This window comes from Lathamus discolor, chromosome 4 (genome assembly GCF_037157495.1).
Source record: "Lathamus discolor isolate bLatDis1 chromosome 4, bLatDis1.hap1, whole genome shotgun sequence".
Lineage (NCBI taxonomy): Eukaryota > Metazoa > Chordata > Aves > Psittaciformes > Psittacidae > Lathamus > Lathamus discolor.
The window spans coordinates 3,563,382-3,851,739 of NC_088887.1; the positions used below are offsets into that span (position 1 = coordinate 3,563,382).

A 288,358-nucleotide genomic window follows, 5' to 3' on the forward strand; every position below is an offset into this window, starting at 1 on the left:
TACCTGGTTGCTGACAGTCACATCGTTTAAAGCTGTGGCAGCATTCACAAAGCTCCTGCTTTTTCTGGTATTACAAAGAAGCTGGGAGTCCTGATAGCTCAGTGCATCTTGGTTTCCCAAGAAAATTCTGTTGTCATCCTGCTACATCAGATAGCACCAGCATGGTCCTACACCTGAGACCTATTGAAGATAAGTTGTGCAGCTTTGCAAACTGACTCTGCTGACCTCCATATTAGGTAAGGTATATCATTTCTTTCTCCACGTAACCACTTTTTCACTTCAGAGGTGGACACTGAGGTAATAGTGATTTGCTTTGAATTGGGGCTGCCTAGCTTAAGGCAGCTAACTCCTACACCTGACAGGTTTTTTTAATTGCAATCAAATGAAACAGGGAAGTAAAGAGCCAAACAGTATGTCAGCAGTCAGAAGCAAATATAGCAAACTGCTTTAGTGTATAGGCGTTGGTACAATTCAGTACTGTTATTCTACTTAGAAAGTGATTAGAATGAGTGCAGAACAGTGCAGTTTGTAGTTTGTCATCTGTGGTGTTTGTGAAATGCTACAGTCACCAAGAAACACTAGAGGGACTTTGCAGGAGCATGAAGGAGAGGCAGAAGAAACAGAGGACCTGATAACTGGAAACTGAAGAGCCTGGCAACTGCAGATAAGTAGTCGCTTATTGCTTAATCTATGAAGCAGTATCATGAGACAGGTAGCAGGGTTTGCATGCTACATAATTTATTTAATATGCCATTTTTTGGTTTGCTTCCAGTTCCTCTTTGCATCTTAAACTACATAGCCACAGAGGCAGAGACCTGCCCCTTGGTATGGGAATGCTCTGACTTTTGTGCACTTGTGATAAAGCTTACAGACTTCCCTCACAGCTTGTGGGTTCCTTCATACCTGCAAATAAAACTGAAGGAACAAGCAGTCTTTTTGGGATGCAGAGGTGCCTACTGAGCCACTACATTTAGGTCAAAATCATGGTCCTTGTTGAATAGATCTAAAGGAAGAAATTCCACTGATTTCTATGTATCAAACTTTTTGTGGGACAGCTGCAATGTAGGCAGAAATAGAGTTACCTGTGCTGTATAGCTAGAATATGATGTTTTTAAAAGAAGTCATTTACAAAGTCTGCTCTCCCTTAATAAGTGTAAATAGTGATAACAATTAGAAGCTTGATGTAATTATTCTTGACCCTGTTCAAAGCTTCTTTCAGTTGACAGAAGCATGAAAGACTTGGTAGCTACAAGAATGTGGGGGTTTAGTAGAGAAAGACTCTTTCAAAGACATTGCAAAGGGGGAGAAATAAGCAAATAAAAAGGGAGACACATTGCGGATTTCAACCGCAAAAGTCAACACCGGACTATTCATCCCTGGGAAATTCAAAGAAGGGGGATCTACTGTGAATTTAAGAACACTGTGGTTACGCTGTAGTTTATATCTTGTGGCATTCGAGTAATCTAGTTAGAAACTGTGTTTTCTGTGCTTAGCAAAAAACATAAGAGAAGAAAGTTCTGCTTTGTGCTTTGTAATGTTGAAAGCATTAAGATCCATAAACAATAGCATGGTTTAATTAAGTTTTGTAATTAACTCCTAGAATTATTCCAGAAGTTCCCAAGGTTCTGGCAATGTTTTCCCTTTCTCGTCTGCATCCACAGTCCTCATGATGTTCTCTCGAGTCTCATCTGATGCACACAGGAGTGGCCACAGAGATCACTGTTTCTCTGATCACAGCTCTTCACTGGCTAAACCACTTTTTAGCATGGTAAAGGTATGTGATGATGTATTTTCATGTAGAACACCTTTGATTCACATACAGCTGGTTATAAAAATACCCATTTTGTGAGATTAATAGCACTGTTATTCAATTTAGATACACTCTCATTTGTACATTCATCTTTATCACACAGCATCTCTAGTGAGCATCTCTTCTGGAAGCTTCTCAGATGCTCTGGTCAGAGGCATTTGCAGACTTTGTCAGCACCATGTCAAGAGCACCGATCCTAAAGCAGTATCATTTCACTGTTAGTGTTTGCAGCAAGTATACAGTCCAACATGTCGAAAACTGTATTTTACTGAAATTTGGAGTTTACATTTATAGTAAGGAATTGGTATGTTGGGAAATTTACCATCAAGCCTTGACTTGCAGCATTTCTTGGTACACAGCAGGATAAAGCTTTGACAGATTTTTTTTCTCCAGGTTCTGAGATTCCATATAAAATGCTTTGCAACATTACTTTTTCTGAAGGTTGCACATCTCTTTCTTGGTCACATGATTTTCTATTTTACATTTATATAGAATCATAAAATCAGAGAATGGCTAGGATTGGAAGACGCAAAACACTTCAATGTTTGCTAGCATAAACTCCCCTAAATAACCTATATTAGTCTACGAAAGCAAACACATTATGGAAAGAAAATAAACAAAATGTTTCACATTTCCAGTAGAGAGGGTTTTTTCCCCATCAACATTTGTTTTATTATATTTCTGGTCTGAAGCATGAGTTGTGAGAGAGTCTAATTCTTTGCTAAATGAGGATAGTAGTTATTATTAGCCCAACTATAGCTTTATTTTTGCTTCTAAAATGTTTGCATTAGGAGAATAGTTTAAATATTGTTGTTAACAACCGGTGATTGCTTTATATCCTAAAAACTATAATGCTTTGCATTTCTTTTTTAAAGTAGTGAATATAAGAAGGTGATTTTGAACATGACCAAGAACTTGTACTTTATAAACAGGGTCAGGATAAGTTTGCTTTTGCGTTAATTGTGGGATAGTTCCTTGGCTCAAAACAGCAACAGGAAAAAGCAATATTGAAATATAGGAACAATTTTCCCAGGTGAGAGAGCATGTTTCTAAGTCAGATGAGCTTAGCATGTACGTTCCTTTAATATAAAGTAGGAAATTCTTGAAAACTTCATTATCCAAAATACACAGAGAAGGTTTGGATGCCTTCATTGCATCGAGTGCTTATATCTATGTCAGTGCCTCCTAGAACTCCTTTCTTCCCAAATAAGCTTTCCAACATCAGAACAAAGAGGCAAATGCCTTCCTCTTCATCTTTCTTCTTGCCCCTACTGTTTTTAATAACCTATGTCTGACACGCTAACGATCAGGCACATGCTCATTCATTGTTGTCTCATTTCAGCTGCCTGATGATGGCTTAAGAGGGATGATGAGTGGAATTGCCCATCAAGGATCCCTTTTGTTGATGGAGTACCCAGGAGTGCATTTCCAATTTGCAGCTTGGCTCTGGGGCTTCAGAAGCACCAGGTATGTTTGATATCCACTGGGTTGCTTGCCACCAGACCTGGGGACCAGTTACTATGCTGTGAGAGGATACATTAAAACACAAAAGAACAAATCAAGACAAAAAGCAGGAAAAGAAAAAAGCAGCTAAAAACCTGACTTTTGTTTTGAAAATAATAAGCCATCTCATGGATGGAAAACTTGTCTATTGTAAAACACATAGAGCAGCAAGAGTGTGTGTGTGAGGGAGAGGGAACGTATGTATGTCTCTGTTTCTCTTTTATAATATCTCAAAGACAAAATAATGCATAATTTGATTCCGCAACTGTTTTTGAGTTAAAACAGGAATTACACTGAGCCGTTCTTAGACAACCATTTCCTTGTTAGGTCAGGGCTCCTTGCGGCAAATCTGCATTCTTTGTAATCACTTGCAGTCAGTCAGATTTTAATTTGTCTTTGTCTTCAGCCCTGCAAAGTTTGGGCCTGGAATCCCTTTGCTTCAAGGATCAAAGACTGTTTTCCCTGTCTATGTCAGGCACACTTATGGAATGCTCTTGTATGTTTATGTAGCTCAATAATTATTCCATATTAACAAAAACAGATTGATTCGGGAATGTTTTTCAGAATAGCCTTTTTGAAATCATGCTTTGTTGGAATTATGGAACCTCCAATCCTGTTCTTTTCCTTTGAAATATATTGTAGGAATTCACTACACAAGCTAAAAAAACCCCATTCAGGGATGAATGGCTTCTTCTTATTATTATCTTGTTAATCAATATTGTTAACTAGCTGTGATGGACATAATTAATGCAATGACCCTAGCCCCCCTTAATTAGAGATAATTGTTCAGTCACATTCAGTCTCCAAAATATGTGTGAGCATAAATGTCATAATTTATTTTAGACTCTACCATGATGATTATGAATTCTATTTTCTTGATAACAGCTAATTTTAATTCTAGCTCACCCAGCAAAGTTGAAAGCCATAAAATGGCCCTCTTACCTCTCTGAGCTGGATGTCTAAATAACACATTAGTCTATTGCACGCTTACAGTCAGGAAGGGTTGATGAGGGTAAAACCAGAATTCCACTACTCGCTGGGCTCTGATGCTGGCCTGAATCCATTTCCCAATAGCTTGGTAAAGTGCTGCCTGATGAGATGTATGCCTTGGCTTGAAGTTAAATGGCGCTGATATCAGAATAAACCTCCTGGATTTTGGTATGTGTTTCATGTATCCTTTTATCAGCTCTATTTGTTATGCTTTTGCTGAGCTTCCTTGAGAAAGAACAAAAGGGTACACTTATTATGCAGAAATCTCATGAAAGCTATTTAAAATAATATTTGAGGAGGAAAAAACAAATCAAAATGAATAAAAGCCTAGGAAACACATGATGAAGCAGAATGAATATCAGAGCTATTAAATTAATAAGCTTGCAAAACATTATTTATGGTATCTCAGTAGAAGTTTAGAAATTGATACTGACTTTCCCAAAGTAATTGAGTACCTTTGTTGTATTTCAGGAATACATATTCAAACCCACCGTATCCATTCCTTGTGGAGAAAAGTTGTTCCACCTGCCAAAAATCTCAGGAGTTTCATCTGATTTTCATCTTCTCAAGGTAAACAGCTGGGGTATTGACTCAGTATGGTGTTCATTCAATGAATCTGTATAGTCTGAGGTTGTCTGTAGATGGTTGTCTTTGTTTCTCACAAGTTGCCCATTAAAAGCGTTTGAAGCTGTGCAGAAGCAGTAGCCTGAAACAGAGATTTGGCAGTTCCACAGCCCCACAAGCTGTCCTGTCAGGGCAGTTTACTTTTAGGTACACCCTTCCTTCCCTAACAAGTACAGCAGAAATGCATGTGAAGGATGTTATTAAGGACTGATGTGCTCAGGAAGACTATGGGCTCAGTTCCAATGTTGAGCCAGTCTGAAGCCCAGCAGTATGCTCCTGTGGAGCATCTCACACTCTTGGGGCTGGAGGACCTCTCTCAACTGTGCCCCCAGTTCTCAGTGGCCTGCAGAGAAACACAGGGTCAGGCTCTGCTGAGCCCTACAGTGCTGCTACAGGCAGACCAGTTGATAGGACTGGAAGGGCAGAGGACGGAATGAATGGTCACTAAGGCTCCCAGTACAGGTTTCTTTGCAGTATCCATTAGTGCAAATTAGATGGAGATGCAGGTACTCAGTACTCTGAAAGATGTCAGCAGACCAGAGCTGTCTCCTCAGAGTTCGCTGGCTGCTTTCTGATGGCTTTGAGTTGTAATGAGTGGCTGAGATTCTAATCCCTTCTGCTACAGCCATGAAGTCTCCCTGATCAGAAAGAATCCCACACCTGCTGTTTCAGTTTATTATTCCATTTCTCTTCCCTCTTTCTTGCTTCTTTTTCAATCTGAATGAGCTTCTCCTGGACTTTAAGTTATTTCAGTGAGGGCTCTTTTCTCTTTCAGAAAAGTTCTGTGTTACAAAATCTGTAACACGCTTTCCAAGTCCCTAGCAGCTACATGCAAAGCTTACAGTAATATAAGAATCCCATGCTTAGTGTGCAGCAGTGTAGGTCCTTATTTTGTAGTGTTTAATTATTAACGGGATAGTAGCTTAAGCTTTGCATTGTTTTACCTAAGGCAGCTTGCACTGTGGTTGGACAAGGGTGCTTGGTGTGTGCTTAGCACTCTAGAAAGGATTGCTCATGTGGACCTGTTGAAGCTGGACAGGTTGTGTGTAAGGTTGTACCAGCACCCATAGCAAGCGCATTGCTGCCTGGCCTCCTTGTGGCTGTTGAAAGAATTAACAGCATTCAAGTGCTAAAGTGCTCAACCAACCAACCTGCCTGGCTTTCTGTCTGCTTCAAGCAACCTTACACAGGGGTCTTGCAAAACTGAGGTGATGATGCAAAGAGCCAGGCTCCCCAAATGTGATCTTTAAACAACATATTGGATGAGAGCTCATGATTTTTAGAAAGCATTCAAGGGTATATAAAAGAAGCAATAGAGTGAATTGTGTAACAGCAGGAACAGCCAATTCCATGTTTAATCTGTCTTGCAAATCTGCTTCTGCAAGTATTTGCAATTCTGCCAATAGCTGCAAATGTTATTTGCTAGTGCAACACACCGTTTCCAACTAAGCAGCAAAAATCTCTTGTACATCTTGGTTTCCTCCCTCATTTTCCCTCTTAGAATAGTGATAGCTTAGCTACAAATAGTATTGTTTCCAAACAAAATTTCAAAGCTTTATTTCTTTGATTGTAGTCATCACCTGAGAGGTGATAACTCACTACCCACTGAGTACTAACCTTTCCCCTGCTTATATGGAGAACCCTTCTACAGAGAGCTATCAAAGCTTTTGTCTCTTTGTTCTTAGACATTATCAAAGCAGTATCTTCCCTTTTAATACTGTCTCTGATAGCATTTTTTCTTCTGCAAAATGTCCCTAACTTAAGCTTCTGAGATCAACCAGTATTATAAGTGCTTAGGGTTGTTCTCAGTAAGGGTGAAAAAAACAGTAATTGTTTAGGCTGAAAGAGGCAGAGAAAGGATTTTTACAAATCCTCTTTCTATCTGCACTCTAGCAATGAGTAAGTGTTTGTGGTTTTGTTTCCCTTTAATTTCTTGTCTGTGCCTTGCATATCTTATCAGGTTAATACCAAGGACTTTATGGCTGAGGACTGTATTCTCATAGATAGCAGCTCTAAAGCACGTTGTTCCTGGCTGGTATCTCCAGGCACTGTTATAGTGCAAAAAGTACCCCAAAAGGATAGGGTAATTGTGTATGCTGTTTATATTCATGTTTGTACCGGTAGTGATGTGGTGATGGGGAGGTGTGGTGAAATGATAAAAATGTTACTAAAGACAGCTATTCCTTTCTGTGAAATAAGGAAATCTGATGGCACCAATTTAATTCATAGGAGCACAGTGAGAAAAGGGCTAGCACCATAGAAAGGTAGCACCAGAAGGAATTGAAAAATAATAATGGGAAAATCTATACCTAAAGCACTGTCTGGAATATATTTATGCATGAAGGGTATTCAGTGATTGATCGACAGTAAACCTGAGAGAGACACAGAAACAATGCGTAGATGTTTGTATCACTCTACAACCTCCGCTGGAGATAAATACGAAATATAGCCATATTTCATAGGAGACCTATTTTAATCTTTCCTCATTCCAACATGCCCTTAACTTTTGCAGTGGATTTGTAACCACTTCCTTGCCCCTGATGGAGCCATTTTAATCTCTTTGACCCATGAAACACCTTCAGAGAGTAAGTTTTGTCCTCAATATGGAAATGGTTGCCGTAAACTACAGAGGCTACAATTCTCTAAATACGTGTTGAGAGGTAGCAGCCCTGATTTCTCTCAGTCATATCTCTTTACTCCCTATGTTACACAAAGAAAACCTTGTGTCACATTGTCCCTATGCAAATTATTTTATTAACCACAAAGCAGCAAAATGTCCAGTGAATTACAGATGCCCCACTCTTTCACTTGGATTATTTTTGTTTAAATATGGAAAAGTGCATGGATAACTCATTTTTTCTCCTCTCCTGTTTGTAAAAGGAAGAAAGTGAACTAAGTCTTAGCAGATTTGATAGATTCTCCTTTTAAATTTCAGGATCACTGGGTAGTAGTGAGGATTTAAGTATTCTTCTTCTTAATCTACTTTTTTATTTGAAAGCACACAAAATTTAATGCACTGGAAGACACATTGAGTAAAACAGAGAGGCTTCTGAAATACAGAAATTGATAGTCAAAACGACCAACATGTCTCCTGAGTTTGAAATGCGAAGGTTAGAGTCCTGGCCTCAGATTTGACATCACATGCCTTGAATTTGACATCATACGTTTCTTTGGGAAGCAACTTCAAATATTACATTTCTTGGTAAAGACTTTCACTAAGTATTCTTTATTTAGAGTTTTTTCAATTAAAGTCAAAAAGAAGAAATTTTCCTTTTATCACCAATGGCGTCGAGTACAATAATTTCCTAAATCAGATTGTCTGTTTGGGCTAAGGAGGATCTGGTCCAGAAATGAGACATAGGACAAATATAGCTTTGCATCTCTTAATGTTCAGGGCCATACAGCATGCTTTAGGGGGAAGAAATGAGGCTAGTCTCTCAGCATGTGAAAAGGAGAGGAAAAAGAACTTTCCCCATCCCATTTTTCTTTGCTATCTGAAATCGGATCAGTAGTACTACTGTTACCTTTTTCATCTCACAGCCTATAAAGGATTAATTTTAAAAAGCAGAAATGGGCAAGTGAGTTCAAGTGAGACTTGATATTTACACTCAAGTTGGAAAATCCAAAATGAAAAGCTGTGTGATACAGTAAATGACACCCATGATTCATTGCCCAAAATAGCAGCTTGCAAAAGAGATAATATTTGAGATCCCCATGAGATAAAAGGAAAATCTTCTGCCGTATGATTGGCCTTTGCGTCTAGAAAATGGTGTAATTTATGAAGCATTTTGTATTAAGGCAAATGATAGAATAATCAGGTGAGAGAGTGAGGAGGTTTTGCGATAGAAACCTCTTTTCCATCTTGGTTTTTAAGATTAAATCTCAAATTTTGTAACATTTAGTGTCATAGAACCACAAAACTACTTTCAGAGAAAAACTTACTGGTTGGTTACACATAAGGTGAACTGTATTCCCTTTAGAGAATCAACAGCCCTGAAGAAGTCATTGGGGTGTCTGCAGGCTGATAGACACATCAAGACAAGGCTCTAGAACAAAGTATTAGTTTAAAGCCTCATATTTACTGCATCATATAAGATTCATGGATTTTTTTCAGCATTTGGGGGAAAAAAACACAAATGAGATAATTGTTCTGCAATTATTGATGAAATGGAAACAGCAGTAGAAAAACTAATCTAAAATTCAAGTCAGGATGAGGGAAAGTCATTAGCTATGCTGTGTAAAGCAGACATATACAATCAATGTGTGAATGTCATGTTTGTCAGGCCAAAGTGATGGGAAAAGACTTCTACTAACAGAGAGAAAATTGAACACATCTATAACAGTGGAGGATAGTTCATATCCTGTTGTAATTGCGGTGCACTCAAAGAAGAATGAGAATAGCAAGGGGGAAAAAAACCCTCTCCTGAGCTTTACAGCAGCATTGCCTCGAATGCGTGACAAAGGTAAAGGCTTGAAAGGTGATGTTGCGAAGAAATCTGAAGCCAAGCAAAGAAGCTCAGGGAGATGCTGTGAAAAAAAAAGCGCCAAATTGAGCTGTAGGCAGCTAGGAAGAAAGTAACTGTAAAAGAACCCCAGATGGTGCCAGGGAGAGCTGATAGTTTTGTTCCTTCTGTCTATTAAAACGTGTCAAGCGTGTAGGGTCAGAGTGCACATGATGATTTGATGGCAAACAGAGACATGGTAGAAATAAAAAGACTTTGGAAGTTTGGATATGTATTATTGATAGGTGTGTATCGGGTAAGATACTTACGTATCACTGCTCACCCTGGTCGTATAAGGTGAATGAGGTGCCACCAAGGACAACCGTTTATGGAGAAAAAAGCTGAAAAAACAAAAGGCACAACGGAAATAATATTATGCCATTAGAAAACCATGAATCCCAGATATATTTCAGTCTGTATCAGCTAAAAAGTCCAAAATCTTCTAGGTGTGCACAGAACGAAGAAAGTCTGAAGATGTGAAACAGTTCTTGCATTAATTACTGTTGTATCCTAGATGCTATAATCATGGGCGAGGATCCCATTATGTAGTAATAATAATAACAATAAACCCCTTACAATTATAACTCCAAAGCATCACCACATATAAAGTAAGAGAAATAGCAGGTACACACTTGATAGTGGAGTATGAAAAGATAAATAAGACAATATTGCTCAGCAAGGCGGTTGTGTAGTCTCCCATTCTATCAGAATGAACCTACTTATTTTGTAGCTTTCTTGGGCTTCTTTTTTTTTACTGTGAGGGTTTAGAGCTGGGAGCAATTTGGTTCAGTGCTACCTTTCAGATTGTGCCGTTCTCTGTAGTCTTTGGTGCTGCTGCGGTTTAATCTAATGCTAAAGAGGCTGAGAAGCAATGCAAGACGGAAGAGCAAGATGCCTGTATTTCTGTGCATGCATTTCTGCAGTTAGTTTGCAAAAAACACCCACTTGCCTGAAACAGTCTTTCTTTTCACAAGCTACTTCATTGTCCAGAAATATAAGCAGCAGCTTCTGTGTATTAAGGGATGGAAACAGTAAATTTTACAGCACAATTCATCAGTGGCGTCAGTCAGATTTAAGAGAGAGAGCCTGTTTTTGCAAAGCTGCAGAGATTGCTGTAACTGAGGTCAACAGCAAACTCCTAGTGCTTTTAAAAATTGATTTTACTGAAATCTTACTCCATTTTCCTAGTAATAAAGGCCTCCAAGGATTTAAACTGCTGTAACTGAGAGCAGTGTTGGCCCCGTTCTCTAAGTAGGTGTGTTGTAGCTCCATTACAACTGCAGCGCAAATAATAACATCCTTTAAAGATGGAGACCCCCTTCCTAATATTTTAGTAAGCAACCTTCTATTTTGTCTTGTAAAAGCTTGGAGGTCATAAGCTTGAACTTCTAAAGCCTCCAAGAAACCTATTTATCTCTTTTGCAAAAGGTCTAAAATGAAATAAGAAAACATATGTGACAGGAATAGAAATGTATTTGCTTATCTGAGAAATCCAGTGCAGATTGCTTCATCAAAAAAGACTTGGCAAAATCAATGTGGCTTGGTTATTTAATTCTAGACAGAACTTGATACTGTATAATGTAATGAAAGATGCTGCCTTGATTATTCCAGAAAGCACGAGAATCTTTCACAGTCTTCTTAAGGAAGGCTGAAGGGCAGGTGCCCCAGCATATATGGATCTGAAATTTATAGAACAGCAAAGTAGTTAGAAATGGATAATGGCGTAATTTGCAATTTTAATGAAAAGAAAAAAAACAACAGGCAAAATGTCAAACAACAAAACAAAATACATGAACAAAACCAAAAAAACAACACGAAACTCCAAACAACTCAACAGTCGGGACCTGTACTATAAATGAACCCTATCTTCAGCCTGTGAATGAACGCTGTCGCCCCTGGGTCACAGATCTCAGGCTTTTGCATTTCTCTGAAGGCATTAGCATGGTTCTCCATTCTTAAGCAGGACAGAGGTTACAGCTCTCCTTCCACTTCCCGTGATTTATCTCAGCAGCTTTTACTTCTGTATACGCTGCAGTCCTATTCTCTTCTGGGCAATGGTAATAACTCATCCAACTGACTCCTTAAAGCAAAGTATTACTCAAAACAAAGTCACGTCGGAGGAAGCATATCCATAAAACCAGCAGAGCACACTGTTTGCATGCATTGTGTTTCAATGAAACCTTCTCCTCCGCAGATCTGGCATTTTTTTCACAGACCCTCTGCAGAGCATCTCCTTTTTTCACTTTATGGAAGGCTCTCATTTTATGTCATTGTTGATGAGCGTTCTCTTTTCTTTTCTCCGGAAACGCTCTTTGATTCCAGTGGGATTTGGATTTTTAGTTTTGCAGCTTGGCACAATGTTAGTGTCGGTTCAGTTTAGAAACTGAACGTGGCCTATTTTCTACTAATTGCCCCCAGCTTTTCCAAGAGTTTCTTTTCATTCTGGTCCCTTTTCCGTACATGTTTTCTGCAGCTGCCTTTTGAGCTAGGACACTGCATTTGGTTAGGAAAATCTTGCAACTATCTGTAATAAATTTCCCCAACCATATTGTCCAAACTGTTTAATTGTCACATCTTTCTATTCGCCCTGCTGTTACTTCCCAGTTCCAGAGCTGATGTAGAAGGTATCGGAGGGAAATGAGTGAAAACTGGTTGGTGTGTTTCTCTCACAAAGCCTCCAGAATGATGACTAATTTCAGTGTTGGTATACCTTTTCCTAGCAACTTTTCTTTGGTAATAAGAACAGTGGCTAATAATAAACAGTGGCTTTCTCCATTTCTGGTACCATAAAAATAACACACATACTCTCCCATGTTTTGCTGCCAGCTCAAAAAAAAAAAAGAGATATGCTATTTATGCAAATGTTTAAGCTAACAGTCCCATTAAATCTTGGATTACCTCTGTCATGAAAAAGAACACTGACGATTAAAGGTATTTTAAAGATCGATGGATAAACCAAATCTGATATTGCAGTGGGAAATGCCATTTTTTTTCATGTTCAAGAAAACAAGTAATCTTTGTAATAACCCTTTCCTGACATAGATAGCACATCTGTAGTACAGAATATGAAATGCTTGCATTTGTCCTGCTAGTTAGTGGGCCTTCTGAGGTAGAAAGGCTGAGGAGCTCCATCCTTCAGTACAGAGCTGCAGCTGGCTACAGGACTGGGGAGGAAGTCATGGCAGAAAAATATCCTATTTAATGAATGAGAATTGTTTGACCAAAAGTTGACAGACTGTCATGCTATGGGTCGTTTATTTCCTCTTGGGCTGGGAGAATAGAAATTACATTAGTGCTGACTAATACTGCTTATTTATTCCATGTGTTTTATAATTATTATAACAGCAATATTAAAAAGAATAATATTTAGGTAATGTTATCTTAGTCTTTAGCAGAAACTGCAATTCTTCATGGCCCAAGTGGCCATAGAGGATTACTATAAAGCTACCTCATCTGTTCTGGCAAAGTGATTAACTCATTACAAACAAGAAGAAAACACTGGACAACTTCAGCACACCCCGAGTCAGCTGGGATGAAGTGTCAGGAGGATGGGGACTTTTCACAGCCTGTGGCAGAAGTTGAAGGTATTCAGTACTGCAGGTGAGACTGGTGACAATTTGTTCTGCTGACTACAACTGAGGGCAGGTTTGTTTGGGGGGGCTAGGGTTAGGAGAGTCCCTCAACTCTTATGGTCTTACTCTTGCTGTATTTTGATTGGAGGCTCAGAAATCTGGGAAAATATAGGCATGTACATTCGCTTCCATGAAGGAACTTCTGGAAGACTTGTATACCCTGACAACGTCTTGCTCTGAACTTACTTAGCTCTATTATCATATATTATGTTCTCAGTTTCCAAATTAATTAATCTTCCCAAACAGCTGAACTAAGCAGGTTTTGAAGCAAATAGTGGCTCTTCATCTACACGCAGTCATTAGAACTCAGAACAAGTCTTTTGGAAAAGGTTGCCAACTTTTGAGTTCTAATTTTCTTCCTGGGAGGCATTTAGTTAGGAAGTACTAATTATAAGCACACCATGCAATCAAATATATATCTTGCTATTCTGAGCAAAGGTGTGAAATAATTTCATGCCTTTGTGCTGGTTGTGAAGTTAAGACTTCTAAGATAATGCTACTTTCGGGCATTTATTAATCCTATTCCATCCCCACATGCTTCTTTGGACCGTGAAAGAAACTCATGGCACCAGTTTCAAGAGGGTTAATATGAGAATACCCCATCTTTGACTACATGGCAAGTGGTGAGAGGATTTGAGAAAAAGCATCGAAAGGGCACAAAATACAAACGGACCATATATATATATATATATATATATATATGGGATCTTATGTAATCTCTGCTGTAGCTAAAAAATATGCATTAAGATACCAAGTCAATTGTCAAATCCAAAAGGTTCAGCATGGGAAGGAAACTGTTAAGGAGTTTCCACATGCTGTGAGCACTGACACTTCGAACAATTTGGTTATGCTCTTTAAACTTGCAGTTTACAATAACTATTTCTGCAGTTAGCTTTTTAGTTAGCAAAAATAGACGACCCATTTTGCTGTCAATGTGCAAGCTTGGCTCTGCAAAGACAAGGGAATACTTCCAATCCAGCTCAGCCAGATCACAGAAATATGTCTGTGCACTCTCCAAGTACATTCTCTAAATTGGATCCTGATCCCCAGTATTAGAAGTACTGCAGCGTTTACTTTAAAACGTGAAAGGTGACTGCCTATTCACTGTCCAGTGCTGCCTGGCAATATCTTCTGTAAAGAGGAAAAAGCCAGTTAGTTAAAATACATAAGAATAAAAAAATCCCCATTTCTGGCTATTTTTTTCTCTTTTTTTTTTTTTTTTTTTAATATGACAAATTTGTTTTGAACATCCATTGTGATCTGCAAGAAGAAAAACTAATCAAACTTGCCATTATGCACCTCACTGGAGGTCTGCCAGTACCTCCATAACACAGTCTGGCTTCACAGGATTCATGGATTTCTACTGTAAATGCTCAGTCCAAGCTGAGATTTGGCAAGCTTTTTCATGATGTAGTAATACTCTCTCCTGCACATAAATGTTGCTTTTCTCTGAAAACTGGCAGTACTGTTAGTGAAGCTTTTCTTTTATGGCTTCTATAGATTTTTGTTTACAGATAGGTAAATTCAATCTAAGTGCTTGAAGTGTCACCTTTTTATTGCATGCTTAACAAATGATTCAGCCTTTACGGGGAGAATTTGCAGTTAAAGTGCATTTGCATTTTGCATGCTTTTCTGCTGTATTCCATCTCCATAACAAGTAATGCTTTTTGTTTTCATTATGGAACTGGTGTGCAGTCTCTTCATAATTACAATTGCAGCTACGCTGCTGCTCAAAGCTGAATTTTTTTATGCTGCCTAGTTAATCCATTTTTCTGGATTTTAACAGAATTATTGTCTAAGTATTGATTAGCAAGAGCTATAGCTTAGCTTTAAATGAGTTATTTAAAGTAACTTTTCACGCTTCGTTCATCATTTGTTTTTATTGCATCCTGTCTTATATTGCTCTGCGTCTTGCATTTCCTCATCTGCTTGCATTTTTAGGGAAACATTGTACATAAGGGAGACCTTTGGGTTATGTTGTAAAATCTTTCCTAAAGAATGCTTAAAACAAGTAAATCTACTTACTTGATGGTTTGTAGGAGGGTTGTTCCTCCTTGGCACCATTTCTAAGTCTGGCCCAGGGCAGACTGCTGCCTTATGATGAATTCAAGCAGCAACGCTTGCGTTTATGATATTTTGAGCTCGACACTTCAAACAGTTAATCTGAAAAGATATGCAGATATATACGCAGGCGTTTATTTGGAGGCCTAAATTATCACTGAAAGACTTTGAAAGGCTGCCCCTGGTATGATTTATGTGGAAATGTTGTGCCGGCCCAGGTCTCTGTGAAGGGGGAGGGATATCGACATCACAAACAAGAACCTTCATAAATAAGTACCAGAAATTGAGGAGGAAATGTTCTCACGCCTCCGAACAATCCCATCGAGTCGCAGGCGAAGCATCTACCGATGGGAAGCATTGTTCTGCCGTGCACGTTGCCTCCTCCCTGAATAAATGGGGGATTGTCCAGCCACCTTTCTTTATGAGTAGTGAACCTATCATTAATTCTTTCTGTTTGTTTTAAGGACGATATTTTATCTTTAAATCTCTAAGATTAGAAGTTTCGTGTCATTCAATTAATTAAACAATGCCACTCTAGAGCCGTAAACATTAAAAAGCCTTCTTGGAAGCAGACTGTGGCCCAGTCCATTGGATAAATTGATTGATTACTTCTGTGGCTGTTCCTAATAATCTGTAACATTTTTTCATTAGGCAGAAAGTTGTTTTCCTATTTAGTATGCAAACGTGAGATCCGGAGCATTCTGCCCATGTGTTATGATTTCTTTTTTCCATTATGCAATCACAGAATGTGTCACTTCCCTGTTTGCAAAAGAAAAATGTAAGAGATAAAATTTGTGTTTAGTAAGGATTTTGATCTTCAATATATTAAAGAAATTAAAGTCCAGGGTTGGCAGAAAATCATAAATCATGGTTATGTGTTTCTCTAGAATGATTTTATGGATGCTAGGGCGAAGATATTACCATGTGCACTTGGGTTATATGGAAATGCCACTAGAGGCTATTTGCTTTCCTCAAAGGTGCCCTTTAAGCTCACACAAAATTACTCTAAACAGAGTAAACATGCAATTTGCACTAAACTAACACGATGCACTCCAGGTTACGTGTCACAGGGAGAAAAAAGACTGCGAAAAACTTGCAGTGAATTTTGTCTTCCTTTCTGCTTTCTCCCAGAACCTGCAGTTCTCTAAAAAGCATTCGTTTTTTCAATGTGTTCCAAATATTTCTGCTATTCTTTTTTAGCTGGAGAGCTGTCCTTTGTAAAGGTTTGATACTCCAAATTGGGTTACATGGATTGCGTTGTTGAATATTCTTTTCTTCCCAAATGAGATGAGTTCTCTGGTGAGAAGATCTTTATGAATTCAGAATGTGTTTGCTGTGACTCACCTCAAAGTGTTTGCTGAGAGTAATGTTTCTCAAACCTGGAGAACAAATTCTGTGTAGTTCAGCTTTAGTGTCGTGATGTATTATCCATGCTGTCCCTTGCTATGGTGCTTTCTAACAGCTGTCCACAATAAGACATGAAAATCGGATCTTTTGTTTGATTCTTGGAGGTGCATTTCTAAAGCTCACCAGGAGAAGAGAAGGTTGATGGATTGTGAAATTAACCCAAAATACGTATGTGTGCGCGCGCACAAGCTGTCATGAGGTAGACTTGGGAGTTCACAATCTGTTGTTTACCTTGCACATGTGAAGATGTTCCTCCTCTTCCTTCTTCTATTTCCTTTACCCTTTTAAACAAAATCTTTACCTGGTAACCCCGCCACTATCTAACATTACATAGATACTTGTAATATCCACCTTTATTTCTTTCTTACAACTCTCCACCATGAAGGAGTTCATGGTGACATTACTACTTTGCACACAATCGCTTGCAACATGTATTATGTTTTCCATTATGTTTTCTTACCACCTCTTTTCCATCAGTTTTGCCTACCACAATTTTCTTTCCCCCCTCACACCCCCCCCCCCTTTTTCTTTTAATTAGCTTGGATTTGTACCTGTAGAAAATGGCATCACAAATTTGTAGCTACAAAAAATGACACCACAGCAGAAGACTGAAGTGGATCCTCTCAGATGTGGGCTTTGTGGGTAAGTTGTAGGAACAATCCCAAACTTACAGGTGTAGGCTTGGGAGGAATTCAAAGCAGCTACCTTGCCGATGTGGTACCATGCTCAGTCTGGAGGGATGCTGGTCAGTCCAAGCTTCGGGGTGTGATACAGGGCAGGGTAGTGTGTGGGGATGCTGGGTGTGGGTCTGGCTCCGGCTGCCACCCCTGAGTCCTTGGAGGAGCTCTTTTCCTTCTTGGCAGGTGAGGCTGTGTGGCACACATCCTGTGACCATCAGCCATATGCCAACATTAATACACTGCTCAGAGGTGTGCAGGGGTGTGGTGTGCGCTAGTGGAAGGAGAGGGCTGTGCTCCTGCCTTTGGCAAAGTGCTGTCTCCTGCTTGTGATCAGGAACCGGCTGGAGAATACCGGCTTCTTGTGGACCCTAAGGAGTTGCCTTTCCCACCTCCAAGTCTTGTGGGTTGTAACCGCTCCTCCTTTACAGAATAGCATGGGAAGGGAAATGCTGACCGCTGCAGCTCTTCCCAGGAGGAGGAAAAACAAGTTTGGCAGTTGAACGTGTTTGCCTCTCCTATTTCTCTTTTCCTTCAGCTAATCAGTGTTGTGCGGTAAAACCGTGATGGGTGCTCAGCCTCCCACTCCCACAGGGGGAGAAGAGCAGAATCAGGTGCTGCAGCTGGAAGGTGCAGATGTTTTATGCACACACAGCTTGAAGATTGAGAGCCAAAAATTTCCTTCTTTGCTTCTTTGGAAATATGTTTTCCCACTACCTGAAGAACAGAAGTTGGTGTATTTGTCTGGACTTTTTACTGTGGAAAAGCATCTTTGTCGAATAAATAACAAGGTATAATGAAATGAGCCTTCAGAAAGACAAAGGAGGACAGGAAATCCTCTTCTCTGAGCCATGCACCATTAACCGTATGGCCAGACCGCCCTGTTCTTCTCTCTGCCCCTGGGCATCTCTCTGTCTCCTATTGGAAGTCTGGCCAGAGAGGAAACAGATAGGGTAGATGGTAAATACGAATGTAAGCTAAAGGAAGGATTGAAGACATGAAACAACAGACGCTATTAGAGTTGATGATTCCTTAATGTGATTGAATGATCAGACCTGAAAACAGGAAAGGAGAAGGAAAGTAATGCACTTGTCCTCAACTGTAGCCCCTTGAAACAAGTACCTGACTAAGACTGACTTCTCATGGCCTTACCCCTCCTTTGGTTTAGCTTAGGCACACTTCCAGCCCCTTTAGCATGATGTTAACCTGGCAGAGCTAAACTGAATAGTTTGGGATATGCCAATATTATGCAGGGGAGATGCTGGCACAGGCCCTGACTTGCAACCAGCCCAGCACCTCCTCTTCTTCTGCTAGGCAGCAGGAAAGCTGCACTATTGCATAGCTAACCATCAGTACCATGTTGCAGAGCTGCTCCACAGGCAGCATTGCTGTTGATAAACTTGGAGCTCGGATGCTGCAGGCAGCAGTTCTCGGCTGTCCTGCTGATAGTGGTGCCCTGAGGACAGATAAGACAATTCTTTTATACCCATCAAGAAGAAGGTTGTTCGGGTGTTTAACAGACTGGTTTGTGAAATATGGGATTTTGGTTTCATGCAGTATAAAAGATTTTTGATGTCATTTCTACACTGTAGTTCCACTGCTGTTGCTGAAAGCCCCTTTCCTCGCAGCCTGCTTCTTGCTGGCTGTGCAGACAGCATACACATTCAGAGCAAGACCTTGTACTGCGTGGATGCATAACTTTGGTTTGGAGTAAAGTATTTCTTTGACCTCAGTATTATTCAAATACTTTCCCATTTCCACAGAGCCGCACTGGGTGGCTCTGGAGACCTGAGATGAGTCACTTGGGAAGAAAGATGTCCGTATTCTGAAGAAATGATACGCAGAAGGGGAAGCTTGGGAAGTGCTGCTCTACAGTGATTCCCCTTGGGAGTGGTGGAAGAGAGGTACTGCATGCCTGCTGCTCTGCCCTCTGCTCTGACAGGTACTCGAGGGCCTGTGATGGGCTAAGGGCTGGAGGCGAGGTGCACTCATGCAGAGACTGTTTCTAAAACACACATTTACATAGTAACTTCTAGAGTAAAGCTGCACATCCCTACAGTTAGCAGCGTCTGGGGGGAAGCCGCTAGCACTGCCACAGCTCCGGTTTGCTTTAGTGATGTCCAAGTCGGTCTGTTATGTGGGGTTAGCGTTCCGGTCCCGCATGAAGCAGACTAGAATCACTGTGGGCAGCAAAGGGATGAGTGATGTAACTGGCATTTTTCTAGCCAGCCTCCTATGGCTGCACTCAGAAACTCTGAAGGCTTTACCGCTACTTTGCCGCTGCATTCAGCCTAGGAAAGACCCGTAATTGGACATGATCGGGTTGTAGCTGACTGAAACACCCAACCGAGGCTTCCGAGTGATGTGACTTCAGTCATCCCGTACTGCAGAGACCCTGCTACGTGACGCATGTGACCGGGCATCGCTCCGGGCTCGGGGCAGCTTCTGCGCTTTGCCCCCGGTCCGGGATGTGGCACCCGCCCCCCCGGGTGCGCCGAGGGGTCCCGGCGCACGGGCGGCGGCGGCCGCCTCCGAGCGCGCAAGTCCCGCGGAGAGCCCGCTCGGGAGCGCCCCCCCGCCCTGCTCCCCGCGGGCGGGCAGGTGGGCGGGGCGGCGCTAGGGCCCGGGGCGGCGCGGCGGCGGCGGCGGCGGGGCCGGGCGGGGGTGGCCCCTCCCGGGCGCAGCGCGAAGGCGGGCGCGGGGCATGGTCCCGGTCCCGGTCCCGGTCCCAGTCCCAGTCCCGGTGGCGCGGAGCGGGCGCGGAGCGGTGGCATGCGGCGCGGAGACATGCGGCTCTGCCTGCGCGCTGCCCCGCCGACATGGACCGCCGCCGCCTGCCGCTGCTGCTGCCGCTGCTGCTCTGCGCTGCCCTCGGCGCCGCCGCCGCCGCTGCCACCGCCACTGCCGGGCGTCTGAGCGCCCGCCCCGGCAACGAAGGTGAGCGGCGGACAGGCCGGGTCTCGCCGGGGCGGGCGGATGGGCGGATAGGGGACCACTTCGCGCTCTATTTTTCTCCCTCTCCTATTTATTTTTCCATTTTATTCTATTTTAATTAATTTTTTATTTTATTTATTTTATTTCATTTAATTTTTTTATTTTCTTTTTTTTTTTTGTTCTTTTTTATTTCCGTTCTCCCATTACTGCGGACCCTGGCGGCAGCGGCCTCTCGCCCCGGGACCGCAGGGTTCTCTTCCCGGGGCCGCGTTGCGCTCTGGCAGCGCGGCCGCGGCCCCGCTCACAGCCGCTCAGGGGCGGCCGCCGCCCGGTGCCAGGAGGGGAGGCGGCGGCGGTGGAGGGGAGGGGGGGAAGCGGCCGCCCTGGCCACCACCGAGGAAAGTTGGCTTGGGGAGCACAGCGGGGCCGCAGGACAGCCCGAGCCGGCTCCGGCCCTCTGCCCGCCGCGGGGCGATGCGCGGGGAGCCGCAACGCCCGGGGCGAGGTGCGGAACGGCATGGGGGGGGGGGGGGGGTTCGGGGCCCGGAGCGACCGCTGCCCCCGCCAGCCTTTGGCAGGTGCCCGGCGCCCCCGGCGCTGGCCCGGCAGGGCGAGCAGGAGCCGCCTTTCCGCTGGCCTCGACTAGCGAGCGGACCGCTGTTAGTTGACAGCGGTAGGAGCCGAATTGGCTTGATGACTAACAAAAATAAGCTGTAAAGGCTAATGGGCAGCTCCCGTCTCCCTCCTTCTAGTGATCGTTCCGCTGTTAGCCCGCTCGGCTGTGCAGGAGTCGTGGTTTCATCAGCAGTCCTGTGTTTCGAAACTTTTAATTAATACAAGAAATACCCTTGCTCGCCTGTAAAACTCCTTTTTGGGTCGGTAGTGGTTTCGTATCCGTTTTTTTAACGTGTTAAAATGATGTGTGTGTGTACGTGAATGTGTGTAAATGCTCAAAACAAAGCGGGAGTGATTGGTGCTCTTTTGCTGTGGTAATTTTGAATATGACATTTGATGGAAAAGCATGTTAGATGTCAGGAAAAAAACGATGACCACCAGGCGCTTTGAAAAAGTAACTGAAATACTTTAAGATAAAACTGCTTTTTCCTTCTTAATAAAATAAAAAATACAGCTTTTTGCTCATTTGAGCAGTGGAGGCAGTCAGCATGGCCAGGATGTCCAGTGTAATCGTCTTTAGGGATAAAATCTAGAGGCCAAAGGTTGTGAAGAACTTCTCATGTCAAACAACCATGTAAAACTTGCACCTGCTTGAGTGGTAGTGTTTGTGCGGAGAAGCAGATATCAAAGCTGTCAGAGCAATCATTTCTCCTGTATAAATAATGCTGACATGCTTATTGATAGTCTGGGGGCTTGTGGGATAAGGCTATGAGATAACGACTTTAAATGATTTCTGGAAGGAAAAAGAAGTATGGTGCAAAGCAAATAGGGAAGATTCAAACTTTACAAACCCTGGGTACTCTTAAATCAGTTGGTTTTATTGCTAGGAAGGAAGCTGTGATGCCATCCTAGCAGAAAAAGCAATATATTATCTGTATGTTTTGTGCAAATTTGTTTTGCACGGACAGTGCTTTATAGGCTGTTTAAAGAATGTACTTTTAATTCTCAGTCACTTTTAAGGCTCTAGATAGATGCTGTTTTGTGAATATTGCCATCTTTCACAAATGACTTCCAGAAATGAAAACAGGAGTGTTAGTAGGGGTTACTCTTATCTTGGTACTAAAAGCTTTTGGGGAATGTATGTAGTTGTCAGTCAGTGGAACAGCTCTGCCTCCATGGAAGTGGTAGCCAGGCACAGTCTGTAAACTGAGATTAATTATGCCAAAAAAGATACCGGAGCATTCCAGTTTGCCACAGAACCCACTTTTTGTTTCTTTGTTTAAAATGACTGATAGCGAGAGCTGAGAAAGGAGGAAGAAAATCATCATACAGAATGTGCGTCAAGCATACCTACTTCTCCGAGTCAGCGTTCAGCTGATACTGCGTCTGTTCTCTCTTTTCAGTTTCAAGAACTTGTGCGATACGGGCACCGTTTTCAAAATGGCTAGTGGAAAACAACGGCATAAATGCAGTTATGGGACACTAACCCGCTCTTGCATGCTTACTTTTTGCAGTATGGATTTTGCTGTTCTAAACAAAGAACACTGACAGTTTCTTTTAACAGTGAGACGAACTTTAAAGGACTTCTCCTCTCTCTCCCCCCACTTAAGAAAGCTCAGTAATTCTTTTACCATTTTACAGCACATTTAGGCTGATCGTGTGAGTTTTGAAATCTGAATTATTATAATTTGCTGACACACGAATTTGAAGGTGAAGCCTTAGCATGCAGCTTTAAATCGTGTCACGAGATCGTGCTTTCCACTTTGAAATCATCTTTTTCTCACCACTTCGCTTCCTTCCCTGCTGTCGTTACCACAAATTTCCTCCCAAAACTAGAGATAGATGTTTCTTCATTTCTGTGGGGTAGCTGGAAAAGTTTTCTTCTTTCACCACTGCAAGTGAAAAAGATGTACTTTGGATAGAGATTGCTAATATAGGCATATAGATAAAAACATACACATTTTTTCCTGCGCTTTATATTAGAGCTCCTGTTGAAATCATCCTCAAATGCTTGTTTTAGCAATGGATGGAACTGATTTTTGATCTGTTTATATAGCTTTATCTAACTTCTGGGAGCCATGAATGTTGCAGCGTGCACGTTACAAGAGTATGTTCAGAGCTACCAGTAATTATTCCTACATTTATATAACTTGAAGGAATTATTTATGTTTTTTAATTTCAACTTCAGATAACATTCAGAATTAATGTTACAGTGATGACTGCCTCAGTTAGGACTAATAGTGTAATGGAAGTGGATGGGATGAAGGGAGGAAAGGATGAAAGAAGGGCTAAAGGCAGGTTGTTGTTCTTTTTTCCCCCCTTTTTCTTGGAGTGCTTGAGTTTTTGTTCATTTGCTTCATCCCAGAGATGTTTTATTTGGAGTTTTTTCTTGACAAAACGTAACGTTTTCCACTGATTTTATTTTTAACTCTCTTCTGTGCTCGTCACGAAGCTGCACGCATTTTACCTACGTAATCACAGGAGCTCAAGAAGGTTCTCTGAAGTTTAGGTTTATCTGCGTGCAGTGGTTAGGTGCGTGCCATTTTCTGCGAGGCAGGAAAACGTCAGGAAGATTTAACGGCTAACTTTTCCAGTTTGAAGTTGCAAACCGAGCCCTGTAGGTGCATATAAACCACATGTTCCGCTCTTCCATTCTGTTGGATATTTTCCACTTCGGGAGGGTTGTGGGTTTTTTCTTAGAAGGATGCAATTTCTTTCTGAATAATTCCAAAGATACCAAGAAATCGAATGAGCTATAAAATGATGTCATTTAATAATTTTTCCTCCCTCTCTTCTGTAACTATAATGCCTGCCTGAGGGTACCAGCAACCTTAATTTCACTGTTTTATAACCCACAACAGTTAACACTTGACCTAGGTCATTAACAGGATTATCAGCAAATTTGTTTAAGCTTTTACTGACAACCTGAATTGCTTCAATAATATTTTGCCTGTGCAGACAGGAAACTTCTTGTAACCTCTCAATCTAGCATAAAATTAATTTCTTGCGAACACAGCTACCAAAAGATCAATATGGTAAATGTGCTTACAGTACCTGGTTTCAAATAGTGTCTGTTTTGGTGTACAGTAAGAAGGTTCCAATTAGCCTCTCTTTTCAGTCTGTATTATATTTGGGAAGGCAGTTTCATCTTTGATCGTTGATTACAACCTCAGAACTTTATGTAACTACAGTTAAATGCATCATTTTATCTGAGCTGGTCTCTGTTAATACTTAAAGTTGCTAAAGATGACTTACTGTGCCTTTGGAGTACTGACAGCTCTTGGCACGGCTTTGAAAAATGCGGTGTTTGCATGTGGAGCAAAATGCCTGCCCAACTTTTGCATGTAGTCTCGGAAAGGCAGGCAAGACTGGGAACTCCTCGCTGGAATCAAAAGGGATTGAATAGGGAAATGCCTTTTACAAATCTCGCCTCACTGTATGTCAGGTATCGTTAGATCAGCATAAGTCTTCATTAATCGCGACACAATTCCTGCTGGTGCCTCTAGCTTGCTCTGGAGTGTTTATCTGTAAAAGTAGTTAAAAGTAGGTTCAGAGATCTTAATTTTAAAATCTAATTTTAGAAAGCTCAGAGTCTTGGGGGTCTAAAAGGCTGTTTTTCATACAGCTGTGTCCTACTCAGAACGTCTGTGCTTAGTCCTGACCTGTACGATTAGACAAATACTGAGCATGCTTTAAACTTCACACCGTGGTGTTCTTAAAATGCCGCGCAATAGGGGAAGTAACTTGGGTAAATTCCTCCTTGTCTGTCAACATTTTTGATAGCAGGTGAAGCACATGGGATAATTCATTTTCTGTTTGTCACTGAACTTTGTCTTTACTTACTACTGATTTCAGTATCGTATATTAAGAAAAATCACTGCATTGTATATAGCAAACTGAAGGCAGATGTTTAAAATATAAAGGTGTCCAAATTGGACACAGCAATTAATTCTCACTGCAGTTGATTTGGATACAACATATTTGCTACCCCACAAAGCAGTCAGGATGTAGAAATAGGTTAGAACTCTTCAGTACTCTCAGCCTCAGGAAATTAGGCTTCAGAGGCAGTATCAGGAGGGAAAGCATTAAACAGATAATAAGCGCACTAAGTTTAACACTTGTTTACATGAAATCCTTTCAAATCAGGAGTGCGTTCTGATTGAACTTAGATTTTTAATTCCCATCTGGGAAGGTGTACAAATTAGGTTTTATTTGTTTTTAGTAAATTGCTATTAGTCTACTTGCAAGTTCTCAAACAGAATCAAAAGTAAGTTTTCCTCTAGGCGCATATGTAATGGCCCTTGTTCTTGTAATCCCCACTTGATGAAAGTTTAGAAATACGGATGCAGGTGTTCATTTTCTTGTTTTCGGAGCTCTGGATTTTATCACCAGTGAGGGTCACTACAGAGCTGTTACCGAATACAACAGTACCGTTTGTGGATTTTTATTGCACAGAGCCTGAGTTAGTTTCATAAGGTACCTGTAATTCATGTAGGTACCACTCTTTTGTAGCTGCTGTTTGATTTTTTCTGTTTTATAAAGAAAAAAGAAAATAAAAAGAAAGAAGAAAACAACTTCAGATATAATCATGTCCTTACTTTTGTTAAAGTTCAATGCTCTACACAGCGGAGCTGTTACTGAAACACAGACAAGTCACTGTGATACCTTAAGGTGCAAAATCGACTGGACTTGTCCAGAGATGTTAGATGAAACTTCAGAGGTGTGGCAGAGGGCTCTCACTAACCCATTGCCTTTCTAAAAGATCGTTCCGGCAGCGAAAGAGTTGTTTTTCCTGGAGTGAGATGTAGGGATTTTAATTTGTAACATTTTCTTTCTTATAAAAACGTGGTGTTCAGTTTGTTGAAGTGTTGTTGAAAATATATTTATGAGGAGGAAAAGACTTGCAGAAAGATATTATACAGTGAAATGGAAGGATTTTTTGTTTGGGAATGCATGTGACTGCTGCTGAGTGATCCGTTTTCCTAGCAATTCACTGCTGTGGTGTATTCCTTCTTATTTCCATAAGCACTTGAAAGCAGTAGCTTTTTTTTTTTGCTGGTATATTTAAACTCTTCTAAACAAGAATTAAGAGAAAATAGTTTAATTCACAAGATTAGATATGAACTCCCAGCGGTGTAATTTTGGAAACAAAACATGGTAGTAATTTGCTGGGTTAGGATTGTATTCCTCACCAGTAGTCTTGAGCTTCTTAGTTTCTTAAGTGCTTGATAAATGCTAGCGCAATTACTTTGTTTTTCAGTGTGAAAAAGATTCCGTTTCACTTTCTGCAGTGAATGAATGACAGGAATAAAGATATAGCAATAAAGATAATCCTGCCTGAAAGAAGTCTTGGGACGGTGACAGAAAAGTTCCAGTCTGTGAGAGTGACGGGTAGCCTGAATGAAACACCGGCATGCAAAGCCTTACATTTGCAGAGACGTTATTAAACCAGACACACTGTAAGCAGAAACGTTAGTGCCACGCTCCTTTTTTTTCTCATTAAACTACTGTGTCCTGCTGTTTCAGGCAAAATATGGAGGAAAATCCCATTAATCTGCTGGAAAAATATTGATGAAAGAAGAATAGCAGACCAAATGAACAGTGGTTGAAACTTGCTAGCAATTAAGCGAACAATAGGATGAATGTTAAGGTTCAGTCAGGGCAGTTTAGTGTAATAAGGTGTGGGAATGGTGCTTTCTTTTTGTTTCCAGCTGGTTTCTCATACCAATCTTATATCTGTATGTGGATGGAAAGGTTTGCATTACATTGGTCTCTGGTTTGTTTTGTTCCTTGTTGGTTTGCATAACAATTAAAGCATAGCTGCCTTGCACAAGAGGTCAATAATTTAATACCTAAAACTTCCAAATTGGTGCCTAAGAAAGGAAATTTTTGGAGAAAATCTGGAATGATGATTTACCATTTAAATAGATAATACTTAAAGCACAAAAGTATGTTTTGTTCTACGGTAGGCTTCCCACAAACTTTGTGCCATAACAAATAGCCATGAGTGATGTTGGGTTTCTTGCTTTAGTTGTTGAGAAGCTAGAAGGCAGCTAGAGGGCTTTCGCTGTGGCTGACTTTTTACAGGGGCAAGGCTTTTTGGGAGATCTCTTTTGGAGGGGGAGAGAAGGGTGAAAGGAAAAGAATAGATAGGCAGAGATTAAGCGTAAGTTGGACCTGTATCTGAGAAAAAATCAGACCAAAATCCAACCTTCCTCCCTTTAAGGACAGTGTTAGGAGCCCAGAATTCAGTGCTGACGATGATCTGAACAGTGAGCAAAGCGCAAATGAAGAAATTCCTTGCCTCCCTGGAAGTCTGAGCTTTGTTTACATTAGTAAGCTTCATGACTATGATTTACCAGTGGTGAATTTCCACAGACGCTCCAGTTAAGACAGGGTAGAGGCATTTTTACCATTCTAGTTAATCTTTCCTTAACAGTGCTTTCTTATTTAAAAGGAAAAAGTCTTATTAAAAAAGGAAAGTCTTTCTTTCATGCCCTTGCTTTTCTTTCTGTCCCTTTCCTCCCAGAAATCAACATTTAGCCATCAAGAGTAGAAGGCAAAGATGACTTGGAGGGCCGCATGTCCATTTTGTCTTACTGAATGCTGTTGACCGGGGGGTGTGTGTGGGGAGGGGGGTGTGTGTGTGGCTTTGATCTTGTTGATTCCCAGGAAAAAAAAAGACACAGGAAAATAATTATATGTTTAATGGCATTGCTTTTTCCATGGTTAGTTGGTTGTGTGTGGATCCTGAAAGCTGAACAGAGAGCGTCTGGGAAACTGAAGCCGAAGTTTTCCATGCTAACCAAGGAGAGCAATTCTGGAGAAGAGGCATGAGGAACATGCTTAGTTTGTAGACCATAACAGAAACCTGAGCCATGTATGAGAAGGTAATGGAAGTAGAGGAATAAACCAGAAGACAGGGGTCTGAAAAACTGGCTTGTGGCTAGATGGGGATAGAACAGTCATTGAGGCATTTACCTTTGTTATAAATATTTGTATTTCTCACATATGGAAATAGTGAAAAAAGATGTTAGTGGGGTTTTGGTTGCAAAGGCAGCAAATGAAGTCAGGGGCAATTCCATTTTTCATATGGATAGCTCAGCACACATGTTCTGCATTAATTACCTCCATAAATTCTGTTAACCTGGCAAACAATGAAAATATCATGTTGGTGACATCACTGTATTGGAAAATAAAACTGGTTTTAGCATCTTGATTTTCTCAACATGACATTTGAGGCGATATCTTATGCTATTGGCATTTGACTCGCCCAGTTTGCATCAGGATGTTTAGTCGTTTATTTATTATGGGTTCATCTATGGAATGGTTGTGTAAGGACACAAGTGTTTCATAGCCCATGCAAGCTGGAGCCCTTGATTCATGGAAGTAGAGAAGAAAAGCTTGAGCTGTCAGGGCACACCTGAAAAGGCATCTTTCCAAATGTAGCACTTCAGGAATCTCTTGTTTTTCTGTTACAACTCGCAACTTCTGTGTTTCAAACTGAAAACCACCAAAAAGCCCATGACAAAAACCCCGAACACAATCAAACCCAACACAACTACATTCACTGGCAAGGGTTTGTGTTTTTCTGTGCCCCATGAACAGAGGAATTTCTTAGAAGCATTGTTTTTCCTCCGGAGTTGTGGCATGCTGCCAGCTGATTCACTTGGGGATATTGCAGCCTTTTAGACGAACGAATGGCCGTTTGCTTTACTTATGCTCTGGTCCCAGTCTCAAAAGTTTGTGTCCTCAATGGAGAATCGATTGCTTGCTGCGGGACCTTGAATATGTTTGAACTGCAGTAAAATCTATGGGAACTTAGGAACCTCTTGTCATGGGTACTGCGTGTGCCCAGGTGTCTTTTCTGTGACACCTTTTGGTGTCTTGAATGCTAGAAACTGAGCATGTCCTACTAGGTTTTGAATTCTCGGTTTACCTTTAGTGAACTTGGACGCTGGGGTGCAACGTTTTCTTTCCCCTTTTAAGCTGCTTGGAGCATTCCCAAGAGAGATCTTTGTGCCACTCTGATAGACCCCAGATCTGTCACATCTTTGGAGAGCTCAATTCTGCAGAACTAGTGAACGCTGAATATTAGTTTTTTTCCCCGAGGGAGCAGGAATGCAGAAGTAAAAGACTCAGTTGTGCAGCATGATCAAGCCCTTTTGAGAATTGCTTTAGAGCTTATTAGAATTATTTGAGTTATGTTTGTTGTTGAGTTTTGCCTAGACATAGGCATGCGGTCCCATCTTATGTGCCTTAGTATTTGCGCATCAAATGGCACTGATACATCTTGCATGACACTTCTATTCTGGGCTGGTAAAAGGCATGGAGTGTGGCTGCGTTAGGTAACCAAATCTCATCCGTAGGTTCTGGTCTGTTTTTTAAATTCCCTTTTAACACGGTGGTCCCCACTTTGTATTTACGTGTTTAACATTGATGATTCACTGATGTCAGATTTAATGCTATAATAGTAGAGCAGAAAGAGATCTGCATGATTTGGATTTGAACGCGAGTTCAGTACGGTAATTCGGGTATCTAAGGGTTTATGCGTCTTGTTGGCGGTATTGGAAAAGGACCAATTGGAACTGCTTAAAATTAAAAGGAAGAATGCAAAGAAGTGAAAGCAACACAGTAATTTGGAACCCATTAAGTTAATCCATTTTTAATTTTTATATCCTTGTCTTAATGAAAAGAACTGGCACATATCAACTTACAGGAAATAGCCTAATAAAACCGAAACCTTATTAGGCCCCTTTGATAAACATTGCATTCCAGCCCACCAGTCATATGTTTTTGCATACTTGGAAATTGAGCTTTGCGCCACTTTAACAATATCAAGAGAACTCTCATGTTTCAAACTAATAAAGAAGAAATAAAATCTGTTTTGTCTGTGTTCATCCATGAGAGTGGATGGGCGGTTGTCAACATAACGCAGACAGGTACTCCGAGAAAAAGCAGTGTACAGATTTGTCACCTCACTCCTACAGAAGGAGCAGCTGGTTCATATGTCATCATTGGTGCAGAATTGGCTTGCCTTTGTTTCCTCTTTTCAGTAGCTGGAATAACTTCTGCGAGGTGCTGAGTTAGAAGGTTTGAGTGTGCCTGCACACCTGTATAGGCTCAAAACAAATTGATGAGAGGATAAGAGGAAAGCTTTACACACGTTGTCTGGCCTTAGCTATCACTTAGAGCCCCTCCACAATAGAATGGGGGTGGCGGGGGGGACGGCACACAGCTCTTGGTGTTACAGGACCACTTCTAAGGTTTCTAGCAGCAATATATTTGTTTTCTGTTTTCTGCTTTGAAATGAGTTTTAGTTTTGTCTGCTAAGGAACAGTAGTTCTGCGGTTTTGCTCTGTGAAACCTCTCTTGTGGGGCTTTTATTTTGGGGCCTGATTATGTTTGTCGTATTGATTCAGGAGACTTGGGATAGTGTTATCCTTTTTCCACGTGGAGGCTCCGTACTTGGCGAAAGGAGGAGGACTGCTGGAAAACTTCTACTTGGCATTGAGCTGGGCTGGCTGGGCTGAGGCACACACAGAGCTGTTAGCGTGGTCTGAGCCACCGTGAAGCAGGCATGGGAGTGCCACTGATCCCTAGCAGTACCGAAATCCATGCTGTGTGCAGCAAGCAGGGAGAGGGCTGCTATGCGGTGGTAGAGCCTCCCTGATTGGCTCTGCTTTTGCAGTTTACAATCCCTGTATTTATTTATAGGCAGTCCTGCATTGCTTATTGCTATCCTGTGTTCCCTCCTTCATGGCAGCCTTTTGAGAGAAACTTTCAATAAGGCTTCTCCTTTGGCTGCTGCAGGATTCAGCTGTAGGAGAACAAGAGGTATCTATAGTTGGCCTCAGATGCTCTTGGGGAGTGTGTTTGGTAAGAACAAAATCTGAGAGGAAAATAAAACCCTTCCTCTTGAAAACCTGAGGGTAGCTACCATAAAAACAGAATTTGCCACATAATCCAAATTGACATAGGAACATTATATGTTCTATAGAAGCAATAATCTGTAGGGTAACTTGCTGCGTATTGTTAGTCTTTTGTCTTTTCATCTGAGATTTGAAGCACAGTCTCTTAATACTGGAAACACTTATTTACTGAACATTTAAATGAAAATAACGGAGGCTTGGGCTTTCCAGTCTGCTTTTCTGAAGACCCCTGTGTTCAGTGTTGGAGCAACTGGTTTTTAATTCATTTTGGTTTCCCCTTGTTTGTTCATCTCTTGCTCCCACCCTGGTGGAGTTCTTCAGTCAGCAATTTAACCACAGATTGAACATGACAGTTGCCAAATTTGGAATGTTCTGCACAAAATCATATTTGCATTGTACAGTATAAAGGCACAAGCAAGAAGGGTTGAAAGTGCAGACCTCACAGTATTGTGACTCTCAAAGGACTGTAGTCTGGCTTTGAGATGTAGCAGAAATCTCGCTGAGAGATCTTGCATTTGTAGGTAAGTTGTGTAGCAAATGGGCCAAACTTATTGGCGCTGGGTTGGGTATGCATTACAATGTATGTTCTATTGGCTGGGTTTACTCTGTGTGGCTTACTGACACCTTGCTTCCTGGGGTGGCCCAGGCTGGAGAGGAACAAAGCTGTAAAAGCAGAGCTAGTAGAGGGGAGCTTGAGAAGATCTCTCTTACACTAGGGCCATTTTCTTCCAAGCAATAATATCTTCACTACAACATTTGAGGGGAAATGCAGGATCATAAAATCACAGGGAACTTGATTTTTCTTCATGAACAAGCAGCAAATTAGGCCCCAAGTCTGCTGCTGAGAATGAGGCTTCATTGTTGGACACCCTTCCATTAAGAGAGTATTGCATTATTTAGCATTGCTTCATGAAGCGGTTTATTATTTACTGATTTTACTTATTTGATGCCCCTTCCCAAAGACTTTGTGGTCTACCTTAGCAAATTTCAGCATGATTTCAGCAACATTAGCATTATAGGTGATCCTGGTTGGCAATTATGGTGAATGAACCAAGGTGTAACTATGACCTTGTCTGTCTGTCTGTACATGTTGCTTCTAGTCTCTGAGTAGACCAAGGACACAGAGCTGATCTGCTGCTACTCTTATTTGACTTTTGCCACTGCTGGGGGAATGGAGAGTTGAGAAGACTCAGATCTGTAATCATAAGTGGATGTAAATCCAGGTGCAAATCCTCTTTGCTGGGCAGAGGCTACCGTTCGAAAAACGCACGTCAGAGTTTATACTGACTCCGCTCTGTCCCACCCCAAAACCAAGTTCTGTCTGACTTCCTGCCACAAAGCGTGTTCGTTGCTGCTCAGGATTCTATGACACATTTCAATTATGGCCATTCATCTTCTTTTTTTTTCTCTTTTTGGTTGCATAGCAAATTTAATTTTCCCCATTTGTTGGCACTTTTTTAATACCTAACTTGCGTGTTTCAAAACCAGTAGTTTGATGCCAAAGAGGAAAGGACAGAACAGTGGTGGTTACTTGTTCTTTGGTTTTGGTGGGGTGTTTTTAACTTTTAATTGGAAGTGTTAATTAGTTGAAGAAAAAATGTTTTCTGTGTTTGACCTCATTGCCTATTGCTCTGTATTTTCTTTGTAAAATATATGATATGGAACTGCTGTCAAGCTTGAGGTTGTTTCTAGGTGGTTCTTGACATATTGCAAGTTGCCTCCTAGCAGGCTTTTCCTCATCATTTCTCAGGCAGTGAGGGGGATTCTCGGGGTAGTTCTACCTGGTACCACCTTTGGTTGGTTGGTTTTTAGTGGGAGAGGTATTTATACTGTGTTGTAGCAGTTGTTACTCCACGTGTTTCTCAAAGTGCTTCTGCTTTCAAGCGGCATTTGTTAGTTTTACAGTTCTCCTTTCGCTGACACTAATCCTGGTGAAACCTGCTGTTCGTAAGCCTCGCAGCAGGCCCTCTACCATCCGTCTCAACGTGGAAGCAGTTTCTTGTAGCGTGATCAGGCCTCCTGTCAAACTCTACCTGAGCCTTCATTCGTCTTCTGCCTGATGCCATGAAGAGCGAGCGAGCTTCACGTTTCCCATTCATGTCCCTGCTCCAGTTGCTGGAAAGAGATTTGTCTTTACCCCCTGTGCAGAAGTGCCTTTTAAGAGAACTAATAATGCTCTCTCTTGCAGTTGTGAATGGGGAAGGCCAGAAGAGTTTGGCATGGGAGATCTAGAAAGAGAACATGTTCTTAATCGGCGTTTTGCCGCTATGCTGTCATTTGGCAGAAATAGCTGCAGTGTACAGTATGGTGAGCAAGACTGCTGTACAGAAGGACCAAGCCATTGATTTTCAGAGCCACAAGTGATGGTTGCTCAGTTTGTATAGCACTGTAGTATTTTAATATCAAGAAACTCTCCCTTGTACTTACCACTCATTTTGAAGCGAGTTAATTACCCGATGGGAACCCATGCAGGACGCTGAGATTATTACAAAGTACTTTGTTTATTGAAAGTTGTTTTATGAGAACTCTCCTGTGTCTCAGCATAACCAGTGATCCTTTTCAAGGCACTCTGTAGGAAGCAATCATCAATAGCGCCAAAACTGTTCAGCTAGTTGAAGAGTTACCCTTAACCAGCTGGTCGACATCAAAGATTGCTGTAAGATCTAGCTGAATGATATACAGTTTTGCAGGAGGAAGAGCCACAAGAAGAGCAAATGCATTGTATAAGAAATGGATAAGCTTTAGAAATAGCCTGGAAAGCCTGATTCTCCTTCATGTGGCCTGGCTTGTAAAATCTACCTCTTCACTCTCTTGTGGAAAGCGGTGATAGGAAGGAAGAAGAGTTATTAGCTTACCCTTTTTCTGTTCCCCAATACCCTCCTTAAGATCATGACAGCTGTGGGTAAGCATCTCTGAAGTGAGGGCCATATCTGACCTGTGGTTACGATTGCTCGCGCAGCCGTGCTCTTTGCTGGGCCAGTTGCTCTGGAGGAGATGGTTATTACACTTGCAACGAAAGAAAATGTGCTGCCACACGAAGTAGTTTGACCTCTTTTTTTGTTTTTGTCTTAAGTTGTATGGTTCCCTTCATGCTGGCGTGGCTAGAGATGCACGCCTTGCGCTATGAGAGGGCTTAGAACTCTCTTCCTCTCCTGTTCCCTCCTTTGTCTGGTAAATACGTGGCCATAGGCATTTGTAGGGCATTAAACACCAGCTTTCATTTAACTTTAATTATATGTGGAAAAATGCGAGGGTCACGCTGATGTGTGCCTGCTGCTGCTAATCTGACTGAATATATCCTCATGATACACTTCATGAATTGGTTGGGTCAGTTTTGTGAACCAAGTGTTGCCTTCTGTTACGCTAGAGGATATATCAGGGCTGAAAGAAGTTGAATTGAGTCATTCTACGGATCAAGTGCTTGTGTAAAGTTGGACATTTTTGCTTTTTACCTAACCTTACAAATCCATGCCAAAAAAAAACCATTAAAGTATCAGACAGTGACTATCTAATCCATTCTTTATGTATTTTTTTCAGTCTTAGTATTGGGAAATGCTATTTTCTTCTGCAGTTTCCAGATTAATATATAATGTTAGGATGTACAATGACAAAATGAAACACCACATTCCCTGTCATATTTGTCTAGGGACCAAACTTGTAAGTTCTGTCATCATTTCATCATTTGCTCTCTATCAAAGGTGTACGACTCCTTGAAGTCACAGGAAAATTAGTGCATTAGAAACTTCTTTCAGAGAGAGGGAGGTGGTGATTTGTTATTTGGTTGGTTGTTTTCAGGTGACTACCTTGAAAGGAAATAGGTTCTGCATTTTACATGCTATTGAAGAGCAGCACAAATGTAGTGAAAAGTTTATTTTGGGGGTGATTTTTCGGTTCTTTTCTTTTTTCCATAATTCTTTAATAGGAAAAAAGAACTGGATGTATGACTTCCAGTTGGATTCTAAACTATCTCAGAACTCAGGCAGTCTGCTCTGTGTTTCTGCTTGCCTGTAATATAATTCTGACCTGGTGCATGATAAAGACATCCAGGCAAAGTGATGGTTTTCTAGGAAGTTAGTATAATTGTTTTCTTCCTTTGGGTATTATCTCCCTCCTCTGGTCTTTTATTTCTTGGCATTTCACACACACACTCACTCATACACATGCCCCCAAAGACCCCCCAACCCAAACAAGTGGTCTTTATAATCACTGAAGACCATGTGGCTGGATAGGTAAAGGAACTTAAGATTTACTGATCTTCTGCTAGATAGAAAAGTTACTTGACATGACAAGCTTTATTCCTTCTTGCACAAATGAAAATGGAGGAAGTCAAAGATTGTGCAGTATAACTAGGTTTAATAAAACTAAAATTGTGCATATAAATATGTTTAGCACAAAACTGCTTATTGATAAAGTTACAGACCTGGAACATAGCTTTACTTAGGATTTTTTCTGTTTGTTTCTGAGTCGTTTGTTTTTTTCTTGTCAGTAAGGGTAGCATTCATCCCACTATTTAAGTACCTACCTGCACTCTCTGACTTGCATCTGATCACCTTTCTCCTAAGGATTTATAAAATGTAGTGAAACATGTACAAGTATGGAAAAGCCCTTTGCCTAATGGTGCCAGTTAGTTGGAAGGAGATGAGGAAGATAAGGAAGACGGAAAGAAGGAGAGATGCTGAAAAAATACTGTCATATATGTTGTAGATTCGATCCCAGTGTGTTGCAACACAAGCTGCGCCATGGCTGAGACATCTACCTATCATGGGGCACATTCATGGGGCATGAATGGCTTTCACTGAATATTTAACTGCCCCCCATGGCCCTATCGTGATGCCTGTGAGTGCTTCCGGTAAGAGTAGCTGGTAACTTGGTAAGCCTGTTCTGAGTGGCAGGCAGGCAGTAGGGAGTTGACATAGAGAGGTATGGGGAGTGATGCTGAAGGCTGATCTGCACCTTGAGGGTGTGCTGTAACTCCTAGGCTGCTTGGCAGCCCAGAGAGGGAAACTACCACCAGGTTGCGAGTCTTACCTGTTTATTTTTTCCAGATGAGACCGATGAATTTGGGCTCAATTCACCAGTTCCAGAGTGGCTGCAATCATGTTTTCAAGCAGCTCATTCTTAAAAGAATAAATATATGTTAAATTTACTCCTTAAGTGATTTGCCTTAGCAACTTATTGCCAAGTAATTTACCTCAGAACTCGTACTTCCTTCACCGCCATGTATTGCAGATGCACAACAAACAGATCTGCCTTATCACAGGAGATCCATAATCTGTGGGAGCTTGTAGTCGCAAAAGCAGGAAGTGCATTTTTCCCTTTTGAGTTTCAATTAGTATTTCTTTTCTGTAGATGCAAACCTTGCTGCAGAATAATATGCCTGGGGCCCTATGCCCTCAATAAAGGACTGATGAATTTTCATGGCGTAGGTGATTGGGAATTTAATAATTGATAAATTCAGAGGAAGAAAATACAACACTGCATGATATTCTTTCTATCCGATTAGTAAAGATGTTTTGCTTATTGGTGTAGGCAAAAAGTCAAAATAGGGTTGCTTTCTTTTAAAGGGGTGTATAACTGCAGGGGGAAATATTTTCCCTCACATAGATGGCAGAGCAGCTTGTTCATGGTAGTATAGTGCTGCATGTGTACATACACAACACAAAAGTGTGTGCATGCAAATGTAGACAAATGTGTATATGTATGGTTATTTATACAACTGAAGTAAGCCCAAATTGCAGATAATAAATACTGAAGGTGTTCAGATTGGTGCCGCTGGGAACAGCATTGTCATGTTGTGTACTAATACTTCAGTTTGGTGGGTTTTTTGTATGGTACTTTGTATTAACTCACCTGTTCTGCTTCAGGTTAATAAGGAAATGGTTAGTTAGGGATTAAGCTGTGTGATTAAGCACTTGGGGGCTATCTGGCCAGGGTTAGGAACAGAGTTGATTTATGGGCTCGTAAAACCCAAGTAAATAAGAAAGAAGAATATGCAATGATTTGTTTGTATGTATGTATTTAAATACCCATCATCTCTTAAAATAGATGTTGAAAACACTGTGATTTGATTGACTGGAAAATGTCTGTCTCAGACTGTTTGCAAATAAAAGCTTCATTCTTACTCTGGAAATTGTGGCATGCCTCTTAAAATAGCAGCAAGATTAACCATCAATTGATGGGTCTCTGTAAAAGTAGGTTTGTCTGCACTTGTAACATTGTAAATACTGACTTTTGTATCTAATGTGTTACACATGGCATTTAGAGAACACTTCAGGGCTGCAAGACAGTGTGAGAGCAAATTAAATGAGAAGCAGGAAAGGAATGAAGACTTTAATCAGCATTCATTATTTATTCCTATATTCTGAGAAAGTTATATATGCAAAATGCAGGCCATTAATCAAATCATGATTAAAATATTCAAGTCTCACCTATGTAGTTAGATGCATCGACCCAAATTTCAGGCATCCAAGGGGAAAACGCTGTAGTTTGTGCAGCTGATAGAAGCGCTCTGTTCCCACCCCCTGCTGTAATTAATTTGGCCAGCCATCCATTGTTTGTTTTTTGTCACTTTCTTTGTTTTGAGAAGTTCCCCTGTCTGCTGTTCATAGCATGTTTTATGATAAACAAGAGGATCCTTTTTATTTGTCTGCCTTTTTCTTCTTTGTAGCTAACTGCCAAGCCACCTGAATAAATCAAGTGCTCACGGGTCCCCAAATAAACACGGCTTTTGGTACGGGTAAGCGAGGTTAACTGGACGGAGGCAGATGAAACTAATTCCTCTTCATTTTGTCTTCTTTTGTAGTTAATCTGCTGGATTCAAAAACAATTCAAGGGGAGCTGGGCTGGATCTCCTACCCATCACATGGGGTGAGTTCGCTAGACTGTGAAATAGAAAAGGGCTGCTACAGACCAATGTGCTTTTTAACCATTGCTTCCTCTTCAGAGGACACCGTGCAATAGCACTGGTTCTTTGGAGCTTCAAAACCAGCCTGCTCTAAACTTGCAATATGTAGCTTATGTAGCTACGGTGCCTTCTCTTTTGAGCATGCATCGCACTGCATGCGATCCCTGGGAAGAGCTCAGTCTGGTTGGAGAAAATGAAAGCAGGAGGTGCATTGAACGACAAAATGTGATAAAGAAATTCCACTTTAAGTATTGTTCCCTCTTCTATCACAATGTGTATTTCTAAAAGGTATGATGGGACTGTTCCATAGTGTTACTTGCTAATTTATGCAGATGGAAGTAGCGGAAGGTGAAAAATATGTGGACATAACGGGGCGTTGTAAGTACGTATTTGATAACTTTTGTGCTAAATTGTTCAAGTACTGTTACTTATGAGATTAAATATTATTAAAGAAATGTCTAAATAGTGTTCTTGACCTTTTTTCCCCAATTCGCTGTGTATCCAGGTTTAATAAATCTAGACAGTCTATCTGGAGAAGTAGAAGTGCAGCCTTAACGCATCTGTGCTGTTGAACTTGCTAACTCAATCATTTTTGCATAGTATTTGCCACCAGACTCTTTAAAATTCATGATGGCTTAGTATCAGTGTGTAACCATCCGTTGGTGCTGATATCTGGTCACTCCCCAGCTTCTTTTTTTCTATGGAATGTGTATATGTGTTTGTGTGTAGGGACAACCCATTACTCTTTTGAGACATTGCATAGTGCGGGTATGTAAGGCTCCTGCATTCTGTCCCTGGCACAAACCCCACTCCCATTTGTCAGGCTGAATCCCTGGTTTCTGGAGCTTCCCTCAGTCTCAGAAAGGGCTGTGCCATCAAATCTTTGCTGAAAGAAGACACTTAAGAGACCTGTGGCTCCTTCTTTTGCTGTGCTGTCACTGGTGCCCACTCTTAGGTGCTTTGCATCCTTCCTCTGTTGCAGTCTTACTTTGGTTTTCTACCTTTAGAATGACAACTCTGAGAAGTCTTCATGTGCCTGTGTCTTCTACCCAATGAGTAAACCTCTGTCAGAGGGTACTGGCACTTCTAAGTCCTTGGAAAATGTTGTCTCTAGTCCTGATAAGGGTGAGAAGTTGCTATCTAAGTGTCCAGCAACTGTCCTTTTTCCAAACCAGCTGCAGTTTGAATTCTCGATGTTGGCAGGTATTTGCTCATTGGTTTGTCTGTAGGATCATGAAAGTCCACATTTTGATTATTCTGTGGCTTTGGGCAAGCTTTTACTTCACCTTTATCACTTTTACAGATTACAGAGATTAGTGGTAATAGTACTTTTGCATCTCTGCCTCGTGGGATTCAGTTGTTTATATTTAAGAAGTGCCTTCTTGATGTTAAGTATTATGCAGGTGTTTAGCAGTGTTTAAGGATTAAGGCTTGGTTTATTTTTTGAGTTTACACATGGATCTCTTCCTGTGTCTCTCAACAAATTGTTCCGTTCTCATGGGGAAGAAGTGGAAAGAGGGTTCATGTTTCTTTCTAGTGGTTGCTCCTGCTGGCTTTTCCCAATAAGAAACCTCTATAAACAGGATGTCCAAGAGGGAACTCTCCAGCAGTTTCTAGCTCATCATTTTTTTCTTGTTTTCACTTGCAATTTTGGTCCTAGATTGTTCCCCCCCTCCCTCCCAGCTGCCCAGCCCTCCTCTGCTTTACTCTTCTGCTCTGTTCATCTCCTTGCAGCTGTGCAGATCTGCTGCTCTGCTCCCTGCAGCTGTGCCTTTCTTGCCTTGGATGCCTAAAGCAGTTGGTAGGGAATGACACAGGGTATCTTGGGGGCTATAAGAAAAACAGATGTGCTACATCAGCCTACCAAATAGGGCCTCCACATCTCTGAAAGCAGTTTTATTAGCTTCTGCAAGTTTTTGTCAGGTAAATCTAGCACAACTTGTGCGTGTCTGTGCATGCCATTCCTATTTACTGTAGTACCCACGGATATTGAAGCCAAAGTAAATCGCAGTACACAAAGTGTACTGATGTTCTTACATGCTAATGAAATTCTTAGTTAGAAATCACATGGTAGTAAATTAATGTAGATCATGTACTGTGAGTGTTTTTGTAAGAGAACTGAGACTCTAAACTGCAGCCTTCAACATACCGTGAAATTTTAAGCTTACATATTGAAGCATGAGTATACAGTATGGAAATAGTAACATTTATCCTATCTAAATTGGCATTTTGCTGTAAAACGATGACAACTTGAACATCATGTGAAAGAGACACCTTCTTTTTACAGCCTTTTATTTATAGTCAATTAATGAAACCTGGTAAATATGGCTGCATCTATCTCTGCGCTAACTAAAATATGAACTTAAACTTTAGTGGGAAAACATTATAATAAAGATGTCACATCATATTGAAAAATTGCTAATAGCATGGTGGTGATTTACGGAGTAGAGCTAATAGAGCTACACTGGAGGCTGTGATTCACAAATGAGTATATTGGTGTTGTGCCAATTCTTCTGCAGCTTGCAGCAGTGTTCTCATCTGAAGCCATGAATGTCAGTACACTGCAGCCAGTGACTTACGGAATTCCTAAAAATAATTTAGCTGAAGTGTTTAATAAGCCTCTTACTCGGTTAATAATTTTATCTTATCAATACGTGATATTGATTGATTTCTGGCAAAATGACCAAAATGGATTTGTTGTCATTTTCAGTATTCTTTATTCTTTTAAGTCTGACTTGACGTATATAACAACAGCTTTCCAGAGACTCGTGGATATTCATGTTAAGATTTATAGATCATTTGTATTCAAAGATTTCTGTGTCCCACGTAAGAACACGCTAATGGCAGTGGTATAGACCGTGGTTGATAATATCACCCTTTAAGAATGTGATCTCTCCTTGAACCATCCCACACGACCACAGTCTTGGCGTCAGTAACACTGATCTGGTCAAGCTCATTAAAATCCCTGAAGTACAAAACGTCAGCCCCTCTAGATAGCAAGGCAACGGAATTGGAAAATATAATGGGGGGCTTTGCTGATGCTTGAGTGTGACTGGCAGCAGCCACAAGGCCTGTATCCTGTACTACCATCTCCAGCACCTGCCTAGGCAACCTTTTTGTGATGCCAATCAGTCAAATACCAGTTCCATTTCTATAGGTTTCATTAAAGGGGAAAGAAAGAAGAGCTACTTAGTCTGTGCAGAGTGTATTATTGATATGCTGATTAAGCATAACGCAAGTGATCATTAGCTGCAATTCACGTAAATTACAGCAGCACAGATGTGGGGGTTGGGAGGATGAAAAAGCAAGTCACTTTAATAATATACAATAGAAATGTGATGGATTATTCATGCAGGACAAAAAGAGTACAGTCTGAATCCCGCTCTGCATATTCATGCCAGTAGTTGTATTGGTTTCAGCATCATTTTTTTTTTTAGGAAGAGAAGATGTATCTTATTTAATGATTCCTGCTCCATGTTCTTTGAAAGTTTGGGAGAAAAAAACAAGGAATTGTGACATAATTGCAGTACATCATTCTGCTGTCACCCTACTTGTGACTGATCTTTACATGTTTATTATTCATATTTACGGACTGGAAATTTTAGATCACTTTTTACGTAGTTGGTAGAAAAGAAAGCATGGGAAATCACGCTTATCTTGTTTTGCATGCAGCTTGAGAAGAGAATCCTCTGGCATTTGTTACCATCATATAATAGATAATTGTTAAAAAACCCCAAACGATTAAAAATAAAACCCAAACCAAGCAACCCAACCAAAACCCAACCACAACATGTTCCATACAAGACCAAAGTTAGTAAATTGCAAGCAAAATTGAAAAGGCTGGTTGGGAAATAAAGATACTGTCTTTGATTGTGACAGTTTTCTAGGTCCCCGAGTTTCTTCCAAAGCAGCTGATTTGTTTGAGAGCTGCCTGTGCTCAGCACCTTGAACTTTTGGGCACGTACTTGAGCTGCTGAGTATACTCTGAAGTGCTTTGAAAATCTGGTGTGAGTTACTTTGTTTTTCCTTAGTGGTCGCTCTCATGATCATTTGAACAAGGCAAGCTGATCATCTCAGTAATGGAAACTGGTTTGTAAGTATTAGAGAAGGATAACATTCCCTGCTTCTGAAATGGTTTGTGCTGGGAAGGCTAGAGCGTGTGTGACTGAGGTTATTAGAGCTTTTCCATCAACCAAAATTGGGTTAGAATGCAAAAATTCAAGTGAAAATTAGGAAAATACCTCCTTTCTTATATTTCAAAAGCCTGAAAGTAGTTTCTCACATTAGACTATATTACTGCCAACCCATGGTGGTGGCAGTTTCCCTGGCCTCATTTGTTCTGGTTTCAGTAGTTGGCTGATGTGTTGCACTCTAAAAACTTTTTGGCCTTTTTTTTTTGTGGGATATCATGGACATGGTGACTGCAGAAGAGTCACTACTAAAGCATTTGGATATCCCTTGTGACTAGATGACAGTAAGGAGAACTTGTGCGGAGTCACGTTTTGCCTGTGAGTAAGGTGTACTCAAGGAAACTGCATCAAGAATCAGTTATTCACCTCACTATGAACTGATTTATATGGAAGACGTTTTCAGGATTAGTAAGTATTTCCATGAGTGGTGGAAATAATGAGGTTTGTTTTCCTGTGGCTTTGTGTCTTGTGGTTAATTGCATCCTGTGACTGAAGGGGTTTTGCATTAGGTCCTTAGTGCCAGTGGGTTTCCTGGTGTCATGCTTCAGCTGGGCACATGGAGAGTTTCTCTTCCTGTACATGTGTCTCATTTTCACACCGCTGAAGAATATTAAGACAGCTGAGATGTCAAAAAAAACAACCCTTAAAACTGGCCAAAAAATATAAAACAACCTAATTTTAGTTTTCTTCTAATACTGATTGACATCTTAGACTGTATACATTTTTTTGTCTGAGGCACCAAACTTGTCTTGTCAGCTTCTGAGTGATACTGTATCCAAAGTATGTCACCAAATGGTTGTGAAAATGAGTTTCAAAGTAAAACAAATGCTATCAAACAATTGGTATAAGACAAAGGGTTGAAACTGAAAGGTATCTTTATAAAATAAAAAATGAAGTCCTTTTTCGTCAAAATGAAAACAGGCATGAGATGCTATTACATCCTTTCTTTTTTTCTACTCGTTAGCACTGGAATTTCCTTAGTCCTTCTTAAAACAATGCATTCCATTAAAACCAAGATTTATCTATGTTTTGCCTCAGCTCTGCTTTCCTTACAACTTCATATATTTCCTAGTGTCACCCTGCCTTTCACGACTTGTGTATCAGGTCTGAAATGCAAGCAGACTGTTTTGGCGACTGAAAGTCAAACGAACCACTTGGGATTTTGGTTTTGTGAATCATCGACTTTGTTTCGTCTTTCTTACACTGAATGGCTGATTGAGAAAGTAGTATTTTTTGCTAATATACTCTGGTTTTTCTCCCCACTACGATACTTGCTTTGGAGTGCACTTGAAAGCGTATTTGTTTCATTTTATTCTCCTTTTTTAATGATAATGAGATGGTATTAAAAAAAAGAGTCCACTTTTACTATAGCTTTTTCAAGTTCTTCCTTTCACCTCCTATTTTTTATGATCAAGCATGTGCTGTTTCTCTTTTAGACTTTTCTTTCTTCCTACCAGAATAAAACTGCTTGAATTTATTTTTGTTACAGTGAAGTAAATGATTTTGCCTTGGAAAGGGACATTTCAAGATTTCTGCCTCTTCTGAACTAGAATCTCTTCACTCGCACTCAGAGCCTTGAATCAGGATGCAGGGGTGGTTTCTTCAGTGTGTGGGTGCTGCTTTTACAAGACATCTGAACATGATGAAAAATACATTAATTTGTACTGTATTTATCCCCCGTCTGATAGGTATTACATTATACAGCTATGAGATATACCAGATGATTATTTTAATTATATGAATATTGTTAAACGGATGGCAGCATTGTTTAGTACTGCTTTCTGAATGTAATGTGAACGTTTTCTTGCTGACTTCATATGCGAGTAGTGAAGGGTAGAATATAGTTTTGGTGTACTTTGGCTGGCTTTGGCTGTTTCATCTGCGTACTGTCTTCAGCAGCTTGCATTAAGCATGCATTTAAAATGGAAGTTTAAATAAAAAGAAATAGGTGGAGTTGACTGAACAGATGGGGAAAATGATTCGGGGGAAAGAAAAACTAATTGAGATCATCATGCATATTATCTTTATGCCTGTCTTTTGTTATGAATTGTTACCAGAAAGAAATGCCTTTTTAAAATGTGGAGCCCTGTGATATTCTTTAGATGCGTTGTTTTGATCACTGCAGTCTATAACGCACTCGTTTGAAAAATGCAGTATGATCATAATGGCATTGTGTTTTGGTACCTTTTCAAAACAGCTTTTAACTTGACCTAAAGTAAAAAGTGTGCTAATTTCCATTCTGTGTTCATCATTAAGGAAAGGGGAAAGCCTTTTTCTCCTCTTTCTTTTGAAGCAAGCATTTTACCATATTCGAATTATGAGATTTTTATATATATATATATACATACATACATATATGTATATATAAAGTAACAATAAAAAAGCTAGAGGTGCAATAAGTGCAGTGGCCTTGTACCATTTTTTATAATGCAAAATACAGGCCACCCCCCTCTATTTCATTAGCCTCATCGGTCATGTTACTTACTGGTAATAGATTGCTGAAAGGTGGGTATTGGTTTTCTGTGGTTTCAAAAACAAACAAAAAAAGGGGGGGGGGGGGGAAGTTTTGGCTTTTATTCCAAGAGCTAAATAAAGACCTTATTTAGACTTGGCATTGCAGCTTCCAATTTTTGTCTAACTTTTCAAGCTTAGAAACGACATCCTTCTCCTCATGGGCAGACTTTTATTTCTGTCAGCATAAATGCAGGCCATTGGTGAGAAGTTCTCTCAAATGACCTTATCGCCAGAAGATCTTTTTTCCTTAGTAAAGAAACGCTTGCTTTATAATTTGATTAATCTTCTTTTATGCTGAATTTATTTGCGTAAACCAGAATCTAGGACAGGGTAAATACGGTAACTGTCATGAAATGCAACGTTATTTATCACAGGGGCACACTGCAGTTTTAAGACTGTTTTCATAACATCAGGACTACAAGAAAAGTAACTACAGTCTCCAGTTAAAAATGCCCATACCCGTTTTCGCCTGATAGATTTGCTGTGGATGTGGGTTATTTTTTTGTGGTCTAACTAGTTTTGGTAGGTAATTTATTCTGGAGAATAATTTATTCTATTATTTTGGTAGGTAATTTATTCTGGTAATTTTCTGGTAGAAATTACCTACCTATTCTGGTAGGTAATTTATTCTGGTCTAACTAGTTTTGGTAGGTAATTTATTCTGGGATTTCAGAAATCCCCAGATTTCTGAAAATACCCAGTGTGAAATGATTGTCGGTGTAGAACAGTATTGAAATTGTTCTTTTAAACGGCACTGGAAAGCAGGCGTGTAAGTGCACCGACAGCTGCTGGCTCCTACGCTGAAGCAGTGAGTCCGAGGGTGCCGAAGGATCTAGGCAGGAGGTTCAAGCCCCGTTGCTTGATTCACATCCCCCAACCTCTCCAGGTTTGTGCAAACAGCCCGAGGACTCTGTTGCAGTTTCCTAACTTGGCACACTTTAACCTCTCCAGAGTCATGTTCCAGGCTTTCCCGGTAGCCTTTGGAAACCGTGAGCAGCAACAGCAGCCGGGGAGCAGGAGGCGTGAGGTGTCCGGAGGTGCGCGGGTGTCTGGCCCGACGGACGGCAGGGCCAGCGCTTTACCTTCCCCGGCCCGGCTCGCCGCTGAGGTTGTGGCCGATGCGGGCTTGGTCCTGCGGCTGGAGGGCAGGTGAGCAGCCGCGGGGAAGGCCTGTGCGGGAGCTCCCTCCTTTCCTCCTTCCCTCTCGGGGCCTGGGGGCCGGTGCCGACCAGACGGCGCAGCGATCCTGCCCAGCTCTGGCCGCTACACCGGCCCCTCTCAGCGTGACCCCGGTGGGTTCCGGCCCGTTTCCCAGCTGTGGGGCCGCCGCAAAATACGCGGCAGGTTTCCCCGGGGGCGAGGGCGGCCGTCGGGGAAGGGCAGGCACTGCGGTCCCAGCACCGGAGTGTGTATTGGAGGAGGAGGAGTACCGCGTCTAAGCCTTCCCCTCACAGCCCGGCCTGGCCGCCGTGGGCAAGCAAAGCCCCTGGGGCGGCGGTGGGATTCCGCTGGGTTTCCTCCCTTGCCAGGGGGCCACGGGCTGCCTCGGGGTGTGGGGTGGGTAGGGCAGTGTTTCAGGTAACACTTTGCGCTCCTATTAGCAGTAGTTTTGGTATTATTCGAGAGCGAGGAGGAGGCGCGGGTCCAAGCGCAGCACGGCGGTCTCGTCTAGCTCGGAGCGAAACACCGCAGCTCCCCGTCCCGTCCCGTCCCGTCCCGTCCCGTCCCGTCCCGTCCCGTCCCGACGGCCGGAGCGGCGCGGGCGGCTCGGCAGGTGGCGCTGTTCCTTCAGCGCGGCCCCCGCTGTGCGGGGCCGAGCCGGGCCAGGCTGGGCTGCGCCTCTGCCAGCCTCGCTCGCCCTGGGGCATCGGGGGATGTGGGCTATGGGCAACACCTTTTGGCTCCCGCATGACTGGGCTTGCCAAGTCCTTTTAGGCGTGCCGCCAGCGCCAGAGCATAGCAAGTAGCTGTATTGCAGGTCTTCGTATGCTTTGAGTAGGTGTTACGGTGAAATGAGTGTTTCCTACTTGGGTTCTGCTTTTAATCAGCGGCTGAGCTCTGTGAAGGATATGCAGGGGTTAAGGGCTCCTTGCACTGTGTATAGATACTATCTTATACATAATATGGTGATGAAATCTGTGAGTTTTACTCGGTGACATTTGGTCCTTGCATCTGTGTGTTAGTTTTCCCTGCCTAACTGCTGTTCCTCGATGTCTCTCAGACTGGAACTTCATTTCCAGCTGTTGGATTTGCAGAGGCCCCAAAGGATAATTAAGACATGCAGAATGATTGCTAGTTGTCTGTTAGCACAAGTACATATGGATGAGTGCTGCGCTGCTATGCGGTTTGTGTGCTGTTACGTTTAGACAAGTAGGGGCAGTCAACACCATCCCTCCTCAAGTGCCTGACAATTGATTTTACTTAGACTCCAGGGAAAAAGATTGAATCACTTTATGTTCTTATTTTTAAACCAAATTAAAACCTAACCCAAAGTGAATCTTTTAAATTGACAGGACAGTTGCTGTTTATGGTTGCTGAAGTTTAATTTCTAAATTGGATGTCAACATTCACATATAGTACTCTTGGCACAGAAAAGCTGTGGAATCGTAGGAATTAGTATCCTTCATCAGTTGTTAATCTTAGAACATTAGAGGTAGATTTTGACCACCAGTTCTTTAATTCTAAATGCCTGTTTAGACTTCATTGACAATGACAAAAAAATGTGGTGAATTAACTTCTTTCAAGTTCTGATGTTGCCCAAAAATGATGATTGATGGGAGGGGTTGATGATGCTAATGTTGGTTATGGATCAGGCTGCAGAAAGGCATAAATCTGAATCCAGTTTTCACTTGGAATCTTTTTAGAGTTTGATACTGAAATGTGCCTCTGTTTCAGGGGTGTAGATTGTCAGAGAAATAATAAAATGGTGCTTAAAACAGTTTCCAGGAGGTCATTGAGTCCATCCAATTGCTAGACTATTGCTAACATCGTATCAGGTCAGCAGCAGTGGTTTTGGATAATGAAGTCAAGGAAGCACCAGAAGATGGAGATACCACAGCCTCTCCAGGCAGCCTGTTCCCATTCTGCACAGCCTTCTTGTGGACAGAATTCTGCCTGATATCTAATCTGAATGTCTCAAGACACAGTTTGTGGCTGTTTTCTCTTCTTACACCAGCTGCTTCTACTGAGGAGAGGTTGGCTGTGTTAAGTCCCTTTCAAGTCGTTGCAGTCTGTTATTAAATCATTCCTTAGCCTTTTCTTTTTATAAGAATGAACATCCTCTGCTTCCTTACATATTGTGCTTTTGTCCTCTAGCTGTCTTGGTATGAGCAATCTTGTTAGGTATGATGCCATGATTATTGCCATACTAGCTTCCTTAGCTGGGAGAGATGAACATGTGGAAAACCTCTACTAGAATGGCAGAAAAAGCCAAGGCTGGGATGAAATAAGAATATAACCTGCTTCATCTGGGAAAATGATCAAGTGCTTTTGTATAGAAACAGTTCCCAAGCCATAGTATATTTTATTTTACATTGCTTTTACCACCCAGGGTTTTGACGTGTAGAAGCTAAATGGGTTCTGGAGGAGTTGCTGAAAAGAGAAGATAACAGCGTACTATGGCTTACTTCTCCATGGCTCTAAAAAAGAGAAGTCCGATCCGACACTATTTTTGTTATCCAAAAGACATGGGAGACATGGAGACATGTTTGTCTAGAATCTAAATGTTTTCAAGGCCTTTTCCAAACTCAAGAGCTTTTTCCACGATAGTGGAAAATCTTAAGCTCGTGTTTTCTGCCTGAAGGGGGTATTTGATTTATTTAAGGTGCGGTAGCAGGAGTCCTGTTTGGATTTGAGTGAGTTTTACTTGTTTTGATTTTTTTAAAGGCAAGCGGGTTACCTGAGGTTGGATAGGGCATAAAAAAAGAAGGGTAAGGAAGCAATGGCAGCTGAAGATGAGAACTCAGTAGTATTTGGCTTCTGCAGGAGGGAGAGAGATTAGGTTAACTCCTAGCTTCCCTGTTACTTTGGGTCATTCCTTCATATTGCAGAGATGGATCCAATGACATTCGGGCCTGTTGTCTGTTCAAAAGTCTGCCTCTGGGAACCTCTGTGTAAATATTTACCAGAAGCTCAAACAAACAGGAATCTCGCTTTTACACTCTCCATTTGATGTTAAGGCACAGTTAAAATCCCAACCAGAACTTCAGAAGTTAATTTTCTTCCTGGCCGTGTAGTTTGATACATAACGTGTAATGCATTCCATCAGACTTATGGGACATGTAACCCGGCAAATCAAACATCGCTACTGGAACTTGAGCATTTATGTTCCTTGATACCCTTGTGTTACCTGTTTAACTTTCACTAATATGTTTGTGTCACTTTATTAATAAACATAATATATCCATGATGGTGATTTAATTTTGCTCTAAAACCTGGTAATAAATGTTTGAACTGTAGAGCATTTATGTAGAAGTGCTTTAGCCTGAAGAAATGTTTGGAGGGAAAGCGGAGCCACGCTTCCTTCTCCTGATGGCACTGTAATTCAGCAGCATATATTCAGAAGTAAATGGTTTTCGGATTAGAACATTCTCTTAAAATGAAAACATCCAGAGGGGTGAATGTTAATAAGGTTGGTAGAAAAAGTATTATGTGGATGAAGGACAGGAGTGGCAAAGTAAGGCACAAAATAAGTGTGCAGCCTAGGTGGAAACTTTCCTATGTGACTGAATTGCCAGGGTGGTAGGACTCCTGAATTATTACTCTCTTGTAGAATGGGAATTAATTGGAGGTATCTCCAATGTATTCTTGTGACTAACAGAGGTATTCACTTTACAACACAGAGGATAGGATTTGATGGACAGACAACAGTTACCAAATCTTGGAGCAAACCACTTACTGAATGTCAGTACTGTCATATCTCCAATTTACACAGTGTTTTAAGAGAAGGCTATATGCTCTGTCCTGTGCTGTAGATTAAGGACTACCCCACTTTTGAGTTCCAAAACTGAGCGAATGGAGAACACTTTGGAACTACAAAGTAAACGCTAAGAGTTGGTATTCCTAAGATTTTAGGGAAACTAATAGACACAGAATCACAGAATCCCAAGGGTTGGAAGGGACCTAAAAAGATCATCTAGTCCAACCCCCCTGCAAGAGCAGGGTAACCTACAGTACATCACACAGGAACTTGTCCAGGCGGGCCTTGAATATCTCCAGTGTAGGAGACTCCACAACCCCCCTGGGCAACCTGTTCCAGTGCTCTGTCACTCTTACAGTAAAGAAGTTCTTCCTGATGTTAACGTGGAACTTCCTATGTTCCAGTTTACACCCATTGCCCCTTGTCCTATCACTGGATATCACTGAAAAAAGCCTAGCTCCATCATCCTGACACCTACCCTTCACATATTTGTAAACATTGATGAGGTCACCCCTCAGTCTCCTCTTTTGCAAGCTAAAGAGACCCAGCTCCCTCAGCCTCTCCTCATAAGGGAGATGTTCCACTCCCTTAATCATCTTTGTGGCTCTGCGCTGGACTCCTTCAAGCAATTCCCTGTCCTTCTTGAACAGAGGGGCCCAGAACTGGACGCAATATTCCAGATGCGGCCTCACCAAGGCTGAGTAGAGGGGGAGGAGAACCTCTCTTGACCGTGGCATACTACATCTTGAAAATTAAGTTGTTGCATGTGACTGCACTAGTGCAGTGTCTTGATTTAGAAGGTGGAGGGCAGCATTAAACTCATAGAGCTATCTTGGTTAAACCACTATTAATAAAGATGCAAAGAGAAAGGCCTGCAATTTGTATTATATAGGATGCAATGTAGTGGCTTTGAGGACTGAATAAAGAAAATACAGTTTTACTGACTGGAAGTTATGCTTTGATCTGAAGAATGGCAGGTGTCTATATAGAAGGTGTAAAAGAGTAATACTATTTGTTGTTAGTAATATAATCTGTATTAAGTATATGATCTGTGTTATGTCTTCTTAAAAACAAAAAGAATTCAACAGCAGAGTAAAGAATTATCTGAACTGAAGCTATGTCCTTGGCCTCTTGCAATGACTGATGTACCAAAGTTTACAGGATTATGCCTGCCATCCTATTTTATGTTAAATATAAAATGTACATGTAACTGTTTCTGACCTGTTTGGAAGTGAACCTTTTCAAACCATATGCATTTTAAGTGGTGCATGTTGGAGGTGTTTACAAGCACTGGCCAAATGTGATGTAGGTTTGTTTAACCTGGTTTACTTAGTCGAGCTAAAGGCAGCACTGTGACCAAAATGAAACAAGTTTTGGCATGGCCACTTGCAATGTGTTTTATTTAGAAATCAAGTTCATTTAGCAACTAGGGCATTGTTTTTTTTTTTCCTCTTTGGTTACGCCTTGTTTAGAAAAAACTATTTAAATGCAGAGATTCAAATCTCCTATTTGCGTTCTCCTGTAAAACAGCGATTTTGAATTAAAACCTGACAAGGTCTTTTCAGTTTATTTGCCTGTTCGAACTCAGCAAAAGGCACTCATCCAGGAAAGAGCAAGGAAACAGACAAGAAACAGTCTGCTTATAATTTCTGTTCCTTATTTTTTCTATAAAAGTATAGAAGGGGGTGAGTGGATGAGAAAAATAAAACTGCAAGTGGTAGCATTCCATTCAGCTTACCTTTTTACTGCTAAATTCCCCTCAATCACCATAACAGGAAGAACAGGCGAGTCTTCCTGCCCGTGTTTCTTGCCAGTGAATGCTTTGGTCCAGTAGTTTCTTCTTGTTACCTATAATGAGATGCTACCAATTCCATGGAGGATTTTGCTGGATATAGTTCAGTGCCAGGCCCGGAGGCTCCTGAAGCCAGTGCAAGGTAGCAATAGAGTAGGAGTCTTCTCTAGTGCTCTGCTGAATTAACCATGTGTGTTCCCAGAGTTAACCAAGTGTGTTCTGGAAGAACGTAGTTTATATTGCCTTATACCTGAGATGCTCTTGAGCTGATTTGGTGACCTTGTGTCCAAGGCTGAAAGATCCTGTAGAGTGTGTTGTCAGTGCAAGGATGTTCTTCAGCTGAGGTGTCGGTACACATCTCTGGAGCATGTATATACAGATACATATTCCTGTACATGGTATTACTAAAAATTATGATAATATATAAGAAATGGTCATTTTCACCCGTAGAATATTAGAATTGAATCCTGCCATGTTTAGTTTGATCCATTAAGGAAATAGGTTTTAATAATCTTGATAAAAATTCTGTTATTTTCCACCCATCCCTAATAACTTCTGAGGACTGTCTCTCTGCAGCCACATTTGACTGTAGGGAGCCAGGCAGCTTAGGTCTCAAACATACTTCATTCCTGTGTTTCGTGTAAGAAGGACTTAGTTTTCTGTTGAGTAACCTCACTCAAGCTTTAGTTATTAACCATTGCAGTATCTACGTGCAGGACAGCCATTATTAAAGTCCAGTTCAGGAAAAATCATTTAGCTAAAGCTTTGCATTCCTGTAGCTAATATTGTATAAGCGCCAGGTAAAAATCTGTATGAAGCCAGGCTTCCTTACTTCTCACATGCGTAGGAATTACATGATTCTAGCAAGTTTCCTTTGGCTTTGGAGGGCTTCTAAGGTGTGGTATATGAGGTGCAATATCAAGTGATAGATATGACCACACAGAGGATATACACCTCTATTTTACTGCATAAAACCGAAGTATGTGGATAGAATTTAAAAAGCCTTAGAAATACATTTATGTTTGAAAGTTGATGTTTATATTCGTAGCAATTGAAATCCTTCAGAAAATCTCAAGGATGCGATTCAGCATTTGACGGGAGTGCCTTAAGGATATGTGTTCATGCGCACTGTGTTTTCCACTGAAATTCTGCCTCCTGGTAAAAGATTGCATTAACGATATTTGAAAATTGGCAAAAACAGCTATTAAAGATACAGAAGAAAGGGATCTGAGAGTAAAATATTGGAGGTGGGAGTGGGAAGTAAACAACTGCTTCTGAATATCTATACATGACGCACCCATTTTATCTTGGATTTACCAGATGACAGGATCATAGAATCATAGAATAGTTAGGGTTGGAAAGGACCTTAGGATCATCTGGTTCCAAACCCCCTGCCATGGGCAGGGACACCTTGCACTAACCATGTCACTCAAGACTCCATCCAACCTGACCTTGAACACTGCCATGGATGGAGCATTCACAGCATCCTTGGGCAACCCATTCCAGGTAGTCTCTGCTAGGTGGTCTCTGCTTCCTAGCAAGGGACATCGGAATCCTTACTGTAACTGAAATAATGACTTCCCATCTGAATGCTTTTAACAATGTGGAGTAGTTGAAAAAGTTTATGTGGAAAACCAGAAGGATGTAAATGACGTAGGATGATGTATAGGATACCTGGAAGAGTTACCATGGTAAATTTCCTGAACTTAATTCGTAGCAGGAGACACAATCGCTTTTATCCTAGCAAGTCTATCACTTTGGGCAGAGCACTAGGGTTCATAGTGTACTAAAGTTGTTGTTAACCTACCTGTGAACCCATTTTAGGCACAGTTGTGTGTTGAATTTGCGTTGTAACTAACAGTAAAATATAGCTTCATGCAAGTAATGCTCTTGCACTAAACATGACAAAGAGACTAGTTGATGTAGTCTTTTCATTTTCTTTTGTCCACCTCTGTCATCCTAGATGTGAGTAGTGTTTTGTAAATGCGACAAACTGAAACGAATATGAACTGTTACATTTTGGCACTGCATTTTGTGCTAGACATTCAATGGGATAAAGTCATGGCTGAAAAGGACAGAGGTGAAATAAGTGTCTGAAGAGAAATCTTTGGTTCAAAACAATGATAAATGCCTTTGTTGTGAAGAGGGAATGAATACAGAAGTGCAAAAAGCAATCACTGGTGGCTGGTGTGAGCAATATGTATAGTATCCTACGCAAATGTAAAGGTTATGGAATGGTTAATGGCAGTGTTAAAATGATCATAAAGTAAGAATGCCAAAAGGTCAAAATAAATAGTAAAGATGTATTATTGGAGAGAGAATGGGCCAATAAAGAAAAAAAAGAAGAATCTTAGAAATAACCAAGACTAATTTAATTAACATTGAATTTGCATAAAACCAAAATTAAAGAATTATTATATATGGCTTTATAACCATGCAGCCACTGACTCCCACCTGATATAGTAGTTGAACAACAGATGACTGCAAAGTTACATACATTTAATACTGTATTTAACCTTTTCTGTGTATAAACACACACATCCCTATTTCATAGCTTTACAGTACATCTTGTATGAGAGCTGTGTGAGTCTTGCCAATTTTGATTTATAATGAATTTGTTTAATGAATTAATTTTTAGGTGCTTTCAGCCGTAGATTGTTTCAGGAACACCGAAGAGAAAACCCTAAAATAAAGTAATCAATTAAGTGTATACATTGTGAAAATTAATTTCTTTGCCCCAATTGACTCTGACAGAGACAAAAATATGATGTGGTCAGAGCTGTCAAAAGGACGATGTCAGAACATAACACAGAGCTTGCATGTGTAACAAGTAGTACATCAGTCTCTCCAGCCAGGAATTGATTGAATCCAGTTGGCTATGGAAAATTGCTATTTGGGGTGTTTTTAAGACATTTTTAATTTTCTGTCTTGTTTTGTGAATGAGAAGTTTTTTCTGTGGATGCAGGGAATTAACGTGAAACATTCTGTTAATTTAAAAGATATCATGTCTTCCATGCAGGTAGCATCTTTTGTCTGTCAAAAGTCTGTCAAACAGCATCTCCCTTTAGGAAGATGAATTCTGACCTTAGCAGTAGGTCACAAAACTTGGTAAATGTGAATCTAGTTCTCACACTTAGTTAAGCCTTTAAATGTCAGCTTGAGTTCTTCTGGATGCAACTGTGTTTTTGTCTGTCCATTTATCTTTCTACATGTTCCACTTTCCTTACTAAGGTTTCAAACTTCTATGAGCAGGACAATTTTGAGTCAGCTTACATATGTTCTCATGCAAAGGTTTCCAGCTGGAAATATTGAGAAATGTTCTTGCTCCATCAATGTGGCTTATACTTCAGGTAGAAAAAGATGCTAGGAGCAAAGGACTCCATGTTTATGCTAGGAGGCAATAAAGAAGAAGGGGGAGAGTGAGAACTGAGTATGCAGGGAAAGGGTGTGTGCAATTTGCAGACATACAGGCTGCTTTTGTAGGGAATTTGCAAAAGTGGTGCTAAGATTTGGGTTGTGTGGGAGTTCATTCTCAGTGGATTTTCACTTTATTGGGTATGTGTGTTGCATACACGCATGAGAATGACTTACTCCATCATTAAAAGTATTCTTTTAGGATTATAACCTGAGTGAAATCGATTGCATCATGGAGATGTAAGTTCTCTCTTTCATGTCCTTTTCTCTGCTTCTTGTACCTAGTCCCCAAAAACAGAAATGGAGGTGAAGTTTCTGCTCTTGACTTTCTGAAATAAGAGCCTTCATCTGCAAGGGGAGCTTCTATCTCTTTTTTTTTTTTTTTTTACTTTTTCATTTTTTAAGGTTTATTTATTTTTAATACAGTTACCAATTCAGGACTTTGGATTCAATGAGACCATCTGAGTTTGTTCATATATATTAATAGTCCCTTTTCTGTTTGACTCTGATGTGCTGGGTTGGTGAAAGGTCTCTCACAGCTGTGGAATGCTTACTTTATTGTGAGGGTGGGAACACCAGCCGGTGTCATGGTTCAACAGGAGTCTCAGGTGCCAGCACTTTCACAATTTGTTGAATTTCCTTTGAGAACAGGCTTTTTCTTGTTTCCCATTTGTGGTTTGATGGTCGTCTGTGTCAGAAGCTGGAGTCCTGTCCTGTTTGTAAATAGCATTGTTCTAGTAGTGTAAGTGTGAAAGAAAAAGCTGTTCTTCAAGCTGCTGATAGCTGTGACTGGCAGCCAGTACACATAGTCCTGTGAAGTTGGCAGAAGGCAGCTCTACACAGAAGGTTTCAATTTCCAGCTCTGGAAGTACAGGTAAGCTTTAGGGAGCCCATACTCTCTGATTCAGTAATTGGATGAAATCAGTAACAGGGAAATAGAATATTTGTATCATTTACATGACAGTAAATCAGTGTTGGGAAGTATTTTCTGCTCATCAGCTGACCTTTTGGTGCTCAGTGCCATATACCAACGCATTAGCTCTACTTTCCTATTAGGAATTCCCCATTGGAAAATGAGCTGTTACTAATGATTTGAAAACAACAATAATATCCCACCTCCCAAGTCTGTGAGCTTGGTTGTAGCTTGTGGTATTCAGTTAAAAATGATGTGTTGAATTATCTGGATTATATGGCACTAAACACAAAAGTACCTTACAGGTCAAAGGTTTTTATCATTGCAGTCTCCCTTACACATCTTGTCTTTTTGTCATGTAAGCATGTCTATGTTTTGGTTGGGGTTTTTAAAGTGCATATAAACTTAATTTCAACAAGAATCTTCTAAAAGAACATGAAGTGTGCATACTTTTCCATGAGCTGATATTTCTTGCACTGAACATCTAATGCTAAGCAGCGTGCTAGTATATCAAAGTAGCCAAATGCAGTGGATGTAACTTGTACTGGTCTTGCTAAAGGTTGGTATGTGGAACTAGTTTCACTGACCATTCTGTGGACTGACGGCATTGGGTCTTCCAGTGGTGTTTAAGTAAATCTATATATGCATGGAAGTCATTCAATGAGTTTTTTTAGGGCTTCAGCACAGTTTCAATAGCAGCTATAATTGTAGTGTCAGAAGTGAATATGTGTGTGTGCTTTAGGGTTTGGGGCTTTTCAATTGTTTCCTTCTTTGTTGATTTAAATACTCATAGGAAATTCTTTGGGTGCAAACCTGATCTCAATTTGACTGCCTTTTACTGTAGCATTAGTATGCTGCTTTCAGAGGAACAACTCTTACATGCTGTGGTTATATCACTATATAACCAGAATAAATGCTTATTTTACAGTATTAATGAAATCACATTTTCTTCCCAGACAATGACTAAATCTAAGTGGATGAAGGTGGAGTAACAGCTAGAATCATAGCTTTATGAAGTTTTGCTGTATTTATATCTGGCTGATTTTACAGGTTTGGTTATTCTTAGAACTAAGAAACATCTTCCCCCGCACACGTCTGTTGAAGGCGTAGGCATGTGGTTCATTAACATGAAGTAGTGCTGTTTTCTAAGATGGAATTAGTAGTCTGCGTTATTTAGTGATAAAGAGAGGATGTGTCCATTGCATAGGAGCTGTACGTCTCACTAGCATCTTTTCTTTGGCCAAAAAAAAAAAAGAAAAGAAAGAAAGAAAACGCCAGACAGGAGCTGGCAGAAAAAAACCCCAATAAAAATCACATAAAAAAAGTTCGTTTTGAGGGTATGGCAAGGTGACCAAGAAAGTAATTTTTTATGAGGAAGTAGTTTTCTGTTTCCTGACTGTGGTTTATGCCAGTTGTTGCAGTATTAAATTAGAGTGAAACAAATGGTACAAGAAGTAAAATTACTGAAGTATGGATTCTTCATCTGAGGTCTTAAGCTTTGATTTGTGATTTTTGCTCTATTATTGAGCATGTCTCAAAAATATGGAGAGTCTTGATATTTGGAGACCAATAACTCATGTAACTGTTGTTGCTTTACTCCATGGACTCAGTGTTCAGATTTTCTGTAATGTCATTTTCAGCAGAAGCTCTTTAATTTTCTCTTAACATATATTGGCACATTGTAAACTACAAGATAAAGGTTTATTGTGGTGGTGTTTGCAAATAGCAAAGTGCATACCAGTGAAGAGCTTCAGGTAGGCTGTAACGAATAAACCACTGTTTAAGAATGCTTCCTTAGGATCTTTAACTCGGTTTAGTAGGGTATTGGATGTTTAGTTGCGGAAACTTCTTTCATGACCTCTATCCTTAGGCCTCTCCAGTGATCTGTCAAAAGTGTAACTTGTAGCAAAATGCACGTGTTTTGAGTTTCTGTGACCAACTGTGATCATTAGTCTGCATTATATGCAGTCTACCATGGGGGTTTGCACAAGGTGGGATAGTGTGGTACCTGGAGCCTGGGACCTGGGGACATGAAAACTGAATTGCAAAATTCAGAAGACATTACATGACATTAGTAGGTGTAAGCTTAGCTGGAACTGACCCAAGGCAGAGTTTCACTTCAGCAAAACACAAGTATTTGATGGGATTATCCTAGCAAAAGGCTGAAAAGTAACAAAAATCAAACATTTGGTGGGTGAGTGGGTTCGTGTCATGGTTTAAGCAAGAGCAACAACTTTGAAAGCCAATAAATCAGCGTTGTGACAAGTGACTATTAATCCAAAAAAATAAATGCTTATCACAAATAGAATTAGACATACTCTGGTCAGATCTGTTGTTATCTCAACCCTTCGTGCCCCATGTTGGGCACCAAAAGTAACTGTCATGGTTTAAGCCCAGCCACGTAGTCTCTCTCTCACTTCCCCATTTCCTTCCCCACCCTTCCAGGTAACTGCCCCCAGTTTCTATGCTGGGCATGATGTTCTGTGGTATGGAATAGCTCTTTGGTCAGTTTGGGTCAGGTGTCCTGTCTCTGCTTCCTCCTGGCTTCCCCTCCTCCCTGGCAGAGCATGAGGCTCACAAAGTCCTTGGTCAGAGTAAACATCACTGAGCAGCAACTAAAACCATCGGTGTTGTCAGCGCTGTTCCCAGGCTGAGAGTCAAAACCACAGCACTGCACCAGGTACTGAGAAGGAGAAAAATGACTGCTGCTGCTGAACCCAGGACAGTTCATTTTAAGAAATAATGGCGTTTTGTTAAGGAGGGTCAAGTATTGCTGTCCATTTTTTAAATAGTGTTATATAGCACTCTTGGTTCCTCAAAAACAACCCGTACTGAATTTCGTTTTAATTTATGGCATGGGATCTGTGTGTCATGCACACGATATGCTTATGGCTGATATGTTTATCAGCTGTCCCAATGACACATCCCATTTTTTGAGTTCTAGCATTTTAATTATAGTAGTTGGCTTAAAATGGTGTCGTGTCCTTTATGACTTGGAGCTTGAGACTAAAATAATGTTCTTAAATTTGCATGACACAGATCTTGCTTAAGTGTAAAGAACAAATATGAATCTCCATAGAATATTTTATAACTCGTGTTTCAATCGCATCCATAGCTGTTACATTTTATATCATGTGAAAAAATGTATGGACAATATATTACGTGGGAGGACTGCAGTGTGATAAGAGAGCGCAGGATATTAAAAGAGATTATATGTCCGAAAGAGGAGAGATTTACTGTACTCGGGAACTGCAGCATGGATGTGGAAAAATGAGAATGGAAAAATAACTTGCAGATAAAACAGAAAAAAAAAACCCCAAAACAATTGAAGGTCAAACATTGACAGATTTTGCATTTGGGTGATAGATGGGGCTTTGTCACTTTCTCTTGTATCCTCCTGCTCTCTGCACTTACTGCACAGTGGTCGCAAGTGCCAAGGTCAACATCCCTAGTCCTCTCCTAAGGCAGCCTGTATTTACGTTTGTGCCTGTGGCCATGGTAAATAGAGGCAGCAGTGCGATGCGGAATTGGAATAGAGGGTTTTCCAGGCTTTTCCGGAAAGCTGAATCACAGGCTGTTGTATGGTCATGAAATAAACCAGCCGTCCAGTTACTGTATTTTCCTTTGGATGGGGAGGGAGAGGACAGTCTTTTTCTTTCTCAACATCAGCCAGCCTTTTTCACTCTGAATTAGACATATTTCACCATGTGTAACTGACACCATAGTTCACAGCATCCCTGAATTTGTTCCAGAGTTTGTCATAAATACCTGATACACTTCATTGTGCTGTTGTTTATAGCCTGTTGAGCAAACGCGACGAACAGGATTTTATCTTTTTTCTATAGATATTATTTTACTCAAAGCAGATGTTTTGTGGCAAATAAGTTGAGGGTGTAGCACTGAAGAGACATGGAAAAAAAGCTGCTTGAGAGCAGAGTTGTCTGGAATAAAAAATGGAGGCATGTGGAGATAAAATAATTTAATGGTATCGGTGTCATTGCAGTTAAGAAAATGAACGTGTTTAGTTTGGGGAAATTTTCTGGGAGAAATTCATTTAAAGTGCCAGTGAGGCTATAGTTGAGTTCATAATATAATTTATCATATTAATTTGCTTTAGGGCAAGATTTTGCTCGTTCCTAAACAATATCTGTGTGTAACAAAATCATAGAATCATAGAGTAGTTAGGGTTGGAAAGGACCTCAAGATCATCTAGTTCCAACCCCCCTGCCATGGACGGGGACACCTCACACTAAACCATCCCACCCAAGGCTTCGTCCAACCTGGCCTTGAACACTGCCAGGGATGGAGCATTCACAACCTCCCTGGGCAACCCATTCCAGTGCCTCACCACCCTAACAGGAAAGAATTTCCTCTTTATATCCAATCTAAACTTCCCCTGTTTAAGTTTGAACCCGTTACCCCTTGTCCTGTCACTACAGTAATGAGGATGTAAAAATTGTAGGTAATTCTAGTACTGAAAATGAGCACTGAGAGGACTGTAAGAAACAGCTTTAGACTGAAAAGCAACAAGTGGATCAGAAACAGGACCTTTTTGAGAGACCAGTACAAAGGCTCCACCACCACCACCCTCGCCTCACTCATTTTCCTTTTGGCTTGGAGTTTTCAGAGGTTTGTGATTATGAGAAATGTGTTTGGTAAGTACAGAAGAGCAGGCAACACTGTGCCTTACCTTGGCGATTCTAACCAGTGTGCTGCCAGAGGAGCGGTGTGAGACGTTGTAGGGTAGAACACTTTTTGCTCTTGGATCAATACGGATTTCACCTGTTCTCCTGTTACCCAATACATAAGAGAAAGCTGTAAGTAGAGAAGAGTTAAAATAACTGAGGCTGTAACTGGATACTTGTGGACTCCCACCCCAGGAGGAAAGACTGCAAACAACCATCAAAATCATTCCTCTAAGAACTGATCACTAATGGTTCCACCTTAGCCATAGAGCTACTGCTGCAATATGTGTAAGATCAGTGGAAATTTTATTAGTATCTACATTTTCAGTAGTCTTCCTTAATTTATTTAAATCTTAGTATATTGTGTTTAGAAGAAGCAAATAGGCCTGTAAGAATTGTGGAGGTGCTTTTTATGGTATTAGACTGTTTTCTGGCTTTTTCATACGTCCAGGAATTTTTAGCATGTAACTGCAAGAAAAAAGTGATCTTGCTGTTCCTGTTCTGGTTAGCAATCAACGTGGTAATGTGCTGAAATAAGCTATTTGTTACAGCCTAACTCAGGCTATTTATTCCTAGTTCTTTGAAGGAATGCAGGTGGTCTCACTGCTTGGCTTTCTTCTCAGTACTTTTCTCATTTCAGACCTCCTAAGCAGGTATTGCACAAAGAAGCAAAATAAATCCAGCTAAACTGGGAAAGTAAAACACTTGAAAGCGCATCTTTTTATCCCCTAGATAAGCAGATTGGATCCCTGAAGTACATATTCTTACATGTTATTCAGCCTAATTTTAACATTCCAGCTAATGGGCTTCCTCTGGGAGATCTTTTTTCCAGCCTGCTTTATATCTCTCACTATTATGAACTATTTGCTGATAATCAGTCTCCTGTTTCATAATGGGATTTTTTTTAATGAGTACTTTTTGAGTTTAACCCTGGTGAATCTTATGAAAGTAGTGATTTCTATTTCTTTATTCTTTAAATAACTGCTATATGACCATTTAGGTTTTTCTGTGTTTAGCAAAAATCCGTAGTTCTCTAACTGCTATTTCCCTTTCTGTTTTTTCTTTGGATTCTCTGCCATTGCTGTTCCCTTTCTGTTGCTAATAGTAGGAAGCGAACTCACTGGTCAGTGTCCTAGTGTTGAACTGATGGGAGCATATGTATCATTTGAAGGAGTCTAAGATGATCAGCATTGAAGAGAAGGTCAAATGACTGTAAGAATGGGAATGTGCAAATTAACAGTGGTTGCGGAAGGACTTCCCAGATGAAGCCAGGTTATCATGTAAAGTGTTTGAACAGTAATAGTTGTCTTCGAAAGTAATAGTTTATTAATGTTTCATTGATTGCTTGCCTTCAATTTGTACGCAAAGCTGAAGTTAGACTGAACGGTGGTAAATTAGAGACATGGAGATAGTGAAAGAGGGAAATGATTTTGATTTATACAGTAAAAAGGAATGCTAGGTACTGTTTATCATCTGAAGGGAAAAGAACTGTTTCATATTTTAATGTCATTGAAAGAAATTCCTCCTTGTACAGGGGACATAAGAAACTTTCAAGTTTGGGCTTTGACAACTTGGTTATCTCTATCCCAGCATACTTGAATTAGGGAATAATAGGGAATTTCATGAATGTTTTTTTGTAAGCATTTTCAAGTAATATGCACTATGACCTTAACTCTGCCATTAAAAAAATATGCTTCCCTATGGAAAAGAAGAGTAGGCCAAATTAACATTTAAACATCTGATATCAACAGATGAGAGAGATCCGATTGAACATGTAATTCAATTTATGATCTCTACTTGAGATCCAGTTGAACTTGTAATTCATTTTATGAAAATTGTGGTTTTTGATTTGGTTTTGCCACTTAAAAATCACAGTGTGACAAAGAGAAAATGAAGGTAGTTCCTTCTAAAACCCTTTCATTAATTTGTATTGATTGAGTGATTAGAATGCAGATAGCTCTCAGTTACATTCCAGCAGGTTCAAAAAACAATGCTAATTCTTCTGTTGTGTAACTTAGACACTAGTTTCTGTCTGTCTGTATCAATGGTAAATTTCGTGTGTAGTGGCAGCAAGGAAAAACGGTGATTACTGGTATTTATATTGTCAGTTCAAGTTGTTGTGAAAACTTCAGTTTTATGATAAAGCTTTCAAGTAGCTTATGATAAAAAGAATCTGCTTTAAGGAGCATTTAGCAGCCTATGCCTTGCTTTGAAGGTGTGTGTGTGTGTGATAGAAACCAGCTGAAGGATGCACTTATGCCTTTGTTTTCTCCTTTTGGAAAATAAAAGTGGGAAAAGGACGCTTGAATCCCAAAACTTAGTCCACCATGGTTGCATTAATCCAGTCTTGAGGGACCTGGAGATATGTTTGTTGCGGTTTAAGCCCAGGATGTAAATCAGAATCATGCAGTCCTCTCACTCACTCTCCCCCATTTCTTCCCCCCCCCACCCCGCTCCCTGCTGAACCCAGGACACTCTTCTACAGATTGTAAAGCACTTCCTAATTCTTTGTAATAAACATAAGTAGATAGGTAAATAATAGACTTCCATAATAGTAAATGACCCACAACTATACTCAACACAGAACTGAGATCGGACATTAGTGCCGTCTCTTTCAGCCACAGGAAATTTGTTACTAGAGATGATCCTAGGAATTGGGCCATGACACGGGCAAGATGGCAAAATTAGTAAATGAAAGATCCCAATCATTATTTATTTTCTGATGTGAAATGTTTTGATAATCGTATCTGCAATGTCAAACAGGTTGTATAAACTGCACATACAAGAGACTTCAGTTGCATGGCAGCCACAGAGATAACCCTATAGAGGAGGTGGATTTACATTCTTCCCTTTTCTGTATTCATTCTTGGCATTCCTTTCAGTTTACTTTTTCTGTGGTTTAGAAATTGGCAGTTTGCTCCTTAGTTTGCTCCATACAGTTCAGTGGGAGTTGCCCAAAATGATGTGGTGCAAAGGCATCCAATGTGCAGCTCTGTTTCCAGCCCAGGTGGAGATGCCAGAGCATCTCAGAAGAATTGCACTGAAAACTTGGGGTTTTTCCCTTCTGTTAGCAAAGTTTCGTAAGCACCAGTTTGAAACACACTGCTTTGTCTTCTGTCAGAGGCCTGTTGATGATGCACAATTGTGTGTCAGCTTTAGAACTGAGCAGACCAAGTGAACCTCACCCTTTAGTATTTTAGGAATAATTGATTTCAATAGAAGAGCTATTTGTAGTTAATGTTTTATGGAGCTATGCAGAAGACAGCTTGAACGCATGCTTTCCTGTGTGTGTTATTTTATTAATAATATCTTACATTTTGGTACTGGATGTACCTTTTTTGGAAAATTTCTTTCTGCTTTGGTGTTTTTTTGTTGTCTTGCACAAGGAAGGTACATAAAAATATCCTTACTTTAAGCAACCTCAGAACCCAGCTGGACTGGTTCCTGCATGTCTTGCACTGCTTACTGAACAGTGGAGTATTTATCATCCCTGGGAGGTCTGATGTTTGTGTATCCGTACCTGAATGGAGGAGTTCATAGATGCTTTTCCCTGAGTAAGCAATGCTTGTAATTTATGCATTGCCAGCTCTAGCTACTATTATGTATCTTCTGTTGTTTGTGAAAGTGAAACACCTGTAGTGTACTCCCAAACTGGAGTCGTGGTTAGGAACTATCAGTGGAACATGCTCTTAGTTTTCAGTATGATACATGTTTCTTCTCATGGAAGCGTTCAGAGTGGGTTTTCTTTCTTTCAGCTGTTCTTACTTTGAATCTGTAATTTTAACAGCTTAAATCAGAGCAACATAGAAGGTAGATTCATTACAATGAATGAACTACGGCTCTAGTTCTTCCCAACATTCTACACCTGTATGACTCATCTCTTTGGATCCGATTGGAATTAGCAAGTTTGCTGTCTGTAAAAATTAAACAGATACTTCCAGATCTGCAGTAACAAGTATTAATCAATTCTTGGCTTTATTGTTGTTGTTTGAAATGTCAGTGTTATGAAAGTTCTCTCCTTTTCTCCATGCGGAGTTAGATAATAGAGAAAGTTCTAGGGACCGAAACAGCTTTAGTTTTTGAAATATCATCATTTCCTTTGAGGTCGAGGAGGAGGAATTGTACTTTTCTAAGAAGCTTGTGCTATGGTCTTGCAGTGAGGTTGCATGTGCTGACCTTGTCTCTGACATTTTTCTTGTTAGCAAACTTGCTGTCGGGCTATGTGTTGTGGTTTAAGCCCAGTCAGCCATGCAGCTCACTCGCTCCTCCGCTTCCTCCCCCTGCTCCCAGAGGGATGGGGAGGAGAATGGAAAGAATGTAACTCCAACGGGTTGAGATAAGAGCAGTCCAGTAACTAAGGTACAGCACAAATCACTGCTGCTACCACCGATAATAATGATAAGGGAAATAACAAGGGAAGAGAATACAACCGCTCACCACCCGCTGACCGATACCCAGCCCGACCCAGCAGTGGTCTCGCCCTTCTGGGTAACAGCCCCAGTTCTACATCCTGGGCATGACGTGCTGTGGTATGGAATACCTCTTTGGCTAGTTTGGGTCAGGTGTCCTGTCTCTGCTTCCTCCCGGCTTCCCCTCCTCCCTGGCAGAGCATGAGGCTCACAAAGTCCTTGGTCAGAGTAAACATCACTGAGCAGCAACTAAAACCATCGGTGTTATCAGCGCTGTTCCCAGGCTGAGAGTCAAAACCACAGCACTGCACCAGCTACTGAGAAGGAGAAAAATGTCTGCTGCTGCTGAACCCAGGACACAGAAATACAAAAGCAGTGTTAAAAAAGATGGAAAAGAAGGAACCTTTTTGGCATTTTATTAGAAATGTTTAAAGCATCCGAAAACTGCTAATGGGAAGGTTAAATGTTGCCATTGTATTAAGAAAGAAAAGTGATCTTGAACTAATTTGAAGCCCACAGTTAGCCTGGATCACAGGTGGCAAGAAAAGTTTTAATGATAGACTGGCCCAGGCCTTGAGGTAAATTATGCGTAATTATTCATAACTGCTATTTTTGGCTTGCTTGCATTTGTCCTAGACCTCTGCCTGAGGAAACAATTTGAAATAATTAGTGTGTGAGTGCACTGACAATGATGAATGAATCAAATGCATCTGGTGCCAAACACGGGTCTTGATAAGAAGCAGATAACTTCGGCAACTGTGGATTTTTTGTTTCTAAACCTCCGCGACTGGGAACAGTTGGTTCTTTTTTTCCTGGGCTGACATGTTCAAGGTAGAAAATTACCCCTCGCTGGGCCGTGATCAAAGTGCAGCTAGGAATTCTAGCATTGCGAACATGAAACAGGTCTGCACACTGTGTGTGCAAATATTCAGGGCAAAGAAAATGAAGGGCATATTAAGGCGGAACGTTTTGAGCACACAGGTCAGAAAAGCCAAAAGTTAATGTTCCAACAGCAAGATGCATTGCTTATCTTACACAGGTTGCAGGCACGTTATACAGAGATATGCAGCAACGTAAATACAGCTGTATGTCATTAGTCAGGGCAAAGCAAAAGCAGAAACAAAAAGATTCTGTTTGGATTCATGCATTATAACTTGGTTAAGAATGCTTCTGGAGGTTTCAGGTGTGTTTGTTGCTTTCTGTGGCTTGAGTGCTCAGTTTCCCATGTATGTGATTAATTCACTTTACATGGTTTTAGATGTGGATGAGTATGAAGCTCTTTAAATTGAAGTGTTTAGTGAAGATGGGAAACAACACATTTCAATTAGCACGACCAGGATAGCTCATTTTTATCTTGTTGGGCTCGTGGAGGAACTCCTAGCACATTTGAATTTGCTCGTAATAAATTGAATAAAACAAGAAGAGGGCACAGAATAGTGTTCAGGTCAGTGACTCCGTAACTTAGCTATGACTGGCAGTCTCTCCATGCAGAGATTGTTTGCCTTATAATTACTACCTTCAAATGATTATACTGGGAGTCAAATTCTCTGAGGCAAATACGGCTGTAAAGAAACATTTTTCAGAGTGACTTGCAAGGTATAAATTTGATAGAAGAGCCGACAGGTTTGGAGCTCAGCTGTTGATCTAGTTTTGTCTCTAGGAGCATCAGGTAAAGTTGTTACAATGAGGATTGAAGTTTTTCAGCCTGTTAACTGGTGACATGTGTTTTATGCGTTTGATTGGATTTGATTTGGATTTATGGATTTGGAGTTTGTCTTCCAGCTTGTTTCAATATGTAGTTAATATTTTCCTGGTAATTTTTCTAATGAGAATCCTAACATTGCCTCAGAAACTTAACACCTCTTTGGGTAGCGCTCACTGCAGGCTTCTAATGTCTTTTGGATGCCTTTGGCAGGACATGGATGTAAAGGAGTTTTTGAACCTATCTAAGCAAAATCCCTGTTCCTAAGAGGAGTTCTGCTGCGATCTGTTTGTATGATCAGATATTTTTCTTGTCGACATCTCTCAGGGCCATGTCCAAATCCCTTAAAATCACTGAAAATGTTTGTTTATTTACTTGTTCTTTAATCTCAGTGGTCTCTGGATCTGCTGCTTGGTGTTAATGTGGGAAGAGACCAAGGAAATAAAACAGTGAATGAGTGCATGTTAAGAGTCTTCATTTGGTCAGTTCAGAAACTTTAAGTGAGCCCAAGTATTAAATGCTGGCGTGTTGCATAAGCACCATTCAATCTGTACACTCAGAGGCAAAAAATGTCTGACTAGCATGGGCCATTTTAAGTTATTTTACCTGCCAAAGATCCCAGAAGCAAAGCTCCTCACAGTTCTGAGGCTGCTGGGTAGGATGTCAAATGAATGCCTGCGCAAAGGCTCTGTTGCAGTCAGACTGCTGAGAGCTCTTTTTGTTGTCTTTATTGTGGATTCGGCCTCTCTTCATGACTGGTGAGCTCCTGCGTGTCCAGCATCTGAAGCTCAACTTACTCAAGCGTTGTCTTTCTGCAGCCTGGGCTCTGTGCTGAATGAGTGCCCCAAGATATATCTTGAGTGGATACTGCATATCCGGTGTACCAAATCCAGGGGCATCTTGACCTGTGGCCAGAAGTTCGGGTACAAGTTTTGATTACACTGTAAATTGTCTCTCTCCAGAAGTACCTGAATCCAGACCAGATCTTACTATTCAGCACAATTTCTCACTCTCCTGGAACACACAGGTCCTGTGGGGGAAAAAAGGATGTATAATTGCCTAATTAGGTGGTATCATAATGCGTATGCACAGTGGAGCACAGTTAGATTTCCATGTCTCAAAGAGCATACAATTGATTGACATTTCAGTGGCTCTGTGAAGAGTGAGAGGAAATGATGCTATTTTCTGCATTCCTGTCTTTCCGAGGATCTGGTGGGGATGGTTTCCATCGGTAGGCGTTACAGGCCCTTCAGTAAAGAATTTGTAGCTCTGCAATCAGCCTACCATTTGTATTCAACAGTGTCGGGTTATTTTGACCTACAGGGCAAACCCAGCGTCCTGACTCCTCCCCAAGTCCCATTGCACTTAATGTTCCATGGGAGATGGGATAAGGGCATTGTTTCGTGGTAGGCGACAATGTTAACTGATGGTGCAATGATTTCTAAAGGATGATGACCGGAGCACTAGATGAATGTCTGTTTTCAGACTGGAAGGAGTAAGATAATTAAAAAATAGATTGTGAGCTCTTCTAAGTTGTTCAAGCTGCTTATAATCACCAATCATGTAGGTTTTGACTTTCCTGAAGACCTTGCCACATGTTGCAGAATGCTTCTGCTCACTCAACTGTACTTCCTTAAGTGCAGTGGCTTAAATGCAATGAAGCTCAAACCATTTTGTCAGTGTCACTGAATTATATCTGGACAAATTCAGTAGCTTGTTCTGCAAGCGGCAGAACAAAGCCATTTTATTTTCTCCAGATTGATATACTAACCCTAGGTTGCCCGCATACGTCTTGTGGCTTCTGTCCTTAATAGCAATGCCATTATTCTGTGTCCATTGTAATCTCTTTTAAGGAGTTTCATACTGATTCCTATATGCACTGATTTTCTCACTTTGCACTTGTCATCTTCTTTCACTGCCCCTGAACTCCCATGGGCAACCAGCGGTCTTCTTATGTTGGACCTGTGCTCTTACAAGCATGTGTATGTGTGTGGACCCGGAGCAGCTGTTAAGCCGCAATGTAGCTGTAGCCTTGCCCTTCATAAGGGGCTTTGCCTTTCTGTCATTTACCTGACCACTGACTTCCACAAAACTCACTGAAATCCTTTGAGACCCAATCTTCTAAAACTTAGATGAAACTGGACAGGAGTTTCGAAAGGTAATGGTAGCAGTATGGATGGGGTTAGGGAGGAATAAAATTGGTTGACATAATGATTTAAACCTTGTGTTTTGGGGAAACCAGACTAAACCACCTTAATTCCTGCCTTTTGCAGAGAGTATAATGTGTGATTAGCTGAATCTTATCTGTCGGGTTAGGATCCTAAAGTTCTCCAAAGTGTGATACAAATCTGTCTGATTCCAAAAAGTGTCAGCTTTGCATGCAGATCTGATGAGAGCTGAAAGATGTGTGAAATGGCTTTCAGTAGTCAGCTTCTCATTCCCTAAATACCTGATGAGGTTCATGTAGGCTGTGTGTCGGGAATTACATGAAGTGTATTGTACTACTAAAATGTCACCTCTCTCTAGACACCGTTATCTTTCTGCTGAGTTTGGATGGCATGCAGATACCTTGTGAGAAAGGCTAAAAGCCTTTCATTTGCATGTGTTTCTTGGAGGTGTTTGTGAGAAAGCGTGTGCACCTTCTGGAGCAAATCCTGCTGCCAGTATTGCATGCACAGGAATCTTTGTCAAGCATGTGGTTTTGTTGACAAAAGGGTTTTTTTTCTTAGAAATGAAGATTCATTCTGCTCCTATTAGCTTGGGTTTGTTAAAATTCAATTCTGCTCTTGTTTGTCTCAGCTTGTAAAAAAAACCCCCACCCAAACAAGAGATTTTTGGGTTCTAAGTAGGTGTCAAGTCAAGTTCCTCTGTGCACATGCTTATAGCAGGCTCGCCTGTGACATGAAGAGCTGAGTCTTGGTGAATATTTCTCTTTAATCTGTCAATAGGCCAAATCATACAAATGTGGATTTCTTGGTTGATGGTTAATAAGACCAATTGATACTCCTGGTATTTAAAACATGAAGATAACATCGGGAGTGCCTGCTGTCCTGAGTAATGTATTTGCAGATAAAAGCCTGGCAGGTTCGATTTCATGGTGTCACAGTGAAGCGCAGGCATCCATGGAAAAAGAATCAACTGCTGAAAATGATCATATGTGAACTAATCAGGATGCTTGAGGTTTTCCGAGGGGAAGGAGTGAGTGCTGTGATGCTGAGTAAGAAGAGACAGAATGCTTCTTTGGGGGCTTTTTTGTGTGTTTCTTTGAACTTACCATAATAGGTGTTTAATTCTTGATTTATCTTTGTCTTCTTCCAATGGAAGGAGCGATACTGTAAGGATTTGATAGCTTAGAGCTGTAAAGGCCTAATTTTCTTTCTGGAGAACAGGACTGAACCCTAAGTTCAGGGGTAATAACTAATTCTTAATTTTCAGTAATTAAAAAGAAAAAACAACCCACAAAAGGTAGAATTTTAAATGGAATGAAAATGGGAAGATTAACAGGCCAAAATACGTGAATAATTTAGCCTTTAAAGACTACTCGGTGGTCCTAAAACTAGCTGGATTTTTATGTAGTCACAGAAACAAAAGTAATTTTTTCCCTACCTCTAAAACTCCTCTTCCCAAATCACATTTATGTGCTGTATTTCGTATGGGTTTTGTTTTGCTGTAGGCGAATGTTTTGGTTGAGGAGGAGCGTATGAAAAGGTTTTCTTTGTAATGGATAAATCTATTTTATTGCTAGTGTCTGAAGCTGTCACTGTCCGTCTGAGTATGGCCATCATGGAATAGTTTGGGTTGGAGGTGCTTAGCATCTTCTTATACGTGACAACGGCCACACAGGCGTTGAGGATAGTGGTGTATGGATGGACTTTTTGGTGGTAGTTTGGAGGTTTTTTAGTGATGGCTTTTAATATGAACCTGAACAGAAAAACCTTGTCATCCATCCTGTACCCCTGGTCTCCATTGCCCTGTTAGGGTTCCATTGTGGGGCTAACCATCCTCAGCTATCACTGCTGCCTAATCACTTTGGCTTGCAGTTCAGGGCCAAGGCAGGATGCTGGAGAGCCACCCAGGTCCCACTGGCTGCCTGGTAAGTAACCAAACTCAGCTGCACCATGCTGCAGAGGCAAGCCTGGACAACAGAAGGCACACATGTGTCCTTCATAAGCTTCATTAACTCTTTTAGCAGAGTGCTACTTTGACATATTAATTAGTTGCCATGCTTTCTTTTACTCCAGGTTAACCTTTGCTTTGGTCACTTGATTCAAATGACTGATAATTGCAAGGCTGTTAGAGGTCTGTTTATGCAAAGTGTACTTAAAGGGGCTTTGCTGTCTGAGTGAACAGGCAAATGTTTCATATCATTTGAGGGCTGCTGGGTTGTGCTTGCCCCACACTCCTCTCCTTAGAGAGAAAGAGCAACTAAGGAGAAACAAAACAAAGATAACAGAATACCAAAGAAGTTACTGCTAAGAAAACATTTCTTCATTGGAAAATAAATGGAATAGTGAAAGAGTGGTCAGATATAAAGTTGTTAGGCAAAAAAAAATACTTACTAGATGTTATTTCCTGCATTATGGTTTTTGTTTTTTGTATAAATGCTTGTAATACGCCTTATTTATTCATTTTAAGTGAAAGCAAGCGATGCATTTTCACAAAATGCTATATTGATGCTTTGTCGCAACTTTTCTCCACTATTTCAATCAAAGCCTAGTGCCCACGATCTGTGAATAGTTTTGATTGTCCCCAAACAGGGTCAGGTTTTTGTTTTTATCAGTAAACTATCTGAGTGAAAAATTTCATTCTGACCTGATTTCTAGAATTATTTGTAATGCGTATTTTCTGTTAGCTGAGTATTGGTTGGTAAGTGCTGGTAGCACAAGCAGAAAGATGGTTTTAGGCTAACTTTATCCAGTTACGTCTTTTTAGCTGAAGTCTCAGTGTTCAGAAAATAGTGGTGTTAAAGCTGACTTTGTCCACTTGTATGTACAAACATTTGCATTCGAATGTTAAGGAAATGTCTACTTGAGTTTTCCAATTCCTAGTTGCATTAAACTAGGACATTACGCTTACTGTATACCGGGACGCTTAGACTGATAAAACATGAGCTTCTGTTTTGAGATGTCTTGTATCCTTCTTGCTGTGATAGCTCATTGCAGAAAGGCATGGGACTATAAAATAGCATCTACTATTCAGACTGAAAGCTTTTTCTGGCCAGACATGAGTCATTCTTACCTATTCCTATTAAGCCTTGCACAATGGGATTGTGCCTTCTTAGTACTACCACTTTTGAAGTAATAAATGTAGCAGTAAAAATACTTTTTCCTGAACTTATCTCTTGCAAGAAAGTGCCATTATCTCACTGTCAGGAGCATAAAAGTTTCCTTTTTCTTTCTTTCTGTGACCTACTTTGTAGGGTAGATACTTACTTAGAGTTCTTCATTTTCCGCAACCAATCTGTCTGTATTCTTTATTGGGTGCATCTCAGTTTCTTTGTTATGTAGTAAATTCTAATTAATTTTAATTCTAACTAAATCTTTAGTTTTAAGTTAGTGCTATAATTATGAACCAGGAATACTAATGTGGATCTTAAGTAATTCTGAGAGATTGTTTTTACACAGATGTATATTTAAGTTCATCGATGTAGAGAATAAGATTGGTTTGAAAATGTAGAAATTAATATTTAGCTAGCGTAGGTTCACGCCAGGGTATTTACATTGTTCATTGTCAGAGATTTGGTTGGTTGTTATTATGGCTGTTAAAAGATGTAAAGCACAGGAGCAAGTGTTAAATGCCAAAATAAATGTTGTTTGAGTACCTAAAAATGCTGTACTGCAGGTTTTTTAATACTCTTCATGATCTGCTACCCTTCTAGATCTGAAATAAAGGGGAAGTGTCCTCCAAATGGTTCAGGAGCAATAGGTGGAAAAAAAGGGCTTTTCACAGTGACAAGACAGCCTGAACGAAAATGGCGCAGGCTGCTTTTCTGCTAGCACTTTTAGCTGCTAGTTTTGTACTGTGCTTTCTCCCTGGCTTGGTGTGAGGTGGGTAATTCAAAGTACTTTCCTGCCATTACGCACTTTCAATATTGCAGTAACTCAGCAAGACTTTTTTCATACAGCTGCGTAGTGTGCAGTGTTGTGTTCTGAGATGTGATGCAAAGGATCATTTTGGTACAGGTATAGCATTGCCCTCCATGGATTCACATGGTGATGGGGATTGGTATTCCCTGTCAGGAGTATCATCAATGTCATTATGATTTTTTTACTTTATTTGTTTCCTGGTTGGTGGTTCTGCAGGGCTGAAGACTGTTCAGTGTTGATTCTTGTTTCACTTGCTGTCTGTGAGATAACTAGCCAGACTTTTTAGAATGAAACCTGTGATGATGGGGTGTGTGTTAGCTTGCAGTTGTCTTACATGACTGTTAGGCTTACGTTCCAGCTTGTTTTCAACTTATCACAATTGTCACACCTTTTTTTACTGAGGGAATTCTACCACACTGATATGGTAATCATCTTTCTCTTCCCCCAGTTAAAAATAAATAGATAATAATAATAATAATAATAGTAAAGTATTTAAGTATTTCTTAAGTACTGACCTCAGCTACCTCATCCCAGAATGAATAGAAGTCTACCCACCATTACAGGTCGGTCTCAGTCTTTGTCTCTTGCACTTTTCTCCACCAAAGCAGGTGGCTGTGTGCACTGTTGATGCCACGAGTTTGTCAACCCACAAAAGTGATTTGTGCTACTTTTCTCTAGTGTTATGCAGAGAATGCCTCTTTCTGTTTGTAAAAGATACTTGATCTTGTCTTCTCTAGAAACACCCCAAAATCAGGTTTCTCACATTTCTGTTAACCTCTGTATGCCGACAACCACAGAAATCTGTTAAAGACCAAATTGTCTCAGTGAGGATAACAGCTGGACATGCTTGCTTATAATGTTCTCTAGAGTCATGAACATGAAGTTAAATGAAGTCCCATTTCATTCTTCCCAACTTGGAGCATGTGTATGCAGTCACCCCAAAGTATCTGTCATGGCTGAATTAGGACTGTTGGAATAAATGACTGCCAAGTATAGCCTGGAAAGAGTTAACAGAAATTGTTTCTGCTATAAAGAGAGAATATCTTCCCTGCTGATGAAGGACAGGAGCCCTTAGGGTACAGGCTTGTGGAACTGAAAATACTGTTGATTAGCTCTGAGGGATCATAGAAGAAGGTGTCTGTGGAAGTGCTTTTATGTAAGAAGAAAAGACCTTACACAGATATTCTGTACAGACCCTTGTTTCTCATCCTTGGTTTAAATCACACTTCTCTCATCATAATTTAAAGCAGAAACTTTGTGACCTGACCTGTATGCATGCAGATTCTATAAAGTGCAGTTACAAAGTTACCAGTTTAACCTTATGTCACCTGCAAACTGTACTGTTTTACTGAGGTTTGTGCTGTGCTTGCTGGTACTATTGCTGAGACGGACAACTTTACTTTCGCGGTCAAATGGTTTGTGCCACACACAGGATGCTCTTCGGAGAATTGGAATGAGGTCGCTCTGTAAATTATGCAGGAAACCAGCAGTGCTGGATCCGTTATAAACTCTTTGCTGTAATATATAGAGTGGTGCCAGTGTAGAAGGGGAAGTAATCTAGAAAGCAAGCGCATGGATCGAGGTGTCTTTTTACCGAAGTTAGCTGCTTATGTTTGAGTCATGGTGGGCTGATGATGTGCTTATGTGCAGGGGATTCCAGCTTTGCAGAGTAGAAGTTCCAAGTATGTTCTTCCCCAGCTGCAGGACTTCGCACTTTCCTTTACTGGACTTCATGAGGTTCTTGTCGGAGCAGTTCTCCAGCTTGTTGAAGTCTCACCAAGTGGCAGCACAACCCTCAATGGCATATTAGCCATTCCTCCCAGTTACATCTCATCAGCAAATTCGCTGAGGGTATACTCAGATCATTAATGAGGATGTTGAACAGGATTGGACCCATTGTTGATGCTTGGGGCACACTGCTAGTTACTGGCTTCTAGCTAGATTTTGTGCCACTGATCACAGCCTTCTGAGTTTGGGTGATCAGGCAGTTTCAGTCTACTTCATTGTCTGCTCATCTAGCTTACACTTTGTCAGCTTCTCTATGAGTGTGTTACGTGAAAAGTGTCTAAAGCTTTCCTGAAGTCCAGGTAGACAATATCCATTGGTCTCCCCTCATCTACTAGGCCAGTCTTTCATCATAGAAATTAATCAAGTGGGTCAAGCATGACTTCCTCTTGCTGAAGCCGTGCTGACTCTTCCTGATGATTTCCTTGTCCATATGTGCTTGGAAATGGTTCTGTGGATTAGTTGTTTGATCACTTTCCCAGGGATCGCTGACCAGACTTGTGGTTGCTTAGATCTTCCCTACTCCCCATACCTCTGTTATTGCCCCAGCCTTGGAACTGGTGTTAGCACTTTTTGACCATTGATCATAGTAGTTGCTCTTGTGACTTATTTAGGGCTTAGAAGGGTTTCTTTTTTTTTTCTTCCTTTGGTGTGTTTTTGGTGTGCTTTTGCCAGGTTGACATTCAAATGGACGTCTTCCAGTACCAGCTCCCTGCACTGTCACTTAAACATGAATGCAGGAAGTAGAAGAGAAGGTAGGAGGAGGGCAGAGCAGAATCAGCAGTTAAGCTGTTGTAGAGCCACAACTTCACTTTATGTACAAGTTCAATCAGTTTTCCATGTGATGATTCATGTCACACACACCCTTCTATACTCGTCACAAGCAAAAGACCTCAGGTGGAGTATATTTTGGCAAGGCAGTTTTTGGTTGGTGTTTGGGTTTTTTACTTTGGTTTTTAATTTAAGCTTAGTGTTGCAGTAGGTTATTTCTGAAGGACAGTGTCTTAGCAGTCAGTAATTTTAAATTATGCCTATGTTGTGGTAGACAGTCTTGAAAAACACCCAAACTCATGTTGAAAACGTCCCATCTTGAATACTGCAGAATTGTCATTCTGCTAAATTGCCATGCTCCCCATGTGGAGGTATCCAGTTTGCTGTAGTCAAGACTACAGCTTGGCTCCAAAGACCATGAGTGTATTGCTTCCGTATTCTGTCACCTTCACAGCCTTCTGATTTAATTAGGAATTGCCTTCCTAGCTTTTGGAAAGCTGCGTGAATTTGTTCCTTGCTCTTTCTCACCTTCATTATATCTACTTGCCCCTCCAGACCTGGCAGTCTGCTTCTTCCCTGCACTCCCAAGTGGCTGGCAGTAGTTTCTGTACAGACTACCACCTTTATGTTTACAATGCCTGCTTTTTCCCCAACTTTCACCTCTCGTTTTTGTCTCAGTCTCTCGCTTGATTGAATTACATCTTTCTTTCCTCAGCTCCTTTGTTCATAACAGTTTCTGAACCATACCTGCTTCTGCACTGAATTTTACGTGACTGTTTATCCTTTTCCCTTTTCTGATTGCAGCCGTGTTCTTCTTTCCTCATTTCTTTCTGATGCTTTTAACTTTTTTGTTCTTTTAATTCCCCTAAAATCTTTGTTTTTCTTTTCTTTCTGCTTGGAAAATACATCGTTGCCTTTTGAAATAGAGCAGTACAAACAGTTTATAATATGCTCTGTGCTTTTTTTTTTTCTTCTGTAAAAAAGCTTGTTCAGACTGGGATCATTCATGAATGTCATTTGAATGCTTTGTGTCAACAGATTTCAGCTGCGGGAGGCTCGTGAGGCTTTCTTTGTGATTAATGACATACATTGCGTGCTGATGTTTGTTTCTTTGCTAAGATTACAAAAACTTCATCAAACATCTTCCTAGGAAACCGGTTTGCTCGCTTTTCTTGTCTTCCACCTTCCTCCCTGCACCGACCTGTACGAAATACAGCAAACCCATCGCTGAAACCAGTATGTAACCCCTGAACAGCAGCAGCAAGAGTAAACGGACTAAGCTTTGGTCTTTTTCCTAAGTACAATCTGCCTGCTAATGCAAAAAGACAAGGAAGAAATCACCCTTAGAACAACATTACAGTTTTATACTTGAATTCAAGAACCTGCGTAGAAGAAAGTTGTCTAAATCGTAACAAAAGTTGCTTTTACTCTCATCACCCTTTTTCAAAGCAGAAGGCTTTTGTCTTTGCTTGTCGGTCCAGCATTTTTTTGTGAGAAACTGAGATTTCATAGGGTCAAAAAATGCTTTAAGAAAAGAGAAATTATGGTACAAAGTAGGCCTACATGTGGTATATAGTTTATACTTTATAATGAAGAATGATGTCCTGTTATTTCAAGAAAGTTCTTGTATTATCCTTAGCTACTTGGGAGCTCTTTCCATGCAGTAATAGCAGTACTTATAAGTCTAAGCAATGTCTTCTAAAACATGTAAATAATATTATATTCGTTCCGAAATCTCTGCATAAAATGCAGTGATTTCTGTCAGTATTTTCACTGACTTTTTATATTCAATTTAAGTAAATAATTGCTGATTTATCAGTAATAGCAACAGAATTATTTTCCTCTTGGAAGTAGTCTTATTTATGGAGTGAAATATGTGCAGTTTAGTTACAGTAAACAGTCTTTAATTTAGTCTGAGATAATATTGCATTTAAAATTAGCAGACCAGAATATTCCAGAATGTTTAATGTATAAATTATAAAACTGCTGTGCTGTGCAGATATGTTATAAGGCTTTTTTTAGTTATAAATCCTGCTTTTTTTTTAATATTTTTTTAAATTCCTGACAAAATTAAATAGAACTATCAGATAATGTATTTTTGGGCTGTTATGGGGGGTGAATTACTATTTTCATGGCAGAACTATTAGCACTTGTAATTTTGGTATGTGAAATAATGGGGTTGGTGCCATCAAAGATAATGTGTATATTTACCTTTTTCTTTTTACCCCCTAACTCATTTGGTTTTGGCTGTTGCATCACAGAGGTTCATCAGTAAAAAGTTTTTTCATTATTGTTTCAAAAATGGAATTCCGTGTGTTACGGTTATCGGCTTCCTACGTTCTCCATCTCATTTCTGCTATGGTAAGCTGTAAGTGGCATATGGAATTCAAGCTGTAGTTCTCATTTCCCAAAACATTGCCAATTGGGATGTTGGCTCTGGGACATGCGAATATGAAACAACTATGAAATGCACTTTTGAACTTCATTGCGTATCAGTAAATCTGTATTACTAGCTGCATTTCATGGGATATAAATCAGGAGCGATACTGATTTTTCCTTTTTTTCCCCATTTTCCTGTGGCTTGAAGCACATTCCAAGTGTTTTCATGTGACAGGTTTCTGAGTAGGTCCCATCCATCTTGTAGGCGAGAGCTCTGATTCCATCAATGGCGAGGATTCTTGACAGCTTAGGTTCTTTGTTAGAAATGCGGGGCTTAGCATTTCACTCTCGCCACACGCTGAGGTGGACGCCAGGAAGCAAGTAACTAAGATCTGAAAGACAATTACCTACATATGGTAACTTTCCTAATCAAGTATATTCAAATATAATTTTTATCTCCTGGTTTATGGGACTTCAAACACTTGCATAGAAAGTCTGTGATGGTCTTATCTCTGTCCTGAGATTGAGTCTTCTTTATCAGAAGCATAAATAATTGGACACAGTTCCTGACCTCTGGGCAGGAAAAGGCCTGGGGGATGAGATAAAGGATGAGACAACCTAACCTTCGCACTGAGTTGTGATTCACCCCTTAATGTTGAGGTCATTGTCAGGACAATATGGAAAACCATATGGTTCCCTCTGCAGGACTACGTTGTTGGCAAATAGAGGGTCTCATTGTATTCTGGTTCTACATCAACTTTAACCTCTGGAGCCACAATTCAGCAAAATAAATAAAACGGTGAAATCCGTGTCTGATTTCCCCCTCCGCTCTCCATGCAGAGGACCAAGTCAAACACACCCCCATTTATCGATACGTATTCCCAGCAGGGCTTTCATTTATGTTTAGTACTGTGGTTTGTGGGGAAAAAAATCCCCCTCTCTCCTGTGCAGTTGTTTTCATTTTGAGCTTTTCATAGTATGTAATCAGTGTCATACTGAGAGCAATGCAAGGTTAACTTTTTTTTTTACCAGACCTAGAAGTAAGGCAGTTTTGAACATTTGACTACAAAATCTGCAGTACTGTGCTATTGAGTATATTTATATCCAAGCTAGTTATAACAAAGAAATCAAGCTTGAGTAAATGAAAATAAGCCATAGAAATATTTTCAGCATTACATCTAATGAGCACTGTTTAACTTCACAGTAGTTCTCTGAACCATATTTAATCTCTGCACTAAGGTATTGATAGTTATGATGGTTAGTGTTGTGTATCTTTTGAAGCATATGCTCCATTGTACCATAATAAGCTAGAAAATGAAATCTAAGCTTCATATTTACATAGAAGAGTCTTAGGGAGGAATTTTGTTAGTAGGATTGTAGGTCAGGAATTTGTGTTCCTGCTAATGTCTGTCAACCTCCCACATAGCAAGTATGCAAGTAGACCTATATAATGAGATTTGAATTCAAGGTTCTTTCTGAGGCTTCTCTAATACATGACAATACTTCCAGTATTGCATGTATCCTATTGATAGGAGACATTTGATGACTCATTGGAGTGCAAGATGCAGGTAATGTAGCACAACCCTCCATAAAATCAGGTATTTCTGTGGCATGCTTACGTTTTTGGGGGATTCCCAATGTGTACAGTGTGTCAAATAATTAACATTGAGTTTTTAGAAGAGGGTGTGTCTCCAGCTTACTGCTACAGTAAAGAACTGTGAAGCTTAGCTAATGCCATTGCTCCTCAAGAGTCTTTGGTTAAAGTCCTGGTTGAGTTACTTCTGTTTATTTATCTCGTATTAAATTGGGCGTGAGTTCCTCTTTCATCCCTGGTTTGACATATGAAAAGTAATTGTTTAATAATGTTTCAGAGCCTTGAGAAATTAAGAGCATCTTAGCCAGAGGATGAGAAGGTATCTGGACTATCTCCAGAATTCCCAGTCTAATTACTTTCTTCTTGTTGAGCTGAAGCGAATTTATCTTCAGAAAATATGAAATGTCAGCTATGAGTTCCTGTATTAAACATGGTTTTTAATTAAAATAACTATGGAAATATGTGCATAGAACTAACTTTTCCTATTTGCATGGCAAGAAAATTAATTTCCATGGGGTTACAGTAAAAACATAATAATTACAATTATTCTTCTGACCCAGTAGTTGACAAAATAATAATAACCTCTTTAGAGGTATTTTTAACTTAGCCTTTTAAGCATAATAACTGTTCTCTGTTTTCAACGTGTGCTTAATTTTCAAGACCCTATAGATAGTTAAATTTAAAAAGCAATGCCTGAACTATTTCTATTTGTTGCCATTTTTGCTCTACTTCCCAACCAAGGGACTATAAGAAACAATATTGTGCTTTTCAGGTACATCTCATAACTATTTCTGGCTTATCCCCGTTGAAGGGGAGGTATGATGGCAGAGACAGGATTTCAGATGTTGTGTCTTTTAGGAAAAGAGTGGGTGTTGTTGCCTTATGCAGGAATGAAAAAGCCATGTTAGGAGGAAAAATGCTGGGGTTTATTGTTGGCTTTTAGGAAGATCATAGTATTAAGTACTTTACCTACTTTGTTCACAGCAGAGCTGCTGGTTGCCCTTTGTTAACCTGTTGTCACAGCTTCAGTTAATCAATTCTGAGCTGATGTAGGGAGGTAAGGACTGTGTTAGTCCTTATATGAGACCTTTTGCATACCAGACTGAAAGCTGTTCTGTGTGGGGGGGGTCACTGGTTGTGGATACAAGCCTTATGCAGCACCTGAATGAAGAGGTTGGAAGAGAAAGCTTTCAGTGTTCAGCTAAGGCAAGGGAGGCAGTGTAAGCTGCGGTCATTGCCTCAGCTGAAATACATAGCAGGGATACAGGAGAGGTGAGTCTGGACACTGAAGGTATATGTGAAAGGTAGCATCTGGGCAATGGGATGCCAATAGCTACTTGTATCAGCTGAAAAATTGGCAGTTAATGATTGACATTAGCATGTGCCTATATAATGATTTTTTTGCTAGTATTCATGATAGTGAACTCTGTAGTTTAAATAACTATACTGAAGAACGTAGTTTTCAATGAAATAGTGAAATGACAAATGAAAAAAATGGCTCTTCAAGTTGTTATGCAGAATGATGCTGAAGATGGGAGCATGAAGGTATGAGAGTGTGGAACTCTGCTTAGCTGAAGAATATCAAAAAAGAGCATTGCCGTCTGAACTAGCTAAAACCAAAGCAACCCAAATAACTCTACATGACAGTAATTACACTGAACAGCCTTTTCTGGAACTGACTGTGGGCTCCATCTGTCACGGACGTTTGAGTTTTCAAATTAAATCGGTCTCTCATAGGAAGTTATGTAGCATTAACTATGCTTCACTCACACAAATTAAACTTTCCCATTCCTAGATGAGTTCTTCATTTAGGTTGTGCCAGGGAGCTGAAGAAAGTTTCAACAGGATCAGGGTCTTGTAGAACGGAAGGAGTCAGGGCCCTTGCCTTTGACTTTATGCTGTGCAGCATTACTTCCAGTGTTGTGATCTTAAAAGCAGTTATCATGGTGGAGGATACAGATCCTATAGCTTGTCTTGGAATCTGTGAAGCTGCCTGTAAAGGAGTCCAACTTTTTGGATTTGCGGACCCTCTTCTGTTGGTGGAAGATTACTACATACAGCAGTAATCTGCCATACAGTTACTTGGCAACAATGTGGTGGTCTTGCCAACATCAAGTGTGACAGAAAGCTGGAAACAGGGACATGAATCGTAGAGCACGTCCATAGGCCAACTCCGTTGTGTTTGCATTCTTTGCTGTGTTGTATTCACCTTCCACTCAACACTAGTTAGTCTGCCTGTGGGAAGTAACGTTGTCCTGCACATGCATAGAGGAGTTGCTCGTGGGAATGAGTATCAATTTCTGGATGGCTGGTACTGTCTGTTTCCTGGAGTGATCCAACGCTTTCTGTGGAATGAATAATGAGCTACTCACCACCCTGGAAGCTTGTGCTATATCCCATCTTCCTACCTCAACACACTGTACTTGTCAATTCCTCTTTATTCATGGTCTGTGAAAACACTGGTTGAAGGCTACATTGGTCTCAGAGCAGCTGGCATAAAGATGCCTGGTATTTATTATTAAATATTTTGTTTCTGTTCAGTTTTGAACTTAGAAAGGAAGCAAATATTGTTTGGATTAAAGAAAAAAAGCAATGTAGCATTTGCTCGGAACTCTACATCCATCTTCGGTTTAATCATCTAAGAACAAACCAGATTTTCTGTTGGGAAGTAGTTTTATATGTATTTGTGTTACTTGTCCTTGTGCAGTAGTGCTGCCAATTATATTTATTAGCTCTAAATATTAAACAGCTGGCAGGATTCCATTGTATATAAATAAGACATTTGAGACCTGGAAGAATGCCATTTCTAATACAGCCAGCTGGTGCTTTTTACAGTTACATTCAGCACAACACTACTGAATTTCACTGTACATTCAGTGTTGGGTTAATGACAATAGGAGAACATGGGGTGGTTTGGGATTTCTGTAGGAAATGCCATTGTGTAAAAATGCATTGTTTTGAAAGATTGACTTTACCAAAGAAATGCTATATTATGCACCTGTTATTTGCATTTTGATGTAAATACTTTTGTGTTTGTGTGTTTTGATGGCAAATCCAAAGCAGCAAATTGCAGAGGCTTTTCAAATGTGAATTTTTAAGTGTCCCTGTGCCACAAATGTGTTTCACTTTCTCTATTACAGTGATGTTTTCTTATTTAAGTAATGGCTTCCTGTTTAAAATACCTGCTTGCTGCTGCTTCTGGATTCATTTGCTGATATTTGTCATGTTTTCCATAAAGGCATGATCCACTCTCTGTTAGAATCCAAGTAATAACTAAAATAGTAACGAATACATCTTCCCACTATTAATTTGTTCCTCTTCTACTTGTTGGGAAACTGAGGCATAAATGTGGACTAGGGGTATCTTCAGACTTACCTAACTAGCAGGTAGTTTGGACAACTGGCTTCTTTCCATTCTTGACTGACTGCCATGATCATTTCTTTGTAAAGGTTTGCCATCAGTACTTGTCTTGCAACATCCAGAGGTAGAGCTTTAGGTGAAGGAGAAGATAATGCTGGAAGACCTGATGTTTTTTATTCATATTAAATATTAACAGGAGCTTATTGTTATGAGCCATTTAGCTGAAAGTATAATAATGTCTGACATGTGAAATAATGTCTAATTTTAAATACTGAATACGCATTTTTTCACCAGATTACCATGCCCACAGCCTTGGGTGAATTCCTTCATGGATAAAATTCTGCTTGCTGAGGTACCCATTGTGCTAAGCAGCTGCTTATTTCCATCTCTGAAGCAGCTACACTTAGAGGCTGAATCTTTCCTAGTTCGTACAATGCTTGTGGATGCAAGGTGCTCACATGTGAGTGGTCATTCGGTACAGATTTCAGCCATGGAGACTGTCACGTTGAGAGCTTCCCAGCGAATCTGCTTAACCTGTGAGATAAATATGAGGGAAATCTGTTTCTCAAGGAGACATCCAGCCTAGAGAAAAATAAAGCTGTAAATGTTTTGCTTGTCCAAGCTCTCCATGGGCATTTGAATGCTGGATTCAGATGTCTGTTACAAAGTCAGATGTTTTCCTCATTGTAGTGACCTTTTTACCTCGCTGTGGTTTTAGAGCATTTTGCTTGCAGAAAGGTGAGAATCAGCTGACCTTACAAGTTGGATGAGCTAATCAGCTCTCTAGCAATGAGAGATGGAGAAAATGATGGCTTTATCTTTCTGCATTTTGGTTTAATTATTAGCCTAGTGCTCCCACGATAAGGCGTGTACTCTTGCTTTCTCAAATATAGTGCGTCTGTGTGTGCTTAGTGCCTATAACTAGTTGCACTTACGCTTTTAATCCTATTTATTGCAGTATTTTTGTTAATTTACTTCCCAGATGAAAGCTGTTTAAAACCTAAGAGCTATTAGTGCATCAACACTTCTGGTGGCTTTGTTTTGAGAGAGGGAAAGGGTCAAGGTTTATATTAAATTATGTATGTATTTGTTCCGTCTTGGTGCAATGAGGTTTAATTACTTTGGAAGATATTCAGATTACTTTCACAGAATGTATTGGGCTGTATTTAGCAGCGGATGATGCAGCCGTAGTAGGAAGAGAGAGGAGGTTCTTGTCCTTTGCATCTTCTTCTAAGTCTGGTCTTATCTTTCTGGCCAGGCTATGGTTCTATGGTCATGTCATGGGACACATTTTCTTTCCAGTCCCCTGTCAGGACATGTGACAGAAAATGCATGTTCTTGTAGGGAGGATAAGGATAAGGGTGGGCTTGCTTTTCTTAAAAAGAAAAACAAGTAAATACAAATAAAATGGAAAAAAAATAAAACCCTCACTCTTCATAATTTTTTTGGAAAAAACAGTTTCACTATTTTGACTTTGCTTATAGTGAAAGAAAAAAAAAGAAGAAACAAAACAGTCAAAAGGGTTACATAAGAATTTTCCGTCAGATTTGGTTGTTTTGGATAATTTGGACCTATGCTTTGTGTAGAAAAATGCTGTATCTCGGGTTTTGTTGGCCTAAGTTAGTGTCTGGATACACTTAATGATTTTCTCATTTCACCTGAGTTCTCATCAGACAAGAAATTAGGATTATCTTCATTGTAATTCTGCAACTGTTTGCTTAGTTATGAACAAACCCTGACTTTTAGGTTGAGGCTACAAACAGAGTCTCCTGAACGCAGTGATATGCAGTCAGGTGTGTTCTGTCTGCTGCCATACAAGTGAAGACTTTGGGGGGTAACTGGATAGAAAATGAAAAACACCACAGTGTGGTGGTACCAGGTGGATCTTGAATGTTGCTGTGTGCAATTTTATACTAGTATATCCTCCTTTCAAACTTACCTCCTCCACAACATGCTTATTATCTGTCACAGCAGAGCTTTTTGTATGTAGCAGTTAGGACTGCTTGATGTAAAATCATAGACTAGTAAAATATTATTAGGAGAAAGTGTACCAAAGTCTGTGTCTTAGAAGGGTTTATGTGATGCCAACGATAATTTCACCGTTTGTGTAACTGAATTGGAAAACTCTTTCATTTGCAACTTAGAAAAAGCTAAAAATTGAAACCGGGGCGAGACCCATTGCCAGCAGGTAATTTCATTGACTTCTGAAAGCCAGACATTTCCATAGTACTTCCTGAATTCCTTGAATTCCCAACGTGGATGATTTTCTGTCCTCTGTTATCCGCTGACTGGTATTTATGGACCTTGCATTAGCATCTTTGGCTATGTTGTGAGAAAAGTGTTTTCATATTGATGAGCTCGTCCGAATTGCGTTCTTCTATGATACAGTCATTACATGGGTTTTTTGCTAATGGCAAACCTCGGAGCTCTTGCATCCTGTTACTATTCAGTTAAACTTTTACATAGTGGGAAGGTTCCACTTTTCATGTAGATTTGAATTATTTTGTTTCTAGTCTCAAGCTGTCCTAAAATGTGTGCTAATTTATTTTGGCTGCTTGATTTCCTCACTCCTCCTCAGAATTTTGGCTGTTGTTTGTAAGAAGTCTGTCCTTGAACACAATTTCACTTTCGAGTAAGTGAAAAAGTTCTTTTTCTCTGTGTATTGGCTAGGAAGTTGAGTAGAATACATTAGAATCATGTTCAACATATGTGGAAGCTTGATTCTCTTACTGATCTGAATTTGGACATATTTAATGTTATAGTAAAGAAGTCAACAGAAGATCTGACTACTATAAAAAAGGAGGCATCAAAGTTATTCATCTCCTCTGAAATCCTGCAACCTGTTTCCCAAACGTGTGCTTCAACATGATGGAAATATTTGATAGTGTGCAATAGGAAGTGTTAGACTGAAATATATATATATATATATTTATTTATATATATATATGATTATTATATAAATTCCTGTTATCATACTGAAAGATTTTTAGCTCAGTCTTCTTAAACAAAAAACCAAACAACAAAAAGCAAACCAACAAACTCCCCCCTCCCCCAAATACAAATGCTATCTCAATAAGTGGTGAATATTCCCATGCCTTAGGCTTTCAATCTTGGCCTGTTATGTTGCTGTGGTATAAAGTTAAGCGAGATGTTTTATACTTGGCATGAATTCTGTTTTCAGTTAATAAAGGTGGCAAGCACAGAATCGTCAGAAAATGATTTGATCATTTGCGTTCTATATAAAGGTACAAATGTCTCTGATGGTTTTGTCTTTTTGTTGTGGTTTCCCTTTGCCCAGTATTATTTGTTCAGTTGTAGTCCTTTCTGAAAGTCTTGCTTATCCCAATGCATCTTCCCTAGGAGGTAGGGGTTTATTTCCACCTTTCAACTCACGTTAATGGCAAGTGTCCCTTGAGAGAAGGATCAAGGATTCTTAGGCAAGTGTCAGACGCCAAAAAGTAAATAAAAGTTTTTGATCAGTGAGGACTCATTTCCCATTCTTAAGAAAAATAGCAAAGAGCATCGTGTAATGCTGAAGGATGCTTACCTGTCACAGCAACAAATATACAGAATTTGGCTTAATATCAACTTGGCAAGGTTGTCATTGTAGCTGAATTTCTTTGGTTACGTGATTGTTGGTAGCACTTCCATTTTCCAATATAAGAAAATGAATGTTTATACATTTCTGACACAAAGAGATACAACTCTAAAAAGAATAATCCAATAAAAAGTGAAATACTTATTTAATGTCAATCTCTTGTTTCCAATGGAATGAACTTTTCACCAGGAATGTTTACTTTTTGCTTGTGCTCAGGACTTCTACTGAACTGCCAGTTTTTTTCCCTTTTTTAAATCATTAATTTCGTTTAAAAATACTTGCTGAGGAAAATACTGATTGTAATTGGTATTAGGATACTGCAATGTCTGAAATGCCTGCAGGTCAATCATCTCAGCACTTATAGGAATTGAAAATATATTGTGGAGTTTTGGACTACTTAAGCATTTCAGAGTGCTTCCTAAAACCTTCATGTGCCTAACTTAAAGCTTATAGTAGAATATGCTGATTTTCTGCTTGCAAATGTAGATGTGTAGGGTTTTTAATGCATAGTGTCTACACTAATCTTAGCTGTTTTAAATACTATGCTTGGCCTGTCTGTGAAGCCATTGCCACCTTTGTGGCATAATCTCTGGAGCAACTGGAAACTACCTGTTAATAGTTGTTAAACTTGGAAGTGAATTTTAGCAGTTTCACAGAGGAGCAGAGGTCTCCAAAGGCTTAAGGTCCCTATATGATTTATGAAAATAAGCCATAGAAGGAGAGAAAGCGAGGGAGAGATTGCATTAATGTTCGCAATGAAGAAGAGACTTCTTTGTGCTCACCTTCCTTTAAACATCAGAGTCCATGTTGGAGACCAAGTATGAGACACAGATTTATAGGAAACTGGGCTTCATTCATTCTGGTGCTCATGGAAGGGCTTGGTGGTTACTTCTTTTTATTGAGATTGCCTGGCAACCAAAGGGAGGCAAAAAGAGGAAAAGAAGAAAAGGTTATTGGCCAGTTGGTATTCTGTCAGTCAAATGCTGAAAAGTTGCATGTGTTGACTATCTGAAATGTGAGTTTCTATCATAATGATCTTTTAGTTTGGAAGGGAGTTGCCGAAACTGCGCTGAATACTAAGAGCCAGTGTATGAGAGCAGGGTAATTTTTCAGTATTAGGACAAACCCTGGTTTTCAGGTAGAACTTGAATGCTGGTTCTGTAGAGGCTTATGTGAAGCCCTCACAGACAGTGAAAAGCAATTTCACTGACAACAACAAAAAAATCACTTTATCAAGTTAGTTCAGAAATAAGCAATGATTTGACTGCTCTGCTCGGCGAGGGTGAGGATGAGACATCCTAGCTCATGAAGATGTTTCCATGTGGTTTCAAAGTCATTTCACTCTGTTTTTCTTCTGATTCTTCAGCACCACATTCCCAGTCTGTGTTCTAGCACGCACAGTGGTTATGGAGTATTAAGTTACATCCTATGTATCTACTATTTGAATTGTTAGTTTATCTTAAAGGACTGTTGGATGTTAGTTGAACTGCTGCACATACCAAACTGTCCCAAATGCATTATCATACTGGATTTCTTAGTGAAAGACAAAATGGTAAATAAATGTTGTTTAACTGTTGCCTGAAGTGCTCAATGGGGTCTTGGAGTTAGCTGCCTGGGTTCCGGTGGTATCTTCAAGGACTATAAAACTGTGTTTTTAGCAGGACTTTTATAGTTTAGGAGTTTTTATAACAATGTGATGCTGCAAGAGAAAATGTAGGGTTTCTGAATCATGCCTGAATCGTGCTGTATTTTAAATCACAAAATACCCTTCAATTTCTTAATATCAACTCCAGGTTTTTATCTTTGCTTTTTATTTGAAGGATAAAAAGCCATGAAATTGAAGTATGTCGCAGGAAGGATGACAGAATTGTGGAGATAAATCATGTTCTAGATCGCCACATTGCAAGGGAACTATTTAGTGAGACTGCTCATGACATTCTAAGAAATGACATTCACTTAGTGAATATTCACTTCGTTACATTCCCTTTTGTAAAGAAAATGGAATTAAAAAACCGAAGCCATAAGTCTGGTGCACACTGCTAGATCTGTTCTGGAAGAGAAAATCCTTTATGTCCCAGCTTTTGCAGTCAGTATGACAGCAGCATATGAGTTACACCCTCTCCCTGGGGATCTCAGAGATTTTTCTATACCACTGAAAGCACTCTCTTGTTTCCTGCCATTAACAGTATGCAAAGAAGATTGGGAAAATGAAAAGCAAACAAAAGAACACTTTCCAAAGCCAAATGACCTGCTGAGAAGGGAGTGGTGCTATGGCACTTCTCTTCTCCATGTTTCAGAAGTGTAGAAAGTGCCTGAGGCATTAGAATGGGGTAATGTGAATTCAGAAGTGGCGGTCACAACTCTGTTCCTTCTGTCCCTCTCGATAGGAACAAACCCAGCACCCAAAGCCTCATGTCACAGCCTCACATTTCCAGCTCTCCCACCTTGCTGTCATAAAATCCCTGACACAATGTTATAAATCGTTTCAGTAAAAAATACTTGGATTTGTCAGCCTTATTGAACTGCTTGGGAGACATTCTCGTCCCTTTGTTCTTCCAGCATTTAGAACCTGGATAGTAATTTCTAGTCTACCCATAGCCAGGACTGATAAATATTCTGTAGCTGCACATTACTGAAAGAAAGAAATGCCACTTGGGGCACTTACGAAGTGTTAGACCAGAGTTACTTGAGTAATTGCATGTAATCGAGGTGAGAATTAGGTTTGAGTCCCACCAGTGTCTGTTTTACACAGTACAAGTACAGATCTTTCATGCAGTTCTTCTGCCAGCATCTCAACAGGTTTTCCTTTAAGCTCTCAGCCTAACTCCCACCTCAGTATTAGATAGGGCCAGGTCCTTCCTTCTTGGCTCAGGTAGCCTTCTCTAGGTCTTACCAAACTTCTCTAGGGTTTATCAACGCCTGTGCACACATTTTCTGCAGCATTTCTTTGCTGTCACAGCTGTGTAGTCTTGTCTGACAGCTTTTCCTTCATCTTATCATGCTTATTCCTCTGATACTTTATGCTTTATCTTTTCCATCTATCTGGAGGACAAAACCTAGCACTGTTCTTATTTTCTCTTAGCAAAACTTCGTTAGGATGAAATTTTGTATGGGAAAATGCAGTATCCTGAGAAATAGTTTTTCTGAGCTCCAGGTGGGTTTCCAAGGTAACCGAGTTTTGGTGACCATACTTTCTTGCTGGATGCTTTCTTGGCCGTTGCATTATATTCTTGCTCCTGCAGAAATGCTAGTGGTTGCATGATGTACTGTTTAGAATTGATTCAGTAGAAATTAGCTTCCTGCGCCATGCTAGTTTTCCATGGGATGGGGATAGTTTTGGGAAGCTGCAGGTGGGTGGAAGGGAAGCTGAAAGTGCAGCAGCATAAGGAAGCAGCAGCAATTGGGCTCAATGCATAAGGTGAAAAGAAGCATGTCCCTTTCACCTGTCTGTTTGGCCTACGTAAAGTAAATACCTGCCTTGCAGCTGAAATTTTCTTTCCATGAATTTCGTATAATAGTTGCATTATTCTCTTTGCATTTCATTGTCTCAAATCCATTTTGGCTGAATTCTTCTTCATGACTTTTCAGTTTCCTGTTATTTATTATAGCTTCCTGCCTTTTGACCTGTTCAACCAGGTTTTTGCATACTAAAAATGCTGTATTTTATGTATCCTGAGATACAAAGACTCATTTTAATTACAACATAGTAACTCTGAACTCCTCTTTTAGCTGATTTATCCCCACCTTCCAGCAGGTCAGAATATTCCTCATGTGTTTAAAATATCTTAGATACACAGTAATGATAGGAATAATTAGAAACAAGAAGTATCTAAGGATACTTTAAAGAGAAGTATCTCTTTTGTCCCCTACAGTAAGGGCACCTTCTCTGTAGCTTTTGTTGTAAGAAGGATCTATGTCTTCTGTTATAAGGAATGTCATAGAATTTTTTTTTTTCTGCTTTTCTCTAAAATTTGGAAATGGGATTTATCCCATACTTACTTCTGTTTATATACCTCTTCCTTTACTTTTGATCTCCTACCTTGTTGTTCTGTTATGGCAGCTGGCTGTTTGGAATTATAGATCAGAATGATGCCTGTACCAAGTAAAACTGCACTGAATACTGTAATACTGAATAGGCTGCTTGGTGATGCTGCAGAAGGGGTTTGCTTCCCATTGCCACTTATCCTCTTCGTAGCCAGCGTGTTTTTGTGACAGTTCCCCTCTGTAAAGCTAGCGTATTGCACTGGGTTTGTGTGACAAGGTTTTAATAGCAGGGGGGCTACAGGGGTGGCTTCTTTGAGAAGCTGTCAAAAGCTTCCCATGCCTGACAGAGCCAGTGCCAGCCAGCTCAAAGATGGACCTGGCTGAGCCCATCAGCGGTGGTGGTGTGGGACTGGTGTGCTTCCATTCAGCAATGCTTTGGCATTAAATGTTAGATTTGAAATTTCATTGTTTGTGTAAGTGGGCTAACATGGATTACAATTGTTTCCAAGAAATTTTGTCTTCACTGCAGATTAATGAAGTGATAATAGTGTGCTGTAACCTCAAGGTGAAGAACATAGCAGCGATGCTACCTTTATCGTGAAATTCGTACATCCATATTCAACTCTGCGTGAGCATCTTGGATAAGAAATTTCTGGGAAAAACATTGCAACGAAACTTGTTCAGAAAAAGAACATCTGCCATGGAGATGCTTTAAATTCTGCAAGTTTTGTTTCTGTCTCCCACTGGACATGTAAAATCTGTTGAACTGATTAGAAATTATATGGAAGAGATAATAAGTAGATCTCTTCCGAATCAGTGTGAGCTGCTTTAAATGTCCATAAAATGATGTTTCATTATATAATCTTACCTAATTTCATCCAGTCGTTGTGACTGTATGTTTTTGTTCAGGTAATACCTGTAGTTAAATAGGTATATCTAGCTTCATGGGAGGCAATTACAGCATCTGAACGGCTTTTTGCAACAGCATTAGGTTATTGGCTCAGGAGCCATGCTTGTACAAGGACATCTGTCAGAGGAGAGTCCTCCACTCAGCTGTGGGAACTTGGCAGAGGCTGGGAGCCAGGGTCCAGCTGCTTCTTTTGCAGGCAGGAGCTTGTCCTTGTTTGATGGGCTGCCATGTGACTTCAAGCTCTCAAGTGGCTATGAGTTCTAAGTGTAGTATCTTTGAGTCAGAGCATCCCTGTACTGCTAGCTGTCTTTGGCAATGTAGCATATTATGGCTTGCTGCAGCATTTCAGCTGCTGTATACACATCCAAGATTGTGTTTTTAACTCTGTTGAACTAGTCAGGAAGAGATAAGACTTGTGTATAGTCGGATCTGTAAAGCGAACTAAAATAAACGTTGTTTCAATTAAAGGAAGAGTATTTATACTGCTTTTTATCTGCTGGTTTAATAACATGATTTAAAATCACATCTTCAGTGGTTTGTGGACAATTTCATTGTGCAGACCAGCTCTTAATCATATCAAACTTCCTGAAGTCGGTTGAGACTGAGAACTCTCAGATGCTACTCTGATATAGCTGTTTCTTTGTTTTCTCTTTCTTTGTGTGTATGTCTTCAGTGCATGTCCTGTAAAGACAGTTTACACTTCTGCATCTCAGTTTCGTCGTCAGTATAGTGGAAATAGTACTTTGCTATGCAGTACACCAATGTCAAACGGTGCATATGTAAAATGAATGATGTTTAGGCTGAGATCTTAATATAACACTGATGTGATCTGATTTTTGAGGGAAGGTGTTTTTCTGGTTGAAATTCTTCTTTGTCTCCCTCCCCCCAAAGTGGCAGTGATTTTTCGTGACATGCTTAATTTTTTCTACCTTGCATCTCTAGTTTCTGTAGCATGCAACAGCTCTGAAGCTCTGCTACTCCTCAGCTGCTCTGCATCTGGTTGCATGGGGCAGCATTTGTGGTCTTTTGTAGAGGCTGTGTACATGGGTGATAATGGAGCAAGAATTTCTTCAGCTGCTGTGCTACCATATGCTCTATTATGTGCTTCATTGTCATGATAGGAACTTTGCCTCTTTTGTTTGTGTAATTAACTTTGAAGCACAGAACAGAAGGTGATAAGGCTCAGGGGGCTCTTACCAAGGTGCATAAATGCCTGATGGCAGGATATAGAGAATATGGAGCTAGACTCTTCAGTGCCCAGTGAAAGGCCAAGAGGCAATGGATACAATCATAAATACAGGAAATTCCATTTAAAAGTAAGGATAAATGTTTTTACTCTGAGTACAAACAAACACTGGCACAGCTGCCCAAGGAGGCTGTGAAGTCTGCATCCTTGGAGATATTCGAAAGCAAGACTGGACAGGATCCTGAGCAGTCTGCTCTGGCTGACCCTGCATGAGCAGGGGGATGGGCTAGAGTATCTGGAAGGGTTTCTTTCAGCTTTAGTGGTATTGTGAGTCCATAAAGGCATTATTCATTGCCATAACTTCTAGCACTTTAGTGGTGAGGCATCTCAGTTTGTGTTTTAAGATTGGGAAAATAGAACAGCTGCAGCTTTTGTGTGCATTAAAGCTGAAGAATGATGACCCTAAGAACCAAAACCATTTTGGTCCTAGTTATCCGTTCAGGGGAAAAAGTGAGGAAAGATGCATCTCAAGTCATTTAGTTTTGTATGGTACATGGCTAACAGTAAAAAGTTACCTTAAGCATCCCTATAAGATTTCTTTTTTCGTGTGATTGGTAAATATCTGAAGTCTTACCAGAGAGGAATATCAGGTGGGACTGGTACATGAGTAATTCACAAAAAGGAAACCCATTCCTTCCCTGTCTGGGTCAAGTAAGTTTATCAGCTTATGACTGATGTAAAAACAACTGATGAGTATGTATACTTGAAAAATCATTCTAGCATCATAGCCTATATAGTCCACAGAAGAATTAGGTAACCAAGATATGGTAAGTTGGTGGTAATTTTTATTAACTCTGCCAGCTGGGCTAAGCCTGGCTGTTTGTCCAAAGGATGTATAACCGAGGCAAAATCAATTGTCATTCACTGAATGTATTTAAAACTAACCTTTTATTATGACTATATGAAAATTCAATGGGAGCCATTGGCTTTTTGCTTGCAAGATGTTAAATTTTGTTTAATCTTTGAAATACAACTTGATTCTAATAGTGAAAATGTGATGTTGTCCTAGTAAACCTCTTCTGTTTGACATGAGTGTGGTTGTAAAGACGTGTTAGCATCACGATTGAAAGGACAGCACTGCGTGTAATTTAAGAAAGCAGAGGTTTTTAGTAATGTAAACCAGCTGTAGCATCTCTTTCATGCTACCTTGAAATAACTGAGTAAAGATGGACTTCTTAATGGTGAATTCTGTATTCATTTAATATGTTTGTATGTTTAATAGGAAAAAAAGAAGTGCAAGCTCTCCCAGACTTTGTCTGTTTTATAGTGATTCCAAGCAAAGTGATTTTTGCTTTTTCACAGCTTTTGACTCTAAATGTGAACTTTTTAATGGTGTAATCATTGGTCTTAAAATATTTCATTTTTTTCTCTGTTTTCCTTTTCTTTTTCTTGCTCCAGTGGGAAGAGATTAGTGGTGTTGATGAGCATTATACTCCAATCAGAACCTACCAGGTGTGCAATGTTATGGATCACAGTCAAAACAACTGGCTGCGAACAAACTGGATTCCACGCAATTCAGCTCAGAAGATATACGTGGAGCTCAAGTTTACCTTGCGGGACTGTAATAGTATCCCCCTAGTTCTGGGCACTTGCAAAGAGACTTTCAATCTGTATTATATGGAGTCTGATGATGACCATTCGGTAAAGTTCAGAGAGCATCAGTTTACAAAGATCGACACCATTGCAGCTGATGAGAGCTTCACCCAAATGGATCTTGGGGACCGAATCCTAAAGCTGAATACAGAAGTCCGTGAGGTGGGGCCTGTCAGCAGGAAAGGCTTTTACTTGGCTTTTCAAGATGTAGGTGCGTGCGTTGCCTTAGTCTCAGTGCGAGTGTACTTCAAAAAGTGCCCTTTCACTGTCAAGAACCTCGCCATGTTTCCAGATACAGTACCCATGGACTCCCAGTCGCTGGTGGAGGTGCGGGGTTCTTGTGTCAATCATTCCAAGGAGGAAGAGCCGCCCAAGATGTATTGCAGTACAGAAGGAGAATGGCTAGTGCCCATAGGGAAGTGCTTGTGTAATGCTGGCTATGAAGAAAGAGGCTTTGCGTGCCAAGGTAACAATGCCCTCCGTATTCATAGTTCAATTATTAACAGGGGCTTCACTTTATGTCCCTACTCCGTGTATTGGGTCATATTAATGTTCTCCAAATTCTTGGCAGAATTAAATTAGTTCCTAAAATCGCCATGAAAATGGGGTTTATTTAAATCTGTGTAAATAATGTAATTTGATAAAGGTCAACAGCTGCTTTTTGGTTCCTACAGTGCATAGCACATCTAATCTCTCTTACCGGTCTTGGACTTCATTTCAGTAGATTACAGTTTTCTCAAATGCATTGTTTGTGTGCAAATACTTGACTTTTTTGTATGGATTTTTTCCTTGAACTCTGTGGCTTGATGTATAACTTTTGCTACTGAGCTGTGTTGATCAATTGGGATCAGTCGGAAAGAAAACCCCAGGTGACATGGTTTCAGGTAGCATAGCTCCTAAACGAGGATACATTTGGAAAATGAATATTCGAACTTCAAAATTCCATTTGCGTGAATACTCAAACTAATTTTCCCCAAACTTTTGGTTTCTGCAAACTGTGGTTATGTGAATGCTCCCAAGAACAAGACTACGCCAGGGAGTTTGAGTTTTTCCGGAGATGGTCTTTTAAATGTTAGAGAAATGCATTTTATATTCCCCTGGTTTTAATATCAACCGAAATTATGATGGTCTACATTTTGCTTTATTGTGAAAGTACATTTTGACGTTTTGTGCCAGTTGAATCTTAAACCTCTTCTCCCAGAGTGCCTCAAAGGGTGCTGGCTGTGGCAGAGGGTCTTCCATTACATAAGTAAAAGTTAAATAGTAACCTCTAGAGATACCATGGATGGAAGCAGTGGTAGCTATATCCTGGGGAGGTGGGGGGGTGGGGTGTATGTGTATTTGTATACATGTGCATATGCATGTATATTGAACCTGGTTTCAGAATAGGAGCACCTATTCTTTTTATATCAGTCCTAGAGCAAGCTTTGTCAAGCAAGTAATTCCTGTGGGGATACTAGGAGCCCATCAAACCATAGCCACTGTTGCTCAAATTAAGGCGACTTTTCTTCCAGAAAATGACAGGAAGTTGTGGGAGGAAAGGGGTAAGAGTGTGGGTTGGTTTTTGTTGTTGTTGTTGTTGTTTTGCTTTTCAATAGGTTTTAACATTGGTTTTGCCCTCAAATGAATAAACTGGGGAGCTGAGTCTGTTGAGTACCTTTTTCTGCAGTTAGATGTTGACAGGAAGAAAACCAAGTTCCTCTTTTCTGTTAAGAGCCGAGTCCAGGAGCGGATATTTTATTATTCAGAAGTACTTTATCTAGGGCCTCCTATAGGTACACTTAAAAATGCTAAATTGTTAGTGATGCTGTTTTAACCACTGTACGTAGTCTTGCTTACTGTAGAGCCTGTGTCCTTGTAAGTGGTTGAAAGCTGTTGGTGTAACGTTTCAGTTACACATGAGCACACAAAGCCAATCACTCCAGAAAGTGACAGACTACAACTGAGCAAAAATTCAGCTAAATGAAGTAAAGTAAAATCAAATGTTTTATTAAAAACAGGTTTGCAAATGCTTGGGATAGGCAAGGCAGCTCCTACTGAGTTCTGCAGAGATTAGGAGTGAGTTCACATCCATATGTGGGTATATCATATGTGATTTGGAAGGCATAAAATCAGTCCATAAGTCTACTATCTGTTTCTTCCTCCCTCCCAACCCTTCCTCGCCAGCTGTTGATCAAGGGAGTGATATATGATGAAACCATTAACAATAGTGACAGGTCCTTCTTGTTTATTCTAATTTAACATATAATGTTCTACTAACTTTTATTGTAAGTCATATTTATAAATATTTTCAGTGTGGTGTGATTGAAGTGGCACTCTAAAAGCAGCCAGTAATTCAAAACCTCCCATGTGTTGGCATCAATAACTCAGCGGAGTTGGAAAGCTTGGAAAAGAGTTCAGTTTTGACCTCATTCTCAAGGCAGCTCTTGTACCTTTCCTTTTCTTGTTCTTCTCTCTTTTTCTTGCTCCTTCTTTTAGGGTGTGGGGGTTTAAGGGTTTTTTTTTGTTGTGGGTGGGGTTTAGATATTTTGGAGGAGGGAGGTTTGGTTTTTGTCAACGAAAGGGCAGCCAAGTCAGGATCGTAGAATCTGAAGGAGATCCAAAATGGTGTTGCAAAGCTGCTCTGGAATGAAGGCATCATTTAGGAAAAGAGAAAAAGCTTCAGTTGAAGTTTGAAAGAGTAACAAGTAATAGACAATGTTCTCTTCCCAGTAATTGAAAACATTCAACAGCTTAGTGTCTGTCACTCATCCAGTGTTCAGACTGTTGCTGATTTTGATTGCTTCCACAGCACTGTTTTCAGGATTAGCAAGAGATTATCACTGATGTTTAAAATGGAGCTCTCTAATAGTATATAATCAGCCTATTTAAAATTCACTCAGACCAGCTTTTCTTGGTACTTGGAAAAATATTAAGGCACAATCATTCCCCCAAATAAAACAAATTGTGCCATTGTCCGCAACTGCTTCCTTTTGTCTGCATAGCCAGATGTTGACATGAGGCTCAAGCCATTTGTTGCTGTTGGTGTACATGTACATATAAAACCATACATGTTTATCAAATGTAGTTAGATATGAATTATCAAAAGCCAAGATTGGACTATTTGCTTTACTCAGTGTATTGTTTCTTGTTGGAAAGATTGTTTTGCTATTCTGGGTCCTAGCAGCTGATAAGCATTTTATACGTACAGCAGTAAGATACCTACCCGTCAGTCAGTTAAACAAGCAAGACCAATTTTGCTGTCACCACCCTTGTCCTCTTCATTCTGTTTGTGTGTTTAGACATAACTTCTCAAAAGCAAATTGTATATCTCACCTTGAGGAATTCTGGTCTTCATGGTAGACTTTAGGTTAACAGTCTTAACACCTCTTCTAGCAAAGACTTTTGTACCTGGTCAGTATTTTGGGGGATTAGATTTGTATAAGGTAAGATGTATTGGGGAGTGTCTTGAAAAAGGTGCTTTTTCATACCTTTTGTTTCCCTTAGTTAGTATGTATGTTAGGTAACTAAATCTGGTATATGTAATCCACCACAGACTTATTACAGCCTTGTTAGTTTTTGTGTTGTAGTGAACCTGCCTATTTAATCTTACTGTAATATTTCATGGTTGTGTAGGACTTTTTCCTCACAATGTCTTTCTAAAATACGTCTTCATGCCATTTTGGCCAAACTACATGTTTATAAAATCTTCTCTCTTAGAATTAGTACGTTTTAACTTGTATTAATTAGGGAAGAAAACCCACCCAAACCAGCTGGCTGGATCTGCACACTAAACCTGATGCTTTCCGGTCTCCGTCCTGTTTCCCAGTCAACAAGAATAACTCTTTTCCATTGATTCCCCATCAAACAACCGTGGCAGATCAAATCAGAGATTTGCCTGCCTTGGTCTTCTTTCTCTGGCAGTGGTTAGTGGCAGATTCTAAGTACAAGTATAACTGTACAGAGCTGCTTTCCAGGGTATACCTTTCACCTTCTGCCAATCTGCTGTTGACTTTCTAAGACTTGAGATACATCTCGTAAGAAAAGCTATGAAAAATAGGTGGCATGTCACCTGTAGTCTATTTTTTGACTTATTTATATTTTTAGTCTTTATGTTTCTGTGGTAGTGAGTGGCAGATCTTATGTGGGAAACCTATCTTCTTCCTAGGTTTAAGCCTTGTTTTAAGTCAGTTGGTTAAGGGTTTCCATGTCCTTGTATAGTGAGAAAGTAATAACTGCTGCCTTTTCAGCTTCTGCATTAACAATTTTCAAGGTCTCTTTCATGTCTAATATCTTGTCTCAAATATCTGTTTTCCCAACTCCCTCTCTCTACTAGTGCCTTCTTATTTGGAGGACAGGCTCAATTGCTCCGTACCTCAACTTATCCTTTTTAACTGTCTCTATACATATTGAAAGTAAACAATGTGGTTTTTGTGTAAAGGGCAGTGGGGCTTGTGTGCGATATTTAAGTTGCAGGTACACCAGGAGATTATGCAGTGGTGTAGTGCTGGGAGCAGCCCAAAGTCCAATAAAAGAAAAGGAGCATTCACATCACCTGCCCAGTGAGTGATTTGTATGTGGAAAAGCTACAGAGAGGAAATAGAGCTCATGATGTGAAAGTTGGTCAGTTGGGGTAACAGTATCAAAATAAATGGGAAAATACAGGATCAATGACAGAAAAAAATGTCTTTAGTTCTGTAATGATGGAGAAGTCTCTTTGGGGACGTAATGGAAGCCTCATTTCAGAAGCTGTGTTTTAAAAATGCAGTAACCGCATGGTAAAGGAAATCCTGCACTGGCAGGCTTGGACTAATAAATCTCTTCCATCCTGAATGTGTCTATTCTGTTGTTGGTTTATTTCATGCACTTCAGAAAGACCAGCTGTACATGGAGAGCAGTATTTATCATGATGGTGTACTTAATTAGCAAACGTGCAATGGGCAATTGTTTATCCATGTGGGAGTGCGAGTGAGCTTGAATGTTCTTTTGAATGCTTCCAACAGGTGACCCTTTAGACCAAAACCCAGCTTTGTGGCTCCCATTATCAAATGTAAAATTAAATTGCTGGGCCCCAACAAAATTACTCCAAAAGCACCAAGTTAACGTTTTCTGCATGCTGTCATTTCAAGGTAGAGTTCCAAATTTTAGTTGCTGGAATGGGGTAAGTCTAAATTGTAAATTTCCTATGTAATACTATGTAATAAAATCGTAAGTTTTAACCACAAGTGACTGACACATTTTCTATAACAAAGCCAGATGAAAAAAGGAGAATGTAATTCAACAGTCCTTCCTTATGTACGTAATTTTTAGCTATTAATCAGGTAGATTGAATGGGAGTAAGGGGTAAAGGAGAGGGAGGTGAAGTTCATCCACTGTGCCTGGTTATTGCAAAAATGACTTCACAAAACTTCCCCCAACACAAAATTATTCAGTGCTTCAAGTCATATGGTGAGCACATCCTAAATCGTATTTCTCTCTCTGAGTTTGTGGTGATATGAAAGGAATGCCATCCGCTGCTGCTAAACCTGAGCCATCGCATATTGCTTAATTCTTTCAGGAAAATGAATGCTGTACTTGGGATAAAAATGTTAAACATCTTTAATGCTAAGGGTGAAAAACATTTTTTTTGTGTATGCTTTAACCATTGTGTCTCTACATGAGTAAATAGGCTTTTTATTTGCTTGTAACAGTAGATTAAAGATAACTTTATTTGTAAAGAGAAAAGGGTACTGTGAGGATCTACTCAACTCTGTGCAAGTGGAAAACAGACGGAAGGCACATGTGCTTGCTACAACTGCAAAGACAATAACTTTTTCCTTTGGAAATAGCAGAGTAGCTCAGTTACATTTCTAAAGTGTGTGGTTTTAACTCTTAAACTCTGTACAGGAATAATTATGCTTAATAAAATAGAGAAACTGATCATATGAAGATCGTATACTAAAGGAGTTGTTAAGAGAGTTTGCTTTCCCATGAAATCTGAAAAAGGCAGGGATTCACATTTTATAAAGCAGAGGTTTGAGATGTATTTTTTTTTCCCCTTTGGGTGGAAGTATTGTTTTGACTTTTAAAAAGCGAGAGAGATGCTTTTTAAAAGGAACTCTTAATCTTTCAAGCTAGTAAACGAAAATGACAGGAGCTATAAATTATGAACCAGTTTATTTGTAAAATATTCATTGTTTTTACCCACTTCATATTCTCTAAGTACATAAACAGAGCACACAATGAAGGATTTACCTTTTCGCTTGGAATTTATTTAACTTTTACCTAAATTATGTCAGAGATATCCAGATTATTTTTCAGACAGGAAGAATTATGTTGCACTGAATACTTCGGAGAGACCATAACCAACTTTTTATGTAACATTTTCTTACAGTTATGAACTTGAGAAGTATTTTCTAATTTGTACATCGTAAGCGGTAGATTTAAAATGCAAGTTTTCAAGGCAGGATTTCTTCATCGGAAACTTAACGCGAAATATTCTGAAAGTACTTAAAAAGATACCATTTCAATATGACACTAATTTCGGTAATACAGATGATCAAGCTAGAAAATTGTTTCACTGCTCTGTAGTTGAGAAGAATCTTTACTAAGTTTATTAGAGCTTGTGATAGAAATATGGAAATAAAAACATGGTTATAACAATTTCTATTCATTTTCAATGTTCAGTAATCAGGAACCCAGTGTTAGGGTTCTTTAGCAAAGCGTACTAATACATCTCTCCAAGTTGTTGAGTACTACAGGGTCAACCTGTGACAAGATTAGGTAATTCAGAATCGAATTTTTGTGTTTGAAATTAGCTGGGAAATGGAAAACTTTACTTAGAAAATATTTATTAAAGTGTTAATGACTCACAAAATGCAACTTAATATAGCTGCACTGTCTGTTGAAGCCAGATCTCTTATCAGCTTAGAGGTGGCACTTTCCATGCCGCATTGTGTGTATTTTGGCTATTTCTTCCTTGTCCCCCTCACCTGCTTTTCAAGGAACAAAAGACCCCTAAAGCCCAACAAAAAAGAGCAACACTCCTCCCTTTCGCCCTGAAGTAGTGGAATACACTGGGTGTTGACCGAGACTCTCTACAATTTAACAAGTATGTATGAGACATTTGCTTCCTCTTTTTAACACTGAAATTTTCACCCTAAAGCTCCAACACTTAGGTGTTTAAGACCACTAGTGCTGACTTTTTGTGCAGGGTTTTACTGCAAATATCTTCCGGATATCTATCACTGAGCATCCTAAGGGATCTTGCTGGCATTTCCTTAACCTTTTCATTTTAATGGCTTTGCTTCTTTGGAGGCTTTCAAAAGATTAAAAACTAAATTAATAGTATCAGCCTGAGAATGTTTTGCTTGTACTGTCTTTAGTGACTTTCAATATCAGCTTAGCTCGGAGTTGCACAAAGGTTGGATTGTTAGTGTGAATTCATTGAATACATGCTTTTTTCCATCAGTTTCTCTGCCACTTGTGTCTGTGTACAGAGCTATCCGACAATCCCTTATTAGTTCCAGAGTGGAACTTACAAAGGCTAACAGGGGTTTGCATTACAACTGACAGCTGGTACTAGGCTTTAATAGAGAGCAATTGTAGTGAGAGCTGCAAGTTTTGATAATGTTCAACAAAAATGCTCTTAAAGTAAGAACCATCTTGAAAGATGAGTACAAGACAACAAGAATCTTCTTTATGTCTGCTGCTGCTCAGCATGAAGCGCAAGATGTTGTCAAAACATGCTGTTGGCAGACGTCTAAATAACCAGCAATTGATATCAGACGTTATTGGAACACTTAGACTGCGGAAGTATCAGAATTAACTGTTTCATTGGATGACAAACTGGATAACAAGAGTGGCATTTGCAATGTCTCTTTGCATTTGAAATTGCAGTTTTATTCTTGATAGTACAAGGGGAACGTAACAACTTGGACTTCACACAGTTCTTTTTAGGGAGAGATGGTGAATTCATTGCCTAGAATTTGTTTGTAGCATCAGCTGTAAGTACCTTCCTGCATCGGATACCCTGACAACTGGTGTAGCTGTTGTACTAAGGCAGAGATAGACCTAAACAACGACAAATCCTTCACGGGTCAAGGAGGTGAACTGTTTCACTGTCATGAATCTGTGGGTTCAGTGGTTGTCTACTGTAAGGTTAAAACTTGATGTGATAATTTAGAACAGCTGCTCTTTGACAGAAAGATTCACTTTCAGCAAGGGAAGAAAAAGCCATATGGTAAAAGCTGACACTGTGCCAAGCCTGAGTAACTGCAGAAGTGATACAGGACAGTTCTCTTCAACAACATGGTTGAAGTAATGTATTTTTACTTGCCATTGGTATTTCCAGTCGGTATGCTTTTTTGAATCAAACCTTATCCCATGATACTTCCTTTGTGGTGATTTTTCAATATTTTTTTTTTTTATGAATAATGATGATTAAGTGACAGAAAAGGATTTTGAGCTTTAAAAATACATTTTGTTTGTAACCTTGTCCAGGCCACTCTTTGTGCTGTAACTCATCGAGGTTTCATAGAATGATTGCTTCAGAATGTGCAGCCAAAATGAGATGCATTGTTAGAGGGGATGTCCAGCACCCGAGTTTATATGTTTTACACAGAGTATTCAAGAATTCGCTTCAGTCACACTGCCTTGATACATATACTTACATTCTAGTAAATTGTGCATGTGAATAGCATTAAACTTAATGAAAGTAGTCATTTACTGTGTTCAGCCTAAGCAGTAGTGGTCAGTTTACATGTAAGAGTAAAGTGGTCATCAGGTATTCAGAATCCTAGGAAGAGTTATTTTGTCCTCCAATTTTTGACGAATCATTTTTCCCAGCAGTTAGTTGTAGGTAAAAAAATGCATGGACTTTTTTCTCTTTAATATTGGCAGAGCTTTTTAATGGAAGGAGAATAACAGAAAAGATTACTTGGAAGTAACCAGCTCTTAGCTCTAAGAAATGCCACTGAACAAAGACCAACAATCCCTTACCTCTAGGCATGCATCTGGTTTTGTTCCCCCTTCTATATAATGAGAATGGGGCACAAAATTGTTGTTTAAGCAAGAAAAACCTTGTCTTGCATTCTCTTGGTGGGGAATGGGGGGAAGAGAGAAAATCTCTAAAGTGATAATTACAACGTAGTAAATTGAAATGGTCCTCCCTTGCCAAGCTAAAGTAAGAAAAGCAAAGTTTGGCAAATATATTCAAGGCAAATATTAACCATGTTCTTTGACGCTTTGCAACCTTCTACAGAGTTCACTCACACAGGATTTGACCTAACCTGAGCAGTCCCTTATGCTCTATAAGAGGTAATTCTAAGCTCTAAGTATGCAAGTATGTAATTTTTATTTATACATTTATTTAGCTTTTTTATTAACATTAGTCTGTAGGATACAATAAATAGAATTGTTCCTTTGATTTTACAATAAATGGTGTAGTCATTATTGTTATATGAAGAAATACAAGCGAATTAGTTAAGAGACTGTAGTTCCAGTTTAACAGGGCATCTCCAGCTGCTCTAATATGCTGGTTTAGATTGCAAACCAACTTGAATTCTCTGAAGCTCTAACAGGATTTATTTTCTTCTTTTGGTAATGCAATCCTAATACTGAGATGACAGGTACGGGCAGTTATTGTAACAAGCTGCTCTTCAAATCTGTTCTAGGAAATTCCAGGTTTGCTCCCAAAAGAGTGATATGGAAAACTAAAGCAGGGCTGAGGGACTGTGACTTGAAGTGAAGTCAAGGTGTATTAACCATGAACATGAGATCACTGTTCCGGCTGTAAAACTGGTGGTCATCCTGAAAAGACAAAACGGAGAAGATACAGGTTGGGTAGGAAGCAGGATGTGCTAGAGGATGTTGTTTAGCAATCTCAGTTAACCACAGCTAATGAACCTTCTGCTTCATAAATTAATAGACCATTTGCTAAGCTGCCATTTTTATACGGTGCAAAATGTCTCTGACTTCTCTGACTGTGGAGATGTCCAGAGCTTTCACCTGAAGGGTGTATAAATATATATTTGTTAACACAGGAAATGGAATTAGGAAGACATATAATTGTTACTTGTGCATGCCATTTAACAAGCAGTGATGGTCCTGTTTCTCGTACTGTGTGAAGGGATGGACTGGCAGTGAAATTAACAGTAAAATGGGAATCAGCTTCCGTGTCTTTTCTCTACCCGCACAAGCCACAGCAGATGGTGGAAGAAAGCAAGCTAAAGACTTTTTTTAAAGGGTCAGAACAGGAAAAAGAACAGGAAGAGAGAGAAGAATGGAGGAAAAAAATTAATCTGGTAAGTAAAATATACTATGTAATTGTATAAAAGGTGGTAAAAAGTAGAAGGCTCTCATGAGGAAAGGAAGAATTGTGGTTTGAGTACAGACAGCAGTATGATTTAATGCTGTCTTTAAAAGAAGAGGAGTATTTGTGCAAGTTTGCTCTGTGCCCGAGTGCTAAAAAGGCATTCAAAAATCAACGTGGGGAAAATGTGACTGTTTAAAGTTAGTGTTAGGGTGTTCGGTAGGTCTTACATGGAAAGGGTCTGCAAATAGTAATAACAACGTTGTAATAATGTGTGTTACACTGAGAGATTTAAAGCTGAACTACAGTAAAGGGGGACACATCTCCTGTGTTTCAATGAATTGCATTAAATGAATGCATAAATGAAGTTGCAGTTTAGATAATATTTGTTGTTTTCCTAAGAGCAGACGGCATGGAAATGATCTGATTTTCTTCTGGCTAGTATTTTAAGAGTGTTTCCTTGATATTTCTTTACATCACCGAATTTTTGGGGGTTCTGAGTATATACCTAGCAGCATCTCAGAAGTTACTGGAGCAGTTTCAAAGCCAAATGCATCTCATCTTGAATGGACTCTATTTACTCTCTTTGATGATTCAGGTAGCCTGCAGTCCAGTGGACCTTGCCCTGCTCTGCACAGTACTTAGTAGAGGGACATGAGATAAAGTGCTTGCCAGTGGTTGGGTATATGTATTGTTTCCCTTTGTAGGAATGATTTAGAGGTGTAGTTTATCATCCTCATCCTTTGGGAGCTGCTGCTTCATGCCGTGTTTGCAGGCAAAAAGCTGCTGTGGCCTGGGATATGAGGTGTGTATAGAGTGGAGCAGTGGCAGGGAAAGTCCTGAGTCCTCCTGGTCTCTGACCTCTCTGTCCACTACCTTATAGCAATGAAGAGGAGGATATCAGGTGATGAATCCTTGAGAGGGCTGGAAAAATGAGGTAACAGAGGGCTTCAGACTGAGTAGGAGTTAATCCTTGGTTGCCCCCACACTGCAGCCGTGCTGCTGATCCACAGAGCATCTGAAACCTGACTGTAAGACAGATCACATTAGTTCTTACTCAACTGGATTTCTAGTTTTACTGCTGGTTCACACCTGCAGTGTGATAGCAACCTAACCCTTTAATTCTTAAGCTCTTCCCTGAATAAGTAGATTTTGCTGTTTCCCCCAAAAGTTAAATATTAGTCTTTTAATTGAAAAACACACAACCCCCCTGAAATCCCGTGGTAAAAGCAGGTGTTCAGCCACAAGTCTGTTTAGTATAGAGCTTATTTAAACGTGGATTAAGGGCTTCTTTGGAACAGAGTACATTGTTTTTCTGTGCAATCATTACTTCGCAGGGCCAGTGTGTTTAAATTACTGCCTTAAAACCGAAGCATGCCATCTATTCCAAATTCTCTTATAATTAGGGATTATCATATAGCCTCTCAGTTATCCATTTGTTGGGGAGCTTCCTCGTCTGTCTTGCAATCGTAGCAGTGAAGCTGTTACCTCACACTTGCATGTTAGCATCAGTTCCCCAGATGTGCATCCATAGATTGCACACCCACCAGGTTGAAAGAGTCATCTGATCTACCTGTGTTTTCTTATTTTTGTATGGCAGGAAAAAGACCGCATTCATGAGTAATACACGCGGTGTGTAGGTAGTTTCTAGTAGAGATTAAAGTCCATCTTATAATTCCCTTAAAAATAAAGCAGAATAAAAAGCATGCTGTTTTAACAAGCTTTCATAAATTACTGTCTATTTGTAATCTATAGTATTTCCATACTCTACTTTAAAATGTCCACTATTTCAGAGGACTTTTTCCACTGCAGCATAGTAAGTTGACTTTTGAGTTGTGTTTTTCATTTTTCCTCTGAAGCATTGGATTAATCATGGTTAGCAATCAGATGTCCTCTGAGGATACTGATGTTCCTCCAAGTATCTTGGACACCTTGGATGTCTTGTCCTGCTCTTGCCTTCTACATTAATCTTTTGGCTAGAAATGCGGTTTGAGGGCAGGAAGGGGATTTTGCCCAGGATCAGTCTATCAGATTCCCACACCCCCTGCCCCAACACATGTGAACAATAGCTCATGCATTCATTGTACTGTAGGATACGACTGATTTTGTAGGATTAGCTGGAAACTGGGAAGAAACAGACCACTATTGCTGTGAGCTAGGGTTTTAGGAGTGCTCTTGGCATCTTAGGGATGAGGTGTTTTGATACGGCTGTGGCGTTTGGTCTTTTATTCCAGATTCTAAATCTGATTTGGGGCATTTCTTTTGTGGTGCTCGATAATGTGTTTTGTTGACTTTCTTTGGACTGTTTCTGTGAGTTGAAAATCTGTCTGTGTCCGAAGGTTGCTTTAAAAACAACAAACCAAAGAATAAATGCAATGTTGCATGCTGCCTCTGCAACCAATTTAGAAATGCTTACTCTTCTTGGATAGAAGTCATATCCTGCAGTAATTTGAGGAGGCTTCTAGTTGAAGATAAAATAAAAGTATTATTATTTCCTTCCTAATCATGAAGAAGTTTGGAGTCAGATGAACTTGACTGTTATGTACTGGGGACTCCTGGATATAAGCAGCATCACTCATGCCAGGTCCCATCAGGAGGTTCCTTTGTGTCAAGTTGAAAACATGAAGAGGTGCGATGCATGTGATTTTGTGTAGAGGTTGAAAAAGAGAAAGTATTTTATGAAGACAACTATTGACAGAGGTATAAAACGGTTTTAGAGTCCCACTGCAGAGTAGTCAGGAACATGCTTGCAAAGCTTGCCTAATAAAATATTTCCTACAAAATAAAGGCCTGTTCATTCTGCAAGAGTTCAACTGGAGAGAAACTAGTAAAAATGGCCACTGGCTCTGTGGCTGCTTTTCCCTGAGGAGCTGAGGACGTGTGCGGAGAAGGCAGGAGGGGTTACGGTGCACACAGCCCGCCTCACCTTCTGCTTCAGCAGCTATTCATAACATCAAAGCATTCATTTTTTTTCTTCTTTGTTGTTGTTGACATAACTTTTTCCTTCACCTTCTCATGCTGCGCTGGACCTGCAGACCTTTGCACAGGCTGCTTTTTTATCCTTGTCTACTGCGTTCCTGTTTTTGTAGGAGAGAGTAGGTGGGTAGAGAAAGCCAGCTTTCCCATCTCAAATAGCTGGCAGGCTGTTTGGCTGAGGATTGATGCTTGTTGCTGGCTCTCAGTAGGAGTTGGTGGAACCCGTGACAGAGACAGATGATGGCACGCTGGAGCCTGTCAGCTGAAAACGCAGTGGCCTGAATGAGAAGGAATGCTTTCCTCATCAGAAAAGCTTCCTTTCACCTTCTCTAAAGGTGGGACATGGGGGAATGGTTGCCTGGTGGAGTATATTTTTTCTTTTGTCTTTGCATTTTACAGGCAAAGTCTCTTAACTCCGTATAGGAATTGCTCCTGCTGTCTCTTGAAGTCAGTTGCAAAGTTCTCATTGATTTAATGGGAACAAGCCAAGCATTTCAAACAATAAGCAATTCTTGGACAGATGAGAACATGTGGCTTTTTGGTAAAACCCTATTCCTTTTAAACCGCAACATATCCCTCTACAGTTAGGGAAAGCAGTGCAATAAATCAGTGGATACATTTATTTTTGTATTTGTGAAATATCTTACAAAACAGATTATGAAATTTACAAAATTAGGAATGTGTGAATTGTTTAGCCAGTCTACCCAGGGAAGATCTTTAGCTCTGTCAATCATTCAAAACCACTTTCTACTGTAATTTAAATACAAGACAGTTGGTGTGCTAATATTAGTCAAGTGTTATTCTTTTAGATTCCAGTTGGCTAGCCTCTATAACTAACATCACCATGAGCTTTTAAACATTTCAGTGAAGTATGTAACATTTGTGTGATACTAATTTAAGTGCCTGTTGTGCAGTTAGAAAATGAAAGCAACTGACCATGTGGTTTTTCTAATGGAATGAGCCCAACTTTCAAATGATCAATTAAATAAACAGATGTGCAGCTAAAGAGATTGTTCAGCAAGAATCCAATCTGAAAATAGTGTCTTACAAAATAAAGCATCAGCTGAGCTAATTGTGTATTACTGAACGCAATTTGGTCCAGCTGAAACTTAGGTTAGAATGTAGATAGCCATCTGCATACTGGTGTTTTTACAATGCTCATTATTCAGGGTCCAGTTCTGCCAGCTTTATGTATACTGGGTAATAGAATGTTTGTACATGAGGCTTTTTAAAACATATTTATTAGTTACAAAAAATATCACCAGTTACCCACACGCTTGGGGTTCTTTTTACAGAATTACAATAACCTGAAGGCTTTGTTTTCATTGCTGTTAGTTTTGTATTTATAGAGTCCTCGTGATCACGGTTTCATTATTGCTATGTGCATGAAAAATGCTTCAATCAGCAATATGTTGAAGCGGTTTGCAACCGTCATGCTCCTGCCTTATAATTTAGGAATTCACAGAAATCACTGCATTCACAGGACAGAACTTCCGGCATGCCTGAGGGCTTTGGGTCTGGTCTTCTCATTCAAATAAATCCTTTCAGTGCCTTAAAAGAAAACCTGTCCTTTTCCCCCCTCTTTTTGTCTTGTTATATATTTTCTCTCTGTCATACCTATACATATATCTCTGTGCAGATATGTATGAATACATAGATACAAAGACAAGAACTGAGGGTCTGGCCTTTACTTGCTTTGCTTGTCTTGAGAGAGTAATTTATAAAATACAGGACAGGGAGATTTATTTGAAAACATATGGAAGCCATGGGGGTGAAGCCTGAAGAGGCTACTTGTCCCAGCATGGGATGCTCCATCTTAACCTGAACAGGAGCTGCTGGATCAGGCTGGATGACCCCATGCTGGGGCTGGCAGTCTGCATGAACTAGGCTTTGTGACCAGCAGACGTATTTGGCTCACAGACTGCTGCTGCCACATAATATATTGCCCTGTTAGTAATGCCAAGTAACTAAAGTTGCAATAGAGGGATTTCGCCTAATGCAAGGTATGTTAATAAGCGTTACACGTTTCATCTAAAACCACATAGTGTTAATGCAAAAAGAAATCGAGTTTATGTGAATTTAACTGAATTGGTGGAGAGAAACAAACTTTGGCTTAAAAAATAATTGTCACTTTTAAATGTGGGAGGTCTGTTTTAACACTCTATTTTAAAGACTTAGCTACCAAGGCGTATGCAGTGAAAAGAATCAAAACCTGGTGTTGAAATTAAGTATTAACGTTATTTAAACCCCCTAGCAGCAATAGTGTCTGTAGCCAGAGTTATGTTTGTTTGCTAGGCTTAATTGGAACTGTGATTTGGTTAGTTTTTAACAGCTGCTTAGGTCCGGTTTACCCTGAGGAAAGCTCATTGTTCATTATAGCTTAGAAATAATAATTCAAATACTGCAGTAAATTATTGTGAACGAGTGTCTTTTGTTAATACTTTATAGTTCGCATCTTAGCTCTGTTCAGAAAAGTCACGTGGTTTTTATGAGAGATAAAATGTTCTCTTTTTACGTTGCAGTCTCTTGCTCACCCTTTTTAGTTCTGAAATATGAGTGATTTACCTCAGTCTCTGGTAGATTCTTAGAGCTGAGGTGCTCACACTGCAGTATTGTCCCTTGAGGTGCTGGAGCACTTTCGAGATGGCAGAAGGCATAAAGCTGTACTATGGTCCTCTGGGAAGGCAGGTTGCTGGTGAGCCCAGACAATCTCATCCCAAGGGCTGTTGATTTGATTACACAAGTGAAAGGGACTACTTTACCTATGACAGTGTTGGTGTGCAAGCAAGTTTTATACAGGATTTCATCCCTTTTTGGGGTGGGAATGAAGGCTCTTTCTAATATCTCATGTGTATGCATATAGCTGTTGCAGGTTGCTGTGCAGCTAAAGGCAGTGGCTGCAGCCTGTTAGGTTCCACACCTGAATTCCCACCTGCACTTTAGGGTGTATCTCCTGCAAGTTTGTCTGTCATAACCTACTTTTTATTTGCTTCCTGACTTCTAACTTGTGTTTATCCCCATTTCCCCCCCCCCTTCCCTTTCTTTCTTCAGTGTCCAGTGATTGTATAGCTCACCTGCACTGTGTAGTCTTTCTTGACTGTTGATACGACCTTTTGTTACCACTTGGATTCACCCAGCTCAGGAATTTAGGAACTCTTCACTTCAGTCAAACCATTGCTTCTAGCACTTCTGGTAAATATACCCCCAGGGGCCTTTCTAGGGGAAGATAACTCTCCAAGAATAGTCCAAGTTACTACTTTCTCCTCCACCATGTCCTGTTCTTGTTCACAGTGTGTTAAACATATTACTGTAGTGCAACTTCCATGGGTATTTGAGGAGCGGGTCCTTCCTCACAGGGAAACAGCCAGGCTGCTGTTTTTCAGACCAGATAGCACATTGCCTGCTTTGGGATTCACAGGTGCACACTAAAAAAGTCACTTCTCAGCTCCAGGAGCAATTTTTTCATGTGCTGGCTTGCCTCGGTCCCAAAGGCACTGAAGCTCTGTGCTGGGGAAAGGGTTGAGGGCTGTGATGATACCAGGGTGACCCATAGGAAGGGGCAAACAGGGATCTTGCCATACAGGTGTTGCTAAAGCAAAACCATCTGTAAGGTCAAAGGACCTGGGGTTACATGGCCATTGAAAGAGGAGTGGGCGTATTACGCCCCAAAAGGTTTGTGAGAGGCTATGTGCCTGCAGAGGCTCAAGTTACCTGAATGCTTGCTTTCTTTTCTTTCTCTGTTTGGTAAAATTGGCCTGCTGTGTAAGGGCCACGCAATCGGGATGGTTGTAAAAATAATGTTGGGGTTTTTTTAGTGAAGGTGGGCTAAAATACACCTTTATGTTGTGGGAATACTTCAGCTCTGTTAAATGACAGATTTCCTGGTTCGCCTGTATCTCATCAAATAGTGTCTTGTTCATATTTCATTCTGCTGATGATTGTATTTGTGAAGAAGTCTCTTTGTTTAATGATCAGTCAGGGAATTTAATTCATTAATCTAAAAGCACTCCACAGCATAATAAAATATCGTCTACAGTTTACAAATAGAATATTAAAATCGGAGAAGATGAAGTTGCTTGGTTGCATAAATCTGTCACGCAGTGAGAAACAGAACTCAGATTTTTGAGTCTCATCTCTCTCTTGCTTCATTCACCTCATCACTGTTTGAGAATGATAAATGCCTCGCATTTATAAGTGCATATGCATGTTCTGGTAATACAGTCAACAATGAAGCCTTTCAGTATGAAGTGAAAGTATTCGCAAGAGGCCGAGCCTGTGGTCCTTACACAGACAAAGCTCTTGTGGGCTTGAATCGGAGTTTTGCTTTGAATGATTACTAGACCAAGCTCATAATGTGTGTTTAAACCTCCTCAGGGGAGGAAAACATCTAGCATGAAACAAATCAGAAATGAGATTTTCTTTTTTTCCTGTGCAATGAAGGAGAATAAATGTAGTATCACTGTGGATGAGATCATATGAGAAAGCCCTTTGCAGCAGAAGCAAGCTGACTTTTGCTGTTCCTAACATGGGCTTCCTTGAAGCCTTTTAATGTTTAACTTCCATAGTTCATCTGCCTAATGACTTAGAGAAAAGGTAATGCTTTTATTTGTGCAGTAAATTATGTGTGAATGTAATGGGTGTTATTCCTAATTTATGTTCTGCAAAATAAGATAAAAGTTTAGTGAAGGACCTCACATTTTGTGCTTTTGCAGACACATTAATTGGCCTTTGGCTTTGAAAGTTAAGTTTCAAATCAAAGGTATTCTTTATTGAAGGTCTTTTCCAACCTAAATGATTCTATGATGCTATGGTTAATACAACTACTGTATTCTCCGGGCCACTACACTTTAAATACATAGAGATGGAAAAATCTTGTTGTGGATGGTTGTTTTAAAAACAACCGCCACAACCCAAAACACGCAGCCTTTACCAGGAAAACATTCTGGAGGTGAAGGTACCTTAGAGTACTTTGATAACACAAAATGTAAGAATGAGTATTTTCATCTCACCTCCTCCCTCATATAGTGGGCACCTATATTCCGAGATTAAATCATCTCTTCCTCTCTTCTACTGGGGGTTCATAGCTGCTGGTAAGAAACCCTGGTGTTTACATATAAAACACGGTGTTTGCCTTGGAAAATGTAGTCTCTTTCATTCCTATAGTCAGTAACCTTTCCTTGTTTGTCTTTAGGTATTTTGTACATAGAAAAATCAGTAATTCAAGAGGAAATGGAATCAAACAAAGTTGAACGTAAAAGGCCATGTAACACATACTTACAAAGTCGATATTGAAAAAGGTTAATTCGTATTTCTTTTCCTATTTTTTTTTTTTTTTTTGCTTTCGTTACTTGTCATAGTGAATTTGCCGAGGAATTGCCAAGTAGCTAAATGTAAGTGTTCTATGGTGGGCTGCAGTGCTTAAATGGGTCCCAGCTCACTGATCTTCTGTAGTCTTGCTCCTCTTAAGAGCTGCTGGCAGCAGTGAGGCTTCTTTGAGTGTCTAAATTTGCTTGTATGTATGCATTTCAGAGCAGGGATTTTAGCAGTTTGTACCTATCTTGAGTGTTTGTGTCCATATTTACATGCACGTAGTATAATTGGCACAGCTATGGAATACACTTTCATGCATTTGCACTGGGCTGTTTATAATGATGGCAGAGCACAATAATTTTATTGAAATATTGAATGCAGCCATGAGCAGCCTTGCAGCTCTCTCCTTTCCTATCTATACAGAAGGATTGTGCCTCATGCATGATCGTATGCTGTCATAATAGCTCAATGGTTTTTTCCAGCTGACTATGCAGAGCTAGTGTATGTGTGGTATAAGTTAGGATATCAGAAACGGTGATTTAAACACACTCAAAACCAAGTATTTTTGAAATACCAGACAGTAAGCTTCTAATAAACCTATTCTTTGGGATGACATTCTTGGATTTGTATGTGGAATGTTAATTTACTGTCTCACAGTCACCCAAACATGTATGCATGTGCACACGTCTTGTCAGTTTTGAGAAGGGATTTCAATCTTGATGTGACAGTATTTTTGAGCAGAAAATTGTTTGGTGAAGGCTTTTCCGATCAGTTATAATTGTACATGTCTGAGTAGCTTTGAAGTCATTCTGGTTTTGGAAAAGAAAGACATTTTTCTGCTTCAGATATTGAATGCTCCGACTGAAACCATCTCTGTCCAAAGATGAAGGGGAGAAAAATTCAATCAGGGGTAACATCCGTATTCTTTAAAGTTATCGTAGTTTTCAGTTGGTATAATTGGTACCATTAGTAAAGGTTCCTGGCTCAAGAATTCCCTTTACCACAAATAGCTGGAGTCTAGGAAAATACTCGAAGGAAGCATCAACCGATTTGTCTTGTTGCTATACCCTTGTCAAGCACAGACAGAGAAATGATTTCCACTAAGGATACAAGTCTCTGTGGATGTGGGGTCTTACTTGGTAGAGTGCTTCTTGTTGTAGTTCTTACATTTGTAAGGGTATGACTATGAAATTTTACCCTAAGAAGCAAGTAACCTTATCTGCAGCAAACTGGCGTTCAAAATAAGTGAGTGCAAAATGCAGATTGATTAGAGAAAGGAGTAGTGTAGGAGGTCTCTAGGCTCAGTCCCATTTTTTCTGTCTAAAATTAACTGATACTTTATGTGTACACTTAATGCATCACATTCAGTACCGTATTTCTTATGCTATCACTTAGTGGTGCCTCATATATGAATACTAAATATTTGGCCCAATTCAGGTTAATGCTCTGAGTTCATGAAAGTAGTTACTCTTCCATTTACTCCAATAGGGTCTAATCAAGGTTTGAATTCATACTTCCACCGTAGCAGACGTGAACTTGAAAAACTAGAAAGCAAACAACAACCCACCACCACCACCCCCCCCCATTTTGTTGATGAGAGGAAGCAGTATAACTTGTATGAGATTTAATTCTGATGGAACTGAAACATGCTCCTGTTGTAGAGATGTATTCGATACATAACTGCTATATGTTAACAAACCAGCAAAAGGCAGGAAGAAGGTTATCAGGTGAATCTTTATCAAACCTGTCAATATCTCAAAGTCAGATTATTTCCTTTACCCTGGATCTATGGCAGAGAAGTCTGAGGACAGTGAGAGGAGCAATTGTGAAGAGCCTACTTACAACTTTCATAGGTATAGGGATGTTAATATGTTATTTTTCATCATGGTGTAAAAGGAGTTTTATTCACTTGAAAAAAGGTTAAAAACATTAAAAATGGGCTTTCTAGGTGATTAAACATTCAACAGACGGGAATACCAGACCCAGGCTTACGGAGCTCAGAACTGGTATAATGTTTTCTCCTTTTGTGCCCTTTCTGAAACAGCATAATTAATCAAGGCAATATTTTCTGATCATTTCTGTGGGAAGCAATTTGCTTCCTCCTTGTCTCTCAAGTGACAGATTGCTGAAGTTGAACCTGTGATCAGGCACCTCTTTGACAGACAGTTTCCTATTTCAACGAATGTTTCCCTAGCCTGGTTGGCTTGATTTATAATGGCTGAGGTTAGTGTGAAATTAAAAATTAATTAATTTAAATGAACTTGTAATCAAGCAGACTGGCCTGAGCTGTGGAGGTGTTAATGGGTCTCCTGTTTGTTCCCCTCCAGCCAGCTGATCCTTCAGAGTGCAGAACAGCTGCACAAGCAAAAATGACATCTGAACATAGGCAAAGGGTCAGGGGTCTGTCTGCCAGCCCCACCGGGGCCAGGCTTCCTCCTAAAGCTTCAGGTTATGGAACAAAGTGTAGCAGCTTGTTAACATAACACATTGGTACAGTGGTCAAGAGGGAAGCCTCTGTGAGTAGTCCTTGGTGTTAATCTTTGGTATCTGCTGTTGCCATTTGGGGTGCAGATGTTTCGATACGCTTAAATACTTGAGGGGAAAATGTCATGGTTTTGAATACATAAGAGTAATACTTGGTTATATGCTGATCTGGAGGGTGGAAACATTTGAAAGCAATAATTGGCTTTTTGAAGTGAATAATTTGGTCCTTACTGTGGTTTGTGGGAGGTGTATGGCACATCAGAAGCCTCGTCAGGAAAGGTATGTTGATGTAGGTCAGGTAAGTCATGTATACAAGCTGCAGCAGAGATTTGAATGCCATGGAGTACTCACTTCTATCCTGTGCAAGCTACAACCTCTTTCATGGCAAATAAGAACAGTCTAATCGACAGTAAGAGGACCACAATGCTTAGTGACATGACGTGTACAGTAGAGGAATATGTCATAAATCTGACATGACTGAATCCATCATGTAAAAAAGAAACCATCTCCTTCACAGCAATTCTTGTATTGCAGGGAGGTAATTTTCTGGAACCTGTTCCCGTCAAATGGAAACATGTGACACATGATGCACTAGTTTTTCGTTGGCTTCTATTTTCCTTGTGAGGGAAGAAGAAAATGGTAGAAACAGATGCCACAGCACATTCCTTATCTCAGTTGCTTTCTGAAACATATCGGTGATGTATTTCAATGCAAGATGAGTAATTAGACCCCAAATAGTAAGATACCAAGTGTTTCGAACCTCTACTGAAGCAGTAGGTTAAATAGGCAAAAAGGTGTGATGCTAGCCTGATAAACATCCCCTTTTTCCCCCCTGCTGTTCGTCATACTTTCAGTTCTGATGATGTACAACTTCAGACTCCAGCTGTCCTGCTCTGTTCAAGTAAAAAAAAGCTATCTTAATTTAGGGATTTAGTGAATTTCTCAAGTTTGTAGCTGTCTGAGAATAAGATAGAAGGGATGAATTACTGTGGGACTAATTTGACCAACTGAAAAAGTACAACTTGATTCGAAACAAACCTATCATTATAACATTTGACCCAATATTGACTAATTGCTTGACTAACTATTCCCATGACAAAAAAATCTACTGGCATTAGGCTGTATGAGGCTACAGATATGAGGCAATTATGAGTTATGCATAAATGTTTCACTTATGAATTTATCTCTTCAAGGATGGATTTCCATTGACTTTTGCTTCTCCCAGAGGACCATGGTTTAGCTCTCTGTTTTGAATATAATTTTAATCGATCTGTTTGGGGACTCAGTTCATCCCTAATAGCTCAGAGTCATCTAGTGTATTTCTGATCTAAATTGAAGTGGAAAGAGTAGGTCTAACTCACGGGGATGCTAATCTTTCATTATTGGTTCTGTGACTAGTAGGAATACAGCCGTGCCTCTGTCTGATTTGCTTTGAAGGTCACTTTAGTTCTTTGAAGGCTCAGGAGAAACGTGTGCATTAATAAGTATCCCTCCCATCTTCACACTGTACTGCATTTGTTTATCTATTTAAAAATCTGGACAGAACAGGAAAAACAGAGGAATAGTCTCATACAGCATCCCTTTGCAAGCACCTTAATGGCTGAAATAAACTCTGTGTGTGTATACATATGTACATGGTTATATGTATGCACATGTAACTTTCTCGAAAGCTGTTGTGAGATTTCCTTTCTGTTGGAGCAGAGTTGGTTGAAAAGATGTTTTGCCTTCTCTAGAGTTGTTACATCAAAACCAGAAAGACATTTAAAAATGTCAGTGTGAAGTATTTGTTCACATGCTATACCATAAATGCTAACTGTAAGGAAGCGCAGTAAATATAAATTTGCCCAATTGAGATTTTTACCTTGGGCTGAATATTCAATCAGCAGCAGGTACTCAAATTGGGGCATCAATTTGAGATGGGGGACAGCTAAAAATAAAGATGAATGGGTTCAGTTTTTCCCTATGAATGGATTTCACTTTCATGACTCACCTGAGACTGGGGTTTAGTTTGTTTAAATGTTGTATTTCAATCTGTGCAAGCAGAATTGATGTATCCTCAGCCATCAGTTAGTGAAGTATGGAAAAGTGACCCAGCTGGGCTAGGAGTGTCATTTGGGAAGGATGTGTGACATAGAGCAATTGATCTGTGCTGCTTCTAGAGAGACATTTGGTGGACAGAACCACAGATGGTAGCTTTCCCACTTTCTGCCTGCTTATCACAGTTATAAGGAAAGATACTTACTAAACTTACATAGAAATGAAAAATAAGAGCAGCAGTGCACAAACAGGGCATTCATAAAAGCCCCATATGGATTTATCTCGGTAAGTCTCTGCCACAGGTTTAATAGAGTGGCTTACAAGTATATGGAGATGAGGGTTTGTACTTGAAATGTCAACATATAATATTATTTTACTGTAAAAGCACGTTACTTTGACCTACTTTGAGATCTATATATTATGTTGTTTTCTGGTACAGCAATATTTTTTGCTATTAATGAAAATGACAGTTATAGTCTTATTAGTATTTATTTTGGCACTCAGTGTGCTTTGAACAGTTAGATACCTTATAAAGAAGGGGAGACAGATGGGTCGCTTCCCTGAACACCTTGCATCCTAGAGTTTTTTACCAGCCCAGCATGCCCAGAAATCCTGCAACAGCAGGAGTTACTGGGATTCAGCATTTATTTAATTTATTTTTTAGCTCCTGATTGTTTTTTTTTTTCCATTGGAAAAACAGGCATCGATAAAGTGAATTTCAGCTTGGCTGTGGGCTTTCTTTTCTTAAGTAGCTTTTGCAGAGTGCCTTAGAAGTGGTTCAAGAACTATAGTTTGAAAAACAATACCCAAAATGCATACCTGTTTCTGTTATAGACCCTTGTTTCCAGAAGTTTGATAGCTGACACTGAGATTGTGATACCCTTAGATTTTGTATGTATGTTTATCGTATATTCTTGAGAACAGAAATTTGTTATATTTTGAATGCACTGCTGTATGTACTGATAAGAATTTAAATAAGCAGGATTTTTGCAAGACTGAGGAAAGCTGCTCCATCTGATTGTATAGCGTTGACATATAGAATCATAGAACAGTTAGGGTTGGAAAGGACCTTAAGATCGTCTTGTTCAAACCCCCCTGCCATGGGCAGGGACACCTCACACTAAACCATCCCGCCCAAGGCTTCATCCAGCCTGGCCTTGAACACCACCAGGGATGGAGCATTCACAACGTCCCTGGGCAACCCATTCCAGTGCCTCACCACCCTGACAGGAAAGAACTTCTTCCTTATGTCCAATATAAACTTCCCTTGTTTTTTGAACCCGTTACCCCTTGTCCTATCACTACAATCCCTGACGAAGAGTCCCTCCCCAGCATCCCTATAGGCCCCCTTCAGATACTGGAAGGCTGCTATGAGGCCTCCACGCAGCCTTCTCTTCTCCAGGCTGAACAATTGCAATAGTTTGGGTATTTCTTCCCACAAAGCATGCTTCAGATGCCACATTGAAAAGAAGATAGAACTAAGCCATGAGATTAACAACACTGTGATCACTAACTGTAGGGCATGGACTTCTTCATCTGTTATCCCATTTCTAGAATGCTCCGAACATAAAACGAATATATTTAAGATGAGCCAGACCATAATATTCTGGATAAATCTCCTCTCAAATTCATCTGGTTTAAGGAAACGTGGGAGTCTTTAGGGTGCTTTTCATCCTGCTTCAATACTGTTCCCAGGTGTCATTCAGTTATTCCCAGCGATAATGAAAGATTTATGCATTGACAAGTGTGGAGGTGAAACAGTGGTTAAAGCAGTGCTGCAAGTGATACTCCTGATCCCAGCAGGAGCTGCTGGCATGCTTGCATTTTTGGAAGATTTCGCAAAGTTTCCCCTTGTGAATAACCATAAATTATTTTCTGGAGCCTTTTCTTGTGGAAGCTAATGTCGCCTCTTCTGGCCTAGAGATTCCTGAGGTGCGTAGTAGAAGTTAATCCAGTATGTTTATGCTCAGTGGATCTAAAAGGCTTTTAGTATATGAAAAGAAAGAGAGGATTTTCAGGCTTATGAAATAAGAACAATTACCATCACTTAATAGTTGGAATACTTCTTATTCCTTTCACCCACCACTTTCTTCAGAAAAGAAGGGAATTAAAAAAACCCTAAGTAAAGAGGGGAGGGGGGGAAACCCCAAACTTTTAACAACTCAGAGTAAGCCAGTTGCTATGATCGTGCTTTAACTGCAGTTAGTCTCTTGAGAGCTGAAACATGGATTGAATTCATCAAAAAGAGAATGTGTGTCAGAAATGACCCTGTGTATAATGGGGAGAGATAAGGTCCCGGTTTCACGGTACATTAAAAAGAAAGGCCAGTTTCAGGTCTCGCAAAGAAAGAAAAGAGGAGAGGCTTTTGGGGAGATTACCGAGTCAAGCAGTGATGTTATAAATAAGTGCTTGCCTTGACTGGTAGAGGACAGGCTGCACTTCCAAATATTTGTGGGTTTGAAGGAGCTTCAAAAGCCCCGGCTGATAGCAGGGAGATTCTCAGAAGAAACAAACCCCATAAGGTGCAGATCATAGAAGTCTGGTTTGTCTGCTTGGGGATTGAGGGTATGGTGGGTATTTTTAAGGAGTAGTTGAATTTCAGCTGTTCTTTCCAGTAGCATTTAAAAATGAAACCCCATCATCCAACAATGCATTTCAGCTGTTTCAAAGGCAAGAGTCGTTAAAGAGAGCCTGCATGTAGTGTATATATCTTGTTTGGTTTTAACAGCTGGGGAAATTGAATTTATGATAATCTGAACTGCACAGGTCAGTTCATCTGCAGATTACATTATCAAAAAAAAAGAGTAAATCTATCTCACTGCATGCAATCCCAAATCACGGACTTGGGGCTTAAAGATCGCCAGATTCTGAAGTGGAAAAGCTTGTAAGGTTGAAGGGCTGGGTATCTGTATTCAAAAATTTCATTAGAAAATATTGGCAAAGATCCTAGGGGCTCATGGATTCCCCTTCTCATCCTCAAACAGGCTGATAGTAGCTGTGTTATCATTGCCACTCCACTAAACTCTCCAGATGTGCTTTCCTATATAATACAGTTGCAGTCAAAGGCACTCTAGCGTATACCAGTTAGCAGGTTTAGGGCTAGGCAGCTTCAGACCTAGATTTGAAGGTTTTTCAAGGGATTTGAGTGAAACAAGCCCGTGAAGGAAGGTTCGGATGCACTGGGGATATCTTTAATGTATTTTGTACACCTTATTGGCAGTAAGATACTGTCACTGGCTTGTACGCAAAGCTATATACATAACACTTTTCTTGATCCAAAATGAAAATAAGACCAAGAGATAGATCAGTCAATGTATATGTGGTGTTCTGTCAGTCTGTTGGGGGAAATTGCTGCTCCAGACCTAATTTAATGTTAGCTGTTTCTCCTTTGGAGGTTTGAAGGGCAGAGCGGAAGACACGGCTTATTTTGATAGCAAGTAGATCAGTCCCCCATTCACAAACGGAGGTGCTTAGTTTGGGAGATGTGACATCCTAAGAGGAGTGAAGAGAACAGGTCTTTTCCTAACACTATAGGAGCTGGTCTGTTAACCTGCTGTCACTCAACCTAATGTTGTCATCTCTCTGTATTATGATTTGTTTTATACAAATTTTATCCTGTGTGGCTTAAAGAAAGAGTTGATAGACACAGCAAGTTCTTGTTCAGTTTTGCAAAGAGGATGAAGCATACCTTCTTGAGAGCTCTCTGGTCTTCTTCAGGTCAAACTCATACAGTCCCTCAGATTTGAGGACTATGAGAAGCTTCCCCAATATCTGTGCAAGTCTGTCCTCTTGATCAGAGGAAAATTAACCTCGGGCTGAAATGTGAGATAAAATGAGGTGGATACTAACTTCTTTTACACTCATGTACTTCAGTTTACCTGCTTGTTTTCATGCTTTCTTAGAGTTAGATTCAGGAGACTGGTGGGTGGGGAAAACGGGGGAAGCAAAGACCAACACAGGAAATCACACAAGGGAGTAAAGAGGTGGAATGAGACTCGTGGGCAGCTGTTAACCGGGAAATTCCCCGTTAACTCCGGGCAGAATTAACAGATCCAGGTCAGCACTAATGGATTTTTTTCCCCAAAGTTGGAATGAGAATTGTACCAACCATTAAAAAGGCTTACCTAGGGCCAAAACTAGGACCTGGGCACAGGTTGCTGGACATGGAAGAATGCATCGGTGCAGTCTTTGTCTTCTGGTGTGATCGGATAATATCTTTGCTGAACAGAGCTTGCTGAAAATGTAGGACATATAGGTAGTTGCTTGCTGTTTCGCCCCATTTTACAGTTTTTCTGGTTATACCTTTGAGGGAAGGAAAGGTGCCTCTCTCAAGAAAGGCAGGGTAACTGTGGCAGCAAACACATATTGCAAGTAATTTTTTTGCAATATTATTATTACTTGCAAATATTTGCATATATCATTTGCAATATTATTATTATTATTTGCAAATATTATTATTCAATTCTGCAGAAAGTGCAGAAACGAAGCAGGTGAAGTATGATGATTACTGACCTTGTAATTTGTCAAACTCCCCATGCATAACGTTGTTGCGCTGCTTCACTACCTTATGATATATTCTGGTTTGCTCGGATACTGAGTTCCTCCTACTCAACCTTTAAAGTCCTTCAAGAGCAGCTGACCTTTAAAAAAGTATTTAAAACAAAATGCCAAACAAGAGTTTTCCCAAGTAAAACTCTTTTTCCCTTCGTCCTTTTCCTCAGATACTATTCATGCCTTAGACACATATTAGGCTCTTGCTATTACAATACAGTCAGGCTTGCTGGTAGAAGCTGAGAAAAAGGAAGCAAAAAGAAACCGCTAGACCCCAAGACTGTTCTTTCTCTTTGGTAACTAAGTTGTAAATGAAACTGAGTAAAACATGTAGCAGAAAATTAGTAGAAAGCAAACTGGATCAGTGGGAAAAAGTAACCTTATCCTCAGAAAGCCGAATTCTGAAAGATACAAAAAACGTTTCAAGGCCTCCAGGAGTAATTTAAGGAGCTGGTGAGCAACATTATTGTTTGCTTTGTGAATGAATTCAGTCGCCTGTCTGCTGGTGTGGGAGCTTGAGTTCTGGGTAGTCCGTTTGCTGTATATTCACTGAAAGCATGTAATTAATTATCTGCGGTTACTTTATGCAGTGGATAAATCAGACATTACTGGGCCAGCAAACAGGAAAGAAATACGTTGTAGGAAACAACCATACCGGCCAAACAGGGAAGGAGGGAGGGGAGGCAAAGGCTGGATGACCTAGGTCTTTTCCATCTCCGGCATCTATGTATCTATGAAATAGGCTTACTGGGGCCTTGGGATATTCTCATTAAAAAAAAGAGGAGTCAGCAAGTACACCATGAGCAACCATAATGCAATTCCTGCTGGAAATTGAAGAGCAGAGTGATAGAAGGGGAAGTAAGTGTCAAGAGCTGCTGGACTCAGACCTTGTTGCACCAGTCACAGGGAGGGTATCAACTAGACAGGGTTATTGGTTAAATTCAAATTGCTTTCAAAAGTTTACATGTCAAATAGCAGGAAAATACACTGTGCTTGTAATATGGTGTCACAACCTGAAGATCTGCTTTGTGATTGGCATTCGTGTTTAGCAAGCGTATCCTGTTCTGTCTGGCTCTGCCCATTTTTAGGGGGGTTGGTTTATCTTTTTTGCAGCTTTTGTGAAACTCTTCTTGAACCTTATATGAAGCTTGTGTACTTTTTTCAGCTTCTTAGATCTGACCTGTGATGTGGGTCTTTACCCATTTCTGATTAGAGAATGGTCTGAATAGGTCACCCTGGGAAGGAAAAGCAGGTACCATGCCATGCTGGGGTACTGTCCTTTCTCCTCCTCTTAGCTTGTCCGACCCTTCCTTCAGTCTGCCTCCCTGCTCTGAGACATGGAGCCCTGGCCATCTGTCTCCTTCCATCCCACTGGGGTTGTATGGCTGCAGGGAGAGGGAGGCATCCTGCCTGCCATCCAAAGGCAGCCTCTAAGCTATCTGTCAGACTATGGCACCTGTAGATAAGGGAGAAAGGGAGGGTCTTGGGACTATCCTGTTCACCAGCGCTCTGTGTTTGCCCTAAGTGCCAGACCCAAAGGCTCTCTGGACTCCATCTGGTTTCTTTTTACAGATAAACCGAATTGCCCAAAGCTTCATCTGTCAGGAAGGTGAAAAAATCAAAGTATTCAGGTTTCACTGCTTGCACATATTGATTCTGTACCTCTTTCGCTCTTCTCCATCGTTGACGGTTATACAGAAGCACTGGCATGAAAGTAGGGCATAATTTTGATATGAAGTCATTTATTATACTAGTTTCACAATCTTTTCATAATACTGGTCCAAATCCTTGAATAAAACCAGAAACCAGGTTGGAGAAAAATCTCTGATGGCATGAAAGTTATGTGGTCTGCATTTTGACAGAACCATTTCACGCAGCCTTATTCCTAACAGCTACTCAGGGCTGAACACAGATCCTCGAAAGATCAGCTTTCCTCTTTGTTAAAGCAGGTGAGGAATATTCTTTAGAGGGATTTATTTATTTTAGCATGCTAAGACTTTTCTAAAGAAGCATTGTCAAGAATTTATTTTGGTGATGTGCATTCATAGAGACAATGTTTAGCCATTTTAGTATTTTCCCAAACAAAATGAAGCTATGAAGATGATTCAAAACCAGGCCAGCATGCTTGTAGCATTAAGGATTTCACTTTCAATTGCTTCAGAATAATTCTAATGATTAAAAAAAAAAAAAGAAGAAGAAATCCATAGCAAAAACTTCTAATGATAAATTTAGGAATGTCTAACCTAAAGATGAAAGAAGACCCACTGGTTCTATCTTTCTCTTTTAGTGTTGGTTGCTCTCTGCAGGACAGGGTCTTTTTGTGCTTTGCTTGATCCTACCTTAAATAGATCCTAAGTGGTAGATTCCATTGTTTCTTTTGAGAAGCTATTCTGGGGTCTAAGAGATGTCAGTCTCTTACACGTATTTCTTTCTCCTGGAACTCATTAAATCTTTTCCCTGTAGTTTCAACCCCTTTTGCTTCCATTTGATAAAATCTTTTTGGTTTCCATTCATCTGGTGTCTGATATTCTTTAGATACTTTAAATATATACTGAGCCTCTCCCACTGTAATAAAGCAGAGTGGGAGGAAAATGTGAGATGGCAAACCTTTTACATGACATGGATGGTCAGATCATGGCATGATCAATGGGTTTGTTTCATGACAGTGTTTCTATGTGTCACGAGTAGTGGGTTTCCTGGCTTTATCTTTCCTCTTCTTCCTTTGTACTTACCTTCTTAGAATTGCTTCTTTTGTTTCAGCTCTGAGGGCCTGGGGAGTCAATATAGTGATGGTAGGGAAGGCTGGAGGAAGGCCATAGAAACGAAATGCTTGTCACTGTAAGAAAGTGTTTGAGTGTCGTGTAATACAACTGAGAAGTAGTTCTGATTATGGGATTCTGAACCAAACACATTTGCCTTGCACTGTAGACAAGCCCTCATTTTCTAATTGTCAGGTTTTCAATGGTAACTATAGGTAAGGAGAATTCTGCTGTCATATGTCCTAACAAAACTGTTCAGAGGATTCAGAGGAGAAATGGTTTTAATAAGCTATTGATAAGGGTGGTTCTTCTGCAAGGCTGATGCTTCTTTGCTGTTGTCAATGTTGTTCCTTTTCCTGTTTCTTATCTGGCCATTGTCAGTCTCTGCTCTGCGGCCTTGCCCACCTTTGGCCACCTTTATGATGGTTTTTTGAAGCATCCTTTAACATTGTATCTTAGTAAGTGTTGCTGCTCAGACTGTTTTCACCCATTGACTGTTTTCTTGGCTTTTCCAGTGAGTGCACTGTGCTCACGTGTCATTCATACACCTGAGGCTGTAACAGGGCAAGTTTAAAGCAGGAGCTTGTCCTCCCACCTTCCAGTGCATCTAAAGCTTTGAAAAAATGCCAGGTTTTCTGCCAGCAGGATCACTGGAGTTCTGGAAGGAAAACACCTGAATCCCTTCCTACTGCTGGTATATATTGGGCTGAGTCAGAAAAATCACTGCCAAAGCCTGTTGCCTCTCACTCCAGGAATGGCAAGGAATTATGCATTTTTGCTTGTGCTGAAGTGCTAATAGCCAAGCTGCTGTTCAGAAGCCAAGTGCTTCATTACCAAAGGTTTGAGCAACTCTACCAAGTTCCATTCCCATATTCTCCAGATGGTTTTGGTCATATTTTTTGGCCTGAGCATTTCATCTCTAAAGAGGAGCAATGTTCCTTAGTCTGGTGAGTGCATAGTGATGACTTTTTTTTGTGATAACCCAGATAAGATGATTGGCTCGTGTAAGTGTAAAAATCAGGAGCTCCATCAGTTCTTTTTTTTTTTTCCTGTACAAGTATTTAAATGGTAGGCATATTCCTCAGTTAATAATGACTGAGATAACAGAGGAAGTCTGAGCAATGTTCCTGGGCCTTGAATTCAGGAGACAAAATGCATTTTACAGGTGCCCTCTTTAATCTGAACAAGTGATGATCCCCTGCAAGAAAAGGTATCTTCTAGCCTGACATTTTCCAAAAGGGATTGACAAAGCTTAGGAATAGCTGGCACTGTGGCTATCTATGAGTAGTAACTTGGTGATGTTTTCTTTGTTCACATAGCCATGTCTTCTCTTCCTGAAAATACTGACTGCGTTCTGCCTTTACAAGGGGAGTTCAGAATAAGTTATAAGGGTCCTTCTTTGGAAACATGATATCCTAAAGTAATAAAAATTTTACAGTTATTTGAACTAAATAATGAAAGCTTGGCTCCCTCCAAGGTTTTAGGAAAGCCTTTGCTGGACTGAGAAGAAAAAGTGTTTCCTATCATAAACAAATGAAACACAGCTTCTTTACTGGTTTTGTCAACAAAGTTCATAGAGCAATGCTTGAAACTGATAACTGACTGCTGAATGAAATAGTACTATGACAATTGGTTCAGGTAGCTTTAGTCTTTGCATAGCGATGCTTGCATGGAACCATAAAAATGACTATTTGAAGTCCCAGCAAGGCTCCCAAAGACCTGATAGGATACTTTCACTGTTGAAACTAGGAGTAGTATGAATGATTTATCGTCTTGCATGTCATCACATGGAAATTCTCATAAGAACCACTGGACATGAGGGTGAAATGTCTTTTTTTCTTGGGATATTGTTTATAACAAGCTATAGATTACCTGATAAGTTATAGATAACTTGAGAAGCTCAGCAAGAATGCAAATTCTGGTTCATGACTACTTTAGAGAGGATTAAATGTAGCGTTAGAAATTTGTTCTTGTACATCTCTTAGAGCGCTGAACTGTACTTACGCAATTGCTATTGGCTAATAGATTCTTACTGTTTCAGGACAAACAGATTTGAATCACTAGAAAGGAAGGGAAAAAGTTTTCTGATAATCTCACATGATTTCTATACTTGCTTTGCAGCATACATTTGAATTGTTAAAAGCTGTTGTAAAATGTGTTTGTTTAACATATGCTTACAGTTTTCCTATACAATGTTGGTTTTGGTGCAGGTTCAGTTTGTACCTCACAAACCAGGGCAGGGCAATCTTCTTCCTTTACAAAATCTAATGGGAGGCTGAATGCACGTAGAGGCTGACCCTCTTGTTCCTCAATGCAAGGTGTCATATTCCAGGGTACGGTGTTTTGCTACCCTAGTGCTGGAAAATTTGTGTCTGGAATAAACCTTTGCTGCTTTGTCAGCAGGGCTGTGAGCTGACTGCCATAAATTTCTATCGTAGTACAGCTTCACTTCTGCTGATCCAAAGTCGCTTCTACAATTTGGCTACCTTTGTCTAAGTTGCGAGTTCCTAAGAAGAGGGGTTTATGATGGCAATGCCGACACAACCTGACCTATAGCAATGAAAATACTGCGCCATTTGAAAGACTTTTTAATAAGTTCCAACTGAGCTCTCAGTGTGAGGAAAGAGAGATGTGCCATGCCGAGACTTCACATCCAGCCGTCATGGATTATCGGCTGTTCTACCTGCCAAGCTGGTACTTACAGGCAGGGCAAAAGGTGACTGAATGGAAGAGATTTGTTAAATGATTGTCTGCCTGCTTGTGAGGAGAATAGTGTTGTATGTCCTTTATGCCATGTGCCTAATTAAAGCCTGAAGAATAATTACATGAAGATCTCCTCTATTTTTATAGAGCAGGTTCACATGGTTGTATTAAAAAGCACAGAAGCTGAGAGCAGCAGTGAACAACAGAGAGCTAGTTTAACTACTTAGATGTTTTTAAGAGACACCTTATAAAATAAGCTTGATTAAGTAAGAAAGTGAGTTTTACTGAGCTTTCTGCATTTAGCACTAAGATTTATGAGAATAAGGTAAATGGTGCTCTCAGGAAGCCAAAGTTCCCACAGAATGCAGGAAATCACATTTTTTCTGCAACGCTAAAGAGGGTGTTCTGCATTAAAAGACGTTTCTGAGTCACTGATGTTCTGAGAGACTGCAGCTGTGATACTAATCCAGGCCACTGTAATTTTACTCCCATTTAAAAACATAAAATAACCCAAGATGGATTTATGTACGTCTGGCAAATATCTTAAACTGAAGATCCAACCTAGACAATTCGTTTTAATCTGTAATCTTTATAATTCCCCCGCCCTGCTTTCCTCACAGCACAATGCTTCCAAATAAGGGGTAGAGCTCACTTCCAAGAGTAATATTTCAAAAGCCTTGTTCTTCTTCTTTTCTGCCCTCTAACAGCTCTTTGTTTCTTTCTTTTGTACTGAAACATGGTATTTGGTCTGAGAAATGTATTTTGTCAAGCAGTTACTGTTTGGTTTTTTCCTTGGTGCACTTGACGCGTTGTTGCAGTTGACAGCCGTATTCTGTCCCTGATGTCTGACAAAGCACAAGCACTCCAAGTGAAATGGAAACTCTGATGTAAGATAGGTTATTTCAAGATTGCTTTCAGAGTTGCTGTTTCATTTGCAAAATGTGAACGTAGACTGGTACAGAAATTCCAGAAGATCATGTTTTGGCTAAAACTGTAGCAGTTGCCTTTTTTCTTTATGTGCTCTCTCCGCTTACATTCAGTGAGTATCCCATTGAAGGATTAAACTTGTAGCTTTTAATGCAGTTATATTTTTCTAAGGAGTTCTCCTATGAACTGACCTTTCTTCCCTTAAAAATTTATAGATTAGAATCTGTTGAACAGCATGAAATCAACAGGCTTGGCAGCTGAGGGTCACCTCTTCCTGGGAAGACCAGACCCTTGTGTTTAAAGGGAAGTCCTACTGTGGATTTTCTTGCCGAGGTATTCTTGTCATTGAATGGAAGGCTCAAAATTGAAATAATCCCATAAGAAAGCAGATAGAAAAAAAAATCAGGGGATGATTTCTTGAGCTGCGATCCTGAGCTATGTTTAATTCCAGAGAATTTTGAAAAGAATGTTTTTCACACTAAAAAAAAATCAAACTTTTGAAAGTTTCACTTGTTCAAGCAACTTATTATTTTATTTGCAAAGATACAGAATTAAACATCTTTAAAGTGGGCAGACATACTCTATGTAGCATAGGCATAGATGAGTATCCATTGCTTTAGCAGAAAGGACAGGATGAGCTGTCTAGAGTGACATTCAACCCACCTCAGGCAACCTAGTATTTGTCTGGGTTATGGTATTATCCATAATAGTAAGGTTCTGGTTAGGTGATGATATAAAGAATAGTTGATAAAATAAGAATATGAGCCAGCGTTTGTTAAAGTGAGTGTTAATGTGCTTGCCAGGGGAATGACACCATGACTGTGATTGCACCTCAGAAAGTATTGGTAGCAAATAGTCGCATTTAGAATTATCACCTTCTCCTAACTCTGCTTAAATGTTAGAGGCACTTCCACATACCTTTTGGATTTTCAAACAGGACTTTGTACTGTCAGTGTTGAGTTGCCAGCTTTTTACAATTTCTTACCACTTCATATTTTAATATGGATCTTTATTTTCACATGCTCTAGAGACCTTTATAATTTTCTTCCTTTAACATCTTCCTTGAACAAAAGTTCAGTGCTGTTTACCTTGATTTGCAATTGTGTAAGACCAGAAGTTGAATACATCCTTAGTTCATCTACATTGAATACTGATTTGCAGTAACAACATGATAGAAGACAAGAGTTTTTAAGCAGGAAGAGGTTTAAAAATTGTCTTGATCTATTCTAAATAAGCCTTAAATTAGCAGGATTAACACAATCGGATCTGTGTTTTACCTGGTAAAGACCCTCTAGGGGATAAAATGGCAGAGAAGAGAGAACAAGGCATTCATCTAGAATAGCATTTACGTATGTGCCTCGCTCCATGGGATAGAGGTATGTGCTTAAATTAAAATATACTTTAAACACACTTCCTGAATCAGATCTGTAGAGAGCAAGATATCCTGGAGTACATGCAATAAAGATTGAAAAATAAGGAGACAATGAAGTCAGGTAAGGAAAGGGAGCGGAATTCAGACTCTTTTTAAAGTATGAATAGTGTCAGTTATAGAAAGAACAGCCAGTCATGCCAGTTCATATTTTCAAGTCTTTGATCTAATATCAGGACATTACATTTCTGTCTCTTTCTAATGGGGAAGAAAGTGACTTGTCATTGAAAAGTAGTTTGGAGTTGAGGAGAAGGTTGCAAACCTGAACTTTTCCAAATTTAAGCACGAATTGAACAAATGCACATAATCTTTATTTTCATTAGCTAAATACGATTGATATGCAAAGAGTGCTGTTTCTGGAAATGTTGTGTGAGCTGTCAGCTCACCTTACAAAGTTTTTAATCTTTATAAGAAGAGTGGCGACATCTTACTTTATGAAGTAACTAGTCATGCTTCATTGTAAAAAAAAAAAAAAACGCCATTTGTCTTTGTATTTGCTTTTGGAAGGTTCACAATGGGTTTGTACTTTTACAATATGTCTTTGAAATAGCACCTTTTTAATTCCCTTGAAACCTTTTAAAATGGACTTAAGCAGCTTTGCTGCTGAATGAAGATTACCCTGAAGACAGATTTATGATAACTTCCCTTGGTCACCTTTCCCTTTTTGAAGATGTATTGCTAATCCCAAGCACACTGGAACAAGATTCAAGGCATATTGCTTAGTTTTATTCCAGCGCTCTGCTGGTTCCTTATCAGTATCCAAGTATGTGATGTCTCTTGAATAAAGGCAGCAGCAAGCATGTGGTTAGCTCTGTAGGTGGTTTCAGGTTGAAGAAGCTGCCTTCTTTCAGGTGGGAAATCAACCTGTCAGGCTGAGTTATGGAAACATGATTAGTTTACGGAGTTCATTAAATGAAAACTTTTGCAGCTCTGGGTTCCCATAGCTCGCTGTGTTTGCTACAGTGAAACAATCCAGTTTTTCATTCACTGAGTGGAATACCATGTGTAGGCCCAGCGGGAGGACATTCCAGATTCCCCGTTGATTTCCTCTACCAGAAAGTTGTTTTGTGATCTACTTGGTGTCACGTATAGTATGCGTATTGTCAGTTCTTCTGTCTTGCTTTCTTGCCATTGAGTGTGTGCACAAACTAGCATTCAGAGAAAATATGCAAGACCAGCATTTAACAGAATCAATCAGACTGTTACAGTTGCCCTTAAAATATTTTGCTCAGTGTAGAATATGTGTATTGGTACCCACTTAGATATGGGACATTTGCAATCCGAAAGGGTTGCAAGAAGTCTTCAACACAGAATATGGTGCAAGATTTGATAAAGAAGCATCTCTCTAGTTCCAGATGTTGCCATCCTTCGCTACTTTGTGCAGCTGAGGGGCTCACCAGGGTTAGACATGGTAATAAATATCACTTACTGTCAGCAAGGAACTGCCATGTGGTACCTGTTTACTTTTAACATCAGTTCACTGCTATTTGCTGCCTCTTTCATGGGTGTAATTGTGAGAACCCGGTCTGGGAAGTCATTCCTATCAGAAGTTCATGTGTAGTTTTCATATTTTCCAGTTTGTTGTCAGCAGTGTTTTTGAAAATAACACCAAACAGAAACTCTTAATGCAGTCTTTCAAGGGCACTTTCAAGATGTTTATCTGACACTGACATTCATTAGAAGTGAGTTGTCTTCATTCCATTTTGTGTCTCTTCAAAAACATCCCTTAAAAGGTTTTCAAAGAGGGGCAGGATGCTTTCCATTGTTATTTATTCATATGCTTGTAACCAGAAAGAGTGGCCTTCTTCCTAATGAAGGGTATCATCTTCTGTTAAGCTGAAAGTGGCCATTTCTGACTTAAAAGCAAACTGCTATCAGTCAGGTATAGATTCTTCTCTGAGCAGTAAGCAATGTGCTTAAAAGGTTGTGCAGTCCTGGCTAAGACAGCGCTGCACTCTGCTTGTCTTCCAGGGAGAAGATGGAAAAGGTCAAGGAGGTACAATTGCTGTACCGTAATATTTACAGATAAAGTACCAGATAACACCAAGTTTATAAAAGAAACATCATGAGCATCATTAATTAATTTTATACCTTCCTTTTAAGCAGCTGTCTGTAGGTAATTATTTAAGGACTTAAAGATTTGTTTAATAAATGCCTAGGGTAAATGGAGCTGAAAATTCAGAGAAATGGCTCCATTTGCTCCATATTCAGTGAAATAAGCTGGTGTGTGTCATGGTTTAAGCCCAGCCAGTACTCAGTACCATGCAGCTGCTTGCTTACTCCCCTTTCTTCCCTTCCCTGGCTCCGGGTAGGAAGGGGAGGAGAATGAAAAGAATGTAAACCTCACGGGTTGAGATATGAACAGTTCAATAACTTAAGTATAATATAAAACTAGTGCTATTACCACCAATAATAATAATGATAAGGGAAATAACAAGGGAAGAGAATACAACCGCTCACCACCAGCCGAACAATACCCAGCCTTAGCCGAGCAGTGATCTAGCCCTTCTGGATAACTTCCCTCAGTTTATATACTGGGCATGATGTGCTGTGGTATGGAATACCTCCTTGGTTACTTTGGGTCAGGTGTCCTGTCTGCTTCCTCACAGCTTCTTGTGCCCCTCCTCGCTGGCAGAGCATGAGAAACTGAAGTGTCCTTGATGAGGGTAAGTGCTACTTAGCAACAGCTAAACCATCAGTGTGTTACTGGCATTGTTCTCACGCTAAAGCCAAAACAGCACTGCACCAGCTACTAGGAAGGAGAGAAATAAGTTACAGTTGAAGCCAGGACAGTGTGTCCTGTGTATAGATAGTTGTATGCATAGTGATTTTGACTAAGTGACATCCCACCGTTTCTTAAATGAAGGAATTCATCTTCAGTCTAACCCCTTTCAAATCAACATGAGTTTCTTGACAATACTACTGACTTGAAGATGTAAATTACTTTATGTTTCTATCTTATTCTTATATTTGAGAATTAAAAAATGAATAACCACTGTTTTTCTCAAATTCCCTAAGGAAAACTTTTTTCCCTCCTCAGTAGGTATTACGTGGAGTTAATACAACCCCCAAAAGATAATAAGACAAGAACTACAAATCTAGATATCTGAACCTATTGTGATCTATTCTTGAAAAGTACAGGACAGACTGAAAAAACCTTAAGGGTATCTATGGTTTTTACCTAGGCTAAATGCATGAAGTAGCATTAAGTGCATCACTTCTACTCATGTTATTCATTATTCAGTCTTTGGGAACCCTCTGGAACTCTTTCAGTATAACATTGTATTTCACAAAAGTGTTGGTAAGTTGCTCCTCAGAAATTGAGATAAATAGGTCTAGAAAGTTAGGGCCTTTTTACACAGACCAGGGGTAAGTGTTGCATTAGACAGTGTGTCTGCATCCTCATGACAGCGGTGTAGGGAGAGCTTCTCAGATTTAATACTAGATCAATATGAAGGCTGCCAGGGTCTGGTGAAGCAAACTGGGGACACATTGTCGTCTTGTCTGTGCTGCCTGTTGTACAGCTCATACGAATCAAAGCACTTCAGCGGTGACAAGTGATGTTTCTATTCCTATCGATCTCAGCTGAGTGAAGTATCCTGGAGGGAACGATTATTTTTCAGTGTCAGATGTCCTGTGATTGGGTTTCAGACATATTACAAGCCCCATCAGTGCAGCTGTTAGAAGTGGTTGGAGTTTATGTTGATACCTATCTACCTGTGCAGCTGCATTGTTTAATGCACATGTGTTGTGAAAGTGGTAGAGTGCTCACTCTGTGTGGTTTTTTTTATCCAGTTGATCGGCAACCTGAAAGAGGAACCAAATAAAATTAGCTGAGAATTGGGTAGAAGCCAGAGGGTTATTTGCATTGTTGGTGAGCCTCACCTCTTGGTTCCTCCAAATGGCCTGAAGGCAGATGTGCCGCGTGCAGCCAGCAGAGCCAGATTTTGACAAGTTCAAAGGTTCTGCCCCAAAAGCAACACATGCAAATCATTGATGAAGATTAAAGATGGGCAATGGTGAAACTGTATCAGTTTAGGAAGCAGTATGCTGGCTTATATCAGCTGGTCATTTCATTGGACAGTACTTTTTCAGCAGAGGTCTTCTGGCTTTTCATGGTCTTGTAGACCAGTTAGTCAACTCTTTCAGATTTTAAGCAGATAAATGAGTATACCTCCTCCAGAATGTCTCCCAGCAGATCAAGCTCCAAAGATCAGCTGGCCTTGCCATTACAGGTGTAGTCGGGTTTTTTCCTAGGATGGGAATGTAAACCAAACCAGACATCATTTCAGCTGTTTTTTCTCTTTCTCAAACAAAAAATGAATTAAACCAGCAACTGAATAAAAAACTTACTGGAACAGTTCAATATTTTCAGCACTCTAACATAGCTGATTGTATGGGATTCCGGTTTTGCTGTTGGAATTCTTTGCAGCTAAAATGAAAGATAAGGGCAGCTAGGCACTTGGGCTCACTGCGTCAGCTTTGAATAAGTTTTGCCAGTGGGGAATGAGTTTAAAATTCACAGAACATAAGAAGTCTTTGTCTTTTGTCTTAATATATTTTCAGCTTGAATTACTACCTGCAATTTTGATGTTCGGTTTTTGTTGTTTTGACAAGGAAAACTATTGAGTGTTGTAATGTGCTGGTGTGGAAGACAGAAAGATTTGCTTTTGTTTTCCTGCTTGGTAACAGCCATGAGGAATGGAGTCCTGTATTTATTGAAGGCTTTAGCTAATATTCTATAGACAAGATCAGTGAAATTTTCCTTTAGTGGTGGGCTTCAAATGGAGATCAGCTGAAAACCAGACGATTGTGCAGTTTTATGTCGATTTGCTTTTTGCCAGTGTCCGTGAACATTGTTATCTGAAGCGTTAATATGTTCTGCATCATAAGTCCTCTTGAGAATGAGAATTTTGCCTACCGTTTTTATGGTGGGGTTAGTCCACTGGCTAAGCAACCAATACCAGGTAATCTGAAAATATCAGATCTGTTGTTCGTGATAGTTATGCTCAGTCATCTGTTGCTTAAGTCATTAAGATTTTCATTCACCGTAAATCCTGATTTAAGGAAAATTAGAGGAAAAAAAATCATTATTAACCTAAAAACATCTAGGTGGGACTGTGATATTCACATAGCATTCATTTTGTGTCATTGTTAACGCCTGGAAAAAGAGACTGAAGAGTAGAAACGGATAGTATTTTATATGCTTTGCATTCATTTTGCACTGGTTTCAATTGGTTTGTGTCATACAGGACAAGAAATCCAGCTGAGGTACTAGCAGCACTAGGCAGAAATTGTCCTGCAGCACACAGTTTTGGAAAGTGATGCGTTCTCAACTGATAGTCATATGTTGTGCAAGATTTACAATAGCCGAACTGGAGTGTTTGATTGACACCATTTCTTCTTCACTCCTTATCATTGGAATTGCATGTAGGAACTGTTGAATTTCAAAGCATATGTGGACATCTGTCACAGTAAATCTATTTTTGAACAGAGCCTCTGTGCCAAAACTGTACAAAATTCTGTCAAAGTATATTTCTCATAAGTTACGTGGTCTGCTCCTTTAATAACGACTGGTTTGATGGGTGGCAGTGGTAAGAGGCATTGCTTTATTTATTTACTGATTTTGTGCTGGCACTTAAATTCTCCTGGGAACTTTTATTAAATGCGTGATTGTATGGCTATATTCTATTTGCAGCAAGCTAATTTTTGTAAGATATTCAAACATCTGAAGTTGGGCTGTTGGCAGTGGTGAGTGTAGTTAGCTTTGAACGCCTCCAGAAACCCAGTTTTAGCTCTAGCACATAGAAGTGATAAAGAGGAGAAGGCGGTGAAAAGATAAGTTGCAGCTGGCAAGTGGAAATAGAGGCTTCTTGGCTCCCTTGCTCCATCTTTGACTTGCTGTATAACCTTAGACGCATTATTCATCCACATGGTGTCTCAGCTTCCACAGATTACAGTAAGACCAATACCCCCTTGTATAAATGTCTCTAAGACACATAGATGAGAAGTGACAGAAAAGGCAAATTAATATTACTGATGCTCTTCTAATTGTCTTCTATCTGGTCTTGCTGAAGGTTTTAAAGCCTCATCCCAGCCCCAGGATGCTTACCATGCAAGCAGTCCTGTGCCACATTTATGTGTATACTGTCTTCAGTGCAACAGCCCTTTATGATGGCTTCTTTATTCTCTACCAACAAATAACTAAAAATATTGCTTCTTCACTGATGTTCTGTAATAACAGCTCTCATCATTCTGTCTCTGAGATCCCTTTAAATTTATTTGCCTCAAAATATCTATTGTGAGGCAGTTGAAGCAGGTTTTTGTCAGTAAATAGCTGAAGATAAGCAATCACCCTGTCGACATAATTTGAGAGACACAAGTCGCCCTTTACAAAATGTTCTGTTTGGCACAAACTCGCTGATGGCTTAAAGAAAATACTGTATGGAGGAAGATGCCCAGGACTTAAACGGGGGAAATTTAGATTGGACATAAGGAGGAAATTCTTTCCTGTGAGGGTGGTGAGGCACTGGAATGGGTTGCCCAGGGGGGTTGTGAGTGCACCATCCCTGGCAGTTTTCAAGGCCAGGTTGGATGAAGCCTTGGGTGGGATGGTTTAGTGTGAGATGTCCCTGCCCATGGCAGGGGGGTTGGAACTGGATGATCTTGAGATCCTTTCCAACCCTAACTATGCTATGATTCTACGATTCTATGACTGTAGGTGTGAATATTAAAACCTTGTGTTCTGGGTGCTGCCTCAGTACAGAGTGTCTGAACCTGACTCTATTACAGTCATTCATAAGCATTTGTTACATACGCTAATGATAATTAGGCATGAAATTTGTACACGTACACTGTTTTATCTTCCTTAAATAGCTAGCAGAGCAGGCTTCGCTTACTAATAAATGGAACTCCTAAGGATTATGACACTTTTTCTGTTTTCTATCATAACATTAAAATGTCTATTCCAAAAATATATATGGAAATCACTATTTTTAAAGTCATTTATTTGAAGTATATTTAGTTCTTTTTTCCAGATTTATTTCTGAATCATATTATAAAATAAAATACCTTAGGACTTCAATATCTTAAATTTTCCATTAACGGCTTGGAAAGTATGACTAAGATTGACTAGTAATTGATGCTTAATTTTAAAATTAGAAAGTTAAAAAGCTTAAATTGAAGACAGTCTCCATTTTTTTTTTTAATCCAATGTACCCTTTTGTGAGAGATATTTCTTGATGGAGTTTTGTCGTGGTTTAAGCCCAGCCAGCAACCCAGAAACCACTCAGCTGCTTGCTCACTCCCTCCCTTCCTCCCCCCACTCCAGGAGGGATGGGGAGGAGAATCGAAAGAACTTAACTCCCATGGGATGAGATAAGAACAGTCCAGTAACTAAGGTATAACACAAATCACTGCTGCTGCCACCAATAATAATAATGATAAGGGAAATAACAAGGGAAGAGAATACAACTGCTCACCACCCGCCGACCGATACCCAGCCCGACCCGAGCAGTGACCTCACCCTTCCAGATAACTGTCCCCAGTTTATACAGTGGGCATGACGTGCTGTGGTATGGAATAGCTCTTTGGTCAGTTTGGGTCAGGTGTCCTGTCTCTGCTTCCTCCCGGCTTCTCCTCCTCCCTGGCAGAGCATGAGACTCGCAAAGCCCTTGGTCAGAGTAAACATCACTGAGCAGCAACTAAAACCATCGGTGTTGTCAGCGCTGTTCCCAGGCTGAGAGTCAAAACCACAGCACTGCACCAGCTACTAAAGGAGAAAAATGACTGCTGCTGCTGAACCCAGGACAAGATTCTATCTGACTGGTATAATTTTTTGCTTGTTAAAAAGACAGTGGTTGCACTGGCTTGTTTTGCATTGCACTGAAGGAAGCTTCGTGATTGAACACCCTGTGAAAACTCAGGAAAAAGCAGCCAGATAGAGGAAAAAGAATTGTTGCTCTGTCCAGCTGGCTTGTTACCTGGTGTACTAAGTTTTGTGTTAATTTTTGTGTTATATTTTCTAGACTACCAACCCAAAAGAAAGTTTCTTGTTCCCAAGTCTATCAGTAGGCTCACTCTTGCAGATGATGGTCTCAAAATATAAGCTGCAAGATGACTAACATGTGCATGAGTGTACTATGTTACTGACATGATATGAACCATAGTGAGCCTTCATGAAATTCTAGGAACCAGTGGAGCTCCTTTTTACATATGCATTCCAGTACCTTTTCCAGTGATGTTGAACAGTCTTTAATGGAGACCACTGGAATTGTAAATAATACTTACGTTGAAAAATAGTAGTTTTCAATTACTGGGGAAGTCTCCATATAGTTATTTTTCAGCATGCGTTCCAGAATCTTCCCAGCTCAGTTCCCAGGTTATCCTGCAGGAGTTGAAAAGAAGCAGCTTAGCGGGGAGTAGTTTTTTGCTCTTGTCTAATTGAAAACTTCTTAAGGCTCTTCTTGGAATGTGGGAAAGTTGTCTTAACATCTCCCTAAGCTTTTTTAATGATAAATTTAAATATTTGGTCCTGCCATCTTGCTTGATATAAGAGCATCTGCTATAATTTAATATGGTTGGGATTATTTTTTTCCATTCATGAAAGAGTAAAACCTTTTGTTTTATTCCTCTGAAGTGTTTTGTGCAAGATTCTAATGTGAAGTGTGTCATAGGTTATGTTTTTGGGGAAAACTGTTCATTTTTATTATGGCTATGTAGATGGTGGATGTTATAACGACTTTATTATATCTTGCATTTTTAAGTTTTCTTTTTAAATGTGAGAAGTAATAGTCTCATGGATAAATCCCTGAGGTTTGTGTGGTTGAATTTCTGTCTCTGTTAGATCCTTTTTAAAGCTGAATCCCCATCTCTTCAGTTCCCTGCCTGTGGTACTAAGCTCTTGTATCTGATGGATAGTAATGGCTTCAACATTAGTTGTAGTGCGAGTGAATTCCATTTAATGTAATGTGTAATGATGAGTTGTTTCCTTTCTCTATTTTTGCTTTTTCTGTAGATGTGTGAACATATTCTTAGCACAAGTGGTGTGTATGAAATGCAAATGTAGCAGTTGTCCTGGCACTCGCTACCTTACATATAACTTCTTCGAATGGCTGTGATTCTAGAGAGAGCTATGACTGTGCAGGTGTTATGTGGATTTTTCAGGAGCCAAAATGTTGAAGTATTTGCTGATGAGAAATCATTCTTCTAACTTGGAATTGAGACGAATTAGAGATTTTCAAACTACGTTTGTATGATTTACCATAAACCAGCTTAATTCTTTACAACACGTTTGGCATGACTCTTGTATTATTCAATAGAGGTTAAAAGATTCTACCTGTGAGAAAAATAGTGGTTTTGTATTCCTTGCTAGATCTCAGTGTCTTGAATTGACAGCTTTGATGCTTTAGCTCTGACAGGAGTAGCCAGGCAGTTTGTTTTTCCTAGACCTGATCAATACAAATAGATGGTGTTAGATTACAGGTTAAGGAGTGCCCTCTCAGATTGAATAACTGGGCATGGACTCAGTTTTAACAAGGCGTTAATTATGTGGAACAGGATGGTTGCCTCACTGGGTAGAGGGCTGAACCCCTCTACCCTTTGCCGAAGAGAGATCTGACTGGAGCCGTGCATAGTACATGCTTAGTACAGGGCCAAACTCTACCTCTGCAGCACCAGAAATGCACATCCTTCTCCAAACTTTGCCTGTGCCTAAACCTTGCTCAGCAACCAGTGAGATATGCCAGGAATCCTCTCCTTTGCTCCATGAGCTAAGCAATATCAGACAATCTCTGCACCTGAAGGGGCCAAGGGTCCAGTATTTGTGTGGTTCTGCTGACTTCTAAAGAAGGTAATACTGAAAAGCTGGTCAAAAATCCCAGATTTGCCCTGTTTAAGTTACAGTGATAAAGCAGGTTTCTAAACCACCTTTAACTATAAATGTGGTTGTACCTACTACAGCATGCTTGTGTTTGATATGCTTGCAGGAATGCAGAGGCTTACAAAAGCAGTATTTAGTAGCAAACTGTAGGACATTATTTCAGGCTTTTGATACTAGAGCATTGTTCAATACAGATGTAGGTCTTTGACGCTGGAATTGCAGTGACTGCAAGTTTATGTCTCAATTCCTTCTACAATAAATGTTACTAGTGCAAACATTCTTTAATATAATGGTGCTCATCATATAAAGACCACTGTGTTTTCCTGCATATGAGCACTTCAGTACAGTGGCCTTCATATTCTCTACAGCTATTTAAGATGGTCTATGAAAAGGGCTGTAAATGCCAACATGGTACAGCACCATAGTACTTCATTTGTGTCACAGAAGGCATGTTACCAGTTAAATACTTAACCTACCCAGAAATTGTATTTGGCATCCAATTAGGCAGATGTTTAGAATGAAAAGCGTATTATGAATGAGATGCCTCTTGCTGTGTTGACGGGCTATGAAAAATGTGTCGGTTATTAGTGGAAGAAAAATGCTATTGTTTCATATATCTGACAAAGGATGATGTTTTGATATTAGACTATGTACATGTCAGCGTGTGTTCATGGTATAGTTTAAAGACCTGTGGCAGTGCAGCGGTAATAGAGACCTGAATGAAGAAAAAAAGGAAATACAATTCAGAGGTTTTGTGGGGGCCTTTTTCTCAACACATATGTTTCATTCCTTTCAATAACAAACCCTTTTTACTTCTTTTCAGCATCAAAGGCTGTAATGGTACTGCACTGTGTGATTTGTTGCACTGGCAGCCTCGCTGCTGTAACAAGTACAGGACCAGCAGTGCAGGGCACTTTACTCACTAGACTACATCAATATAGAATGGGTGTCTTTAGGTTACTGTTTAGTGGGATTCTTTTGCAGTGGCTGAACTGGGTGAAACTCTATTTTAATAGCTGATAAGTAGTTGGAACATTCACGCATTTTCCATGGGGTTGTCATCGCGTGCTTTTTCCCAAGAAGACAATGTTGGTTAAAAAAATGAGCTTCCAAAAAGTAGCTCACCATGCCATAGGTTGTTTTTAAAGTGATCTCTCTGCAGTCTCCTACAGGAGGGAGGGCTGTTGATCTGGTCTCTCTGTGGCCATGTGAAGTACCCCACAACCATACACAGGGATGGTATCACACAGGTATATATGCAGCAGCAAAACCCAAGATGAAAGTTGTGATGTTTTAGAAGCCTTTGGCCTTACTCCAGCTGACCTTACGGAGAACACAGGGGCTTTCTGATGTAAATACCTGATGGAAAATTAAGGCCTCAGCTGAAACATCAGAAGACTTGTCATTATATTGGATGTAACATACATGGTATCAAGAGGTCTGTAGTAGTGTCTACCACTGACTGTTGGTATGAGCTAGGAAAAGGCTTTTAGCCTCTTATTTTAAAGCATTTATAAAAATACGGTGATGGTACCTAGCTGTCGTCTTGGAAAGGTAACTCTTGGAAAGAATTTAAGGGATTTTGATCAGTTTGGGCCTGTGTAGGAATACATAAAAAAGGATGTGCCCATGCTGAACCGTGAGTCTTGTTTGAATTGCTGGGATAAGGAGTTCTGTTTTCCTGCTCAAAGGCAACCTTGCCTTTACAAAGCTAAGTGTGTAATAAATTTCTCTTTATTAAAAAGGATATGGGCATAGGATAGGAACTCGGTGAGAAATCAAGAATGGACTATTACCATGTGAGTAATACACAGGTCGCACTTGTTTCACATGGGACTTACAGAACTGTGGAGAGACATACATGGCAATACAGGTATAACTCTATGCATAGAGATATGACAGCTGCGGGTTAGAGATTGTATTCCGGAGCTAAATTACACCAGAATAATATTTTTGTTGTAGAAACTTTAATTATGATAAATCTCTGCTCTGAATGGAAACCTGTGGCTTTTTAACACAAAACTGAACACTTTAAATTGGGGAAAAAAAAAAAAAAGAAAAAGAGTTTATCAATACAGAAAGTCTTGATTAGAAAATGTCATTTTGTGACTGTAATATGAATTCTGTCTGTTTTCTGTGTTAGGCTACCTGTGTAGATAGACTGCATCTTATTAAAGCACTGTGGTGCTGACGGTATTTTATGACCCTCAAAGTCCCTCATTAAAGTAGTGTTCCAAACAGCTCTGAATAACGCAATGTGTTTAACCTCACTTTTCTCTTACCTATACCTTTTGTTTGGTCTTGAGGGGAGAGGTTAGATTGTTCAGCTTTACTTTAAGCTTTGCCTTGCAGAGATTAGGAGCTTCCCCCTGCACACACAGAATTACCTTCTCAGAAATGTCTTGTCTGCTTTGGCTGCCAAGTGTGTCAGGGAAATAGCACATTTATGCACGAAAAGCATTTTATATGGAAGGCTTTATTTTATGCAAAGCTCTGCCTTATCCCCAAGCAAATCTGAGTTCTAGATTTGAATGAACTGGTCCTGTAATGTTTGAAGTCATGTTTTCTTAGGGGGGTGGTGGTGTAGTGTTCTTTTCTGCACCTGAGTATAATTTACAGCTCTTTATGTGTCAATTTTGTGAAATATATTTCAGCATTTCTGGGAATGCTTGTATGTATGATCAAATGGGTTTGATAAAGTTCATTTTGTATAAAAGGATAACGTCTTCCCTCAACGTTCAGCTTCTGGCCACAGGACTTTTGTAATGCTTTTGCTTTTTAAGGCATATAATGTGAGATAGAATGTAGTCTGCCAGCACAAGTTTTTGCTTTGGTAGCTTAATTTCCAGAAGCCTGGTTGATTTTCTGTGAGCTGGGATGCTGCACATTCCTGTAACTGTGCAAAGCGATAAAAAAGCAAAAGGAATATATCCGCTTCGCATCATCCATGAGAATATCCAGCCTGTAGCATCTGACCATGTAGGTGAATGTAATTCGGTGTATAAAGGTTAGTTAAAATAAATCAAGCTATTTCTGCTAAAAGTTAATAGCTTAACAAGCACCTTATGCAAAAGAAGGGGTTTTCCCATAGATAAACTCATTCAATATCAGGAAAAAGTGAAGCCCTCTTCTAACAGGGCACGCTGTCTTGGAGGCCTCTGAAGGCCTTATTTCAAAGGTAGTAAAATGGGTGAAACCTTGTGGCATGCTCAGAGACTCGCACTTGGGTCAGTGCTGACGATGGACTCCTTTTGTTGGTGTTGATTTTGTTGTGAGTAATTTGGGAGGCAAAATCTTTGGCACAGTGAGCAAATCAGAGCCTTAGCTCCCATGATATGAATAGATACCTTTAGCGGTTTATCTCTACTGTTCAGTTATTAGCACGTAGTTCTGAGAAGACAAATCCGCACCTTTCCCAAAGGAGAGTGCATTTGCAAACTTCCAAATTATACAAGAAACTTCTTCCTTTAGCATTCCCGAGGCATGCAGGGGATGCCTGGCTTGGAGAAAAATCCTAATGCTCTAAACCCAGAGAACCTAATTATGTTGAACAGCTTGATGCATACGCAGAGATGCTTAAGGGAAGTTAATAAATGCACCTCTAGTCCTGAACAAAAACCTAAGCCTAGAAGAAAGGGGAGGAAAGAAGAGAATTGTTTTACAGAATATTTGAATAATGAGATAAGTACAAGATTGCACATCGCAGATAACCTTTTAGGCAATTTAGGTACTTGGGCTGAAGAGCTATTATTAAGCCACTGAGGACCTTGAAGTGCAGTGTTGCATGAGATTATGTGCAAGGATCGTTTTCCGCACTTTATAACTCTGTCGCTTACTGACAGAAAAAGCAAGAAACTTTGTTGTGCATGGCTGAAAGTTTGGGCTGATTTATGTGGCACGGGTGCCCACCTGGCGTGATATATGAAAACATCTCTTCTCCTGATGAACTTCTTGTTGTTTTGCGAGAGGTGTGATGTATTTTGAGCAGGTTTACAATCTGCCCTCTCGCAGTTTCAGTGCCCAGTCAGTGGAGATAAATTGGAAATGGCTGGCAGGGAAATCTTAACAAATGTGCTGACATCCCAGCTGAGCCACAGGCATCTGATTTGATTGATTTTTAGGTTTATTTCGTTTTCTCTATCATTTTGGTCCCTGGGTGGATGCAGAGGCTTGCTGTCACTTGAGGTTCCTCTGCTCTGTAAACCCCTGATTAGCATTTTTAGTTGAGGTACGCTGAAATAAATCAGTGCTCTTCTCGCTCAGCAGTAACGCTTCTGTTCCAAACTTTGCTAGCTTTCTCTCATTATTGTACACAATAGGCTGGAAGGCTGGACAGCTTTTTGGTGTAGTATGATCTCAGATGCTGTAATATGTAGTCAGCATTTTCTCATCTGTTTCCCTCTAGTGTAATTATAAAGCCTTTGCAGCCTGCACCATCGCTTCTTTTCAACTTTGTTTAGTCAGGCCTATTTCTGAAACTAAATAAAAGAGAAGGAACTGAAGAATTAATACTGGCACCTGCCAGTGCTTGAGTTAATGAGCTATATGAAGGAAAGCCTTGTGAAATTTCCTCCTTTTTTTTTCCCCCCCTTCTGTTTTAATTACTCTGGTTATCCTATAGCACCGGTCAGCGCTCAAAGTAGTGTTATTTGCCAAAAGAAAGCCCATAAAAAGAGCTACTTCCACATGTAATTTCAGCCCTTATATTTTTCGTACCATCTGATGCAATTAAGGAGAAAGCCTAAGGCTGGAATTTCTGCCTCTTAAAAGAGCAAGGGCTTTAGCGTGAGACATTTCTCCACTGTATGTTGAGCTGGGAACTGAGAAGGCAGTAACTGACCCTCCAGTTTTTAACTGACCCTCTTCATTACAGCTATCTAAGTCTGTAGGTACGTGCTTGTGACCATCTGAATACAACACTTTATCTGTGCTAGGCACTGTTTTGGGCTATTGTATAGAAAGGGATATTTGAACCCCAAATTTTACACAAGATCCAGCTAAGCCAATTTGGAAGGGAGAAGTCTTGCAGTGCTCCTGTTCTGAGTATTCAACAGCAGCTTTGTAAGATGCAGAGTTTTTCTTTGGGGTTTTTTTTTTTGGTGTTTTCTCATATGATTAATATTTGAAATTAAATGGTTAAATGACACATGGTGTGGTGAACTACATTTCTATCTTGCTGATCATCTACGCGGTGTTTTTGCATAGGCTATATGGTAAAAAGCAGCAACTCATAACCGTTCCATGCAGGTTAGCGACTCCCATCAAAATGTTCTGCCTGTTTCATTTAAGCATTCAGTTGCCACAGCTTTTTGAAACTCAAAGCACTATATTTGTGAAGCCTTTTGACTAAACTGATGATCAGCCTGTGAGGGTGAAACTGAGGATGGTGCGCTGAGCATTCCTGAGGAAAAGGGAATGTCACCTTTGGAAAGGTGACATGGGAAACAAGAAATGGCTAAAGAGTATTTTTGTCCAGATATTCATCAAATAGTGGCTGCATCAGTCCAAAGGCCATGCAGACAGTGAAACAGCAGTCTCGAGAGGATGCTACTTACTAGCAGGAGAAAACCGCCTAATTAGAGACAGACATTAGTATAGAGTGTTAAAGTGTCAAGATGACTGTTTATGTGAATTGCCAGCAGGTCCCTGCTGTACTCTTCATAAATATCAAATAATCTTCCCATGGTAGCATGTTTGCCTTTCTCTTTATAAAGGCAGAAAGTAAGCTACCAGGCTCTTGGGTTTCTGAACATTTAGTATAACTTCAGTGTAAGTACAATAAGAGGTTCCTTTTCCCATGCCTAAAAGGTAAGATAACTCCTTTTCTTTTTTTTTTTTTTGGACAATTTCCTGATTTTTTTAGTACCACAAACAAGGCACTGCAGAATTTCTGAGAAAATAAGCTCTAAGTTGTCATGGGGCAGTGGATAATGGCCTTATTGGATGCTTGAGTTTGAAAATGTGAATTGTATCTTCAGCTTTCTAATAGCATTTCTTTCTTTTGCTGAAGACTCTCCTTTGGGTATGGTTGAGGTTTTATCTCGTGTTTGCTTTCTGCTGCTGCTTTTCTTCTCCTGTTTGTGTGAATTGCATCCCACCTGCTTATGTGTTACTGATTCAAAAGTCGTCCTGTTTTAGTAGTTGCGATATAACAGCCTCTTCCTGAAGTACAGTAGCAATGTAATAAGGAATTATTACATCAAAAAGGAAATTATTTTTCTCTGTCATTACTGTGAATGGTTATTTAAAATGAGGAAATTGAATCTGAACAGTGTGAATTATTTGTGATATGACCCTAAATGAAAGATATAGAGTTGCTTGTGCTGCTACCTGTATATCTTTCTTTAGGATTACCAAACACGCATGCACTCAGTAATCAGTGAAAGAGAGAGAGTTTCTTCAGACTTTCCACAGCCAGATAACCCCAATATTTCTGGTGTAATTCACATGGGTCTGTCACAGCATGTATCTGGTTTGTTCCTCTAACTTTATTTTTGCCCTTTTTTCTGTCTAATTTGATATTGGTAGTTAAGACGTTGAAGGATCTTGCTGTCCTCTGAAGAGATGAAGCCTGTAGAGAATGCTTTGTTCAGTCAGAAATCTACCTTTAAAATCTGCCTTATTTTTACAATTAATTTAAATCATTTTGCTTGGTTTTCATTGTCATGGGGGGGTTTTGGTGATGTTTTGCTTTTGAGGGTTTTTTTTCTTATTTTGGCAAGAGTCTAAAGTATCTTATTCATAAGAATATTAGAATTAAAGGACATAATTGAAAGATACTAATTTTCAATGCATTTGCATCACTTGAGCAAAAGGAGGGCCCCTCATCTCTCTGTGCATGCATGAATAGCACCAGTTCAGCATCTGCCATGAGTATTTAAAATAATTATGAATTTAGCTCTTAGGAAAGCAAAGGATTAACAACAGTAGCTTATGCCAGGATTAGAGCAGGGAAGTGCAACAACAACGTTTCTCAGCCACTCTGCCAAGACACTTGAGTTTTAGCTGGTGAGAGCAAAGCTGTTCAAGTCATTGAAATTGTACTTTGCAAAAGGAGACCTCAAGGTCCCGGAACACGTGTTCTCAAGATGTGAGTCGTAACCAAGTTTCAGTGTTTGGCGCTCACGCTTGTCTAATGGCTGACAGGGAGCAAGGTCATTTTGCTGCTTTGTTTGTAAAGGTTGAAAGTAAGAGTCAAAGATATTAAGGCTGAAAAAAGAGCTTCTGAAGCCATTTTGTGCTTACCTGTGGGTTATTACATGAGAGCATTGCTAGTTTTCGACAGTAGTTCTTTGTCACATCCAACCTCGAAACCTCTATTTGAAAAGGTGATCTCAGAATCTCCTTTGCCAAATGATTACACTATTTGGTTTTAGTAGTTTCCTTTTCATCTTTTAAGATGTTAGCTTTAGTTTCTTGACTACAGGCGTTTTTCTCTTGCACTTGCCTCACTTTTTATGAATATTTCCTAGGCTTTTACAAATAATGTTAAATTTTGGCAGTTTTTCCTTTTGCTCTGCCTAGTTGCTGAAACCACTTTTACAAAAATCAGGCTTTCTAAACAAATGCAGGTATTTTGTTTCCTGGCATTCTGGATGTTTTAATGGGCTGTTAGTGGGCATCTGTAGAGTAAGTGCTGTATACATGCAATTCACCACCAGGTACCTGGTAGGTGAACCAAATTCTCCCAGCATATTGGATGAAAGATGGCATTTGCTTTGCAATGTGACTCTTTCTTCAGCTCCAAAGCAGAAATTTCACTGTTCTCTCACTAATACAGTAGTATTTTTTGAAGTTTCAATGAGAATGTAAGATGCTCCAGTGGTAGCTTCACTCGTGCTATTGCATGAAGTTCAAAAGTGCTATCTTGGAACAGCACATCATTCTACATACCAACCTTGGTTTGGCTTTTATTCTGCGGAAGTATCCCATTGCACAGCTATTTATGGCCCTAGTTTAGTACTGTCTGGTTTTGGTTAGTTTGTCTTCTCTGTGCAGTCTTGATTTCTCTGAAATGCCCCATATGGACTGAATGAAGTTTTAAATCCATTTATCTAGTTTCGTCAACTGCATTTGCCACATCTGCAATAGCATTAGCCCAGGACATTTTATGGGGATGGGTAATATCCTTGGAGCTGCATAGTAGTCTTTGGAGAATTCAGATACTCTGCCTTGATGACATTCCAGTATGTCTCTGAATGTGGTTGTATTTATTTTCACATTAGTCAATACATGTGCTTGTTCTGCCAGCTTACCCCTTTATCTCTGAAGTATTTTCTATGTAGGTTCCTACACTGTGTTTTGGCAGTGCACTTCCAAAGACTCTTCTTTTTTATTCGATGGCTCACATACATCAAATCATTTCTACTTGAATAAAACTTCATCAGCTTATTATAACTGATCATTTTTCTCTTTCTAGCTCTCTTTTTTTCTGTTTCTTCTCATATTCATTATGAATATCAATGTTCATCAGTAAAATAAACCAGAGAACGTTGTAACTACCTTGAGTCTATGCTAGGGCTTAATCTCGGTGGCAGAAAATTTGTGGGTGGGATAACAGAGGGACTTTGCATTGCTTGTGCCTGGCTCCAGTCTATGTGAAGCAACAACCTGCAGCCTCAGGAGCTGCATAGGTCTTGGAGTTGTATAGTGGATGAATATTTCTAAAGACATAGAATAGGCTGGAACTCAGCAGGCCATTTCTATGAGTGTATGACTATAGGAATCTTGAACTTCAACAAAGGATTATTCTGAAATAGAAAGAGTTTTGGCAGTATGCTGCTTGAGTCAGCTCTATGCGGAAGAGAACCTCAACTGCTGCACAGTAGCACAGGTTGTTCTTAATACTGTCTGGCAACACTTTTATCTCAGATAATCAAACAACTATGTTTAGCTTTATTAAACAGAAGACAACTAAAGGAAATCAACATACTAACACGAAAAATTGTGTTAATTTTCTAGTATTGTATGTTTAGGAATATGAAACAGTAAATAATGGAATATATACATTGTTCTTCCTACTAAATTCCCATAACTAATAGTACTGCATTTATTTATTTATGCTTACATTTTTATCCATATATATGTATAAATATATGTAGAACATATATGTAGAACATACATGTATACATAGAAATATATACGTTTTTCTAAGGAAATATAAGATAACAAGAGCCATTTGAATCATTGTAGATCAAGCTAAGGAAAATCAATCATTGCCCAAATTGGACATTACCCTAGAAACAGCTGCATTCACCAAACTTCATATTAAAGGAAATAAAGCGCAAAGTAAACCAGATTCAAAATAAGAATGCTGAATGGATGACCTGCACTTTAGAGGCAACTGTGAAGATGAAAGTCTGATTTCCCAGTTGTCCTATAAATCCTTTCTATCCATCACGTCTAAGGAAAATTAAAAATCATTCTTTAGAAAATTAGGGAAATATTCTGCTGTATCTATAAGCCTGTAGGAAATCACAGAAAGCCATTCTTGTACTCTAATTGCACAGGTAAAGGAGAATGTGATGAGAACGTACGTGTGATGTTTTGGCGTGGTTTATTTTGTGCACTAGGGTGACCAGCTAGGACAGACCAAATGTGTGAGAGCTCTCACAGGAGCTATAATGTGTGGCTCTGACCTGAGGAAGAAGATGCAGAAAATGCTCAGCTAAGTAAAGTAAGCGAAGTGGGGGGAAAAAATAGAGAAGTCCTGGGATGCTATTGTGGAAAGACAATGAGAATGGAAAAATATGACAAGATGGGACTGAGCAGTCCTGTCCTAAAATTAGGGAATTAAATAATTAAACAGCTGCTGTAGAATTTGTATGGTTTTGGCCTCTTCCCAGTGTGAGGTGGGATTTTCCTGCAGAAATTTTGGAAGTGCCAGAATCAGTCATTTTGCAGTAGTATTTTAGCATGGATTTTTGATCTGTGTTTATCAAGGAATCTTGTTGACTCACATCCAGATTTTCCACTAGATAGGCTGATGTCCTGATTAGTGAGAACAGTTTAATTAGGTAATTGCAAACACACATATGTGGACATTATTCTGCTATAAGAAACTCTTACTTGGAATTAGCTCTTATATTCTCGTTTAGCACATCAGCAAGCTGTGTAACTGTAGGTGAGGTTGTTTGAAATTGATTTACCTAAGCTAGTGCTACTCTTGTATAGATCCTGGCTTAATTTCAGGCTAATTTTCTTTTAACTGAAATTGATTAAGAAGCTATTTAAGATAAACTGATATAAATGACTGTTAAGCAAAAGCTGTGCAGAGAGATTTACAGTCATGGAACTAAAATAGGTTAATACACGCATTTAGGTGGTCCGTCTTTCTCTAGCAGTTATCTGAAATGTGATTAGCATTAGGAAACCAAATAAAATTGTCTTAAATGCTCACACACACAGCAAAGACACATGGTTGAATTACTCTGGATCAGCTGAAACCTCTTGCAATCTTTTAATATAGTTTGCAGTTTTTCTCTTAGAGCTTAGATATGCATGCAAGTTACTGCAGCCAAATAAGCTGTGGTGTGGAAGAAGGGCAAGGGTATGCCGATGGTAAAGAATGAAGGAAGCTTTACAAGCGCATTTTACAGTCTTATATTTGCACCAGGTGAAGAGCATATACAAATGCAGTTACTGTTGCTCATGATAACCTTTTGTGAGTCATGTTTCCTTATTTATTGCTCATGATAACCTCTAGTTAGTTATGTTTGAACCCTGTTGCCTACCTCTAAATATAACCCAAGCGAAAAAAACCCAAAACAACCAACACCCACACACAAAAATGTTGGATGGTTGGGTTTTGGGTTGGTTGGTGTTTGGTTTTTTACAAGGACTTCTTCTTATGTATCCATTCTGAATGTATTTCTGCTGCTGCAGAGGAGTAGTGGTCTTGATTTCTTTATTGCTGGCTATAAAAATGTGAAGCTTCTTATTAAAGTATGAAGATATAGCTAAGAAAAATATTGATGCATCGAAGTATCTATAGCAATTGCTGAAAGAGAAGAACATAACTTAGCCAGTTTTACTAGCATCATTCCATGCAATCTAGGGACTACCATGCAGAATGGATGGGGACAAGTGGTTTTCTAGTCCAGTGTCCTCTTGCTGATACTGATCAGTCCTAGGTGCTTCCTTTTTGTAGTCTGTTTTTTCACTTGTGAATATGTATTCACGATATGCATTCACAAGTACTTCCTTCTCATGTGTTTTAAAGGCCTATCCAAGAAGTTCTTGGCCTTGTCTCGAGGTGGGAAAGAGTAAGGAAGGACCTTTCCTCAGGGCCATCAGCATGGGCAGGCAGGGATCTTGAGAGGCCTTGCAGTATCGCCCCAGAGGCAAGATCAATCTTACCTGTTTTTCCCATGCTGACTGGTTATTTATCACTTATAATCTGATCACGTTCCCTTTAACTGGTGCCACCCCTAGAAACTGCCTTTTACGCACCCCTAGAAACAACCTTTTGTGTTTTCCTGAAGAGAGGGTGGTGTTTACCCTCGCACACACTTTTTCCTTTTGTTTTCTGATCTCTTTATCTACCTCTGAACTAAATCACTGCATCGGTAGCTGATCAGTCATTTGGGTTCGCTGGGACTCAAGAGATGGACCCTATTTTCCGTACACGGGCAGAAGACTGGCCTGCATAACTTTTTAATAACCTTTCTGTTATTTTTGTGTGCTCATTTTCCCAGTCTTGAGTATATAATTAGAGAGCTAAAGTCTGTAGACAAAGCCATCCGCTGCTAATCTGTTTTTTTCTGCTCAACATTCATGCAGTCAAAATCAGGCTAGGTAGAAGCAAATGCAATCCCACTTTATTTTAATGGGAATTCAGGATTTTCAGATCGTGGCTGATTAAAAGTGCTCCTGATATTAATTTGTTGTAAATTGTTCTTGTTTTGCATAACCCCCGAACACATTAATTTGCTACTTAGAGCTGCTGCTGCCTGCTGCTAACAATTAGATAACCAAGTTACCACTCCAAGTTTCTCACCACTGAACTTGGCAGTGCCTAACTGACTTTCTTCTGTCTTATCTCTGGGAGTCCATCCCCAAAGAGCCAATGTTAAATTTAGCGGACATGAAGACTGAATGATTATTCAGTGGATTCCTAACTGCTCACCCAGGCCAGCTCTTCTCTTGCTGAAGTTGGAACTGTTTCAAGAGCTCTTATAAAGCTGGGTTATTTTAGCAATCTGGAATTCATAGAAGATTTGGCTAAGAAAATATCATGCTAACTTTTTCCTGTGTGTTAGGATGAATACTACTGGTGGATGCTATTTAGATACTGCATACAACTTCTACTTTTTACTTGCATTGCGCTTAGTGCGAATAAGTGTTGAGGTAGGAAGCTTATTTGATAAGAATGGAAATTAGATGGGTTAATGCTTATTAAAAATACTTCAGTCTTTCCTCCTACTGTTGTTTTATGATTGTTTTCTTTATGTCCTTAAATATTTCCTTCCCTGTTTATGGTCCAGTGGAAAACTCAACTTGACATTGGCTTACAGGCTTCTTTTTGAAATTGGTTTGGTTGTGCAATGCTTTTCTGGGGCAGAAATTACCTAATCAAAAGCAGCCCTAGAAAGGGCCACAGGTTGCTTTTTTAAACCTTTTCTCGGAGAAAGTTCTCTATGTTAGAAAACCTGAAGCAGTCAAGTAGTTCCCCTGTATCCTTTCCTACATGTTTCAGATGCAAGGGGGAAATAGGCTGGTTTTGCTTGGTGATAGCAACTGTTCCAGCTTTCTTAAAATAGTTGAACGACAGCCATACACAGTGAAACTGCCATGGATGGGCATGCCTGAGAGTTTTATTTTCCTTCCCTCACCACTTTGCAAGTCTGTAACGCTATTGCAGGGGCTGGAATCATTTGCCTTTACCTTGTGAAGTAAGCATGTTGTAACCCAGGAGTTTTAGGAGAAGGATGCTTTTCATAGAACACTTTCCTTTGCTACCAGGTGAGCCCCAACTCCTTTTCTGACTTTTGTTGTGCCACAGCTGTAAAAGATGGAGAAAAGAGGGATTTTCAGTATTAAATACAAATTAGGATTTTGTAATGTGATATTAGCAACTGATATAAGAGGGTAGAAATAACTGGTAACAGCAGTTCCTCTAAGTAGTCATGTGTCTGCAAAACTGGCTTTCATTTCAGAGCTGTCAATAGTGGGGATATGCAAAGACTGATAGGTACAAATCATCCCACAAGCCTGAAGTCTAGGATTTCTGCCCCTGGCCACTAGGCAGCTGGATGTCTCTTTTGGTGAATTTTAGATAATGGTTATTTCTCTCCCTTTCTCCTCCATCCCTGCAGATTTAGAGTAAAAGAACTATAGGATGGGCAGAAAGTGCACTGCGTGTCCTTCTGTTAATTAGAAGAGCCAGCTCTGGAAGTGCTATTCCTTCTTCCCCGTGATGATGCATTAGGTATAATCTTTGCTTCTGCTTTGGAAGTGGCCACTTATTAAACTGGGTGTGAAAGTCTCATACCTGAATGGATGATTGTAGTATCTTTCTCCAAGTAACTTCTGAAGAGTTGAGGGTAGGAATCAGAACCATTCCTAAAGATAAGGCAAAGCAAAAGGAGGGTGCCACTGAGCAGGCAGGGCAGTAACATTTCCAACTGCTTGCAGGGTAGCAGAGGAGGATGAATATGATTTAAGGCAAATTTACAAGCATAGCATCACTCTTTTCCAAACTGGGACTGTTGGCAGCTCTTAAATCAGTTGTAAGTATTACAGCTCTTAAGTTAACATTATTCATCAAGAGTAACAGGGCTAGTTGCTGCTAGCCAGTTTCAAGTATTTGCTGTACAGATATTTAACCCAGTGTTCACTGTAACCAAAAGAAGTGGGAGAAGAGCAGAACATTCCTTCACAGTGAGACCTAATGTAGAAGTATAACTTTCCTTGTTAGGGAGAGGTTAGAAAGTGAACTATGGTTGTATCTGAAAGTGACGGGCTTCCCAGTCACTAAAATCAGTGTCCCTGTTTGTAGCTGGACCTGAACACAGCCGCTCATAATCCCTGTCCCAAGTGGCCCAGAGCAATGAAGAAAACTGGGGTGGTACTGGAGTAAGCTACCTGCCCTTACATTGCTGGCCATGCATTGTTCAGACAAGGGTATTCTGTCAGTACTGGAGGCAGTTCAAGGGAGATTCACTGCACAATTTATAAGGTGGGAACAAGCTAAAACAAAGGGTTGTATGTGCGGTTTTCTCAGTGCCAGGTGGGGATGTGAGTGCTTAATAGGCTCCTGTGGTTCAGTGTTGGATCTGCAGGGCCAAGTTTACAACTGTGGAAAGCTGTCTCTGTATTACTTCATGATGTTAGTAGAGCAGACCACACTAATAGTGACATTCATGTTAGTGGAAGATCATTTTGGATTAGTTATGCCATAATATGGCATTTCACTAATGTATTTTGACAGTACCTTCACAATACGGTTGTACTTGCCTATTGTAATCGCTTGTTGTATTCTTCTAATCCGACATACAGTGCAGGCAGCAGGGAGAGCAGCAAGAAAACAAATGTAAAAGCCTTACTGACTTACATGGGCACTGAGGTTTATATTGGCCACAAAGCATGTTTATGGATGTTTCTGCATTTATTGTTAAGAGGTTTCTATTGTACTTTAACTGGATTCAGCTGTCTGAAGAACAGAGCCACTTATATAGGAGAAAAACTGCATATGGGATGCTTAAACTGACATATGCACTTATTCTATGGTTTTGGTGGTGAAGAGAGAATTCACGATCTGCTGAGCCATGTCTTAGCACAAAGACACTGTTTAAGTAACCCCCCCCCTTGTAGTCAAATATTGTTCCAAGCTCAGTCCTTGTGCAGTGTCTGGACGAGCTACACCAAAGCAGCAGGTTGCCTCAGGACCTGGCTTCCACCTGCAGCGCACACAGCATCCCATCATGGGGCTGGGAGCTCCGGCTGTGGCCGGGAGATTTGTGTATGATCTAACTAATCTAAAAGCCTTTACTTCAGGTGTAGGTTTTGATCTATCAGTCCTAGGTTGTCAGAAATGCACATGGTTAGTAATGGATGTGAGACATGTAACCACTTGTGAGGCAGGGAGAAACCTATTTCCCATTCTCCTCTCTGTCAGCTTGGGAGGAGAGCAGGGATTCTTAGCATCTCCTTTTTCTCTGGGTTTTTACATCTTGTTTGTTGCAGGAAAAAGATAATTTTAAGGTCATTTTTGTGTGGTGACTTCAGGATCTTTTCTGCAAAGCAAGGCAGTGGTATTACCTGTATTTTCTTTATCTCAGTGTGGTTCTGATTTAAGAACTGGGGTCTGGAAGAAGAGTTTCTTGTCTGACGCCCAATGATGTCTACTGCTGTGTGCTCAGTTGGCAGTCTTTTCAAATGTAGCATTTAGTGACAAAAAGCTCACAATGCTGTGTATGCTGGAAACCAGTTGTCCCAATCAAAGTCATATTAATAAGAGGGGAGTTATTTCTAACTTTATTTCAAGAACAGACTTTTCTTACTTTATTGCTTCTATTAGAGAAATTAGCTACTCTGTTTATGTGCAACAGGATAATCCTTTGTGCCTTTGCAAGCTGCGCCTTCTTTTACTTGAAGCTCTGTAAGGCCCGTGCTTTGCAAGGTAATTTATGACAATCGGGTCAGGGAAATTGTTTCTTAGTGCATGACAGACAGGATGATGGAAGAAAAAAAGAACAGAGGACTTTGGTATGCTTTTCTTATAGCTTTCCCAAAGCAATCTGAGAACAATGTTCTTCAGTTACCTGAACCGATTTAACTTTTCAGTTAGGAACAAAACAAGCAAGTATTTTTGTGCCCAGTTTCTTGAGCACAACAAAATTGATATTGTTCATTTTTATGTGCTATTTTGTGTTTTGTGCTATTTTACTTGGCTTTAAGTTTAGAGTGTGCGGAATACTTTCTTCCAAACGTTTTTTGTCCGTTAAAATAAATACATAGAAATGCTGAATATGGGACTCAGCCAAGAAAGCTTTTTTTTATTGTCTTGAGTTTTGCTCTATGCTTTATTGCTGTAACTTATTTTAAGTTTTGCACACAATATAAGATGTAAAAGGCTTTATTAAATTATAAAATATAGGTCTTTCACTACAGTTACAACTAGATCAAAATACGTCTTTGCTTGAATATATTGGGTATTCTTAGAGGGCTGATTAAACTACTATTCTATTAATGTGCAACAATTTCCTGTGTTTTATATATGTCACCGTGATGGTATAGCAGTTATAATCGCGACGGCAATGGACTGCCCTGACCCAGTAAGATTCAATTTTGATTCAATATCCTACCACATCATTTACTTCATTATCAAATGTACCATCAGGTTTTATGACCCGAATTGGTCATAAGAAATAAGAGAGGTCTTTTAGATCTCTGGCGAGAGTTTTGCTAAGCAAGGTAACCAGTCACAACTGGACTTCCCTGTTTCCAAGATGAAACAGAAAACTTACTTCAGCTCAACTGTATAGTGTGTGTCTCAAAACTCACAGTCAACTCAAAAGGATTCTAGTTGGAATAGGTGGGAATATTCCTAGTAGCAAAAAACCCCGCCACAACCCTTCTTCTGCATCAGTTGGTACTGATAGATGCAGGATATCATATCTCATGGTCAATTTGCCTAAACGCTTTCTACTTTTGAGGGGTTTGTAATGTCCTTTCATCTTCCTTGTTTTCTGGTTTTGAATTGTTAAAGCAAGAAAGGGAAAAATCAGGAACTGTTTAGGTTGGAAAGGACCTTTAAGATCACCCAGTCCAACTGCTAACAAATCAGTTCTTTGTGTTTACAATATTTTTCCTTCAGCCAGAAAGTGGGTATGAGGTCTGTACAGCAAAACCTTTTATATAAAGCAGTGCAAGGTCATGAAATAGATTTTAATGCCGTTTTTCAGTTCTCTACCCCATAAAATTCAGGGGCGCTAACTTACTGCTAGTGTTGAGCTTCAGTGGGATTAAACCCTGTTAATTGAACATGTGGCATTTCATGCATTTGGTGCTTGCACACAGTATCATTTGTTAAAGGAAAATACATAGAGAATTCAATACTGGAGACGTAGTTTCCTCTCCCTTCTGATGAATTTTCTGCATGCAAAGCGAATGCTCTTGGAGAATATTGAGTCCTTGTTGCTGTTACTGTTTGTAAACCTTCCCCACTACAAGAAGAGATTTAATTCTGTAGCAAATACCCTGTAAAATGCAATACATCAGATTCTTTGTTTTCTAAACAGCTGAGATTCTACCCCCTTTGAATTCACCCAGGTATCAGGCTATGACTAAGAATGCTGAACTGTAGGGTTTTTTTTAATCTACGTTTAATTGGGTTTTTGTTTAGCGGATAATTGCTTACCCCGCAAAGCTGGACTTCTTTAATACATGCATAGAAAATGCATGTTAAGTAGTTAAGACTTCTCTTTTAAAAAAGACAAAATATCAAGGAAGTCCAGATAAACGCCCAAGCATACAGTGGATAAATACTGCACTTGAGTGGTTAGATAGTTTTGCAAAAGCCTAGGGCTTTTCCTTTCAGCTCTGAGAAGAAGATTGTCAGTGCACAGATGTCCCCAGAGGCTGTGACTATTTAATTTTCAGGCTACCCACTGGAAGGTTGAAAATATAGTCAGGGAAAAAAGAAGGCACATGAGGAAGAGGGATTGTTATGACGATGATGCAGCTGTGATGTTTTGGCCGTCTGGTTAAAGCCTTTGTTAATCAATCTCTGAAGCGCCTTGTTGCGCCTGTTCCATATCCTAGCAAATATGGTAAAATACAGGCGATTACCTCTTGTTTATTTTTGTTTATATGTTTAATGGCTTTACAATAGTAAAATCGTCCTCTTTTTTCATTACTAGGGCTTTCTGAACCTTTGCTCTTATGGAAATTTCTAACAATTTTTGACTGCATTGAGCTATTCGAAGGCTGGTAATCATGAGTTTAGTCTACATCAGCAAGTAGCGTGGCTAAATACAAGCTGATCAGAAGCGTTAGGCAGTCGGTATGAAGGAGCCTGTGCCAATACTAGAACTATTTCAGCACATTTTACTTAAGAATATCTCTAGTAATGTCTGGTAAACTCCCCGTAGCAGGGAGTGCATCTTCCAGTGTACCTTTTTGTGTTCCCTTGAGGCATTTTACATTGTGAACCAGATCATTGCAAGAGGAGAGAATTAGGATTTTGCTTTAAAAGTGCTCTCCAGGTCTGAAGTAAAACACTTATGTAGATGTACACGTTAAGTGCAATAACATCACTACCAAAGCAGTGGCTGTTTCTTGTACACCGTTACAAATTAAGACCATGTTCTGATGCACTAAATTACATCCCAGACTTGTGTCAGCAAGTAATGACAGTGACTTGCACCATTAGACTCTTTTCATGCTGGTTCAAGCACTTGCCATTGCAGCACCATTTCTTGTCTTAAGAGCTTCCTTTTCCCAGCACCACCTATCAGTGACTTCAAGCAGCAATATGTCAATGGTTGGCAGCAAAACTAAAAGTATCCCTCATGGGATGATGCATAGGCACATGAGTTTAGCTTTTCATCTGCTGTTAAACTGACTGCTTAAAACTGACTTTTTTTAACGGTTTTTCCTTTTTTTGTTACTAGCAACTGTAATATTTCAGTGTTATAAAATTGTCATGGTTTAACCCCAGTTGGCAGCTCAGCCCCCCCTAACCGCTTGCTCACTCCCCTCCTCACTCCCAATGGGATGGGACAGAGAATATGAAGGGTTAAAGTGAGTAAACTCCTGGATTGAGATCAAGAGAGTTTAACAGGTAAAGCAAAAGCCACGCACATGAACAAAGAAAGCAAGGAATCAATTCCCCACTTCCCGTCGGCAGGCGGGTGTTCAGCCATCTGCAGGAAAGCAAGGCTCCATCATGTATAATGGTGACTTGGGAAGACAAACACCATCACTCCAGATGTTGTACCCTGCCTTCTTTCTTTGCCCCTCAGCTTTATATGGTGATAATTACGTTATGTGGTAGTCAGTTGGGGCACAGCTGTCCCAGCTGTGCCCCCTCCCAACCACTTGTGCACCCCCAGCCACTTGCTGGTAGGGCAAGGTTAAGAGGTAGAGAAGGCCTTGACTTTGTGTAACTGCTCAGTAATAACTAAAACATCCCTGTGTTATCGATGCTGTACTCAGCACAAAAATTGTCTTTTTCATGTCATTGGCAGCTTGGGACAGGTACCAGTTTAACAGCTCCAGAAAGCAAATCCCTCTCTTCTTATGAAGAAAACGGGTTCAGCAAGGGCTTAAGGAACATGAGCTTCCCCCACATTGCTCAAGCAATATGTCCTCAACCCTGACCCAAAAGAGTGTCTCTAAAGGGAATGGCATTTGTTAAATTTCTTTTCCAATTAATTTGACAGCTCAGCTGAGACTACTAACAAAAGTACTAATTCATGCTAATTGCAGTAGTGGACCTATGTCACTGGGGAGCTGGGCTGAGCTCTTCGTAACATCACAAAACCTACCAGGCAGCATTTTGATTAAGAGGTGTCACCGGAAGAAAGAACATTGGGTTTGGAGCCTGTTCTGCATTAATTTCTTTCACCTGCAAAATGGGGACAGCAACTCTTTCCTTTACATGTTAACAAGGGTGGAAATTTGCAAAAGAACATTCAACCTCAGTAGGTGCAAAATCCTCTTTCCTCCTTTCCAGAGAGAAAATGTAGACTTTTTGTGTTCCTGGATTAACTGTTTGGCTTGGGAGGTGTGCATTGACACAGACAACTGAGAGAAGGAAGCCTGGTCAATGGATTGCTGGAAATAAAAACCAAAACAGATAAAATGTAGTCCAATATATAAACCGCTCGGTTTCATCAGATGCATTATGAAAAGAATAAGAGCGTTTTCCACCTGATAAATGACACTGCAGAAGCAAAGATGAGTATAATCAAAGCCATAAAAGATATTCCTATAAAAGCTGATTGAAAAGTTTGTGTTTCTTCATCACAGACAAAATCATAATAGCTCTTTGTAAGGGAAGGAATGCTTAGTGAGGACACATCAGGAGCAGCTGGTGTTCCTGTCTCATAATAAAAACTGAGGATACATTGATTTGGTTATAAAGCTACCAAATCTGAAGGGTAAACTGAAGGAAAGATGTATTTTTTTCTTTGACATTGGCTACCTAGAGAGGAGTGTTAGAGAAATTCATGGGGACCAATAATTAGCAAAAAAAATTGTGTATTCTACATGTGGTATAATGGAGGATTGTGACAAGTTATCTTTGTTAAAAAAATAAATTAGCAGATATAGCAAACTTTGGGTTTTCAGGTTTTTGGAATAATATCTAGGTTGTAAGAATGAGGGTGAAATAATAAGGGGTGGCAAATGGTCATCCCCTGTTGGCCTTTCTCTTGCACTTTCATATGGTGCTACAATTAGCACCAGGGTTAGTGCCAGGGTGAGATGTAATACGTGTGACAATTCGTGTGTTCTTCTTTACTTGTATTTCCTTTCATATTGTTAACCTGTTGATCTGGCCTGGTTCAGGCATAGGGAAATTATGTAGACATCTGCAGGTTATGAAAGTTTGTTTTCACTTACTGGTTTAATCTAGCCTGGGAGGATTAACAGGCACTAACTTGATTTTTCCATTGAGCTATTGAGGTAACATTTCCCAAGAGCTCATGTCCTGTGGAACAGAGGCTGCCATGTCTACCAGGTTGGTTCGGTTTGCTTTAGAAGGTAATAGCAAGGGGGCATCAATTGGTTGTTGTTTTTAGAAGTTCTGACACAGAGAGGGGAGGCTGAAGAAAGACTGAACCAAAGCGGTACCATGGTTACCCCTTTGTGGCATTCTTGGCCTGGTGTTAGAAAACAGTTATGGTTTGAAGCTGTCGGGATACTGCATCTAGTTTGCCTTTGAGGAATTCATAGCGTAATTATAGTTGAGGGAAAATACCTCTTTATTTACTCTTTAGCCTTGCCAAATGGTCATTTAAAACTTCCTTGTTTGTACAACTTTTTGTTTCCTGTTCAAGTTGATGCTGGTGGATTTTTTCTTGGTATTTGTTGAATTTATTTTTCAGTGCTTCTTGAAATAGGAAGTTATATTTCATCTCTGCTGGGATTAAATGAAGTTTTAGAAAAAAAAAGAGAACATGGAATTTCTTTATTTTACAAAATGATAGCTAATTGTGACCAGGCTTTGCTTCAGGAAAACATTTTGCTTGTGGAAAGTGGAAGACAGTGCTTATAAATGTAGGTTTATTAATGTCACTGTTTAAATAGTTCAGTGATTCACTAAGTATGGGTGGAATTAAGGTAGAAATTAGTTTATTTTGCTTTAATTCTGGAACAAGACAGTAGTTCTCAGTGCTTTCCTGTTAGTGAAAGATTTCCTCAAAACTGCCTGCAAAGAAGCTGAAATGCCTTATTCATTTTGAAACAAGATATTTGTGCACCCACGAGTGCGAGCACATCCTTGCTGTAATGCTGTGGTTTAGACCTACTTTCTTTGACATTGCACTTTCAACAATATTGCTGGTCGCAATCACAGCTGTAATGCACTTCATATAGAGAGATACAGAATCCTGCAAGGCATAACACGGAGCTATTGCAGACTGCAGTTGAAAGGTGCAGTGTTATTCCCTCAGGGTAAAGCTATCTCTTATGTGCATATAATTAATATGTCTGCCAGTAATAGTTATTAAACAAAGAATAGGAATTGTTTCTGCTGAATGACTTGACCTGGGAGTAATGCCAATTTTAAAAGCATCTGATTAAAATATGTTAAGGTCACAGATCACTATAAAATATGGAGTGGGGAGGAAAAAGCAGAAATTTACTCATGAGTAAGATTAAATATTTCTGAATATGGGTTTTGTGATAGCAGCAGCTTTCAGGTGTAACAAATAAAAAGTGCTTGTTCTGAAGAGTATTATTCTAGAGGCATTTCGGTGTCAAGTTGCACTGAATCCCTGCCCCATGCATACCGCACGGTCCATCCTGCTGGCAAAAGGCTGGAGGGCTTGGAAAGAGTGGAGAGAAGAGAAATCCTGTCCTGAGCCCTCCATTATTTGCCCCTGACTGCTAGAGAAGGCCTAGCGATAGGAAAGATTTGGCATCGGTTTTGTTAATTGTTGATTTCTTCTAGCAGTGGGCAGCTGCATTAATTCTTCAAGTCTGTCAGCGGCTTTGGCTGCAATTGCTGTATTTTCCAGATGCGAAAGTATACAATGCATGTTTCCTTCTGCAGTAGTTTTGGCCCTCAGAGATAAGTTACAGTAATCAACAGCTGCGTTTTCCAGCACTATTGCATAGCTAATAATGAAAGGAGTGGTGGGAATTCACTTTAGTATTAAAAATGCAACTTCTTGTTTTATGACCGCATTTTCAGAGGAAAAAGTATGCCTTGTGCAAAGAAAAAAACAATGAGATTTTATTGATTTGCACATAATGCTTAGCAAAAACAGCTAGGCTGCTCCTGCTGCTGGTCACAGCGCTGCTTGTTTTGTGATTATTTCAGGTATTATGTATGTGTGCTGAAGACTGTAGGGAAGAAAATGTAAGAATACAAAGAATACGAGGAATAATTTTGAAGCTTTTATTTCCCCAGCAAACAGAATAGAAACTTATGGATAATGGGAGAAAGCCAACATCCTTAACTCCTTCTGGGGATATTTGTTACTTGGCGGTAATGGGGTCCATCCCCACCAGAGCTCTCAGCCCTCACTAAAGTCTTTCTCAATCTTATTTGCTTCCTTCCCTGAGCACAGTGTACATGCCAGCGCCACAGCCCAGCGAAGAGAAAATGTGCTCTGCCTGTGCAGCAGTAGCTTTTAGTAGGGATCCCCACTTGCTGACAAGCATTGTATCTACCCCTGCCTCCTCCTCTTTTTAATCTTCCCTAGCAGGTACAAGGGGTTGTCAAAATGCAGCAGTGACATTCATCCCTGTACCTCTATTTCTACTGTAAGGAGTAGTTCTTAGCTTTGAGACCTACTCCTTTAAGTGGTCTTAAAGTTTATTCAGATCTGGTGGCAAAAAGTGTGCCTTAAGTTCATTGCAAATAAGAATCAAAGATATGCTGTAATTTTTAGAAGCTTATTTGGGCTGTGTGGGTATGCAAGAAGGTACCTAGAGGCCCAGGACAGAGAGGATGTGCACATATGTAATGCCATAGGTTATGCGGCTTTTCATATACTAATGAACAAGGAGAGATACTGAAGATGTTTTCCCTGCTCCGAGGGATTTTTAAGGAAGCCTACATTATAAAGTGTTGTTTCCTGCTGAGCTATAGTGATGAAGGGAGTTAAAAATGAGCCATGTTCAGTGTTATGAATAAGCTGTGATAGAAACTGAAGGTGGGATGACTCAGGGTAGAATTCTAACTTCATTTCTTTATACACATCATGTATCTCAGCCGGAACTATACTGTACCTCTATAGTGTTATTTTTAATATAGCAAGAGTAACGTGTGGCTGGATATAATTTGTGAATGAAGTGTGATACGGACAGTTTAGAAATCTTCGTTTAAAGATAATCATGATTTTCACCTTTTTGTTCTTCTCAAAGATATAAACAAGTGCAAGAAGGGAAAGAAATTACTTGCCCAAAGAGAATAAACTGGGTTTGAATGTTTTCTAAGGTTGATCTGTGCTGCTGCTTGTTATGCCATCCATTTTAACAAGCTGACAGCTGTGCTGCATCTCATTTTGCATGTGCACGTATATGTATGGGTGGGCGTAAGTGCAATTCTGTTACTGGTGATAAACACAGTGCTGTTGGCACTACACTGTGGTCTCCAGATCATGGCTATAATATGTATAGTGAGAAAAAAGAATGATGTAAATGTTTCTAAAAGGGACTTGGGAACATTGCAATGGTGCAATTGGGCGGTGAGATGAGCCAGTCAGTAGCAGTCACTTTGCAGCACGCCTGCACAGACAAAAGTCATCCTGTGGCTTCAGGTCCTGTGCAGGGACCTCCACTGCTGCTCAGTGACATGCCATTTCCAAGGGTGGCAGTGGGAGTAGTTTGCAAAGCCTCTCTAACACAGACCACGTTGGATGGAGCGTTCTTCCCTGTCTTCTATGCAGGCACAGGGACAGGTGGGTTGTCCCAGCTTTGCTGTCACCCATCTTGCTAGCACACACTACGAGGACATGTTTCGCTAGCCATGAGCTGTACAGGTTTATACTGTTATGGATGTGTATATTTGCTCTCAGTGCGTTGTGATACTTGAGCCTTGCCTTGAAACATAGCACCTTTATTTAGAGCACAAAAGGTTCCTATAAGACTGGGGAGTGCAGCTCATTGAGCTGCTTTGACCTTGCGCAAGAAAATGGTCCCTGTCAGGCCCGGTGTAGCAGTGCTCAGGCAGCACGGGCTCAGGTTATTAGCTGGTATTTACTGCTGGGAACTGGTGACACTGCTCCATGTATAGGGAGCTTCAGGCCCTGAATACTAAAATGCTCTTAATTTTAATTTACTAACAGCTTTTTATTTCAATTTAAAATTAATTCAGATTGAAATGAATCATTTAACCTGTAATTAGGATCATGTTTTCATCTCAAACACATTAGTCAGAGGCAAAATTCACTTTGCGGTTGAAAAGCCAGTTATATTTCTTTGAGCAGTAACTACCATAGATTGCTACATACATTTGTTTTTCTTTCACTGAAGTAACTTTCCCAATTCTCCATCTCTGTGACAGACTCATCAGTTATAGCTTAAGGAAATTCATTTTCGTACAGTCACGAGGACAACTGCAGTCCAGAAATACTTACCAGTAGGTGACTTCAATAAAGTCATAGAATAGTTAGGATTGGAAAGGACCTAAAGATCATCCAGTTCCAACCCCCCTGCTATGGGCAGGGACACCACACGCTAAAACCATGTCACCCAATGGTGCACTCAAGTATGGGTCACACTCAAGTGTGGGTCGCACTCAAGTAAAAGAGACTGAAATCAGACCACATACAGCTGTAAACTAACGTGGCAACTTGGAGTTATCGCAGGACTTGCCAGGGCCAGCAGGCATCGGGCATGTACTGGAGGAGACCTTCCTAAAACGTAAAACCAGACAGCCTTGCAGTACAGTGTATATCATGTTGTGTAGAAACGTTCAAGGCTTCATTTGCTCACTTTTCGTGTGCTGAGAGATTTTTCTTTCTGGCCTATTGCATCTGCTTCTTCTTCACATCGTTCCCCCTTGTGAGGGAAAGGAATATTTCATAGCTTCTAGAAGAAAACGTTGAGGAAAATGCAACTGTTGTTCACAGCTTGTTTCCACTCTGAAATTATTGATTCTGTAAGACCTCCTATGCTAGTCTTCTTATTTCCAACCTGACTAAACCAAAGCTATGATATTCACCTCAGAAAGCCAAGCCTTCTTCCGTTGGTTAATGTAATCCAATTTTTCTGACTTTACTTTGAAGTAAAGGCTTCATTTTTTTTCTCTCGTACATTGGAATTTAAGATTTACTAGGACAAGAATAATAGTAAATATATGGACAATGTTTTGTATTAGCACCCCCCCTTTCCAAGCTTCAATTTCAAGTATAATTGCTTTTTTTTGTTTGTTTTTCCTTTCCTTTGGGCTGCAATTGTGAATCATTTTAAATTGGTCTCATAGACAAAGACAGAAAGCCTGAGAGAGCCTGAGGAGGGAAGACAGGAGGTGAGGATGCCCTCGTCAGGGCATACCAAGGCAGCAGGGATGCAACCAGCTCATCCCTCTACTCTGCCTGCTCACTCTGTACCACGATAGCAGTAGCACAAGATGGTGATATTCCTGTCCCTCTGCAAAAGAGGGTTACCAGGATGCTTCCTGCAAGCTCCTCTTTCTTCTTCCTTTTTTCCTGGCCTTCTTCACACCACCACTACCTTTTCTTAGATGGGGTCCATGAGTTTTCATCTGAGGGATGAAAGAGGCATTTATTAATGGGGCAGTTTGATTCCCTCCTTTCTCTTTCTTACCCCACAAAATCTGTTTACTTCTTACTCAAGCTTGTTTAATGACATTAAATTCATTGCTGTCTTAAAATGGAGGTGGTGGGTGCTTTGAAAGTGTCCCAAATAAACAGCCTTACCGTGATTGCATCCTGTAAATGAATGCTTGTGTTATGAATGAATTATGCTTAATAAGCATTGGAAACTGTGTCTTCTAGGAAGACCAAGTACATGGCAAAGGTTCAGTTTTAGATTATTAGTCTTTTTCCAGTCTTTACATTAAACTAGTGTATAAAATTATTTAAAAATTAGAAATCTATACTGTGTGTATTCATAAATACATCTTTGTATTATATATGCCTGCCTATAAGTATAGAAATGTCCCCTCAAGGTGAGTAGATACGGTTAAGCAAAACCATTTCAGTTTAATACTTGGTAGTATTAAACTCAGTTTAATTTTAGTTTCCATGGGAAGTTTTGGTGAAAGTGCCATATAATCAGCTGGACAGATGTAGTGTGATGTTTATTCCTTAATGTGTTGCTTAGTTACTAGAGCTTGGGCGAGTGGGATTGGCATTCGTTTTTTTTCTGCTTGGGTCATAGTCTTAGGGCCAGGAATGGCTATGCTATGCGAAGAGGTAGTAAAACTATTTGAGGCTCCTCTGTCAGCTGGCACACTCTAGGTATGGCTGAATCATGGGCAGTATTTGGGAGGAGATGATATTTGAGCCTCAAAAGTCTGCAGCAATAACATCTACAGACCCAACCACCTTTGTTATTTGCTGCAAGTTCTCCTAGTGGAGGTTTCCTCCAGTTAAACAGAAATCCCCAAACACCCTTGCAGCCTCGGAGGAGATAGAAAAGCAAGAAATGCCAGCTGAAGGAGGACAGGCTGTGCCAGGTCAGGCGGGTTGGTGTTAGGCCCTGTGAACTCCACCACAAAGCCATTTTGAGCAATTCTGCTTTCGCAGATTGCCTGTTGGACCCATGCCTCAGAGGCTCAAACTTGGGATTTTCTCCTCAGGGCTTTAGGAGAGAACTTGGAGCAGGAGGTGTCTTTCCCAGCTGCTCTGCTAGCATGGAAGTCAGAGGTAGCAGCTGCAGCCAGGCGCCTTGATTTGCAAGGGTTGTGAAGTGTTGAGGAGAGGCTGAGATTAGCACTTCCTTGTAAACCGTTTCATGCTTCTCACTGTGTTCAATGCAGTGTGAGGTGGGTTTCCATTATTAAGATATTTCAGGGTAGGACATATGAGCGTACAGGAGTTGGTTCTCGCTATGCTTGCCAGTGCATTTCACTCAGGTGGTTGGCACCAGGAGCTAATCAACAAATTTGCTTAACCTAGATACTCAGTAAGGTTTTGGTTATGGATGATAACGTAGAAACTGAACATATCAATGATGGTAGCATTAAATGGAACCAGTTTAATGCTGCAGCTTCCCTCTCTCCTTCATCTAAGGAACCCAGTACAAAGATGCTGGAATTTTTATTCTGACATATTTTCCACCTCAGGCTGTCTATCCAAGCACTTTTCTGTTTCAGCAGGGCATGAATGAACACAAAAGACCCTACAGTCTTGTATCTTGGATTTTATACTATGTTTACGAATCAGTTCATCTCCATGAAAGTGTGTCCCTGTTAAGATGTATGCTAAGGCTGTTGAACCCATTCTTTTGGCTTCAAATTAGCATTAAATTCAGTGACAGGTCTCAGGCAATTTTATCTAAGCTTAACTGTCTGGGCTCCAGAGACAAAAAGAACTTTTGTTTTCCTTTGTATGACTGTTTTTTTGGGGGGGTTGGGGGTTTTTGTTTTGGGTTATTATTATTTAATGTCTGTAATGAGAATGTATTGGGGTGTTCGTAGGGCACTTGTGCATTGAACGGTGCTGTGGAATCAAAGTGTAGCAAAACATGAAGGCTTTTTAAGATGTGCTCACTTGTGTTATGTTGTCTGTTTGTCTACGGTTGTTGTAGGTATGGGTACAGACCCACAGGTTACCAGCGTCAGCCAGAATGCTTTTACTTGGTAAATTCCATTGAAGAAAGATGCATGTTTCGGGGGGAGCCAGCAGGCAAACAGTGGCATCTGCTGATTCTTATCAGAGTGCCCTTGTAAGCAAATCTTGGCAGCAGAGTATAAAGTTTTTATGCAGGATAGGGCCAGTGTTTTGGCAAATTAATCAGAAGAGAAGAAAAATGAATGGAACTCTCAAAATGCAGCATAGAAAAATGTTTCTTCTTAGTGGTACAATGCACAGCTTTGTTTTCTGAGCAAAATTACATGCAAGTCCAAGTTGATGCCTGAAGAGCTCCATTCTGCCAAGAGGTTTTATTTCCATCAGCTTTCTCATTATGAGAGAAATCTGTATTTTTAGACCATAAATATCTGCAAAATGTGATCTCCATATGGATAGGTCCAGGGCAGCAACAAAGTGACATGTTAACATCGAGGAGATGTCCATGGAGTTTAAAACCGTGCTCCTGTTACTTTGCAGCTTGTCGACCTGGGTTCTACAAAGCCTCTGCTGGCAACGTGAAGTGTGCCAAATGTCCACCTCACAGCTCCACCTACGAAGATGCGTCTCTGAACTGCAGGTGTGAAAAGAATTACTTTCGCTCTGAGAAAGACCCTCCATCCATGGCTTGCACCAGTGAGTAGCATCATTATGCTCGGGGCTGTCATTCTTGCTCCTCCAGCTGTATCTCAGCAGCTTGCTTGCTTCTTCTCATGTCCCATTGCAGTCAGCCATCCACTGCCTCCCATGTCTTCTTCGTGTTGGACAGGCTACCGAAAACTGGTGGGCTGGGTTTATGTCTTTCTATTTTCATTTTCACCTTGTTTTCTGTCAGACTTGAAAAGGGAGCTAGGATTTTTAAATGGCTACCGATATTTTCAGCTCTCGGTCCTGAACTGAACTCTGAAGGTACAGTCTATAGGAAAAGATGGTCCTTGATAGTCTAGGTCTGGAGTCCAGTGAAATATTTCAGGTGTCTCTACAGGAAATAACTGTAAGAATTTGGTTATCTATGTTTTTGACTTGTATTTTTGCACACTTGTTACTCCTCTCTTAGAGCACTACCCATCTTAGAGCATTACAGAAAATCTCATCCCTCTGATTTCCTGTTTCCTTTCATAGGACCGCCATCTGCTCCAAGAAATGTTATCTCTAACATCAACGAGACATCTGTTATCCTGGACTGGAGCTGGCCTCTGGACACTGGAGGTCGGAAAGATGTTACTTTCAACATCATTTGCAAAAAATGTGGAGGAAACATCAAGATGTGTGAGCCTTGTAGCGACAACGTGCGATTCTTACCCCGTCAGACTGGACTCACCAACACAACGGTGACAGTAGTGGACCTTTTGGCACACACCAATTACACTTTTGAGATTGATGCAGTCAACGGGGTATCTGACTTGAGTACACTTTCCAGACAATTTGCTGCTGTCAGCATCACAACTAATCAGGCCGGTGAGTCTCTTTCTGATTACCCTTTCTTTGTTCAGAGCTACTGAGATGTATGTACCTTTGTTTCCTTACACTCTTTTACAGGAGTCACTCTCACCACTGGTGTGCTAAGGTAACTAATTGACTTGAATATGCTAGTAAAAGTAAAAGCAGAAACAAACCCAGTGTGTGTTGCTGTCAAAGGATCTGGCAGCATGACTGTTATGATTAAGTCCCAGTTCCCAGTTAATAGTCTCTAATAGCAGACTCACGTGATTCCTTAGCCAGAATGTGTTTTATTAATAAAACCAGATTTTAATAAAACACTCATTTCAATAATCTCCAACATAAATTACTGTAGTAATCTTAGTGCTTAATTTTGATTAAATAGAAGTGAAAATATGCTTTGATGTCAGGCACATAAAGCACTAACATTGAATTAGAGAGGTTTAAAACACAGCTTTTTGCCTCCTTTTTTTTTTTCCCTTTACAAGTTGTCTCACCGACTCTGAATTATTGCCAACATGATGGGGATGTGGAGCTAAATACTGAGTTAGATCCTGGAGTCATAGTTGATAGTGTATAGACTTACTAAAGTCATTGAGGCCCTGCATGAACACAGCAGGATGCCCTGACTGTTGGATCAGAGTTTTTGTCACTGCTGCACAATTCTACCATATGCTTCTCATTTGACAAGGTTCCATTTATCTGAAAGATGTGAAGAATCTAGATTTTCTCTGGCATTTGTTTAGGTACCATTTCTTTAGGAGCAATGCTTGCCAGTGAAGAGAAAGACTAGATCCTGAAATTTCTATCCTTCTTCTCTATGTGGTGCAAAGGAAGCTTTGTACTGAAAGCATGCGTGCAGTAAGTCTTTTCCCACCTCCTTCCATCCCACACCCTGTCCCCGAAATACCTACAAACCAAGTGAACGTTGTTCTAAGCAGACGTTCTCCTAGTGAGCGACATTATTGCCATGTTTTTCACTATAGAGGATATAGCTGTTCTCCTCAGATCACAGATCAGCTTTAGTGGGAGGCATAAAAATGTGTGAACAGATGGTTTTCTGAGAGCAGTCACTACATTTCCAAATGCTCTGTAGGCTGAGGTGAATCTACCAAATTGAAACATCTTCTCATGATCTCTTTCTCATCTAGGCATTGACTTCAGCTCTGAAACTTGCGTTTTATCCCCATTCCAAGCAATTTGCTGCTGTTAACAGTTACGTTTTTGGGACGTTTGTGCCAGTGACTTGAGCAGCCCTGTTTAGTTGCTCACTTTTCTTCTGTTTTTTTATATCAGAGATATTGCCTTTCAGCCTGTTCATCACCGTAGCGGTTAGAAATCCCCTGGGGACACTCCATAGAATGAACTGTCTAGAATCAGTGAAAGGTATTGCTCTGCAGAAGCCTCCTGCATCGCAGCATCCTCCCCGGGCCCAGAGCCGACTGCCTCTGCACTGTGATGCTAGGTGGATTTTGATTTTAGCTTGGAATGCACGGTTATGTGATATGGCAGGGTCATGCATTTCTGGCAATAGCAACTGTGTTTAGTGCAGCCCACAGGCTGCTTAACCAATTTGTTTGTTTTCTGCTTTTATGCATAGCCTATTTTTGCTTTGAGTACATTTAGGAGGTGTGGGTTACTACAGGCTTAACTGTGCTATGTTTGATCATGCCAATTGGTTTACTATATTAGAATTCCTCTAGAAGTTCCACAAGTTACTAAAATTAAAGCTTAAATATGTATACGAGTAATCTTTTAAAGCATAATTCCAAAAATGCAATTTATCTTGCATTCCATTCTTTGTTAAGATCACAAAAAGAAACACACCAAAAGTGTATTTTTAGCTTATGTCATATTTAAACACCTGGGTGGGGAGTGGGGAGAGAAAGTCTGAAGGTCTTGGATTACATTATAATTAAGGGTTGAACTGGAGGACTTAGCATTTAAAGAAAAGAATTAAAGCACCATTGAACTGGATTTGGAAAAGAACAGATGTCTCCAAAAGCCAGTTATAATTCTAGGGCTATTATTTGTGCTGTCTGACTTTAGGTACATTCCTTCAATGACAGTGGTATCCACGAATTGGATAAAGCTTAGGTTAAATGTCTGAGCTCTGCTAGACTCAGGGAAGTAGGTGAGGCATATTGCTTTGGGAGGTCATTCTGTGGATGGAGTATCGCATGGAATGATATGGTTCACAAAGGCTGGGCAGATCCTGGGGACAGACCCCCTGGCAAGCCTGCAGAAGGAACATCAGTCAGTAGGCTGTGAGTTTTGGAGTGAGGATTGAAGTACAGAAGGTCCCTACAATCTGGATCTCCTCAGTCTCTCCTGAATCCAGGCTACTTCACTTCTGCCAACTTTGATTTGAGAGGCCTGTATCCTTGCAATAGGTATAATGAAGCTGCAGTTTTAATCCTGGATTTTCAGTATCTGTGTGCTTGCAGTGGCAGGGCCCATCTCCGCTTAGTGAAAGCTGCTCAGCAGAGTGTTCCTCGCCCACCCAAAACATTGGATTTCGAGCTTATGAGTTTCCAAGAGCCTGAGGCAGAGCTGCAGAATGTTTTCTATTTTCTAATGACAAAATTGTGGGGTTTGTGGCAGTTCTGCTGGTGGTAAAAATCAGTCACTGTCCATCTTTACTTCAGATGTGCCCAGTTCAAGACAGGCATCAGCTGGCATTATGCTCACTGGGTCTCTGAGCTCCAAAGGCCGCTGGATATCGAACAAATAATTCTTTCCATGCTTCTCACTGTACACACGGGCATTTATGCCTATAAATCCATCAGCAGCCTAATAGATCAGAACACGCATAGTACTAATTTTCTGTAATGCAGCAACTGGGAGATCTGCCAGTGTGCGCTAAAATGAATTCAGCTGATATGTTCGTCAGTCAGCTTGCACAGCAGCTCTGTTTCTGTCTGTAAACAGATAATATACACACATGCATACATGTGTTTATAATTTGCATACCAATATCCGTAGGTACACACACAAAAAGGGTCACCTTAGATGTTGGTACCTTTGCAGTGACTTGGTGTTCTCAAATCTGTAACTAGCAATCTCAGTAAGATTTTCCTCTCAGTAAGTTTTCAAGCCTGGTCTAGAAGTAAAGGAAAGTTGTGCTTTGCTGTCACTTGTAAGGTTTGAAACATTCAGACCCCAATTCTGCTGGTTCTGTGAATTCCAGATGGATAATGCGTTTTAAAGTACAAAACTGTTGTAAAGCCAAGATCCAGTCCCCTGAATCAAGGCAAACTCAGAATCATTTCAGAAGATGGATTGGATTTTTTCTTCTCCCAACTGTCTGACCTGAGTTTTGCTGCACTTTCATTGCACTTTGTTTTCCTTGCCTACCAGCAGAGGTTAATGAGCAAACATCTCTTTAAGACAAAAACAAAACCCAACCAAAAAGGTCTCTTGCAAAATATGGTGAGACAAATGACACTGCAATAATTCTTATTCGTGTGAGTCTTTCTGTCTTTGGTGTGAAAGTTAAATAGGATTATGTGCCCTTTCCCTTCTAGTTTGTTGATTATCCCTTCAGTTGCCGCCTGATACAGCTTCCTCCAACTCATATTGAAGCATTCTGCTGCTGCACAAAGAAAGCTCTCACCTCACATCAGTATGTTGCACCATGCAGATGCTATCTCCTAATAACACCAGTCAACCCCATTTAAGAAGGGTCGCTGGCAGCCATGGGAGAGGATGTGGAATTTGGTACCCCTGGAGGTGGCATGCTGATGGTGGATGTGCCACAGAGGCTGACTTGCTGCTAGCATGAGCAGGTGTCTGGGCACAGATATTCTAGGTCTTTTTTGAATTCATTTATCTATAAAGATGAGAAAGTTGTCCGCTCCTTGGAGCATCCCCAAAGGGAAGAGGCATCCAGTCCAGGTCAGGGTGGTTCTGCATTTACTGCCTTAGGACTGTAACAAGTGGAAAGCTCACACTTGCTCAAGGAGGTATTAAATGGGAATTGTGTGTGGAATTCACTGAAGAAAGTAAGATTTGATAGGGACAACACAATTATGCTACTGGGTAATCAGTTTGCAAAAATGAGAGGAGGTTTTTCAATGCAAAACGTAGCCATAGGGTCAGGGATATAGATATGTTTTGCAGAGGGTGTGTGAGAAACCATCTTCTTCTGCCCTGTCACTGCTTTTGTGGTATCATACACTGTCATACAGGTTGTAGGTATGACTCAGGAATACTGAACAAAGAGATGTATATTTTAACCAAGGACGTAATTGACTTAAAAGCACTTTAAATAGACATATTCTCTGCAGTGATCTTTGCAATCTAGAGGAGACAAGGAGAACTTACTTTCAGAAATCTGTACCATTAGCAGATACGATCTACCTAGGTCTTAGGAAGCTTGGCCATCTACTGGTATTGCAGCACACAGTGCTGTCCCCATCCTTTCCTCCCAGCAGCTCTAGTGAGAAAGTTCGCCATACAAGAAGGGGTTTGTTTGATCTAAACTGTTTGCTTAGGTTGGTTTAGCTTTGTATTTGTTGGCTCTAACAACTACAAACTCATGCAAACAAAATGATAGTGGCGTGTCTAATACATAATAAATACAGTTCTCGCTGTATTTATTGTGTAAAACAAAACTAATACTGAAAGCATTCTCAGCTTGTTGAAACTTAGGGGAGTCCCAGAGTGAGTGATAAGAAATAAACCTTGCTATGTTCCTGCACTTCATATCTAACAAACAAACACGATGTCTGTGCAAGTACAATCCAAATACGTCTATTGGATATATGCGTATACCTAATGATAAACATTTATTTAACCGCTTAAGAGATAAGTCAGAAATGACTAGCATTCACTGGCCAATACATTTAAAGACTCTGATTTTCAGAAGGTGTTAGAATTGGTTTGTAAGGCATTCTCATTCTAGGCCTGTGTCCCAAAGTTGCGTAAGTTGATGTGTGAAATTGGTACAGAATATTTCCTCAGCAGTCTTGTTTTTGGCACTGTGAAGAAGGTCAAAGTCGTTGTCTTCTCCTAACTTTCCAAAATATAATTCTGGTAAGCTTCCTTCAGCATTCCATTTTCAATTCAATCTTTAGCGTTCCTGTAGTCGAGTACATCGTGTCCCTGGGAAGGACTAACCCCTCATGTAACAGGACATGCTGGAAGCCAACTGGCTGGAAAGCAGCTTGCCAGAAAAGGACCTGAAGGTCCTGGTGGAGCATCTGGGACTGCAATAGGAAGAGCACTACCAGCAGGTCAAGTGAAGTGATCCTTCTCCACTCAGCACTACTCTGTGAGGCCACATGTGGTGTATCCAAGTTAGCCCCAGCCCAGCACAAGAGACATGGATAAACTGAGGCAAGAGCAACGAAGGGTCAATGAGATGATTAAAGGAGAAAAACATCTGTTATATGAGGAGAGGCTGAGAGATGGGACTGCCCAGCCTAGAGAAGAGAAGGCTCAGGTGGATCTTATCAATCTCTATAAACAGCTGGTGTGGTATAAAGACAAAGGGAGGCTCTATTTAGAGGGCCTTAATGACAGGACAAGAGGTAGTGCTAGGAAGCTGAAGTACAAGAAATTCTGTTCAAACATAGGAGAAAGCTTTTTTTACTCTAAGTGTGATTGAGCAGTCTAACAGGTAGCTCAAAGAGAGTGTAGCATCTCCATCTGTGGTGGCATTCAAAACCTGACTAGTCAAGATCCTGAACAACTTGCTCTGGCTAACCCTGCTGAAAGCAGGGAGTTGGAATGGGTGATCTATACAGGCCCCTTTCCACCTCAATCCATGTGTGATGATTGTGTGCAGAAAGGATAGCGATAGAGGAGAAAAGGTAAGGGACTGATCAGTAATTATTGTCCTCTTTTAATTCTGACCTTTTTATCCACATAGCAAGGACTTCTCAATGAAATCTGGAGGAGTAAACTCCCCGTGTATTTACTTAGGTTGGAGAAAGAGTAAACCTGTGGGTGCAGAGGGGCTGTAAACGTCAATATCCCTGCTTCAAAGAAATTCAGGAGAGCATCGTTGAATTAATCATTTATTTAGCGTCGGGAACCTCAAAAGCTATTTAATTTGTCAGAGCACATAAAGTTTATGCATACATGAATATGGAAAACGGCATAGGATTGGCTTAATTTGCAGAATGCCTCCAGAAGACTAGATATCTTTAAGGGGAGTGATTTGATTTATTTAAATTGCCTGTGGGTTACTGCTTCTTCCTAAGCTTTTTCACCGGAGAGCCTGCCTGATTCAATCTTATATGTGTATTGTACAGCGTTATTGTATGCTGCAGTGCTATAGCAAGCAGCTATGGTACTCCCCCTTGGAGTCAGCAACGAGTAAACTGAGACCTGCTTTCCACTACTAGCTATCCCCATGTGAATATTGGGATTCTTGATTATGGGGGCAAGAGGTTTTAAATTGCATCTGAGCCTTTCAGTTAAATTACCGCATACCTCTGCGTAGTCACACTTGTGTTACTCTAAGAATTAGGTTTTTTCCTACTTTTTCATGGTAAATTAATTGGGATGTTCTAAAGGTAGAGTGCACATTTTGGGATTTGAACTGATCTGAACAAATTAGTTTATAAACAAGTTTGCATTACACTAGTACAGTTTTACTATGGAGACAGGTAATATATGTTGAAGATGTCTTTGGGCTTCCTTGCTGCAAGAACTGTGAAAGCTCCGGAATATTAACTGCTGTTCCAAAAGAGCTTGTCCACAGTTAGAGCTTTCATTTCCATGTACCATATTCAACTCGGTCTGGGTCATCACGTTGTCCAGGTCAGACCAAAGGGGACACAGGGGCAAAGCAGGGAGAATGAGCAAAATCAAAGCCCTGTACACAGGGTGGATGGGAATAAGGGGATTAAGTCTGTGACCCTCTTTTTGCAACAGAGTATTCCTGGATAGAGCAGCTACTCCATACTAGGCTGAATATTCTGTCTCCAAGTACCAACTTTACTTGTGTGTCTTCTGAGCTCCTACCCCTTCTATTATTTCCAGTATGATTCAATGTTCAGGGTTCCAGCAAAATGATTATTAGTAACAGAGTTCAATGAAGATAATTAAATTCTCTGTATTTTGAACTATACCCATGCTGATGCCCAAATCTTTTTTCTCTTAATACCTCAGGCCTTTTTTGCATGACTGCTTGATAATATAATAGACTGTTTTCTTTTAATCACCAAGAGCCCAGGGTAGCAGCTTTAAATGCAGTATTATGTTTAGTTAGCTCTTAAGGACTTAAGGCCTCGTAAACCAAGGTCTCAACAGTGCAGCTGCAAGTGGTGGTGGTAGGTGAGTTCATCTACAATGTCAATACTAAATCAATTCCAGAGAGTTTTGTGCTGTCACGTACCTTGATACCAGGAGAGGAACACAGGGGACATGCTGTAACAAAAGGCTTCCTCAAACTCTGCTCTCAGTTCAAGACAGCTCTTTCACAGAATCCGATAGATTCAGATAGTTGAAAAGATTAAATTGGGGTATAACTAGGAATCTGCTTACCTGCTGGAGAAGGAAATGCAAAGGAAACACAGGAGGCCTTTTGTAGGCTAAATTCCACCTGGAGATATTAGTCTTTTCCTAGTAACTGTAGAAAGTGAATAAGCTCCTTGTATAAGTGTCTTAAACAGCCTCAACCTGAGTTTTGGTCAGTGCACAATTCATTTGTGCATTTGAAAAATGTTGATTCCTTTCTCTGTTTATATAGGAAGCATAAAGAGAATAAGCACACCTGGATCCAAAATGAGGCATCTACACACAGCTATAACATATAGAATAACAAAAAAAACCCAGATATGCCCTGTGTCATCTCAGGCTTCCTTAGAAGAGCAGGAGTCTTATTATCAGGAATCTGAAACACAGAAGGGATAAAAGTTTAAGGAGAAGGTAACCAATAAGGCACTATGGAGTTTGTGCAAGGGGATGGAATGGAAATAGTTCAGAACTGAGCACTAGGTACAGAAATCAGGTTCATTGGGAGGAGAGTCTTAAAGGGTGTAGATGTAGCTGGTTCCTAATATCTTGATCTACGTGTGTCATTTGTGGGTTGAAAATTTCAAGCTTTCTTGTACTTTCAGCTTGGGAGGATAAGCATTTAGAACAGAGAAAGAGTAAAATTTTTCAGTGCTGTTGTAAGCAAAGACTCGCTTGGCTCCCAGGAAAAGTTGTTAAAACCTCTTCAGAGCTAGAATTTTATTTGCCTGAAATAGGTGGCTTCATGGGAATAAATTCAGCACCAAGCTGAGCACCAAGCTTTATTTCAGTATATCTTTGATTACTTGCAGGGACTGCAATGCTATTTGTATGTTCAGCCTTTATTCTGTTAAGCTAGACTGCACTGTCTTCAGCAACTCACAAATGATGTGTGATGCTCCCTGCTTAAATAAAATCCATATTTAGAAAGGGCTGTGTGGACTTTACAATCTGTATCCCAAGACAGGTCCCTTAAGTAGATCTGTCTTCTAAGAGACAATTTGAGAAAGCCACAGATGTTTGGGGCATGATATATTTCTTTCTTTCCCTATGGTCTTTATAAAAAGGGCGAGAAGATAGACTTATTAAAAGTGAGCTAATGACATGATGTAGGGAGTCTCTGGTTCACTGACTGTTATTACAGCTGTGCCCCCTTACGTACTGAATACCTAGGACATGCTTGGGTTTTTGAATGACATTTATCTTTTGAGTTTCAAACGTTCCTGGCATAAATAAAGATTTTACGCTTTTCAAATGTGTTTTACAGTTCAGCCCGGAGGCTATTCAAGGATCATTTTAACTCAATAAAACTCCTCCTTTAGGGATATAAAAGGGAAGTGTTTTAACAATGTCACTCCATGCATAGCCTGTTATTAGCTAGAGACGTTCTGCCTGCAAAGCCTTTGATCCCTTTTCCCCTGAATGTCAAGGAAGCTCTGCCGAGGCTTCAAAGTCTGACATACATGAGTGTCTTCTGTGTGCACACCGTGCTCATGTGAATGCTCATGACCTTAGATAAAGTTCGCAGGGGAAGTTTGTGGCTCAGCTTTGATTTTTCTCTTCCACTACTTTTAGCTACCTTTTCCAGAGGTCAAGTTGAAATTGTGTTCAGCAACCTATGGATAATGGTTTACTTGCTTCTATTACAGTCTTTAACATGAAGCTATATGTGGATTTTCATTTACTATCTTGGCTTGGTAAAATAGTAAAATAAAGGTAAACAGATGCTTAGCACTCAAATAATATTCCTTGGACTTCTGGCTCTCTCTCCCTTATCAGTGCTAGCATTCTCAGTAATCACTGAGAGAAACAGTCTGTGTTTCTCTTGATGGTAAACAAAGCTATCAACTTCCCTTGCTTCTTAAAGCTATGCCATGTAGAAAATTTACAGGCTGGGGACAGCTGGGTAAAAAATGTTACTTGTTTCTTTGGGTCTGGGGACTATTCCTGTCCATAGGAATTGCTAATGGAATAATTATTTTTAAAAAGCATTTCAATATAAAGCCGAATTATAGTTTGAGTTATGCAACCCTGCGTGTTACAGGCTTCACATACACGCAACTTTGGTTTGACTTTTGGTCATAGACTCTTGAATTCTATGATTCTATGACTCACACCAACTATGTCAGCTGGTTTCAGCCTTGAGATGTGTTATCCTATAAAGAAGAAATAACTAAACGTTCGTGGAAAGGGAAAGCACGCTCAGCACCTGACTCTTGATGCTACAGGCCGGGTGGATAAATTCTTCATTCCAAAAACTTCACACCAGGAAGCCCGAGGCTCTAACATCCTGTAAAGCAAAATAACAATGGGGTAGGAGAGGCAAAGCAAAACTGTTTATTTTAAACTGATATGGTCTTAAACACATACAGTGAAAAAAATTAAGTATCGCAAAGCTCCCACCATCACCATCTCAAACAGAGAACAGAAAGAATAACATTTATGTTATGAGTACCTTTGGGCTGAATCCTTATGAAAGCATATACAGCATTTGCCTCCTCTCTGAAATAACAGCTGTGAATGCCATGGCACCATAATTTTCAGTTTCTGAAGTGAGTGCCTTGTGCAGCCTGATACTTCCCAAATGGACATGGCGTTTCCATGATTTATTACACATGTGTTAAACATATGAGCAAGTCTAGCGTTTTGCTTGCTCTGTGGAAGGCATTTGCTATCTCTGTTAATAAAAAGAGGGAGAAATAAGAACATGAGTGTGCAACACTTAATGAAGTTTGCTTTTAATTTAGAATTTATTTGCAAGAGTGAGAAATGAGCTCTGATAATCTCTTGTCCAGTGACAGCTGCTGGCCAGAAGGTTGCCTTTCTCTGCACTTGAGATTGAAATGAAGCTGCTGCCCTTTAGTGTAATTCCTGCTTGTTTTCCCTTTTCCAGTTCCCTGCTATCTTTCTCTCACGGCACCTGTGCAAAGCCTGCAGCCACTCTGGAGGCTATAACCACAGGCTGGAGTTCACATGCTTCCAGATGCATTTGAGCACTTATGCCATAATGCAGGTAGTTATCCATTAAAACAGCCATTAACAAATCAGACTTTAAAATTGCCCTGTTTTGGGGAGAAACTTACTCAGCTACCCCACACAGCTTTGTTACATCCAAAGTTACCCTGCTTCTCCTTGTCCTTAAAGTTCTATTCTATTTTATTTGTTCCACATTTTAATATGTGTAAATACCCAGATATTGATAGACCTTTTCTGGAAATGGGAAACCTTTTCACCTGCTTCTTTATGATTGTGTCCTACTAGGATCCAGCCTGGATCTGGTGTGGGGCTCCAATAAGCTGACCTGAGCATCTTGCTGCTGGATGGCCGGGGGACTCTCAAATGCCTGATTCCTTTAACAGGGAAGGTGCTTTGTGTTCTGGCTGATGGTCACCTAATGATGCTATAGAATCACATTTTACAGCCCAAGTCATAAAAAAATATATTGAGCCTGCTCAATATATTCAGCTCAAGGAGAAGGTGCAGGAACACAAACACAAATACTGTGCTAGTTTAACTATGTGTCCTGGAGATTAAAGGGCAAAGGACCGTGTCTGCACGTGCATTGAAGAGGTGGGTAATTGTATCTGGAAGAGAAGCATGTAGGGTTTAGCAGGTTTCCAAAGTGTTGTTAAAGTGTGGCTGTTTCCTCTTCCTCCTGCCTCCTGGGAGGCAGCTGGGGACCCAATGCTGACTGGCCCTGCTTGGAATGTGCCTGTGGGATCAGGCTTGCTTCAGCACAACCTCGTAGAAAGAGGCAGTGCCTCCAACTGCACTCAATAGAGAAAGTAAATAGCAATGCAGGTAGAGAAGGTTTGAAATAGTATAATTCCTGCCTTCTGTGAGCAGGCTTCTGTAAGAAACCCCTTAGATGTTAATCTACAGACAAGATGTAAAGGGTCCGAGGATGAGCGTAACAGTTTATACAGACGTCATGTTAATGTGATCATGTCATGGAGATGTGATATCATTATTGTGATTTGCAAGTCATTGCTTAGGACTCTGCCACGAAGAGAATGCTGGTTGGTAGTGGAAGGGTTGGGTAAACCTGAAGATAGAAAAGTTGGTTCACAAAACCCCAGATGTTGGATTGTTGAGTGCGATGTGTATGTGCAGCAGTGTGACCGGTGCCAGACGAAGCCATGCACGCGTGCCTGATGCTTGCGCTGGGGTAATTTCCCTCATGTATCTCGACTCTGTGACTCCAGTTTGCTTTGCTAGAGCCTCTGAGTGATCATTTTCTTCATTCAAACACTGGTATTGGCACTGTGACCTGTATGATAGTTCTGTGGTTTGGACACTGGTCCTCTAAACCTTACAGGTTTGGAGTTGGGTCCCAGGGGATCCTACTGTCAGAAGCTGCAGATTTAATATTCAGATTGTCATCTTTATTGCTCTTGTTCCACATCACCTCCTAGGGGCATCATAGACATTAAAGAAAACTTATATCAGATTACAGTAGTATGATTAGATAGTAATATCATCAGTTTTCTAAAGAAAAAGAAACCAACCTTCCAGGTATTCAGTAGTGCAGAAGTTGTTGCAATTTATGTAATACAGTCAGTTTTGTTGGCTCAGGTGTGTTCTTGATAACTAACTGTCTTTCAGCTTAGCTTGGAATATTTTACTCTCTGATTCCAATAGCTGGGTGTAAGCAAAAGCCAGAAGTAGTGGGCTGGCCATGGTCATTTTGGAAAGAAATCCTTCCTTAAAATTGAATTTGTGATATAGAGATCTAAGCAAGAAACAGCAGGACTCTAAATGTTTCAGCAGTTGTACACACATGGCTTCCCAAAGTTAATACTGGGTTCTGTGTCAAAAGACAGGGAATTTTCTTCCAGTACATATATATGCATCTGTAAGCCAGTCACATATGAAAACAATAACAAGGAATAAGGAAAAAGTCAGTCCTCCAGCTGCTATTAAACTGGAGAAAAACAAATGATCTGTTGGGGTCAGTTTCACTGGGAAATGAATTTGAGCAGAGTTTTATTGTCATCTCCACTAGATCCTTCATGTTATTTGCTTGCACCTTTAATAGTCATGACTGAGGAGATATTTACACTTGTGAGTTTAAGCTCCCTGGATCATTGCATTTGTTACCTTTTCAACATCAGCATTCCCAGTTGTCACAAATGCTACCTAAGAACATTGAGCGCTCAAAGTACATTTCCCCTCGTAACTCTAGGGAGTTTTGAATGCTCATATTAACTGCTCAAACTAGTCATAAACCAGTTAGGCTGGAGTACCAGACAAATAGTAGCCGTGCGATGCATAAACACACTTCCGCATGCACTGCATGTAAACCTCTTAATGCATGGGCATACAAGCCTAAAGTTAATTAGAAGAAAACCCAACTCTTATTCAGCGAAGAATAAAGAAGAGTACACATACATTAATCAAAACACCAATAAAAATGTAAATACACAGGGGTATATGAGCCACAGGATTTATCCTAAAATCACCGAAGCGGCATTTATTCAAGTTCTTAGTCTAAAAAAGTACTCCTTGAAGTTTTATCTTAAAATGTATGTTTTCTAAATAATAAATTATAGTAAGTTTGTGTTGCTATTGATGCTTTGATGTAATTTTTAAAACTTCACTTTATCCTAAAAAGCTTTATAATGTGTCATTATTTGCTATGCCATAGTACGAAATTGGTTGTGTTCGTGGGAGCTGCAGACATTTAAAATACCTGTTGTAGTACTCTGTTGTTCCACAATCTAAATGTCCTTTAATTTAAGAAGGGAAAATCTTGAAACCATTTATGTCATCTTGGTCAAACGAAAGTGTGGCATGTGTTTGTCAGTCAATCCCATGTGTTAGTAGAGGAGTCATTGCTGGGCATAAGCGAAGAGACAATTTAATAAGAGAGAGACAGACTGACTTCAGTTGTGCTGGGCAGCAGGCACAGTAGAAGAGCCAGACCACTTCTATCTGTTGGCGTACGGCGGAGTCTGGTTTGAGGAAAGGCAGATTAGGGCTACAGCTGTGACAGGTTGTGCCGAGTGGCAGCCCCTGCAGGCACAGGATCCCGACGGCCCTCTCTGCACCCATCCACTGGGGTCTGCAGGGCTGGCTATCAGGGATGCTTACTTCAAGATTTATCCTTGATCCCTTCAACTCCGTTTGTTTCAGAAAGAGGGGTCCCAGTGCTGAAGTCATCCCAGGAGCAGCACAGTTCGGTTTTGCCTGTGCTTCAAAGAGCTGTAAACCTCACATTGTGCCAGGAGAGGAACTGCTGGAAAAGAGGTTCTTGTGAGGGCTGTCCTCTCCAGGGCTCTATTTTATCAACAGAGACACAGAGGCAAATCAAAGTCAGCTATTGCTTGTAAAATCCAATGTGAACACACAGAGGATGGGAACAGCAGGAAAATGACGAAATCTGGACCTAGATATTGAGTCTGTATTTTTAGCATCCTTTGTGTTTCAGTGTTGAAATGCTCAGATGATATACGAAATAGTTTAGCAAGATGTAAAGAGAAAACAAAACCAAAACAAAACCACAAATAACATAAAAGAAACAACCCCCAAAACCCACAAGACTAAAAATTAAGCCACGAATACATAACTTTCCTCTGAATGCAAATAGTATGGTTTATCCTGTGAAAAAATAACTGACCACCAAAATATCTGAATACACTGTTCCTTTATGCCCGGAAGATTAATGCCTTAAAACTAGGTAACTTTTGTAGTCCACATAGTTAAAATGAGGTGGTTATTTAAACAGATTTGGAATGTATAACTCAGAGGTTCAGTAGCTGTCGGAGTGTGCCTGGTGTGCAGAGTTGTGTTGCTGTTCTGCACACTGGGTCAAAGGAACCTGAAACTCTGTTCCCTATGATTATGTATCTCCCCTCCTCTTGTCCATGTGGTAGGATGCTGTCTCTTCCAGATACTCTGTATGTATAATTTCCAAGCAGCTTTGGAAACCCTAGGGATTAGAAAATGTATATGAATGTTTTATAATGTTATTGGTAACTGCAGAGCAGATGCTTTTCTAATAAACTGCTGTGAGATAAGTTACTGGTAGCATCTGCAGAGATGGGTGTAAATGAGCTCAAAATAATTAATGCTGTGTTAGAAGAAAGCTTTTTTCCAAAGCACATCTGTATTGGAGCAAGTAAGATTATTTCAGCCTGCCCTGAGAATGTGTTATAGCACAAATTACCATAATTTACTAAGGGAAAAGCCATTTCTGTTAATCATATATTAATTATTCATAAAATCTGTATTAATGTTACCTTAATGGGAAGTGTTACCAGCTGGGGTACTGGGCTTGGCAATCTATTCCCACACAAAAAAAGATTGATTGCTTGATTTAAGACATAAAAATGACTCACAAGAGCATAAAAGCAGTAAGCATAGGTATAAGAGTTAACACAGAGCTGGCTACGGTAGAGCAGTCCAGTCAGCTAACTGCTTTGTGTTTTGGCTCTAACGCTGGTTTGTGCCTGAGTGGAATTCAAGTGGGATTACTGAAGGATGTTCATTACAAACCAGTCCTGTACATTTTGCCCTAATGCTTTTCAGCTCTTCAGCAGGCATAGATCTGGTGAGTCTGAGTAAAATAGAAAAAAGCTCCTTCCCATTCTGCTTAAAACCAAACACATAAAACCCCTCTCCAAAACACGATTTCAGTAATTTAAATTAGGATACTTTTACAACTCTTTAATCTTCTCAGAAAGCTATTGTGAACCATGTGTCCTGTGAAAATACTGCTTAGACAATATGTTTCAACCCAGACCAAATGTGGAAGTGCGTACGTACGTATGTGCTTGTGTGAGCGTATGTAGTTTTCTAGATGCTCAGCTCAGTTAAGGGAGGATGTCAGTATTTAGATGAGGACTCAAGACTAGGAGGTGCGTTTTCGGTGGAAGATCAGCAAAATAAAACGTAGAATGAGTTATCAAAAATTGATTTTAATTAAAAGTTCTTGGTTTTCTGGCTTTTTTCTGGCAAGCTCTCTTGCACAAAAGCAAACCCAAACAGAAAGGGCACTGGCTAAGGCTTGCAAATGTGTAATGCTTGTAAAGTGCAACTGGTTTTATATGAACAGTAAAAGCTGCATAGGATTCAGCTGAAATTATATTGTTTAGATCAGCTAGAGCCTTTTATTAGGATAGCAAAATGTTGAACTTATAAAAGCATTTGTTTTACATGTTAAGATAAAAGGCTGTTTATTGGTAAAAGATTTTTGTTTTGAATGACAGCTATAACCTTCAATGTGCGATCTGTAAGCTATCATCTGATGAATTCTGGCCAACGAGATGGAAGAGAAGCATTTGAAATAGGAAGGCAACCCAAGAGAAACAGGAAAAAAAAGGAGTTTAAAAGATTGCATAGCTTTCAGTGAGCCTAGGAAATGTAGGCCTAGTCTTGGAGGAACACAAAGAGCTACAACACCCATAGACATGGGTGGTCTAAAGCTGAACTCATGTTCAAGAATCTTAGGTAATTATGGGTTTTTTCTGTAACATTGATAGTACTTCCAAGCTGTGGGTAGTGAGTAAGTCTGGGGCATGCAGTCAATTGTCATGCCTAGCTGATTAATACGGATCAGAAATGAGGTTATTTTTTAGTTTAGATTTTTTCCTTTGAATTTCATTTTCAAAGAAATGCGGTAAAGGAGAAGTGTGTATGGGAACAATTTGGAGAGCTTACCAAATAATGTTATAAAAGAGTCTGTATTCTGTGGTATGCTGATGCCTATTACTAGCCGTGGATACCAGGAGCTCTTTGTACATAATGCATCCCAGCACCATTTTACGCTTGCATATGAAAATGTTATCAGGGTTATGCAATCTGGTAATGATAATACTCCAGCATTATAACAAATAGGTAGTACTGATTTTTTTTGTTCTGTATTTTAGTATACTTAATGTATTTCATTGCTTACACTGTAGTAGCAGATCGAAACCATCTGCTGTCTTGCCACTAGTCCTTCAGTCGAACAGAAAATCTCAGTTCATTTTCTTTGAGGCCAGTATCCTTTAAGGCATGTGTACGAGGACTATAATCCAGCTGCTCAATGTGGATACAAGTTCAGACCTATGCTCATGAGTTTTTAAAGTGGAAACAACGCTCTTTGCCAAGGATTGGAACAGAGATGAACTCATTTTGCTTTTCTCTCTTCCCTCCTGTCCCCATTCCCTTTTACAGCTCCGTCCCCCATCACAGTCATAAGGAAAGACAGGACATCCAGGAACAGCGTGTCTCTGTCTTGGCAAGAACCCGAACATCCAAATGGGATCATCTTGGACTACGAGGTCAAATACTATGAGAAGGTGGGAAGAAAGATCAAAGGGCACGATTTTGTGCTAGCAATCCTGTAATGAAATTATTGCATCTTGCTTGCATTAAGGATTCAGGGGCACCCCAGTTCATTCACTCTCTGCCTTAATGACATTAGGTGTTGAAACTGTTCAGTCTTTGGTAAGGAGCACATCATGAAAATGTGAAGTGAAATTGCTAAGCTGTGTTGTCTACCAAGTTCATCGCCAAACACATCAGAACAAAAATAGAAATTAATGCAGCCAAGCCTTAATACCTTAATTTTTTTCCCCTCCCTTGAGTACAGTTTGCTTACTCAGTTCTATTATGCTGTCAGTGTTCATACGTTTATTTGTCAGTATCCATATGCTGGTTCTTCCCTGTGGCACAATTATCTTTCACACAAAAATTATTTGGAAAAGAGATGGGTGATCCTTTGGGCTGGTTTGCACCATGAGAGTTCCTACTTTTCATGAATAACTGAATTCTTCATCAATTGTATGTAAATAACTACAGACAAAAGACAATCTGCCATTAAACAGGTTCTGTTTTTCACTGGCATTTTCTTGTATTTACAGCTGTTGATTTCTACATGCTATGCAGATCTGTATATAGGAAAAAAGGAATCTTCATAACAAAATGGGGGCTTGTAGTAAATCTTACTGGTAGAATTAAAAAAAGCAGAAATTGTGAAGGTTATGGAGGGTGGTATTAGCCATTTTTAGATTGATCAGAGAGACCTTTTGGTAGAATATGTTGCTACTGAAGTAGACAAACGTTGGAAAAATGTCACAAATAACGGTTTAATTTATTTAACACTTACTAATGCTGTTCATATCTGGAAATCAGGCTTATATTTCATACATACCAGGGAAGACATGGTGCTAATATCCACATAGAAACTGCGGTTAAGACGACTCCATGGGTGTTCAGTTAATCTTTAGGAAGTTTTCCCATGCAGTTTAGCAGTGGTGCAATGTGGCATTGATAGTCCACACATGATCGTCAGCTGAACAATAGGGATTGGAAGGCCCTATTCTCAAAAGATTTCTCCCAGATTATTGCCCCATTTGATCTGGGGATGGTTGTTATGGTGAGCGCTTGAAACTTCAGAGACCTTGGTTAAAGTCTAAACATACCTACTGCTAAAAGAGGAAGAAGGAAACTTCCTAAACATTTCAGTTCAGTCTCACCTTATAGAGCAGTACCCTATGGATTTTCACTTTGGGGTGTTTTTTTTTTTTGCATCTTCAGCAGTGAAAGGATGTAGGAATTATTTGGGAGCACTTCCACATTTCTTAAGGAAAGATGTACTGCCTTTTAGTAGGACTTGGAAGAGAGAGCTATTTACCTCACAAAGAGCCAACACCTGAATGACACAAGAACTTCAGCCTGGTTTGCATAGGCCAGGTTGTTTCTCTGCATGATTAACTTGTGTTTCATTTGAAACCTACCTTGCTGCTACTGGAGATATCTTTGTTTTCCAAGAGCTTCAGCAGCCCCTTCTGAGCTTAACCTCCAGTCTCCCCAGGTGTAAGTCCTTTCTTGGGGGCTCCATGCAAGTGCCATGAAGTGCAGTATATATCACACGCCTATGTTGAGCATTGTGGCATTGGAGAAAGTAAAACCCTCTTGGGTTTTACCTGCTCCAAAGGGAGAGGATTTTTCCCTTTGCGTGCTTTTTAGTTCACTTTAATTAAACGGAGAAGTTTTATTTTTGTATTTGGGCTTTTTTTGCTGTGTTTTGAAAATTGTCCTGCACTGAAATTGGCTTCTTTCATTCCAGGAAATTGTCACCATTCAGTACTGTTGTATGCACAGTCTGATATATAATATATATATATGATATATAGTATGTACGTAATAGAAGCATGCTTCTATTCCCACTGATAATATCTAGTCTTATGGAGCAACTGGTTGTCATAAGACAGCCTCCTAAGACAACCAGTCTTAAGAGGCTGATCTTGCACACGTGTTTCTTCCCTTTGAAGTCTATGATCAAGAGTTAGTATGCACCAGCTTTCTTAAACCAGAGAGGCAACTGCTTGACAATAAGAGCCAGACCGTTTGGAGCAAAAAACCCCAACCTTCTGACACCGGTGTTTTTAATGTGTGCTCTGCAGTCCCTTGGGAGTCAGAAATCTGTTCCACAGGGTTTATGAAAGGTGACTATGAAAAGCAAATCTATTGTCAGGAGGCTTTAATCCAATGCCTATTTTAGCTCTGCAAATTGTAAAAGATGGAAAACTACTACTGTGTTAAACTAACCTGAAGCCAGAGCAGCCCATGCTTGGCTGTTACTCTTCCTTACTCCTCCAAACACCTTTGGAAGATGCTGCTTTTTAGTCTGAGATCTCTAAGCAGCCCTACTCACTTCTTCTTTTGAAAAGAGAGCTTTCTTTTTCAACTGGTCCCATCCATTTGATTTTCTGCTTCAAAAATCATCCTGGTTGTGCTCATCAAAAGCCCCACTGCTGTTAAGGGTCAGCTGCTAGGAAAGGTCAGCTGCTAGGAAATGCAACTTTTACCGTTAGCGATCTGCATATTTATCCTGAAATGTTACACCTGATTGCTGGTAGACCATTTATGTTGAGCCATTATTTCCCTCCTGTTTTATTTTTTTTACTTGCTATACCTTTTGTAATCCCTTAGAAATTAATAAATACAGAATTAGTAGAATAGTACAGCCCAATTCTGTCATATACCGTGTCCATGCAGTTTTCTTTTATTTCTTTTTTATTCTGCTAGGCTGTTCTTAAATTTCAAGGAATCCGTGCTTTTAATAGGCAACTGCGTGTTACTGATATTCAGGATGTTAGAATAGGTTTGGAATAAAAATAGAATTTCCTGTATCTAAATTATGATATCGTCTAGTTTTTCTAATGTGTTACTGGCATAAAGTAAGTGGAAAATATTTGATTTCTTCAACCTATTCAGTTGTCAGGGTTTTTTTTTTTTCACCAGTGATTGCACTTGTGTAAGCAAGAGAGAATAGAGAGAGCTTTATATGGTGTTTCTAGAGAAATTAGGAGCTACAGTCTTGGGAAACTCTTTTAACTTTTTGGAATGAACTTACAGGGTTTTAATGAATAATATTATGAACTGAGAGTGGCAGTTTTTCAGGTTCAGTGTTTGGAATAGAACAGTATTTTGTGTTAAAATCTATAGGGCTTGGTTATGAGGCCCCAGTTACTATTTATTCAAAGCATTTGTAAGAAATAAAATCCACTTTCAGGTGAATACTGCGTGGAACTTCTAGGCATTTGTTTTATGGTAGGGCATAACTTTTTATGTTAAGTTAATGGTACCAAATGTGACAGCCCAGTTCAGACCATAATGCTGTGCTGGATTTTAAGCATCTCAGCTGTCAAAGTCTACATAGAAATAAAGATGTATATATGTGTGTGTATATATATATATATCTGTGTGTGTGTATATATAATATTTTTTCTCTACACAAAGAAATAGTTAATTTCCTCCTTGTCCTTGTTCACTTAATTATGTTCTCTGGAAGGAATCTTTCCATGCAAAGATACAAAAAAAAGCCGTCTCCTAAATACCACACATAAACTCTTAATTGCTTCATTTAAATAGGTGGCTTACACTTATGCTAAAACCCTCACACTTTATCTAGGTGAAATCTGCTGCAAACAATGAGTGAAATTTAGTTGCTTTCTCACATTGCTAAAGTAGATTTGCCTTTGCCGTCATTGAAATTTGTGTGCTCAGTAGACTGGTTAAATCCAGCGAATAAATAACGATATCCAGTTTGTGTTCTTTCTGAGGCTGATAAACTATATGCAAATGCACTTAGTTACTTTAAAAGCTCTTATTAATCTGGCTTTGAGGGTAGGTAGCTATGTATGCTCCACAAGGTTTGTAGGAACTGGCATATCGATGAACAGTTCATGCTCTACAATAAGGTGAAGCAGTATCTGGAGTGTGGGTTCCTCTTAAAGATGTATAGTCTGGTTTTTGCCCCTCAAGTTTACATGCAGCTGATGGAGAAATTGTTCTTCCTCATATAATATAAACACTTACTGTGCTTATCTGATATCTGCATACTGTTCACTCTCACTAGTGCTGCCACTATAGATTTTAAATGTATCCCAAATTCGTCTTTCGTAAAACATGGTTTAAAATTATAAAATGTTATTTGCAAAGGAGACACGGTAGTGGGATTTGCTTCCCAGTAAAGACTGTGTCTGGTAAACTATGCAGACGTATTCAGGAAGAATACACTTTGTGTGTCCAAGTTCAAATTTATCATCAAACTGAGTGTTTGATTAAAGTCCTGCTTGGCAAAGACTGACTCCTTTTTGTATATTCCTTCTGCTTATGGCAGCTATAGTGTTGTATCTCTAAAGTTTTACTTCGTCCCCAAGAATGATAAACTTGGGCTTTTATGTGGTGTTTCATTGATTTGATTACTGGTAAAATAAAAAATGACTTACAAAATATGTGTGTAAAAGGCTGACCATAAACTAAGATACCATGACATCCTCCATACCATTGTTTTAAACATTTATTTTCCAAGTTCCATTGTGGATTATTAACAGACAGGCCATGACTATTTTTTCCCTTGCACGTATGTATCTGTACCAGAAGGAAATGTTTGCATTTCATAAAAGCAGCCTGAAGTGAGATCAAAATGAATGTGCAGTCATAACATACACAAAAGGTTTTATGTTTTAAAGACAAGATTATTATGTCTTTGAAATTAAAATAGTTGCCTGTGTTCAACTGAATTATGAGATAAGGAAACCCTGCAAATTATAATACTGGGCCTTTGTTAGGTCAGAAATAAATTCACACAAACCTGTATGCTCCTTAGAACATGTTTTCTCCCCTGAATTTATAGCAGAAAACTTTCCAGGGTATTGGGAAACTATGAGGAGGTCCAATGGTGATGTCCTTTTTACTTTTAGTATGCAAAGAAAATGGACCATGGCAAACATTTTTATAGTCGTGCTTTGAAGATTAGGTGCAACTCACCCTATCTGAGGTTCTGATTCTGGACAGTGACTTTTAGTCACTTGCTTAGCTGCTTCTCCCCCCACCCCATTCCCTTCACTGTGATTGCTCATGTGCATAATGGCCTAATGTTGAATATTATGGGAAGACTCTGAGAATTTCCCTAACTATGGTGTAAAGGTTTCTATTTCTCTTTATACCAAAGACTGCCAAGAGTACTTAGGCTTCTGTAGCACCAAAGTGAACAGTTTCTGATATCCACCTACTAACTTAGACTAAACCTAACTTTCTTACTCCAGGCAGCACTGCAGAGCAAACACACTAAAATAACTCTGATCAGCTGAACTTTTCACATGGTGGTGAGACGACTTTGACATTGAGTTATGCTGAGTATTTTCCAATCTCCGTACTTGTGCATCGGCATTTTACCGTTGTCAAAGCTAAAATGTCAGTACCTTACAAGCTAATGCAATGCAATAAAAGACAGTAGGAATTAGGCGAGATTGTCTGCATCCGACATGCATTAACTTAACGCAGTTTCTGCTTTCAACCAGGCAAAAGGCAATGGTATTCATGTATTTCAGAGTGTGCAAAGTAAAAGTGTAGCGTATGAAGTCCCCAGCACCTCCAGAATAAAAAAGTTCATGGTGGGGAACCTAAATAACGGAGATTCTCACAGTTCCCCACATGTGTGGCTGCTGTCCAAGATTTTTCCTGAGGCAGTTCCAGATGCCATTTTTAGGAAGCCAAAAATGCTCTTTTGGTACAGGATGGCTTTAGTAATATAAGCAATACCTCAGGCTCCAAAAGCATGCTTAAATTTTTAGACTAGGGGCTTACAGTGCGACTGAGACATACGTTTGTCAGGGTTAGCTTTTTACACGGTGTGAACTTAGTAAATTACAAAATGGTCAATTTCTTATTTTATATAAAAAGCCATTATGCCAGAAATACGTGACTGTTAAGTGTGTGTGAGTCTATCATCTGTACTGGACGCATGCCTTGCTCTTTAACAAAAAGCAGTAAGGAGAAAACATGTTTCCTTTCTGGCTGCTAAAGCCAAGACTCATTCAAGAGTAAGTTTTCAGTGGGTTTTTGCCCAAATGAGGATGGACTCATCAATCTCAGTTTTTATAGCATAATAGAAAACCAGTTATACTCTCCTGTTCACAGACCTGAGGTGAGGAACCTGAGAGGAGTTTCTTTTCTGACGGTTATAAAGGTAAACGCTGTCTTGTAAAACGTGAGGCAGTAAAAACTGCATCCTGCAATGGCTCTGCAGGGCCCTAAAATGTCTAAGTTGGACTGTTACAACTTCCAGTTCAGTGCAGAAGGCAAATCTGGTTTATGACCTTTTTTAAGTAATATTTTAATCTTCATTTTCTTATTGTATTACAGACTATGGACAAAATGATGCAAAGCTGTTTAATGAAATGTCATATACTCAGCATGTCTAGTGTTTGATTTACAGCAGAAGGCCAGAGGAGCTCTAATGATTTAGGTTTCTTCTTAATCAAAAGATTTGTAGCAGATTGAAAATGAATGACTGCACAAGCATTTGTCAGGCCATAAATATTCAGAAAACATGCCAATGCTCTCCAGGTGACTTGTAGTAATTTTGTGCCAGCCACTTCTTCTTTCTGTTTTTTTAGGGTATGATTTTAATCTGAGAATTTCTCTTCCCAAAAGCAGGAGCAAGAGACGAGCTATACTATCCTGAGAGCCAAAGGCACCAATGTTACCATTAGTGGCCTCAAACCTGATACCACCTACGTCTTCCAAATTCGAGCCCGAACTGCAGCTGGATATGGGACAAACAGCCGCAAGTTTGAATTTGAAACGAGTCCAGATTGTATGTATTTGTTCAAATGGTTTATGCTGACATCCTGTCCAGTTGCTGACTGATTTGAGTAGCTGCTTTCGCTCCTTTTCTAGTTTAGTAATGCAACTCATAACTATTTATGATTCGTCTTTCTGGGTAGCAATACTATACGACTTTATATTTTATTGTTGAACTTGAAACATGCCATAAAGTGTATACCATGACTATCACAGGTGGTATTTTCTTTCATTCCCTACTCGACCGCTGCCTTGTGCCAGAATCGATACCTTGCTAGACCACGGCTCCTGCCAAGGAAGGAAGTCTGATAGAAAAACAGATTCACAGCCTCACACTATTCCAAGTTTGTGGCCTGAACCCCAAGGACTATAAACCCCTGCTCCTAGAGAATTAATATTATATTGGTCCATTACTCCTGCGGGTCAGTGTGTAATTCACCACACTGTTGCAGAGCATTGTTGATGTCTCCTATGTAGCCTTGAGATGAAACTAATACGCACAGGTCAGGAAGGGGATAGTCATTCAGTTAAGTAGCTGGTCAGGCAGTTGGGCTGTTTGGGTCCCCCCTTCTTCCTGTCGCAACACTTCTGGGTGGCCTTTGGGAAGATATTTAGTGGTCTGGTGCTCCTTTTTTCTTTCCTCTGATACCTAGATTTAACTGCTTTTAACATTATCTAACTGATGTACTTACAGGTATTGTTTATAAATTCTGTTATTATGCCAGAAAGACTCTTAATAGAGCTCCAGAAAGACTCTTAACGGGACTCAGTCTTGAATGTTACTTTCTCATCACTTGGTACTATATATTAAGTCAGACCTTCTCTTTGATAGAAGCTGAAAGTGGATTAATGCATCAAAAAGTCATCCTTTGCTTGGGTACCCAGTTACTGATGTAGATTGATGATGCGTAATCAAAGACTTCGTTTTTTAGGTTGGGCTTTCCCAGAAGATCTGCTGTTCGGAGTTGTAACACAACTAAGGACTATAATTCTGATACGCTCTCAGAAGGCTTATTCATGTACTCATGCTAAGGCTTGAGAGCCCATGGTATAAAAAGTGCTCCGCTAAAAGTGACAAATTTTTAACCAAGAAGAGTAGCACGAATCCAAATGGTCTTTCACTTGGCATCGTGCATTTTTTAGATATGTTATGTATTTCATCCCCATTTATTCCTTCTCCATTTCAGCTCTTATTCTGAAAAGCAAACAAGCTTATTGTTTAAAAAAGAAGATATAGATCTCTGTTGCGGTAACATGCAGCTTTGGCATACTGGATGAAACTGGAACTCAAAATAGGACAAACAAGTACAAGGAGAAAAAAAACAGTTGCAGTGGTAGAGCATAATGAATTTTCTCTGCAAAGTAATATTAAAAGAAAAAAAAGTTGGTGTCTGACAATGTGGAAGGTGACAGGAGGCAGTGGTGCACATCTCAATAACAAGCGTACAAGTTACAGAGATAGAGAGCAAACCACATGAGTTTATTCCTATTGCCAAGTTATCATAACAACAGGAGTGCAGTTGTAGGTCTATGACAGGCGAAGGCTTCCTCCCAAGGGGAATTGTGTGAGTCCAGGCAGTCACATACCCAAATTGCCTAATTTGTGGGAACAAGCAGTGCTAACTTGCAGCATTCTTTGGGCAGCTAACTTGAAGAATAGAGCTGAGGAGCCTAATTCTGCTGTGCTTGGTGAAGTTCAGGTGTCTGCTGAAGGTTGTTCATAACACCTAAGATCTAAAGGTGTCCTGTCATTGCATAGCAGCGTAGCACACCAGAGCTCCATGCTTAGGGACCAAAGGGAAGCATCCAATGTAAGGCAGAAGATAGCCCTTCATTTTCCCATAGACATTGATTAACCATGCATAGTTCTTCTCTCTGCCTCTGTGTGCCCTGCTTTTCATAACCTTCACAGGGATACTGTCAAGCTTAACTGGAAAGCTTAATTCACTAAAGCACTTCCCATCATCCAGGAATGAGAATAAGGGTGACAATTATTGACTGGCTGGGATTTCTTGCCAATGAGAAGTTCCTTACTGACCATGACAAAATATATGTATGTCATGGTATGTATGTTTGTATTTAGATACATGTTTATATTTAAGTATCAGTTTAACAATCAGCAAGAGTAAAAATCTGCAGTAGTTGGAACAACTTTGGTAGATCATCAAAGATGGCTGGAGTCTTTTGTTTTCTTCCCTTGTATTTACTTGTCTGATGAAAAATTACTTAGTAGATTAAATCTTTGGCAAGGGACCAAATGCTCTGTAGTGATGACTTTGTTCCATATACAAGTGTCAATTGCGATGTAATCAGCATTATGTTTTGCAGGGGTTATTTATATATTTTTGTGTTAACTTTGCAGCATTCTCCATTTCCAGCGAGAACAGCCAGGTCGTAATGATTGCCATTTCAGCGGCAGTAGCCATTATCCTCCTCACAGTTGTGGTGTACGTCTTGATTGGGAGGTTAGTTTTTATCCTCTGGTTTGCACATTTGCTCCAGCTTCAATTTCCCCAAGGGGCCTTGATGAGCATGGCAAATTGGGTGTCATCGGGCAGTAGCATGGCTTGTTTGTCCCTTCTCCTTTGTCTGCTGCCCAGGAGCTCTGAATGCCGCTTCGTGCTCGGTAATGAGCCTGCTAACGTTAGCAGCCCCAGTCATACAGCAGTTGTTAAAAAATGCTATAAACACATTCTTAGGCAATTGTAAAATTAAACTGTAGGGGTCAAAAATCAACAAATCCTCTCATTAGCCAATTTCCTCAAATTCCCTGAGAATATAACATGCCTCTATGAGGCACAGAGAATGTAAATATCATTAAACTTTCAAACAGGCATTTAATTGTGGAGGAAAAACATTTTATTCTGTTTCCACCTGCAGTTAACATATAAAATTCTCCATTTTTTCCCTCTGTTGCTTGTAGATTCTGTGGATACAAGAAGTCTAAGCATGGCACTGATGAGAAAAGACTACATTTTGGGAATGGCCATTGTAAGTTACTGAAGCCTTTTAATGCTTCCGAATCTGTTGAATGCATCCCCTAGATAACTGGTATTTTTCAAATTAAAAAGTCATACCTCACTTAAACTAAGGTGAAATTGGGAAGAGAATTATCGCTTCTCTTGTGGGTGGGGAGATTTTCCCCAAACAATTATTCTTTGTTTCAAATTCTTTCGTATGTGTTCAGAGTAGTAATGAGCAAAACATTGCTATGTTCAAGCAATACGTGCTGTTAGTAATGTGATATTGATTCCTGTGCATTACTGAAACGCAGACTGTAACTTCAGCTTCCTCATTATGAGCTGTATGAAGTCTAAGAGATGTCGTTTTCTTTACAAAGCAAAATATAAAATCAATGAAAACTTGCCTTGATGAATACTGAAGGGACTGTGAAAATTACTCATTTGACAAAGTTGACCCAATAATAGTCTGGAATTATTCTAAGCGGTCTGAAAAGTGACCTAGAGTAGTTTCTTAAATTAAGAAAAACTATTTGACATAAGCAAGTATGTCACAAATTAATGGGAATTTTTAATCCAGCTCTCTTTTTAAACATTTCTTTTTTTTTTTCCAGTCCTGATTCCCCACTTGCAAGAATGAATATGTCTGTGCTTTGTCTGGGTCTGATCTAGGACTAACAAGAGAACCTTTCTATTGACTTCCGTTGTCTTTTGTATGTAGTTAAGGATGTGAAGTTTTGCTCATCCTGAGGAATCTGGGTTACTTTTGAAATGTGTTCAAAAGCCAAACCTGAAGCCTATCTATTTCTGATGTTTCGCTGCCTATTTTTATTAAGGCTAAATGGGACTTTATTCGTGGCTATTCTGGGTCATTTGGCTGTGCCCTCTGAAAGGAGCAGCATGGAGCAAGATCCTATTCAGCTGATACTCAGGGGAAGGAGTGTTGATTTTCTGAACCTGGGCACCTGTACTGGCTACCAGGAAGAAGCAGCCTGCTGTGGCCCATGGATAGAGGGGAATGTCATCCTGCAGTATTTCAGCTCCTCTCTGATCCTGTGTTCTCTCTGCACTGTACATAACCCTGCAGCACTTTTCCACAGCAGAGGAGATGTGGTTTGTGAGGACTAGAAGCTCCATCCATACCTTCTTTAAAAAAAAGAAAGAAAATAGTTTTGGAGCAGGAGAAGTTGAGGGGAGAGGAAGGTGATGGTTTAACACTCCTGAATGGGGAGGGGGGGCTATTCTTGGGGGGTTTGTAGTTGCATTTGGGTTATTTTTCATCTTTATGGGGCAAAGATCATGTCCTTCATAAACACCAAGACTGGAAATTCCTTCTTTTTTCTTCTCACCCGCAGAATTCTTGGTGTCTAATGAGCATGTTTTTACTAAGAAGCAGTATTTTGTCTTTAGAACTGTTTCAGCTCCACATAAATATCCTGCTATACCATGCAGACCATGGCGAATCTATTGCTTAACATGTTGTAAGGTTAACATACCTGGGTTTTCTTCACACAACAGTGGCGCTGTACCGTCGGCAATAAAAGTGCTCTTGGTACCGTAATCAGATGCCTCCCCACCGAATATAATTGAGTTAACATTTTAACAAGGGATTTACCTGCAGTACTTGGAAATTAGAACTACTTCCTAATCCCCATGACAATGGAGTAACTGTTCTCTGACTGTTCATATTATTATCATTTTAAGTTTGCAGCCCCTCCTTATCTCCTGAGAGCCATGAGCATGCATACCCACAACATGTGTGCTCCTTCCCCTGCACTGTCAGGGGATACACAAGCTGTACCAGTGGGCTTTGCTTTGTGCAGCCCAACAACTGCTAACCAACTGGTCTCAAAAAAACCCTATGCGGTTACATGTGGCCCATAGAATTAATGCTTCGTCATCCAAATTTAATGAGGTTATAAAGTAAAAGCAGCCAGTAAAAAAAGTGTCACAGACAAATAACAGGTCAAAATTTGCTCTCCTTACTCCCACACAATGGAAAGTCGCAATCACTATTCTTAAACATGTCAGTGCTGTTAAATTCCTGCGGATTAAATTGCTTTTAATTTGGCTTTAGATATTTATGTACTGTTTTCTGAGTAGTGCCATGCTGATTCACTGTGTAGTAAGAGCAGAGCTGACCATGGTATTTCTGTTGGAAATCCTTGGAAACGATTTATTGATTTTTGCAGATATTTGTGTTGGGATTTGTATGCATGTGCATGTGTGGCTGTTGGAACTTTATTCTACCGAACTGCAGGCTTTCTCAAAGAATAAGAAAATTGCTCCCATGAACTAAAAAAAAAAAAAAAGGCTAAAGTAACCTCCATGGCTGTCGTAAACTTTCAGCATCTTAAATACAGCAGCTGGTTTATTTCAGTCAGTTTATTCTGAATTACTTTAAAAAAGGCTCCAGCCATGACCTATTCCCTGCAGCCTTATTACAAATCCTATAATATTACTTCAAAGGAGCAAAAATGTTTCACCTCCTCAGATCCTCTCCCTTTGCCTTCTTTGGCTAGGCCCTTTTTATTCTTTTGCTACCTTTAGGGCAATTCATGCTGTTAAAATGAAAATGTAAATTATTACGTTTGCACAGAATGAGCTGTAAAGTAGTACAGCTTAACACATGTGTATGTGTTTATTATCTGTTTTTCATGACGGAACCCGGTTACTATACAGGCTGTCCTTAATTATTGGTGTGAAGGGATTATTCTCCTTGCAGTCACCATCACCTGATCTTGGGAACCTCTGGGGTCAGCGTTCGAAATCTGCAGCCGAAAACCCCACAGTGCAGAAGCTTTTAATTATTTTTACTGGGGGTACAAGGGAGCCTGTAACGTGCATCCAGCATGGACGGAAAGGAGCATTTACAAGATTTTTAACCAACAGCAATATACAGCCAATTACTTTTTGTTTTACTTGCAAGTAATTCTGTAATCATCAGGCTCTTGAAGGAAACACAGTCGGCATTTAATGCGGAGCGCACGCAGGCCTTGTGTTGAGAGCATGGCTCTTGGTTTGCATTGTTACTGAGGCAATTAACTTGGGAACTCAGTTTTATCATTTCTCTGTCAATCCTGAGGCCAATAAATCTCCGTCAAATTGATTTCATTTATTTACTTATTTTGCATTCGCTGGTGGGGGTTGTTTGACAAAACAATGGTGGGCTGTAGCTAATGGGCCAAAAGTACTTTTCCCCCATCTGTGTAACCCAAACAAAAAAGGTTTAACTATTCTGGGAGTGAACAATTGATGTAGTATAATAATGCCAAGCTGGAACGGATATTCCTGAGTGGGTTAAGGCAGTGTTTGTAGGAGGAGGTAATATCTTTTACAAGACCAACTGGTACTGTTAGACAAATCTAGAATACATTTCCAGGAATGCAGGTTTTATGTCAAAAGCTGAAAAATGCAAGCTGGATGTAACGATTATTTCACTTTTTGTTAACAAAACACCTTTGTGTTCTAAAATTAATACAGAGGCAGGCACACAAAGTACTGGGTACATGCACAAGCAGGGCTTTGATCTGGGGAGGAGGAATGAGGCTATGCTTTGCCTTCAGCATCTTTGCTGGGGAGAAAGGTTATGAATAGGAATACATTCCTCCCATCCCCAGTCCTGCTAGAGGAAGAGATGTGGAGAGCTTGAAACTGCCCTTAAAATCGTTCAGTCATTTGAGCTAGAACTTGCCCCAGGCAAAATGAGCAACCCCTGGCCAGAAAACTGTAGAGGGGGATAATATAATAACATGGATGTTGGGGAAACTGAGCAGTGCAACCAGACTTTAATAATAAGAACAACTGGCTGCCATCCTTGTATGTGCTAGCAGAGGGATTAAGGCAGAGATGCATTTGTTCATGTATAATTTTCTGTTCTTATGCACCTTGATGGAGGACTTGGAAAGAAAAAGCTTGAGTTGATGTGTTCTGCTTAGCATATTCCTAAGAACTTTTCAGGTTGACTGTAGCATCACACATTTTGTTTCTTGTCTCTGGTGTTACATTGATAGGGACAATATATCGCAGTATCTAAAAACAGCAAGTTGGAATAGGCAGGTAGTATTTTAATATTTGAAAAGCAGTTAAATATGGCAAGTGCAGACATACTTAAAATTGGTTTTTAGGCTTCTGTGCATTAGTGTCTCTGGCTTTATACAGTTTGATCAAAAGCCGTTTGATTTTGGACAAGCTGTATACCTCTTTTTTCTATTGATTTGATTTCTGCTGTCTCGTGAGCTTTCTTGCGGAGGATTAATTAAGTCTAAGTAACATTTTCTCTCTGAATTTGTTTTTACACAGTAAAACTCCCAGGCCTGAGAACTTACGTCGATCCGCATACATATGAAGATCCCAATCAAGCCGTGCATGAATTTGCCAAGGAACTAGATGCTTCTAATATCTCCATTGATAAAGTAGTTGGAGCAGGTAATGATCACCAGATTTAACGAACTAAAGGGTTTTGCTGTATCTACTGTTTTAAATATCGGGGTTGTGACTAAAAGAAAGCTTGTGACTAAAAAGAAAGCCGAAGTCTTCAAATTAGTAGGTCGTATTTACAGCTGATTCCAGTACATTTGAAAACTTAAGGGCATGCAGTTCTTTTTCATTGTTCCCAAAGAAAGCAGGTAGCGAGGCAGCTTTTCAAAGACACCCGTTAGCTCACACTTGGGTGTAGCACTTTTGGGGGTGAAAAGAGTTCAGCCTCACTTCTTATGTTTCTCTTTCAAATCCGTCAGCACAGAAAATGGTATCAACTGTGGAGATGTTTTCCTTTTCTTTAAAAAAAAGTAAAGACTGTTGACTATTATGCCTTGAATGAAACCACAAACTCATTTCATACCCGTCACCACTCATCCATCAGGCTGCAATGACCTTTGGTCATTGGATTGATTTTGGTCACTGCTTTGGATTTGAATTATCGATTTAGGAGGAAAGGGTTGTCTGTCTGATAACTGATTGTCTGAGCCATACAGACGCCATAGATTGTTTGGTTTACAGAAAACATACTATCGAAATGAGCAGATTTTGTAGCAGAGGGGGCAGCTTACAGAAAGTCCCATCACACTGAGTTGTCCATGTTGCAATGCGGCATGTAGCTCCTGACAGGACACGTGCTTGCTTCTTGAAGTGGCAGATTGTCTCGCTGAGTCAGAAGAGCATGAAGTGGTGGCTTTCCTGCTAAATTAAAGCATTTGTGAGAAGTACTATTGATTTTTAATCCATTGAAAATTACTAATTCTTTTATTATTGATTTTTTTTTTACTTCTGATTTTAATTCAAGTAATATGTTTAGAGAGGAGATGTGAGAGAAACAGACTCCTAGTGCACAGCAAAAGATTTCCAGTTGGAAACAAATGTAGAGCCAAGCTACTGAACTCAGTGCACCTCCTGAATCATCCAGTAAAAAGAAATAGTATTCATCCTCTCTCACTGCAGCTACTCAAGTGCTTGTATGTAGTTAGGTTATCTTCTGCAAAAGTAGGGGGTTTGTTCCTTGCTGGTTTTAATTTTGCCCCACAAGAGTGCACTGTTCTCCATCATCTTCATTCAAGGCAGTGGAGCTCTGCTTGCTTAATATAGAGTTAGTATGGGGGTAGGGAAGGGGGCTACTGAAAAGCTAAATCCAAAAGCTGCATTTTTTCCTTATAAAACTTTCAGGAGCCTTCATTCACGAATATAAGCTTTCCAAACTTGGGCTGTATGCAGTACATGAATCTAGAAAACAAATTCGTAAGAATCAATGATATTTCATATTTTATAGCTCATTGTTCTGACCTATCAGAAAATACATGAGAACGAGAGGTAAGCCAAAACTTGTCAGGTATGACAGGTATGACAAATGGAGAAAGAGTTTTCTGAGAAGCTTCAAAGAAGGGTTATGTTCTATAAGAGTCAGGTGGTTTAAAAAGAAGTCCCTTTGTTCCACTCCAGTAAAAGTGATGGTCATTCCTGCAGGTCCTCTACGTTGAAGCTTGGACTGAAAATATGATAAAGCTATTTGTTGGAGACCCTTTGTCAGATTCACGTAGTCTAAGCTGCACGCGGCATTACAGTTACCATTTCCTATTAGCAGCTGCCAGAGTTGCCAGCACAAAGAGCGATGCAGGAAAGAACAGACAAAAATCATGATATACAGTGCTGGGAGCTTCCAAAATGTGTTTGTAGCATCACTTTACACTGCTGTCACATTCAGCACGTGGTTGGTCTTGCATTTGGAGTGAATGCCTCCGAGGCTGCTTTTGCAGGAACACTTCTATCCTTACCAAAAGCAGAAAGGCATTTCCTGTCTCTTACTTAAGTCAATGACTTATTTGAGTGGATGACTTGGTCTTTTCCTGCCCTTCTCCTTTACAAATGCAAGTGTGAATAAAATTATAAGAAGACAGTGATTTGAGAAGAAGGGATTCATTTAACTGTGTTGAAGTGTGACGTAAGTAATGAGACCTTCAAGTCAGGCAAGTAATCTTGATACTCTGAGGTCCTTCCCCAGGCATTTTTTCACAGCTTTAGCCAGAAGTCTCTGAGAATAGAGGGCAGCTTACACGGCTTTGAAAACATACCCAGACACAATAAGGAAATATTCTTGTCCAAAAGAACCTCAAGAAAAACACAAGGGATTTTGGTGGGAAGCTAAGCATAAGAAAATTGAGGTCAGGAGCCACTTTTTCAGATTTTTCTTTAACGTAATTCTTTCTTTTAAAACAACTTACTTGTTTTTATGGATCCAGTTCAGCAAACCACTTAAGAAGTTTCAATCCAATTGGATAGCAAGAAAACACTACAAAAAGTACTTTCTTGATGTGGGATAGATTTACAGATGTGCTTTGCTGAACATGAAAGCTGGCTTTTGTTTTTCTTTTGCAACATGACATCTTAATCAAAGTACTTTTAAAATTGAGGGGCTACCTGTCCATGAACTTATGATGAAGGTTTGGAGTGTCAGTGAAAGCTTGAAGAACATTGTTGAAGTTTATGAAACAATAGGTTTAGGTGCCTCTCCAACTCTGAGGGAGTTCTGTGTGCAACAGTACAATCATGATTTAAAACACAGCAAAGTAAAGGGAGTAGCTAATTTCACAGTCATCTTTTACTTGTCCCCTGGGTCTCAATGCACAGCCAATGCCATTCACTGATGCACTAAGTAGCCTATTTAAAAAGAAATTAAGATCTCCTGAAGAGTGATCTTTATCACATGAACAGCCGTCCTAATAATATCTATTTGCTTTCCAGATGTAAATAGACGTATCAGTCTGCAGGGCAGGTTATACAGTGTTTATGTGTGTAGTATAATTAAAAATAAACACTTTGGAAAGCCATCAAACTCCTCTCTTTTTGGTTTTCTACCTTCCAACTCAGACACAAGTCTTTAATCCTCCTAAACAATATCTGATGAGATCCAGTCCGTTTCTTACTGGGACCATATAGTAACGATTTGCAGGAAAAAAAGATGTAGTGTAACTGAATGTCATTATGGATGTTGACCAGGTAGGGTTATGTGGCATCCATGCTACCCTGTATATGAAAGAACCGAAGGTTAATGTGCTCAGTGAGCTTTTTCCAGTGAAATTGTTTTCCATTTTATATTGACAGGCAAGAGTAAGCTCAATTGCTATGAAGGCTCCAATTTTTAGTCTCTTGCGGCATCAACTGGCCTTGAGGCATTTGTAGAATCCGATTAATCACCCAGTTTCTAAACTGTGCAGCCATAGCTGAAGGGACTGTGTTGATGCACATTAGCCGTAATCTTTTCCTTCCCAAAAGTCAAACAAATATCAGATATATGATTCCAGTTGTAAATGAAGGCTTGATTCCTGGACTGTTTGCTGAAATCAAGCTATAGTCTTCATTGACCACAACTGAACAATAGTTTTAAGAGGTTAGCTTTTTTGACCATTAAAATATATATAGAGGACAGTAAATGCGAAGCTGGACAGTACAAGATTAATTTCAAGCAATTTTCCCCCTTCCTTCTGTTTTCAAGATGTGCTTTAGTCTTCTTCGTTGTAGTTCTCTGATAGTGTTGAGCTAGCGGTTAGTATTTGAACTGTAGCAGTGTTTGCGCTTGGTAAAGTATACTTGTCATTTTGGTTTGCAGAGATGGAATACTTTCAATTAAGAAGTCTGAGCAGGATTCAACACCCATTAGTTACTAGTAATAGGTTTTACAATTCATTTTCTGAGCTGCTGCCTGTCTCGGCAGCCTGAAATACAACTAATGTTAGGAACAAAGGATGTAATGTATTTTAGTAGCATGTTTGTATATAAAGATACATACTGTGAGTTAATTTTTTTTTGTTATTACGTTAGTACCAGATTAGCATGCCTAGACGATGAAGCACCTCAGCAATTGGTGATAAGATATGGTGACATTCACTTCTGTGTTGACTTAAATCTAGCCTGTGTTAACAACAGAGAAAGGTCATTGACCTGTGACACATTTGATCAGGTTTTTTGTTTAAATTGGCTGTCTAACAGAGAAACCTTATGAAATAAAGCTGAAAAGTGACCTCAGGAGGTCACGAAGCCCATACCCTTTCCCACCTTCTCAGGTACTGTTCTTGACAGATGCTTATTTATAATCTACAAGATAAGAGTTTGTAGACTCCGTAAAAAATCTTTTGTACTGTCCAAGTGTCCTCACTGTTAGAGTTATTTTCCTGATCTGAGTTTTATTGTAATTTGAAACTATTCTTGGGTTTACCTTTTCTGTATAGGATAAGGAGTTGGCATCCATATAACCATAATTTTAATAAGCCTAAACTACTGTCATCTCTCTCACATCTCATTCCATATTGTGAATAAATAATGCCAATTCCTTGAGCTTTTGAATGTGGACACAGAGCCCTGCCTTTTAAGACTCAGGTCATTGTTCTTTCCCCCTTTATCGTGCCCAAATTGCGTTGCTACAAATGGGGCATGAACTCTACTGCGAAAGAATAATTTCAGTTTGCAGATGAATGGGCTGAATGTAACATCTCAAATGTATCCCATACGGTATCACATCTGAAGTCAGTGGTGAAGAGCTGTCAACCCGTCATACATTTCGGAGCATAAAATCAATGAAGAGCAAAATTATTTAAATTTCCTATTAAAAATACTTTATATCTGTGGATTTTGGTCATTTTTAGTTTTCACAGATGTTGCTTAATGTAAACAATCAGCTGCAGATATAAAGAAACAATCATTGTGGGCAAATGAGTTCCAAGAGCCTTTGCTCTTTAGAGGCATAGTTATGCTATTGCACTTAGGATTATTGCACATTAAGTGGGGAAAAGCTCATATGTAAGCAGTATAATCACTCTTTCCATGGTACTTCACTCACAAATAAAATCAAAATTCCCAGTTTGCATGAAAATGATGCCAGCTAGATTTAGATTTATAGGATTAGTTTGTTTCCAAGTCAGACTTTCTCTGCAAGGCCACTTGACAAAATATGGCATATGAGGGACTATTTATATTTAGATCTGATGTATTCTGACAAAAGAACTTGAATAGGCATGTGATAGAAAATGAGTGTGAAAGCCCTCCAGCAATACTCTCTGGTTTCTTGAAAGAAAACACACACACACACACACACACACACAAAATCAGCAACCAACCAACCTTTCTTCCCTGATCAGTGTAGTGTTTTCCTTTGCTTTTAAATATACATAATTTTGTAGGGACAATTCTTGCTATCATATTTCTTGTGTATTTTAGCCATTCTCTGTTTTTATTGTGTTTTTCATCATTTCAATTTATCATTAAAACAAGGAGAAAAAAAAGTTTCCTACTATAATTTTAATTGGGATGTTGTAGGTGCAGTTTATTATATTGTATGAAATCTAAGATGGGGGCTGGATAACTGGGAATCAAAAGTCAGTTGCTGCTCAAATGTTAAGGTGCTGAAACTTCCATTAAATGCTTTATGTAATCGTTAGCTAAATACAGGAATCTTCAACTGTTTTCTTCCAGCAATTTGTCTACATAGGTAATATGTGCTTATTTGAATGCCAAGGTAATTTTCTCTGTATACTCTTCTTGGATGTTACACAGCAAAGGATAAACCGTGTTCTATAAAAGTAAACATGCAGTGATATCTGCCATTTTCTATTTAGGGATCTCACACAAGGTGCAGTGGGCACAATATTCATAGTGGGCCATCAGGTCCTGTAGTCCCATAGTGACAGTATATATTTGCACTATTAGATCCATCTGAATAATGACAGAACAAAGATTATCTATATGGATTTCTTTTTTCTTTGCAGCTGTGTAGATAAATGATTTTGTTATGAATTACCTTGCTACTTTAACTAAGTGAAATATGTTTGGTAGACGTGAAGAGTAAGGATGTATGATTATTCTCATCCTTCTGTGTTAATCAGCCCTCCTACCATTGTCTCAAAGTCCATCAAGTGAAACAAAAATGGAATTTTCTGGTCACATTTATGCGTTCCTCTGCACTGCAGTCCAGTTGGACAGCTGGAAAACCCAAGCATGGAAATGTTAAGTAGTTGTCCAAAGGTCTCCTTTGCAGTTCTGGTCTGTGGCCCACCAGTAAACATCACACCTCAGGGACTCTTGCCGAATGCTGTCTTCTTTCTCAAATCCCCATGAAATAACTATATTTAACCTTTGCTCATTTTTTCCACTCTTTTAGGGGAATTTGGAGAAGTTTGCAGTGGGCGCCTGAAGCTGCCTTCTAAAAAGGAAATTTCAGTGGCTATCAAAACCCTGAAAGTTGGTTACACAGAGAAACAGAGGAGGGACTTCCTTGGAGAAGCAAGCATCATGGGACAGTTTGACCACCCTAACATCATTCGATTAGAGGGAGTCGTCACTAAAAGTAAGCTCTCACAGGGGCATCTGTTTTGCATGGGAAGTGTCACTGGAGGCCCCTTCCAACCTAAATTGTTCTGGGATTTGCTGGTCTTTGAGGAGCAAAAGAAAATAAAAAGCTGACTCGTCCGTGTTTATTCTCTGCGAACCCTTCCAGAAACGTTTATGCTTTAACCCTGTCAATATGTACCAGATATCCTTTAAAAGAGATAACAGCAGAAACACATAGTTTGGCTTTTGCAATGTATATTGTTATTTCCTTGAAAGCAGGAAAAACATTACCTGTGTGAAAGCACCAGCTAACCCAGCACTGATGGATCCAATGAAGAACGGTATTGGAGGCAATTGCCTGCAGTGCAGCTGCAGGGTCTTCACTGGCTTGCTGCTTGCAGGCTGCTGAGAACTTAGAAACCGTGGCCTGGGTTGATGAGCTGGGAAAAACCGGGGAATAAAAATAGTCTGCTCTAAAATAATACAGAGACCAGGGAGAAAAATAAGCGTTTCTGTAACGAACTGGCGGGTTTAATAAACTCCAGAGCTACAAATTGCTACAGAGTGGCCAAGAGGCACTTGCTAATCATCTGTTACCAGTCACAGGGTCTAAGGGTTCCTAATTGCACTGAAGCAATATGTTCTGCTTTCAACCAAGTCATTAGACATTATCATTATCACAAATTAATGAACAGCCTACCTGGCTCTGGCAACTGGTACCAGTAAATTAATGACTAAGTCCAAGTTTCTTCCTTCATGGTTTCCATGAAGGGAAAAAATACTCCCTGTTACTCAATGTGATATTCAGTACACACAGACGTACTGATGTCTATATTCAGTACGCATCAATGCATACCAGTACGAGACATTTTAAAGATCCTGAACCTCCAGAATACCTCTTAGTAAAAATCTAAAGGCGAAATAAATGCAGAAGTAAATAAAAAATCTTTGGACCTTCAGATGTCAGTCGTAAAATTGATTTTATTTCTTTGATAATATATATTTATTTTTTTTTTTTACTGAGACATTTTCTATATCTGCCCCTGGTTGTTTCTGTTATGGGTATAGGGTTTTTTTTTTGTTAAAGCCTATTTTTGTCTATTTTTTATGATAACAAATTGCCTTCTCGTTTTGAGCCAAAAAAAAGGAATTGAAACCTCCATCCACATGTGGCACCTGCCTGAAAAGTAACATATTTGAAGAACCCTCTCCAACTCTACTGTCATCTAGAGAACAGCAGGTTGTAACAGGCATTTCTGACACATCAGGAGCCTCCTCTAAGCTGCTCATACTCTTCTCCTCATGAGCAGGTGGTGGGATTCAGTGATGGTGATACTGCCTTATTTAGGCAAATTCTGGCTCTCATGCTCTCGTTGAGGCAGGAAGTTTCCTAGCTCATCCTAGAGGACTCTGCTGGCAAAACAGCTCCTTGCCATTTGAATGAACTGAGAACATTTGTAGTTTAGCTGGGTAAAAGTATACCAAATACCTTGTTCTTAGAGTGGATGGTTTTATTGGGTTTAAAGAGCCTTTATTTTAAATTGCATGATTCAAGGTTTCAGAAGAACAGACAGGTATGAAAGTATTTGGTAGCTTACTGCAACAAATTATACTCAATTTAAAATAAAAACCCACAAAACACAAAAATGTTTTTAAAAGTAACTAGTGAAAGGTATGTAGAAAAAAAAGTAGGTGTTATGAAGGACATAATTAAAATTATAATGCTCTAAGTGTGATTCATGAAAGTCTATGCTGCTGATTTAAATAACAAAGAAGTTCTTCCTCAGCTCAGGTCTCACAGTCCCATTAGGAAGGGGCTTCCAGGTCTGCCTGTATAAATCCAAGTTATGCCCTCCTTTTCAATGACACACGCTTTGTGCAGGCAGAATAAGATTTGCAGTCCCAAAATTACTTGCAACTGAAGCACCAGTCTGTATGCAGCTGAGCTAAAATCTGTTTTGTTACTTTTTTGTTGCACTAGAGAAAATAATTTAATTGCTGTGCATGCAGAATTTGTGCATTGAATGTGCATTACTAATTCTCTCTGTAATCTGTATAACTGACTATTAGTAAATTTGCTACTCAGCTATATTCACAGCAGACTGCTGTATTCCAGGGGGTTGGGAGTGCCAGCTGCCCGTCACATTTAACTATGAGAGAGTGAGCTCTGAATATTCCCAGCTGAAGTGAATAAAAGCCTCAGGGTTACAGCACCCTCTCCAGATAGCTTGAAGATAGGAGTTGAGAAAACTGCCCCGAAACTATTTGTTTCTCTAGGTAAAATTATATGGCAGAGATGCAAGTGAAGATAATAATGTATTTTCTTCAACATTCTGTAGGGTAAGAGAAGAAGGTTGTGGGGTTTTGTGTTTTTTAAACCAAGCCAATATACTGTAATAACACATTAGGAAGTGTTCATGTTTTTTAATGGTAGTTATTAAATCACACTGAAAAGCATTAGTTTATGAATAGTGAGTAGAGCCTGTGGAATATTCGCTGAATCACTCTCAGTACAGGTAGTGCATGATAAACAGGCAGTATGACCTTTTCTTCATTAGCCAAATTCTGTTTGACACATGGCCCTTAGCAATGATCTAGCTTTTCATACTAAGCACATCTTCTGAAGCAACTCCTCGTAACTGCAACTGGCACAATCCCTGTAACAGGACTGTTTGGCATAAGAAGTTCTCAAGCTGGGGTGGCTCTGGTTTGCCAGGAGACAAGCCACTGATAGCATGAAGGAGGTGCACCAGGAAAGACTTCAGTCCTTTGCTCCAATACAGGGTTGTTCCCCTCCTTCGCGTTAGTTTCTGTTGTGTGTTTTCCTGTCGCTACCCTGCTCCCCTCAGCATGCTGTAGGCAGTAGCCTTAATAACCAGCGTGCGTGTTCTGCTTAGTTTACTAATAATTTACAGCAATTTGTAGCCTGTTAGTATAATAAATTTCAGCAACACTGTTGACACAAGTTGTTATCATGTATAAAGGCTGTGCTTTGATAAATGAATGCAGAATGTTCTTTTAAAAGCGCGCTGCGTTGTTTCTGAGCATGTGCTTCTTATTACAGACACATTTCCAACTGAATGAGAGTGAAATGCTGCACTTGGGGCTTCCCGAGTATGAGTGAGCAAGGCAGGAAGATGCTGTCTTAATAATTTGGAAGATGTATCTTTTTACTCTAGTTTTAGTCACCTGATGTGTCATAAAATTCTCTGAGTTTATACAGAAACCAGGCAACCATATCCTAGTTTCAAATTATGTGGATTTATCATAGGATGTTTTGGGTAGCTTTATCAGTGCATTGCCCTTTGATTGAAAGATCCAGCAGCATTTTCTGTGGGTTAGCAGAAATGCCTTTGGGTTAATATTAGATGCACAGTGCAAGTTAGGTATTTTTCCTTACGCTGCATATTTCTTTCTAACAAGAATAAGCAAGCAACAGATTTTTTATTTTGTTTTTACCTGTATCATATTCTATATCATTCAAGTTTCATGTTTTGGATAGTTTGTTCCTACTAGTTAATGGATATTGGAGTCAATTACCCATCAGTGTGACTCTCACAATGTAACACATCATTTGCACAGCAGAAAGAAGTTATTTTAACCCGTTAATCCATGCAAAGGACAAAGGATTTTCTTGTTGCTATATTAATATATATCTCATAAGAATTTCTATTTGGTAGAAGTTGTGTTTTCTGAAAAACAAACAAAAAAGGACTTGCTACCATTTAATTTGCTTTTTTAATGGCTTTCTTGCTTTGAATTATATTGAGTACCTCTTTCAAGCATCATGCTGTTCAATTTTAAAAGTTAAAATGTCACCATGCCTGCTATACAATATGCAGGCCTTTGTCATGCTTTTATGGTCAGATGCCTTCCTGTACTGTATGTGAAATAATAATTCATCTTCTTAAATAACTTCATGCTTTTACCCACCTTTCTCTCTGCCACAAAGAGAAAATAAACAAAGCTTTAGAACATACTATGAAATAACAAAATCCATGTGATGGTAAAATATTAGCAGGGCAATGACCTTTGTCTGGAAACTTCACCGTAATCGCATTAATTTTGCATTCATTTCTCTTCAGCATGTCACAGTTGCATATAAAATCTTGGTTATGTTACAAAATACCTTAGGGTAGAAAGAATGCTTTCAAAACCTGATCTGAATCCGCATGGACCAGCTTTGAAAGATACCAGAGACTTTTCAAGGATGCAGGGCTGTTGGTTTAGAGCTTGCCACTGCCCCATGGATGCAGCATGGCTGGCCCGCAGCTATGTTGTTCTTAGCAGAAGGGCAGGTTCATGTTGTCAGTGATTCCCGCAGAGGGAGGCAGAACTGCCTGCAAGGAGGTCTAACCTCCAGTACTGGAAGGTGGCCGTGTTACAGCTCTGCTTTTCTTTCCAGTGCCCTGTGTTACTCTGATTCTGCACTTTTCCCATTTCTTTCCCCACCCTAATATTTTCTATGGCTTATGCTAGGAAAATACTGAAGCTTAATAGTTTATATGCATTATAAATACCTTCCTGAGGGAGAGCATTTTTTGCTATTGCCTCCATATATGCTATTTCATGTCTCCCTTATAGTAGTACCTGAGGAACATATTGATGTACCCACATGGTAGAACACTGCTCCACTGCCCTTGCATCTCTGTTGTGCAGACCAGGACACCTCAAGAGAAACCACAGCTCCTGCCACAGCAAATTCCCAGTTCTCTTCCAGAGGGAACCTTGGGGGCAATTGCATGGCAGAATACACCAGCTTAATTGCACATATTCCACAGTTCTATGAAGGATTATATTCAACAGTGATGGATAAAAAACTGTATACTGAAAAAGCAGGATGCTTCATTTTGTTTCTTGAGACTTGAGCTGCTAAAAATCCTATCAGTTTATACTGAAATAATTGTATTTCTGTTGATGCCAGTGGAATTACAATTATGTTGTGCGCGGGGCTGGGTTTGCCCATGCATCTTTTGCTTTCTTTCTCACTGTAAGATTAGCCTTGGGATTTGGAAGATTTGGGCACATTTCTGTAATGCTTGGTCTTACAGATCAGTATGTATTCATTTTGAATGTGTGACCACTGTGATCTACTTGCAGGTAAACCAGTTATGATTGTTACTGAATATATGGAAAATGGTTCCTTGGACAGCTTCCTACGGGTAAGTGCAATAGAAAACTATGTGGTGCAGAACTGGCCCTTGTTCTGGCTCTGTTACGGATTCATTGCCACTTTGCTCTGATTCATCATCAGCTCTTGTTGCTTGGTATTTCATTATTACCATTTGGTTTGGTGTGCTCAGAAAGCCAGGTAGGGATCTGCTAGTCCATTTTGACTGCTTGCAGTAAGTATTGCATCAAAACCAAGAGAATTTCGGTGTTATTAGTACATCACATCTGTGAAAAACCAAACCAAAACATCATTCTGGCACACAAAAATGATAATTGTTTTTCTGAGGGCCGAAAAGCAGTTATGGTTATTGGTTGGCAATGAGTCTTACCAGGTGACTTCAAAAATGAACAGATTTGTGGCAATTCTATCAGTAAACCAATAGTACTGAGCAAAGAGCTGTTTCCTTCTATATGAAAAGTTTAGGGAATAACCCCATACCTGAGGGTGTTCAAAATGTTTTGCTAGAAAACTCTATTGGCCTGTTTTCTTTCCCCGACCTTAGACATCCTAATGCTGTTGTTGATTTATCTTTGTTTTCTGTCAAAGTTGGTAGCGAGCCTAAAAAAATCTGAACGCTCCCTGTGTCACCAAGATTTACTTGTTGCAAAACAAGAAGTGTAATAGAAATGAAATCCCATCTGAGGGGAAACACTAGTTTAATTTGAATTGGTTAGGGCAAACTCACTTGTGGCTGGGAGACTGCTTTGGTTCTGCCACGGTTGAATGACATTATCCCCCAAATTCATAACATCGAACTAGACGTTTAACCCCAAAAGGGGATATATTGTCAACCTTAGTTTCAGTATGTACTATATATGTTATGATGTCCACTGGAGCATGTAAAATGCATATAAATAATGTGTCAGTATATCTGAATGAAATATATCTGTACTGAAATATATATATTTTGTTTAGGCTTAAAATCTTGAAGAAAGCGCTGAAGAAAGGGGAATAATTTCTGACTGTACTAAACAGTCGTTCAGTTTGTTCATTTGAGTGTGGTTGGTTGATTCGTTGTTTCATTTTTACTGCTGTTGTGTGGAAACAGATAAAAAACCTTGTGACTCATACCACGGGCAACTCAGGCCACATAACCCTCTTTATAAATGGTTATTTTGCTTTTCCCATTGCCAGTGAAAGGCTATCTGAATGTCTAATTCCTTTCATGGTTAGAAACCGTCTGATTTCAAGCTAAGTCTTCTCCAGTGTCTATGTAAATTCTCTTGTTGGCTCTAGTTAAAGAAGGTTCCATAACAGGGAACTGCTAAGAGTCTTTTATAATAATTAATTTCTTCATGAAAGGGAATTCTGAGAGGTTCTTTAAGCATCCTCTGTGCCATATATTTGTCTAATGTTTATAGTGCTAATATTGCCCCGAAGTATATTAATCAAAAATTAAATTAGTCCAATCTGTCTTGCAGACTGACTTGGGTGAGCTCACCCCACATGGCAGAGCCAGCTCCCTTGTATTTAATAAAATCCTGGAAGAAGCAGCAGGAAAAGCTGGAGAGCTGCCCATGATGATACATTTACAGCACTGGGAAATTCATTTGAGAGCTGCACTGGGACGTACTGTTGTCCTGTCATCTGTGTATCTATATATCAGTATCAAAGCTAGATGTTAACCAACAACATCAGTAATAGCTGGAAGATTTAAAACATGTGGCTAGTAGACAATTAGAAATATATGCAGCAGTTGGTTTCTAGGCTAAGTCCCAGTGTGTTTAAGTGACTTTTCCTGAAGTTGAGGAAAATTTCAAGGAATTAGTTTATATTTAATGGAATTTGAAAGCCCCTGAATCAGATCAGCCTTTGCTTTTGCTAAAAAAAAAAAAACCAACCCCGCTTATGTAATAGAAAACTTTCATTAGTCCATTGGGTAATGCTGGGATTTTCACTAACAAATCCTATGGCCTTTCAGGGAAGTTGGACATCTGTTTCTCTAATGTCCTGATGCTCCAGTCTCAGGAACACGCACAGCTTAGATTTATGTGCTGCTTTCACACAGGTCCCAACTAGGAAATTAAAATCCTGATGACAGCAAACGGGAAAAATGAATTTTAATCTCAATTGAAAATCTGTCCCCTTCCCTCAGCTGACTGGGAGATTGTCCTCTGCAGGTCAAAGTAGTTCCACTTGTGACATTTAAATCACGGCCCCTGACTCATGAGCTCTTCACTTGAGGAGCTTCCAGGGTCTTTATCAAGAACTCAGTGCAAGGAGGAAGAACGTGAGCAGTCTCTGAAATGACATTTCATATGTTTTCCAGAAACACGATGCCCAGTTCACGGTCATCCAGCTAGTAGGCATGCTTCGAGGGATCGCATCTGGCATGAAATACTTGTCAGATATGGGTTATGTCCATCGAGATTTAGCTGCTCGTAACATCCTCATCAATAGTAACTTGGTATGCAAAGTCTCAGATTTTGGTCTCTCTCGTGTACTAGAAGATGACCCAGAAGCTGCTTACACCACAAGGGTGAGTGTCTGTGTTTTTTTACCCTTTTAAAATTCCCATTGGTTGTGACAAAGTTAGAAGTCTGAGGGAGTCCCTGAAGTTTATACTCTGTGTTGCAGGGGCCATCCAGTTTTGAATGGCCAGAGATGTTCAATAAGCCATAATCATCACAGCTATTTTATAGTTCATTTCTCAGAGAAGATAGAAGGCAAAAAACGAGGTTTGTTTTGTTAGATTATTTTTCTTAGAGAATGCAACATTCTTGGCTCCGTTTCTTTCTGCTGGCTATGGAAAGAAGTGAGTACCACAATTATGGTCTGAGTTGCTTTAGCTCACAGTAAGGTAAGACTTCGTGTGTGCTTTAAGCAAATTTTGTTGCACTGCTGCTTTAGCTCCCAACCAGCAAAAGACAAATCCTACTCAGTAATATTTTTTAATTTCTTTTTTTTTGTACCCTTTTGTCTTTTCTATTATGATGGGACATGTGTCTGATAGGAGCATACTGATACCGCTGTTCTTTCTGCAAGGGCGTTTCAGTTATACTTGCTGTTGTACCCCTAACTGAGAGAAAACTTGAGTAAACCAGGAAAAGAAATATTACTTAACAAGGTCATAAACCTCCTGTGCTTTCTCCTTATATCATATATACAAAGGGATACCCAGCTTTTGAAAAGGTTATGAGATCAAGGAGACTTATCTGTGTTCTGTCCTGAGATAGAGAAGCTTTTATCCCATAGGCAACTGCCCATAGTGTAGGCTGCTGCTTGTTTCTTTTCTGAATTTCATCCTGCCTGAAAGCTACTTGGAAGCTACGGTGTTGGCTTAGAGCCTTATGAATGCCACAGTGTCTTCTAATTACAGCTTTGCTGCACCTCTTGTTGTCATTTGAATAACACTTCTGTTTTATTGTAGAAACCTTGAAGGCCTACTTTCAGCTTTGTATGCATAGATACTACACTGGGATGTCTGGTTGTTCACTTTAATCCTGTTACAAGTAGATTTTATTAACTATAGAAAAAGTGGCATTAATATCCAGTTTCTTAGTCAAGTGTAATTTGCATTGATGCTAGTAATTGTCTCATCCTCACTGTACAAACCAGAGTGGAGTAGAATGCGTGGGCAAAATCTTAATGTGGGTTTTCTAGGGCTTCCTTCATTCCTGATCACTTACAGAAGCAATCAGTTACTGTGGTAGTTTGCATACTGTCTTACTCATGATTGAAATAAAATAACATGACAAATGAGTAAAGAAATCCTAGCTGTTTCCTTATACATTATATATACACAAATATTTATAGATACAGATTTATCAATCGTACCTTCATAACTTAACCGGGCATAAAGACTCTATTCTTTACTTGACCTTTCAGTGCTTTCTTTGACCACTGATAAGCTTTGTCATGTTGTTAGAAATGTGCAATGTATACCAATTTGGAAAACTGTCTGCAGAGATCTCTCGTGGTTAATATAAAGGGACATTAGTAGGAGAAAACAGTTTTCATTCTCAGTATAGGTGTAGCATTAATAAGTAAATCATAACGTAGTGCTAGAGATCCTCAAGAGAAAATTGCCGGTAGTTCCGCCAGAAGTGTATTGCTTTGTCAGATATACTTGCCTGCCCTCTTTTTAAAAGCTCCTGTGAAAGTAATGGGTGTACTGTCCTCAAGGTAAACAGGTTTATATACAGTACTTACCTAGTCTTCTCCTCCAGGATGTACACTTGCAAGCTAAAGCAATTACTCTATGTCCTACCACCACTGTCCGTAGGCATAGCTCCCCATCAAACCATATAGCACACAGCTATACAAGGGAAGCATGCTTCCCTGAAAATGAAGTGTACATCAGTGACATACACCCATGGGTGGCTAGTACAAGCCAGGATGCATAGCCTGTCAGTGTTTCCAGACAGCATTATATGTGAATTTCCTATGGCCAAGTGCAGTGTTGAAATTTCTCTTTCTTTCTGCCACCTGTTTTCTAAGCCTACCTGCCTAATTACGTTTAGAGAGTGGAATCAGATGGAAATAAACCGTTTTGTAAAGTGAAATCATCTGTGTTCATTAAACACCATCTGGCATTTATGGTGTATATGCAAACTGCTGCAAGAAGATGCTCAGATAATTAAAACCTCCAAATACAGCCTAAGACAAATCTCATTTTCTTCAGAAGTAGTTGCTGCAAAAATCTCTGCCACATCTGGACTCTTAAAGAAGGACAAGGCTATTTGCTGTTCATTCTTTTGCTCATGTTTCCTTTGAAGTGTATCTTCTCTACATGTATACACAGGTAGTGTGTGCGTGGGACATGTTTGATCCCCAGCTTAAAAAACTGGGGACTGTGAGTGTTAAACAGAGCTCCACTCCACTGGCAGAAAGCTGGGCAGTTCATTCTCCTCCTGCTTAGTCATATCACATCACATATAACAGGACCATTTCCTAGGCTGCTCCTAGTTCATTTTACAAGTACTAATTATATGACAAAAGCAAGCAAAAATAGTGCCACTTCTTAAAAATAATGGCATCATCCAAAAAAGTGTCATGCTTTTAACTCTAAAGGATGTCAACTGCTCAGTAAGATCTTTGAAAAGACCAAAAACATAAAAAAACCCAAATTGTAACCACAATTCCAAACATTCAAACAGCAAAGTGCATGTTATGTTAATAGGTAGAGCACGTTGCCAGCCCTCCACCTCTTCCCACTCCCAGATATTCATTTAGCGTCAGCGGTACTAGTGAAATTTGTAGTTAGCTGAAAAGATGAGTGATTTATCCATTTAACTCCCTTATTTTCCACCTGTAAATGTCAAAGCCTGAGAACAATTCCGTTCCTTTAATTCATAATTGCAATTTGGGATTGTTCTAACCCCGGGAAGCCCAGTCAGCCCTTCAAGCTTTCGATACACACCGCTGACTGGGTGAAATTTTATGTTGTGCTGTTCTCAAAAGCTTTGTCTGAAGCTTTGCATAAAGGATATGAACATGTACCCTTTCATATATCAATAATGTATGTATCCCCTTATATATCAATACATAATCTGTGTTATCCATGCTATTGTGCAGGAGCTCTGAAGGACAATGCAGAGATCACAGTTGCATATGTGAAATAGAGCGAATCGGGAGTTGTAAGAAAACTTTTTTACCTCCTGAATTGCTGTCACTGACTCGATACCACAAAAGGCTTTTGGCAGCCTGTGGCCTGCCTGCTTGCAGAAGCAGAAGCCAGCCTGTGAATCAGGCTGACGGAGCGTTTGGAGTTTTTTTTTTACTGAGCCTTTGTGCCGCAGGGAATGTGCTGTAATTATCTGCGTTCTCTGTACCTATTCACTTTTAATTGAGAGGCCAAGATTGTATTAAAATTGTCATTGTCAAATTGATCCTGTTTATTCTTATTATTTTTAGATGGCTATATGACAAGTGGGTGGACTAATGACACAGTATTAAGTGGAAGTAAATTTAAGCCATCACACATGTAGAGGGACTGTAATTATGTCTCTCAAAGACATAATATTTGGGTAATCAGTAGACGAACTTTGACTATTTAAGCACATAGTCAGATACATCAGTGATGTTCATGGCATTTCAATGTAAAACACTGCCCAGTTACTATATTTGCATGGATAATTTCTCATTAAATCTACATCACTATAAAAAAAAAGCCTGTGCTTTGATGGCAAGTGTTCTGGTAGGTGCCCCCACGTAATGGTGCCAGAGGAAGGCTGGCATGGCAAGGCAGTACTCCATTGTGTCCACAGGGAAGGGTACAACAATCTTCGCTGTTAGGCACACATTATTGCAATTGGTTTTTGACAGAACGTTGTTGTTGTTTGTTCATTTCCTATCTATGCAAAACCATGGTAATACAGTCTCAGTGTATTGAAGGGTGTGTCAAAAAAAAGGAAACGAAACCCACACAAATTCTCTTGCCTGATAGAGAGGGAGAGAAACTGTATCCTGATATCATTTACCACTCAAGGAGATCATTTAAAGGTAAAACTTTCATTAATAAAGGATGAACAAGTAGCATCAGGTCTTTTTCAGGTGCTTAAGAACAGAAGTCAGGCTCATCTCAATGGCATGTAACCATCTTGGTCTGTATCAGGGAGATAACTCCTGAACTAGCCTAAGCCTTTTGCTAAGGAATTAATGTCAGGCATTTACCTTCACGTTTTCCTGCAAAGTTCTTCTGATAATTCTGTTAGAATCCATTTTTCTTGTGTCTCCATTCCCTGGGTCTCTGGCTTAGGTGCCTGTGGCAATCACCCTGTAACAGGTTGTAAATCAAACTATTGGAATGGGTTATGAAGGTCTGGAAACGGCTGCCTTGTGCTGGAGTACCAGACATGTTAGAAATAAATTGAGGACTTCATTGATATTAGGTGAATTATGCTGAAAGGCCAGATGCCATAGGAGTCACAGCTCCATCTAGATCAGATAGAACTTTTGGCTACTGGTAGCTTACTAATTTCAAGCCCGAGGAGTAGTTCTTTGACCTAGGCTGCCTGGGAGTTTCAGCTGCAATAACAGACTCCTAGGATTTCTAATAGTAATGCTTTCTGCTCAAATTCAGGCAGCTTATTTGGCTTCATGATGAGCATGCTCTTAAAGGGAGACCATGACAAAAATGTGTAAAAACTGTATTTAAATAGTCAGTAAATATATTACTCGTTTAATAGCTTGTGTAGATTTCTCTTTATAAGGCTGTATCAAATAGATTTGGGCAAACATTTTTCCTAGGCATAGATATAATGATTTTTCATTTGGTAAGTTTGTCTTACATGTTCAGCCCTGATAATACTAATTTTGAAGGGTAGAACCCCAGTAATATCAGCCAATAATATTACAGTTTCAGATTTTCCAGTGGAGGATAAGCAACAAAAATAGGAGATAAATAAGGGTAAATTGTATGAAAGCTGAATGTATGTACATATGTAAATTGAAACAAACAAACAGGCATGATTTCTTAGCACTGTCATCATAGCAGTTTACCAAACAAGTATTGTTAAACACGTTTTAAATATTGGGAGACTGGGGAAAGGAGATAAAAACACAAGAGATGAGTAAAGAAACAAGTATGGGAACTTACATTTCCCGCTCCAACTCTATGGTTTAGGGGAAAGTGTTTGATTTAATTTATGCAAAGGTGAATTAGGTAAGATATCTTTGATCCTGGCAAAAAATATTGCAAAGAATATACTGATTTCAGGCAAAGCAAACAATTGAAGAGATGATACTTGTTCAAATGAGATGTGTATTTCTCAGAAATAGAGGAGAGTAGTGAACAGGGATCTTCTAATGCTGAATGAGCATGGGGTTTTAATTTCAAAATAGACTATTTGAATTAGCAAGCACTATAATTTTCAAAGGTAATAGCAATAGAAACCCATGTCTTTAGTTTAATACAGCTCTTCAGGTTTCCTGCATATATTGATATTTGGACATCTGCTAAAATGCGAATGTTGCGTAGTCCTTTGGGGGAATTGGTTTTGTGTTAAAATGCTTGTTTGTCGAAAAAATATTTACTAGAACTTTTCCTTTTTTTTTCTGTCTTGCCCTTGAATTATTCAGAAAGCAAGTCAACAGAGTCCCCTTTTAGATGCAAAGACAAGATCGGCATTTTTATGACAAATAGGGGAAGAGAATGGCAAAATTATAGTTTTATACTCTATTAAGTGGCGGTTGATTTCTTTTTAGCTGTATTTTGATACTCTCATTTTATTCTCATTTATGGTAATGCTAGATGTATCTCTAGGCTTGTATAGAGTTACAGCTGAGACTTAGCAAAGAAAATTTATTTGCTTGTAATGGAATCTAGAGTTGATGTGCCTTCATTTTTCACTAAAATGAACAAAGCCAGAAGAACTTGGTTTCATTGAGTTTGTAATCTTCCCTGCCCTGCAATAAGCAGTGCCAAAATGTTAGGAGGCTAATTAATGTCATTTTGTGTAAATGACTTTTTCCATGAGGGTATAAAGGTAAAGACTTTCTATCAGACGTGATGTTTCCTGCCCTTTCCTAAAGTGCTCGTGTTTTAGCCACAAGCAGATTTTTTCTGCGTGATATCTTGCAGTTATTTCTCTAGGGTTCAGCAAAAAGCTCCATTTTTGTATCTTAGCATGTAACTAAAACAGTGAGTCTGAAGCCACCCACGGAAATTCGGACTTTTTTTGGGGAGTAATAGTCTAAAATCTCCAAAATGATATTTCTGCGTTTCACAGAACCATACATTATGCTGATGCATGAAAAACAACATAACTACTGCCTGCCCTGTGGGCTTTCTTATATGGCCTGAGTCAGGCCTGCCTGTGTTGGTTATATCTATTCTAATTTGTGCCATATTAGCCATGAAGTTGGAGATGCTTAGGCTCCAGTGTATTTAGGTTTTTAATTAGCACTAATGTCTGCATTTCTGTTGTTAAGCAAGCTAGTTAAGCTAAAGATAGTTAGCTTATGGCTACCCTCAGCACCGGTACACTTCATGGAACAGTAGGCAAAACGTTAATGTCTATACATTTTATTTCTTGTTGGTTATTCAGTGGAAATAAGAGCACTCCCTCCCTACGCAGGTTATTATGAGGATTCTGTATTCAAATGTATTCGCTCCAGAATTACCTGAAGTAACAAAGTATGCACCGCTGTCTTTTAGAACTCTTTCTCTCGTGTGACTCTCAAATCAGTTTCAAAAATGTCTATCAAAAGCAGGCACCACTGGAAATTGTCTCTTTCCTCTAATTCTCATCTTGCAGAAGCTCAGCCTCAGGCTGCTTGTGTGCATTTTACACATCTGACCTGTGGCACCAGGTGATGGCCATAATCAGAGATGTTCCCCTAACATTATTAATTGTAATGGTAGCTTTAATTATTTTCAAGTTTACGTGATTTAATTATGACTTGTATTTCTTGTGACTAAAACATGTTCAAGACCACTTCCCCAGATGGCATTTTGGACTCTCTCTGCGCAGATGACCCCATCTGAATCTGGTTTTCTGTGACTGTCTCTGACAGCTTTGGAGTTGGCCCCTTTTTTCCTTGAATGTCCTAGAAAAACATGGTGAAACCATGCAGAGTCCACACCAAAAGGGAATTCACTTGAGATGCCTTACAAATAGCCAAATCCAACCCTCTGTGCTGTGCAAAAGGGTCTAGCTCTAAGCAGGGATCTCGTACTAGCTTTTTCATCTTTAATGCTGTATGACTGTCTTACTAGTTTCCAGCCATTTTATATCTGAAAATCAACCATATTTAACTCACCAATTTATTATCTGTGCATATTATGCTACTCATAAATATATATGTGTACAGATATGGATATATGTACATGCATACAGTATGTATACTATGTATTTATAGATAAATCTATGGTTTCAGTATATTTTGCACTGTAACGTGTTTTACTCTACAGGGTACAAGATGATTTCTTGGCAAGAGCATTTTCCAGCTTATGCTGTGCCATACACCAATATAATGATAATTGGGAATCTCAGAGATAAAATGATCAATCGTGCAAAATTATATTCACTGTATTGAAGTGAAATGGACTTTTATTTTCTTTTCTTTTAGGGGGGCAAGATTCCTATCCGATGGACATCACCCGAAGCCATTGCATATCGGAAGTTCACATCAGCCAGTGATGCATGGAGCTATGGAATTGTTCTCTGGGAGGTGATGTCTTATGGAGAGAGACCATACTGGGAGATGTCCAACCAGGATGTGAGTATGTTGTTATCTGAGTTACGTTCTTCAAATACAGGATCAAGCTGTGAAAGGAAGCGAAGCGTAATGAAACCAGGTGGCTCTGAGTTTTTGACGTTGACATTGAATAAGAAGTAGAAATAAAAATCTCCAAATCTCCCTGGTCAAGTAAAAGTTCTCATGAACTTAACAAAAAGCCAAGATCTTTGTAGCAGGGTATTTTGGACCTCTGAAGGAAACATAATAGAGAATTTCATCATGCTAGTGGTTTTCTATGGGATGATTTCAACAATTCCACTGCAATGAGGTCATTACTTTTTACATTCCTTAGCTTATTGTTAGAAAACCCTCCTAAATTTCTGTTGATCCCCTTCAGTTCCACTTGCATAATATTCTGTAGATGTTTGCTGTACATGTCAAATACGCAGAATCAATTGTCTTTGGCTCTTGTGAAAACGAGAAGCAAAGCATCTCTACTAAGAGTTTAATGAAACCAAAATACTTCTGGAAGTAATCAAGGGATAAAATAGAGTGATCTGATTAGGAGACTTCCAATACAGGCTTCTTTGCGACATTAGTAAACTGTCCAAGCCTGCAATCAAAATGATTAATGGATCTCTCCCAGTATTTTTGCAAGAAGCATAGCATTTCCCCAAATAAGACTTTTATTGTATCTATTTTGGGATCTTTTTCTGTTGTGTTATTTAGCCTAGATTTATTCCACAGGAGTCACTTACGAACTGAATTATCTGCAGTGGAGTCACTAACACAAATAGATTTTCCAAGGGGTTGGTATATATTGTCACCAGTGCTACATTAAAAAAGTCAGTAATACAGTTGTCAGACATTTTCTACACTATTTTATGAGGAAAAAGAGAAGAAAACTTCCTTTCAGATGAGTACCTCTGGAACCCAAGCCTCTGCAAAAAACCCCACGTATTTCTTTTAGTTAGTCATGAATGTTCTTTTCCATTGTTTTTGGAGATTAAGAAAATGTGTTATATAAGCTGATATAAGCAGAGTGCCTTTAATAATATTGCATTAAAATCAGAAACAGAAGCGTTAACCTGTTTATGTGCCTCTGCTTAGTGGCTGCTTAAACCATGACCTGTTTTCCTATCCCTGTTCTGATTTAGAATACTTTGTCCTGGTTTTGTATTAACCAATCCAGATAAAAAGGAAAAGATTACAGAATATGGCTTTGTCACTGCTATGAAGCCTTTTAATACAACCTTTTCATCTAGGGTGTAACACCTATTGATCAGTCCTGCAGCATATATTACACCATGAATAAAACCCAACTGTATACAATGATGCAGTAGATACTGAAGAATATATACAACGATGCAATATTGCACCATTGTATTACAAAGCTTCATAACAATGTAAATTCTATGCTAACTTTTTTGTCAGTCTAGACAAACGATAGAAGGATTTGGCTTGCCCTGAGTAGTAGTGTACAGTTATCCTCATGGTAAGTTTGAACAGCATTTTCTGGCCCTATGCGATAGTCTACAAGACCTCCTATCTATCAGTTCAGGATGTCCCGTGAGAGGCTGAGTTGGTTTTCTGCCAAGTGCAGTGCCCACTGGTGAGTGTGGAAAGTGTGTGTTGCTAGGGGTGATCAGATGAGAGATATTCAAGACCTTTTGAAGTCTGGCATAGTTAAACAAGCACCCCACTAACTGTAGCTGTTGTTTATGGACGTAGTTCAATCAAATGTGATTTTTGAAGATCCTATCAAGACTCTCACCTTCTTCAAAGTCACATACTGTATCTTAACTCCCCTTTCTGTGTGCCTAATTTACTGCCTGGTTTACTTTGCAGATAAACCAGAGGCATTACATTGACAAGACAATTAGTGAATAAACACATTTGTTTAAACACAGAATGTCCATGTTAATGTGGTTCGCAGAACTGATAAACGAGTTGATTTAAGTGCCTTTAAGTTTCCAAAAACTTTTATCCTTGTGCAGGTGATTAAGGCTGTTGATGAAGGGTACCGCTTGCCACCTCCTATGGACTGCCCAGCTGCCTTGTATCAGCTGATGCTGGATTGCTGGCAGAAAGACAGAAACAACAGACCCAAGTTTGAGCAGATTGTCAGCATCCTGGATAAGCTGATCCGTAATCCCAGCAGTCTGAAGATAATCACCAATGCGGCGGCAAGGTGACATATTAGATCTTACATTGCACTTCAATAAATGTCTTTGATTTCTTCATCTTCCATAATTAGAATTTGTTCACCCTCTTTTTCAACTTTTAACTGTAGCTGTTTGTGATCTTGAAAGCTAGAGAAAGCTTCCTGGCTATCGCTTTTGGAGGATTTTATATTTATTATTATTATTATTATTACTGTTATTTTTATTCTTATTCTTGATTTGCTACTATTTATTCTAATTGTGAAAAGCTGTTATGCTAGGGTTATGAAACCCACTGTAAGACTGAGCAGAGGTTTGTGAGAAAAATGCAGATGGCAGATTTAGCCATCATAGAATGGTTTGGGTAGGAAGGGACCTTAAAGACCATCTAGTTCAAATCTCCCTGTCATGGGCAGGGACACCTTCCAGAGATGGGGCATCCACAACTTCTCTGGGAAACCTGTTCCATTCTCTCATCACCCTCACAGCAATGAACTTCTTCCTTATGTTTAATCCAAGCCTACCATCTTTCAGTTTAAGGCCATTTGCCCTTGTCCTATCACTACATGGCCTTATAAAAAGTCCTCCAGCTTTCTTGTAGGCACCCTTTAGGTACTGGAAGGCTGCTAGACTGTCTCACTGTTGCTCATCACTCCCCAGTGACAGACAGGGGGCTATGGGGTCCAGGTGGGGGGCACACCAGCATGGCTGTTGCAGTTGTTAGGAAAACAGTTGTAGCAGCTCAGGGAATGTGTGATCCATGATCTCTGTATCTCACTCTTTACCCTATCAGTGTCCGTAGACCAACCCAGTCTATCCTTAAACTGCAGTATGACCAAGAATTACGTATGACAACGTGAGGGGTGCCGGGCAGTCTTATGCAGATTTAGAAACCCCTGATCACCTGCATGTAACCATTGCCAAAACTGATTAGTATCAAGCTTCAGATGTGTCTGAAAAGCTGCAGCCAGCTCCGTACCCTCTTTGTGTCCTGCAGAGGGGCATGGCTGGCAGGTTATTTGTGCCCCTACTGCAGTGGGAGCCGGTGCTGTTGCTGGCCAGGGATAGGACACTGGAGGTCCAGCATTGGTTTCTGACAGACTGACAGAGAAAAATGAGGAGCCAGACTTAAAATGGGTTTGGATCTTGCTGTAGCCTTATGTGCAGAAATGTGTAACTGATACAAAAGGGTGGTGAGTCAGGGCAGCTCCTCGAGGAGGCATGCAGTCGGATCCCTGCCAGTATCCTTGTGTTGTCAGCATCTGGAAAGGGACAGGCATTGCTGCAGAGGTAAAGCGCTCTGCGACTCAGCCCGGAGGGTCCATGGGATTGCATTGGCTCGAATGTCTGCTCTCAGTTGTTATTTGAGGCTGTAGTACTCCCACAGCACCTCTCCTCATACCTGTAATAAGCAATTAATCTAAATTATAGAGGTCCCAGCTCTCTTTTACCCATGTCTGTGGTGCTACTGGAGGAATGCTAAAGCTTTATGCCCACCATGTGCTTGTAGGTGTTCAGAATATACTTGGTCAGGAAAAATGTTTAAGCTGACGCTGTCTGTTGCAGAAGCAAAGCCTGTCTCTTCTTACAGATTTTAGGACTGATGTTTGTTTAAAATAGTCACAGCACTGTTGTATCTTATTTAAAAACACATTGCTGGAGGTGCATAGGATATCCATGTCCTGTGATACGTTACTGTTAACTGACTCCAACTGAAGGATCTCTCTGTGCTTGATGGTACATCTGATTCCAGGCCGTAGCCCAGGCACGTTTTATACTAATGCCCCACAGGAATACAGGAGGGAAGTAAAAGTCTTCAGTTCTGTATTTCCCTTTCAGTTTTCTATCCCCTCTGGCCACTCCATGGCATCTAATAATTTCTTGGTACCCGGGGGATTGGTTTTATCCTTATTGATCATCTCTTTGCAGACCATTCTACCTGCATGTGAACATCACATTGACAAAAGGGTTTTGTAATAGCACAGCAAAGGTTTCGTAATACCTTCCCTGGTGTTATATTTCATCTCACATTCACATGAAAATTCATTTTCTATTCCTTGTAAAGTACAGAGAACGGCTGATTTCTTTCTCACCTGTCAAAATTCACTTTTTAATCAGGCGGCCACCTTAAGCTCTTGCTAACAAGACTTGCGCTGCTTATGGGCGCATGGGTGTTTCGTGTCCTTTAGGCTGCCTGGAGTTATGTAGCTCTGCAAAAGGCTGTAGGCACGGAACTCGATACACAAGAAATGATACAAGTCATGCAGTTTTCTAAAGCATAACCTCATGATATTTTTATTTGATTTATGTCTTGCTGTTCGTTCCTGTTTTCTGAGCATAACGTTCATTTTCATAACAAGAGTCCTTAGGTTGTTTGGATATCTTCAGGGTGGAAGTGAGTTCATAGTTCTCCCAGTTTTGATCAAGCTCATTATTTTTCTTCTTGAGTTTATGTTTTTTTTAGTCCACTGTGTATTAGTTCACATTTGTGAACGTTTCGTGCAGATACAAAGCAGATGGAAAGCTTTCTCAACTTGAGTAGGAGAGACAGAATCACTTCACCCACCTGCTAGCCAGTTGGTGAGGTTGTGGTCTGAAAGGGCTTATTAGTTGCTGTTTCATTTATGTGGGGGAAAAAAGGTAACCCAAGAGTCACGCAACTGGAAATACTTTATATACACTACAAATCTTAAACATACTCCTAACATTTCATTTTCTTTGTTTCATTTTTTTCCCCACTTATGTATGTTTCTGGCTTTTTTTCTTATCTCTATTTCTGATTCTGATCATATATATATATATATATATATAAAAAAGATCAGCATTATATATATATATAATATCATATATCTATGATGGCTCTCTAGAATTACAATGTATATTATCATTTTACAGACATGACATTTACACAGCCATTCGAAAAAAAAAGATATTTAAAACACAGTGTATAATTAGAAATATATTTTAAGCATTTCTGTGTCCAAAGTGAATTAAGCTGTTGGAGGATAGTGTGACCTTGATGTATAAGGGTTGTGATAAGGTATTCAGGCAACCCAAGTGTTATGGCAGCTTTCCTATAATTGCTGTGTGTGTTCATATCTGTGATGTAGGTGTGACTAAAGTCCCTTAGTCTTCATGAACTTGCTATAAAATGGGAATAGTCGAGTTAATCCACAGCATCTGCTAAAAAAAAGTTATTAAAGAAAAAAAGAAAAATGTGTCTAATTCCGACACGTGATTTTTGAGAAATTCTGGATTTCTGTGAAGTCTCCAATTGCTTTCAAAACTGACAAGGAATCCACGCAAGAAAAAGCCCAGCCTGCTTCTGTATTTGCTTTTGTTTCTGGATAACCTTTTGGTAAAGTGAAAATCACTGGGGTTTTCTTTCTAATACTGCAAGCACATATTTAGGAAAGGAGGAAAGAATTATATTGTAAACAAAGGGCAGAAAACCAGCTGGGAATTCAGGATTTTTCTTTATTAAGTGACCTGTAACCATTTATTTTGGTGTGTATTTCTGGCTGTATTAATAGCTATATCTAAGTGCAAGGATTGCAAGAATTTGCCTCGTATATCAGATGCAGAAAATCAAAAGCTGATCATCTTCCTTGTAACAAAGATCATTATTTTCCAGTCACTCAGAGTTAACAGCTGACAATTTTGTTAGTTTCTTTGGGTCTACACAGGTACTTATTTTGCATTGCGAATTGAGAGGAGGGTCTCAGAGACAGCAGATTTTAATGGGACATTTATCATTCACTTTTATTCTCAGTTCATCTCTAGCCCAAGCATTGGACATGGAAAGCCTTTATCACGTCTTACTGCTTATGGTTCTGTAAAACTGCCTGATTATTTTGGTCCACTTCTTAAAAAGATGCCAGTAATGCGGTTTCAAACACACTTGTAAAACAGTTTTCGATTTGGATATGCAGCTATCAAATGTTTTGCAAAATCTGTTGGCTCTCATTTTATTCCGGAAGATGTCGAAACATCATCATTTCAAAGGCAGCTGTGTTATTTAGGCTTAAAATTGTTATTTTGTTTAGCTAACTTTTCTATGTCTCTGACAGTTTAAATTACCTTCCACACAGGAGGATTAATTAGCAAGTTTGCCCCAAATCTTTGAAGATGAAGGTGTTACTTACAGGCTAACCAGTAGCTGTTAATAGGATTCAGCATCTGTTTCTTCTGGCATGGCACTACCTTTAGTATGAAATACATGGAAAAGACAGAGCATGTTCAGCAAAGGCAGTAAGCTTCAGTAAAGCCAATTGGTTTAATAAACAGAGACAGGACACTTGCACTTCATAGACACTTCCCTCTGCCCTCCAAGCACTGCTTGCAGCATCTGCCAGCCAAGCAGCTTTTCAGTCAGTCCTTCAGTTAAAGATACTTTCAAAGAATTAAAAACCTGATTCTATGCTCTAACGTATAGAAGCTTCTGAAGCAGTGCTTTCTTTTGTAATTTGTAATTTCAAGCCTTCATTTTAGTCCACTCGTCTGCTCTGGAAAACACAACAAATGTTAAGTGATGCAAAGGGTGGGATTCCTGAATACGCATACAAAGTCAAAAGCTGATTCAAAATATGTAACTATATTGGAAAGAAAAAGCATTATTTCTGTACTGTACTGCAGCACTGGTGGTAGATTTAGTTTCAGATCTCTTTAATGTGTCACAGTTCTCCGTTTAAAATACAAGTTCTACTGCTATTGTTATAGAAAACAAGAAAGGCTGGAAAAAACAAGAAAGTCACTTATTTTCAGTAAAAGAATAGCTGAAATTCTTATAATATAGTCCAGGAAATGTAGGGGGCCAGGGTCATTCATTTTCCTGGTGAAAATAGGAAAGTGAAAATGCGCATGGATAATTCCTCGCATGTTCTTTCACGTATTAGCAAGTTGTTCACAACCCTATCCTGATTTTCTCGAGTTGGATATGGTGTTTGAATTATTCCTTGAGCACTTTTGGGAGGACCTGTTGTTTGCAGGTAGTTAATTGCACGTGTTCACTGCTAAGCATGTGCTTTGTTGCCCCTCATTGTGTTTCTTTCACTGGTGTCAAGTGTAATGCTTGCTCTCGAATGTCCAGAGGCAGCATTTGCAATTGAAAACCTAAGTTTGCTTCTCACAAAGTTCGTTTCCACTTAAAATCTGATGATTCAGTGGAAACTCTCTAGTATGCTAGCTTGGTAGGGTATCTATGGAAATTAAGCTCAATAGGAGCAGTGCACAGGTCAAATAAAAAAATCATGCTGCTTCATTATGCAGCATAATTTGAGCCCTGTTTTTACAATAATATTTGCAACAAAATAACTATTTGTGTTGGCTGAACATTTTGTTGAAATGTTCTCTTGTTTTGCCATTCAGGTCAGAAGGCTTCAGATGCTTGACATTCATTGCTGACCTGCTTGAATACTGCTTGTTTGCTTGTCCCTATTAGGACCTTCTAGACTGAGAGGTGAAGGAAGGAGATTTCAGTTTTACTTGGAGCATTTCAGAGAGGGTTTATGTTTTGAGGTTGTCCAGGCACTAACAACCCAGTCTGGTTTTGGCCAAAGGCTGTGTAATGCAAGCCTACGTGTGAATATTTAGCCTCGTTCAAAACCCAGCAACAATATAATCCGTGACCTAAAATGGACTGCTTGCTCTAAAAGAATTCAAGTAATGTAAGCTTACAACGCTAGCTCTCTTTCTGAAGTCTGTGAAACATAAAATAGTGAATTTATGGAGGAGGGGGGGAAACTCAACTACGACTCACAAAGTAAAATGGAAGATTAAATTATATTCCTTGGTGTCTAATCATAGTTTGGGTTGGGTGAGGAATCCAGGGCTTAAACTGAGGAGTGTTTTAGGGACTTCAGGCAGTTAGCACGCTAGAGGCAGAAAAGCCCTATTTTCACCTGACTTTCCCAGCAGTCATTAATACCGTGCCTGAGGCAGACACGAATCAGCCATTGTCCCTTCAAAGTTCCAAGTCGCTGGGGCTCACTGTTAACCGAGACAGTAAAACATCTATTTGCAGTTTCACACCTCTAATTTGACTCTGCTGGTGAAACTCGGACGAGAATTCGCAGCAGACCGAGTTGGGTACTGTATAATTTCAATAGTAACATCAGCGGGTGGCCCAATCGTGAGCGGTTGCTGCTCACTGTGATTTCGGGGGGTTTTGTTCTGCTGTTCTCAGCTCGACGTGCCGGGTTTACAACGTGAAGCCCTCGTTAGCGTTAATGGCAGGTCTGCGCTGGAAAAGCTGGAAAGGAAACGGCACAGAGTCGTTGCCTGATGCTGCGAATGCCGCTGCAAAGGTCTGTAGGAATTTACAACGCGGCCAAATGTGAGATGTAAGGGCAAATCATATACACCAAAAGGTAGATGCAAGAGCCAGGAAAGCATTTTAAGAGCTCTCGGAGGCATTTTTCTCTCCCTCTTGTAAAGAGCCTGTAGACTGTCCTAACAATAATGACTGATTGCTGTTAAGGGTCTGCCTCTGGGCCAGCTATGAATCCCAGGAAATGGCCATTTGACGTTACTTTTGTGGCTTAAAAACGCAGCTTAAGCTGTATTATGAGAAAAAGAAAACCGTTTCTGCAGCGTGCTGGTATTTTTTGCCTTCAGTGGTTTAGTGGTGGGAACAAGTAAATTGAGGAGCATGATATACCCAGCCATATGATTTATTACCTCGCTGGGACACTGAAGGGATATAAGCCCCTTGAAAAGCATGTTCTGAGGGGCAGCTAAAGGAGTAGGGAAGGCAGAAGGACTGACCTATGTGGCAGTTGAAATTTTATCTGTGCTTTATCCTAGAGCAAGCTGTGCTAAGTTTTTTGCCAGCAGTCAACATGGAGCTAGACAAGAAGAAGTCCAGGATGATGTCTAGAGAGGTTTAATTCTTTGCAGAAGGCCATCAGCCTCACCTGGATTCTTTTCCCTGTTGGTTATTTGTATTATCCCTCTTCATTTCTCCAGCTCTCTTTTGACTTCAAAGAGTAGTCACGACCTCCTTATCCTGAGAGTGTGCATATATCATATGTAGCCCCTTGGGAAAAGCAAATGTGTCACCCTAGGAGGTGAAATGTATTTTAGGACTAAGTTACAGATTTTGCTAAGGGTGCCTTAAAAATTAGCATGAAGAGGTGGAACTCCAAAGATTCTTATCTTTAAGGTCCAGGGATAATCAAGTAAACACAATGACTTACTTCTCCTTGGCATGTCATTTATTTACTAGTCTCCTGTTGATACATGTGTACTTATGATACTGCTTGCTCCAGAAGATAAAACTAACGTTTGCTTTGTATGCCATGTGTTGGGTTTTGGTTTATTTTCCTCTTGAAACAGGAGATACCCTTCTTGTTAGACCTGAATTCTGTGCTTCAGCTTGCCATAATCACTAAAGCACATAGGATTTGTGTTCAAACAAGGCCTGGCTCCCTCCTAGGGAGCAATTTCGCTGTAGAAAATCAGGCTATAATTACCTAAAATTTGCCACAGGAAATTACTTTATGATTTTTAAATGCATTCCCATTTAAAAGAAACTGATTGCAGAAGGGGAAGTCCTGATTTACAAACTTAAGATTGGTTGTGTTGTTTGGAGGAAGGGATGGAAAGAAAGAGGCTACTGCAATAAGAGTCCAGGATCAGATGTATACAAGTCCTCAGTGTATTTGCAGAATGCTACCCCTCATGCAGAAGTAGAAGGATATTTTCCTTTTATTTGCCTTGGTTCCTGGATTTTAGAAGTTAATGTACCCCTTTCTTGCCAGGCAGCAACCTACCAGAGATGACATTTTCATGCTGTGTTGGGAATGGTTCTAGTGACATTTTCTGTGTCTTTGTCATTACTAGATGGTGCAGCATAAGTTTCCCTGTGTTGAGACAAAAGGCTGTGCTAATGATAACAAACTACAGTTCTTCCTGCTCTACTGCAGATGACTCAAAGGTTAATTCCAACTGTTAACATAATGAGCGCATCCAGAGAAAGCTTTCAGCAACAGGGTATTTTGTAACTGGTACCTTGCTGTTAAATTTGTCTCTCTAACCTGGGTCTTGCTGATTTTTTTTCACTGCACCACATGTCAGTAAATAAAGTTCTGTAGATAGGCACACATTCAGGGAGAACAGGACAGAAAGGCTTTCCATGACTGTCAAAAGACAACATGATAGGGTATATTGTTGTTGGTCAAAGCAACAAAGTAAAAAGAGTTCCAAAAAAAGGGGGAAAGAAGACAAGACAGAGGGAAATGTTCCATTTCACTTCCCCTGAGCAAACATGTAATTTCCATGATTTCTTTTTAATGACTCTCTTCTGAAGCTAGTAGGGTACTGATTTATGAAAAGCTGTAAAAGATCAGGTGGAACCCTGCAGGACATCGTTTACAGCTGCACGGATTGCAACCCATCTAATTTGTCTAGTAAAGTGTGAGCTCATGGCGCACATCACCCAGACCATAAATTTCATGTTCAGACCTTCTGTCTAGGGGCTGGGTCAGGGGGAAAAAACTGCCTATGTGTGCAGATGCTCTGAAAGCCCAGCTTTCCCTTGGTGCATGTGAGGAGACATCACAGACTCTTCGAAGTGAGACAAATTCCTGTTCATTGATAAACTGTCCAGATGTCCTCTCTGAGGAGGAAAGTAACTAATTTTTCTTCGGAATCCTACAAGGAGAAAAATGATACTTTACAGTGCTGGTTATTCTGAGGTCACTTGCATTAAAATTAGGTCATATTTTTTGTCTCGATGATGCTTTGATCCAAGCAATAAACATAAAAGCTCTTTTGGGCCATTCTAATTCCTAATCCTAGAGACCTGTTCTATTTCAACTTGTTTATACTTTTCTTTTTTTTCATTAGTGATTCTTGAGTCAGGCCTTGCTTTATTGGATTTAAGTTAAAAAGACATACTAGGCTTGGAAAAGAAAAAGTCTCTATGCTTTATCACTAAGAGCACTTCATAAATACTCTTAATAAATGTCTTGGGATTCCAGATGCTATACCCAGAAAACTATAAATAAAAAGCATTGGCTCTTCTTGGAACAAACAGTAGTCAGGGAGACGCAGGCTGTACGGCTACTGAATAAGACTTTTTTGGACCTGATTATCAAACCTAAGCCTTTAACTGGAGAGTGTTTAAAGCTTTGTGTCACAAAGGTGCCTAAGATCTGGTTTTAAGATGAGAACAGTAACCTGGAGTGTGCTGCAGCTTCTGTCCTCAGCTCGGCCTTTGCGTCTCTGTGGCTGTGCTGCGCTTTCCCTTCTTTAGTGTTTTGGGGGCAGAGCAGGTTTCTAGTGTCATCGGTCTCTTTCCATCTGCAGCTGCTCTCAGGATGTGAGGTCCATAGTTGGTGCCAGCGATCATGGTCATTTGCAGCAGCTCCTTATCATGGCTGGGGCTCTGGAGGGAAGGTGGTCAGGTGAAAAGTGTCCTATGAGGGATATTGCTGCGTTGAGACCTGATGAACATTGATGGGGAATCTTCAGCGATGTTATGTCCATTTGTGGTTTTGAAGTTAAGATTTTGAAGCATTTTTAATTATGGCGTGCAATCACAGAAGGCAAAAAGATACGAAAATAATTTTCAGAGCCTGAAAGAAACCAGCTGATTGATAACAGTTGGCAAAGCACCAGAAGTAAAAGGTACTGTTTAATATGTAGCCAATACCAAAATTGTTTCACAAAGCTATATTGCTCTTTTCTTCAAAGGTAAAAGTCTTGGTGTAATTGATGTGACATCTCCTGATTCCACTGAAAATCGTGTGTAGTGCGAGGGTACAGTTTTACTACTGTAGTACTGCTACTAAGTACTATTCTTGTAGTATTTCTACTAAGGGTACTGTTGTAGCACTGCTGATCTCAGACTTAATAAAATCTTCTGTTGGGATTATGAAGTTTTGCTTGGGTTTTCCAGACTGCTTATGAGCTTAAATTTAGTGGTATTTAACTGCTTTGTTCTCTTTGGTGCCTTTACAATCTCTCCCAGTTTCTTTTGTCCAATGCTCAGAGATGGCTTGGGTTTGGGGTGAAGAGGGTGTTTTACAATCCAGATCACTTCTCCAGCACCAGAAGCTGCCAAGTACCCTTTGCACTGCTTAATCACTGCCTTTAAATTATGGTGTTAGTCTAACCACCTCTCATTTTCACTTCTTCCCAGTCACAAAAGTGACATCAGATGGATTCAGCTGTAGTAGTCAAACTCCTGTGCAAGTGATGTTTCACTAGAACCACAGGGGGAAAGAATTGTGGGGCAGAAAATAGACTGTAAAGCTGCAGTGATAACTGCTTTGAAGATCCTCTGGCTCAGTTTCCTGTGCTTATGAGTAGCACCATCACAGCAGCACAGCTGAGCACATGCTTAGCTTTAAGCCTGAAGTAGACACCTTAGACATTTCACTTAAAATGGAGCACGTATGTTTCTGAATGGGGGCTGAAAGCTGTCCAGTGCAGACCTATGATTATCGGTGGAGGAAAAATTGCAGAAATAAGAATTAATGTCTCTAATAACATCTGATTAGTTGAGGAAGTCATTATTGTACTAATTAGCACTAAGAGAGAAAGGTGACTAGAATCAGTAAGATCTCTTGTCAGTATAAAGAAATTACTGATCATATTGCTATTCAGGGGCTTCTCACACCTCTTACAATAAGATACAAGTCAATGAGGAGGAACAGCTGAGAGCAGGTTCACCTCTCTGAGAGCTGAGTGTGTCCTCCAAGCTGTTTGCCTGGAAGACCTGTTTCAGGTAGGAAAAGCCTCATGCCTGGAAATGTATGTATCTCTCCATGTTCTGAAATGATAGTCCAGAGAACTAGCTAGGCTTATTTGTGGTATTGTTAGATGGCTAAAATGATGTGTGTTAGAGCCTGACTCTAGTGACTTCATAGGCAAGGCCTGGCATTTGCTTTTAGTCTTGATGCTCTCAAATAAGAAGTTACAGTATGCTCTCAAGACCACAAAACCAAGAATATTCATAGCAGACAGAATTGAATTTCTGGATCAATATGGGAGCAGTCATTTTTTGCCATTTGCAATATGGAAAATTCTTCACATATTAAATTGTAAGGTAGCAATACACTTCACGAATTGGTGATGCTTCAGTGACTTAAACACCGGCATGAGAAGCTGGCGCTCTTAAGCGAGATGATTATGCCGTGTTCATCAGAGCTGCCAGCATAAGTACATGTGGTCGCTTCAGCAGCAGATAACTTCCACAGATGAATAGAAAAACCACATCTAGCCTGGAAGCTCCCACCAGTGCTAAGTTTAGACACAAAATAAATCCATATGTATCTCTGCTCTCTAACTTTCCTTGCATTCCTTTTATTTCAGGCCATCAAATCTTCTCCTGGACCAAAGTAACATTGACATTTCAGCCTTCCGCACGACGGGTGATTGGCTCAATGGGTTTCGGACAGGGCAGTGCAAAGACATTTTCACAGGCGTGGAATACAGTTCCTGTGATACAATAGCCAAGATTTCTACAGAGTAAGTTTGAATTGACTACAGCTCTTCTTCACTGGCGTGGCTGGCAGTACAAGTTTAACCAGAAGTATAACAGTAGTGGTTGTATATGGAGTTTTTACTGGATATTCTTACATTTGTTTCATTATATTCTTACATTTAAAGAGACAAATATAAATTATTGTTACAGTTGCAATACACATGCAGGAAACCTAGATGCTCTGGTGACTGTGAGGAGGACACGATCGCATAACTTTTTCTTACTGATGACAAGGAATTTCACAGTTTCTTCTGCTACAGTGACACCGTGCATCCTCTGGTACACCAGCATCGTTTTTCTTTCACTCACAGTTTAGAAATCATAGAAATCATAGAATAGTTAGGGTTGGAAAGGACCTCAAGATCATCCAGTTCCAACCCCCCTGCCATGGGCAGGGACACCTCACACTAAACCATCCCACCCAAGGCTTCATCCAACCTGGCCTTGAACACTGCCAGGGATGGAGCACTCACAACCCCCCTGGGCAACCGATTCCAGTGCCTCACCACCCTAACAGGAAAGAATTTCCTCCTTATGTCCAATCTAAACTTCCCCTGTTTAAGTTTTAACCCGTTACCCCTTGTCCTGTCACTACAGTCCCTGACAAAGAGTCCTTCCTCAGCATCCCTATAGGCCCCCTTCAGGTACTGGAAGGCTGCTATGAGGTCCCCACGCAGCCTTCTCTTCTCCAGGCTGAACAGCCCCAACTTCCTCAGCCTGTCTTCATACGGGAGGTGCTCCAGTCCCCTGATCATCCTCGTGGCCTCCTCTGGACTTGTTCCAGCAGTTCCATGTCCTTTTTATGTTGAGGACACCAGAACTGCATACAGTGCTCCAGGTGAGGTTTCACAAGTTTAGGACCTTCTCTGCTGGTTTTTTTTATTTTTCATATTCAGCTTTTTATATGGGGATTTCCCTACAACTGGCATGTGTGTCAGTCTGTCCTTTGTCACTCATCCTGTATTTCATCAAACCGAGTGAGACAGAGCAAGCTCTTTGTAGCTGTTTTCCTCCTACATGCTAATAATTATTCAGAGGCTGAACTCCCTCCTGCCTCCTGTTTTGACATTTAAACACGCTAAACTTGGAAGTTTACAACTTGCAAGTTTATTACATTTAAATGCAATCCATCTTTGTCCTGGTGATAAGGAAGAGCAGGGTAGTGTTCTCCCTACAGCTGAAAAGACATCAAGTACAGTTATGAACCTAGTGCCAAAGGAAATCTTGATTCCCTGTTGGGTTAGCTGGGTACCCAACTGTTTTTTAAAGCAGCAGCTGTGGTACAGACAGTTAAACAGATCAATGCTGTTAATTATTGTATTATTGCAACTACAAAAAGCCTGATAATGTCTTTTTATAACACCCTTTGGGGACAGTGCAGAAATCCTCCAGGAATGCCCAATTTCCTGTGAGCCACTGGTTAATTAGCCCTTCACAAGTGTTAAAACACTTGTGTGTTGTGGAAGGAACAAAGAGATTTGACCTCATAGCAGCCTTCCAGTACCTGAAGGGGGCCTATAGGGATGCTGGGGAGGGACTCTTCGTCAGGGACTGCAGTGACAGGACAAGGGGTAACGGGTTAAAACTTAAACAGGGGAAGTTTAGATTGGATATAAGGAAGAAATTCTTTCCTGCTAGGGTGGTGAGGCACTGGAATGGGTTGCCCAGGGAGGTTGTGAGTGCTCCATCCCTGGCAGTGTTCAAGGCCAGGTTGGATGAAGCCTTGGGTGGGATGGTTTAGTGTGAGGTGTCCCTGCCCATGGCAGGGGGGTTGGAACTGGATGATCTTGAGGTCCTTTCCAACCCTAACTGTTCTATGATTCTGTGATTGGGCAGCCTGGAGAACCGAGAGGTGAAAAACAGGGTAGATGCTAGAATCTTGGCCATGCAGCTGTTAATCTCAAAGCTGATACCAGAGTTAAGACAACCGTTTAGAGGCGCTCAGCACATGATAGCGAGATGTCAGCACTGCTCAGGAAAAGCCTGGCAGGGACTGGAGATGTTAGAGAGGCTCAAGATTGCAGCTGGCCCGGAATTGAGTTCCTTGCCCCTAAATCCCAGTGCCTGTATCACTGGAGAACACTGTTTCATTGTCTTTCCTTCCAGGTAAGCAAACACGAAAAGGCTAAATGAGTTTTTACTCCTTTTTTTTTGCTGCCTCCTGGTGTTTTCATACAATGTGTCTCAGTATTTTCTGTACCAGAGCTTGTCTTTCAGCAATACCACCATACCTGGAGGGCTCCTCCACTGCAGCAGTATCAGATGACCGAGTTGATTGCTGTTTGCTCGCATCAACACTGGGAAGCACAGAGACAGTACGCTGAAACTGATGAATCTTCTCTTTTTTTTCCAGTGACATGAAGAAAGTTGGCGTTACAGTTGTGGGGCCTCAAAAGAAGATTGTGAGCAGTATCAAAGCTCTAGAACCTCATACAAAGAACAGCCCCGTTCCTGTGTAAGGTACCAAAATGATGTTGCTCAGGAGAGAAGAAAAGTTGTGTCGCAGGTCAAAAGTGATGGCTGATAAATGGCAGAATTTAAAGGAGTTCTTTGCAACAGCTGCGGAAACCTAATGGTTGAAATTTCAAACCCACTAAGATACTCAAATGTTGAGTATAAATGCCTTAAAAATAGGAGCGAACTTGTTTTCTATCTGTTAATCCTAAAGGGTGGGTGCTCTTGACTGACTGTTAATGCAGATAGTAAATTTCAAAAGGAAAAAAAATATGTAAAAATCCTTCCAAGTAAAAACCAGTGATACTAAAACCTAGAGCCATTTGAATATTAAGTGACTGAATAACACGAGAAACCCATGGACATAAAAGCTGTGTATTTGATCTATACAGCAAACAAGAAGAAAGAAAGACTTGCAGTATTTTTATACAGAAGAGATCTGTAACAGGTATTTTATTTCTTTAAAAGCAAGGAAAATAGAGGACAATACCTCACAACCTGTCTGGCCATATTTACTATAATGTCATTGTACCATGCTATTTCCACTTCAGAAAGGAACACCGAAATAAAGTTTGTAGTGGCTTTGCATTAGTTGACAAAAGATTATCGCCATTATGTTAGCTTCCCTAATTGTGTTCAATTCAATAGAACAAGTCTTAATTTTTAAAAGACTTATTTATTTCCTTTGGGGTTTTTTTTTCCATTATTGTTTATATTTATACTTAAATACCTTAACCTGGCTGTATTATTGCCAAGTGCCAAATGTTACCAGAAGTTCATTAGTTCAACCTGAGAAGTCATCTGAGGGTTAATTACTGGATTATTTTATACTCATAACATCATACGTGAAGTACAGAAGGAAAGACAGATGGGTCTTTTTTCCAGCTCTGCCACTAGACAAAGCATCCGGACTTGTTGAGTTTCCTCCCATTTGCCGTAAGGGTATTGTAACCCAGGCTTGAGTTTTGGCAGAGTTGTGTGTGTATTGATCTCGAGATCAGTATTTGCCCTGGTCAAGCACACACATCTCGTTTACTTCCCAAAGGCCTGATTTCCTATCAGAATAAGGACCCCTATTCTCAAATGGGAGACTTGTCTAGCAAACATAAAGAGAGAGTCAGGGTTGCATCCTGCATTAACTGAGGATGGTTTTTAAGTTCAATGCGGAGTAGTCCATTTCTAGCTTCTGTCTGGCAGGCTCTGCTCCTGACACTGTGAACTGGGAGATGTACTACCATGTGGGCAGCCACTGGTAGTTATGCTGAGAAGGTGACTTGCAGCCATGGATAAGTAGCTTGTTTAAAAGGATGACAAGCTGTGAAATGGGACTTTGGTATGTAATTATACCTAAGTGTGAGCTCGAAGACCTCTCTCCAGGCACTGCCATGTTGCAGGGGACTTGAGTTTCTGACACAGGTTCCCTAGGCACCTGTTCCTTTAAAGAAAACATAAAGGAGCCTGTCTTTGGGAGAGCATTCATATTTCCTAGTGGAAAAAGGAGCCTGGAAAGTGGGATTTGAAAGCCCTCCCCCATCTTCAGCATCTTCCCAATAGCGAACACTTAAGCTGTTTCTCTGGAGTCCATCAGTCCCTTTTCTGAGCAGACACAACTCTTCACTTTGAAAATGAGGGGTTTAAATCAGTGTGAGATATTTCTTGTGTTACGTAGAGGCAGGCTTCTTAATGCTCTAGATCTGATGCCAGATGCCAGACACCAGACATCAGGCATTAGGCTTTGGACACTAGTGGAAAGCACTCTGATACTCAACTTGCTGTGCTGGAATCTAGACTGGTTCTGATGTAACAGTGAGTCCCAAAAAGTCCAGGACTGTGTGGGATGCAGATGACTATATGGCACACCACTTTTCAACGTGCATGCAAAAGCAGGTAACCAGTTGCGTTTTTTTTCTTGCGTTGGTTTGGTTTTTGAAGCTCCTTGTAGCATAGGGCATATAAGTAAGGGAAGAATCAGTTCCCCAGACTTATGTGGCTGAATTGACATTTAAATTGATCTTCATGGGTCCAGGACTTAGAAAATGTAGAGACACAACATTTACAACACATTGCTAAATAGAAGCAGAATTAGAAGCTTTTTTAATGAGTGCTGGCAGTGAGCATGCTGTAAAGGACTCATTTGAAACACACTCACAGGATAATACTTAGTGGTATTTTATGAAAGGAACAGGAATGGGTTTTATATTATGTTGAAATAAAAAATGAGAAATGGAAGAAAATGAAAATAAAGCACTTCAGATGTGAAGACCATTTCTGCTTGTCTGCCACAACCTGTCGTGAAATGCAGCATGCTGAATAGAAAAGCTGTATTATCCGTTGCGTAGCTTATTCGGAATCTTTCTTTTCCTCAGTTTGAGATTGCTCCAAGTCAGACATTGTTAGTGAATTTAAGTCGCCAAAATCCATTTGCAGACATTGTCTGTGTGGGGACAGCTTTTTGTAACATATTCCTCATGACCTTTCTCTTCAGCTTCATTCTGCTGCTGGAGAGGGGGGACGAGAGAGCTGGGGTGGGGGGAAGACATCTGTGAAATGCATCTGAAAACACAGAACCAGTCCTTAGAGGTTTAGATGACAAGTGAAAACTGCACCGACCACCCTCAATTTTCTCTTAGGATCATATCATGTTCCTCGCCCACTGTTTCAGCATGCTCAGCGTAAAAGATTCAATCTCACTGATGCTTGGGAGAAAAAGAAACTCAGTTTTGCTTTTCTTTGCTAATAGTAGTAGAGAGTTTGAAAATACATTTAGTTTTCTCTCCCTGTCAAAAGTTGATTTGTACTGTAAGTGGCCTCTGTTGCAAACATCCTATACTCCCTGTCCCCATGTACATATGTATACATAGCAGTGTACAATTCTTCATTGTGGAGTAGAGATACTAGAATTCGTGTGGCCATCTTCCTGTACAGAACTTGCATCGGTTATCAACATCAAGCAAAATGCAACTGCTCACAAAATGACATGCCGTATTATTGGTTTTGTATCTTTAAATATAGTTTCCATTTTATTTATTTCTGTTAACATATCTAGTTTTGTGCTGTTATTTAGCATTCAATAAGTAATGTATAGATGTGATTTGATTGACAATATGTATTTACTTTAACTCGTATTTCAAAGCATTACTTACTCATTTAGATTATATATTGTGCAATTGTAGATGGCCTCTTACTAATGTAAAATGATTTGTAGTGGAAACATTTATATTTTTATAATAAACATAATGAAAGTATTTTTTACATACTGGAATACTGAGGTGATTGCTTGGAGGACAAAGTAAATTTATTTGATTAGAGAAGTGTGATAAAATTGTAATTAAATATGGATAAATTCTGAGTGTTCAAGCATGGGTCGGAGTGAAAGCTAGATCTTACCTATATTATCTATTAAGAGAAACAAGTAGTGCAGGATTTATCTAGACAGACCACCATTTGTGCTAAACTGATTTACACCAGTCAGAGACTTTGCTTTCTCCGTGGATGTGGGAAAATATCATCTACTACAGCCTGCCTATGGGATATTGGAAAGCTGCCATTTATTTTAGTTATCAAGTACTTCCAAACTTTTGCTTTTTTTCCTCCCTCGCCAGTGGACCTCTTTTCATCTTATTACTATGTTGAATCCAGTAAAAGATGTACTTTTCAACAAAATAAAAAAGCCCACCGCTTACTGTAATTTAACCCCATGAACATGTCTTGCCTCTGAGTATCTGTATTAGATAATATTTTGTTCCTGTTTTGTTATGTCCCTATCGAGTTGTTTCTCTATGCTTCACTGAAGTACAGTGTCTGAAACTGCCAGCATACAACTCAAGTTTGCATCTCAGGAATTATCGTCCTAGAAAAATAGGAGTGGATTGAATGTTCGCCAGTTACTTGAGGAGTAAAGTTACAGGATCTTTCTGTACCATAAACGATTTTGCATGCTTTTGTGTATTACTGTGCTTACTGGTGCAAAACAATGAATGATAATCCTGTCCTGGAGTCTGTAAGTAGATAAACTTTATGGCCATGAATGTAGCGTAGTTTTTCTTGGGGGGAATCACTGAAAAGAGCTGCCTGGAACTGGACTTAACTTTAAATGACAGCAGCTGGACTGAAATCCACTTGTTCTTAGCAACACCACTATGCCTCATGCTGTGCTGCAGTGGGTACCTCGGGTGTCATTTTAACTTTTAATGAGTGGGGTTTGATGCTATACTTGAGCGAAAGGGAAGCAGCTATGTTTGTCTTATCTATGCAGCATGCAAACGATTTTCTTTGTGAGCAGGTTTCACTTCAGCAGTTGTGTTACACAGACTTGCGTCTATCCCTTTAGCCTTATGGGTACACTGTATTTGCTTTATATCCCAAAGGGCATGGTGGATAGTAATTCTTGTATAATTGTTGTATTTATTGATAAATGATAAAATACCATTTTACCAGTACAACTGTATTCTACAGCCAGTCCTGGAATGGCAGTAGAATGCATCCACAGGAAGCAAATGCCTTGCAGCCCTTGACCATGTCTCAGCTCAAATGTGGAGGCATAAGTTGCTGACATCTGTTTCACAAATGAGGATATGCCCTTTTTTTAGCAATGTCCGGGTGACGTTTTCCCACTTTGCATTTCTTCTTAAGGATGATGCCCAGACATAGATATCTGTACCAGTAAAAGCCTAAGCAGTGCCAAGTGGAATCAGAAAATTACTTCTGCTGTCTCACATAACTCCTGTTAATTCAGACAAATACCCGTACTATGGACTTCCCTTCATTTTCTAAGCCACTATTGTTCCTCAGATCCTCTCCAAACTGTCACTGCCTGGGCAGTAATTCTCCATTTGTGTGTGTGCACTCAGTTCCTTTGTTAGTCCTCAGTCTACTTCTTTGTGTATTTCTTAGTGTATTTGTCTTTTCTGATTTAAAGTTATTTATCCTGGAAATATTTCTCTCAGCATTGATTCATTCACACATATAAACATGCACATGCTCATCAGCCAGGTTACTAATACAAGTGGTGACCAGCACAAAACATGAAGGACAGCCTTCTCTTGGCTTTCTTTCAGACGGCCAGAGAACCTCTGATAAATGAGTACTCGGTACGCAGGATTTCTCAGCTCACTCTGCTTTCACATTACAATGATTTCATAATAGCCCATATTTCCCCTGTTAGCTCATAAGAATGTCATGTGGGACAGCACCAGAAGTCTTAACTAAAGACAAGATAAATCACGTCTACTACTTTTTAGATTATCCTGGCACAGAAATAAATTAGACGAGTTTGACATGGTTTGTTTATTCTTGACAAATCTTAGTTGGTTTCTTAAGACCTTGTAATCCTCCAGCTGCTTAGAAAAGTATTGTGTGATGTGTATATATATATATATCTTTCTGGGTACTTGAGGTTAGCATACCTAGTCCGTAATTGCCTGGCTCTGGTTTTCTCCCCTTTTTAAAGCTCAGGATGATCTTTGCTCTTCTCCACTTGCCTGGACTCCGTGACTTCTCCAAGAGAATAACCAGTGTCTGCATTTGGATTAGTCCCTTAAGTTGCTATAGTAAATCTCACAGACTCTGCAAACCTGAATGTATTGCTCGCTTGTTCTGAATCCTAGGATTCCTGATTGTAACATATCAGAAATATAAAATATCAGAAATATAAAATATCAGAAAGCTGGTATTTTTAAACCTCTTTGGAAAAATGAACCACTTCAGTTTACCCACCATGGATTTGTAATTAATACTGAATTTAGTTTTCAACCCTTTCAGAAGGGTATGTTTGCCAAAAAGTGTGAAATAACCACAGCTTTCTTTTCTTAATATTTGGGGATGTAGGGACGAAGATGTTGAGCTTGTGTCTGAACTGATTCGTTGCCAAGCCGTGATACGGAGCACCAACAGTAAAGCATGTTTGGGCATAAAGCATCAGACATGAGGTCTCAAGCACCCATAGATATCATTATCTTGTGTATGTAATATGCCTGTTGGTTTTTACTCTAATAAATATTACATATCCTTCCCAGAAGAAACCCTGCAGTATCTATGTATCGAGGCTGCTCCTCAATTGGCAAAGTACACATTGCCTCTTCATTGCTGACCAGACGTGTGCTGGGAAGGCACTGCCTTTTTAATGCCTCAGCCAAAGCAACATCTGACTTGGGAGGACTACAGTCTTCACCCCAAAATGCTGTGCAGGCCCCAGAGCAGCCTTCCTCACCAGGCTGGATTTCTCCTCCTGGCACAAGGCCTGGCAAGGACAAATCCCGAGCGTTTAGTCTTACTGCGTTTGCTTGAGCACAAAGTATAACATTTAATTTTAAGGCACTGAGCTGAAATGAAGCCAGAAAAAACATATATGCTAAAACCGATTTGTTTGAATGAAGAAGAAAATGGAGGTCTGGTAGCTTTGATCCATAGCCTGACCAGGGATTCAAATAAGCATCTATGAGGCTAATTTTCCTGTCGTTCTCCTCTCCCTACCCAGCAGAAATGAGTCCTTAGTTATAGTTTACAGCTTGAAGTGATTTATTTGCACAGGGTGGTTCACTCTTTTCACTTTATCATTACTCTCAGAGCTCCTATCTTCCCTCATGCAGTTCAACAGGTCCCAAAATCGGGTTCAAACCAAAGCATCCTTTCCTCCTACAGACTTTCCTTGATACCCGTCATCCCCTGCCATGCCCACCAAGCACCATCCGGAACTGCCTGCTCCCTGTGCTGGCCAGAGGGAGGTCCCTGTACACCCTAGCTTATAGCTTAACCTAGTAGAGCACCCAAAACTCAGGATGGGAGATGACTAAAGCAATATATTAGAGTCAAAGTGGTATTTCAATAGTTGAGCTGTTAGTTAGTTGCTTGCCTTGCTGCGCTTTCCATTTCTGATCTCTTGCCATACAAGTTTAAGTACGTGGAGTCCCCCCAGACATTTAAATTTGCCTGTGATATTTTTCCCCATAAATCACCTTCAATGTAGTCATTTCCTCCCACGTAGGATTTAGAGTGATAGAATAATAGTTTTATCTACAGAATGATATCATTTTAATATAAACAGATGATGCTTAAAACAAAACCAAAAGCAAATTCAGACAAAACAAAACAAACCCCCCCACAACCCTCTCATCAAAACCCAGTAGAGATCCAGGTTACTGAGAGGAGTAGTGCCTCCCTAGCTCATAATTTGGACAGTGAATAGATATCCTACACACAAACACACAGGCTAGTAAAGGAGGGATGCTGGGTGTCCTTCCCATGTTTCCTACCGTATCTGGGTGGCTTTCCGCACAGCTAGCTGGACATTTGCTGGCAGGTTTGGTCAGTGTTAAAACATGCCCTCAGGCTAGTTGTCAGCTAATCAACACTAATGGTTCCCTGGTTTTTGTATGCCCCTTTAAAGTTGCATTGCCATTTATTATTTTACTATTTTTAATCTCTTCCCTTCACTCTAATAAAAGTTTTTGGGGGGTTTTACTGGACTCATCTACAATTCCCAGGTGGATATACTTTTTAAAAAAGTTATGCATCATTAACTGAGTTAATATTTACCTAATTGTAATAGCAAAGCAATAAAATTCAATCCCCACAACAATGTGATACAGTAACTTCCTTTCCTCTAACTGATGGAGAGCTGGGCTACCTGCCAAGGAAGTCAAATGGAAATAGGAAACAATATGAACAAATGAGATTTCTTTCTGAGGCTTAGATATAGATGTTTTCTTGCTTCTTTTTGTTTAGCTTTTTTTATCTTCTGGCATTACTTGATTAATTTTTCTTTCTGTCTGCTCCCAGCTCTTGTTCTGTCATTGCGCGTGTGGGTTTTCAGGGAAAGGAGGAGCTGGCACACAAAGGCATTAAATCTTTGCCCTTTTTTACCTGTTTCTCTTGTACAAGTTACCCTCTTCACATCAGGTTTCTTAACTATGGCAAGCACACCACCAAAAGAGCCCTCTTCCCCCCACCCCCCGTCTACCTGCTTCAATGATACGCCAGTTTTCACTGTCAATGCCTTTCAAGAAGGATCCCGGGATAGGGAATTGCCAAAATAGGCAATCACTAGCTGTTACATAGCCTTCTAACGAGACTGTATAATGATTTTGGCTATAGTCTTTTGCTGCTAAGTACCTTCTAGGGGACCGCTAAAATTACGGATTAAATACTTCACTGCTCTCAAAAAGAAGATCTTGTGGATTGTAGCAGACACTGCACAAGAAGGGATGCTATACAAAACAAAGCAGAACAAAAGTTTTCCATCTAGTGAGAAAATAGTGAAACGATCAACTTGGAAAATGTTCTAATCTTTCTGCACTTACTGTAGCAATATGAAATCCAGATCAGGCACTTTCTTAGTCAGTGTCCTTGGTGTCCATACAGTATCCTGACTCAACAGGCACAAAGCCAAATGAATCAGTGGTCAAAAATGCATTAGTATCTTGCCCAAAAGGAAGCTTTCATAACCAGTTCCTACTATTTAGATTGGATATAAGGAGGAAATTCTTTCCTGTCAGGGTGGTGAGGCACTGGAATGGGTTGCCCAGGGAGGCTGTGAGTGCTCCATCCCTGGCAGTGTTCAAGGCTGGGTTGGACAAAGACTTGGGTGACATGGTTTAGTGTGAGGTGTCCCTGCCCATGGCAGGGGGGTTGGAACTGGATGATCTTGAGGTCCTTTCCAAGCCTAACTAGTCTATGATTCTATGATTCTACTATTCTATCTTTATATCAACAGATATGACTTTTTCTCCAAGTAACTGTTCTTGTCACACTGTGAAACACATTGAGTTTTGCTATGATAGGGCTGTCTGTGTGTAAATAAGTAGATTTTAAACATTTAAGCCATAAAAATTGCATGTATTTGGATCACCAGATATATGAAACGCACTTAATGTTTTAGGCTAAACGTTAGCCCTGTATCTTGAGGGAGAGATTGCCACTACTATGCAGAGAAAAACTGTATCCTGCAGCACAATAGAATCTGAAAAAGCTCATGAGAGTTGTCAGAAATTTCATCTACAGTTTGTGAAGAACTGATTAACTTTCCAATGGGAAGGAGAGGGAAAAAAGGTCTGGTTGAGTACCTAAAATACCAAGCTCAGTAAAATCAGAGGCAGAGGTAGAAGGCTCAGGGGAAGCATTCCTGTTTCCTTCATTTAGCCTTAGCTGAGTATGGACACAGGGCTAAAGTTACCGCACTCTCCAGAGATGTTGTGCAGGGTCTTGCGTGTGGAATGGGAACAGTGCATTATAAATCTCATTGCAGAGCATAAGAGTGTAAGATCCTTGGAAGAAAGATGTATCGGCTCTTGTGTCATTTAAAGGTTGTGGCATTTCCAACCTTGCAATAATTGCCTAACACTTTTCATTTGTGAGAAAGTAGAATGAGACGTCTTAAAAGGGGGTTCTGCATATTGTAAAAGTCCAACCGCGACTTGGAGAAACACCCCTGAGACTTATTGCTACCATTATAAGCTTAGAGTAATGTGCACATATTTTTCTTTTTAGGCCATGCACACTTTATCCAGCCCTCAGAGGTAAAAAGAAAGTCCTGTTAAATAGGGAATGGTGTTTTTCTTTGGTTTGATCTTCCTGGGTCAGACACACCAGTGTGTGTCATGAGGACAGCTCAGCTGAGGGCAAGGTCTCCTGCTAGCCACAGCATCCATGGCATCATGCACCGCAGTGGCATAACCTCTGGGGATCTATCTGAAAGCTGCTATTTCACTGTTGGGGCTGGGATTTCCAGGTCTGCTTCTCAGCTGCAGACGATCCAAAGCAGCAGCTGCACGGGATGATGGTAACGTATGTGTCATCATTCAGGCTGCAAACTCAGAAGTTCAGTATCAGGCTTCCAGGTGGATTACCAGAAGCAACTCCACAGTCCTTGCTGGGGCACAGTCAGTTTGGCAAGGCAAAGTATTGAACAGTGGCTGAATACTTTATTAAGGAAAATGAACATCATTTGAATCTCATTAAGTTTCATTCTCTGTGTATATCAGTTGTGCTGGAGAGCTAGGGTAGCAGCACTGACTTGGTTAACACTTCAGTAGCTTTGGTTCTTGTTGGTTTCATTACTGCATTTTGGAAGATCTCAGGCCCACTTTGTAACTTAACAGCTGCAGATTTTCTTCCTTCTGTTCAAACTTCCTAATGCGCCTTAAGTCAGCTTTATAAGAGGGTAGAGATGATTAAATCGTAGCAAATAGAAAAACAAACACAGTGATGGGTGTAGCTGTTGAGTAATTCATAAGTTTTCACTTGAACACCAGCTATGTTTCAGTATCAGCAGCAAAAGCAGTCATGAAACCTTTGTCACTGAAGTCTTTCAAGCAAGCGATAGACTAGGATCTCACAAAAGTCATTTGGTGTAGACGAGGCACGGATGGAGGCAGAAAACCTCTCTGTCTTTTTGGCTTCAGACTGCATGATTCACCCATAGTCACACAGATCCCCCCGCCCCTGCACTTGAAAAGTCTTTGGACTGAAAGTCTGTTACCATTGTTCCCATTTCCTTGGTATGGAGGCACAGGCAAATAACAAGACTTGCTGGAAGTGTCTCAGGTGGACATTAATACTGGTGATGCCCGACTCAGGGCTGATTCCCATGCAGTATGGTCCTCTGCCACTGGGTTGCTCTGCCTTGCCTTGTTATTGTTACAAAATATTGACTTACTATGAGAGCTGCAAAGAGGGGGAAAACCCCAAGTTGCACATGGCTCTCCTGCTGCTCATCAGCTCGTGGCTTTTCTTTCCCTTTCCTTCAGCCCCCCCCCCCCCCATTTTAGTAACGAGAGAACAACCTGTGCAATCTGTTCAGCAAGAGAACAACTCATCTGAGCACAATTTCCTCTCCTCTGTTGTTGAATGTAACTTCCCTTGGGTAGGTGAAAATTTTGGCAGCCTGTACAAAGACTAGCGGAGACCGAAGCAGAAGCTGTAATAGAGCTGTTATGACTTGACAGCCCTGTTTTGCAATGCACTGGGGGATTTTATTACAAGTCAATTGCAGCTTCAAGAAATTTAAGAGTATGGAATCTGCTTGTATGGTTTCCTTTAATGTTTACTAAATGAAATTGCAGTAGATTTTAACATGGAGACGATGGCTGTAGCAGGCCTGGATGACTCAATAAAATCTAAAATCAATCAACTTGGGTTTGTTGGCAGGTTTTTGCTCTGTAAATGGAAATAAATGTTTTTTGCAGCTCTAATAATTTCATATGCATTTCTTCAGGTGCTGACAAAACGCTATTCTTATAATGCTGCTGAGTGCATTGTTTTTTCTGAATCTGTGTTTAAAGAACATCTTGTTAAAGATCATTTAATGTAGCTTCACAAGAATCTGCGTCATTACAGTGTGTATCAGTGATGACCAAAACCTTGAAGGAAGAGTTCTGTGGCTTGCGAAAAGACTTTTCACTTCCCTACTCACTGTAACCTTCCTTTTTCTTGAATTAATTAAGGAAGACAACGATAATTAACGTTTCAGATCACTTGCTCCACGTAGTCATAATATAGCGTATTTTTATCATAAGACAATGACTCACAGTGGTGGCAGGAAAAGGGACAACACTTTAAAAATGAGGCAATGATGGGTTCTCTGTTACCAGCATTTTTCACCTCTTAAGTCTCACGGTAGGTGAAATGTGGGCTCTGAAACCCCTCTATGAACAGGACTAGTTTTACTAGTTGTTAGTATTGTTGTGACGGCACATGCGGAATGAGCTACCTGAGGAAACAGGGAAATAGGGCAGAAAGAAATGCAAACCATCGAGGCCACGGTACCACCACAACAAGCCAGGCTCACACTGAGCTCCCCCTTGGCAGCCTGACTGTGGGAGTCATGTGGCGGTGAGGACCAAGGGTCCAGACTGGCCATCCCCTTCCCCAAGGGAAATTCAAGGGCTGCAGGAGCACAATGGTGGGCTCTCAGAAGCTGCTGCTGCTTCAGCTTTTCTAGGAGTCTCCTTTTTTGGGTATCTTTTCAGCTACAACCCTACGCAAAGGTGCGTATTAGCAACTTTATGACTTTCTTATGACTCAGGTTATTGTGGGATATATTTATTATTGGGAGCATGCTGTTGAATAAAACTATATAAATTATATACAACTATATATTGCGGTGTTTACTCCTTGGCAGAGCAATGGGAGGTAATTGATGGCCTATTTTTGGAAGAGTAGTTGGTTAATATCTACTCTGAGCTCTTCGCTGGGCTGAAAGACATCAGCCTTCAAAACCAGGTAGTTAAAATACCTGTGCTGTAACGTCGAGCTGTGTACCTTTCTGTGTTCCACTAGGATTTAGCTCAGTCCCCTAGCTTGGTTTAATCCGCATCTGTTTGTAGGACTAAAGCCTCCAGCCTGCATTGGAGATGCTGCCTATTTCTGTGAACTTCTGATATTTGTGTAGGGTTAAAAAAACAAGCAAACAAACAAAAACCCCACAAAACCACCATCACCACCAAAAAAAAAAAAAAAAAAAAAAAAGTTTTGTAAAAAACAAATCCTGAAAAAAAAAAAAAAATAAAGGAAAACCAGAAAGTGTGTTGGTCTCATTGTGCTGTTTCGAAACAAATGCCTCTGCCTGCATCTGGGAAATCAGAGTAGATTTTAATGATGATTTAGACATCGCAACAGCAACCCAGGGAGTTAAAAATACACTGTGTGTTTGGATTTGGGTTTTTTTCCCACAGTTAGAAACAGGACCTTTTTAGTAGATACAGCTTTACAAAATGTTCGATACTCTTGCTGGCAGTTAGTGGAGAAAATCTGATGCATTGAAGGTCATCCATGTGCATCACTACGCCTCAGGTAAGTACTGGTTTTCTTAATATATGCTAATTTACCACCATTTTAGATAGCTTGTGTTAAAGCAGCAGTTCAAAACGTGGAAATTAGGGGTGACAGCATCTCCAAAGCCTGAAAGTTGCCATCCAAATAAGCTGAAGTGGTCATATTGGAAGGTGGCCATTGGCAGAGAGCAGGAGCTGTCCTTCGGGTAGAGCCAAGTGGTGCCCAGTGCACTGCAGGATGTGCAGCTGTAGGGCACATCTACCCCACTAGGGCTGCTCCTATAGCCAAAAGGCTAGGCAGCTCCCTTGAAGGAGGCAAAAGCCCAGCCTCTTTTATAAACGAAAGTGTGCATCTGGCTGTGGATTCCACAGCCTTACCTTTGGAGGATTTTTTGGACAATCCTGATTCTCAAGGCCTCGGGGGATTTCTGGTCCATGGAGCACAAAACCCTGAGGAAGCCATCAAAACTGGGATTTCCAGCCCTGGTGAAGGCCTGAAACCTGCTGGGATGCCTGCTACCTCACAGGACTCCCAGGTATCTAAAGAAGGAGGAGAAGATCCATGCCCACCTGCCAAGAAACGGGAAGTTTGTAGGAGCTCAAGCCAGATGTGTAGCTGGAGTTTATATAACTTCTTGAGCTCCCTCAAATCCCTCCTTTCCGCTCTGAGGCAGTCCTTGTAGCAGAGAAACTGAGGTGGGGACATCTGTAAACTTATTAGCTGCTTATTGACATTGCTTTGGGGATAAATGTTTATAGAGTTTTCATAGGGTATTGGAATTCCACAAATCAGCTTTTTCTAATGAGAAGGTGTTTTCTCAAGGGCACTGCAAGCAGTCCTGCTGAAAACAATGCATCTGCGAGATGGTGGGACAGGAATATAGAGAGGACACAAGATATCTTAGATCTATCCAGTACCGTATGTTTAATCTTTATTTGTACCCATGCAAACATCTAGGTCGCGCACTATGGGTGCTGGGAAGTTGAAGAACATGAGTAGATGTATATTAGATTTATACTTGATTTCCATCGTTTTCTTCTTCACTTATGGACTCATAACTGTTAGAACAAGTCCAGAGGAGGGCCACGAGGATGATCAGGGGACTGGAGCACCTCTCATACAAAGACAGGCTGAGAAAGTTGGGGCTGTTCAGCCTGGAGAAGAGAAGGCTGCGTGGAGACCTCAGAGCAGCCTTCCAGTATCTGAAGGGGGCCTGTAGGGATGCTGGGGAGGGACTCTTCATTAGGGACTGTAGGGATAGGACAACGGGTAATGGGTTAAAACTGAAACAGGAGAAGTTTAGATTGGATATAAGGAGGAAATTCTTTCCTGTGAGGGTGGTGAGGCACTGGAATTGCCCAGGGAGGTTGTGAGTGCTCCATCCCTGGCAGTGTTCAAGGCCAGGCTGGATGAAGCCTTGGGTGGGATGGTTTAGTGTGAGGTGTCCCTGCCCATGGCAGGGGGGTTGGAACTGGATGATCATAAGGTCCTTTCCCACCCTATTCTATGATTCTGATTCTATTTCTGGTGCAGATCAGCTCATTCATCTAAAACAGATTTTGGGTGTGTTTCTGAATTGAGCTAATCTTAAAGTCTTTGGCAAGAGGAGGCCTCACCGAATCCATCTGCTGGTACCCCACCCCATTCTGCAGGTATCAAAACCAGCTGAGTGCTCGTGCATGCCTGCACACCACCTGTACCCTCCCGTTCATCATATGAAATCACCTTCCTGATGGACTTTAGCACAGCCCTCCCTTTCCCTCCCTTCCCCTGAACGAAAGCAAAACTAACCACATGCATAAACTAACGGCTTTGCTTTCGGACCACCAAATGGGTCCCAGAGCAAGGCAACATGAAGCCAGGAGTACCAGAGCTGAACACTCCCAGGGCTCAAGGCACTGAGCAGTGCAGGTGCAGCCAGTTGAGGACTGACATTTGTAAAGAGGTAAGTCATTAACAGGTCAGCTAACAACACAACAAAACCAATAGGGAGGCACAGCCAGAAAGCTGAGACTTTTGTCCTCCTCTGGTTACAGTGTACAGTGAAAGATTGGTCTTGTTAAACCCTCTTGTTGGACAGAAGGACAGGAAGAGGTCTGTGTTGCCCGTGCAAACTTCAGTGTCATGCCCCAACCCTTTTCTTTTTCTCTAGGCAAGCAATTTCATGAGCTACAAGCAGTACAAAACTTACCCAGAGGCAAAACATTTCCAATATAGCCTTGAGCTCTTTCGCTTTTCAGGATTTTGCTGACAAAAAGGACATGACTTCTTTGTGGCACAGTGTCTCTGGGATGGAAATTGTCCTCTGAAAAGAGAGGCAGGAGAGAGCCTATCAAGAACACTGCTGCACCATCTGTAGCATGCTTAGATTGCCATCTCTTTGAAGGTGTTGTGAAAACCTGATTTTGGATCTCTGCTGTCTCGAGGTCCAATTCTACATTAGCTGCAGTTTCTCAGTGAAAACCAGCATCCCATTTCTTGTCTGTGTGGAGCTGGTGCACTACACTACTGCCTGTCAGGACACTGCACAGTGACAGGGATGGTGAAAGCATGAGCTTCTATTTATTAACTGAGTGATACCACATGTAGATTCACTGGATGTTTACAAAACTGTGTGGGTGGGTTGATCAAACACATGGGGCCTTCCTTTGGTTTAATTCCTGTTCACTGATGAGAGTGAAAAAAGAAAGAGCAACAAATCAAATCAAAACTGGGCTGCGGCCAAACAAAAACAAAAATGAAAGATGATCGAATTGCATTGTGCTTGTGTCTTGGTTTTGAGGCTTAAGTAGAAAGATGCCTGTCCCCTTTCTTGCTATTCCAAGCCTGGAAGGAGCTTTGCCTTCCAGCCTGGCACAGCTGGAGCCCTGTGTCCCCTCAAGATGCCTAATGACTTGCAGATTTATTTCAAGGCAGTTAAGGGATTTACCTTCTTCCAGAGAATGCTTAGGAAATGATCATCTGATGCAGGAATGGGTTCGTGCACTGATATGTGAGAGACAAATACATCATATGGCCAAGGGCTCAAAACACATTTCCCACTCATCTAGATGGATACTCGGTAGTGCATGAAGTGCTCCAAAATCCCTTGCCATGGCCCCTGTTGTAATCAGTGAGCAATGCTGGAGACCCAAGCAACCAGGAATTTGCTCTACTGTCACAGAAACCTCTGTTTCTGTTGTGAGATTAACATTTGACCTGTGCAGCTTCAACCTTTTCCTTTTAGTATCCACATATCTTTAGGGGAAAGTGTGTAGCTGAGCTTTTAAACGGTATCGGTAGCCACTACCTACACCTGCATCCATCTGCAGTGAATAATAACAGAGCTTGCATGTAGATATAAAAGGTTATATTTTCCCATGCTGTAACTTGATTGTCTTCCACAGAATTACACAGGGGACAGATTAGGATAAAAGTAAATCCAGTCCAAACTTTTACTCTGGGAAAATCTTATATTGGGAGTTATAGGTTACTCTAGCTTTCTATCCTGTAGAAGCAATTAAAAAGTTATAAAGGAGGAAAATAAAGCACCCCTGGGCTTAATGGCCTTATTTTTTTATGGCCTTTTATCATGTATAGTCCTCAGCACCTGTTTAAAATCCTATGTAATCTGAAGGTAGCTCTTTTGCATGGGGGTGTAAATGGGGGTTTCCATGCCACAGCTGTGCATGCTTAAAGTAACGAGGGGTGGTTGTATCTGGCTCTCACTGGTGCCCAAGCACATCATGGTTTCCTGAGGGCTTTTCTCTGCTGGCTGACAAAAGGTAAAATAGCTTCTGATTTTGTTCTTGTTTGTGTTCTTGAATGTGAGGTGAGCCTAGGGCTACCCTCTGGCAGATGGTATGGGTTAGTTTGTAGGCTATCACACGGTAAAGTTTGGTTTGAGAGGCTGTCCTGTGGCAGTTGTGAGGGGGATTCATGATGTGGTTGTTATGCTACAGACCGACTGGAAGCCCCTGCGATATGGGGGGGGGGGGGGGGGGGGGGGTGTGTGGAATCCATCTCCATGAGTATGGGTGTCTGGCAGTGTGATCTTGTGATATTGTATGGGCTGGCAGTTCTGATGTGCCTGCCCTTGTCTTGAGATGAGGAAGAGATTTCTTTGCACCTTGATAAGTCAAAGCTCTTGGACTGAAACCAGGAGTGGTGGCAGACCTCCTTTGTGCTCCTGCTCGTTTGCCCCTGCCTGCTTGAGTAGGTGGTGGGCTTGGCTATAGGTCCTTGTGGTTCTGATTTGTCTTATAGAAGACCTTTATCATAGTTTATGTTTTAGTGGCATCTAATGAGTGAAAGGCTTGATACTGCATTTGGCATGCTTTCTCGAAGAAAACAGAAACAGTATGGACATATGCATGTTGAAGCTTAGGTTGACTGATCCCCAGTAAGTGCTGTGGCTGCTAGGAACTGGGGCTTTGATGGGAGTTTTAAAAAACGCTGAGGATTTTCCCCACGTGGCTTTTCCTTGGGTCTGGTCAAGACACTTGGAGACCTCTCTTGCTTCTAACATAAGTCTTGTCCCACACTATGGGAATGATGCTAAAATCACGTTCTGCATTTGTGGAGGTGACTCTGTGTTAGACTTCAATATGAAGCAGTGCAGAAAGCAGCCTCTTGCACTTTTCATTGTTTCTTCTCTTCTTTTTTTTTTTTTTTTTGCTGAACATGGGCTTCCTCTGCTCTGGTTACACCTCCATCCCCAGCTCCTTTATGGTCTCTGCTTTGCTGCTCAACAGTAATCACCTATTTGTGTCCTGATGCCACTTCGGAGAGGATGGGCAGCAGTGTGTAAGAGAGCAGCTCCTAGTTGTGCTGGGAGAGGGAGTGGTGGCTCTGCAAAATGGTCTTTCCAGTTGCCCAGAGCTGGTATGGGCAGGGGGGCACCAAGCTGGGGACTTGCTTGCTGTCCTTGCAACTTCAGGAGGGTGGCTAAGAAATCACTGCTTTCCTGTGTATCTTTTTTCCTCCTGTGTCTCACTGATCCTTTCTTTCTGTCTCAGTCCTTGTAGTATTTTGCTTCGTGAACTGGTGGTGGTATTTAAGTGTATTTTCATTAGACTTGCTCTGCCTTTGTGAGCCCTGAATGCTACTGTGGCTTAGGATGGATGCTTGGCTCTTGTTTGTATTATCTAGACCTGATAATTTCTGCTTCAATGAAATACATTATAATTGATAAGGTTTGCAGGTATGATTGTTATGTCACTTTATGGTATGAGTCTTTTTTTTTTTTTAAAGGCTGATAAAATTCGCAGTATCACTGATTATTTGTATGGTGGAAATAGAGCTGCCTTCCTTCCTTCCCTTCTAGACTCATTCCTTTTATTGTCCTTTCATGGGTGGGTGGGTGCTGGGCCAAAATGTTATGAAGATACATCTCTGATTTAGGAGATACGTGATGGGAGGGAGGGAAAGAAAGTTATGCTTAGAGATAGGTGAGGGGTTAGAGGCAACTTTGATACTATCCTCAGCATGAAGAGAGATGTTCTCAGCCTACTTTCCAGCTGCCTGGAGGATACAAGTCTTTTGTTGAATTGGAAGTTGCTTTTTTTTAGTTGAAAAAGGTTGATTACTTTTATTAACTTGAGGTTGGGGGTAAGAGGAGGGTGTAGTGGAAAAGCAGTGACACTTTAAAGCACAACTTTGCCTGAATCCCTCCTGCCAGCAGGGAGTGTTTTCTGTTTTATGCTGAATGCTGTGTATGTGTCAGAAATATGGATGCCAGACACAGCGATAAGTAAAAAGATCACACAGTTAATTATCTTGGCAAAAAGAAAGAGCAGTTTTGTGGAGCTAAAACACAGAGGCATTCTTTGTGGAGGATGTGTGGGATAATCGCGTTGCTGTTCTGTTGCGGGCTTGTGGAGTATCGCTTGCCCTGTGTGCAGAAGGCACTAATGCCGCCTCTTGTCAGGACACGGAATTGAATTACATTCCAGGCTTGAAACTCAACCTCCCACCTTGACAAATTGTCTGTGAGCTGAACATGATTTGAACCACTCCAGTGCAGTTTCACTCAGCGTCACCCCTTGGTACCCTATTAATAGAATGTGTTAGCATCAGACAGCTTGGCGAAATGGTAAATATTACAGAGCACATGGCTGGATCGTCTCCTTGATGGTAAATAGATTGTGAATAATTAAATAATGCTATAAGAGTGAAGAAGATCTGCCTAACATAAGGCACAAATTATGCTTCTCTCTCTGCTCCAGCTCAGACATTTCAGGCTCCTTTTTCTTTGCCATAATTGGACATAATCACTAACACAGTCAGCGCCTAAAGACTGTCTGGTATCAATTCCCGTATCCAGGAACCACAGCATCTAGATTTTGAAAGAGTTAATGCTCTCTATTAGCTGATTAGTTCAGTTAATTTGTTGTGTCCCATGGTGATTGTAAAGTAAATACAAAAGGGTACTCTGTTTCAAATATCTTCCTGCAGCTCTGTGTGTGTTATGTATATATGATCCACACGTGTGTATCTACAAGCTTGCCTAGTAGTTGAAGGTGTTGAGAAACTGCAGTTTTCCCTGGCTTCAGAGGAAGCTGTTGGCTCAGAACCTCTTAAAGAAAAGTTGTCCAAGAGTATTTACACCGGTCCAAAGGGAACAACATGTTCCATGCAGCAGTTCAGAAACAGAAATGTGCATGTCTTAAAGAATTTGTCTGGTTTACTTCTAGGCATAGCCTCTTACGTCTGCCTTGTTGGCTAATGGAAATGCTTTGGTCAGGACTCATCTTCTACAGGAATGCGACCTCGCTTGCAATTAATTAAGTAATAAGGGTAATAGGAATCTTACTTTCTCTCCTCCCCAAATAAAGCTTACCACGACTTTATTGCAGCTTGCTACTCCTAGATTTCAAAACACAATGCTGCTATTGTGGAGGCAAAGGTACGTTCTTTAGCGTGTAGCCCACTGATAATTATTTATGTCTTTTCATATTGTTTAGTTGACTAGTTATGTGTTTTTGAAGTAGCTCCTTTCTCTATCTGCATCCATGAAAGACTGTAAGTTACTTGCCGAAAGCTTTTGTTACATTTGACTAATTGCAGATGCTGAAAACAGCAGAGAGGGTTTATGTGGTTGCTTAACCCTGTGCGTGTGGGAGGTAGAAAGGTGTCCTGTAGACAAATGGCTTCCCAGGGTCAGTTAAGTTTTATTTTAATGTGGAGTCAGACAGAGCTTTGTCAGAACTAGAGAGAGAACCTATTGGATAGGTGTTCGGGGTGTATAGAAAAGACAGCCTTTAGTTCCTGAATGCCATTGTGTCAATCCGCATGCCAGCACTTCTGCATCTTCAGTGCAAGTTGAAACTCTCTGGTGGGGGAGTGCTTACATACCTGAGCTCCAGGACCATTTGCTTCCTCCTATGTCCTGGTAGGCACCATCAACCTTCATTGACTTCTGTATTAATTTTTATGCTTGCAAACAGGCAGAGGTGGCATTTTTCACCCTGTGACAACTGTGGGGAGGCTTATGACAATGGGTCCAAGTGCGGGAGGTGCTCACAGCTTGGTGGGGGACAGCAGCTCGTAAGGGTACTATGATTAAAGTGTCAAGTTACTGCTCTTTTGTGTTATACGTAGACTATAAAAGATTAACGCATGGTGATTTATCTTCCCTTGGAGTCGCTTGACAGTGACTGAGACCGTAATCAATTTGCCTGGAGAAACGGAGCTCAGAATAAACCCTGGAGGTTTAGGGAGATCACTTGCTAGGGGAAGGGACAGATAGACCACCTCATCTGGACAGCCCCTGTGTCCTGCCATGTTCTGGGGGAAGTCACTTCTGAAAGTGGCAATGGAGCGTTTTGTGGTCACATGTAACTGTTGAACCTTAGTGTTTTGAAGCTCTAAATAATCTTTGCTGTAAGGTTGTTGCGGAGCAGCAAGTCCTGCTGCCATACCAGGCTGTAACGTTTCAGTTTGCCCACACTTTCTGCAGCTACTCAGCTGCCTGCATTCTTTCACTGAAAGAAAACTGCCTGTCAGGTTTATTTTGTTTTCTCTTTGTGGGTTTTCTGGTATTTAGACTAAAATTTGCATTTCATTCTATAAGGTGAGGAGTAGCATGAAATTTTGTTCCTTTTGGACGCTTGCAATAGCAGTCCCTAGCAGTACTAGGGAAACATCCCAAACCCTCATGGTGACCAGATTGTGAACATTGCCGCCTGCCTGCTGGGAGCACCGTGTGCGTAGTTTGTACTCCTGGTTGCTAAATGGGGATATATAAACGTAGCAACTGAGTATGAAAGCACCACTGATTGGCAACCAGCATTAGCCAAAGGTCAGTGCTAATTACTCTGCCTCGTTTGCATGAGAGGCTTTGAAAGATAGAGAAGAAAGTGTCTGTGGCATTTGTGGCAACAAATTAGTTGGCTGACAGGAGGATGTCGCTGCTCATCAGTACTGATAGACTGCAAGTTGGTACTTGTGCAATTAAGCAGGATAGAAATATTGCCCTCAGAGAGTTAACTTTCTGGGAGTCATTACCGTAGGTGTCAACACATGCTGATGAAAAGGAAGAGGATGTATTTATTATATATGTGAATCAAGATTGCGAATTATTAGACAGTTGTTTTAGATGATCACCTCTGTCTCTAGCCCATCCATTCTTCTGCTTGTTTTGCCTTGTTTTACCGATGATTATGCCAGGGAGGGATAGATGGCCACAGCTATGCTAATTGGGCTCTGCTGATCAGAGTTTTGCCTGTTTCGATCTAATTGAACCTTATGAGCTTTAGTGAAAGTTTTAGGCTTTCTTTTTTTAGCCTTGCCACACAGATGTACCCCTGCATTGCAGCTGAAGTTGAAGCAACTGAAGCAGTAACACAAGGGAGGTCTGGAGGAGCTAAAGGAAAAACTGACTTTTGGAAGAAATTTGAAGGCAGGAGGCCCTTAATTAATAAGACCAGTGGCTTTGGATGCCTTGGGTTCTGCATGTCAAGTTTCCATTACAAGAATTCAGTGGGGGCTAGGAAGCAGGACTCTGGAAACTAAACCCCTTAGGAGGGCCTGTTGATTGCCTAAAGGTGGAGTCCATCAAGGCCAATTTTTCTTCTTTTTTGATGTAAAACATGATTTCTGATGAAAGCTTTTATTCAACAGCATTGGTAGGATGAGGCTTGGCTCCAACAATTTAAAATATTGCCAGAGATATGTCCTGGAGTGTGCCAGGTCTGGTCTATGTCACCTTTATGACTCTGGGCAAACACTGCTGAGCCTTTGCCATGGAAGAACCGGAGTTTCATTTAGTGTGAATCGTGCAAGTTCAGTTATTTAAATCTGCAAGTTTTGATTGGTTTCTTTTCTTCTGCTGAATAAATTAAAGTAGAAAATAGCAGTAGCTTCTTGAATTTGTCAGTTGAGCTGATGTGCTTTCTTCCAGCTCTGTCCCTAGCTTTTCTCTGTTATCATTAAATGTTAAAACTAAGTGCATGGGGCTCCAAATAGCTTACCTACCTCCTTATTAAGTTACAGAGACAGTTTTGCAGAAGCCAAGTGTCCAAGCTCTGCTGTCACTGAATAACAGATGAGTGCAAGTCCTTTATGCTCCTTTGAACGTCACCACCTTTGTCTTTGTCCTATGCACAGGATGTGTGCATGAAGTCTAAAATACACACAGAAAAACCCCTTGCAAAGCAAAGAAGTGGATTGTAGCCTCACATAAATCAGAGCTGTGACTTACCTTTTGCATTATAGAAAACTACGTGGAAATTGTACTCGGAGACAAAGAGCTCCATGTCGTCCTCTGAGACAATACAATTCATCATACATTAGGATTTTGTGTGTGGCCAAAGGTAATGCTTAATGGAGCAGGGTGATGAATACTTCTCCTTCTGTCCTACTGCAGTACCCATACCCCCATGTATTGGGGATTGCTCTGTATTGTTTTCCTTTTCCTTCTGGATATGATGGGAGTGCTTTGGGGCTCTGCCCTGCAGCATGTGTAGAGGGCGTGCTGCACATGAGCCTCTACATATCTCTTCTGGTACAGCAGCTACCCTGTCCTCTCACCAAACCAAAAAACCCAGCTGTCCTGTGGTGAAGGTATACCACCTGCTGCTTTTGAGGAACAACATTGTTTGTACCAAATGACCCGTCAATACCATGTTGACTGCATCAGCCTAATCTAATATAGGCTTAAGTTTTTGGTGTACCTCAAAATCTGTCTACTATGAACAAGTTTCAGTGCTGTTTTAAATGATCTTTCAAAGTCTGTATAAGCCTCCTGATGAGAGGAGTGAAACAGAAATTGTCTCCTGCAAACCATCCTTTGGTTGGTTGCAGAAACTTTGCTTAATGTCTTGTTACATAGTTATGGTTAACAAATACTACTCGTGTTTAGAAAAGGAACTTGTACAATGTTTACATTGTAGGACAATGTGATGAGCTAAATGGTTAATTTGAAGTCAAAAATCATCAGGCAGCAGAGAGAAGAGGCTGAGAAATGGAAGTCTTGAGTTTGGATCTGGGTCAGAAGTGGGAGGGCACAGTTATCACCAGAAGATGATGGTGAACCATGGGAGTTTTTGAGATCTAGGCTGAGTGCAAGTCTAATGGGATCCAGTGGGCAGTAAGAGAAGCACTGAAGAAAACAAATCTTGCAAAAAGTACCAGGCTTAGAGTGGGCTACCTTGATAGAGTTGAGAAACTTCTTTACCCTCGTAGTTTACACAGCATTTTTGGCTTTGACTGTGTTATAACTTGTTAAAGACTTCCAAAATCCCTTGTTTACACTTTCATGTTTGGTCTTCTGATAAACAGAAAGGAGAAAGAAAGGAGTTTACAGCAAATGATAATTTCCAGATGGAGAGCCTTTCATTAATTTCTAACTCGACTGCACGAGAAGTATGTGAGGTTTTGTTTCAAGTCTCTTCATAAACTAAAAGGTGCTGGTGACGGCATGCTTATTTTCATATTTGATTAGTAAGCATGCTAAAAACTTACTAAAGAGCAAGACTCTGCAGGGGAACCATTCCTCTCCACCTCATGCTATCGTTTGTCACTCAGTGCTGTTAGATTAAAAGCAGCATGGCTGCAGCTCAGCTATTATCTAAAGCCACTTAAAGGCCAACAGTTTGAATTTTAAAGCCTTTTACATTTCTGTGAGTTTCAGTTAACACGTCTTCATCCGTGGCTGCTCAGCTTTTTATTAATCCTGAATGAAGGAGAGATGGGAAACTATCTTTACCATGTGCCTTGAAGAGCTCCTAGTTAAACGGAATGCTTCAGTGTGTTGGGTTTGGGTGTGTTTGAGGGTTGTGGGTTATTTGTAGGTCTTTTTTTTTCCCCTCTGGAGTAGAACTGGGGCAGTACCAGTGCATCCAGTGCCCAGGAACCTGGTTGCTAGTGGGAACATGGTGACAGAAGCAGCCTGAAGTGTCTGCTGCAGCTATTTGTATTGTCATGAAAATGTTTTTATTCCTTTGCCTCTTTAGATGTAGCGATGCCTTTGATTACATGGATTAGTAAAATTGGAAGGGTGGTGGGGGGACAAAAAGGCTTCATTAAGGGAGATTTTCACTAAATTGATACCACTATTATCCCAGATACACTTTTTTCATGTTAAGTTTAGGAATACCTGACAGGGTCTATGCACAGTGGAGTTGTCTGCCTCGGGTGTTTGTACTTAATGGGAGATGGAGAGGGGTATGAAATCCAGCAATCCAGCTGGGTTATATGTTTTTCCTATACTTCTGTATGTCTCTCGCTCTTGCTGAATAACCACACCAACCAACAGAATAGCTATTTGTGGAGCAGAAATAATTGCTGGTTTAATGTGCTGCAATGAAACTTATTATGGCATAAGATTTCATTACACTGGCAATTGAGTGGATGTAATGAGGAAATACTGAATTGTTATATATTTGAGGATAGAAATCAGCTTTCAGGAGCATGCCTTAAACTATCTTGGGTCCCTGGACAAGAGATCCCTGAAAGTTTTATACTTACAGAGACTGGGAGACCTGGCAAGATAAGCTTGTTGAGATCAAAACAATGTTCATAAATGATCGAGTCCTGATATGTTTTAATACTGACAGGGTTAAAGATTGGCTAAGGGAAGAACAATTGATCAGGACTCTAAGTGACTATGGCGTGGTGGTATATGGCTTTTCTAGTAAGAGCAAATAAGCCTCTAAGCCAAGGGGTACTGGCAACAGTTTTGCTGTGAGCAACTGGGTAAAGCAGAAAGAGGATAAAATCTCAGAAATAATTTTACAGAAACAGCCCTAAGTCTTGATATAAGGGTTTTTGTTGTGTGATTTTCCTTGCAATTTATTCTGTAAGAACAAGAGTTGGTCTTGATCTAAAGAAAACCCCCAAGCTTCATAACAAAGTAGTCATCCGGTTACGTGTGTGAGTTGCTTAATCCCTGAATAACACTAAAGGAGTGCCTGGGAACTGCTGCTACATTCAGTTTAGGGAGCTTACAGATCTTCTCTGTGAAGAAAAATCCTTTGCTTTTCCTAGTGCACCTCACTCTTTTGAGACATGATTAGCTCCTGTCTAGTTGAAGGAGCAGAAAAGGTACCTGTCTGTTGCCTTGTCTGGAAACCTTCCTTATCCACCCTACTCCAACATTTTTGGTCCTACTGAAATATTAGGAGAACAGTATGCATCTTGAAAGGGAATGGGGGAACATGCTTTACGTTTGAGCAAATGTGAAATGATACAATGCTAAAATTAACATTATGTGTTAAATTAAGTAACTATGAACTAAAGAAAAGGCCTGCCTAGATGGTAGATCTGTATTCACTGAGAGCAAGTGCAGAGCAGCTGAATTTATTGGAGACTTAGTCTAGAAACCCTTTGAATCGTTTGGACTGTGTGGATACCGGTGTAAGCTGCACAGCTCCCCAGCCTGCTGGAGAGGTTTCTAGAAAACAGTGACACCTTCTGGAGTAACCACAGCTCCCCAGCCTGGAGTCCCTCCTTTAGATACAAGGCTTGAAATACAGACTGGGGAAATACTAATATGGAAAAAACCTCAAGATACAGGTTCAGCATAACCTTAGACACCTTAAAACCACATTTGCTCTCAGTTAATAGTACTTGTGTTGCAAAACAGTAAAAATCACAAGCTTTCAATTGAAGGCTGGTGTTATTTTCTTGTTTGAACAAAGTGATATGTGAGAGTGAAATGAAAACAAATTAGTGAAAATGAACTTGGGACAGTGATTTATTTTCTTCCCCCCCCCCCTTCTTCAATTTTGTTCTCTAAGGACAAGACAGAAAATGCCTGCTGTTAGGCCCCTGGTATTATAATACTAGTAGATGTTCCAAGCAGTGCTGCTACTGCCAGTAAGTGTGGCCAGAGCTGCTTACAGAAGGTGGGGAGGGTGTTGCTACACAAATGGGCTGCTGCTTGGGTCCTTCTTGCCAGGAAGAGGATTTCCCCACCACAGGCATAGGAGTTCCTCTAACCTGAGAGCAGACTCTCTCAAAGCTGACACAAGGCACTGAATTTCCCTTAAAAAGTCGTTCTAGGGTTGTATGGTCCAAAATGTGCATCTTCATGAACCACTCGGCAGGCTACTTTGAAATGGTTGCAGTGACTCCTGAACTGCCTTTAAATTGGAATTTAATGTCGCTGCATTCAAAGCAAACAACTTCCGTATTACTCCTTTTTTTTCAACATCCAAGTTTGATTTCCTTTGTGTTTTTTGTATCAGCTTGAGCTATTGTGCTTTTGGCTTCACTGCCTCTGAGGCTGCGGTCATCTTGTTCCCTGTGGGGAACACAAAGCCCTTAGTATTGTGGTAGGTTAGAATTCCCTGCTTTTAGTGCCTCTGCTCCCTCAGACTTGATCAAACAGGAAGAGCCATTAAAAAACCCCACAATCCTAAACCTCCCCAAAGCTCTCCCAACAATATTAAGCGACCCTCTTTTTCTCCTGTGTGTAGTGCCGTTCATAGGCTTTCTGCAAATAGAGATATAAGTTGCTCAGAAGCCAGAGTTAGTTGAGAGTTGATGATGACTACAAAAGGAGCCTGCAGAAGTGGGACAGCCACGTGTTGCTTGCTCACAGCACCCTAACCACCCCAAAACTCCCTTCTGAGCGCTTCCTACTTCTGTGAGATTAATTTTTACTGGCATATGCTCTACCGCATCATTCACCAGTCACTAATATTTTAAAGTGCATTCAAGCCTCTAATTATCTGAAATGAAAGAGATATTTAGCTCATTATCCTGTTCTAAAATTCTAATGGAATGGAACTGAAGCTGTTGTGCTATTTTTCTATTTGTTAATATGGAACATAAAAATTTCTGAGACATTAAAAATGTGACATCACCCTTTGCAGAACAACTAGCTGATGTTGATAGGTCTTACATATAGCAATCACGGGGGGAAAAGAGAAGCAAAACCAAAACCCAACAACATTCTGTGGCTCTGCAGTGATGCAAATGCTTTCATGTACTTCATTTCAGCCTGACACTATTAAACCCTACAATATTCAGTCAAAGAAAACCCCAATAAAACAACCCTACCCCCAAACTAAACCACATCAGTAAAGAAAACTACTGGTGGTACAGGAAAGCTACTTTTTAGACATGGGATTTGTCAACCCTTTTTTATTTTGCCCAAACTCTTTGCATCTGTGGCCACAGCAAGCATCCCTACACAGTTTCATGATGCAGGAGGCCAAGAACAGCTTACGTGGGGCAGCAAGGAAACATTTATATTGTTTGTTCTTGGAGATTCCACTCAAGAAACCTTCTTCTGAAAGCCACTGTACAGATAGGTAAGATTCATACTCTAAAACAGCTGGATCCCAAACAAAAGGCATGAAACTGACCAAATCAGGCACCTCTTGCTATTTTCTTCCTGATGAATTCACAGTCACTTTAATTGTATGTTCTTGGGAGCGTGTGTTCAATAACCATAGAACTTCCTTTCTGGTCAGGTTGCAGATCTGCATAATTAGAATACAATCTCTGAAACGGCAGCATTCAAACATTTCATTTTTGAAGGATGATAGTGTCTAAGTGCCCTCCCTGAAGAATTTCCTTTTTTGCCCCATGATTAATTTGCTTGCCTTTGCTTTAATCTGTTGCCATGTGCAGTAAAAAGACAAATTGTGTTTACATTACCCTAGTCCCTCCCTTCATTTCCAAAACAACTGCTTTTATGTACTTCAGGCAGCTTGAATCAGGCCTAATTGCAAAGTCCTACATCTGCTTTCAATCTATGGGCTAACACACAAGGTTGCCCTTCTATTTAGGCTTACACACTGGTTTGATTTGTTTATGTTTTGCTTAAAAACTGTGTATGTATAAACATCCACAAGGACAACAGCATCCTAATATCTCACATCCATCATACAGCAGCTAAGAAGGATTTCCACTTCCATGCTTTGCTGTCTCCTCAAGACCCTTGAGTTCTGCCAGGACAGACACAAAGCTCTAGACTAACCAAACTCACTGAAGCCGTGCTGCGGCTCATGAATGCTGTCCTCTTTCTATTTGTATTGGCTCTCTTTGGTTAACAAGGAGGAACCCAACTGCCTAAAGACTTGAATAAGAGCGTCCCTCTCCACTTTTTGGGTTGGTTCCCTTTATGCAGCAAAAAGTTTTGATGAAATATAAGATGATGTGATGAGCATAGGGAGGAAAGATACCCAGCTGCGCATGTAAGCTTCCGTATGTGATGCGTTGGTGTCGATTTTCTTTGAAATGGTCATGCATCCTTGATGTTCTTGTCCATGCTGCAGGTAAGAAGGCAAAAGGCATCATGGTAAGGTGAAGGAGCACACTTCATTGTGAAAGGGATAAGTGCAAATCCTGGGTGACGGAAAAGGAAGAGCTTCAATATTTCTCAGCTTTTTTATGAAAAGCTTTAACCTAAGACCTTATTAGTAAGATTAGTAGTTTAGTAGAAACCAAAATACTGAAGCAATAGAGTCTCGCAATGGGTTAGAGTTCTGGATTTTATCACTCCAACCCAGTGGCCTCTTAGTCCTGCTGAGGCAAGGCAGTAGTTGTGAACATTTGACTACCACAGTTCAGCACCTGGCTCTGTGGGGGCTGCTTGGCCATCTGGTTCCCTCTGCTCATAGTGGATGAGGAGCATGAGCCTTGCAATGGTTTGAGAATTCAACAGGGAGGTGAAGAGGAGGAGAGACTGAAGCAAAGAGCTCTGTTTCAGGAAGTTGGTCTCCTCTTACGACATGAGGGATAGGCGCTCCTGTATTTCAGTGCAAGGTTGTAAGCTGCAAATTCCTGATGGTGTATTGCACTTGTTTAATCACTTATCAATAACGCAGCCTTCTTATGTGTGTGTGCTGAATCCTTTTATCCCACCCTGCCACTTCTTCGGGGTGGGGTTCATTTTCATTCATGGAGGGAGTGTATGGGTGAATGAGAACATGTAAAATACACACAGATCTAAGGACAAGATTACTTTGTCTTATGATGGCTCACAAAACTTTTGGCTATGATTCTTGACAACAAGGATGAAAATTCTTTACTAAGGAATAGGAAATGTTAGTGGCTGTTTTTATGGTTTATTAATGTTCTTCAGGTATCGTGGAATAATGCATGAAATGGTAGAAAACTCTTTCTGAGAATTTCTGTATTAAAAGGTTACGATAGACAGGTGACAGAATTAGCCTTAAAGAGAGAAACAGTTACTTAAAAGATCATTATCACTACCAGAAACATCATGTGGTGCATGACAAGTCAACTTTATGCATGAAGGAAAACGTAAAATTTATTTAGTAGAAAATCAGGATCATACCATACATACCATATGCTTTGTATGGCAGGAATTGGAGGGGAAAAGACTCTGGAAGGTTATTTTCTTTCAGGAAAAAAAACAAAAATAAGAACCAGCAAAATCACAGCTCTCTGTATATCTGATCCAGGTCAAGAGATGGAGTTACTGCTTGGTTGTGATAAACTAATTTTTTTAGTGGGGTACCTCTATATTCGCAGGAGAAAGGGGTAAGCAATAAGCCCAAGGTGGGATTTTACTCATAAAATGCTGTGTTTTCTTGGTGCTGCAATCCAGATTAATTGTATGCATAATGAAATGGGTATGCATTGCATACAGGTCAGCATCAAATTAGAAATGAAATGCCATTTCTTTTTCAGATGTTATCTTCTCTCTATTGTTGCAGGTGTGCGGCCCTTAAAAGCATTTCAGTGCTAGTTGTGGTTTCATCTCATTCGTTGAACAACAGTGCTAACATTCTTCCAGCTTTCTGAGCCATTTGTGAGCAGGTTTTATGCATATATTTATTGCTATTATTATTCTTATTACTATGTACCTCTGCTATGGAATAGATCTCCTATATGTTTTGTGGCGTATTTTTTACTATGTAATAAGACTATAAAATTGAGAAGGCTTCATTTAAATTACACCCTGTCTTAACATCACATTCTTCATTTCCTTTATTTCCTCGGTGACTTAATATGTACTTAAATGAAACAAGAAAAGTGTTCTAACACAGAGGTGAGGAAATCTAGAGTTAAAGCTGCTACTCTACTCTTAATTCACCTGATGGTGCATAGGCACTCTATTAAGAAAGCCACAGAACAGCAGGGGAGCTTTTATCTTATGTTTCTGCAATGTATATACCATATGTGCTACACAGTTCACTGCGTATGCTATGTACGATCACCCACTGCTTTGGACCCCTGCTGTACCTGGGTACAACCAGGTGATGTAAGAGGATGGGGAATGACTGCCTGATTAATATATTCCTGTTTTTCTTGATGATCTCTCTGCTTGCAGCACATTCTTTTAGTGGAATGGGACCTAAAAATCATCTTTCTACCCCCCAGTCTCCCATTGTTCTTTCACTCTTTTCCTTCTGTAATATGCGGAACCACTTGTTGGGGTCTTCTGCTTACTGGATACAGAGGCCATTTCCTTAAACAGTAAACCCACAAAAGCCTTTCAGGTTTACCAAATTACTCTTACAGTTGAAGAAATTAGTCCTGGGGTGTGCCAGCTTTCATGCTGCTTAATGCCACTGCAGCGAAGAACAGGGAACGTTGATACCTGTCTCCCTTCGCTTTTCCTCTTATACCAAGCGCTGTAGCATTTTGCATTACACGCTTCTGAGCAAATCTAGCTGTTTTCATTCAGTGCAAGTTTTTACGCATCTAGTGGTTAGTAGTTGATTAGCTCGCTCTGAGTTTTCCAGGTTATCAGGTCAGTAATACTGTTTAGATCACCATAGATGTATGGGAGACTGTTTTAGTCTGATTCTCCAGCCTTGGCTCCCCGTCAGCCTGGACCCTTCAAAAATAGCTGACCAAATGTGTTTTCTCTCCTTCTGCCTCATCCCCAAGGCTGTAAAATGCTGAGACACACAAGTGAAAGTTGCCTCCCTGCCGCGTGCAGGGGACCGGCAAAGCTATTAAGCATCCATGGTGCTCTGTGCTGCCAATTTCTAAGTCTCTTTGACTCCGTCTTCTGAGACAGCAAGAGAAAAGGAGAGCAGAGGGTGAAGTCAGAGTAATTCCTCTGACTGTGCACATTGGGAACTGGCTGTGAAATCTGTGTAGACATACTGTAAACTGCAGTTACCCTCATTTTGAAAATGCATTGATCAAAGGGTCTCTGTCAGTATCTGATTAAGGGCCATGTAAGAGTACTGAAGACATTTCCTTCTGGTTAACAGCTCTGATTACAGGAGGCTCCTGGAGTGAATTTCCCTGCTAGCAGACAGGCTTGTCTCCAGGCTCCACCTGACACTATAGGGTTTCTCAATGGCATGGCTTCCTGTTGTTGAAGGCTACTATTCATTCACAGCTTGTAAATCAGTGGCTTGTAAATCAATGGATGAAAAAACTACTGTTAGGGAAATGTTCCTCAGCAAATTCCTCTCCCTCCCCCAGATATTTGTTTTCCCAGGGCGTATAGTCCATGATCATGGAAAAATATTTTAAAATTCCACATGTGTAACTAATGATAGCGGTGGAAATGAAGGGCCATGCCTCCTTCATTACATGGGAAATTTCCTGTAACCGCTTCAATGTGATTTTTGACTTTTTTTTATTGTTGTTTTTGATAGGATTGGGTTTGTTTCATAGTAGAGGCAAATTAACATATTCAATGCTAACAAGCAACTGACTTGCATATCCTTACAGCACAGTAATGAGAGTGATGGAAGGCTTAACATAAGCAATGAGAAGTAGAGAGATTTGGGGTTGCTTAATACTGTTTTTCCTGAATAAATGATTGAAATGGTGTTAAGATGCTCTGCTCTGACCAATGCATCCAGGTGACTATCAGCAGCTGCTACTGCTGCAAAGAGCACAATACATCCAGGGAAAATAGCTCGCAGGGACTAGAGAATGCCAGGAAGCTATGATAATGACAGTACTTTGGATGGCCAAACCTCAAGAAATACACGTTTAGAAACATAACAGGCTCAAATTGAATTACTGCCAGACGCTCTGCTTTTCTCATGTAATACTGAGAAGTGTGCTATGCATGTCATTTTTATTAACTCCTTTTCTGTGTAAGACAGCAGGCAGAGTTGTGTCCTGTTCTGTGTGGTTCATGACGCACTTGCAGAAATCCACTTACTGGGGTGGATTTTTGGTAGTCTTGATAGTTAATACCACTTACCTGAGCTTCGCCCATACTGGCGTGAGCAGGCACCTGCAAAGGTGAGCTTGGGGTTCTCTGCTCTATTGAACGAGTCAGCAGTGCAGAGTAGTGCTTCCCTGCCCCTCATTCCAGATGTGTTCCTATCCTTACCTGGACCGAAGCCGGAGCTGCCTTCTCCCACCAACCAGAGCAGTCCTGCCTCCTCAGGGAACTGAACTTCTGCAGTGCACTCCACGCAGTGATGCAGATCGAATCCTCTGAAGTCTTGAAGAAAATCTGCAGCTGGTGTTCTCTTTGCTTCACACTTTTATGACTAGAGTAGTCCAGTATGGTTAAAAATTACATTCTCAGTATCTAAGCTCATTTAACATGCCCCAGATGGTTCTTTTTGTACTGAGCCCCGGCATTTGCTCCAGAGCAAGTGAATGACGGGAGAAGGGCCATCAAAGAGGGTGTGAGATGCTGCTGCTGCAGCCATAGCTCTGAAAGAACTAATGTGATTTTGTAGTGGAAAGAATAGATAAAGAAGGCATAGAGAACTAGTGAACAAACTGAGGTAAAAATTGAGGGAGCAGATGAAAAATAGTAAGGACTGGCGTAAGTAAGAAAGAAAGGATAAAAGTCTGAAAAGGAACATGATTTTTCATTCACTTAAGCAACAATCACATATTTTAACTTCCTAAACGAGAGTGTGGTGGTAGGGGATAAGAACTTCTGTTCCTGCTGATTCTTTGAGAAGTATTTTTCCGCATTGGTTTTTAAGCATATACTTTAAAACCAAACTAAAACCTTCCATGGAAAGGAGGCTGCTTTTTTTAAAAATCAGCTCATTCAGTTGAAATCACGATTTATGACAGACAGCTATAGTCCTAGTATCCCATATATCCTTATCTATTAGAGATAATATAGTTGCAGAAGAGTAGTCCAAGACTGATTCCAACAAACGGGCTTATATAAAAATCAAAATCGACATTTCCCCCTCAAACAAAAACCAAAGAAACAACACAAAAGCAGAACACCCTCACGACCAATTACTAGGCTTAGTGCTGTTTACAAGAAAAGGTGGCTGAGCATAGCTGGAATTCACATTAACAAAGTATAATGCTCTTGGCCACAACTTCCCTTGGAGTAGTTTCTGCTTGCATGATGAGTAGGAGCACCTTTCCTCCCTCACCCTTCAAATACGGATGCTGCTTTCACAGGGTTTTTCTTTTATAAGCTTTCCAAAGGGAAATAAAAGAAGTATAATTAATTTTTGCAGTTATTTCTTGCTGCATCAAAAGAAGTCACATTTGCTTTCATGTAGAATATAGTAGGTACTGGGTAGCTAAGTTTGTGTTATGGAATAGGAGAGCAAATTCCTTTTTCTACAACTTGGGATGAAGCTGCAGCCAAAGAAATAGATCAGAATGCAAAGGGCTGGAATAGCTATGGCTTAAAAAAAAAAGAAAAAGGGAATCTTTCTGTTTTTACTATAATCATCAAACCATTAATTTCTGAATTTAAAAAAATACTTGCTATATATTATTACTCTAGATTATCCAGTTAGTTTTATTGTCGTGTTACTTGTTCTTATGAGAAGAATCTGTAACTGCACTTTGAAGTAAGGTATTCTGAAATGCAAGCAAACGTGCTTCAGTAGAGATTGGGATAGCAAGAAAACCTCAGCTATGTAAAGAATAATGTGCTTAATTTCATACTTAGAAGTGTTGTCTCCAAAAGCATTCTATCTTCACACATGCATAACGTATATAGTGAATGCATAAATCTCTTTGTATTCATGTTCCTAATACAAACAAGTCAAAATCCTTTTCTGAAGTGAAATCAGAATTGAACTTGCCATACAAAAGAGTTGGATGATGTTTCTCTCTTATCCATAACTTATAGTTTTTATGCTCATCTCCATTTTTTTGTTTTAATGGAGAATAAAAACAAATGTGCTGAAATGCCATGGTGAAGGTCTGCATTTGCAGTATTCCCACTGGTAAAGGCTAGAAATTTGGTGGCGCCTTATCCAGGTCTGTATACTAAACAAGCCCAAAAGGGGGTACCTCAGCTTCCAGGGTGTTCACATAAACCACAATCTCAGACTGAGGTTTTCCAATACCTACAAACTGAGTTTACCTGCTCTTTAGCTTTCCCCCCTTTGGCATCTCAGAACTTCTGAAAACAATTATTTTTATTGCTGTTACACTTAAGAGTAAAATTTCCTGAAGTTAGGATGTGCTCTTTAAAGTAAGAGGTAGTCTTGCTCCCATGCAGATGAGTTAACCATAAATTTAGTGCAAGACTATTCAAGCCCTGTGACACTTGACCCTTCAAAATCTACTTTTTCATCTGAAAGGGCTGAGTTGGAGTGAGGCTCTTTTTTGCTGTGTTCTACTGTGCCCCAGTGAAACCCAGTGCACTTTATTCTACTTGGGAATACTGAGATTAAACCAAGCAATTTTTGAAACTACTATTACTTTTCAAAATTGGACATAAATTCATGTAGGAGTAATTTATTTCTAAGCCATTTTAATAGGCTTAAGTACTAATTAGTTTCGATTTCTTGATTACTGTCTTTAATCATTGTGTGGCTGGTCACTTGACCCTAATGTCTCAAGCTTTCTAATTTGATTAGCAAGCTATGGGCACTGGTAAGACTAGTTGCCTGGTTATAAACTGTTTCTAGAGGAACCTTTAACATAAATGTCAAAAGAATAGTTGCTCAGATCCATCATTTCACTCTTATTCATATTTAGTGCTTTCCCAATTTAGTAACCGAGGACTTCTAGGAGACCTGTTAAGCACTCAGTCCTTTTTGATGTTGTGCTAGACATACACCAAGCTAAGTTCTAGGCATTGCTAGTACTTCATCACAGAGACAGGGGAGGACCTGTATGTAATTACTGGGTCTGTTCTCATGATGAAACTGTTTTCCCCAGAAACAGTCCTAAAATGATAAAATAAGCTTAGTATCAGTAAGTGACTCTGGTATGTCCACTGCATTATAAGAGTCATGTTAGGAACTTCATTCCATTATAGATGACTAGGGGCAAATTTAGCATCAGTTCCTCCCGCATCTCTTCTCTGTGTAAATAAAAGACCTGTGCACATATAATACATAAAATATCTTTGTATCAAGTTAATTGATTTTTTTTTTTTCCTTTTTATGTGTTTTTCTTCCTGATTTTTCAGTTTCTTCTTCTGTGTGTCTTTTTTCATGCTTCTGCTTTTGGCTTCCCCCCTTCTCTGCTAAACACTTGTTTTTCTGTTTGTGTCGTATTTCCTTGTCCTCCTTGTCCCTCACTCACTTTTCCTGCCCTCTGAGTACTCATTGCTTTTAACTTGGGTTGTATGTAATCATTACATTGCTTCCTGCTAAAACTTGCATAGAAGGAGATGCTCTGTATTAACAGAAAACAGATCACAAGACTGTATTCCACTTTTACTTTCTTCTGCTGTTGGACTTTGTTTGTGCAAGGGTTAGAAGGCATTTGGCCACCTCCTACATTCTAGAAGCAAAGAAACATACAACAATTAGCTGGCTAGCGATCTTCACGGTGTGTTAGCCAAGATGAAAAACCAATTGTAACTGAGAATTGGTGTTGTGAGACACTAGGAGGTATAAAGCATGTGAGTTGTTTTCCAAGGTGGGTAAGGATGCTTGGTCAAGATGTATTTTTGTTGTTTTCTCTCTGGAGCTAAATCAGAAATCGTGATGTGAAGGGGAAAACTTATCAATATTAATGTAATTGTGTTCAGACTGTTGAGATTCTGGGCGCTGTGGTTTAGTTTTGGTTATATGCAGCACCAAATGAGATACATCTTTGGGTCCTGTATGAAGCTTTACAAAAATAGATCATAGAGAAATATTTACTAATGTACTAATTGGTCTGGGGTAATTCACATTTCCAACAATTCCTGCCAAAGGGAAAATGCTCATGGTATAGAGACATTTCCATGCATCTTGAATGTGTGAAGTACTAATGCATGGTATATAAGGACACTTTAAATGTTGATAAGAATTCGTAAAGGCAGAAAGTTTCCTTTTCTATCATACTATACCTAGAGGGAAAACAAATCTAGACTGACAACAGCTTTTCCTATATCATTTCTTCATACTGTTTTTGGTGCATAACACTTACCTCTGCAGTTGCTTGAGCAACAATCTCATGGATTCATCATGCAGGGTTCTCCACTCTCTGGAGTCTGCAAGTCACTGCAGAGAAATATATGTTCTTCAGGTGCACCCCTTTCACACCACTTTTTACTGTCTCCTGGCCTGTTTTTTCTGACCCTCTCCCCTGTATCCTCTCATGAGCTATATACCTTCCAATGTTTGAGATTGATTTTTATTCTCTAATTTGTACTTTATATTTTTCAGAGGGAACAGAACTCTTATTCAACGTATTTCTAGGGATAGCACTAAATTAGACTCTCGGAGGGGAGGAGAATTTTGTACAGCTGTTTCAGGCATCCAGCTGAAGCATACCAGCTACCTATTCCCAGTTGAAATTTGGTTTGGGGTTGGTTTTTTTGATAAGTTTAAATGTCATTTATCTGTAGGGGGTTACAAGAAATTTATTATGAGATGGCAGCTCTGCCTTTTGGGATTAAAGCAAAGATTGCAAGTATTTTTCCATCTATCATTTTGTTTCCCATAACCTATATTTATTCTGCATTTTATTAATAAGTTGAAGCCCTTCTGAAGAGGCAGAACAGCCCCGTGAAGAAAGCAGCAGTCAGGTCTTGGGCATGTGAAGTTTACTGACTTGACTATAGTCTGTTGTGTGGTTTTTCACAGCCCATTTCACTTCCCTATGCATAACATTATCATCATTTCACAGTCCTTTAAGATTTCTTTCTGTAAGTGCTATAGAAGAGCTGCATGTTATTATAAAAGAAAGGGAGGGAATGACAAAGCTGAAAAAGATCTTAAAATATCTGTATTTCTTCCAAGCATGTTTTTAGGAGCATGTTATTAGGAATCATAATAGTTTGGAATAATTCTTATGGAGTCTGGTGTCTTTAAAGAGAAAATATAAATCAAATCTAAACTCCAACACACCAAACAAAACTTTCCAGACCAGGCTGTGCAACAGCTTGTTATTGTTGGCTTCATTTACCCCATCTAGGAGGATGCTGTCCCCAATAAAATGAAAGTCTAAAGAATTATTGTGACATCCCATCTCAGAGGGTCCCATCCTGTTCTTTGTAACCAGAGTTCACTAGTCCTCACCTGGTCCCCTGGAGGTGAAGGAGAGCTGCTGCAGAAAAGGGAGGGTGACATAAACTGTCCTCTTGGTGGGTATCCTGAGGTGCTTGATCAGACTGCTTTCCTTTGGCATCTCACTGTTTCCCTTGGGATGCTGTCACGGGTCTGACAAGTGAGCTGGGGGAGATTAGAAACAGCCACCAGAAGAAATGCCATCAAGCAGGGTGCAATGAACCTGCACAGGGTTGTTATTCAGGGATGACCAAAGTCTGCAGCTGATATGAGATGGGAGGACAGAAAGAGTTGGGTGGAAAAGGCAGGAAATTCTGTTTCCCCACAGGATTTGGTGAGAAATTGAGTTTCATTTTTAATTGCAAGATCCGTCCGTGATGGTTTGCTTTCCAGTTGGCTTCGGATTGCTGAAAACTTGCATGGCGTGTTCCTCTAATGACTTTGCTGCAGGTGGTGTTTGGGTTCAGCTTCTTAATGGCTACTTTGGTGGAAGATAAAGATTGAGGGGGTGTATGCATCGCTGTGTTTAGGACATGAGAAACCTTCAGTGTTGGGGGGAAGGTGGGTCAACAACCTTTTTCAAAGAAGGCCAGCACAGCTACTTGTGCATTTCTTTTGGGGCATTTTTTGTGGAGGGTTTTCTTGCTTATACATGTTGTCCATTATATATGTTGTCCATGGTATATTGTCATGTTTAAAACATAGCACCAGCTCTGTCGCTGAATGCACTGATAGCAGTGCTTTCTGTTGTGGTTTGTTTGTTTGACTTGTGGGTGAAACAACGGGGAACCCACAGATGGCATCTAATATTTAGGCAGGAAGAAGTCAGCATCAATATCACAGAGGAAAGTGTTATAAATAGAAAACGTGTCTGTAGAAGAGCTAATTAATTTACAGTGAAAACACTAAGCAAGATAGCTGGTGCCAGATTCTCACAGGAATATTTTAAGCTGACATTTTCTGTCTTTGGAACAACTTTCGTTCTGCTTCAGCATGAGGAAGTGTAAAGAAGCTGTGGGAAGTCTGATAGTGTGTTGCAAGCTTTCCTGAACACCAGTTCTGCCAACTTAAAGTCTGTTTCAGTTGTATAGCATGTGCTGGTAGGGAGAAAATGTGATCAGTTATCTCACAGCATTCAGTTGCATGCAGCATTCCCCTTACCTCTTGGGTAAGCTCAGGGATGCGGTTGGCTCCATCACAGTGAAAAGCTGTGCAGCACACTGGAATCTCTTCCATGTTGAGGTAAGGCTGTAATCAAGTTAACCAACAACAACAGATGGGTTTGTTCGCTTGTGTTTTTCCCTTGGCACACTTTAAGATCTGGATTTAACATCTATGGTTAAATGATACTTCACCTTACCTCCCACATCTGGCCCTTTCCTTTGAGCCCTGGATGCAAATGAATAGCATGTCTGTTCCATGTGCCTTGCCTTAGACTTGAGATCTGTGGCATAATTCGGCCCCAATTTGATAAGATGCAGACACAGATTCAATGTGCTGTAACTAAACCTCACCATTTATAAATCTCTCCATGATACTGACGCTTTATTTTTTTTTTCTCTCTGTGATATATGGGGTAGAGGCAGGTCTGGTGCGAATGCCGGCTAAACTGCAGTATGATCCTCAGGTCATGCGCCAGGGGCACTGGCTCATTCTCTCACTTAATCCCCGCATCCTGCTGAGCAGCCAGGTATGTACTGGACTGCTGGCAAACTGTAGGCAATGTGCAGTGCTGTTATGGAGGTACCAGCTACAAGTGCTAAGCAGCTCCCACAGAAACGCATGACAGCTCTCAGCAAGAGGGGCTGAAGTCCCTTTTTCTGTCTACCTTCTATTTTTCTTTATCCTCGGTTGGCAAGAAACAGCTATTTCTTCCCGAGGTCTTTTTGCCTAGTACCTGTGTAAATATACATTTATATTTCAGTTGAATCAACACAAATTTCTGTCTCATCTTGTTAGCACGCTTCATTTTTACATAATTAAACAGTTCTCTTTAATGCTGACTTTAAATACCCGGAATTTCAAAATTCCCTTTTCTGTAGTGGTAAGATTGTACTAGCTTGTACAAGCTATGGACTATATGACTTTGGAATAACTGGGAAAACCTGTCAGGGGAATAAAGCTCTTCCTGACTGGAACAAATTTACTTAGTGTTTTGTGCTGGGTCTTGCATCAATGCAATATTTAGTAGTTCTTGAAGAATAGCTATATGAAATATGCACATAACAAGATGGAAATACTTTGAAATTAAATATTCCCAGTTTTGACTTTCAGGATCTTTTGCTCGTTCAATTTGCATGTTCATCTGACTTCTGCGGCCGTTCTAAAGAGCATGGTAAATGCAGTACCAGATGTGTTAAGAGTCTTACTCTCTCCCTTCAGCCTTTGACAAAGTCACTGTCTGTTGGACTTATCTCTCATAATAGCATTCAAGCCTCCCTATGCAATGCTCTTGTTCAAATGTTCAGCAGCCCTCATGGCTTTTGGCCTCCATGAAATTTTCTTCTTCCTCCCCCTCCTCTCTCCCCCTACTCTCCCACCCTCCGCATCCAGTCTAAAGCCATATGGACTCCTTCACTCTGAGCACTAACCTTTGATGAATATGGCCTTTATTGCCATTCACTCCCAGAGTTTGCAAGAAGACTGATTTTGCAACTGGTTTATTTCATATCATAAAATCATCCTGGGTAAGTAAGGATCACAGAAGTTCTGCATCTGAAAGTTGTTTTTTACCCAATGAACAAGTTCACCAAAGTTAATCTCTTCATAGAGCCCAAACCATTCCTTACTAATGAGAACCATGTGCACATCAATAGCACAGGTCTCGATGAAAGCACTTTGATGCTACAAATACAGAACATCTTCAGGTTAAATGTGCCAGTGGTCCCCCAAAAGGACTTGTTTGTTCCACTCAGCCTCTGATGGGCTGTGGATCGGATCCCCTGCTGCCTTGTGGTGTCTGCTTGTGTGCTTGCAACGCATGCAGCCAGACCCCGTGGGGCACCCACCTTGCACAACAGTCAGGAATCCCCTGGGCACTGGGAAAGAGCAGGGAAGCCTCCCTTTGTTTTACACTTAGCTGCTCTCTGAAGGGTGGGAGACAGTGAAGGTGCAGGACAGAAATGGGTTTTAGGAGAACTGCATTAAAGTTCTGGGAGGGAAACAGGAGCAGGGGGCAGCTCCATTCATAGGGTTTCAGTCCCCTTGTGTCAGGGATTTACATACAGTATATACAGCTCCAAGCTATCACTGGAGCAAAAGATCTCCAGAGCTCACTTTCTCAAGTGTGCTATGTGAAGCTAATCTTTTTTGGCTAAAACATTTCAATTGGAGGCCAGGAAAGATACCAATGGTTTGGGGAACTGCTGAAGGGATGTTTTATACATAACCTGTATTTGAGGCTGTATTAATGCTGATGTCATCGTTTGCGGTGTCACTCAGCTTTATTTCCCATTCAGAATGTAAAGCAGAAACAAACTTGCAGTCAAACTGGAATGACTGTAAGAGTTCAACTCTCCATCCATGGTTTATTGGAACTGGCCAGGACTAGAGGAAGCATGGAACAAAATCCATTTGGACCAGGAGCATGGGGGAGGAAATCACAGCTGTGAGCGGACCATATGCTGTGGCTGGTGACTAGTTGCATCGGCTTTTTGTGCATTTATAGCCAAGATTAATTACATCTGCTGTATTACTTTCTATAGCATTACACTGAGCACACAGATTTGCAAGTTCACTGTTTGTGCATCAGTGTGTTTATATGAAATGTTCTGGCTTTATTTCTCGTACTAAGTATTCATTCACAGCTAAGGACAGCTATGACTCTCTTCTCTCTATGAAGAGATGCAGTCTCACTTTCTATCACTTTTAACAATTAGGCACAATAGCTAATCCATGCCAAATAGGCCGCTGTGATCTTATCTGCTTTCCAGTTGTTTCCTGAGCATTACATGGGATGACTTCTTAAGTTCCTGCCCTCAGACATCAGAGGCAAAAATAAGTATGTGAGTAAAAATTAAATAGGGCTGAAACTTCAGATGCATTGCAGTAGAAGGTGCACTGAGGGGTTTAAAGGTGGTTTTATGCTCTTGCAGCTATTGAGAAGCCATCAGACTGCTGCATGAATTTTACTGATTGTTTTGTTTCTGTGGGCAATCATCCTAAAGTCTCTACCCAGCAGACCAGCATTCCCATTGCAGGCTGTATGGCTCAGCTCGTGTGCTTCGCGCTGCAAAGGTGTGTGTGGCTGTGTGGGATCTGTGCAGCACTGGCTTTGTTTGGACTATGTGGACCTTAGAGTCACTTGTAAACTTTTAGCAGCTAAAGATGGAGTCAGGGCAGGGCAGGGCATGGCTGATGCTTTGCCTCCCAACCCTTTGCACTTCCCCTTTGCTCTCTCCATCCTTCTCCTCTGCCCCTTGCCGTTATCAGTCCATCTAAAGTAGCCTGTTAGCTATAGGGTCCTAACCAGGATCTGATCTGTGTTACTGCTCTCTCTCAGCTCTTGTTTTGTACTTATGCTGTGTGCATCTGTATCTTTGTTTTGTTTGGGTGTTGGGTTTTTTTACATCAGTAAATGAGGGGTTTTGTTCTGCTTTCCCTTGCTAAGTGGGCAGTTCAGGTTCCAGGAGCTCCTCCACCTGGAAGCCATCCTGCTGCTGCTCCCCATGCGTGCCCTGCAGGGAGTAATAGTGTAATAGTTTACACGTGTATTCCAATTATCTCTTCCCTGCTTTCAAGCTATGTTACCTACCATGCATCTATCATTATGCAATAGCAGATTCAGGTATAACATCAAGACTACATTAAAGCCCTGCTTGATTGATTTCTTATAAAGATTAAAGTTGCTGACATTTTCTGCCCTAACTCAAATAGAGTACACTGGCTTTGATTATACTCTGTTCCACACCAATATAAATCTGAATAGGTGGACTTATGCAGATGCAAGGAGAAAATCAGATGTGCCGACCAGGCCTTTTGATGTCACCAGCTGCCTGCTCCTATTTGCATGTATTGCTGCAGAAGGAAAACAGGAGTTCTCTTTGTAACTAATCACTCCAATTCAATAATTAATTTAAGAGTGCACAATCTATGTCATAGTTGGAATTATTGTGCCAGGCTTCATCTCTCTGCCTTCATTTGTATCTCCCTGGTAAGTGGCTGCGACAGCGAAAGCAATCAGTAGGTTTGCTTAACCAAAATGTTAAGATGGAAAACACATTTAGCTTTAGGTGCTAAAAGTCTTTTTGGGGAAGGGAAGGGTTAGGGAAGGGGAAGAAGAGGAGGGGAGTGGGCTTCCATGACTACTTCCCTTCTCCAGTGATGCTCACTCTGACACCAGTGTTCTCATATTGGTGTAAAGCCATTCCAAGCTCATTCCTGATTTTTTTTTTTTTGCCACTATGAAGCTTGAATTTTTCTGCCGCTGCCTTCTGGTGCAAAAGGCCATGTTCTCCTGTAGTAAGCAATCAAAGCACGTTTTATTGAGTGCCTTGATTCAAACCCTCTGTAATACCATGCCTTGCTTCTTGCAGACCCAGGCAGCCCATGCTGCTCTCTAGGGTGGCAAGGTGCAGGCACCTCAGCTGCTGCTGTGTTTGACTGCAGGCAGTCCAGTTGTCTTTGTAGCACCAGGCTTTTTTCCTCCATAAGTGGCATGGGCAGGGAGAGGAAGAGCCTGTGGATATTGCTATTCACTTGGATTCGTCCCTTTGTGTGAGGTGTAATTACTAAACCAGCAGGGTTAATTCTCTAATTGTGATAGCTGATGCAGGATACTATACGGTCTGTGTGAACCTCTGCTCGTCCTATATGATTACTAATATTTTAGCAGTATATTTCCGTTGGTATTTTCCTCTTTCAAGCTAAAGTTGATGAAGGATGTCATCTTGCTTTTCTGGCACACAGGAGATCTTCATGAGCCAAAGAAGTTGAAGGTTTAAGCCACTGAGCAACTTGGGCACTGTTCTGCTGGCACTCTTGGTCTAGGAGTGACTGTGCAACCTATTGCAGGTGGCAGTGATGTCTCCTGGGGACTTGCAGAACTAGGAGCCTAAAACTACTGTTATCTAGAGAGGAACCATGCTGTTGAAAGGTTGGGAAGAGGAAGTGGAACTTATTGCTTTGGTACTGCTCATTGGTAGGTCCTGGTCTAGGGGATAGTATTCTCCATTTTCTTTCTGTTGATTCGAATGCTTCACCCGAGCCTCTCTGAAGGTAGATTAGAAGATGGCTGTGCTGGCTAGCTTGGACTGGACCCTCTTCATGCTTCTTGTCAAACTTGAGGCTGAGAGCCAAAGAGTAGTTGGACCAGAGAATGTAAATAAAAGACATTTTCTTCCAGAACTTCTTTCATGTGAACTATAAACCCAGACCACAGGAAGGCATCTGGAACTTGAGCGTTACCGACTGAAGTCCTGCCTAGTGGAGGGGTTTCATGTCTTAAACAGACATAAGAACTGGCAGCACATGTTGCAGAAAGCTAACTTACAAATGTGCATTAGAGGTTTTCAGACTGTCTATTAAAATGTCTGCCCTGTGTTTTCTCCAGGACATTAAACAGGAAAACATCTTATTTCTATACATGATCCCTTTTTCTAAAAAGGAGCAAGGAACCAACCTGTGTCAAGACAGGGGCAACCGTGTACATGCCCAAAGGTACAAATGTGAGCCTTGGTAGGATTTTTCACTCTAAAGGGAAAACTAGAACAGGCCAAGGAACTGGAACTCCTGAGGCTTGGGCCACAAATGACCATAAGCTTTTAGACCTACAAGTTAGATTTGAGTTGTATTTGGAATAAGACTTGGGTACTGAGAGTTGCAGGAACTTATGATAATGTGATGATAATATGACTGATTTGTTGCTAGACTGGCAGAAGAAAGTCTGCCTCCCCCATCCTGCACCTTTCCTCCCTGTCTTTTCTGATTCATATTTCAAACCACAAATCATACAGAAAGATGCCCTCTATACGCCATTATAAACACTAGTGATTTACTCACAAATGCTTCCCAAAGTACTTTTCTGTCAGTGTGCCTTAAATCTCATCCCTGTTGGAGCTGCAGGCTTGCAACTCGTTAGTCCCCCACAATGGGCAAGTCTGTGGGTTCTGATTATAAACCTGCATTACCATATTCTGTGTAATAGTTGTTTTTCATTATCACTTTGCAATTTTCTTGTCCTCTTCCCACCAAGAGAAAAAATCAGGTCTTCATAAATTGTGAATAAGCTCCTGTCACTTGTGATCCATTGGTTTGTAGAAAGCCATTAATTGTGATTCCTCCTCATTAAGTCTGACTTACAAAGATCATGCGGAGACCAGTGTTGCATTAAGCTTTTTTTGTTAGGAGACCACAGTAAGCCATGACCTTATAAAGCATAGCAGTTAGTTTTTTTATTAGTATATAAGATATGATGCATTACACCTGCCATTTCTGTTATGTCCATGGATGGTGCATAGCTCTTAGCAATTCTGTACTTGACATGTAAGATTGATACAGCACCTAATAATGAAAAATACAACCTAGTGCAAGATTCCCAGCTTTTCTAGTTATTGAATTAGCGCAGTATCAGGAATTCCTTGTATTCTGTGTGAGAAACAATTTATAAGCAGGTCATCAATGTTAATGGTGTTTTAACCTTTGCTGGTTTACTTAAGGATGTAACATTTGACGAGATGCTTACATCTTCTGGAAAAACTTCTCATTTTAGCCGACTAAATTGACCTGCTTCTTGGTGTAATGATGGGAAAATGTGCTTAGGATACACATGTTGCAACCCAGACATTCAAGTCTTTAAACTTGCTTAGAAAAAGCAGGCACTTGGTAGCAAGATTGCAGTGTCGGTGGTGATGGGAAGATGGGCTGGGCTAAAAGTGGCAGCTGAGTGTTAGTATCAAGTACTTACTCATAAGAGGATTATTCTGTTGCTTAGAGAAGATCTTTAGTAGTATAATAAAAGCTTTCAGCTGAGCTGACATAGCCCAGGTTTACTAGCCCAGCCATCTTCCAGATTTTCTTATTTAATCACTTTTCCTCCAGTTTGCTAAAATCTCTGTAGGAGTCTGCTGCTGTTCCTGCTCATGTTTAGGCATGTATTTGCAGCAGAAAGAAGCTCTCAGTGTTGAATTACCTTCCTTCTGAGAGGTGAAGCAGCTGCATAAGGTCTCAAGCAGCCAAGAAGTTGTACCTCGAATACTCTGTACACTGTGCAAGAAAGAGAACAGTTTTGATATACCACATGTAAGAGAAGGTGATTATTTAATGCTTATATATATCTGTGAGCTTGTTAGACTGAGGATGACCTTTTAAAGATGAACATTGTTCTGGCTTAGAAAAGTGCCCGTATCAGCAGCCCTTGGAAAGTTATTTCTGTGCTCTCACGGTGAGTCTTGCAGCTGCAGTCCTTATCTATGAAAACTGTTGTAGGTATCACCTTCTGTCTGCTGCTTGTTTTAACTGGAGACATATGAAGCCATCAGAGGGGGATCTGGGACAGTGTTCACCTAACTGACTTTGGTAGATACCCTCAGAACTGGTGAGCTTACAGGTATTGGAGGAGGAGCAGCAGTTTTCAAAAGCACATTTTAGTTGCATTTACTTTGTAGGATTCTCATGAGGAATAAGATCCGTTATAAAGAATGCACCTCCTTCATCAACCTTTAGGATGAGGTTTTCAGGGTGATCTGAATACTCAGATGGAGTAGTTCAGGTCTGGATATCAAGAGCACTAATGACCGTGGAAATTGGCTTGTTTAAGCTGCTCAGGATACAAACCCTGATAATTTGAAAACAAACTAAAGGTTAATAAAGTTTATACTAAGCCACTGAGTAGAAATTACAATCAGAAGATGGTATTCAAATAGTTGCTGTATTGGGGAAACTGCTAATTGCATCTCCTGGGTAAACAGGCATAAGAAGGCAGTTGCCTCAGGCAACAAAATCGCAGCCTCAGGCCTGACAGAAAGACCTTTTGGGCTTCTCAGCACCCCTTGTAGCTTTGTCTTCAGCAGTGGTGAAAGAGTGTCTCATGGGCATCCTTTTCCCCAGCAGGTTGTGGCTGCTCCATCCAGGGGGTTTAGAGTCACAGACTGGCCTGCCCTGAGGTAGTGTGTAGGTAGTGAGCATCCCCCTGAGCAAGGTAAAGGAGCCAACAATTTTGCTGTTTCACCTCATCACTTTCCTCCTCCCTGTCCCACCCACACGGTCAGTGGGCACAAAGCTAGGTATGGGCTGCTGGGACAGGGTAGCTCTGCTCCAACAGGGAAGTGAAGGCAGATGCTCCACGGAGAAGCAGTCTAGGCATGTCTTCTCATTGACAGCTCATGTGCTTGTACCTCGATAGAGACTTGATATTTTGGAAGTCAGAACCCGGTAACTCAGCTGGTAGGTATTGTCAAAGGCAGTTGTCAAGACTAAACGAAACTAAATACTTGAAGCTCTTGAATACGCCCTTTCATTTTTCTTTGCTGGGTATGAAATAAAGAAAAAGCCCAAAACCCGATCCGTGAGCCTGGTTGGTTTTGGAACCAAATACGGTTTTTAATGAGGCTGGCAGGGTGATGCTGCACTCCTTTACACCATGTCCGTAAAAGCCCCGCAACTGAACGGATGCCCTGTTTGATTGATAGCTAAAAGTTACAACGAGCCAACTTCTATATCTTTAAACTACAAATAACCTCGGAGATCCTGCTCCTTGCCAGCGGACTTTTCCTTAAAATTGTCAAATAAGTTGATTTCATCAGGCTAAAATGCAAGCTTTTTATTTCATCTTCTTTGTCTCCAAAGCCTTTTTCCTTTTAAGTTAAAACAGAAGAAGAAAACACTTTTAAGAGAGCTAGCACCATCTGTTGTGTTGAGCAATGTAATAGTGTAACCCACTAAACACACCTTATTCTTTATTTTTGCCTGAATTTGTCTGACCTATTATAAATGACTGTAAACAGTTTGGCCTCTTATGTCTCCGCTTACCTTAAAATTCAGTCTAATCTGGTGCGATGTATTCCCTAGTTCCCATATGAAAAATGAAGAATTTGCCTCTTTAGAAACTGCTTCAGTCCTAAGCCAAAATATCCATAAAGCAGTCGCTACTGTTTATTCACTTGCATTGAAACATCTATAATGTCTTCCAATTTTTGGATCCAGTTGCAAACAAATGTCACAAGTTAAATAACAAACCCTCTTCCCGGAGATCTGCCTACATTATTGATGGTGCTGTTAACAAACAGGAAAACAAGTAAGGGGGCTGCAGTCTAGCCTCCGCTTTGATCTCAACATGCACTGGGGGAAAAGTGTCAGCCGAACAGAGGAGGTCTGCATCAAAATAGTGAGATGAGGGAGGCCATTGGCAGGACAGCTTCTGAGCTTGTGTCCAAAGACTGCCAGAACTTCGCAGTTCTTTCGGTTGATAAATGGAATAGCTTTTAAATACACTGTGATTCCCGTTCATTCCCCTTGCGGTCACCCCACACCAGACTCGTGGCAGCTTGCAGGTGATTTCTCTCAAGCACTGAAGAATATCTGCTGACAAGGAAATCTCTGCACTGATTCATTCCCTGTAATTTTCAGTTGCATGCCCTTCTGGTCCTCAGGACTTAAAAGAACATGACTATCTTTACTGGCTCTTCTGCAATAGTATTTTGTTTTGTCAATCTAATTAGTTCCTTGAATGTCTCCTGGAAATTAACATTGCTTGGGAATGAGGAATGGAGCAGGGAGGTGACCTGGGAGTTAGGGGCATTGAGAGCTTTTCCTGACAGCAGAAAACAAGCTTTGTCTGTCCATGTGGTATCATCAAACACCCTAAGCTGTATGTAGGGGACTTGATTCATTTCAAACAACCAAGCTGTTCTGGCTTTCAGAGCAGCAGGCACAGTGATTGCTATTCCCGGAAAGGAAAACATTTCGCAGTCTTGAACCTTGATTGTATACACCACAAAATGGAATTATAGTAAGCTATGTACTATAGTAAACTATAGGTCTTGAGAGGCAGGATGGAAGGATAGTATAGTCTACTCTTGGGTACTTCAGGTAGAGACTTAGGACAATGGTGACTCTTCACCTTATTAGACTTCAGATCTCCCAGTTGCCTTTGTTCTTAGGAGTTTGTAGATTAAGCCTAAAACTGAAACTCCCATTAATAATATCTTAAGCGAAAAGTTGCATCTAAGGTTGGATACGGTCCTTCTACACTGACAGAAGAGCTGGCTGCTGCTTTGCCCATAGACCATGGCAACTGAAACAGAGTAGGAAATGTAAGTTTATCTCATTGCATCTGAGAAGCTAATTCCTGACCTTATGAGGTTTAGTCTGCAGGTCAAGGTGTTCCTAAGGAGGTTGTTCGCTGTGAAGGTACAGGGTTGGCTTAACACTGCACTCTGTGTGATACTTGAAGCTTTTGAGCTGGGATGTGTTGCAAAAGCAATAAAGCTATGCAAAAGCCATAAAGGTATATGCTGCCCACAATAAGCTGTCGATCTGCCTCTTTTCTTCCAGCTAGTGCTGGCTCTGTGGTGCTTATCCAGAAATCATTCGGATATAAATGAGCTGTGAGTATATTCTATTTGTTGCAGATCCAGGCAATTGAAAGGCTAAAATAAATGTAATATTCTTGAAACAAATTGAAGGAAACCCAACAGCCTATCTTCAGCGTTTTGGCAGCTAGTGTTGTATTTATTTTTCTTTAGTACAAGTCAAACTGTGATATTTTCCTTCTCTCAGCAGGAGGAAGCCCAAAACATGTATTGAGGTGGTTCTGTGAATGGCTGAAGCATTTATGGCATTGAAACAAGTGTGTTTTGCCCAGCTGTTTAGGAGAATACGCTGCATAATTGGTGTAGCATAAACAAAGTGACTATTGGCGAGCGCAGCTGTCATTTTTATAGCCCGACTTGATGGAGAGCCTGGAAGTAACTTGTTATGGAAATCTGGAGGGTCTGTTTTGGCATTCTTGAAATGTAAGCTTCCAGAAGGATCTAGAAGATTTCTCAAACATGATGTGCTTGCGTTTTGTGCAGGGAAAACCATAACCGCTTTCCTCATTGAGATATAACACTGTTTTCTTCACTCGTATTTTTACTGTTCAGACTTACTTTTTAACAACTCTGGTAGAATTGTGTGTGCGAAGGGAAGTAATCAAACTTAATCAGGACTTGTGAATCGGAGTTGTTTTTTCTTCTGTCTGGTGTTTTTTGGTTGGGTTTCCCTTGTGTTTTGGGTGACTGTTGCTTTTTAAATGAGGATAGAGGATAATTTTTAAAACAAAGCAGTAGTTTTGTTTAAAAGTAGACAATATCACAAAATATCACAAACTTAAAGTGTTGAAAAGACCAGTAAATAACCTTTTGCCAGATCTGAGCGTATTTCCTGAAGCTGAGAAGTAATAAGCAACTAGTTCAGGGTAGGAATCTCTTCAATTGCGATAGTTACCTGAACACATGCGTTCTAGAAATTGTAAAGGTATACTTCTCCATGGATCATGAGAAAAAAGAAGAGAGCATTTTGACAGATGGACCTCTTCCTACCAAGGAATGGGTGGAGGAGAACTCTGCTTATTCAGTTATTGGTATGACGGACCTTCTGTAAAGATAATACTAATTCATGTATCGCTAAAACACCTTGGCGGTAGAATTTGGGGTTAGTAACGCAGTGTCTGCTTTCACTGACTTGCCAATTGATTGGATCACACTGGAGAAGACGGGGCTGGAGGGGAAGATGAAGGTGACAGATGGAAGGACAAGGTTGCTCTGAACAGCTTTACTCCCTAAGGGAAGCTGACAGACAAGCAGTACAGGAGCCAGTATTGGGTAGTAATTAATCTAAAAGTTCTCAATAGGCTTTTTTAATAAAGACCACTATGGGACTCAAAGCAAATGTAATCTTGGTTCTGTGGCCTCTTCCACAGTCTCCCAATTGTACAGTCAACTTTTTAAGTGTGGTGGAACTTGAGGTCTACTAGATGGATGTGCCTGGATGCTCTCCTACTGTGAGCTCCCCAAGGAAAGTGAAAAGGAAAAGATGAGGCTTAACACTTTGTAGAAAACTCAAAAGTGAAGAGATAAGACAGGCCTGAAGCTGAAGGGGCTGTGCACCACTGCAACTATTCTTGCAGATAGAACCTCTTCTCCAGAATCAATTATAAATGCTCGATGACTTTTGAGTTGCAGAAAATGCTGCACCCCAGGGAGCTTTTCCTGGGGCTTCTGAGGCTTAGGTACTTGCTTATTACTCCTTACTGTAGTCCCTTTGTGTCTGTCTGTGATCTATGACTCTGCTGGCCCCAAAGGTCCAGCTAAGTGACCCAGAGAAAAATTCATATCTCCCCACATCTTTATCCTGGGGGGATGTCTTTCTTCATCAGATCTATTATTAGGAGCATTACAGATATGGGCAGCACAACTAAACCCAAACATTCTCTAGTACATTAAGAAATCCTAATTTAGGATTGGCTTCAGTTTGGGTAGATGGCTTTATTTGTCTTATCATAGACTAAAAGAACTTGCAATATGAAACTAAACTATCACTTTTTGTAAAACACCAGAGACAAGCAATGCCCTCCTTCCCTCCCCACTGAAAAAACCCCACCCAACAGCAGCAACACAAACCAGACTCAAACCCCTGTTAACTGGGAATGGGACTGTGAATTTCTTTTAGTGTATTACAGCCGTCTTTTGAAAGCCTATGGGCAGAATCCTAGGTAAAGACCTGATGAGAAACACGTGAGGTTAACCTCTTTGAATAATAATGCCATCTGCAGGAGTTTCCCAGCCATCAGCCCTTGTCCCAGAAGACCATTTGTACTTCACAGCATTAATATTCATTAGGTGTAACACCATATGTTGCACAGCAGGATGCATTGCCAGCAGACTGTTTGTCATAAAGCCAGATTTAATAAAGCATTGTAAAGCAAACATTATGATGATAAATACAAAATGACAGGCTAATTAAGAGAATCT

General features: G+C 40.2%; 1 protein-coding gene across 5 annotated transcripts; it reads left to right on the forward strand.

Moving 5' to 3' along the window:
• The first annotated feature begins 19,953 nt into the window (after nt 1-19,953).
• On the forward strand, nt 19,954-240,117 carry EPHA3 (EPH receptor A3). 5 transcript variants are annotated; one of them, XM_065676023.1, is made up of 17 exons: nt 19,954-20,143; nt 37,490-37,554; nt 93,240-93,900; nt 167,179-167,334; nt 167,821-168,156; nt 184,765-184,889; nt 191,539-191,701; nt 194,051-194,153; nt 194,612-194,679; nt 198,951-199,076; nt 205,291-205,476; nt 210,561-210,622; nt 212,903-213,112; nt 220,648-220,797; nt 222,756-222,949; nt 234,240-234,395; nt 236,765-240,117. In XM_065676023.1, exons 1-17 carry the CDS (start codon nt 20,026-20,028, stop codon nt 236,868-236,870), a joined length of 2,985 nt encoding a protein of 994 aa, XP_065532095.1. In that variant the 5' UTR covers nt 19,954-20,025; the 3' UTR covers nt 236,871-240,117. The 5 variants fall into 5 exon arrangements, with proteins under 5 accessions (XP_065532095.1, XP_065532096.1, XP_065532098.1 ...); XM_065676024.1 differs by having other exon boundaries at nt 191,542-191,701; XM_065676025.1 differs by lacking the exons at nt 19,954-20,143; nt 37,490-37,554 and adding an exon at nt 55,107-55,293.
• Nucleotides 240,118-288,358: the final 48,241 nt, after the last annotated feature.

Excerpts from the sequence above, each read along its gene's own strand:
- EPHA3 (XM_065676023.1), top strand. The coding sequence starts at position 20,026 with ATGGACCGCCGCCGCCTGCCGCTGCTGCTGCCGCTGCTGCTCTGCGCT. Across the intron at positions 37,555-93,239 it reads TCTCCTACCCATCACATGGG|TGGGAAGAGATTAGTGGTGT; the intron begins GTGAGTTCGCTA and ends TTCTTGCTCCAG. Across the intron at positions 184,890-191,538 it reads AGGTCAAATACTATGAGAAG|CAGGAGCAAGAGACGAGCTA; the intron begins GTGGGAAGAAAG and ends TCTTCCCAAAAG.